The 288,358-nt window shown below is 48.1% G+C and overlaps 5 protein-coding genes and 1 long non-coding RNA gene across 14 annotated transcripts; 4 read left to right on the forward strand and 2 right to left on the reverse strand.

Annotated features, from left to right (window-relative positions):
• The first annotated feature begins 23,489 nt into the window (after positions 1–23,489).
• On the forward strand, positions 23,490–39,412 carry LOC141051519 (secreted frizzled-related protein 2-like). 4 transcript variants are annotated; one of them, XM_073548466.1, is made up of 4 exons: positions 23,490–23,646; positions 26,954–27,483; positions 32,264–32,341; positions 33,708–39,412. In XM_073548466.1, the coding sequence occupies exons 2-4, from the start codon at positions 26,991–26,993 to the stop codon at positions 34,010–34,012; spliced, it is 876 nt and encodes a 291-aa protein (XP_073404567.1). In that variant the 5' UTR covers positions 23,490–23,646; positions 26,954–26,990; the 3' UTR covers positions 34,013–39,412. The 4 variants fall into 4 exon arrangements, with proteins under 4 accessions (XP_073404567.1, XP_073404570.1, XP_073404568.1 ...); XM_073548469.1 differs by lacking the exon at positions 23,490–23,646 and adding an exon at positions 24,073–24,094; XM_073548467.1 differs by lacking the exon at positions 23,490–23,646 and adding an exon at positions 24,315–24,337.
• Positions 39,413–70,796: 31,384 nt separating this feature from the next.
• TOMT (transmembrane O-methyltransferase) lies at positions 70,797–71,959 on the forward strand. The gene is made up of 3 exons (XM_073548349.1): positions 70,797–71,077; positions 71,176–71,372; positions 71,636–71,959. Exons 1-3 carry the CDS (start codon positions 70,816–70,818, stop codon positions 71,957–71,959), a joined length of 783 nt encoding a protein of 260 aa, XP_073404450.1. The 5' UTR covers positions 70,797–70,815.
• A 3,287-nt stretch (positions 71,960–75,246) lies between these two features.
• LOC141051522 (uncharacterized) lies at positions 75,247–76,626 on the reverse strand. 5 transcript variants are annotated; one of them, XR_012220654.1, is made up of 4 exons: positions 76,494–76,626; positions 76,204–76,429; positions 75,672–76,139; positions 75,248–75,484 (listed from the first exon to the last, which is right to left on the reverse strand). It is a non-coding gene; the product is annotated as an uncharacterized lncRNA (long non-coding RNA). The 5 variants fall into 5 exon arrangements; XR_012220650.1 differs by lacking the exon at positions 76,494–76,626 and having other exon boundaries at positions 75,247–75,484; positions 76,204–76,326; XR_012220653.1 differs by lacking the exon at positions 76,494–76,626 and having other exon boundaries at positions 75,248–75,696; positions 75,729–76,139; positions 76,204–76,326.
• On the forward strand, positions 75,694–81,709 carry LOC141051521 (folate receptor beta-like). Its single transcript, XM_073548470.1, has 5 exons — positions 75,694–77,163; positions 78,645–78,780; positions 79,493–79,681; positions 80,978–81,113; positions 81,228–81,709. Exons 2-5 carry the CDS (start codon positions 78,649–78,651, stop codon positions 81,503–81,505), a joined length of 735 nt encoding a protein of 244 aa, XP_073404571.1. The 5' UTR covers positions 75,694–77,163; positions 78,645–78,648; the 3' UTR covers positions 81,506–81,709.
• A 27,665-nt stretch (positions 81,710–109,374) lies between these two features.
• Positions 109,375–191,329, forward strand: INPPL1 (inositol polyphosphate phosphatase like 1). Of its 2 annotated transcripts, none has more exons than XM_073548471.1 (28): positions 109,375–109,959; positions 130,854–130,917; positions 140,671–140,821; positions 154,025–154,127; positions 154,262–154,402; positions 167,413–167,503; positions 175,659–175,748; positions 175,983–176,081; positions 176,359–176,503; positions 176,714–176,820; positions 177,017–177,119; positions 177,266–177,462; positions 177,535–177,652; positions 177,734–177,830; positions 180,030–180,168; positions 180,398–180,497; positions 180,797–180,885; positions 181,135–181,216; positions 181,288–181,377; positions 181,521–181,634; positions 182,290–182,378; positions 182,685–182,772; positions 183,564–183,719; positions 183,797–183,881; positions 185,094–185,234; positions 185,667–186,378; positions 186,507–186,634; positions 187,162–191,329. In XM_073548471.1, the coding sequence occupies exons 1-28, from the start codon at positions 109,778–109,780 to the stop codon at positions 187,250–187,252; spliced, it is 3,792 nt and encodes a 1,263-aa protein (XP_073404572.1). In that variant the 5' UTR covers positions 109,375–109,777; the 3' UTR covers positions 187,253–191,329. The 2 variants fall into 2 exon arrangements, with proteins under 2 accessions (XP_073404572.1, XP_073404573.1); XM_073548472.1 differs by having other exon boundaries at positions 185,097–185,234.
• An 18,425-nt stretch (positions 191,330–209,754) lies between these two features.
• PHOX2A (paired like homeobox 2A) lies at positions 209,755–221,703 on the reverse strand. The gene is made up of 3 exons (XM_073548473.1): positions 221,458–221,703; positions 212,763–212,950; positions 209,755–211,910 (listed from the first exon to the last, which is right to left on the reverse strand). The coding sequence occupies exons 1-3, from the start codon at positions 221,681–221,683 to the stop codon at positions 211,479–211,481; spliced, it is 846 nt and encodes a 281-aa protein (XP_073404574.1). The 5' UTR covers positions 221,684–221,703; the 3' UTR covers positions 209,755–211,478.
• Between the last annotated feature and the right edge of the window lie 66,655 nt (positions 221,704–288,358).

A 288,358-nucleotide genomic window follows, 5' to 3' on the forward strand; every position in this document is an offset into this window, starting at 1 on the left:
ATCGCTCACATCACCATTTATGTCCTCAAACAGCTCTTCAAAAATATCTCCTATCTCACTCCCACTCTCACTTCCAGATAGACCACTATTTACATTAGTAGACTTGGTGTTGCAGTACCCCTGCCTGCCTGCTGGGGGCCCTGACTGGCCAGTGCTCTGCTCCTTGGAGCTGCTGGCACTGCTCCAACTCTTGTCCAAGAGTGCCGCTGCCCCTTTAAATACCTCCGAGCAGAGCGCACTCAGTACGCCCTGCCCGAGCCTGGGAGCAGCAGCAGCTCCTGGGTTCTCTGGCTCCACTTTTTTTTCTTTTTGCGGTGTCTTTGCACTGAGGACAGGGACGGCCACTGCCACCGCACCCTGCCCTCTGCTGTTCGCCCCCGCCGGCTTCCCAAGGAGCGCCAGAGCCCCCGCACCACCAGATGGAGGTAAGCGGGCTGGGGACCCCGACAACTCCCTACCGACTTTTGGGGGCACTATGCTGCTTGAGGGGGTAGGCGGGACAGGAGGCAGTGGGCCCGCCAAGGCCACGCCCCCCCGCCGGCCGCAGCCACCCCGGGCAGAGCAGTGACCCCTTGCGAGGCCACGCCCTCCCCAGGTGACGCGGGCACAGCGGGCGGGACAGCGGCCGAGGAGGACACGCCCCCCCGCATGCCGCAGCCTTTGCAGGCTGGGCAACACTCGGGGAGGCCACGCCCCCCTCACGGACTGTCACTGCGCCCCTGAACCCACCACTTGATGTTGGCAGGGCTGGCCACTCCCCCTCGTCGCCCAGCGGCGGCGGTGCCCCCAGCACGGACCCCTTTGTGGGTCTACGCGCCGGGGACCCCGCTCTTGCCACGGGCGCCGTCAGAGGAGCTACCAGCCCCTTGCATTTTTTTAGCTGCTGCTTCACAGCAGCCTCCACGCCCTTTCTAGGTCTCTGGACCCCCATAAGTGGACCAGACTTAACGGATCCGTGCGTGGGGGATCCAGAGACCCCAGCACTCACCGCCGGAGGTGCGGTCCTGGCTGTACCCGTGCTGAGCGCCAGGCCAGCCCCCCCTGCCACCGGGGACTGAGCCCGGACACCACTACTGCCAATACCGCCAGCGGCTGTTACACCACTGGCACCAGCACCGACCTCCATGTCGCTGCCTGAACCCTCACCGCCACCACCAGATGTGACGGTAAGGTCCAGGCACACATCACTCTCCCCGCGCCCCCGCTGCGGACCCACCACAGGGCCCGAGCCGGGGTGGGCAGCGGGTTCCATACAGCGGGACAGAGGGGCCCCGGAAAGAGGGACAAACATAAGTTTGTCAGCCACGGTGTTTTTTGGCTTGCGCTTGTTTTTTTTCTTTTTCCTCTTTCCGGTTGCCCCGTCCTCAGGGCAGACCTCATCCCCAAAGAGCAGTGTGCCAAACCGCTCTGGGGACTCGATCCGCCTCACCTGTTGTAGGACGAGGCAGCCCCCCTCACTACTACTGTCCCCACTCCCACCAGCCTCCCCCTCGCCCCCACTTTCCTCCGAGTAACTGGAGTCCGGTGGGAGAGCCACTTGCTCAGGGGCCACCCCGCTGCATGTTACCTGGGTGTTGTTGCTCACCAGGCCTTCAGGTGGGGCAGGCGTAGATGTTCCGCCATCCTCCTCTTCGTGCTCCACCTGGCAGGGGCCTCCCGACCCCCCAGGAGACCCTCCGGTCATGGCTCTAAACCGGTCATCATTTTTCAGTTTCTCTGCAAAGGGGCCGCTCCCACTCAGGATAGCCGCCCGTATCTCCCCCAAGGCCCTGATAGCCCCCTTCAGCCTCTCCACCGTGGCGGAGACCTCAGCTCGTCTCGAGGCGGGGAGCCGGTTCTTAGCCACCGCTCGTGCTCCCCTTAACTCCTCCCGGAGTTTTCTCAGCTGTTTGGCGGCCTCCTCATATTCGCAGAGGTGCGCATGGATGCGGGAGGCGTAGATGGTAGATGGCTCTCCCTCAGCTCTGGAGCCCCAGATGTTGGGGGGCTCTGCCACTGCACCTCTGCTCTGGGCCGCCACTCCTCCGGGAGGAGGAGCCGCCACGGTACCAGCTTCGGGGGGCCCGGTGTCCCGGGGCTCCTGGGTCCTGCGACCCCCTCTCTCTTGGCTCCATCTCTTCCCCATCTCCCTGGGACTGGCTGGCTGCACCCTGGCCTCTGGATGGTGCTGAGGCCCCCCACCCCCAGCTGGCTTGCCGGAGGGTGGGAGCCAGGGGCATAGCCCCGGCGCTCAGTCCCAGGGAAAGTCCTCTTTCCTGGGAAGGGGGCAGATGGAAAGTCCTTGCAGGAAAAAACCTCCCTTCCCAGGAGCTTAGCAAGGCCCTAGCCTGCAGATGCTCAGCACAGATGCTCCTCCTCTTCCTGGGCGTGCTCTATCCTCCAACTCTTTTATTTTACAAAATTATCAAAATTACACTCAGAAACAAACCACAATACATAAACTAAAGAAAACCAACATAGACAGACATAAAATGTGCAAAACATGCGCAAACAACTGAAAGTCCAAATCCTTTCCTTGTCCTCCACTGAGCTCGGCAGCTTAGGGTCCCCCAGCAGGAATCCACTGAAAAGAGAATACAAAGAAACATAAACCCCACTCCCCACTCTCACTCCATTCACCCCCATTCACACCTCACCGATTTTACTAGTTTACTATTTACAATTTTACTATTTACAAAAACCAAACGAAAATAACCCTTTCCTGGCCCTCCGCCTTGGAAAAAAACAAGAACTCTGCCACTTTGGCCGACAAACCTTACCTCCTATTACACAGCAAAGATTTTTTTTTTTTTTTTTTTTTTTTTTTTTTTTTCCTCTCCCACACATGGCAACAAGTTCGCAGCCTTTTTTTTCCCACCACCTTGCACCGCAGGTCCTACAAGTTTGTAGCCTTGTCACTGCAAAATCTGGTCCACGAAAGTTTATGGCCTTTTGATTCCACACGAAAATTATTTCCAGGGTCCGCAGAGTCTACTTCTCCTGCCCTGCTCCTCTGCTCCTTCATGTTGCTCTTGGCATCCGGTCATCCATCCACCACCCCCCATGCACCCCCCTCCCAACCTGACTACACCCCATCCACACATTCTAACTAAAAAAAACAAAAAAAACGTGTGTTATATGTTTTTCCTTTTACCAAAGCACAACCAAAAGACATTTTCCAAAACTCTCAATACCATCCCATCTACTTACGCATTAATATACAAACTAAACACAGCATTTACATACCCAAGGCCCAAGTTTGGCACCTGTAAGCCCAATATCCATTATATGTCCTGTTTTTAAAACAAAAAGCTAAGGTGGCATGCACCAGCCCACCACCAGGAAAACGGGGTTCTAGAGGCTCCATCCCTCACTAACACATTCATCCTATCCCTCAAGAACTAAGACTGTCCCTACTTCTGTCCCTAAAAAAAGAAACCTGTCCCTATCTGTCCCTACCTGCCCCTACTCTACCTAACTTATCATAACTAACTCTCTATCTGTCCCTCAGTGCCTGTCCCTCCCTGTCCCTATCTGCCCCTACTTCTGTCCCTAACACACCCAGTGAAACTTATGCTATCCCTACCCTCATTCACACGGAGCTAGCTCTCCCTTGAGTGCGTTTTTAAAAGGAGAGGCCTCTCCAAAGCCAAGAGGCCTTCCTCACACCCAACCTTTCGAACTCCAAAGAACGGACCTTCACCAGGTCACCCAAGATGTTTCCTACCACCTCATCCCTTGGGAGGGTTTTTTTCCGCGTCGTAACTAGGCACCGTGCATTCCAAGTGTGGAACCTAACCGCTGCACTGACTAGGAATAAAGTGCACGGGTCCCGGCCACCCAGGGATCTGAACGCTCCATAGGCCCATTCAGTGTAGGAGAGGGACGCCAGCCGCGGCCAACGTATGGAGGCACCCACCCTGTTGTAAACCTCTGCATTAAAGGGACAATGAAGCAGGAAGTGCTCCATGCTTTCCAGCACGTCGCCACACTCCTCACGAGGGCAACCCCGGTCATCGGAGTTCCTGCACTTCAAGTTGTCCCTTACATACAGCCTCCCGTGGAAGCAACGCCAGGTCAAGTCCCAAAACTTCATGGGGATCCGCTTAGAATTTAAAAGCCCCAGCCCGACCTCCAGATCCCGGCCTGGGCAATCCTTAAGGGCCAGGGGCTTCTGGAAATGGGTCAACAGGACCCTCCTGTCAAGGCACTGCCTCGACATGGTCCTGATTTCCCACATTCCCAGACCCCACCGGCGGATCACCTTCAGAACCGGGGTAGCGTAAGCCGGAAGATGCCCATGAGGTGTGCGTAGGTCCTTCACCCGCCCTCCTGTCTCCCATTCCTGGAAGAAAGGCCAAAGCCAACCCTTGCAGGAGACTACCCACGGAGGAGCCCTCTCTAGCCAAAGGTTAGAGATGTTAGTCTTAAGAAAGGTGTTTACTAGAAACACCACCGGGTTGACCATACCCAACCCGCCTAGTCTCCTCGTACGGTATGTAACCTCCCTCTTGATTAGGTTAAGCCTATTCCCCCATAACAATTGGAAGAACAGGCTATAGACCCGCGTCCAGAGAGGTTCCGGCAAGATGCACACACTGCCCAGGTATATCAATAAAGGTAGCAGATAGCCTTTAGCCAGGGCAACCCTTTCCCTCAGGGTTAAAGACCAACCCTTCCATTGGTCCACCTTTTGGGCGGCGATCTTAAGTCTGCCCTCCCAATTTTGCTGGGGGTAGTCCCCGGGGCCAAATTCGATGCCTAGAATTTTGGCGGTGGCCTGGGGCCCTGGAAGGGTGTCCGGGAGATCAAAACTAGGATCTCCCCCTCCCAGCCAGAGACTTTCACACTTATCCCGGTTGATCATGGACCCGGATGCCTCCGAGTAGCGCACTACCTCCGACATGACCCAGTCCGCCTCCCCTCTCGAGGATACGAACAGGGAAACATCATCGGCGTACGCCACCACCCTCAGAGAGGAGCCAGAGCCCGCCCGGTCCATCCCGACTCCCGCCAACGGTCCACGATCTACCCTCCTTAAGAAGGGATCGATCGCGAACACGTATAAAAGCGGGCTCAGCGGACAGCCCTGACGGACCCCAGAACCCACCTCAAAAGGACGACCTGACCAACCATTCACCAGCGGAAAAGTCTCAGCCCCTTGGTACAAGATCTCTAACCATTTTACAAACCTCCCAGGCAGACCATACCTCAAAAGGACGGACCAGAGGTACTCGTGGTTGACCCGGTCAAAGGCTTTCGCTTGATCTAATGACAGCAAGTACCCCTTCCAGTGACCTGCCCTACCCTGCTCCACTGCCTCTCGGACACCGAGCACAGCACTAAAAGTACTGCGGCCTGGAACAGAGCAATGCTGGGCCCCTGAAAGGAGCCGGGGTGCAAACTTCACCAGCCGATTAAACAGCACCTTGGCCAGAACCTTCCGGTCCGTATCGAGAAGCGCTATGGGACGCCAGTTCTCGATTCGGGACGGATCCTTACCCTTTGACAGAATAATGAGGGCTGACTTCCTCATTGAGCCGGGAAGAGTGCCCGAGGAGAGACACTCATTAAAGACCCCTGTCAAGAGGGGGACCAAGGAGTCCCTAAAAGTCTTATAGAACTCAGATGTTAAGCCATCCGGACCTGGCGATTTCTTGAGCCGAAGCCCATCAATGGCCAGTCTCACTTCCTCTTCCCTGATTTCTTCTGCCAAAACACCAAGAGAGGGGTCACCCCCTGGCTCAGGGATGGCTTCAGCCAGGAAAGCCGACATCCTGTCCCGATCCAGATCCTTCTTTTCCAAGAGGTGTGAGTAGAAGGATCTGACCACCTCCAGGATCCCTGATTTGGATCTGTTCAGGGACCCCGTACTGTCGATCAGTCCTGTCACCATCTTACAATTCACTGACATCTTACAGTTTCTGTAAGGGTCGGGCGAGCGGTACTTCCCGAAGTCCCTCTCAAAAACCAAAGATGTGTGCCTATCATACTGACACCTCTTGAGCAAAGATTTCACTCTGGAGATTTCCTCTCGGTCACCTCCAGTCGAGACAAGCTGCTCGAGTTTCCTCCCCAGAGCCTGGTACAAGCGGTGCCTGTTCAGACTCCTGAGGCTCGAGAGCTGACGGAAGAACCCCGCCACCCGCTTTTTGAAGATCTCCCACCACTCTGACTTACTACTACAGAGATCCAACAGCGGTACCTGGCTCTGAAGAAAATCCTCGAAGGATTGTCTCACCTCCGCTTCTTCCAGCAGGGACGAATTGAGCTTCCACAGCCCTCTTCCCATCCGAGGAGTCTCTGCAACATTCAGAGAAAAGAAAATTAAACAGTGATCGGAGAACTCCACCTCAACGGCGGACACAGCAGAAAAGATGGCGTCCTCCTTCAAAAAAAACCTGTCTATTCTAGACCTACAGCTACCCCTATGGTAGGTGAAACCTCTGTGACCTGGGGTGTGCCGGATGTGGGCATCCACCAGGCGAGCTTCACTGGCTATGCTATTCAACGCGACGCTATCATAAGCCAGGCGATCTCCGGGACCCCCCCGGTCACGGGACCTCGTAATGGTGTTGAAGTCCCCACCGAAGACCACCTGTCGGCTCGTAAAAAGAAAGGGCTTGATCCTCAGGAAGAGACATTTGCGGTCCCACTTGGACTGCGGGCCGTAGATGTTGATGAGCCGGAGCTCTTGTCCCCTCATGAAGACATCTAGGATCAGGCACCTCCCCATTTCCAACTCAGTAACCCGTCGGCATTCAACTGCTGCAGTCTTAAAAAGGACTGCCACCCCGCTATACGGCTCGGCCGCAAGTGACCAGTATGAGGGCCCGCACCTCCACTCCCTCCGTGATTTATAGATGGCCCCCATGTCTGTTAGTCTGGTCTCTTGCAAGAATAAAATTTCTGCCTCAATCCGGGAGAAAAAATCAAAGGCCGTGAAGCGAGCCGCATCTGACTTAATGCTGGCGACATTAATAGACGCCAGCGTCAACGGGGCGAGTTCAGCCATCATGGGTGATCGAGTTGGATGGCCAATTTCTTCCCTACCCCGCTATTACCTCCTCCTGGGGAGGGGTCAGACACCTTCCTTTTCAGGGAAGCTCCCGACGTGTCCATCCCACCCCCCCCGGTGTCCTCGCCCCCGGGTTCCAGGTCTGTCCCCCCCTCAGGAGGAGCAATGCCCCCTGAGGAACGGACTCCGCCATCCCCCGAAGGACCCTCCGGTGTTACCCCCGGCCCAGTACCCTCGTCTTGCGGTTCATCATCTGAACCCCCGAGGGCGCTGAACCGGTTGGAGAGTCTGATCAGAGGGGGGTCAGCGGGCCCTTCCGTATGCACCCTTGTGGTCGGGGGCGGGGGGGACTTTGAAGGCTTGTCAGCCTTCCTCCCCACCGCTTTGCGCTTGGCACGCCTGGTTTTGCCACCTGGTGCTGTAGGCTGCTCTTGGACATCCTCATCAACACTTTCATACTGAGAGGAATTGTCCGAGTCAGCCGCTTTCTCCTCTCTCTCCATCCTCCTGATCTCCTCACTCACCGCACTCTCCCCCAGGGCCTCAGAGGCTTTGGCCACGGGCCTGGAGGGAGGAGCAGGCATCACCCCGGTTGCCCGAGGCTCCACCTGTCCCTTACCTCCCTGGCGTTTTTCCTGCCTCCGCTGGTACGCGGGGCCCCTTGCAGCATTGCCCTTCCTCACTGGCCCCTCAGCCCTTCCCCCTTCGCCACCACCTGCCACAGCAGAAGCAGCGCCACCGGGGGTTGCCCCCCCGCGGTCTCCCCCCACCGGGCCTGTGGCGGCATTAGAGAAAGAGCGAGGGCAGCGGCTGAGAGGGTGACCCAGGTCACCACACAGGTGGCACCGAATGTCTTTGCACAAGGCAGCCAGGTGACCTACCCCACCACACAACGCGCACTTCTGCACCTTGCAGTTGGCGCTGAAGTGAGTGGGGTCGCCGCACTTGTGGCAGACCTTCGGTTGCCCCTGGTAGAAGACCAGGATCCTGTCCCTTCCCAGGAACGCCGAGGAAGGGATGTGGGTGACCGTGCCGCCGGAAACCTTCAATTTGACCATGAAGGTCCAGCCCCCCGACCAGATGCCAAACTCGTCCCTGTTCTTTTTTGGGACCTCGGTGACCTCCCCGTAACGGGAAAGCCACGTCATGATGTCCACGCCTGCGAGTGACTCGTTACATGTAACCACGGTCACTCGCTTGACGGAATTTTGGCGAGACACCGCTTGAGCCACGAAGTCTCGCCATCCGGGCTCTTCTCGCACCAGCTCGTAGTTTGACCAGAAGAGCTCAAGCCCCTCTGGCCGCACGAAGCTGACGTCGAAGAAGCGGGACGCCGAAGGGTGTATCAGGGCAAAGATGTCATTCGCCCCGAAGCCCATCTTAAGGAGGAGCTCCACCACCTTGCTCCTAGGTGGACAAGCTTCACTGCCCCCCCACCTAAGACGGACCACATTCCTTCTTGGCGGCCCCTGCCCGGCTGCGGGGAGAGACCAAACAGTCCCTCCCTCCCTTTGATTTTGGAAGGCTGCTAGGCCATGTCTCTCTATCCAGAAAGACAGGTCCACTGTCCTCCCCTCTACCATGATCGATCTTTCTCCCCTTTGGAGGGCCTCCAGGAAACGGCGGTGCAAACCGCCGTCCCCGGAGCCCGGAGGCGAGGAGACCCCCCCGGAACCACCCCGACCCCCAGCCGCGACCCCCGCATAATTACGTTGGGGCCTCGCGGCTGGGGGGGCAGACGGGCCAGCCCTCCCACCACTACCACCACTTGTGCCAGCACCCTCATTCACTCTCCCGTTCACTCTTTTATTATTTCCACTCGCTCCGGCACTCACTCCAGCATTTACTGCCACATTCACACTCGCACTCACTCCCTCATCCATATCGCTCACATCACCATTTATGTCCTCAAACAGCTCTTCAAAAATATCTCCTATCTCACTCCCACTCTCACTTCCAGATAGACCACTATTTACATTAGCAGACTTGGTGTTGCAGTACCCCTGCCTGCCTGCTGGGGGCCCTGACTGGCCAGTGCTCTGCTCCTTGGAGCTGCTGGCACTGCTCCAACTCTTGTCCAGGAGTGCCGCTGCCCCTTTAAATACCTCCGAGCAGAGCGCACTCAGTACGCCCTGCCCGAGCCTGGGAGCAGCAGCAGCTCCTGGGTTCTCTGGCTCCACTTTTTTTCCTTTTTGCGGTGTCTTTGCACTGAGGACAGGGACGGCCCCTGCCACCGCACCCTGCCCTCTGCTGTTCGCCCCCGCCGGCTTCCCAAGGAGCGCCAGAGCCCCCGCACCACCAGATGGAGGTAAGCGGGCTGGGGACCCCGACAACTCCCTACCGACTTTTGGGGGCACTATGCTGCTTGAGGGGGTAGGCGGGACAGGAGGCAGTGGGCCCGCCAAGGCCACGCCCCCCCCGCCGGCCGCAGCCACCCCGGGCAGAGCAGTGACCCCTTGGAAGGCCACGCCCTCCCCAGGTGACGCGGGCACAGCGGGCGGGACAGCGGCCGAGGAGGACACGCCCCCCCCGCATGCCGCAGCCTTTGCAGGCTGGGCAACACTCGGGGAGGCCACGCCCCCCTCACGGACTGTCACTGCGCCCCTGAACCCACCACTTGATGTTGGCAGGGCTGGCCACTCCCCCTCACCGCCCAGCGGCGGCGGTGCCCCCAGCACGGACCCCTTTTTGGGTCTACGCGCCGGGGACCCCGCTCTTGCCACGGGCGCCGTCAGAGGAGCTACCAGCCCCTTGCATTTTTTTAGCTGCTGCTTCACAGCAGCCTCCACGCCCTTTCTAGGTCTCTGGACCCCCATAAGTGGACCAGACTTAACGGACCCGTGCGTGGGGGATCCAGAGACCCCAGCACTCACCGCCGGAGGTGCGGTCCTGGCTGTACCCGTGCTGAGCGCCAGGCCAGCCCCCCCTGCCACCGGGGACTGAGCCCGGACACCACTACTGCCAATACCGCCAGCGGCTGTTACACCACTGGCACCAGCACCGACCTCCATGTCGCTGCCTGAACCCTCACCGCCACCACCAGATGTGACGGTAAGGTCCAGGCACACATCACTCTGCCCGCGCCCCCGCTGCGGACCCACCACAGGGCCCGAGCCGGGGTGGGCAGCGGGTTCCATACAGCGGGACAGAGGGGCCCCGGAAAGAGGGACAAACATAAGTTTGTCAGCCACGGTGTTTTTTGGCTTGCGCTTGTTTTTTTTCTTTTTCCTCTTTCCGGTTGCCCCGTCCTCAGGGCAGACCTCATCCCCAAAGAGCAGTGTGCCAAACCGCTCTGGGGACTCGATCTGCCTCACCTGTTGTAGGACGAGGCAGCCCCCCTCACTACTACTGTCCCCACTCCCACCAGCCTCCCCCTCGCCCCCACTTTCCTCCGAGTAACTGGAGTCCGGTGGGAGAGCCACTTGCTCAGGGGCCACCCCGCTGCATGTTACCTGGGTGTCGCTGCTCACCAGGCCTTCAGGTGGGGCAGGCGTAGATGTTCCGCCATCCTCCTCTTCGTGCTCCACCTGGCAGGGGCCTCCCGACCCCCCAGGAGACCCTCCGGTCATGGCTCTAAACCGGTCATCATTTTTCAGTTTCTCTGCAAAGGGGCCGCTCCCACTCAGGATAGCCGCCCGTATCTCCTCCAAGGCCCTGATAGCCCCCTTCAGCCTCTCCACCGTGGCGGAGACCTCAGCTCGTCTCGAGGCGGGGAGCCGGTTCTTAGCCACCGCTCGTGCTCCCCTTAACTCCTCCCGGAGTTTTCTCAGCTGTTTGGCGGCCTCCTCATATTCGCAGAGGTGCGCATGGATGCGGGAGGCGTAGATGGTAGATGGCTCTCCCTCAGCTCTGGAGCCCCAGATGTTGGGGGGCTCTGCCACTGCACCTCTGCTCTGGGCCGCCACTCCTCCGGGAGGAGGAGCCGCCACGGTACCAGCTTCGGGGGGCCCGGTGTCCCGGGGCTCCTGCGTCCTGCGACCCCCTCTCTCTTGGCTCCGTCTCTTCCCCATCTCCCTGGGACTGGCTGGCTGCACCCTGGCCTCTGGATGGTGCTGAGGCCCCCCACCCCCAGCTGGCTTGCCGGAGGGTGGGAGCCAGGGGCACAGCCCCGGCGCTCAGTCCCAGGGAAAGTCCTCTTTCCTGGGAAGGGGGCAGATGGAAAGTCCTTGCAGGAAAAAACCTCCCTTCCCAGGAGCTTAGCAAGGCCCTAGCCTGCAGACGCTCAGCACAGATGCTCCTCCTCTTCCTGGGCGTGCTCTATCCTCCAGTCACCTCCAGAGCTGCAGTCACTATTGTGCTGTTACATCATGTCTTATCCTCCAGTCATCTCCAGAGCTGCACTCACTATTCTGCTGTTACATCGTGTCTTCTCCACTCACCTTGAAAGCTGCAGTCCAGAGTATGATTCCACTAACATAGGGATTCACATACTTCAGGGAACAGCAGATGAATGGTTCCTACAGAGCTATTTGTGTGGATGTGTTCATTCACCCTAGGGCATGCTGAGACTTGTAGTTCCCCTGTCCCCTCTGCTTGCAGGTGATGGGCTGAGTGCCTGTAGTGTAAGGTGAGAGGGCCACATATGGTATCTGTGTGAATGCGTCCCAACATGTCCTGTGTGACCCCGGGCAGTTTCCTGCCTCGTGTGGAGCACAGAGCCCCCTCTGTCCTGTACGGCCCCCCACAGATGCACGCACTGCAGGAAAATACGAATATTGTGTCCCTTGCTGTGCGCCGGCCCCCCAGATGCCGCCTGAGACCCCACTGTCTGAGCTGCAAACTCCAGGAAAATGCTCCATTTCATCTCCTCAGATGGGACTGGAGCCCCCACCCCAAGTCTAGCCAGATGGGGGGTCACTAATTAAGAAAAAAAACTCTCTGCCCCCAGTGGGCTTACAGTATTGTGCCCTACTTTATCTTATGTCCCGGGTCTCATCCCTAAATTATGAGGGGCAATTTGGGCATGTAGAAGGCGGCGGTGGTCCGCAGGGGCAGTGTGATATCTGCAGTGAGTGGACCTGGTTCATAATCGGACTAAGGGTCCGCCGTCCCACTTCGAAATCACCAAACTAGTCCCCTACAGCAGTGGTTGGGAACCTCCAACCCGCAGGATGCATGTGGCCCGCAATGTTGTGAATTCTCTTTTTGGGCTCCCTCTGGTGGTTACTGGAGGTAGTGGAGCTGGTCAGATTGACAGAGGCTTGCCACCTGATAATGATGATGACGATTGGAGATCTGGGGTTTCTGACTGGAGTATTTAAGACAGCTGACTCCCTCTATCCCTGCTGGTGATTTTCTTCCTGTGCCTTCTGAGGTCTGATGATTCCTGCTCTGCTTCTGCATGGTTCAGCTAAGTGGCTCATTTGCTAATCTTTTTGCATTTGATCTGGTTTTATCTCTGCTTTGTGCAGGTCAGCTTGCTCCTGCTGGTGCTGAGCTGGATCACCGCCCATATGTTACTGCATGTGCCAGTTAGTTTTGTCCCGTTATATTGGTCTCTTTTTGCTCTGCTTTCAGAATATACCAGAGTGCTGATATAGTGGGGGCGAAGTCGTGCGACTTCAGTGTTTTTGTGCATCAGACGTGTTGGGCATTTTTTGCAGGGTTTTTTGCATGATTGCAGACAGTGTCTTTTCTTTCCTGTCCTGTCTAGTCAGTGTGGGCCCCATCGTTTGCTCAGTCTATTTTTCTGCCTGCATTTGTGTTTTCCTCTTGTCTCACCGACAATATATGTTTGTGGGCTTACTATTGCTTTGGGGTCTGCTCTGGGGCAGTTTAGATTTCCTCTTTCTTTCTTTAGGCTTATTTAGTCCTCCTGCTGTGACGAGGCGTCTAGGGCATCGTAGGTATGCTCCACGGCTACTGCTAGTTGTGTGGATATGATCAGGGGTCTGCAATCCGCTAGTTACCAATCTCTCTGGTTTTCTGGTGGCTTAGCCTGGTCCTGCTATCCTCCTCGGTGACCCATTCATAACACCGCGATGACCTTTTTTGGGGGCCCAAGCAGATTCCCGGGGGGATTGCAGTGCTCGAGCCCGCAGCTCCGTTTTGCTGGCTGTCGCCCCTTTAAACCCACACTAGCACTGCGAGCGCAGAAAGGATTATGGCCTCACACCTAACAGTGCAGCATGAGGACGCACGATGTGGCAGGGGGATAGCAAGCGATGAAGAGAGCAGCCCCACTGTCCACAGTGATGTCTGGGCCTCAGCCTCCTCAGGCATCTACAGCGGTGTGAGAAAGTATCTGCCCCCATCCTGATTTCCTATTCTTTACCATGTTTGTCACAGTTAAATGTTTCCCATCAACAAACAAATGTAAATATCGGACAAAGATAACACAACTAATCACAAAATGCAGATTATAAATGAAGGTCTTTAATATTAAGGAAAAAGAAATCCAAACCTACAGGGCCCTGTTTGTAAAAGTGATTGCCCCCTTGTAGTGCAGCAGTATCCACACTGTGCAGTGATGAGGCAGTGACCCAGCAAAGTTTAAAACAAAAGTCTCTTTAGGGCACGGTTAGGTGGCCGTAAACTCATGCGATAATCGCATTGCACTGCACTGGACTAGCCCGACACCTCTCCTGACCTGAGTAACACAGCGTGATGGATTACTATGCAGCTGTCAAGCTCAGGTTAGGAGAGCCAACAGCCACTACGAGGTTTATCATGCGATTCTCGCTCGAGTTATACGGCCGTCTGACCCCGGCCTTAACGTTCAACTCACAGCAAAACACAGTAAACGATATCGTCCGGATCGCAGCCAGAAACCATATCCTCCAGATTGCAGTCAATAAACACGCCAGTCCTCCTACAGTTGACCGACAGGCACAAGACAGTCTACCTCCGAGACCTGTTGCCATGGGCGACAGTACCACTGCGTACACTGCGGGTGCCAGACATACCAGCTACCCTGGATGTTTGGCTCCGGTGGCCTGCGTTCCCTCACACAGTTGGAGCTCCTGCTGCTCTGCACTCTTACAAACACCAAACTGACACTGACCCTGACACACCCAAACCCTTTACTGCAGACTTTTAGCTGGAATCTGTGGCCATGTGCCACAAGGAAAAACTGGGCCGGGAATGAAACAGACTGCACCACTACCATCTGTAGTCTGTTTCAATACACAAAAGCCCAGAGCAGGTTTTCCCTAAATCTGCCTTGGACAACCAGCATTTCCAAGACCTCACTTTAGTCTGCATTGCAACCACAGCTACGCCTGTGACTGCAGTGCACTTTCATGGCCTCAATACGTTTCCGTGCGTATCCTGGGGGGAACACACAGTGCCCCCTACATGTGACACCGGTCACTGCCTCACACCCTAAACCTAATAACTGGTTGGTTCACACTTAGCAGCAACAACTGCAATCAAGCATTTGCGATAACTGGCAATGAGTCTTTTACAACGCCCTGGAGGGATTTTAGCCAGTCATCTCTGCACCTTTTGAAGGTCATATCGTCGTATCTCAAACAGATTAAGGTCAGGACTTTTACTAGGTCACTTCAAAGTCTTAATTTTGTTTTTCTTAAGCCATTCAGAGGTGAACTTTCTGTTGTGTTTTGGATCATTGTCCTGCTGCATAATGCAAGCACGCTTCAGCTTGAGGTCACGAACACATGACATTCACCTTCAGGATTTTTTGGTAGACAGCAGAATTCATGGTCCATTTACCACAGCAAGTCTTCTAGTTCCTGAAGCAACAAAATAGCCCCAGACCATCACACTGCCACCAACATATTTTACTGTTGGTATGATGTTCCTTTTCTGAAATGCTGTGTTACTTGTATACCAGATATAATGGGACATACACCTTCCAAAAAGTTCAACTTTTGTCTCATCAGTCCAAAGAGTATTCTCTTAAAAATCTTGGGATCATCAAGATGTTTTCTGGCAAAATTGAGCCTTTATGTTCTTATTGATCAGCAGTGGATTTGGTCTTGGAACTCTGGCATGCAGGCCATTTTTGCCCAGTCTCTTTCTTATGGTGGAGTCATGAACACTGACTTTAGCTGATGCAAGTGAGGCCTTCGGTTCTTAGGATGTTGTTGTGGGGTCTATTGCGACCTCTTGGATAAGTAGTCACTGCGCTCTTGGGGTGATTTTTGGTCGGCCGGCCACTCCTGGGAAGGTTCACAACTGTTCCTTTTTTTCGCCATGTGTGGATAATGGCTCTCACTTTGGTTTGCTGGAGTCCCAAAGCTTTAGAAATGGCTTTATAACATTTTCCAGACTAATAGATGTCAATTACTTTGTTTCTTATTTGTCCCAGGATTTCTTTGGATCGCAGCATGATGTCTAGCTTTTGAGGATATTTTGGTCTACTTCAGTTTGTCAGATAGGTCCTATTTAAGTGATTTCTTGATTGAGAACAGGTGTGGCCATCACCGAAACCTGCCTCACTCTCTCTGACACAGCCTCTCCTGCTACACTTTCGTATGGTGTATTCCACCTTTCCCACACACCCCGCCCCAGCAGCAAGCATGGTGATAGAGTTGTTTTCTCCTGTCAGATAACTGCTCCTTCACCCCAATCCCACTACCACCCTCTGTTACCCTCCCTTCCTTTGAGGTGCACTCTGTGCGCATCTACTCCCCCTCCAACCTCTAACTAGCTGTCATTTACCGCCCCCCAGGATCAGCCACCACTTTCTTTGACCACTTCACCACCTGGCTACTTCATTTCCTCTCCGCTAACATGCCCACTATCATCTTGGACGTCTTCAACATCCCCATTGACACTTCCCTCTCAGCTGCTATTTAGCTTCTATCTCTCACTTCCTCCTTCGGCCTCACTCAATGGTCTTCTGCAGCCACTCACAAAGATGGCCACACACTGGACCTCATTTTCACCCGCCTCTGCTCCCTATCTAGCCTCTCTAACTCACCTCTTCCTCTCTCTGACCACAACCTACTTACATTCTCTTCACTCTCCTCTCCAGGTCAACAATCCCCACCCCACAAACTCGCACACCCTCGCAGAAATCTTAAACACCTCGATCTACACTCACTGTCTGAATCCCTTCTCCCTCTTACAGACATAAGTTCCCTACACAATGCGGATGCTATATAACACCACAATAGCTGCAGCTCTGGAGTCGGTTGCCCCTCTCAAACATACCAAAGCTCGCAAAATCAACAGACAGCCCTGGCACACCAGCCTGACCAAAGAACTGAGGCGCGCATCCAGGGCTGCTGAGCGGAGATGTAAAAGATCCAGCTCCAACGAGCACTTCATCGCATTCAAACAATCCCTCACTACTTTCAAGACCACACTCACTGCAGCTAAACAAACCTACTTCTCATCTCTCATATCCTCCCTGTCTCACAACCCTAAACAGCTATTCAATACTTTCAATTCTCTCCTCTGTCCCCCAGCACCTCCTCCCTCTCCACTCATCTCAGCTGAAGACTTTGCCTCATTTTTCAAGCAGAAGATTGATAACATCAAAGACAGTTTTGGTTGACAACCCCCAGAGCCCTTCCTCCTAACTGTCCAACCCTCCTCCTCCAAAACCAACTTCTCCACCATTTCAGAAGATCAACTCTCCACTCTACTCTCAAGATCACATCTCACCACCTGTGCATTTGACCCGATCCCATCCAACTTCATCCCAAACCTTACCACAGTCTTCATCCCAACCCTAACCCATCTCTTCAACCTATCACTAACAACTGGTGTTTTCCCCTCAAGCTTTAAACATGCCTCAATCACACCTATCCTCAAAAAGCCTTCACTTGACCCATCCTCTGTATCCTCTGCCTCAAAATACTGGAACAACACGTCCATCTTGAACTGTCCTCTCACCTCTCCTCTTGCTCCCTCTTCCACTGAAATTGCCCTAACTAATGGATCCTAGTTAATGATAAACTTACCTGGAGCACCCAGTTCCAGTCAGCGGCTGCTAAAGCAAACAGGATCATGGGGTACATTAAAAGAGGTCTGGATACACATGATGAGAGCAATATACTGCCTCCGTACAAATCCCTGGTAAGACCGCACATGGAGCACTGTGTACAGTTTTGGGCACCGCTGCTCAGGAAGGATATAATGGAACTAGAGAGGGTACAAAGGAGGGCAACAAAATTAATAAAGGGGATGGGGGAACTGCAAAACCCAGAGATGAGAAAAATTAGGATTATTTAGTCTAGAAAAAAAGATGACTGAGGGGCGATCTAATAACCATGTATAAGTATATAAGGGGACAATACAAATATCTCTCCAAGGATCTGTTTATACCAAGGAAGGTGATGGTCACAAGGAGGCATTTTCTGCTTCTGGAGGAGAAAAGGTTTTTCCACCAACATAGAAGAGGATTCTTTACTGTTAGGGCAGTGAGAATCTGGAATTCCCTGCCTGAGGAGGTGGTGATGGCGAACTCAGTCGAAGGGTTCAAGAGAGGCCTGGATGTCTTCCTGGAGCGTAACAATATTGTATCTTACAGTTATTGTTATGTTCTTTAGAAGGACGTAGATCTGGGGATTTATTCTGACGGAATATAGGCTGAACTGGACGGACACATGGCTTTTTTCGGCCTTGCTGTGTTACCATGTTAAGGTCACCAATGACCTATTAACCACCAAAGCCAAGCGACACTACTCTGTCCTCCTCCTCCTGGACCTGTCCTCTGCCTTTGACACAGTGGACCATTCCCTATTATTACAGACCCTCTCATCCCTCGGCATCACAGACTTGGCCCTATCCTGGATCTCATCATACCTAACAGATCGTACATTCAGCGTCTCCCACTTGCACACCACCGGCTCACCGCGCCCCCTATCTGTCGGAGTCCAGCAAGGTTTAGTCCTAGGGCCCTGCTCTTCTCCATTTACACCTTCGGCCTCGGACAGCTCATATAACCTCATGGCTTTCAGTATCACCTCTATGCTGATGACACACAGATCTACTTCTCTGGACCAGATATCACCTCCCTGCTAACCAGAATCCCACAATGTCTGTCCACTATTTTTTCCTTCTTCTATGCTAGAATTCTAAAACATAATATGGACAAAACAGAATTAATCATCTTTCCCCATCTCACTCGACCCCCCTAGCGGACCTATCCATTGCCTCTGGGTTATCCTTGACACTGATCTCTCTTTCAAACCACATATCCAAGCCCTTTCCACTTCCTGCCGACTTCAACTCAAAAATATTTCCCTGATCCGTACATTCCTCAACCAAAAATCTGCAAAAACCCTAGTCCAAGCCCTCATTATCTCCCGCCTTGACTACTGCAACCTCCTGCTCTGTGGCCTCCCCTCTAACACTCTCGCACCCCTCCAATCTATTCTAAACTCTGCTGCCCGACTAATCCACCTGTCCCCCCGCTATTCCCCTGCCTCTCCCCTCTGTCAATCCCTGCACTGGCTCCCCATTGCCCAAAGACTCCAGTTCAAAACCCTAAACATGACATACAAAGCCATCCACAACCTGAGTCATACACAGCCATCCACAACCTGTCTCCTCCATACATCTGTGACCTCGTCTCCCGGTACTTACCTGCACACAACCTCCGATCCTCACAAGATCTCCTTCTCTACTCCCCTCTTATCTCCTCTTCCCACAATCGCATACAAGATTTCTCTCGCGCTTCCCCCCTACTCTGGAACTCTCTACCACAACATATCAGACTCTCGCCTACCATGGAAACCTTCAAAAAGTACCTGAAGACCCACCTCTTCCGACAAGCCTACAACCTGCAGTAACCACTGATCGACCAAACCGCTGCACGACCAGCTCTACCCTCGCCTACTGTATTATCACCCATCCCTTGTAGATTGTGAGCCCTCGTGGGCAGGGTCCTCTCTCCTCCTGGACCAGTCGTGACTTGTATTGTGTAAGATTACTGTACTTGTATATATTATGTATACCCCTCCTCACATGTAAAGCGTCATGGAAGAAATGGCGCTATAATAATAATCTATTTATATAATTGCCTTGTAATGTTTTCATTTCCTGTTCTGTCCAGATGTCACCGTATCCCAGAATTCCAAGAGGAGGAAGTTCACCGACCGCCATATTGGGACACCCAAGTGATGGGTATCTCAATATGGAAACTGCTGCTGGTACCAACCTATTGCGCGGTATCACCAGCGGAACACCGTCGCACCACACACACATACACACACTATATGCCGTACGCACCACACACACTCACTCTCACACACTCACATTAAAGGGGTTTTCCCACGAGCGAAAGTTCATTTTAAAAATTGTCTGTGTCTGGCCGTGTACGGAGCATACCACATCTCCTGGGCAGGGGAGGAAGCAAAAGACAACACTGACATTACAGCAGGGGATCACAGAGGATACATTTTGTGAGGTAAAATATTTCACTGACTGTTTTTAAACAATATTTTACCTCACAAAATGTATCCTCTGCGATCTCCTGCTGTAATGTCAGTATTGTCTTTTGCTTCCTCCCCTGCCCAGGAGCTGTGGTATGCTCCGTACACGGTCAGACACAGAAAGAGATAGTGGATAGGTGGGTGAGCACATGGGGGGAGAGATTCTCAACGTTACAAAACCTGTCCCCATCGTGACATTACCGCCCTCCCGATGCGATAGTATTGGGCCTCCATCTAGTAACAATAATAATCAGGCCTGGGTGTTGCTAGGGAATGTGACCTCAGCTTCCTAAAGACGTGATAAACCACAGTTAATTTATGTTTTAAGAGAGGAGAGGGTTATTTATTTTTCACACAGTGCCCTGTAGGTTTGGACTTCTTTTTCACCTTAAGGCCGGAGTCACACTACAGTGAGATACGGCCGAGTCTCGCAGGCTAAAACCAAGCTCTGGCACCGGCACTCCGGAGCGCAGCGTGCAGCTCCATGTATTACTGTGCGCCTGCACGCTCCGCTCCGGAGTGCCGGTGCCAGAACTTGGTTTTAGCCTGCAAGACTCGGCCGTATCTCGCTGTGTGTGATCCCGGCCTTATAAGCATCTCCTATGTGACATATATACAGCAGTCTCACAGAGATCATTATGAATCTAATCTACCAGATCACATCCCAAGTAACCGACCAGACCACAAAGATAGCGGTGAGGCAGCCATGGACCCGCCGGATAGCGGTGAGGCAGCCAATGACCTGCCGGATAGCGGTGAGGCAGCCACGGGCCCGCTGGATAGCGGTGAGGCAGCCACGGGCCCGCTGGATAGCGGTGAGGCAGCCAATGACCCGTCGGATAGCGGTGAGGCAGCCAATGACCCGTCGGATCGCGGTGAGGCAGCCACGGGCCCGCTGGATAGCGGTGAGGCAGCCAATGACCCGTCGGATAGCGGTGAGGCAGCCAATGACCCGTCGGATCGCGGTGAGGCAGCCACGGGCCCGCTGGATAGCGGTGAGGCAGCCAATGACCCACCGGATAATGGTGAGGCAGCCATGGATCCGCCGGAGAGTGGAGAGGCAGCCATGGACCCGCCAGATAGCGGTGAGGCAGCCAATGACCGGTCGGATAGCGGTGAGGCAGCCATGGACCCGCCGGATAGTGGAGAGGCAGCCAATGACCGGTCGGATAGCGGTGAGGCAGCCATGGACCCGCCAGATAGTGGAGAGGCAGCCAATGACCGGTCGGATAGCGGTGAGGCAGCCAATGACCCACCGGATAATGGTGAGGCAGCCATGGATCCGCCGGATAGTGGAGAGGCAGCCATGGACCCGCCAGATAGCGGTGAGGCAGCCAATGACCGGTCGGATAGCGGTGAGGCAGCCACGGGCCCGCTGGATAGCGGTGAGGCAGCCACGGGCCCGCTGGATAGCGGTGAGGCAACCATGGACCCGCCGGATAGTGGTGAGGCAACCATGGACCCGCCGGATAGCGGTGAGGCAGCCACGGGCCCGCCGGATAGTGGTGAGACAGCCACGGGCCCGCTGGATAGTGGTGAGACAGCCACGGGCCCGCCGGATAGCGGTGAGGCAGCCACGGGCCCGCCGGATAGCGGTGAGGCAGCCACGGGCCCGCTGGATAGCGGTGAGGCAACCATGGACCCGCCGGATAGCGGTGAGGCAGCCACGGGCCCGCTGGATAGCGGTGAGGCAGCCATGGACCCGCCGGATAGCGGTGAGGCAACCACGGGCCCGCTGGATAGTGGTGAGACAGCCAATGACCCGTCGGATAGCGGTGAGACAGCCAATGACCCGCCGGATAGCGGTGAGGCAGCCATGGACCCGCCGGATAGCGGTGAGGCAGTCAATGACCCGCCGGATAGCGGTGAGGCAGCCATGGATCCGCCAGAGAGCGGTGAGACAGCCAATGACCCGCCAGAGAGCGGTGAGGCAGCCATGGACCCGCCAGAGAGCGGTGAGGCAGCCATGGACGGTGGACCCGCTGGGTCCTATATAAACGGATGAGCGGTCCCCTTACTAACACACCAGACATCAGTGAGGTCACAAATAAGACTGCCCCTCATTCTGGACAGCAAAGAGGCCCCAAAAAGACACCAAAAGGTCCTGGTCAGTAGGGAGACTGTCTGGTTGGTCTCCCTGGCTGCTGCCCCTGCTCTTCCTCATGCTTTACACTGCAGCGCTGACGTGCAGCAGGTCAGTACATGGAGAGAGGATGGTACAGTTAGTGGAGCTCCAGGAGAGGCAGCCTGATGGGGGTGATAGTCCGAGAATCCAGCTCTGGGGCACAGATGTGAGATTACACAGGACAGAGTCCTCTCATGACACTGCTCCTATTCTGCACAGCTGGAGGGGCAGCAGCCATGTCCCACCCGGGGGAGCGGCCCAGGAGGGCAGGAGGCGACATGTCCCACCCGGCGGGGGGCGGCCCAGGAGGGCAGGAGGCGACATGTCCCACCCGGGGGAGCGGCCCAGGAGGGCAGGAGGCGACATGTCCCACCCGGCGGGGGGCGGCCCAGGAGGGCAGGAGGCGACATGTCCCACCCGGCGGGGGGCGGCCCAGGAGGGCAGGAGGCGACATGTCCCACCCGGGGGAGCGGCCCAGGAGGGCAGGAGGCGACATGTCCCACCCGGCGGGGGGCGGCCCAGGAGGGCAGGAGGCGACATGTCCCACCCGGCGGGGAGCGGCCCAGGAGGGCAGGAGGCGACATGTCCCACCCGGGGGGGAGCTGCCCAGGAGGGCAGGAGGCGACATGTCCCACCCGGGGGAGCGGCCCAGGAGGGCAGGAGGCGACATGTCCCACCCGGCGGGGGGCGGCCCAGGAGGGCAGGAGGCGACATGTCCCACCCGGGGGAGCGGCCCAGGAGGGCAGGAGGCGACATGTCCCACCCGGGGGAGCGGCCCAGGAGGGCAGGAGGCGACATGTCCCACCCGGGGGAGCGGCCCAGGAGGGCAGGAGGCGACATGTCCCACCCGGGGGGCGGCCCAGGAGGGCAGGAGGCGACATGTCCCACCCGGGGGAGCGGCCCAGGAGGGCAGGAGGCGACATGTCCCACCCGGGGGAGCGGCCCAGGAGGGCAGGAGGCGACATGTCCCACCCGGGGGGCGGCCCAGGAGGGCAGGAGGCGACATGTCCCACCCGGCGGGGGGCGGCCCAGGAGGGCAGGAGGCGACATGTCCCACCCGGCGGGGGGCGGCCCAGGAGGGCAGGAGGCGACATGTCCCACCCGGGGGGCGGCCCAGGAGGGCAGGAGGCGACATGTCCCACCCGGCGGGGGGCGGCCCAGGAGGGCAGGAGGCGACATGTCCCACCCGGGGGAGCGGCCCAGGAGGGCAGGAGGCGACATGTCCCACCCGGGGGAGCGGCCCAGGAGGGCAGGAGGCGACATGTCCCACCCGGCGGGGGGCGGCCCAGGAGGGCAGGAGGCGACATGTCCCACCCGGGGGAGCGGCCCAGGAGGGCAGGAGGCGACATGTCCCACCCGGCGGGGGGCGGCCCAGGAGGGCAGGAGGCGACATGTCCCACCCGGGGGGCGGCCCAGGAGGGCAGGAGGCGACATGTCCCACCCGGCGGGGGGCGGCCCAGGAGGGCAGGAGGCGACATGTCCCACCCGGGGGAGCGGCCCAGGAGGGCAGGAGGCGACATGTCCCACCCGGGGGAGCAGCCCAGGAGGGCAGGAGGCGACATGTCCCACCCGGGGGAGCGGCCCAGGAGGGCAGGAGGCGACATGTCCCACCCGGGGGAGCGGCCCAGGAGGGCAGGAGGCGACATGTCCCACCCGGCGGGGGGCGGCCCAGGAGGGCAGGAGGCGACATGTCCCACCCGGGGGAGCGGCCCAGGAGGCGACATGTCCCACCCGGGGGAGCGGCCCAGGAGGGCAGGAGGCGACATGTCCCACCCGGGGGAGCAGCCCAGGAGGGCAGGAGGCGACATGTCCCACCCGGGGGAGCGGCCCAGGAGGGCAGGAGGCGACATGTCCCACCCGGGGGAGCGGCCCAGGAGGGCAGGAGGCGACATGTCCCACCCGGCGGGGGGCGGCCCAGGAGGGCAGGAGGCGACATGTCCCACCCGGGGGAGCGGCCCAGGAGGCGACATGTCCCACCCGGGGGGCGGCCCAGGAGGGCAGGAGGCGACATGTCCCACCCGGGGGAGCGGCCCAGGAGGGCAGGAGGCGACATGTCCCACCCGGGGGGCGGCCCAGGAGGGCAGGACCCCGCCGCCGTGTCCGGGCGTGTAGTGGCGGTGCAGGCAGTGAGCTGTGCCGGCGTCTCCTCCGCGGCTGCTGCCCGGGATCTGCAGGTAAGTCCCCGGCTCTGAGTGATGGCTTCTAGCTGGGACTCCCGGCCCTTGGGTTTCCTGTTGTTGCGAACTACAACTCCCAGCATGAGGTCCGGGCTGGCTGAGGGTTGTAGCTGTTTCCCTGGGCTGCAGCTTCTCCTGTCAGTGAGTGGGAGGTCGTGTCCATCCAGCGGTGGAATCCCGCGTGGATCTCGCCCCACAGCTCCGTGTGGTCCCGGACAGCGCAGTGTGACGGACCCGCAGCTGTGGAGATGTATCAGCTTTATCCTGCTGGGAAAACCATCCTGACATTTTGTGGTTTTGCCCCATTGTTGGCTGTTTGCTGTGTGGGGTCTCAGCCGGGGTGACGGGGGTCCCACTGACAGAAGGGACCCTCCACTGTACCAGCGGTGGTGCCCCCGATAAGTCTCTAATAGTATCCGTCTTTTGGGGCCTCCAGGGCCCGGGGGTGAGTGCAGCCCCTGCAGCTATTGTACTCTCTCCCCGCAGTCTAATCCCCCTAGATTCCTCTACGAGGGTCTGTGCAGACGATCAGTGATCGGCAGCGCTCTGGACGCAGCACATGTCCGCCGCCGTCTATTGAACGCAGGTGACTCCTCTGTAATCACTGAGCCGTGCGGATTCACCGCGTCCAGTGCATTGTACAGGTGACTGCAGTCTGGTGACACGCACCGCATGTCCGTCTCCACGGGTGAGCCGCAGGCGAGTCTGGACATAGAGTGGGCATGGGATGTCTGGAAATCTCATCCACTATGCTGTGACGTCTGGACGCTGCACAAGTACACAGTGTCCGACCCACAGCGTGGACTGACCATGGGAACGTACCCTACGACACAGACGCCCGTGGACTGTGCTGCAAAGAAAGAGGTGGTGTCCTGCTCCACGCTCTCTTCCCGTCCCATTCCATCCCACGCTCTCGTCCCTTCCCACGCTCTCGTCCCTTCCCACACTCTCGTCCCTTCCCGCGCTCTCGTCCCTTCCCGCGCTCTCGTCCCTTCCCGCGCTCTCGTCCCTTCCCGCGCTCTCGTCCCTTCCCGCGCTCTCGTCCCTTCCCGCGCTCTCGTCCCATCCCACGCTCTCGTCCCGTCCCACACTCTCGTCCCTTCCCTCGCTCTCGCCCCGTCCCATTACATCCCACTCTCGTCCCGTCCCTTCCCACGCTCTCGCCCCGTCCTGCGCTCTCGCCCCGTCCCGCGCTCTCGCCCCATTACATTCCACGCTGTCGTCCTGCTCCCAGCACCGGCGTCATTGTGGGGGCGAGCGCTGTAAGATCCAATGAGTCTCCCTCCACACTGTAGACACTAGCCCAGCCGGGTCACTAAATACCCCGTACGGTCCTGCACTATAATCATTTTTCTGTTGAGGCGGGAGGTGCGCTGTCATTATAGCACAAATCATAATGGCTAATGTGGATGGTGAAAGGCAGAGGGATGGAGGAGGAGGAAAGAGTTATGGATGACAGCAAGGTCTGGAGGAGGACAGGAACCTGGAGGAAAAGGACATAGGTGGTCTGGAGGAGGATGGAGAAGAACAGAGGAACCTGTAGAAAGATGAGGACAGAAGAACCTAGGGCCTGGATTAGGAGGAGGATGGTGGGGTCTGGAGGAGGACAGAGTAACCTGGAGAAGAAAGAGAATGGAGGAGGACAGAGTGTTTAGGAGGAGGAAGAAAATGGAGGAGGACGGTGGAACCTGCAGGAGAACAGAGAAACATGGAGGAGGACAGAGGAACCTCAGGTCTGGAGTTGGAAGAGGACTGAGGAATCTGGAGGAGGGCTAAGGAAACTAGAGGGGGACAGAGGAACCTGGAGTAGGAGAAGTACATAAGGGTATGGAGGAGGACATAGGGGTATGGAAGAGGATGGAGAACAGAGGAACCTGGAGGAGGATGAGCACAGAAGTACTGTACCTAGGGTGGGAGCAGGACAGAGAGGTTTGGGGGAGGGGGAAGGAGGTGTTTGGAAGAGGAGGTGGACAGAGGGATCTGGAGTAAGGACATGGGAACCTGGGGTCAGGAGAAGTAGGATGGAGATAACTGAAGGAGGACAGAGGAGGAGGTGGATAGAGGAACCTGGGGTCTGGAGTAGGAGGAGAGGTCTGAAGGCAGACTGGGGGATTTGGAAAAGGATGAAGAAACCAGGCGGAGGAGGTGGATAGGGGAACCTGGAAGACAGAGGAAGAGGGGGGCAGAGGAACCTGGAGGCGGGAGACTGATGATCCTGAGGGAAGATGAGGAGGGAACCAAGGAATTTGGACTGGGGGGTGGGTCAGAGGAACCTGGAGTAGAAGGAGGGGACCGAGGAATCTGGAGGAAGAGGAGGAGATGGGAACTTGTAGCTAGACGAGGTCTGAGGAACCTGGAGGAGGAGGACTGAGGAACCTAAAGGGGAGGACTGAAGAACGTGGAGGAGGGGTGACAGAGGGAGGAGGAGGAGGACAGGGGAACCTGTGCACTTCTGGCCTGGGACTCTCCAATGACATTGGCAATGGGTGGACAGTGGACACCCCTCTTCATCAGACAGTGCTCACATTCTTCCATGGAGACTTGAGTTTAGACAGGATCTGAGGATGTTGGGAGAGTAGTACGGGGAGAAATGCACCATGCAGCCCAAATCTCTGACAATTTCTGGGGGCAGCCCCTATTCTTGAACACTATACTTTCATAGGGTTTCACCACATTCACAGGTTTTCCCATTGGTGAAGAGCGGGTTGTTTGTCCCTCATCCACCGAAGAGCAATCACTTAACGGGCAATAAGTTTCCCGCTGAATTATACGGACTGAAAAGCCCAGTAAGCGGACCTCCAGTGTACGTGCGATGGGGACAACGGCAGTACCCCTCTAAAGTGATGGGATTTGGAGACCACCCTACACTACGTGCCAGGAGTCTGCGCCTGGTGTATACATCGCTGACGTGCATTGTGAGAATTTCCCCATTTTCTGCAGTTGTTGAAGAGATAAGTATTTATGCGGAAATATTGGAAACAGTCAGCAATCTTGTGGCCAGAACTTCCTATAATTAGGGAGCTGCAGCATTGTGGTCTTCTGTGCTCCCGGGGTCACTCCAGTCTATGCTGCCGCTCAGCCGCGAGATGACCGAGTTCCTTGTATAGTGGTGGGTCAGTAAGAAGCTGCCGTGGTAGGACATGAGGGCGTCCTCCAACAAATGGCGGCCATGTTTCCATATACATTACTGTGTCAGTCTGTACTGCTGTACTGACATTCTGTTCATGAATCTGGAAGCTCAGGATGAACATCAGGTGCTCTAATGCTTGTGAGATTTTCATTTTTGTGTTTCTTTATTTCCTAGGTTTCCCTGTGAACCATAGAATATCCTTGCCTTGATCATGAGGGTCCTTTTGTCCGCCGAGCTCCTGATGGGGGTGGTTGTCCTCCTGCACCCCGCCTCAGGATTTCCTTTTATTCTCACCCAATTGAGCACCCGTAAAAGCAGCTGCAAGCCGGTGCCAAGCAGTATGACCCTGTGCCATGGGGTGGGCTACAGCGAGATGCGGCTGCCCAACCTACTAGGACATGACACCATGAAAGAGGTTCTGCAGCAGGCAGGCTCCTGGGTACCCCTTCTCACCAAGCAGTGCCATTCAGACACCAAGAAGTTCCTGTGCTCCCTATTTGCCCCGGTGTGCCTCAGTGACCTGGAGGAAGCCATTCATCCCTGCCGATCCCTATGTGAGGAGGTCCGAGACGGCTGCACACCCGTGATGGCTGCTTTTGGGTTTCCATGGCCGGAGATGTTTAACTGCTCCCAGTTTCCAGAAGGGAACGAGCTGTGTGTGCCCCCTGCTGGCATGGAGGACAAGATGCCAGTGTCAAAGGAAGGTAAGTGATCGTAGGGAAGTGAGCGTGGCACAGCCGGTAAGTGACCAGGAGGATGTGAGCGTGGCATGGCCGGTAAGTGACCAGGAGGAAGTGAGCGTGGTACAGCCGGTAAGTGACCAGGAGGATGTGAGGATGGCATGGTCAGTAAGTGACCAGGAGGAAGTGAGCTTGGCACAGCTGTAGGTGGCTGGGAGGATGTGAGGATGTCGTGGCTGGGAGGATGTGAGCATGGCACAGCCGGTAAGTGACCAGGAGGAAGTGAGCGTGGCATGGCCGGTAGTGGCTAGGAGGATGTGAGCGTGGCACAGCCGGTAAGTGACTAGGATGATGTGAGCGTGGCACAGCCGGTAAGTGACCAGGAGGATGTGAGCATGGCACGGCCGGTAAGTGACCAGGAGGAAGTGAGCGTGGCACAGCTGTAGGTGGCTGGGAGGATGTGAGCATGGCACAGCCGGTAAGTGACTAGGAGGTGTGAGCGTGGCACAGCCGGTAAGTGACTAGGAGGTGTGAGCGTGGCACAGCCGGTAAGTGACTAGGAGGTGTGAGCGTGGCACAGCTGTAGGTGGCTGGGAGGATGTGAGCGTGGCACGGCCGGTAGTGGCTAGGAGGTGTGAGTGTGGCACAGCCGGTAAGTGACTAGGAGGAAGTGAGTGTGGCACAGCCGGTAAGTGACCAGGAGGATGTGAGCGTGGCACATCCGGTAAGTGACTAGGAGGAAGTGAGCGTGGCACAGCCGGTAAGTGACCAGGAGGATGTGAGCGTGGCACATCCGGTAAGTGACTAGGAGGAAGTGAGCGTGGCACAGCTGGTAAGTGACCAGGAGGATGTGAGCGTGGCACATCCGGTAAGTGACTAGGGGGAAGTGAGCGTGGCAAAGCCGGTAAGTGACTAGGATGATGTGAGCGTGGCACAGCCGGTAAGTGACCAGGAGGAAGTGAGCGTGGCACAGCTGGTAAGTGACCAGGAGGAAGTGAGCGTGGCACAGCCGGTAAGTGACCAGGAGGATGTGAGCGTGGCACATCCGGTAAGTGACTAGGAGGAAGTGAGCGTGGCACAGCCGGTAAGTGACCAGGAGGATGTGAGCGTGGCACATCCGGTAAGTGACTAGGAGGAAGTGAGCGTGGCACAGCTGGTAAGTGACCAGGAGGATGTGAGCGTGGCACATCCGGTAAGTGACTAAGGGGAAGTGAGCGTGGCAAAGCCGGTAAGTGACTAGGATGATGTGAGCGTGGCACAGCCGGTAAGTGACCAGGAGGAAGTGAGCGTGGCACAGCTGGTAAGTGACCAGGAGGTCTTATATTTAGAGACTCTATAGCGACGGGGTCTGTTCCACAGGACTGGTGCATAGAAAATGTGGTACCAATATTCAAAAAGGGCTCTAAAAGTGACCCTGGAGATTATAGGCCAGTGAGTCTAACCGCTGTTGTTGGTGAGATATGTGAAGGGTTTCTGAGGGATGTTATTCTGGATTATCTCAATGAGAATAACTGTGTAATGCCATATCAGCATGGGTTTATGAGGAATCGCTCCTGTCACACCAATCTAATCAGTTTTTATGAAGAGGTAAGCTACAGACTGGACCAAGGTGAGTCATTGGATGTGGTATATCTTGATTTTTCCAAAGCGTTTGATACCGTGCCACACAAGAGGTTGGTACACACAATGAGAATGCCGGGTCTGGGGGAAAATGTGTGTAAATGGGTAAGTAGCTGGCTTAGTGATAGAAAGCAGAGGGTGGTTATAAATGGTATATTCTCTAACTGGGTCGCTGTGACCAGTGGAGACCGCAGGGGTCGGTGTTGGGACCTCTTCTCTTCAACATATTTATTAATGATCTGGTAGAAGGTTTACACAGTAAAATATCGATATTTGCAGATGATACAAAACTATGTAATGCAGTCAATGCAAGAGAAGATAGTATTCTGCTACAGATAGATCTGGATAAGTTGGGAACTTGGGCCGAAAGGTGGCAGATGCAGTTTAACATTGATAAATGTAATGTTATGCACATGGGAAGAAGGAATCAATATCACCATTACACACTGAACAGTAAACCACTGGGTAAATCTGACATGGAGAAGGACTTGGGGATCCTAGTTACTGATAAACTTACTTGGAGCAGCCAGTGCCAGGCAGCGGCTGCCAAGGCAAACAGGATCATGGGGTGCATTAAAAGAGGTCTGGATACGCATGATGAGAGCATTATACTGCCTCTGTACAAATCTCTGGTAAGACCGCACATGGAGTACTGTGTACAGTTTATGGCACCGGTGCTCAGGAAGGATATAATGGAACTAGAGCGGGTACAAAGGAGGGCAACAAAATTAATAAAGGGGATGGGGGAACTGCAAAACCCAGAGAGATTAGCAAAATTAGGATTATTTAGTCTAGAAAAAAGACGACTGAGGGGCGATCTAATAACCATGTATAAGTATATAAGGGGACAATACAAATATCTCTCCGAGGATCGGTTTATACCAAGGAAGGTGACGGTCACAAGCGGGCATTCTCTGCGTCTGGAGGTTTTTAAACCAACATAGAAGAGGATTCTTTACTGTTAGGGCAGTGAGAATCTGGAATTCCCTGCCTGAGGAGGTGGTGATGGCGAACTCAGTCGAAGGGTTCAAGAGAGGCCTGGATGTCTTCCTGGAGCGTAACAATATTGTATCTTATAGTGATTAGGTTCTTTAGAAGGATGTAGATCTGGGGATTTATTCTGACGGAATTTTATAGGCTGAACTGGACGGACTAATGTCTTTTTTCGGCCTTACGAACTATGTTACTATGTTAAGTGAGCGTGGCAAAGCCGGTAAGTGACCAGGAGGAAATGAGCGTGGCACAGTGTAAGGATTCCCAAGGGTGAACCCACTGGACCGCGGCAAGCGAACCTCCCCTGGGCGAGCGGACCAGGTGGACCACCCCCTATACAGGGAGCGTTTGGGACAGGCCCAGGGGAAACTACTCACCACGGCAGCTGGTACCCGAGGACGGAGGTGCACAGTAGAGGGTGCAGCGGGCAGGCGGAAGGATGAGCAGGACTGGAACCGGCAGGACTGGAGGCCAGGAACGGAGGCTGAAGGATACAGGCAGGCAAGGCTGGAACGGCAAGACACGGGTCAGACGCAGGGCACAGGCTGAACACGGAGACGAGATGGCGGGCACTGGGAGGAACACAAGGAACGGTTAGACAGGAAGCACGAGGAAAGGGTAAGAGCAGCAGGGAAAAAGGCAGGCAGGCTGGAGCCAGAGTCACAGAGAGAGGAAGTGACGATCAGGCGGTGAGCTGGAGGAAGAGGCTGCCTCTTATAGAGGCAGGAGTTTCCGGGTCAGGTCAGCAGGGTCAGGAGGGTGGGGAGAAGGCCTGGCTTGGCCTGTAGTGGGACCTGGAGCGCAGGGTGCGCATGCGCCCCGGGCCGAACGCCGGGACAGAGCGCGGGGTGGAGGACAGGCGTGCAGGTGAGCGCGCGCCCGCCACGGGAGCACGCCGGAGGCGGCAGGCGCACCCAGCGCGGGGAGAGGCGGCAGCAGGAGCCGAGGACGCGGCGGGAGCGGCGAGTGTGGAGCCGGCGGTGAGCGTGACACACAGCTGGTAAGTGACCAGGAGGATGTGAGTGTGGCACAGCTGGTAAGTGACCAGGAGGAAGTGAGCGTGGCACAGCTGGTAAGTGACCAGGAGGAAGTGAGCGTGGCACAGCTGGTAAGTGACCAGGAGGATGTGAGTGTGGCACAGCTGGTAAGTGACCAGGAGGATGTGAGCGTGGCACAGCTGGCAAGTGACCAGGAGGAAGTGAGCATGGCACAGCGGGCAAGTGACCAGGAGGAATGAACTTGGCATGGCCGGTAAGTGACCAGGAGGAAGTGAGCGTGGCATGGCCGGTAAGTGACCAGGAGGAAGTGAGCGTGGCACAGCGGGCAAGTGACCAGGAGGAAGTGAACTTGGCATGGCCGGTAAGTGACCAGGAGGAAGTGAGCGTGGCACGGCCGGTAAGTGACCAGGAGGAAGTGAGCGTGGCACAGCCGGTAAGTGACCAGGAGGAAGTGAGCGTGGCACGGCTGGTAAGTGACCAGGAGGAAGTGAGCTTGGCACGGCTGGTAAGTGACCAGGAGGAAGTGAGCGTGGCATGGCCGGTAAGTGACCAGGAGGAAGTGAGCGTGGCACGGCTGGTAAGTGACCAGGAGGAAGTGAGCGTGGCATGGCCGGTAAGTGACCAGGAGGAAGTGAGCGTGGCACAGCGGGCAAGTGACCAGGAGGAAGTGAACTTGGCATGGCCGGTAAGTGACCAGGAGGAAGTGAGCGTGGCATGGCCGGTAAGTGACCAGGAGGAAGTGAGCGTGGCACGGCTGGTAAGTGACCAGGAGGAAGTGAGCTTGGCACGGCCGGTAAGTGACCAGGAGGAAGTGAGCGTGGCATGGCCGGTAAGTGACCAGGAGGTGTGAGTGTGGCACGGCCGGTAAGTGACCAAGAGGAAGTGAGCGTGACATGGCCGGTAAGTGACCAGGAGGATGTGAGCGTGGCACGGCCGGTAAGTGACCAGGAGGAAGTGAGCGTGGCACGGCCGGTAAGTGACCAAGAGGAAGTGAGCGTGACATGGCCGGTAAGTGACCAGGAGGAAGTGAGCGTGGCACGGCCGGTAAGTGACCAGGAGGATGTGAGCGTGGCACGGCCGGTAAGTGACCAGGAAAATGTGAGCGTGGCACGGCCGGTAAGTGACCAGGAGGATGTGAGCGTGGCATCGCTGGCACCAGTCCATCATTTTCATGTTCTCCCGTCTGGTTTCAGAGCTCCCTTGCTCCGCCTGTCACAGTCCCACTGACACAGAGAAGGAGTTCCTGCAGGATTTTTGCTCCCGGGACTTTGGTGAGTTGTTACAAATAAAGTTTATTGAACTGCAGATCTGCGAAGCCAGACAATAATACTAAAGGGATCCACTGACCCGACCGCTCCTGTCTCCTTACAAAATCTGGAAATGTTCTTGCCTAAGGGATACAATTAGCCACAATTGACCAGCCCATAGGGAATCAGACAGGAGCCCAAGAGGAGTGAGACCACCTCCCTGCTGTATAGTGCAGAGTCATGTGACTTCTGTCTGCTCTGCTGAATGGCTGAGAGGTGATGGGGAGGAGCGAGAGAAGGCAGCGGCCAATCACCTGACAGTTTATTGGTGAACAGTATCTAATCCTATCCTGTGTGATACTGACTGCTGAGCCGTGTATCTAATCCTATCCTGTGTGATACTGACTGCTGAGCCGTGTATCTAATCCTATCCTGTGTGATACTGTCTGCTGAGCCGTGTATCTAATCCTATCCTATGTGATACTGACTGCTCAGCCGTGTATCTAATCCTATCCTGTGTGATACTGACTGCTGAGCTGTGTATCTAATCCTATCCTGTGTGATACTGCTGAGCAGTGTATCTAATCCTATCCTGTGTGATACTGACTGCTGAGCCGTGTATCTAATCCTATCCTGTGTGATACTGTCTGCTGAGCCGTGTATCTAATCCTATCCTATGTGATACTGACTGCTGAGCCGTGTATCTAATCCTATCCTGTGTGATACTGACTGCTGAGCTGTGTATCTAATCCTCTCCTGTGTGATACTGACTCCTGTGTGATACTGACTGCTGAGCCATGTATCTAATCCTCTCCTGTGTGATACTGTCTGCTGAGCCGTGTATCTAATCCTATCCAGTGTGATACTGACTGCTGAGCTGTGTATCTAATCCTATCCTGTGTGATACTGTCTGCTGAGCTGTGTATCTAATCCTATCCTGTGTGATACTGACTTCTGAGCTGTGTATCTAATCCAATCCTGTGTGATACTGACTGCTGAGCCGTGTATCTAATCCTCTCCTGTGTGATACTGTCTGCTGAGCCGTGTATCTAATCCTATCCTGTGTGATACTGTCTGCTGAGTCGTGTATCTAATCCTCTCCTGTGTGATACTGTCTGCTGAGCCGTGTATCTAATCCTATCCTGTGTGATACTGACTGCTGAGCCGTGTATCTAATCTTATCCTGTGTGATACTGTCTGCTGAGCTGTGTATCTAATCCTATCCTGTGTGATACTGACTGCTGAGCCGTGTATCTAATCCTTTCCTGTGTGATACTGACTGCTGAGCCGTGTATCTAATCCTCTCCTGTGTGATAGTGACTGCTGAGCCGTGTATCTAATCCTGAGCACTACTTCCCCATCATTTCCTGCTTGTTGCTCTCGTCCTCAGCCATGAAGGTGACTCTGCGCTCGGTGTCGTCCGTGGAGGGGGACGCTATGGTGGTCCCGGAGGTGAGAAGCCGGACGGTGTATAAAGCCAAGGGCTGGACGGAGGAGGAGCTGAAGAGGACGGTCCTGTGGCTGACAGACGGAGACAACTGCGTTTGCCCGGAGCTGCAGGAGCCGGGGGCCACGGTGCTGGTCCTGGGGCATCGGGCAGATGACCGGCTCGTTATCTCCTGGGTCAGGAAATGGCAGAAGAGCGAAAAGGAAATGAAGAAATTCTCCAGGACGGTGCGGAAGCTCCAGTGTTAGACCCAGCGGAGAAGGGGGAACACCCATCATGTGTAAAGCCCACTCTCATCATCCTCACGAGGGCCCGCAGGGCGTGGACCATGACCCCGGATCATTATAATGTCCCCGCCTACACATCATCATAGCTCCTCCCCATAGGATGGTGCAGTGGGTGTGGCCATTAAGGGAGGAGCCTGTTCATAGTTCTGGAGGCAGAAAAACGGAAAACGGCCTGCGAAATGTGTGGGTTCAGGATTTGAATTTTTTAGGGAAAAAAGTCAGCTATTTAAATGGCTAATTATGTTATGTAATAATGGAAATAAGCAGGATGAGGATATGAAGATTTACAATATTTACATGTGCCTGTCCCTTTAAGAGACATTTCTCCCTTTATAGCAGGAGCCTTATGACCTGACCCTTAAAGGTATACTTTAGAGAACTCGTATAAAATACCGATAAGGGATTGGAATTCACTGGAGGAGACCTCCCTTTGCATCGTACTCCATTTTTCCTTCAGGGGCGCTGCAGTGGAACTGTAAACTTACTGCTGGCTTCTTCCAAAGATTACAGCTGATTTCTGGAGGCCCCCATATGCTGGAGGAGACGCATCCGGTCCTCGTATGCAGGAGGAGACGCGTCCGGCCCCGTATGCAGGAGGAGACGCGTCCGGCCCCCGTATGCAGGAGGAGACGCGTTCGGCCCCCGTATGCAGGAGGAGACGCGTCCGGCCCCCGTATGCAGGAGGAGACGCGTCCGGCCCCGTATGCAGGAGGAGACGCGTCCGGCCCCCGTATGCAGGAGGAGACGCGTCCGGCCCCCGTATGCAGGAGGAGACGCGTCCGGCCCCCGTATGCAGGAGGAGACGCGTCCGGCCCCCGTATGCAGGAGGAGACGCGTCCGGCCCCCGTATGCAGGAGGAGACGCGTCCGGCCCCCGTATGCAGGAGGAGACGCGCTCCGGCCCCCGTATGCAGGAGGAGATGCGCTCCGACCCCCGTATGCAGGAGGAGACGCGCTCCGGCCCCCGTATGCAGGAGGAGATGCGCTCCGACCCCCGTATGCAGGAGGAGACTTGTTCTGCCATCCTCTGCCCCATGTCAGTGGTGTGAACTCTGCCTGACAACCTCGCTTGTTACATTGTATCCAGTGTATCCATGGTAACCAGTCTGATTGTACTGCTGCACACAGCTCAGGCTGATCCCAGGAATTCATTTATATGGAAAAGCATATGGAACAATTGTCAGCTGATCAGGGGATGATGGGGGTTGTGCTCTGTACATTCATAAACCTCAAGTCAGCGCCCAGTCGTCTCATTCACTTTCTTGGTCTTTGGGGACCTTTCTGCGTGGGGTCCGTGGCCCCTGGAATATACTGTCACCAGGTTTACATGTTTACATACGACCTCCCGGTAATACACCTCACCTGCTCTTGCTCACTGTCAGGGAATGGTAACATTCTTATTTATATCCAAAGCCAGAAAACCCCTCAGACCTAAGAGTTACCACAGCAAGGGTTTGTTACAATGGATCAGTGTAGATGAGAGCAAGCAGCCCAAAGTCCAGAACAGAAGAGAGATTCGCACTGCTCCTTCATCCTGGGGGCCGAGTGGTCAAAGCACCACCATCATGGTCATGGCTGTTCTGTCCCTGGTGCAGGGTGGTCAAGAATTTTCTGTCTTGACAGGTCATAGCTGTTGGGTGCTGTGTGGTCAGGTATATTTTGTCCCAGGTGCCAGATAGTCAGGACAAGCTCTGTCACGGGTACTGGATGGTCAAGACTCCTCCGCTCAGGGTGCATGATGGTCGGGTGCAGAGTGGTTGTGGCTCCTCTGTCCCTGGTGCTCAGGGATCTTCCGTCCCAGGTACCTGGTGGTCTGGGCTCCTCCACCCCTTGTACCTGGTGGTCTGGCTTCCTCCGTTCCAGGTGGCTGGTGGTCAGCGCTCCTCCATCCCAGGTGTCGGGTGGTCAGGGCTCCTCCGTCCCGGATGTCGAGTGGTCAGGGCTCCTCCGTCCCAGGTGTCAGGTGGTCAGGGCTCCTCCGTCCCGGGTGCCTGGTGGTCAGGGCTCCTCTGTCCCGTGTGTTGGGTGGTCAGGGCTCTTCCTTCTTGGGTGACAGGTGGACAGGCCTCTGTCCTTGCTGACTGGTGGTCAGAGCTCCTGTGTGCCTGGCGATCAGGGCTCCTCTATCCCTGCAGCCGGGTGATCAGGGCTCCTCCGTCCCAGGTGTCGAGTGATCGTGGCTCCTCCGTGTCGAGTGGTCAGGGCTCCTCCATACCGGGAGTCTAGTGGTCTGGGCTCCTCCATCCCGGATGCCTGGTGGTCTGGGTTTCCCCGTACCGAGTGCCTGGTGGTCTGGGCTCCTCCGCACCGAGTACCTGGTGGTCTGGGCTCCTCTGTATCGGGAGCCTGGTGGTCAGGGCTTCTCTGTCCCACGTACCGGGTGGTCAGGACTCTTTCTTCCTTGGTGACTGGTGGTCAGGGATCCTCCAACCCACGTGGTTAGGACTCTTTGTTCCCAGGTGTTGGGTGGTCAGTGCTCCTCCATCCCAGGTGTCAGGTAGTGAGGGCTCCTCCATCCCGGGTGCCTTGTGGTCAGGGCTCCTCCGTCCCGGGTGCCTGGTGGTCAGGGCTCCTCCGTTCCAGTGGCCTGGTGGTCAGAGCTCCTCTGGTGCCTGGTGTTCTGGGCTTCCTCAGTCCCAGGTGCCAGGTGTTCTGGCTTCCTCCGTCCCAGGTGCTGAGTGGTTTTGGCTCCTCCGTCCCGAGTGTCTGGTGGTTAGGGCTTCTCTGTTCCATGTGTTGGGTGGTCAGGGCTCTTCCTTCTTGGGTGAAGGGTGGCAGGGCTCCTCTTTCCTTGAGGATGGGTGGTCAGGGCTCCTTTTTCCTGGGTGCTGGGTGATCAGGGCTCTTCCGTCTCCGCTGCTGGGTGGTCAGGGCTCCTCCGTCCCGGGTCCCTGGTGGTTAGGGCTCCTCCGTCCCGGGTCCCTGGTGGTTAGGGCTCCTCCGTCCCGGGTGCCTGGTGGTTTGGTCTCCTCCTTCCCGGGTGTTTAGGGCTCCTCCGTCCCGGGTGCCTGGTGGTTTGGTCTCCTCCTTCCCGGGTGTTTAGGGCTCCTCCGTGCCGGGTGGTCAGGTCTCCTCTGTCCCAAATGATGCCTGGAGGTCAGGGCTCTTCTGTCCCGAATGCCTGGTGTTCAAGGCTCCTCTGTCCTGAATGCTTGGTGATCAGGGCTCCTCTGTCCCGAATGCCTGGTGGTCAGGGCTCCTCTGTCCCGAATGCCTGGTGGTCAGGACTCCTCTGTCTCAAATGCCTGGTGGTCAGGGCTCCTCTGCCCCGAAAGCCTGGTGGTCAGGGCTCCTCTGTCCCGAATGCCTGGTGGTCAGGGCTCCTCTGTCCCGAATGCCTGGTGGTCAGGGCTCCTCTGTCCCGAATGCCTGGTGGTCAGGGCTCCTCTGTCCCGAATGCCTGGTGGTCAGGGCTCCTCTGTCCCGAATGCCTGGTGGTCAGGGCTCCTCCGTCCCAAGTGATGGGTGGTCAGGGCTTCTCTGTCCCGTGTGCCAGGTGGTCAGGGCTCCTCCAACCCAGTTGGTCAGGACTCTTTCTTCCTGGGTGATGGGTGGACAGGACTCCTCTGTTGTTGGTAACTTGGTAACGGGTGGTCAGGGCTCCTCCGACGTGGGTGGTTAGGACTCCTCTGACCCGAGTGTTGGGAGGTTTGGACTCTGCTCCTTTACTACCTTCAAACCTCATTTCTTTGTTACACTAGAAAGTTAGTAACCATTTCTTATTATTTGCAATGGGTGGAGATTTCAAGAACGTACCCTGGATTGAATCCATCTTGCTCTGTTCTTTTTCTATGTCATCCAGGAACCAGAACGTCTCTGGACCATAGAAACAATGTGAATCTCACCGGCGAGCAGAGTGCTGACACCCAGGCACTACATGGGTTAAGTCCTGTGTCAGTTCTGGTAGTGCCCCCTTCCCTGCTGTGTGATGCAATGTAACGCCTTGTCTCCAGTTTGGGATTAATATTCCATATTTTGTGGGTTGGGGGGGCGCTTGGCTGGAGGTCCCAGCCCATGATGGTGGCTCCTGGGGCTTATTAAACTTCCATTTCTTTCCATATTACATTGGTTCCTTTGGCTGCAGCCCCTCCCCCACTCCTCACCCCTCTTATATTTGGGATATTAATTCGGAGCAGATGTTTGGCTGAACAGACGCCACTTGTGATGTCATCGCCGCTCGCCACAGACAACAACACTGGGTCAGTGATTGGCGGAGGAGGGGGTCTTAAACATATTTCCAAAACAGAACTGGATCCCTTGGGACGCGTTGGCCCCTCTCCTTCCTGAAAAGAACCCCCATCCCCAGGTGCCAAACGGCCAGCAACATGTGACTTTATGGATGATTTCAGCCCCACCTGATTCTGGTCACAGGCCGATACCCCTAGCGCCTCTAGTGGCCTGTGGGTGTAATCTCCCCGGATGAGACCGCCACCTTGTGTTTTCCATCTGGTAACTGACCCTGTTCATAAAGTTCAGGAGACTCTTCAAGTCCAACAACAACAATGCAAATGGGATCCTAGATGTGACGGCGGGCACCAGTGTAATAGATGTGGCCCTTGTGGTCCCAGTGCCTCCCGGCTACCCATGGCTCTGCCGTTATTTTCCATAGTCTAGAATAGATTATGGCAGAAAGCCTAAAAACATGGCAGCTTCCTTCCATACACCGTTCCTCCCTGGCCACAGGTTTTGTGTGGGGTCACCGCTTACCATTCACCTCAATGAAGCTGAGCTGCAGTACCACACACAACCTGTGGACTCGGGTGGCGCTGTTTATTGAAGAAATCAGCCATGTTTTTGGAACATTGGACAGCCCTTTTAGCGCCACTGGTCCCTGCTGCCATCAGTGCACTTTTGAGGTGCTATAGAGATTTTACAGGTTTTAGTTGTTGGGGGCCTGAGAGGCGAGACCCCTAGCGATCAATGAAATAAATGAGCAGAAATGATCGTCAGCGGCTGAAAACTCGTTTCGTTTCCACTTAATCCTTCTTTCATCTCGGAGGAGAGCAGACCTCAGCTGAGCGCATCTAAGCATTTGCTTTTTCGATTGCTGTGGGGTCTCAGCACCCGGGGACCCCTCACCGTTCAAAATCTCTGACGTGTAACTTGTGATAAATTTTCTAACACTGCAGTTTCACTTTAATAAACATATTCCTAACCTTTAAGTGGCAAAGGGGTGGAGCATAACATGGAAATCTCATTTTGGGGGGTCTTTGTGTTATGCTCCGCCCCATCAGGTTCTGTGGCTGGTATTAAACAATGTATCAGTTTTTCCATTAATGTTTCTTTACATGATGGACATTTTTCTTAACCCTTTCCTAATTGCCAGACTCATCATATTTGATTAAACCGATCATTAAACTGACGTCGTCCTGAACTTTGTTCGGTCAATATTCCCTGACAATAAAGAGTACAACAGGACGGTTTATGATGCACTCTGGGCCAACACTTCACAAGCACTGTGCTGAAGGGGCAACCATCAGAAGAGCAGCACCGTGGCTCAGGGGCTAGCACTGTACGGTGGCTCAGGGGTTAGCACTGTACGGTGGCTCAGTGGTTAGCACTGTACGGTGGCTCAGGGGCTAGCACTGTACGGTGGCTCAGGGGCTAGCACTGTACGGTGGCTCAGTGGTTAGCACTGTACGGTGGCTCGGGCTAGCACTGTACGGTGGCTCAGGGGCTAGCACTGTACGGTGGCTCAGTGGTTAGCACTGTACGGTGGCTCAGTGGTTAGCACTGTACGGTGGCTCAGTGGCTAGCACTGTACGGTGGCTCAGGGGCTAGCACTGTACGGTGGCTCAGTGGTTAGCACTGTACGGTGGCTCAGTGGTTAGCACTGTACGGTGGCTCAGTGGCTAGCACTGTACGGTGGCTCAGGGGCTAGCACTGTACGGTGGCTCAGGGGCTAGCACTGTACGGTGGCTCAGGGGCTAGCACTGTACGGTGGCTCAGTGGTTAGCACTGTACGGTGGCTCGGGCTAGCACTGTACGGTGGCTCAGGGGCTAGCACTGTACGGTGGCTCAGTGGTTAGCACTGTACGGTGGCTCAGTGGCTAGCACTGTACGGTGGCTCAGGGGCTAGCACTGTACGGTGGCTCAGTGGTTAGCACTGTACGGTGGCTCAGTTGTTAGCATTGTTTTGCAGCACTGGAATCCTGCGTTACATCCCACAAAGGACAACATTTGCAAAGAGTTTGTATGTTCTCCCAGTGTTTTGCGTCGGTTTCCTTCAGGTACTGTGCTTTTGTGCTTTTCTCCCATACTCCAAAGACATATTGATAAGGAACGATTCTGAGCCCCAGTGGGGAGAGTGATAATTATGTACAGTGCGGTGGAAATATCACCTTTATAGAGAACAACATAAATAGTGAGTGCAGCTCTGGAGTATAATACAGGATGTAACTCAGGATCAGTAATGTAATGTATGTACACAGCGACTGCACCAGCAGAATAGTGAGCGCAGCTCTGGAGTATAATACAGGATGTAACTCAGGATCAGTAATGTAATGTATGTACACAGTGACTGCACCAGCAGAATAGTGAGTGCAGCTCTGGAGTATAATACAGGATGTAAATCAGGATCAATAATGTAATGTATGTACACAGTGACTGCACCAGCAGAATAGTGAGTGCAGCACTGGAGTATAATACAGGATGTAACTCAGGATCAGTAATGTATGTACACAGCGACTGCACCAGCAGAATAGTGAGTGCAGCTCTGGAGTATAATACAGGATGTAACTCAGGATCAGTAATGTATGTACACAGCGACTGCACCGGCAGAATAGTGAGTGCAGCTCTGGAGTATAATACAGGATGTAACTCAGGATCAGTAATGTAATGTATGTACACAGTGACTGCACCAGCAGAATAGTGAGTGCAGCTCTGGAGTATAATACAGGATGTAAATCAGGATCAATAATGTAATGTATGTACACAGTGACTGCACCAGCAGAATAGTGAGTGCAGCTCTGGGGTATAATACAGGATGTAACTCAGGATCAGTAATGTATGTACACAGCGACTGCACCAGCAGAATAGTGAGTGCAGCTCTGGAGTATAATACAGGATGTAACTCAGGATCAGTAATGTATGTACACAGTGACTGCACCAGCAGAATAGTGAGTGCAGCTCTGGGGTATAATACAGGATGTAAATCAGGATCAATAATGTAATGTATGTACACAGTGACTGCACCAGCAGAATAGTCAGTGCAGCTCTGGAGTATAATACAGGATGTAACTCAGGATCAGTAATGTATGTACACAGTGACTGCACCAGCAGAATAGTGAGTGCAGCTCTGGGGTATAATACAGGATGTAACTCAGGATCAGTAATGTAATGTATGTACACAGCGACTGCACCAGCAGAATAGTGAGTGCAGCTCTGGAGTATAAAACAGGATGTAACTCAGGATCAGTAATGTATGTACACAGCGACTGCACCAGCAGAATAGTGAGCGCAGCTCTGGAGTATAATACAGGATGTAACTCAGGATCAGTAATGTATGTACACAGTGACTGCACCAGCAGAATAGTCAGTGCAACTCTGGAGTATAATACAGGATGTAACTCAGGATCAGTAATGTATGTACACAGTGACTGCACCAGCAGAATAGTGAGTGCAGCTCTTGGGTATAATACAGGATGTAACTCAGGATCAGTAATGTAATGTATGTACACAGTGACTGCACCAGCAGGATAGTGAGTGCAGCTCTGGAGTATAATACAGGATGTAACTCAGGATCAGTAATGTAATGTATGTACACAGTGACTGCACCAGCAGAATAGTGAGCGCAGCTCTGGAGTATAATACAGGATGTAACTCAGGATCAGTAATGTATGTACACAGTGACTGCACCAGCAGAATAGTGAGTGCAGCTCTGGGGTATAATACAGGATGTAACTCAGGATCAGTAATGTAATGTATGTACACAGTGACTGCACCAGCAGAATAGTGAGTGCAGCTCTGGAGTATAATACAGGATGTAACTCAGGATCAGTAATGTAATGTATGTACACAGTGACTGCACCAGCAGGATAGTGAGTGCGGCTCTGGAAGATAATACAGGATGTAACTCGTGATCAGTAATGTCATGTATGTACACAGTGACTGCACCAGCAGAATAGTGAGTGCAGCTCTGGGGTATAATACAGGATGTAACGCAGGATCAGTACTGTAATGTATGTACACAGTGACTGCACCAGCAGAATAGTGAGTGCAGCTCTGGGGTATAATACAGGATGTAACTCAGGATGAGTAATGTCATGTATGTACACAGTGATTGCACCAGCAGAATAGTGAGTGCAGCTCTGGGGTATAATACAGGATGTAACTCAGGATCAGTAATGTCATGTATGTACACAGTGACTGCACCAGCAGAATAGTGAGTGCAGCTCTGGGGTATAATACAGGATGTAACTCAGGATCAGTAATGTCATGTATGTACACAGTGACTGCACCAGCAGAATAGTGAGTGCAGCTCTGGGGTATAATACAGGATGTAACTCAGGATCAGTAATGTCATGTATGTACACAGTGACTGCACCAGCAGAATAGTGAGTGCAGCTCTGGAGTATAATACAGGATGTAACTCAGGATCAGTAATGTATGTACACAGTGACTGCACCAGCAGAATAGTGAGTGCAGCACTGGAGTATAATACAGGATGTAACTCAGGATCAGTAATGTATGTACACAGCGACTGCACCAGCAGAATAGTGAGTTCAGCTCTGGAGTATAATACAGGATGTAACTCAGGATCAGTAATGTATGTACACAGCGACTGCACCAGCAGAATAGTGAGTGCAGCTCTGGAGTATAATACAGGATGTAACTCAGGATCAGTAATGTAATGTATGTACACAGTGACTGCACCAGCAGAATAGTGAGTGCAGCTCTGGAGTATAATACAGGATGTAAATCAGGATCAATAATGTAATGTATGTACACAGTGACTGCACCAGCAGAATAGTGAGTGCAGCTCTGGGGTATAATACAGGATGTAACTCAGGATCAGTAATGTAATGTATGTACACAGCGACTGCACCAGCAGAATAGTGAGTGCAGCTCTGGAGTATAATACAGGATGTAACTCAGGATCAGTAATGTATGTACACAGTGACTGCACCAGCAGAATAGTGAGTGCAGCTCTGGGGTATAATACAGGATGTAAATCAGGATCAATAATGTAATGTATGTACACAGTGACTGCACCAGCAGAATAGTGAGTGCAGCTCTGGGGTATAATACAGGATGTAACTCAGGATCAGTAATGTCATGTATGTACACATCGACTGTAAAACCTTACAAAAGCTCTTTCATTATGGGATTTGTTCTCGCTATCATCAGTAACCGCGTTGCATCTGTGGCCCAAGTATCATTCTAGGTGAATCCTGAGATGGATTAGTAACCGTCAATCTTGACTGAATATTATAACTGGGTAACTGGGTAGAGCAGATAGTGAGCGGCCTGTATCTTCACCCCATAACACCTGGCACCTGCTGCAACCTGAGTAATGCCTCTCATGTGTTGTCCCCTAACTGGTTGCACCCACTCATCAATAATGAAGAATAGAAGACAGAAACAACGCAGATCAGAGAAATACAAGACAGAAGAAACTCGGCCAGAGACGGAACAAGGTAACGAGAATAATGCAATAATACACGTCCATTTCTACATCTTTCAGGCAGGAAAATGGGCAAATGTAAGAATCAAAGATACAGAAAAAGGTCACAGTGATGGACGTAGAACTGAGTCATAGCATCACGAAATGTATTATAGTAGTTATATTCTTGTACATAGGGGCAGTATTATAGTAGTTATATTCTTGTCCATAGGGGGCAGTATTATAGTAGTTATATTCTTGTCCATAGGGGGCAGTATTATAGTAGTTATATTCTTGTACATGGGAGCAGTATTATAGTAGTTATATTCTTGTACATAGGGGCAGTATTATAGTAGGTATATTCTTGTACATAGGGGCAGTATTATAGTAGTTATATTCTTGTCCATAGGGGGCAGTATTATAGTAGTTATATTCTTGTCCATAGGGGGCAGTATTATAGTAGTTATATTCTTGTCCATAGGGGGCAGTATTATAGTAGTTATATTCTTGTACATGGGAGCAGTATTATAGTAGTTATATTCTTGTACATAGGGGCAGTATTATAGTAGGTATATTCTTGTACATAGGGGCAGTATTATAGTAGTTATATTCTTGTACATAGGAGCAGTATTATAGTCGTTATATTCTTGTACATAGGGGGCAGTATTATAGTAGTTATATTCTTGTCCATAGGGGGCAGTATTATAGTAGTTATATTCTTGTACATAGGAGCAGTATTATAGTCGTTATATTCTTGTACATAGGGGGCAGTATTATAGTAGTTATATTGTCCATAGGGGGCAGTATTATAGTAGTTATATTCTTGTACATAGGGGCAGTATTATAGTAGTTCTATTCTTGTACACAGGGGCAGTATTATAGTAGTTCTATTCTTGTACACAGGGGGCAGTATTATCGTAGTTCTATTCTTGTACATAGGGCCAGTATTATAGTAGTTATATTCTTGTACATAGGGGGCAGTATTATAGTAGTTATATTCTTGTACATAGGAGCAGTATTATAGTAGTTATATTCTTGTACATAGGGGCAGTATTATAGTAGTTATATTCTTCTACATAGGGGGCAGTATTATAGTAGTTATATTCTTCTACATAGGAGCAGTATTATAGTAGTTATATTCTTGTACATAGGGGCAGTATTATAGTAGTTATATTCTTGTACATAGGGGCAGTATTATAGTAGTTATATTCTTGTACATAGGGGCAGTATTATAGTAGTTATATTCTTGTACATAGGGGGCAGTATTATAGTAGTTATATTCTTGTACATAGGGGCAGTATTATAGTAGTTATATTCTTGTACATAGGGGCAGTATTATAGTAGTTATATTCTTGTACATAGGGGCAGTATTATAGTAGTTATATTCTTGTACATAGGGGGCAGTATTATAGTAGTTATATTCTTGTACATAGGGGCAGTATTATAGTAGTTCTATTCTTGTACACAGGGGGCAGTATTATTGTAGTTCTATTCTTGTACATAGGGCCAGTATTATAGTAGTTATATTCTTGTACATAGGGGGCAGTATTATAGTAGTTATATTCTTGTACATAGGAGCAGTATTATAGTAGTTATATTCTTGTACATAGGGGCAGTATTATAGTAGTTATATTCTTCTACATAGGGGGCAGTATTACAGTAGTTATATTCTTCTACATAGGAGCAGTATTATAGTAGTTATATTCTTGTACATAGGGGCAGTATTATAGTAGTTATATTCTTGTACATAGGGGCAGTATTATAGTAGTTATATTCTTGTACATAGGAGCAGTATTATAGTAGTTATATTCTTGTACATAGGGGGCCGTATTATAGTAGTTATATTCTTGTACATAGGAGCAGTATTATAGTAGTTATATTCTTGTACATAGGGGCAGTATTATAGTAGTTATATTCTTGTACATAGGGGGCAGTATTATAGTAGTTATATTCTTGTACATAGGAGCAGTATTATAGTAGTTATATTCTTGTACATAGGGGCAGTATTATAGTAGTTATATTCTTGTACATAGGAGCAGTATTATAGGAGTTATATTCTTGTACATAGGATCAGTATTATAGTAGTTATATTCTTGTACATAGGAGCAGTATTATAGTATTTATATTCTTGTACATAGTGGGCAGTATTATAGTAGTTTTATTCCTGTACATAGGAGAAGTATTATAGTAGTTATATTCTTGTACATAGGGGCAGTATTATAGCAGTTATATTCTTGTACATAGGGGCAGTATTATAGTAGTTTTATTCCTGTACATAGGGGGCAGTATTATAGTAGTTATATTCTTGTACATAGGGGCAGTATTATAGTAGTTATATTATATATGGGGCAGTATTATAGTAGTTATATTATTGTACATAGGAGGCAGTATTATAGTAGTTATATTCTTGTACTTAGAGGCAGTATTATAGTGGTTATATTCTTGTACATAGGGGAAATTTTTATTGTATAAAACCAACAAATACAATTAAAATAAACAGAATTCTTCCTTAATACAAAACATAAATTCTCATGAATGCATCAGACAATAATTATAGAACTAAATTAATACATTAGGAATAAAGGTAACTTAGAGTTCACTCCTGTAGAAGGAAGAATATGAAATAAACACTTAGTAACACGATCATGTTATTATCCCACAGACACATTCCTCCATAGTTTCTCATTACTCTGACTTTTCTTTATCTCTATCACTCTTATCCATCTGAGCTCGGACTGTATCTTTGTGGCTGCGGTGACGGGATGGAAGGGCTCACTGTGGAGGGACACTCGGGTTCTCATGTGCCAGTGGTAATACTTAATGGTGGTACCAGGGGAAGAGTCTTGAGGAGATCATTTGCATATTCCCAGTGCCTTCTGGGATAAGTGAAGAGTCTCCGCGAGCTCAACGATCACTGGGTTTTGGCCGTTGCAGCTGAAAAGAGGAAATCGGAGAAACCGCGCGCCGATAGGCGCGCGAATTTTGGCTCATCTTTCATCTTTTTAAGAAATCTCAAGATGGAAGAGGCCAGGAGCCATTTGGTGAGCTGCATTTCTTGCTACATGTTCACAGATTTACCAGTGGAAAAGCCAAACTTCACATGCCACAAATGCAAGCTTGTGACCCTGTTGGAGGAAAAGTTGCAAAATCTCGAAGAGAGGTTAGCTACGTTGAAGATCATTAAGGAAGGTGAAGAGTTCTTGGACAGAGCAGAATTATCTCTTCATGTTACAGAAAGAGAAGAAATTCGAAGTGCACCTGAAGAAACAGGAATGGAGACATGTGACCCAGAGAAGCAGGAGGATCAGGAGGCAGTCAGCACCCATACTGCTCAGGAACCAGTACCAGGCTCTCACGCAGGAAAACGATGAAGAAATACATCAGGATAAGACTTTGCCAACAAACAGCAACCTTGTACGCCTTCAGAGTCCTCCTGGATGGAGAAAGAAAAATGTTGTGAAGAAGAAACGGAGAATGGTGGTCATGGGGGATTCCCTGTTGAGAGGAACAGAGGCCCCGCTATCTGCAGACCGGATATAACTACAAGAGAAATGTGCTGTCTTCCAGGTGCAAAAATTAAAGATGTGTCTGACAGGATATCAGGACTCTTCAGACCTACAGATGACTACCCATTCCTGCTACTACATGTGGGGACAAATGACACCGCACCAAATGACCTGGAAACCATCTGCAGAGACTTTGAAGACTTAGGCAAGAAAGTGAAAGAACTGGGAGCGCAGGTGGTCTTCTCTCCCATCCTCCCAGTGGATGGCCATGGAACAAGGAGGTGGAATAAGATTCTGCAGGTGAACAACTGGCTACGTCGATGGTGCCGTCAGCAACGATTTGGATTTCTGGATCACGGAGTGAATTACCTATACGATGGACTACTTGCTAGAGATGGGGTGCACCTTACGAAGACTGGAAAGCAGGTATTTGGAAGTCGCCTTGCTACACTTGTAAGGAGAGCTTTAAACTAGAACAACATGGGAAGGGAAGCAAAAGACCAGAAAAAGCCATACACCTGACAAATGCTACTGAGAACTCTGCTATTAGAAGTGGAAAGGAAGAACAAAGACGAAAGAATCTAATTAAAAAAAATATTGGAGAAAGAGAAACCAATCACAAACTAAAATGTTTCTATACTAATGCACAAAGCATGGGCAACAAACAAGGAGAATTGGAACTACTAACACAGGAAAAGAAATATGATGTCATTGGAATCACTGAAACTTGGTGGGACAATACACATGATTGGAATACAAGACTAGAAGGATACAACTTATTTGCAAGAAACAGACTTGATAAACGAGGAGGGGGTGTCGCATTGTATGTTAGAAACGCGTATATCTGCACAGAGATTGAAGCTTCAGAGACTGGGAGTTCTGTGGAAACTGTTTGGGTAAGAATACAAGGACAGAACAATGGAAAGGACACCATTGTAGGCATTTACTACAGGCCGCCTGTGCAAGCTGAAGATATGGATGAACTCTTTATGCATCAAATGGCCAAGTTCTCCAAAAAATATGACATAGTTGTCATGGGAGATTTCAACTATCCAGACATTTGTTGGGAATCTCTCTCAGGCAAAACTAACAGGTCAAGGAAATTCTTATCCTCTCTTGCTGACAACTTTATCTTCCAAAAGGTAAAGGAGAAAACAAGGGGAACTGCTACCTTGGATCTAATCCTTATAAACAGGGAGGAAATGGTTGAGGAGGTAAAAGTGGCTGGGACGCTAGGAGGTAGCGACCATGCTATTTTAGAATTTTGGATAACTAGAGGCGGAAGACCTGTGAAGACTCAGACGTCAAGGTTAGATTTCAGAAAGGCAGATTTTAAGGGATTCAGAAAGAGAATTGGAGGGATCCAATGGCTGGATATCCTTAAAGACAAAAATGTCCAGGAAGGATGGGAAATCTTGAAAAATGAAATTCTCAAAGCACAGTTGTTAACAATTCCGAAAAGAGGGAAGAATAGGAAGCATTTAAGGAAACCAGGATGGATGAACACAGAACTTAAGCACATGCTAAAAAGGAAGCAAAAAATGTTTATAAAATGGAAAGAAGGAGGCATATCTAAAGAAGAATATAATGCTGTCTGCAGAACCTGCAAGGCACAAATCAGATTAGCTAAAGCTGAAAATGAATTGAGGCTTGCAAGAGATGTCAAAAGCAATAATAAAGGATTTTGGGGATATGTCAAAAGTAAAAGAAAAGTCAAAGATGCTATAGGATTTTTACAGGATGAAAATGATGAAATGGTAAGACAGGATGTTGAGAAGGCTGAACTTTTAAATTCCTATTTTGCATCTGTTTTCTCTCAGAAAGGAAATGTAACATCAACTGCTATTCACTGTCCTATTAAGGGAATAGAAGAATCCAGGATATCTATAAACAGAAAGATAGTGAGGAAACACTTAGCTAACCTAAATGTATTCAAGTCTCCAGGTCCAGATGAATTACACCCCAGAGTACTGAAGGAGATAGCAGAAGATATTTTTGAACCCCTCTCCATAATCTTTGAAAATTCTTGGAGAACAGGAGAAGTGCCAGAAGACTGGAGAAGAGCAAATGTTGTTCCTATCTTCAAAAAGGGGAAGAAGGTGGACCCAGGCAACTATAGGCCGGTGAGTCTGACTTCTATACCAGGAAAGATCTTTGAACAAATTATTAAACAACATGTATGTCAATACCTGGATAAGAATGAAGTGATTAAACAGAGTCAGCATGGGTTTGTAACTAATAAGTCATGTCAGACTAATTTAATTTCCTTCTATGATGGTATTACTGATTGGGTGGATCAAGGAAATGCTGTAGATATAGTATATCTTGACTTCAGCAAAGCATTTGACAAAGTCTCTCATACAATCCTTATTGAAAAAATGACTAAGTATGGAATGGACAAGGCAACTGTTAGGTGGATTCATAACTGGCTTAGTGATCGGACCCAAAGAGTGGTCGTAAATGGCTGCACATCCAGTTGGAAGAATGTCTCAAGTGGGGTACCACAGGGCTCTGTCCTGGGCCCTGTATTGTTCAACATCTTTATCAACGATTTAGATGAAGGAATTGAGGGTAAACTGATTAAATTTGCTGATGACACAAAGCTAGGAGGGATAGCTAATACTAGAGAAGAGAGAGAGAGGATTCAAAAAGATTTAAATAAACTGGAGCAGTGGGCAGCAACTAACAGAATGGTTTTTTAACAGGGAGAAATGCAAAGTACTACATCTGGGCAATAAAAATGAAAAAAGCATATATAGAATGGGAGGAATAGGGCTAAGTGACAGCACATGTGAAAAAGACTTGGGTATACTAATAGATCACAGACTGAATATGAGTCAACAGTGTGATGCAGCAGCAAAAAGGGCAAATGCAATTCTAGGATGTATTAACAGAAGCATACAGTCTAGATCACGTGAAGTAATTATTTCCCTCTACTCCTCTTTGGTCAGACCTCATCTGGAATATTGTGTCCAATTTTGGGCACCACATTTTAAAAAAGACATCAACAAACTGGAGCAAGTTCAGAAAAGAGCGACCAGAATGGTGACCGGTCTGCAAACCCTGTCTTATGAGGAAAGGTTGCAGGATTTGGGAATGTTTAGTTTGCAAAAGAGAAGACTGAGAGGAGACTTAATAGCTGTCTACAAATATCTAAAGGGCTGTCACATTGTAGAAGGATCAACTTTATTCTCATTTGCAAAAGGAAAGACTAGAAGCAATGGGATGAAGCTGAATGGGAGGAGACACAGATTAGATATTAGAAAAAACTTTTTGACAGTTAGAGTGATCAATGAGTGGAACAGGCTGCCACGAGAAGTGGTGAGTTCTCCTTCAATGGAAGTCTTCAAACAGAGGCTGGACAGACATCTAACTGGGATGATTTTGCGAATCCTGCTTTGAGCAGGGGGTTGGACCAGATGGCCCAGGAGGTCCCTTCCAACTCTACGATTCTATGATTCTATGATAATGATCAGGTACATTGTCCCCCTGTCGATGTTACTGTCAGTGGATGGGACTCCATAGATAATGTCAGGGTAATTCAGGGACAGCAGTCTGGGGATTTTCAGCTTGGTCGATACTTCCGTCCATATTTCCCTACCTCCCCAGCAATCACAAATAAAATGCTCCATGGTTTCCTCTTGCTGACAACCAAGGGGACAGTTCCGATCCGAAACACTTAAATATTTTAAGTTCCCCCTCACAAAGAGCTTCCCATGTAGCGACAGCCAAGCAATGTCAAAAAACTTTGCTGGAAGTCGCCTCCCATTGAGGAATCGGAGACTGTCCTGAAGAGTCTTGGTGGCACAATCCCTTAGGGCCAGTGGAGAGTGGAAGAAAGTCCTACATATATGAGCACACAGATCTTTCCTCGTATTACTCTCAATGTAAGACTTCTCCAGTCCCCACTTCCTGACACACTTCAGACCATATTCCAGATACTGGGGGAGGTGGTCACCTGTCCATCTCCTCCTCTTGAGACTGCCGCCTCGCACCCAAGATTCCGCAAAAGGCAATATCCAATACCTGATACTATTCGCCCACAGGGAGCTACTGTTTGAATCCATGCTCCCAAAATTTACTTTCAGAAACAAGGAGTCAAAGAAAACCCTTGGATTTAACATATCCAGCCCGCCCTCACTCCGCTGTAGGTACGTTATTCCCCTCTTTATCAGGTTCATCCTGTTCCCCCACAAGAGCTGGAAGAACAGGCTGAGGAGCCTTGCCGAGAAGGATTCTGGCAAAGGAAAAATGACAGAGACATACAGCGGCGGACTGGAACACCTTGGGCCCACCAGAGAAAATCATTCTTGGGGCCCACTATGTAGCTGCATAGAAAGAAATACAAGACCACCTATTATGCTGTAAAACACGCTAATATTCGGGTATAATATAAGGTAGAACATATCTTAATTATGTAGCAGGAGTTGGGGTAGCCTCCCTAATAGAATATAAATATAAAGCAGCCTACTCAAATAGTATAATGCAGCCTCCTCATAGAATATAATGCAGCCTCCTCATAGAATATAATGCTGCCCCCCTCATAGAATATAATGCTGCCCCCCTCATAGGGTATAATGCTGCCCCCCTCATAGGGTATAATGCTGCCCCCCTCATAGGGTATAATGCTGCTCCCTCATAGGGTATAATGCTGCTCCCTCATAGGGTATAATGCACCCCCTCATAGAATATAATGCTGCCCCCCTCGCGGGGTATAATACACCCCCTCATAGGGTATAATGCTGCCCCCCCTCATAGGGTATAATGCTGCCCCCCTCTTAGCGTATAATGCACCCCCTCATAGAATATAATGCTGCCCTCCTCACAGGGTATAATGCACCCCCTCATAGGATATAGTGCACCCCCTCATAGGGTATAATACACCCCCCTCATAGGGTATAATGCCGCACCCCCTCATAGGGTATAATGCTTTTATATAGATACGTAGAGATAGATAGATAGATAGATAATGGATAAATACATAGATATAGAGAGAGGTAGCTATAGATAGATAGATAGATATAGATATAGAGAGACAGATAGATAGATAGATACAGAGATAGATAGATACAGAGATAGATAGATATAGACATATATAAAAAAACAAAACATAATACTCACCTCTCCTCCTCGGTCCCACACTGATCCCGGCTTCAGTGTCAGGAGCTGCCCCGTCTGCCAGACACACAGCGGGTGCGCGATGTAGTGACGTCATCGCGCACCGGCTGTGAGTCAGCAGAGGGGACTGATGGGAGAGAGAACGTCAGATGACGCTCTCTCCCATTGCAATTGAGGGTGGTGCCGGCCCTCACTGCCGCATAGCGGCTTACTTTGCTGTGGGGCGGGGCCCCTGGGGGAGTGGAGATGATGAAATGATATTCACTGCTTTCCACGCCCATGTGGGCGTGGGAAGCAGTGAATATTCATTTCTCTTTAGCAGCGGGGACAGGGGCTCCTGGCTGCTGCTCTGCTGGCACAGGGCCCCTAGCAGCTGCGTGGTGTGCCACTGGCTGGGGGCCCCTGGAGCAGCGGGGGCCCTAGGCAACTGCAGGCCCTGTATGCCAGCAGGTGCCAGGGCCCACCGAAGAATCCTCCGGTTCTCCGGTGGGCCAGTCCGACGCTGACGGGGACCAGGTAAGTCTTCAACATAGCAACCCTTTCTCTGTAAGTCAGCCTCCAGTTCTTCCATCGCTGAACCTTTGCATTTCCGGTCTCCAATTTTTCCTCCCAATTTAGGCTGGCATTATTGTCCCTCCCAAATTTAACCCCTAAGATCTTAATATGGGTGGAAGCCTTAACAAACTGCGGCAGATCAAAGTCTGGGTCAGATTGCAATGTCCACAGAGCTTGACTCTTCTCAAGGTTGACCAGAGACCCGGAAGCCCCTCTGAGTAACTTCTGATGGCCGCAGACAACATCTGCACCTCATGAGGATTAGATATCACCAGCGTCACATCATCCGCGTAGGCAACCACCTTCAGAGGCAAGCAGTGGGGGACCGGCACCCCCCAAAAGTTACACTCCTGCAGTGACCTCAGAAACGGGTCTATGGCAAAAACATACAGGAGTGGACTCAGCGGGCAGCCCTGTCTCACCCCCGCCTCAACTCCAAAAGTGCCACCCTGCCAACCATTGATCAGAGGAAAGCTCACCGCCTCTCTGTACAAAGTCTTCAGCCAATCCACAAATTGTCGTGGAATACCGTACTTTGACAAAGTGGCCCACAGATAATCATGATCAACTCTGTCAAAGGCTTTAGCCTGGTCCAGACTGACAACATATCTCCCACACCGCAGAGCTTTACATCTCTCAACATCTCCCGTATTGAGATGACCGCTCCAGAGATGTTCCGCCCTTTTACCGTGCCAAACTGAGAGCCTACCAACAGTGCCGGGGACAAACAGACTAACCTAGAAAACAGGATCTTTGCCAGAATCTTCCTGTCAACATTCAAGAGGGCAATTGGCCTCCAGTTCTTGATGTCGCTCGGCTCCTTACCTTTAGACAGCAGAATTAATGAGGACACTCTCATGGATGGGGGCATCAGGTGATTTTCTAGACAATTTTTGTAAACATTCACAAGAATTGGAACCAGGAGGTCTCTGAATTTCTTATAAAATTCTGCTGTTATACCATCCGGACCTGGTGCCTTCTTCAGATGTAACTTATCAATGGCCTCCTTAACCTCCTCCACCGTTAATTCTGCTGTCAAAGGAGAAAAGTCCAGATCATTAGTATCAGGTGTTGGAGTTGCCTCCAAGAACTGAGTCATTTTATGTTTATCCAAAGCCTTCCTCTGAAACAAGTCAGTATAATAAGATTTCACAACCCCCAGGATACCCTCCCGAGATTCCTGCAATACACCCTGGGAGTCAGTGAGACCTGTGACCAATTTATTGGCCACCCACTCCCGGCAATTCTCAAAGGGATCAGGTGCCCCTAAGACCCCATAATCCCGTTCGAGAACCAGGGAGGTATACCTGCTGTACTGATACTGCCTTATCTCAGATTTCAGCCGGTCGATCTTCTCTTTGTTACCCCCGCCCTCCGAATACAGTGACTCCAATTCTTTGCGCAGCCTTAGGTACTGGCTATACTTACTCCGGCCTTTCTTAACTGACAGTCTCTTCAAGAGGGATCTGATATCATCCTTGACGTCCTCCCACCAGTCGGCCATTTTGTCATAGAAGTCCACTCTCTGTAGATGACCCTGCAAAAGGGAGTGGACACAACTCTGTACAGAGTAAGTGAAAAAACGTTGGCACAACTCAAGTATAGGTGGTGCACAAGTAGGGGCCCAATCCGTAATCACTGATATATAAACTTGGCACACACACGTCTGTTGTGGACACGAGAAGTGGTATTTTAATAAGGTATAGTACATACAGTTAATGATGTTTCGGTCTTATGACCTTCATCAAAGTACTGAAAGTAAATAGATATCGATTGTTTACCAAAAAATAAAGTATATACAACAGAATACTGGGTACATGAACAGATATAGTAATGTATGCCGTAAAACATCATACAACAAGATAGCACGCGGGCAGTGAAAAACCATATAATGCTGAGGATTACAATGAAAAGAGCAGGTAATAAGAAAAATGCACATACCCCTGTATTGTACTGAACGCCTTGAGTGTGTGAGCAAAAGCCTGTGAGGACAGATCAGTGAGGCTGTGGTAAAAATCATCACTAGTGCCAGAATATGTGAAAAGGTAATTTGCAAGCCTTACCACAAAAATATGCAATGGAATGCTTATAGCCACTCTCCTGAGGGTATAAAAAAGGACCACATTGTTACATGCAGTGCCCCTGGAATTGTGAAAAATGCCGCAAAGGAATAAAGCGGTGTCTTACCGATCCTTAGGTGCACAGTGCGTGTCTGAGCTGTGAACGCGGCGTCCGCCGTTTGTTCTATGTGCTGGCTGAAGCATGGTCCGTGGTTTCTTATATAGAGAGAGGCAGGGCGGCAGGTGAGGTCGGGCGTGCGTGTCACCGCCGCCATCTTGCGCTCCACCAGCCCTAGAGTGTTAGGCCTCTTTCACACATCAGGTTTTCGCCGTCAGGCGCGATCCGGCGCTTTTGACAGAAACCGGATCCGGCGAAATGCAATGCCGGATCCGGTTTCCCCCCCATTGACTTGCATTTGCGCCGGATCGCGCCGGATGGCCATGCGTTTCATCCGGTTTTCGCCGGATCCGGCAATGTGTCGCAATGTGTCGCGATCCGGCGTCTGGAAAAAACGTCTACTGTAACGTTTTTTGTCTCCGGCGAAAAAGCCGTACCCGCCGGATCCGGCGCGTCCGGCTTTTTCACACAATGAAAGCCTATGAGCGCCGCAATGCGCCGGATCCGGCGAAAGCCGGATCCGGTGGCCGGATCCGGTTTTTTGGTCTGAGCATGCTCAGTAGCTCTGCCCACAGGAGATATATAAAAGCAAGACAATGGGACCCTCAGCCACACCCAACATGCCACCCAAGCCAAGAACCAGGAGCAGGAGAAGGCAGCAGACATCTGCAGCAGCAGCACCATCAGCACCACCCCAAATGGAGCAGCATGCTGAACGGGAGGGGAGTCCAGAAGCAGATGAGAGACGGTAATTATCAAATCCCCCATTCCTCCAAACTAGGGCCATGGAATATCAAGATATTCATTGGCCCTTTGTTTCTCTTTATTCAACAGCCGCCCAAGAGATGCAGCAGCAGCAGCAGCAGAAATGGCATCACTGGCAGCAGCAATACCCACAGCCATGGAGTCTGGCCATCAACAGGACAGCACATCTTCTTCTGGGAGCCCTCCCTCGCATCGTCAGCGTTTGACGGTAAGTTTTTATTTCCAAAATCCATCATCTCTGTAATATATGTCTATTCATTGCCTTTTATTTCAAAACAGGAATCACAAGATGAAGAGGAGCTCCCAGAAGAAGAAGGAAGGGGTGGACAGACACCTGGAGTGGGCTCACAATTGGTAAGTTTTTTGCATCAAACGCAGAAACACAACATCACACTACACACAACACATAGAAAACAATGTTCTGCAGACCACACACAGCAAACAAATGCCTACATCCAAAGACATAACATTTTTTGTTTTCTTCTCTAGTCTTCCCAATCTGGTGCTCGGCCAAGAGGTCCTCGCAGTGCCTCCCAGGGTCGTCGGCGACAGCAACGCGGCGGTCACCAGCGTGTAAGTATAAATATTTTTGCTTTGTTTTTTTGCACTTTTTATTTCATTTCTTTTGTGGAGGCTAATTATGTTATTTTTGTCTTTTTCTTTAACAGCCTTCACAGCGTGCTCCCGACTCTGACGGTGAGGATGGAGGACTCGATGTGGACCGCCTCATCGATCTCGTCAGAGAAAGGGAGCCGCTCTGGAATATGGCTGACCGCCGCCACGCTGACCTGATCGTTACCCGACGACTCTGGGAGGAAATCTGTTCGCTCCTTGTGGGCCGCTGGGAGGACCTCGATGTTCGGGCCCAGATTAAAGAGCGTAAGTATATACAGTACCGGTTGCTTGATGTAAACCAGTGTTTCCCGAACTCCAGTCCTCGTGGTCCCCACGGATCATGTGTTCAGGATTTCTATTTACTATGGAAATCCTGAAAACATGACCCCTGGGGACCATGAGGACTGGAGTTTGGGAAACACTGATGTTGTATACTAACCACTCCTTTCTCGTTTCAGGGAACAGAATTGTGAATCGGTGGCGGTCTGTGAGGGATCGTTTCAAGAAGGAGTTCAATAAAGAGATGCGGGCCCCGAGTGGATCTGGAGGACGCAGGAGCAAGTACAAGTACGCAGAAGCCCTGTCGTTCCTCCGGGAGACAATGCTCACCAGAAAGTAAATATTACACACCACATGTGAAAAAAAATGTTAGATGTAACTTTTTTTTTCAGCCAGGGCCATACCATGTCAGTATTTTAATTGTTTTTTTTTCTCTTTATTCCACAGCACGGTGAGCAGCACTTGGGAGCCTGCACGATTGGACCCTTCTGAGGCGATCCCTGAGGAGACCGGCACCGAGGGACACTTCGACCGCCCCGGTACATCTGCACCTTCCCAGCCTTCCCACACATTCGACCCATCTGTCCCATCCACCAGCACAGGAGCATCGTGGCCGCCTACATTACATGAAGCTGCTGGTGAGGAGATCGCTTTCCCTTTACCCCACCCTTCTGCCCCTGCCACCTCTAGTACACCTGCGGGTACTGGGCGGCAGCGGCAGAGGGGTCAGGAAAAGACTTATGCGCCAGAGTTCTTGCATCTGAATGCATCTTTCCAGAACTGTCTCAAAGTCTTGTCAGAGCAAATCTCCGCAGGCTTTCAGCAGATCAACTCCAGCATTCTGGAGGTGAAGACACTTCTGCAAACCATGCATTCAGAAGCAAGATCTTCGCCAAACCACACCTTTTTCAGGTCTGTTGTGGAGCGCATGGCAACACTATCTCCTACCCAGCAGATGCATGTAATGCATTCGTGCCACGGTGCTCTACAGCAGGTTACCTCCCAACCTCCACCTCCCACCACTGTAGTTCCTCCACCTGCACCCCCTCCAGCCACTTTCCATCCTCCCCCTCCTATTACATCTGCACCCCCTCCAGCCACTTTCCATCCTCCCCCTCCTATTACATACCAGCAACCTCACCAGTACCAGCAACCTTCCCAGTACCAGTCATCTCCCCACTTCCAGCAACCTGCCCCGTACCAAACTCCTTCCCCGTACCAAACTCCTTCCCCATACAACTTTCCATCAACATCATCTGCTCCTACAGTCCCTGCCCAACCCTCCACTCCACCGCCCACCACCTCTTCTGCCTCCCACATGTCCACCCATTCTGTAGCTTTTTCCACACCATCACCTCTAACTGTTCCTTCCCCACCACGATCCCAGTCCTCTCTCCACACTCCCAGTGTCGAAGTGTCCCGCAGCCCCTCCAGCAGTATTTCCACCCCACAGTACACAGAATTGTAATGTGTGTTTTTTGTAATAAAAATGCCCATTGGGTTTAAAACCTTTATTAAAAAAGTTTTTTGCACTTTAAAAACATTTTACAAAACAAAAAAAAATTTAAATAAAAGTTAAATTATCGTTTCACAATGGTTGTCTGTCATTTCTTTCTGCGGCGAACTATGTTTTAAAAAAAGGTTAAATACAGGGTATTTCAAAGGTAAAAAGGTATTCAAAACCAGGTATATAACTGTGGGTAAATTTTAGCTTTTTGCCACAGTTGTGTTCCTGGTTGTGTTTGAAGCAAAGTATTTCACCGAAAAAGTTGTGTTTATTGTTGGTGATTTCCTACCAATGTACACAACTTTTGTTAAAAGGTGAAATACTTTGCATAAAACACAACCAGGTACACACCTGTGGCCTAAAGCTAAAAATAGTAAGACCATGACAAGATAGCCAACTTTGGTTGGCAAAGGTATATACTGTTGGTACAGAAGGTACACAAGTTTAGGGCACAAATCTCTCACACTCTGTCATCCTGCCAGTGTACTCTGCCTTGAGGTGACATAAAGTATAGTGGAAAATTGTCCCTGAAACCGTCACAGAACTTCTAGTGGTAATATTTCCAATGACAACATCCATCTTCGCCAGTAACTTGCTCTTCTCTCCAACCTGCACTTTCTCCTCTACAACCTGTCAAAGAAGGGCTGTAGGAACATGCTATATATAGTTTTCCAGTAGCCAATCCCGTTCGGAAGGCCACAAGGGTCAATTTTAAAAACCGGATCCGGCGTAATCCGTCGAAAAACGGATAGAAAAACGGATGAACCGGATGAGACGGATCCGGTTTTGTCTGTCAAGTACAAGACGGATCCGGCAGAAAACTGGATCCGGCACTTCAGGTTTTACAAAACATTTGCCGGACCCGGCATTCCGGCACGACGCCGGATCGCGCCTGACGCCGAAAACCTGATGTGTGAAAGTAGCCTTATGGGAACGGGGCGGTGCAATGAGCGTCATGTGTGTGAGTCGGATGACACCCTAGTGGGCGTGTCTATACCTGCCTCTGTGCCGTCCTATTTAGTGATGGGAGAGGCGAAGAGATCCTCTAAGAGGCAGAGCCACAGTGTCATGCATAATATCGGCTAGTGCTCAAGTGAAGGCAGCGGCATTCAGGGTTGCGGATTCTGAAATAGAGAATATATGCATAAGTATCATATACATACATGAGGGCATATTGCCTAGAGAAGGAAAGAGGGGTATGTTAGTACATCATAAAAGATTGGATGTCATAATCCCTGTTTAACCCCTTGGGTGTCATAGTATTCAGTTCGTGGATCCAATACGCCTCTCTCTTTTTGAGGAGGTAAACACGATTGCCCCCTCTACGGGGAGGGTGGACCTGTTCGATTATTTGGAATTTTAATTGAGCAATGGTGTGTCCTGCACTAACAAAATGGAAAGGGATTGGCAGCAGCAAGTTTTTGCATCTTATAGTAGATTTATGTTTCGAAATGCGATCACGTATTGGTTGCGTACTCTCCCCTACGTAAAGTAATCCGCATGGGCATTTGATTAAATATACTACAAAGGATGTATTGCAAGTAATCCTTAATGGTATATTTCTTTCCCGTATAGGGGTGACTGAAAGAACTGCCCTTTTGGACATTATTGCATTGGCTATAAGCATTCCATTGCATATTTTTGTGGTAAGGCTTGCAAATTACCTTTTCACATATTCTGGCACTAGTGATGATTTTTACCACAGCCTCACTGATCTGTCCTCACAGGCTTTTGCTCACACACTCAAGGCGTTCAGTACAATACAGGGGTATGTGCATTTTTCTTATTACCTGCTCTTTTCATTGTAATCCTCAGCATTATATGGTTTTTCACTGCCCGCGTGCTATCTTGTTGTATGATGTTTTACGGCATACATTACTATATCTGTTCATGTACCCAGTATTCTGTTGTATATACTTTATTTTTTGGTAAACAATCGATATCTATTTACTTCCAGTACTTTGATGAAGGTCATAAGACCGAAACATCATTAACTGTATGTACTATACCTTATTAAAATACCACTTCTCGTGTCCACAACAGACGTGTGTGTGCCAAGTTTATATATCACAACTCTGTACAGAGACATCATGGAGGAGGCTAGAATTGAGTCTCCATAACCCCCTACCAACATCAGCTCGCTTAGTGGCCCCGAGGCAGAAATATAGGGCAAGATGGTCTGAGTATGGGACGACTCTCTCACTCATGGCACCAATGACTTCCATGGGACTTACAAAAGCCAGATCTATTCTACTGCTTCTATTGGAGCAGGAATAGGTTAATTTTGGCTTTCGTCCTCCCCGTTTAAAGACGTCACCTAATCCGGCCTGCAGGACTATGTTATTCAAGATCCTACCATCCCTCGTCACGGTTCTACCTGAGGAGCTGTCACCTGATGTCAGTATGGCATTGAAGTCCCCCACCATTATCACTGGAAGAGAGGTGAACAGATAAGGCTTGACATCATTAAATAACTGTATCCTGTCAGTCACCGTCTGTGGCCCATAGATGTTAATAAGCCGGAGTCGCCTCCCATGGACAGTGACTTCCAGGACCAGACACCGTCCCATAACCACCTCCGTCATCCTATGTACTGTCACATCCCTGGTGTTAAACAGAATGGCGACCCCGGCGTACGGCTCCACAGCCAGTGACCAAAAAGAGGGACCAGACCGCCATTCCCTCTCAGCCTCCCTCATGAGCCCCTGAGTCGTCAGCCGCGTCTCCTGCAGAAAGATGACATCTGCGTCCAGGTATCGGAGATGGTCATAGACAGCGTGCCTCGTCCTCCTCACCTTAATGCTGTTCACATTACTGGATGTTACTTTTAATGAGAAGTCTGCCATCACAATACCACAACAGAGGAGCAGAGATGTAAAAGCCACCATCATAAGTCTGGGTCACAGATGTTCTGACTACCACCGGTCTCCATGTCAGACTGTATCTGAGTGTCAGCAGGTACGGGCTTCCGTTTTGTAGGGGGATGGTCCGCTACGTCCCTGTCATACTCAGTCTCTATTCTTTTTATCTCTTCCTCCAAGTCCCCATCAGACTCAGACAAAACATCAAACTTATTGGACACGACCATCACACCTGCCGAACTCTGGACTTTTTTCCTGCCACCCTGGCTAGTGACATACTCCTCCTCAGGTTTACGGGAGGCCTTGTCCTTTTTTTTCCTTTTTAGCTGATTACAGCCACTTTCTTCAGCTAGAGATGGTGATACTGAAGTGGTGGCTACATGTGGCTGCTGGACCTGAGGGACGACCTCCATGCTCCCCTCTGTACAAAGCTGCTCTGATGTTACCTGAGCGGACCCCTGGTGGACCTCTGACCTGGTCAGTACTGTCCCTGACATTAAAGCCTCCTCCTCCTGAGCCTCTGTCCCTGTCACTAACTCCTCATCAGGAAGGAGCTTGCATATATTGTGCCAGGCATCTGGACAGTCCCTGTGAGGGTGGCCGACCTCCCCACAGAGGTTGCACTTGATGTTCTGGCAATCTGCCGCCAAGTGGCCGACTTCCCCGCACAGGCTGCACTTTACCACGGTACAGGTGTTTGCCAGGTGACCCACTTTACCACACTTAAAACACTTTCGTGGCTGCCCAGGGTAGAAGCAAACCCCCTTCTCCCTCCCGATAAAGAAGGAGTTGGGTAAGTGAGCCGTGATGTTGTTGTGCTGGCGCAGTTTCACCAGCACCTTCCATCCACCGGTCCATATACCGTCCTCATCCCTGTTTTTGGTGAGGTCGGAGACAAGGTCACAATGCCTCCGGAGCCACACCACAATGTCCTGCGGGGGAACAGCCTCATTCCAAAAGATGATATTAACCGTGGCGGTATCCGGCTTAGATATTGGAATGAAGCTGAACTTATTCCAGCCATCAGCGTCCCTGAACTTGGGGAAATTGGCCCAGAATCTGTCCAGATCAGACATAAGCTTAAAGCTGATGTCATAGACCTGTCTGTCTGGCAGATTTATGACCGCCAAGATATTAAAAGGCGCAAACCCCATCTGGCGGCACAGAAGCTCCCTGACTACCAGCCTCCTGTCCGGCAGGTCCTCCTTGGCACCTCTGTGCCTGAACCGCACCACATTCCTCCTTTTGCATGCCTGTCCGGTGTAATTGGCGCTGGAGGTAAAGGACGTTGCGCCACGGCTCCAAACATTACTGGGAGGGACCTGTGGGGCCACACTGGGCTGACTGACAGGGCGAGGGTCTGCAGCGGAGGGGCCTGTTGCACCTTGTGTACTGGAAACCAAAGGGGGGAAATCACAGACATTTTGCACATTATTATTATCATCATCAATCTCAATAGCGTCATCAGGATGCGCAATGTCCACCACAGTCTCTGAACCCTCTTCAGCCCCCAACGCCACATGAACAGTATCAATATCCCCAGAATTAGTGCTCTCCTGGACACCAACAGTAGATGCAGTCTCATGTCCACTGTCTTGCTGTTGTGCTGGGCATGCTGGGACTTGTGGTACCGCTGGGATCTGAGCCTCTTGCTCCTGCTTGGGGTCTGCCGCAGGTAGTTGCGGCTGCTGGTGTAGTATCTGACCCTCCTTAAAACAGAAGCTAGCGGGCTGCAGCACCGGCCGTACCTGCTGCCGGGTCCCTCCTGGGACAATGTCTGTGCGGGAACCAGCAGAGTCCTGCGTGCAGGACCTAAACAGCTCCTGGTTCCTATATGTCTCTGCCAGGGGCCCCATCCTCGCCAGCACACAGTCTATGTCCCGCACCACAGTCGCCAGCTCTACCCCCAGTGCATTCAGTCTCTGGTCATATACAGAGTGATCCCCAGGATTAGCAGCCTTCACCTTGTAAATGCAGTCAATTTCCATTTGCAGAAGATTCCTCTGCTGCTGCAACTCACCCATCCTCCTGACCAGTCCTGGTATCTCCTCTGCCAGCTGTAGCTCTGGGGCACGCGGCGGCTCCTTCTGGGGTCTTGCTTTAGGGGTTGACACGTTAGTTTTTAATGTCGCTGGTTTTGTGACTCCAGCCTCCGCAACACTTTTACCACTGCCCCCAGCCTGCAACCTCATGCGTCCAGAGCTCGCCATGCTGGTCACCACATGTCCCAGCTGAAGGTTCTCCTGGAGTGTTTGCTTCTCCAGAGATGTCCGTCTCTGTCTGCCTGGAGTGAGCTGCAAACCTGAAGCTGGTGATGGACTCTGCCTCACCTTCTGTGCAGCCACCTGCCCTCCAGCACTCAGGTTCTCAGCAGAAGATGCCTTCTGGGATTTCCTTCCAGGCTCTGGACACTGTTTGCCTTGACTGGCCGACTGTTTAACAGAAACATCCTTGCACACAGACAAAGTTTTCTCTTGTTTCTTTCCCGTACTGAGCTTCAACACAGGATCTTTCTCCATGCTGCTGGGACTTCCATTCTGAGGTTTAATTTCCCCAGAGGCAACTCTGGGATTTCCATCCACATGAGAAGGTTGGGAGTTTCCTCCCAGTGTAGGCCTGGAAGCCAGGGCCTTGCTTGGGGAGCTTCCCCGCCCAGGGTGGCCCCTCCCTGGGCTTGCTCCAGACATGAGGAGAACCACAGACACACAACCTCACAGCTAGGAGGCAGTATTATAGTAGTTATATTCTTGTATACAGGAGCAGTATTATAGTAGTTATATTCTTGTACATAGGAGCAGTAATATAGTAGTTATATTCTTGTACATAGGGGGCAGTATTATAGTAGTTATATTCTTGTACATAGGGGGCAGTATTATAGTAGTTATATTCTTGTACATAGGGGGCAGTATTATAGTAGTTATATTCTTGTACATAGGGGGCAGTATTATAGTAGTTATATTCTTGTACATAGGGGGCAGTATTACAGTAGTTATATTCTTGTACATAGGTGGCAGTATTATAGTAGTTATATTCTTGTACATAGGGGCAGTATTATAGTAGTTATATTCTTGTATATAGGGACAGTATTATAGTAGTTATATTCTTGTACATAGGGGGCAGTATTATAGTAGTTATATTCTTGTACATAGGGGCAGTATTATAGTAGTTATATTCTTGTATATAGGGACAGTATTATAGTAGTTATATTCTTGTACATAGGGAGCAGTATTATAGTAGTTATATTCTTATACATAGCAGCAGTATTATAGTAGTTATATTCTTGTACATAGGGGGCAGTATTATAGTAGTTATATTCTTGTACATAGGGGGCAGTATTATAGTAGTTATATTCTTGTACATAGGGGGCAGTATTATAGTAGTTATATTCTTGTACATAGGGGGCAGTATTATAGTAGCTATATTCTTGTACATAGGGGGCAGTATTATAGTAGTTATATTCTTGTACATAGGGGCAGTATTATAGTAGTTATATTCTTGTACATAGGGGCAGTATTATAGTAGTTATATTCTTGTATATAGGGACAGTATTATAGTAGTTATATTCTTGTACATAGGGGCAGTATTATAGTAGTTATATTCTTGTATATAGGGGCAGTATTATAGTAGTTATATTCTTGTATATAGGAGCAGTATTATAGTTGTTATATTCTTGCACATAGGAGCAGTATTATAGTAGTTATATTCTTGTACATAGGGGCAGTATTATAGTAGTTAAATTCTTGTACATAGGAGCAGTATTATAGTAGTTGTATTCTTGTATATAGGAGCAGTATTATAGTTGTTATATTCTTGTACATAGGGGGCAGTATTATAGTAGTTATATTCTTGTACATAGGGGCAGTATTATAGTAGTTATATTCTTGTACATAGGGAGCAGTATTATAGTAGTTATATTCTTGTATATAGGGACAGTATTATAGTAGTTATATTCTTGTACATAGGGGCAGTATTATAGTAGTTATATTCTTGTATATAGGGGCAGTATTACAGTAGTTATATTCTTGTACATAGGAGCAGTATTATTGTAGTTATATTCTTGTACATAGGGGCAGTATTATAGTAGTATTATTCTTGTACATAGGGTCAGTATTATAGTAGTTATATTCTTGCATATAGGGACAGTATTATAGTAGTTATATTCTTGTACATAGGAGCAGTATTGTAGTATTATTCTTATACATAGGGGCAGTATTATGGTAGTTATATTCTTGTATATAGGGACAGTACTATAGTAGTTATATTCTTGTACATAGGAGTAGTATTATAGTAGTTATATTCTTGTACATAGGGGCAGTATTATAGTTGTTATATTCTTGCACATAGGAGCAGTATTATAGTAGTTATATTCTTGTACATAGGGGGCAGTATTATAGTAGCTATATTCTTGTATATAGGGACAGTATTACAGTAGTTATATTCTTGTACATAGGGGCAGTATTATAGTAGTTATATTCTTGTATATACGGGCAGTATCATAGTAGTTATATTCTTGTACATAGGAGCAGTATTATAGTAGTTATATTCTTGTACATAGGGGCAGTATTATAGTAGTATTATTCTTGTACATAGGGGCAGTATTATAGTATTTATATTCTTGTACATGGGGCAGTATTATAGTAGTTATATTCTTGTACTTAGGGAGCAGTATTATAGTAGTTATATTCTTGTATATAGGGACAGTATTATAGTAGTTATATTATTATACATAAGGGCAGTGTTATATAGGAGTTTTATTCTTGTATATAGTAGCAGTATTATAGTAATTATATTCTTGTATATAGTAGCAGTATTATAGTAATTATATTCTTGTACATAGGGGCAGTATTATAGTAGTTATATTCTTGTATATAGGAGCAGTATTATAGTAGTTATATTCTTGTACATAGGGGGCAGTATTATAGTAGCTATATTCTTGTATATAGGGACAGTATTACAGTAGTTATATTCTTGTACATAGGGACAGTATTATAGTAGTTATATTCTTGTATATACGGGCAGTATCATAGTAGTTATATTCTTGTACATAGGAGCAGTATTATAGTAGTTATATTCTTGTACATAGGGGCAGTATTATAGTAGTATTATTCTTGTACATAGGGGCAGTATTATAGTATTTATATTCTTGTACATGGGGCAGTATTATAGTAGTTATATTCTTGTACTTAGGGAGCAGTATTATAGTAGTTATATTCTTGTATATAGGGACAGTATTATAGTAGTTATATTATTATACATAAGGGCAGTGTTATATAGGAGTTATATTCTTGTATATAGTAGCAGTATTATAGTAATTATATTCTTGTATATAGTAGCAGTATTATAGTAATTATATTCTTGTACATAGGGGCAGTATTATAGTAGTTATATTCTTGTACATAGGGGGCAGTATTATAGTAGTTATATTCTTGTACATAGGGAGTAGTATTATAGTAGTTATATTCTTGTATATAGGGACAGTATTATAGTAGTTATATTCCTGTACATAGGGGGTAGTATTATAGCAGTTATTTTCTTGTACATAGGAGCAGTATTATAGTAGTTATATTCTTGTACATAGGAGCAGTATTATAGTAGTTATATTTTTATACATAAGGGCAGTATTATAGCAGTTATATTCTTGTACATAGGGGCAGTATTATAGTAGTTATATTCCTGTACATAGGGGGTAGTATTATAGCAGTTATTTTCTTGTACATAGGAGCAGTATTATAGTAGTTATATTCTTGTACATAGGAGCAGTATTATAGTAGTTATATTCTTGTACATGGGGGCAGTATTATAGTAGTTATATTCTTGTACATAGGGGCAGTATTATAGTAGTTATATTCTTGTACATGGGGGCAGTATTATAGTTGTTATATTCTTGTACATAGGAGCAGTATTATAGCAGTTTTATTCTTGTACATAGGGGGCAGTATTATAGTAATTATATTCTTGTACATAGGAGCAGTATTATAGTTGTTATATTCTTGCACATAGGAGCAGTATTATAGTAGTTATATTCTTGTACATTGGGGCAGTATTATAGTAGTTATATTCTTGTATATAGGGACAGTATTATAGTAGTTATATTCTTGTATATAGGGGCAGTATTATAGTAGTTATATTCTTGTATATAGGAGCAGTATTATAGTTGTTATATTCTTGCACATAGGAGCAGTATTATAGTAGTTATATTCTTGTACATAGGGGCAGTATTATAGTAGTTAAATTCTTGTACATAGGAGCAGTATTATAGTAGTTATATTCTTGTATATAGGAGCAGTATTATAGTTGTTATATTCTTGTACATAGGGGGCAGTATTATAGTAGTTATATTCTTGTACATAGGGGCAGTATTATAGTAGTTATATTCTTGTACATAGGAGCAGTATTATAGTAGTTATATTCTTGTATATAGGGACAGTATTATAGTAGTTATATTCTTGTACATAGGGGCAGTATTATAGTAGTTATATTCTTGTATATAGGGGCAGTATTATAGTAGTTATATTCTTGTACATAGGAGCAGTATTATTGTAGTTATATTCTTGTACATAGGGGCAGTATTATAGTAGTATTATTCTTGTACATAGGGGCAGTATTATAGTAGTTATATTCTTGCATATAGGGACAGTATTATAGTAGTTATATTCTTGTACTTAGGAGCAGTATTGTAGTATTATTCTTATACATAGGGGCAGTATTATGGTAGTTATATTCTTGTATATAGGGACAGTACTATAGTAGTTATATTCTTGTACATAGGAGTAGTATTATAGTAGTTATATTCTTGTACATAGGGGCAGTATTATAGTTGTTATATTCTTGCACATAGGAGCAGTATTATAGTAGTTATATTCTTGTACATAGGGGGCAGTATTATAGTAGCTATATTCTTGTATATAGGGACAGTATTATAGTAGTTATATTCTTGTATATACGGGCAGTATCATAGTAGTTATATTCTTGTACATAGGAGCAGTATTATAGTAGTTATATTCTTGTACATAGGGGCAGTATTATAGTAGTATTATTCTTGTACATAGGGGCAGTATTATAGTAGTTATATTCTTGTACATAGGGGCAGTATTATAGTAGTTATATTCTTGTACATAGGGGGCAGTATTATAGTAGCTATATTCTTGTATATAGGGACAGTATTATAGTAGTTATATTCTTGTATATACGGGCAGTATCATAGTAGTTATATTCTTGTACATAGGAGCAGTATTATAGTAGTTATATTCTTGTACATAGGGGCAGTATTATAGTAGTTATATTCTTGTACATAGGGGCAGTATTATAGTAGCTATATTCTTGTACATAGGGGGCAGTATTATAGTAGCTATATTCTTGTATATAGGGACAGTATTATAGTAGTTATATTCTTGTATATACGGGCAGTATCATAGTAGTTATATTCTTGTACATAGGAGCAGTATTATAGTAGTTATATTCTTGTACATAGGGGCAGTATTATAGTTGTTATATTCTTGTACATAGGGGCAGTATTATAGTAGTTATATTCTTGTACATAGGGGGCAGTATTATAGTAGCTATATTCTTGTATATAGGGACAGTATTATAGTAGTTATATTCTTGTATATACGGGCAGTATCATAGTAGTTATATTCTTGTACATAGGAGCAGTATTGTAGTAGTTATATTCTTGTACATAGGGACAGTATTATAGTAGTATTATTCTTGTACATAGGGGCAGTATTATAGTAGTTATATTCTTGTACATAGGGGCAGTATTATAGTAGTTATATTATTATACATAAGGGCAGTGTTATATAGGAGTTATATTCTTGTATATAGTAGCAGTATTATAGTAATTATATTCTTGTATATAGTAGCAGTATTATAGTAATTATATTCTTGTATTGGGGCAGTATTATAGTAGTTATATTCTTGTATATATGAGCAGTATTATAGTAGTTATATTCTTGTACATAGGGAGTAGTATTATAGTAGTTATATTCTTGTATATAGGGACAGTATTATAGTAGTTATATTCCTGTACATAGGAGCAGTATTATAGTAGTTATATTCTTATACATAAGGGCAGTATTATAGCAGTTATATTCTTGTACATAGGGGCAGTATTATAGTAGTTATATTCCTGTACATAGGGGGTAGTATTATAGCAGTTATTTTCTTGTACATAGGGACAGTATTATAGTAGTTATATTCCTGTACATAGGGGCAGTATTATAGCAGTTATTTTCTTGTACATAGGAGCAGTATTATAGTAGTTATATTCTTGTACATAGGAGCAGTATTATAGTAGTTATATTCTTGTACATAAGGGCAGTATTATAGCAGTTATATTCTTGTACATAGGGGCAGTATTATAGTAGTTATATTCCTGTACATAGGGGGTAGTATTATAGCAGTTATTTTCTTGTACATAGGAGCAGTATTATAGTAGTTATATTCTTGTACATAGGAGCAGTATTATAGTAGTTATATTCTTGTACATGGGGGCAGTATTATAGTAGTTATATTCTTGTACATAGGGGCAGTATTATAGTAGTTATATTCTTGTACATGGGGGCAGTATTATAGTAGTTATATTCTTGTACATAGGAGCAGTATTATAGCAGTTCTATTCTTGTACATAGGGGGCAGTATTATAGTAATTATATTCTTGTACATAGGAGCAGTATTATAGTTGTTATATTCTTGCACATAGGAGCAGTATTATAGTAGTTATATTCTTGTACATAGGGGCAGTATTATAGTAGTTATATTCCTGTACATAGGGGGTAGTATTATAGCAGTTATTTTCTTGTACATAGGAGCAGTATTATAGTAGTTATATTCTTGTACATAGGAGCAGTATTATAGTAGTTATATTCTTGTACATGGGGGCAGTATTATAGTAGTTATATTCTTGTACATAGGGGCAGTATTATAGTAGTTATATTCTTGTACATGGGGGCAGTATTATAGTAGTTATATTCTTGTACATAGGAGCAGTATTATAGCAGTTTTATTCTTGTACATAGGGGGCAGTATTATAGTAATTATATTTTTGTACATAGGAGCAGTATTATAGTTGTTATATTCTTGCACATAGGAGCAGTATTATAGTAGTTATATTCTTGTACATAGGGGGCAGTATTATAGTAGTTATATTCTTGTATATAGGGACAGCATTATAGTAGTTATATTCTTGTATATAGGGGCAGTATTATAGTAGTTATATTCTTGTATATAGGAGCAGTATTATAGTTGTTATATTCTTGCACATAGGAGCAGTATTATAGTAGTTATATTCTTGTACATAGGGGCAGTATTATAGTAGTTAAATTCTTGTACATAGGAGCAGTATTATAGTAGTTATATTCTTGTATATAGGAGCAGTATTATAGTTGTTATATTCTTGTACATAGGGGGCAGTATTATAGTAGTTATATTCTTGTACATAGGGGCAGTATTATAGTAGTTATATTCTTGTACATAGGAGCAGTATTATAGTAGTTATATTCTTGTATATAGGGACAGTATTATAGTAATTATATTCTTGTACATAGGGGCAGTATTATAGTAGTTATATTCTTGTATATAGGGGCAGTATTATAGTAGTTATATTCTTGTATATAGGAGCAGTATTATAGTAGTTATATTCTTGTACATAGGGGCAGTATTATAGTAGTTATATTCTTGTACATAGGAGCAGTATTAAAGTAGTTGTGATATTTCTCTCCTGAATGAGGATTATGATGTTTTCACAACCCTCCCATTTTCTGTCGCGCAGGTTGGATCATGGTGTCTCCCGCCATTGCTTTGGCCTTCATCCCCTTTATTATCACTGTGATAATCCGGTACCGTCATTACTTTCTGCTCTTCTATCGTGCCGTCATTGTGCGCTGTATTCAGGACTATCTCACCGGTATCCCCCGGGAGGAGCGCGCCTTTCAGTACGTTATCACCCATGCCATCCCTGGAGACCCCCAGCACGTGCTCAACACATTTGACCAATATTGCTATCACTGCGAATATCTAAGTAACATCGGGCCCCAGAAAGGTAAAACTTACCAAGAGCCACGAGAAATATCTATTCTGCAACCTTATGGGGTTCTTCTCCGTGAGTTGTCCCTTAAGTGTCTCAATATTTCTTTTCAGGGAAGATCCTGGACCGGCTGATTTACGAGAATGCGCCGCTCAATGTGCTGGAGCTGGGCACTCAGTGCGGATACGCCACCATAATAATGGCGCAGGCGCTGCCCCTGGGCGCCAGACTGTACACTGTAGATGCAAACCCTGGGAAAGCCGCGGTGGCTGAGAAGGTGATCCGACTGGCCGGGTTTGATGACGACACGGTGAGATATATATATTTATGCTGCACTGTCGTGACACACTTCTTGTTAGGATTATTGCAAAATTGTGTCCAAATTTTGTTCCGATTCATATTTTCCCAAAATGTCTACCAAGGAGGGCTCAGTTAGGGGCGCTGGGGATATCTGTGGAGGGCAAATAAGAGGAAACTGGGGGCACATGTATTAAACGGTCTTGGTTGCAAGCTACCATATGTCTTACGCCGCCCACTGACGGCTCCGCGTTCTGTTCCGCACTCTGCCTGTAGGTGGAGCTCCTGGTTGGGTCCTCCGATGACATCATCGCGCAGATGAAGGACAAGCACAGGGTGCAGAAGCTGGACTTCGTCTTTATGGATCATGGGAAGCGCTGCTACCTGCGAGACCTGCAGCTGCTGGAGGAGGTGGGACTGCTCCAGGAGGGCACCGTCATCCTGGCAGACAATGTGCTCTTCCCCGGGGCCCCCCATTTCTTGCAGTACGTCAAGACATCCGGTAAATATCAGCTGAAGATGCACCGCGGCCACCTGGAGTATTTCCGATACATCCGGGACGGAATGGCGGAGCTGACCTTCACCAAACTGCAGGACTGAAGACAATAAAGACTTTTTTCCTAATATCTATGCGCCATTCATTTTTGGGGTGCCCCGTTATGTCACTTGTACAGCCGGTCCAGCGCGACTCACGCTAAAATCCAAAACCTAACGACAACAAAGACTGCAGATAAAATCCGAACACGTCGTCCACCAACGTAAACACTTAAATTATGGGTTATAGGGACACTAGGGGGTATTCGTCCTGCAGCCGCATTACGCATTAGGATTGTGGAAAACTGATGCAATTGTAGGAAACCCTCAGCTGTGAGAAGTATTAGATCTGAACAGGTTTCCATCCTCTAAACGTGAACAAGGACGTTTCTGTTCAGTGACAGCAAGGAGAGATTGAGAATCAAAGCATAAAGTACATTAGATTACAGGACTATTGATTTACAGTCATTACAAGGGTCCGGGGGTCCAGCAAGCGCCATATAGTTGGTTCTGGTTGCATCCTGTACTGCAGCCACGTCCCGTCCTCATAGGCACTGAGCCACGTCCCGTCCTCATAGGCACTGAGCCACGTCCCGTCCTCATAGGCACTGAGCCACGTTCCTTTCTCATAGGCACTGAGCCACGTCCCGTCCTCATAGGCACTGAGCCAAGTTCCTTTCTCATAGGCACTGAGCCACGTCCCGTCCTCATAGGCACTGAGCCACGTTCCTTTCTCATAGGCACTGAGCCACGTCCCGTCCTCATAGGCACTGAGCCACGTCCCGTCCTCATAGGCACTGAGTCACGTCCCGTCCTCATAGGCACTGAGTAACGTCCCGTCCTCATAGGCACTGAGCCACGTCCCATCCTCATAGGCAATGAGCCACGTTCCTTTCTCATAGGCACTGAGTCACGTCCCGTCCTCATAGGCACTGAGCCACGTCCCGTCCTCATAGGCACTGAGCCACGTTCCGTCCTCATAGGCACTGAGCCACGTCCCGTCCTCATAGGCACTGAGCCAAGTTCCTTTCTCATAGGCACTGAGCCACGTCCCGTCCTCATAGGCACTGAGCCACGTTCCTTTCTCATAGGCACTGAGCCACGTCCCGTCCTCATAGGCACTGAGCCACGTCCCGTCCTCATAGGCACTGAGTCACGTCCCGTCCTCATAGGCACTGAGTAACGTCCCGTCCTCATAGGCACTGAGCCACGTCCCATCCTCATAGGCAATGAGCCACGTTCCTTTCTCATAGGCACTGAGTCACGTCCCGTCCTCATAGGCACTGAGCCACGTCCCGTCCTCATAGGCACTGAGCCACGTTCCGTCCTCATAGGCACTGAGCCACGTTCCGTCCTCATAGGCACTGAGCCACTTCCCGTCCTCATAGGCACTGAGCCACGACCCATCCTCATAGGAACTGAGCCACGTCCCGTCCTCATAGGCACTGAGCCACGTCCCGTTCTCATAGGCACTGAGCCACGTCCGCCATATTATCTCACATGTGGGCAGTTCCTGGATAGAAACCATATGCAATGGTTCACACCAAAAAAACGTGCACAAACAAAAACAACCGGGTTCCAAAATTACCAATTAAAAATGGGTAAGCTAGAAGTCCCTCTTACGTCAACTAGGCTGTCGCCTGCCTGGCTGCGACCCTAGGGGGGAATGTTGTGGCGCCCCCGCTCCACGATGGCTGACTCTGGGAGCCCTATATTCCCTGCAGCCACTTGGGGAACCCTCCTACCCGATGTCCTAAAGGAACCCCTATCAATAGACACAGACGATCCTATATCTAAGAGGACCCTAGACCCCAATTAAAAACAAAAAAGAACACAATAGGCAATTGGTGACGATTGACATAATTTCACAATACAATACTCCAGGGGTTTGGGCCCTTCGTCTGCCAAAATAGACTATAGTCTCTTAACATGAAGACTAAATTTCAAAAGTTGCTACAGAAAATAATTACTGCTTACACCGCCAACTAATAGTTGGCATAGATGAAAAAATAGTGCTCAGAAAGTATTAGAGCCAACTCAGATGTGGTCACTGTAGGAAAAACCTAATGTTGGAACATGGGTGTATTTGTTTGTGCACGTTTTTTGGGTGTGAACCATTGCATATGGTTTTTTAATCTATAAAGATAATTTGTAGCGATATATATATGATTTAACCGTTGGATACCCTTTTTGGAACAATTTTTGATAATTCAATTCCTGGATAGAATCACTAAACTCTCAATTTGCTCTTTAACCCCTTCCTGACATAGGAGGCAATAAATATTACCGCGCCGTACCCACCTGAGGCGGTTTACGGCAGCGACCCTTGTAAGCGCCCATCGCTGCTGTTTAACAATTTGATTGCCACTGCCAATCTTTGACAATTTATCACTTACTGTAACCGTCACCCCCCCCCCCCCCAAAAAAAAAAGGTGAAACGCCAGATTTGCCGCTTTTGGCTGCAGTGGGGTGGCGGGGGGCGTTTACTGTAAGTGATACATTTTCAGAGATTGGCAGTAGCAATTAAATGGTTAAACAACAGCGATGGGCGCTTACAAGGATCGTTGCTGTAAACCGCCTCAGGTGGGTACGGTGCGGTAATATTTATTGCCTCCTATGTCAGGAAGGGGTTAAAGATCTGCCGCTTTTGGCTGCAGCGCTTCCCTAAAAGAAAATGCAATAGAAAGCGATCAAAAAAGATATGTAACTAACAATTGTATCACTAAAAACTGGAGAAGTTTGGTATCACCGTAGCCGGACCGCCCGGGAGAATCACAGCCCCGGCTCATTCTTACACATAATTATGCAGTAACAAAAAAAAAAAAAACAATGGCCATATTGCAATTTTTTTCACCACATTTGGATTTTTTCCCAATTTAGTATATTATATGGTACAGTGAATATGTTAACATGGCCCCCAAAAACACCAGTCCTCATTTGGTTAGGTAAAAATAAAAAGTTATGGCTTTATGAAAGCAACGGACGCAAAAAACAAGACGAAAAACGGAAAATTGTCCGGTCAGGAAACGGTTAAAGAATATTTCTTTAGTGCCATGACAGATGGTAAATCCTGGGCACTGACAGACCCCACAACACCAGGCTGTATGTAACAAAGCACCAGAGTCGCCGGAGGCCAAATGTCGCCATATTGTGCCATAAGGCGCTGTGCAAAAAATAAGCTCCAATTCACTGACAGCAAGCAGAGATCTTCACCATAAGCGAAATGCTGAGGATTTGTTACAATTGTACCAGTGATGTCAGGCTCCAGACTGTCACATCACCTGCACTGATACATTGTAACAGACTCTCAGCACTGGACACAGCTGCTCCAAATCCTCCCCAGCAGGTAATTAGCCTCCTGAGGGGAGGTGCAGGGTGCGGCTGCGGGGATTAGTGTCCTGGGCAGCACCTGGAGCCTCCCAACATCAGCATATTGGCTAAAGATTAATGCAGATGGCGACTCGCACTTTGCTCCCAGCAGAAGAGAAGCGCTATATATTCCCTGAGCCGACATTGCTCTGCAGATTCTAGGGATAAGAGACGGGGCAAGCTCTCTGCCCGCCACCTGCGAGACCTCTGCCCAACTGATCCCTGCCAGACTTCAGCCCCTGCCCACCTGATCCTTGCCTGATCCCTGACAGACTTCAGCCCCTGATCCCTGCCACCTGTCAGACTTCAGCCCCTGCCCACCTGATCCTTGCCTGATCCCTGACAGACTTCAGCCCCTGATCCCTGCCACCTGTCAGACTTCAGCCCCTGCCCACCTGATCCCTGCCACCTGCCAGACTTCAGCCCCTGCCCACCTGATCCCTGCCAGACTTCAGCCTCTGCCCACCTGATCCCTGCCAGACTTCAGCTCCTGCCCACCTGATCCTTGCCTGATCCCTGACAGACTTCAGCCCCTGATCCCTGCCACCTGTCAGACTTCAGCCCCTGCCCACCTGATCCCTGCCACCTGCCAGACTTCAGCCCCTGCCCACCTGATCCTTGCCAGACTTCAGCCCCTGCCCACCTGATCCCTGCCACCTGTCAGACTTCAGCCCCTGCCCACCTGATCCCTGCCACCTGTCAGACTTCAGCCCCTGCCCACCTGATCCCTGCCACCTGTCAGACTTCAGCCCCTGCCCACCTGATCCCTGCCACCTGCCAGACTTCAGCCCCTGCCCACCTGATCCCTGCCACCTGCCAGACTTCAACCCCTGCCCTCCTGATCCCTGCCACCTGCCAGACTTCAGCCCCTGCCCACCTGATCCCTGCCAGACTTCAGCTCCTGCCCACCTGATCCCTGCCAGACTTCAGCTCCTGCCCACCTGATCCTTGCCTGATCCCTGACAGACTTCAGCCCCTGATCCCTGCCACCTGTCAGACTTCAGCCCCTGCCCACCTGATCCCTGCCACCTGCCAGACTTCAGCCCCTGCCCACCTGATCCTTGCCTGATCCCTGACAGACTTCAGCCCCTGATCCCTGCCACCTGTCAGACTTCAGCCCCTGCCCACCTGATCCCTGCCACCTGCCAGACTTCAGCCCCTGCCCACCTGATCCCTGCCAGACTTCAGCCTCTGCCCACCTGATCCCTGCCAGACTTCAGCTCCTGCCCACCTGATCCTTGCCTGATCCCTGACAGACTTCAGCCCCTGATCCCTGCCACCTGTCAGACTTCAGCCCCTGCCCACCTGATCCCTGCCACCTGCCAGACTTCAGCCCCTGCCCACCTGATCCTTGCCAGACTTCAGCCCCTGCCCACCTGATCCCTGCCACCTGTCAGACTTCAGCCCCTGCCCACCTGATCCCTGCCACCTGTCAGACTTCAGCCCCTGCCCACCTGATCCCTGCCACCTGTCAGACTTCAGCCCCTGCCCACCTGATCCCTGCCACCTGCCAGACTTCAGCCCCTGCCCACCTGATCCCTGCCACCTGCCAGACTTCAACCCCTGCCCTCCTGATCCCTGCCACCTGCCAGACTTCAACCCCTGCCCTCCTGATCCCTGCCACCTGCCAGACTTCAACCCCTGCCCACTGTTGGATCTCTGCACCTGATCCCTGCCAGACTTCAACCCCTGCCCACCTGATCCCTGCCACCTACCGGACCTTTACACCTGCCTGCCTGATCCCGGCCACCTGTGGGACCTCGGCACCTGATTCCTCTGATCCCAGCCTCCTGTGGGACCTCAGCACTGGCCCACCAGATCCCCTGAACCCTCTGCTCCAGGCCACCAAACCCCGTGGCCCATGCCCACCAGGACCCGGAACTGACAAGTCACCCATTGCGGTAAGTACAAGACACTTATAACATTCAGACCAGCTACCAACAAACTGAAAAGTCAGTAATGTAGTAATTTTGTTGCAGTTCTCTGTTTGCTGTCAATGATCGGCAACATTCTTAACTACCTGTAAGGGGATGTGCAGGCGATCTGGAATTGGCAGCAGTGTTGTCCGCTGCCGGCTACTGAAGACGGGTGAATCCGCATGTGATCACTGAACCGTGCGAATTGGCAATGTGCAAGCCTGTCCGGACTAAACACTACTTGGGCTATGTGCCCACGATCCGGAGGTAGCAGCGGTTTGGACACAGCATGTTTTCGCTGTCTGTGAAGTATTAGGGTATGTGCACACACTGCGGATACACCTGCGGATTTGCAGGTAAAGTGACCTGCGGTTTGACACCTGGACAATAGAACAGGTGGCAAACCGCTGCGGGATCCACAGAAAGAAGTGACATGCTGCAGATTTAAAACCGCAGCAAATCCTTATGGAAAAATCCACAGCATATGCACTGTGGACTTGAAATCCCATTGGCTAACATTGTACTGTACTATGTCTGTGGAACTGCTGCGGATCTGCAGAGTGTGCACAGACCCTTAACTGAATCGTGCGGCTTTACTGCATTCAATACATTCTATTGACTTTAATTTCTGTTGCGGAGATTAGAGTCTGGAGAGACATGCCAAATATCAGTGTCTGCGGGTGATCCGCCGGCGCGCACAAATGCATAGCGGACATGGGATTTCTAGAAATCCCATCTAATGTGCTGTAACATCTGGCCGCTGAAGGTTTACACTGCACAGATCCGCAGCATCAAACCTGCAGTAATTCCTCACTATGGGTACCTACCCTTACTGATAAAGGTTTGTTCCAATGTATCCTGACCATGGTCTGCATCGCCAGTCACTTCAGGCCTTATAGTAAAATATATGCATATATCAACGTATTAATATTTTAGAGCAACTTTGCAAGAAACTGGACACCAGATTTATCTAAAGGGCTGTCACACTGTAGAAGGATCAACTTTATTCTCATTTGCACAAGGAAATACTAGAAGCAATGGGATGAAACTGAATGGGAGGAGACAGATTAGATATTAGAAAAAACTTTTTGACAGAGTGATCAATGAGTGGAACAGGCTGCCATGAGAAGTGGTGAGTTCTCCTTCAATGGAAGTCTTCAAACAGAGGCTGGACAGACATCTGACTGGGATGATTTAGAGAATCCTGCTTTGAGCAGGGGGTTGGACCAGGTGGCCCAGGAGGTCCCTTCCAACTCTACGATTCTATGAATTAAAAGTGTTGATGTAATAGGGTCATAGTCTGTTATAAATTACTGAGGATTTCACTGCATCCTGATTAGCCAGACTACTGATTCTCCGGTGCTCTGAGCAATGTCAGATCATGGAAAGAACCAAGCCTGACAGCGATCACAATGTAGAGCCATCGAGACCTGCTCCAATTATACTGCAAACATTCATCGTTCTAGAGCCATGCTGCGCTGCCTCCTCCTCCTGACCGCAGCTTCCTTACTGTCTGCTGCCAAAGAGGACTATATGAATGTATGCATCAACGGGACACACCAAAAGACTGAGCCGGGACCGGAGGACAAATTACATGGTCAGGTGAGGCAAGAACAAGAATGGATCTAATGTTATACTGCCCCCTATGTTCAAGACTATAACTACTATAATACTGCCCCCTATGTACAAGAATATAACTACTATAATACTGCCCCCTATGTACAAGAATATAACTACTATAATACTGCCCCCTATGTACAAGAATATAACTACTATAATACTGCCCCTATGTACAAGAATATAACTATTATAATACTGCCCCCTATATACAGGAATATAACTACTATATACTGCTCCTATGTACAAGAATATAACTACTATAATACTGCCCCCTATGTACAGGAATATAACTACTATAATACTGCTCCTATGTACAAGAATATAACTACTATAATACTGCCCCCTATGTACAAGAATATAACTATTATAATACTGCCCCCTATGTACAGGAATATAACTACTATAATACTGCCCCCTATGTACAAGAATATAACTACTATAATACTGCCCCCTATGTACAAGAATATAACTATTATAATACTGCCCCCCTATGTACAGGAATATAACTACTATAATACTGCCCCTATATACAGGAATATAACTACTATAATACTGCTCCTATGTACAAGAATATAACTACTATGATACTCCCCCTATGTACAAGAATATAACTACTGTAATACTGCTCCCGCTATGCAGACAGGAGACTTCTGGGTCCTGACTTTTGTGGCCTTTATTCTGTTTTCCTCTGCAGTGTGAGGCATGGAAGGACAAGGCCTGTTGCACGGAGGACACTAGCCATGCTGCTCACCGGGACCAGTCTTACCTCTATAACTTTAACTGGAATCACTGTGGCATGATGTCTGAACAGTGCAAGAAGCATTTTATCCAGGATACGTGTTTCTATGAGTGTTCCCCAAACCTGGGGCCCTGGATTGAGCAGGTAAAAGAGAGGGACAGGGCTAGTAATGTGCCAGGTGTCAACTGCAGTCTACAAGGGTAATGGGCTCCATACACTTTTACCTTTTACTTCTAACGCTGCAATCACAATTGTGCATGCAAGTCATTGATAATCCTCCAATCACTTCCAGAGCTGCATTCAGTTTATAGAATGTTTTTGGCAGCTGTTCAGACAATTCTTTGTTGCCTCGCTGCATTGAATTTCAGGAAGTGTAGGTGTTTTTGGTGTTTTTTTTTTTTTTAATGGTTTTATGTACAGTAAATTCTGTAGATAATATCCTATAGCCAAGCATTGTTCAGAATGCAGCTGGGTGTAATTGTGATTTAATGGCAGAATTGTGAGTTCAGCTCTCGCTGTGACTGGATTATCAGGCTAAGTGCACACGTACTGGAACTCTCGTGGAAATTACCACGAGAATTCCGGAATTCCATTCCGCAGGAAAATCGCATTTTAAATTCCCGCGATTTTCCCTCGGAAAAACTAGCATTTTGCAAGCGTATTTAGCTTGCAAAATGCTAGCGTTTTCCAAGCGATCTGTAGCATCGCTTGGAGAACTGATTCACAGGTTGGTCACACTCGTCACACATAGTGTATGACGAGTGTGACCAACTTTTTACTACTGAGGCCGCCTATGCAGCATCAGTAGTAAAAGATAAAATGTAAAAAATGGTGTTATTCTTACCTTCCGACGTCCCGCGCATCCGTTCCCAGTAATCCTTTGCGAAAATGCCCGCGATGACGTCCGTTTTCGCAGGATCGCGATGACCGAGACTTCGCTATCCCGCGAGAACGGATGCCATCATGGGCATTTTCGCAAAGGCTTACCGGGAGCGTGGAGAGGCGGGAAGGCTGCACGGGACGCCGGAAGGTGAGAATAACAATATTTTTTTTTTTTTTTTATTTTAAATTCTATTTTTTTTTACAGGGATATGGTGCCCGGAGGACAGTCTCCTCTCCTCCGGACAGTGGGTACCATCCGCATTTGTTCTGCTTACTTTCCGCATGGTGTGCACAGCCACATGCGGGAAGTAAGCGGAACAATGCATTCCTATGGGTGCGGGATCGCCGCGATTCCGCTAAATTAATGAGCATGCTGCGGTTTTTACCACGAAGCGATTCCGCCACGGTAAAAAACACAGCATTAGCACAGTATTGCGGAATCCCATAGGAATGCATGGGATGCTTTTTCGCGGCAAAATTGCGCAGTTAAAACCGCTGCGGAAACGCAAAAAAAGCCACGTGTGAACTCAGCCTAAAGCTTTTCTCTTTCGCCTGCAGGTGGACCAGAGCTGGAGGAAGGAGCGCATCTTGGATGTTCCCCTCTGTAATGAGGACTGCAAGGGTTGGTACAATGACTGCAAAGACGACTACACTTGCATGGAGAACTGGCACAAGGGCTGGAACTGGACGGACGGTGAGTGTCGCCCCCTCCTGGGACTATGACTGGATCTTGCCCAGTATTTCTCACCAGAGCTGACGCTCAAATATGGCCGCCTTAAAGCTGCATCTGTCCCTTTATTCTTAACAGGAGTCAATAAATGTCCGGTTGGGACATCTTGCCGGAAGATCGGAGTCGTCTTCCCGTCCGAGAAGGCTTTCTGTGAGAAGCTCTGGAGTAATTCCTACAAGTTTACGGAGCATCTGCGGGGCAGCGGGCGGTGTATGCAGCTCTTTTTTCTCAACAACACCGTCAACCCCAACGTCAAAGTGGCTGAATACTACGCCAGTCTCAAGGGCTCCAGCTCTGACCCTCGCCCGGGGCTGCTGATGTTCCTGCTGCTCTTCTTATCACTGCCTGTGGTGTAAAGTTATGGGATTATAGCCCTCAGAGCTGCGCTCAATCATCTAGGACTCGGTCACTGACTGCTGACACCGTGACCATGTGCTGTGCTGCCCTCTGTGTCGCTGCTGTGATATTCTGTTACTCTACTACTGTTCTTATATCGCGCATCACAATGTATAACGTATTTAAAGGGCTATACACTAATTAATAAAATCGTGTCCATAGGAGGTGATGTGTGCCCGTATGTTCTCTCTCTGCAGCAGGGTGGCGGTGGTCTTTGGTTGTGACTTACTCCCCTCTACCTAACATGTGGGTCGCCCTCCCAGGGCTGTGGGGTACTCGGTACCAGGCCCGATGAACTTTAATGGGAGATGTCACGGCAGCTGGGACCCAGCCCGTGGCCCTGGGTCTCCATTACAAAGGGGAATGTTCAGTGTGCTTATGATGATTAAATGAGTCGTGATGCCACCTGTGGTGTTCGGCAATGAAGATGTTAAGCCGACGCTGCAGACAAATCCTCTGGGACAGATGGTGTGATGCAGCAGTGATGTTATAGCTCTCCACAGGCAGGGCTGTAGTCCCAGGGCAGAGTAGGTGAAGTGACGCTTAGATGGTGTAGTGTCAGGCGCAGGGGGCATGTAGCAGTGCCGAGCAGGTTGACGCAGGAATAAGTGGAGGACACCAGGGCATGTAGTTCCAAAGCATTACTCAGTCTATTGCAGGTACAGGTGCCCGCATCTGTGCTGTGTCCTCCGGGTCAGGAGCTCAGCCAACTTCCAGGCAAGATGAAGTCCTCCTCTCCAACACTCCGCCAACATATGTGCCTTTTCTGAACGTCTCCCTATTAGCGCCTTTAGATGAAGTACTCCTAGTACTGAGTTACACTGGAGTTCCTCCTGTCAGATGTTCCTATGAACTCTACTTGTACGGCAGACAGCTGTAGCCTGCTTCGGGGACTCCTTGCTACTAAGTCCCGGCTCTCTATCTCGTTGCTGTTGTGCCCCCAAGTCTTGTGTGGGACTAAAGTGGTGACAACTTCTATTCCTCCGGTGTCTGCTGCAGGACCATTAGTATCCATATAACCGCGGGGTCCGGACCCTGGCCTTGTGCTTATAACTCGGGAAGGGTTCTCCTCTAACCCTAATTCTTAGTTCTCTTCTCCTCACATTCCGTACTAATCTTTCCCTTCTTATAGAGTCAGGATTTCTATCAATGTTCCTTTCCTGTGCCAGCGGACCCAGATCACTGAGGTCGGCTGCAGCACTTCCTTCATCCATCCCACTCCGGGGATCTCCTTTCACAGACTGACCTCGTCAGACTCCTGTGACAAACTGACTCAATCCCACACTCTTCCTGCTCTTTGGTGCCAACTAACTCCACCCGCCTCCCAGCACGCTTCGTGTTCCAAGCAGGGAGCCACCAAAGGGTGCTTTGCTACACTACTATGTTGTGTGGGGTGCAGGTGTTGGAGCATGGTCAGGTGTCTCCACCTTACCTAGATGGTGGGGTACCACACCTCAGGAGGAGGTGCAGTACCTCTGTGGCGTCACATATGCACACTCTACTAAATTGAGCATTCCAGTGAATGGGGTGGAAGAAAACTACAGATATCTGGATAATGGGAGTTTATACAAGCATCTTTTCATTTTAAGCAGGACCCTCTTGAGAAAGGGTTTCAGTTTCTGGAAAAACAATGTTCTCTGTGAAAAATAAGAATCTTTTAGTTATGGTACCTTTTAATGGCTAACAAAAATAAAATGATGTTCGGGTATGTGCATATGTTGCAGATACTGCTGTGAAATTTTCCGAGCAGATTTTGCTAAATCCGTAGGTAAAATGACTGGGTGTGTGCACACGGTGCGGAACTGCAACCCTCAGATGTCAGCGTTGGCAAGGCTGGTAATCAAGAATAGAGGGGTCTCCATGCACTTTTTTTTTAAATTTAAATTCACAAAATAACAGCGTGGGGTCCCTCCCATGGATACTGACCCCCTCCTTACCTCAGCCTAAAAATTTCAGCCCGCAGCCACCCAGAAAATTCAAATCTATTAGATGCGCCAATTCTGGTGCTTTGCCGGCTCTACCCACTTGCCCTGAAGCGTGGGGTTCATATTTGTGGAGTTGATGTCACCTTTGTCTTGTCAGGTCACATCAAGCCCACGGCTTAGTAATGGAGAGAGAGACGTCTGAGACACCTATCCATTACTAATCCTATAGTTGCCGTCAAAAGGACGCAGGTGCCGCCAAAACGCATACTGCGCACGGCCTGCGTCCTCAGTGATAAAGATGGGGGATGCATGCAGTGTCATGTGCCTGGAGGCGGAGCTACCGACGGAGGCGGGGCTTAGAGGCGGCCGTGTGCAGGCCAACGCTGCGGCCTTTAACGCAAATGTGAAACCGGCCTTACCGTGGGTCACTGAGGCTGCATTCCCAGCCAGGCTGACCTCAACACCGTGAAAAAAGTCACTGAGTTCACCGCAGATCACACAAAAAGTCACTGAGTTCTCCGCATTTCAGCTCATTGTGTGATCTGTGGTGAACTCACTGAGCTGAACTCTGATGAACTCAGTGACTTTTTCCCCACGGTGCTGAGGTCATCGCAGTTCAGCCCTGCTTGGAATGCAGTCTCAGTGAGCAGCGGTAACCTCGATGACATCTCCGCTAGTCACTGATGCTGCCCTCACAGCAGCTCATTCATCAGTGGTTCTCGGCATGGACGGTTCCATCTTGACACTGTCCAGGTTGAAAACTTTTAGGGTCTGTGCACACGTTGCGGATTCTGCTGCCGTGTACAGTACCATTATATTCAATGTAAAATAAATAACGCTGTGCACATGCTGCGGAAAAGTCCGTGTTGAAACGCAGCAGTTTTGAATCCGCAGCATGTCAATTCTTTGTGCGTATTCCGCAACGTTTTTACACCTCTTCCATTATAGGAATCCGCAGGTGTAAAAACGCAGGGGAAATCCGCACACAAACTGTAGGAAATCCGCACTAAATCCGCAGGTAAAACGCAGGTCATTTTACCTGCGGATTTAGCACGATCCACGTGGAAAAGTATGCAGCAGAATCTGCAATGTGTAAACATACCCTAAATCCCCAGAAATAGATTACGCTGTGGGACAGAATGACACAGGGAGTTTTTTTTATTTTTGCTTCATTACAGGAGACAAGGGATTACGTCAAATGGGCGTTAGGGGAATATAAGGCTATGTGCACACTTTGAGTATTTGCTTGCAGAAATTTCTGCAAGGTTTCTGCATTTCATGGCAGGAATAACGCTGTGGCAAAAACGGGTGTTTTTGCCGTGATTTGGTGCATTTTTGCCACCTTTTTGTATGTGCTTTTGTACAGCAATGATGGCTTTTTTTGAGTTAAATAAAGATATTTAAAAAAAAAAAAAGTTTTATGATGTAATTTCTTGGTTCAACACCTTCATGCTGATGCAATGTGGCATCAGGGTAATGGGATTAAGGCAGCAGGTGTCACCGACATGTAGCTCTAGGCTTAGTAATGAAAAGGTGTCAGCCCGACACCCTCATTACTAAGCCAATAAATAAACGCAAACACAAACAAACAACAACACCCATTGTCACCAGCCTATGTAGGAGCATTAACAGAACGAACATACATAGGCTGTAACCAGATAGCAACTGTTAATTTTAAATAAAAAAAAAAAAACTGTGTGGGCTCCTGCGTAATTTTAATAACCAGCAGAGGGCAAGCCGATGGCTGAGGTCTGTTGTTTATAGCCTGGGAAGGGGGTAATACCCATGGAGCTTCCCAGGCTATTAATATCAGCTCACAACTGTATACTTAGCCTTTAATGGCTATTAAAATGGGGGACTACTCCAAAAAAATGACGTGGGGTACCCCTATAATTAATAAGCAGCAAAGGCTAGGCAGAAAGCTGTGGGATGATATTAACCCCTTTCCGACATTGGGCATAATCGTACGCCAATGTCTGACTCCCTCCCTTTGATTAACCCCTTTCCCAAGGCATGTCAGCTGTTTTGAACAGCTGACATGTGCACGCAATAGCTGCGGGTGGAATTGTGATCCACCCGTGGCTATTAACCCGTTAAATGCCACTGTTAAACTCTGACAGCGGCATTTAACAAGCGCTTCTGGCAATCGCGCCGGAAATACGCACACCGGTGAGCGGCGTCACGTGATCACGGGTCACTGGTGTATTGGCAAGACAGCCGTAGGTCTCCTACAGACCTCTACGGTTGTCAGTGCCGGATTGCTGTGCGCGCCACCCAGTGGTCGGCACTCATAGCAAGTGAGCAATTCTACTACATAAAGGCAATCTGACCATTGCCTCTATGTAGCAGAGCTGATCGGGTTGTGGCAGCTTCTACTCTCCCATGGAGACTATTGAAGCATGCCAAAAGAAAATGTTTTTAAAAATATATAAAAGTTCAAATCACCCCCCTTTTGCCCCATTCAAAATAAAACAATAAAAATAAAATCAACCATACACATATTTGGTATCGTCACATTCAGAATCGCCTGATCTATCGATAAGAGAGGATTAACCTGATCGCTAAATGGTGTAGCGAGAAATAAAGTCAAAACGCCAGAATTATGTTTTTTGGTCGCCGCGACAAGTGCAATAACGGTCGATTAAAAGATTGCATCTGCACCAAAATGATATAATTAAAAACGTCAGCTCGGCACGAAAAAAGGAAACGCTACGGGTATCGGAAAATGGCAATTTTTTTTTTTTTTTTTTAACAAAGTTCTTAATTTTTTTTTCAGCACAGATAAAAAATAAACCAAATTAACCTAGACATGTTTGGCGTCTATATACTCATAACGACCTGGAGAAATGGAGAATCACAATGACAGGTCAGTTTTAGCATTTAGTGAACGTAGTAAAAAAAGCCAAACAAAAATCAAGTGTGGAATTGCACTTTTTTTTGCAATTTCACCGCACTTAGAATTTTTTTTCCATTTTCTAGTACATGACATGGTAAAACCAATGATGTTGTTCAAAAGTAAAACTCATCCCGCAATAAACAAGCCCTCACACGGCCATATTGATGGAAAAAGAAAAAAGTTATAGCTCTGGGAAGGAGGGGAGCGAAAAACGAAAATGCAATCCCGAAAAAAAATCCTGGGGTTAATAGCCAAGGAAGGGGCCATGGATACTGGCCCCTCCCAGACTAAAAACATCAGCTCTCAGCTGCCCCAGAAAAGGCGCATCTACAAAATGTGCCAAATCTGGCGCTTAGCCTCGCTATTCCCATTTGCCCTGTAGCGGTGGCAAGTGGGGTTCATATTTGTGGGGTTGATGTCATCTTTGTATTGTCGGGTCACATCAAGCCCAGAGGTTAGTAATGGAGAGGTGTCTATAAGACACATATCCATACTAATCCTATAGTTTTATGGTAAATAAAGACACAGCCAGAAGAATGTCCTTTATTAGAAATAATCACACAGACTCCTTTAATAATCTTAATTAAACCATACTTTCCGAACGCCTAATTTACTGAAGCCGGCATCTCCTGCGACAAAAATAAAATAATAAACCACAATATTCCTCACCTGTCTGCAAAGATCATCCATAATGTCCCACGACGATCCTGATCACTTTGAGAGGAGTCACATCAGTGATGTTACTACTCTCAAAGACAGCCGGCGATACACTGACAGGAGGTAATTTCTCCAGAGCATGCTGATACTCCATATGTGGGCGAAAATCACTATTTGGGTGCACGGCAGGGCTAATAAGGGAAGGAGCACCATTTCACTTTTTGAATGTAAAATTTACTGGAATAATTAGCAGTCGCCATGTCGCGTTTGGAGAGCCCCTGATGTGCCTAAACAGTGGAAATCCTCCACAAGTGACACCATTTTGGAAACTAGACCCCTTAGGGAACTTATCTAGATGTGCATTGAGCATCTTGAACCACCAGGTGCTTCACAGAAGTTTAGAATGTTAAGCCGTGGAAATAAAAAAAAAAAAAAAATCACATTTTTCCAAAATAAATCTGTTTTAGCTCCATATTTTGCATTTTCATAGGGTTGACAGGTGAAATTTCTTCATATAATTTGTTGGGCAATTTCTCCTGAGTACACCAATACCCCATATATGGGGGAATACTACTTTTTGGGCGCATGGCAGAGCTTGAAAGGGAAGGAGCACCATTTGACTTATGGAATATAAAATTTACTGGAATAATTAGCGAATGCCATGTAGCGTTTGGAGAGCCCCTGATGTGCCTAAGCAGTGGAAACTCCCCCCCCTCAAGTGACCACATGTTGGAAATTATAACACTTTGGGGATTTATCTACAGATGTAGTGACGATTTTGACTCCATGGGTGTTTTCCAGGAACAAGCGGCGTTGGATGTTGCCGACTGAAATTTGCAGACTGCCATTGTGGGGACCAGTACAATGCAGGGACCAGTACGTTATGCCCAGCTCTTGCTTCTGGACACACGCACCTGTAAATTAGGCGGGCTCTCATCACTATAGAAATCTCAAACATGGCGCTAAATGTTGTTTAGGCACACTGGGGCTCAGAAGGGAGGAGGGCATTTGGATTTGGGAGTGCAGACTTTGCTGAATTTCTTTTGGGGAGCGTTAAGCCATTTAGTTTTTCCAGAGCCTTTGTGCTACCTGTAAGGTGGAAGCCCTATATTTCCATTAAGAGATGACAGATCTGAGTGGGGACTTCCTTTTTTGTGGATTGAGTGGAAGCTTTTATTGGGAACATTTTACATAACGTTTGGGATCACATTTATCCGGCTCTCTACGCTGAGCACTTACTTTGGGATTTCCATCTAAATCTCTGAGTGACGTGACAGATGAAACCCCAGGAGGGATCCATTCACTATAATGAGGCAGCAGATTTACGCTGGACTCCGTCTGGCCTCTGTTCAGCGGTGTCCTTTACAGAAGTGCACAAAACTGTGGCCTTTTATGCAATAATAAAAAGACGGACACTGCCGGATCACAGGTCCTGTGGTGCCCACAGTGCCTCCATCTGCTTCATTATAGGGAATCTTCCGCTGGGGGCTCTGTCTGAATCACGTATTTCAGACATTTACACAGAAACTTTGTTGCAAGCACTCAGCGTAGAGTGCAGGATAAATGTTTGCCCAGCCTTACTTAGATTTTTGGGAGGCAGAATGAAAAAAATCAACAACATGTGAAGAATTGGTTTTATTTATTTTTTACGCCGTTCCTAGTGCGGTATAAGTGATTAGGTGACTTTATTCTTCGGGTCGGTGCGATAGCAGCGATACCAGATTCATATCGGGTTTTTATGTTTGGCAGCTGTCACACACTAAAAGACACTTTTTATTGCGAAAACTAGTTTTTGCATCACCACATTTTGATAGCTATAATTTTTTCATATTTCGGCCGACAGAGTCATATTGTGGCTTGTTTTTTGCAGGATGTTAAATATTATTAGTTATGGATTTATATTAGTTATGGAGTTGTATTCTTATATGTTCTGTACGGGACATTGCCTTCCATTGCATGTGCTATTTTAGCAAGTGGTAAATGTCAGCTCACTACATATTTAAGTTTAGCCTTGAGGTAAGTGTCAAACTCCATATATACCGAGATCACGTGCTTCAAGAGACGTATATAATTCATGGCTAACTGTAGAGGTCGCTGTCTTCTTCCCTCACCATCATGAAAGACAGACAAGAAGATGTCATCTGTGCTGGGCCATGACATGACATAACAGCTGGTATAAAAAAGGGGGAGACAGAAGCGCACAATAGGGTCTTATCCAATGATATAAACGTTTCAACAGATATGGATCCACTCACCTGGTTCAGTTGTGTGGAACACAACAACCATAAGCACAAATGGCTAGGATCCGATGAACTGCAGCAATCAGCCGGTCACTAGAATTGCATATATAGGAAGGAGAGAAGTCCGGCTTTCAGGATCGCGCTGTTCCAGTCCAAAGTTCACAAGGAGTTAATCCAAGGACCAAGCAGTGATTATAACTTTCTTTTTATTCCAAAAACTCTACGCGTTTCATGTACACACTGTACACTTCCTCAGGAGCAAAGTTACCAACTTTGCTCCTGAGGAAGTGTACAGTGTGTACATGAAACGCGTAGAGTTTTTGGAATAAAAAGAAAGTTATAATCACTGCTTGGTCCTTGGATTAACTCCTTGTGAACTTTGGACTGGAACAGCGCGATCCTGAAAGCCGGACTTCTCTCCTTCCTATAACAGCTGGTATGTTACTTTACTACGAAGAAGCCTAAGAGAGACAGACGCCATTTGCCATGTGAGATCCCGGAGAGAAAGAAGAATACACGTTGCTTTGCTATAAACTAATGGACAATCTCTCTTTCACCTATTTTTATTCACCTGTTTTTCTGTAATAACCTTTCTTTGATGGAAGAATCCAAATAAACCACTATATTTTTATCTGGTAACTAGTCCTGAGTATTTTACAGGATAAGCATTATTTTACATTGGAGAGCCAGCCAGATCTGAATTTTTGTACTTTTTTGCGGATTTCCCTCCACTTGCCCAAAAGGGGGATTGAACTTTGCTAACGTCATATGTGCAAGTTATCAGGAAATCTACTTACAAGAATCAGACAGAACCTAGAAGTAAGAATTGCCAGATAGATTGAGAAGTACTACAAGTGCCAAAGTGCCAGACGTGCTGAAGCCAAGACGTGTGAAGACAAGAGCCCAGCGTTGTCCATTAAAGGAACAAGCTGAGAAATTTCAAGGTAAGAGAAATGGATGTAATTAATTCTCTTGCTAAGCAGAGTAGATTGAAATTTAAGTCTGTAGACAAGTCTAATCCAGAAGTATTATGGCTAAGATTATATGCTGAGTGCGAACTGGCGAATCAGAAGTTAGACTGTAAATTCTTCAATAGAGAAAGAGAGAGATTAAAAAATATTCTACAGATGGTAGCTATATTTCATAGATCTGTGTCAGAGAAATCCAAAAATGATCGTGTAGAGGATAGTGATATTCCCGAGATTTACTGTAATGTGGAGAAACAGTTACAAGTAGCAGGAGCCATTGAAGGTGACCTTGCAGACGTGGAACAAGATGGAGAAGTAGGAGGAGACTTCAGAACTGACGTAGATGACGTACAAGGGAAAGACGTACCACTAAAAATAGACGAATCAGAGGCCCAAATCCGAAGGAAAGTAAGAAAAACTTTGCTAAAGATATGCAAAATAATACCTGCATATGATAATACAATCCATGTTTGTAGAAACTCTGAGGTTTTTGAAAGTTGTGTTGATAAATTTGATTTATCTAACGAGGAGAAGAATCAGTTGTTCAAAATGTGGGTCCCTGTAAATTTTGCTAGGAGATTGACTTTAAAGTTATCTGGTGAAACACATGAGAATTTAAATGATAAGGACAGATTAAAGATTCTTATTTTTTGTTCATCAAATGAAAATCATCCAGATATTGATATTCTTCAAAAATTAAGGATTGGTCGGAAGGAATGTATTTTTACGTTTATGTCCATATATGAACGTTTGTATAGAATGCTGAGTGAGAATGTCAAAACACCGTCCCTCATAAGGAGTTTTGTAAGCAAATTTTGGTTTCTAAGTCCTGCATCTCGTGTTATTGCGTCACAAAAAGATTCTTTGTTTGAATGTGCGCAATCCCTTGATTTTGCCAGAAAACACGAGAATCGTGAAAGGAAAGTAAATTGTGCTAATTTTGTAAAGACAGGCAGAGTAAAATCTTATCAGAAGCCTGTATTAGCAAAGCCTTCTAAAATGAGTTTTCCCCGAAATCAAATCTATGAAGAACGAAGAAAATCACATGTTTGTTATAAGCCTTATGGAATGATGCAAAGGATCACCGAAAAGACACAAATTGAATTAAGAAAAATGATGAGATTTGATTTTCTTTCTGTAACCAAGATGGCCGAATTTGACAGACAGAAGCAGGTGGTGAGTGACATCATGGCCTGTAAACTGAATACTCTGCTCCAAGAATCTATCAGCTTTAAAATGGCAAGAACCTTTCAGGATATTTTTTGCAGAGAAATAAGTATGGGTGTAGGAATTGGCTAGGAAAAAAGTAATATATATTGTGTAAAAGTGTTATACAATTAGTGAGTTATATGTAATTATTTTATAGAGTATAATCCTGTAGTTCTATGGTTTGTGGATATATACATATTCATACAGTATATATAGAGTGTTTGTAGAAGTAGAAATAGTAGAACTGTATTTTTTAATGAAAATTAAAATCTACATCAGTAATAATATTTAGAATTATGAATATGATATTAACCTTATCTTTTATGTTTCCTTAGAATTTTCATTTCAAAGCAGGACTTAATCGGGAAAAATTCTCTTCCAAGGATTTATGCCTTTATTTACACAGGAAGTTGCAATAATTGCATGATTTTATATATCTAACCCTTAAAAGAAAATAACTAATTGCATTTTAAAATATGTTCTGTGTGTGTGCCTTCACTGCATGGCATGAATGACAACCACAGCAGGTGAAATTTGAACTTTGTTCTAATAATACCAGTATACTAGGTCCATGTTCTTTAGGAAAAGAATTTTTAAGGGGGTCTTAACTTTTGCAAACCAATGGAATTTTTTTCCAGGCCTAAATGTCAAGTATAGCTATACATATACATATATTTATGTCATGTGTATTTGGGGAATATTCAAAGAAATATTAAGACTAAATTTAAATAGTTTACAATGCATTGATAATTAGGATAATTTGGGTTAAAATACGTGTATTCATCACACCTTCGTATGTGAGGTATTTGGTTTAAACTTAAATATGTGACACAGTCTGAGTGACAGTGACTGAGTGTATGAGCAGCTGCTGAGCGAGTAATGTGATACGTTTGTGAGGCCTCAGGATCCTGAATGCATGAGAGGAAGAAAAAAAAAAAACCCCAAAAGCTTTTATCTTTAGGAGGAATATGCAGATCAGTTAAATTATTAGAATATTAGGATATATAATGAAATATTATCTATACAACATATATTTCTATATTTCTATAGTAATTATTATTTCTTGATTTAGTTAATAGTGGATAAGTGCAAAGTGCAATCGCACATCAAAATGGTTTATGCAAATTAATTTTTCCAAAGGATAATTTTATGATATTCAAATTAATTTTGATGGTTACACATCTTCAGACAAATAATGGTATAAGCAAGTATAAATTCACATAATTTATACATTAATTATTTTTAATTTTGGTTTTGATAAATGAATTATTTCATGAAACAATATTTTTTGGTATTAAGGGGGAAAATATGTTTTTGATCCTGACTACATCATCACATTTGATGAATACCTCTTCTTCACACATTTTAATAAAGAACAAATAGAAATAAGGTACAATGGTATAAGTATTGGGTATAATAACATTAAATATTATAAAGAGTCATTTCTTTACAGTAAGAGGAGTAATACATGCAAAGTTGCATAATTTGAATATTTTGGTAACACAAGTTTATGACAATTATGAAATAGTCCAGATCATGGAAATATTAAGGGTGTATGTTACTGAAGACATAACTACTCTGCATCAACATAAAGGCCTTATTTTTATTTTTATTTTTATTCTTATTTTTCATTATTTTTAATTCTTTCACCAATATTTAGTAAAGTAATATCTACTGAGAATATTGCTTCATTAAATATAGCAATGATATGGTTTTATTACAAAGGAAATGTTTCACTTCTGAGTTATATGCAACAATTCTTTTATTCATTCATTCGCTCACTCATATATTCTTATTTTGGTTCATGGCTTTACATTCCTACATATTATTAGTATAATAAATATATTCCTTATTAATAAAGATGATAACACTGGTTACATAAAACACAGTGACACCTATGGGTTGAAAAAGGTAATTACACCTATGACATAAAAAAATGTTCTATCACATGAAAAAATATGGATAATAATGTATTATCACTTATTATTGGTTTATTATTTCAAATATTGAAATCCATATATGGTACAAATTCTGATAATAATTATATGGATATTACTGATTGCTATGGTACGCTGTGATATTATAGGATAGGGAAATTACCAGATTTGGTATAGAATAGGGAATGAAGACTTCAAGCAAGATACTGAAATTACGTTAATAAAGACTTTTCATATTTCAAAACTTTATTGATTCTTATCAGTTGCAAGAAGAAGAATGCCGCGATCCAGAAGTCCCAGAAGGTAACAAAGCTATGATTACTGAGTAATGAACTGTGTTAATTACAAATGCAGTATCCACCACTGACAATCACAAGTGCAGAATCCACCACTGACAGTCACAAGTGCAATATCCACCACTGACAGTCACGATTAAAGTGTCTAACCTGACAACCAGAGGACGATGATCCTATGATGCTGAGAAGAACTGTGTTATCACGTTCTTATCAAGTTCCAGAGGTTTCTAATCACCTGTAAAGCTTCAATGTAAAGCTGGTGAACAATGAAGGTAATTATCAGGAAGCTACAACCCTGACATATGTCCTGTGCATTAGGACAAGGACTGGTTATGGTGCTATGTTTAGCAAGGAAGAGTCATTTTAACCCTTGCTTTGCTGACCAAAGACGTCACACCTGTTCAAAGACCAGTGCCGATGGAGGATTCCAGAATATCCAAGGCGAGCCAATGTAAGCCCAGGTTTTTAAAGATGACACTGCACAGATATTAAAGCTGCATAGACTTTGTTTTCGTATTAACATTTGAAATTATGGACTTTGATTTGATACACAACACGATTTCTACAACATCTATATGCTAGAGAAAAACTGTGGTTTTAAAAAGAACCAAGAAGAAGACAGAAGACATCAAAATGAAGACCAGATGACATCAGATGATGATGACTGGACCTGAGATGCTTCAATTTAGACTTAGGGAAGTATAATTATACATATTGTATATGAATATTGTTCACAGATTACCATAACATGAATTCACATCAATTATGTCATTGAGTACTTATAACGGTAATCTGATATTATTATTATTATTATTGATATTAAATTATTTTGTCAAAGAAGAAGAAAAGAAGAAAAAAGATCTCATTATATTTTGAGGGTTCCAATTAATGTCTGTCTCCCTCAAAAGGGGGAATTGTTAAATATTATTAGTTATGGATTTATATTAGTTATGGAGTTGTATTCTTATATGTTCTGTACGGGACATTGCCTTCCATTGCATGTGCTATTTTAGCAAGTGGTAAATGTCAGCTCCACTACATATTTAAGTTTAGCCTTGAGGTAAATGTCAAACTCCATATATACCGAGATCACGTGCTTCAAGAGACGTATATAATTCATGGCTAACTGTAGAGGTCGCTGTCTTCTTCCCTCACCATCATGAGAGACAGACAAGAAGATGTCATCTGTGCTGGGCCATGACATGACATAACAGCTGGTATGTTACTTTACTACGAAGAAGCCTAAGAGAGACAGACGCCATTTGCCATGTGAGATCCCGGTGAGAAAGAAGAATACACGTTGCTTTGCTATAAACTAATGGACAATCTCTCTTTCACCTATTTTTATTCACCTGTTTTTCTGTAATAACCTTTCTTTGATGGAAGAATCCAAATAAACCACTATATTTTTATCTGGTAACTAGTCCTGAGTATTTTACAGGATAAGCATTATTTTACACAGGACAAGTTGACGTTTTTATTGGTACCATTTTCGGGTACATGACATTTTTTAGATCGCTTTCTATTCCGATTTTCGGGGGACAGAATGAACAAAAACCTGCAATTCAGGAATTGCCTTTTGTTTTGTTTTTTTATACTGTTCCACGTGTGGTAAAATTGATAAAGCAGTTTTATTCTTCAGGTCAGTACGATTACAGTGATATCTCATTTATATTTTTTTATGTTTTGGAGCTTTTATACAATAAAAACTATTTTATAGAAAAAATAATTATTTTTACATCACTTTATTTTGAGAGCTATAACTTTTCTTATTATTCTGCTGATGGAGCTGTATGGCAGCTTATTTTTTTGCAGGACAAGATGACGTTTTCAGCAGTACCATTTTTATTTATATCCGTCTTTTTGATCGCATATTATTGCGCTTTTTGTTCGGTGGTATGATGATAAATCATTGTGTTTTGCCTCGTTTTTTTACTTATTCTTTTAAGGTTTTAACTGAATGGGTTAACTATAGAGCAGGTCGTTACGGACACGGCGATAACAAATGTGTACTTTTATTGTTTTTTTATTATTTTTTTACATAAATGTATTTATTGGAAAATATTTTTTTTATTTATTTAGGAATTTTTTTAAAAAATATATTTTTACACATTATAATATATATATATATATTTTTTTACCTTTTCTTACATTGTCCCCGTATGGGACATGACTCTATAATGTCAGATCACTGATCTGACACTTTGCATTGCTTAGTATCAGATCGGCGATCTGACAGGCAGTGAAGGAGGCTTGCCGCGCCTGCTGTTAGCAGGCGCTCACAAGCCGCCTCACTGAAGGACCCCGTGGAAGGGCTCCCTGCGCAATGCTTCTCTATGCCGCTGTCACTACTGACAGCGGCATCAGAGGGGTTAAATGCCCGCGATCGGTGCTAGCACCGATCGTGGGCATTGCTGCGGGGTGTCAGCTGTCACATACAGTTGACACCCGCACCTGATCAATGCAGCACTCAGCATGAGGCCGCGCAATCGGTGCGCCGTACTAGTACTGCTGTTTGCGGGAACGCACCTCCCGCAGAGAAGTACTAGTACGGCACATGTCGGGAAGGGTTTAAATAAAAATGGAAAAGTGTGTTTTGTTTTTATTTCAAATAAAAGACTTTATTCTGGCTGTGTCTTTATTTAACATATAACATTAGTAATGGATAGGCATATTATAGACACGTCTCCATTACTAAGCCGTGGGCCTCAGGTCACCTAACAATACAAAGGTCTCATCAACCCCACAAATATTACACCACCTGCCACAGGACAAGTGGGGAGAGTTGGGTAAAGTGCTAGAATTGGCGCATCTAATAGATGTGACTTTTCTGGGCGGCTGCGGGCTGCTATTTTTAGACTGGGGGGGTCAATATCCATGGCCCCTTCCCAGCCTGAGAATACCAGCCCCTAGCTGTCTGCTTTAGCAAGGCTGGTTGTCAAAACTGAGGTGAATCTCACACCATTTTTAAAAATTATTTATTTATAATTTAAAAAAAAAAAAAAAAACAGCGTGGGGACCCCTCTATTCTATATTTTATTTATAGCCCAGGCGACGGCTGCTCTTGCTGTTATCAGTTGAATATAACTCTCAACATTGTCCTCTGCTCTCACTGATCGCCAGCAGAGCAGGTGAGAATGATGACAGCACTAACTGTACCACTGATTCCCTGGCGCCGGTAAGTGTGGTACTGATATAACACATGGGCATCACACGTATACCACAAGGGTTACACAGACTCTGATATCTCCGGTACTGTTTTTTTCTGGTACTGGAAATATCAGGATGTGTGAAGGAGGCCTAATGCACAGTGGTACCTGCTGTGGAATTAGTAGTCGTCCCCTGTGTGGCTGCAGAGATTGCACCAATGTTATGTTCGCCCCTGAGATCGTTGGCAAATCTGTAAGTCTTGAAGTTGCGATGCTCCGAAAACAACGTTGGATAACACAAGTCTAGAAGTGAAGAAGTTAATGTAATATGTAGCAGATGACAACGTCCATGGCTGTACAGTTCAGCGCAGTGCAGTGCTCTGCACGTCACTGCGGCTTCAGTTCTGGGCCCCCACATCACGCCGGCCACAGTTCAGCACAGTGCACCCCACATCACGGTGGCCGCAGTTCAGCACAGTGCACCACACATCACGGCGGCCGCAGTTCAGCACAGTGCACCACACATCACGGCGGCCGCAGTTCAGCACAGTGCACCCCACATCATGGCAGCTGCAGTTCAGCACAGTGCACCCCACATCACGGTGGCCGCAGTTCAGCACAGTGCACCACACATCACGGCGGCCGCAGTTCAGCACAGTGCACCCCACATCACGGTGGCCGCAGTTCAGCACAGTGCACCACACATCACGGCGGCCGCAGTTCAGCACAGTGCACCCCACATCATGGCAGCTGCAGTTCAGCACAGTGCACCCCACATCACCGCGGCCGCAGTTCAGCACAGTGCACCCCACATCACGCCGGCCACAGTTCAGCACAGTGCACCCCACATCACCGCGGCCGCAGTTCAGCAGAGTGCACCCCACATCATGGCAGCCGCAGTTCAGCACAGTGCACCCCACATCACGCCGGCCACAGTTCAGCACAGCGCACCCCACATCACCGCGGCCGCAGTTCAGCACAGTGCACCCCACATCATGGCAGCCGCAGTTCAGCACAGTGCACCCCACATCACCGCGGCCGCAGTTCAGCACAGCGCACCCCACATCACAGCGGCCACAGTTCAGCACAGTGCACCCCACATCACGGCAGCTGCAGTTCAGCACAGTGCACCCCACATCACGGCGGCCGCAGTTCAGCACAGTGCACCCCACATCACGGCGGCCGCAGTTCAGCACAGTGCACCCCACATCACCGCGGCCGCAGTTCAGCACAGTGCACCCCACATCACGGCGGCCGCAGTTCAGCACAGTGCACCCCACATCACGGCGGCCGCAGTTCAGCACAGTGCACCCCACATCACGCCGGCCACAGTTCAGCACAGTGCACCCCACATCACGGCAGCCGCAGTTCAGCACAGTGCACCCCACATCACAGCGGCCGCAGTTCAGCACAGTGCACCCCACATCACCGCGGCCGCAGTTCAGCACAGTGCACCCCACATCACTGCGGTCGCAGTTCAGCACAGTGAACCCCACATCACGGCGGCTGCAGTTCAGCACAGCGCACCCCACATCACGGCGGCCGCAGTTCAGCACAGCGCACCCCACATCACGGCGGCCGCAGTTCAGCACAGTGCACCCCACATCACGGCGGCCGCAGTGCAGCACAGTGCACCCCACATCACGGCGGCCGCAGTTCAGTGCTCTGCATGTCACCACGGCCGCAGTTCAGCACAGTGCACCCCACATCACGGCGGCCGCAGTTCAGTGCTCCGCATGTCACCACAGCCGCAGTTCAGCACAGTGCACCCCACATCACCGCGGCCGCAGTTCAGCACAGTGCACCCCACATCACCGCGGCCGCAGTTCAGCACAGTGCACCCCACATCACGGCGGCCGCAGTTCAGCACAGTGCACCCCACATCACGGCGGCCACAGTTCAGCACAGTGCACCCCACATCACGGCGGCCGCAGTGCAGCACAGTGCACCCCACATCACGGCGGCCACAGTTCAGCACAGTGCACCCCACATCACGGCGGCCGCAGTTCAGTGCTCCGCATGTCACCACGGCCACAGTTCAGCACAGTGCACCCCACATCACCGCGGCCGCAGTTCAGTGCTCCGCATGTCACCACGGCCGCAGTTCAGCACAGTGCACCCCACATCACGGCGGCCGCAGTTCAGCACAGTGCACCCCACATCACGGCGGCCGCAGTGCAGCACAGTGCACCCCACATCACGGCAGCCGCAGTTCAGCACAGTGCACCCCACATCACGGCGGCCGCAGTGCTGCACAGTGCACCCCACATCACGGCGGCCGCAGTGCAGCACAGTGCACCCCACATCACGGCGGCCGCAGTTCAGCACAGTGCACCCCACATCACGGCGGCCGCAGTGCAGCACAGTGCACCCCACATCACGGCGGCCGCAGTTCAGCACAGTGCACCCCACATCACGGTGGCCGCAGTCCAGCACAGTGCACCCCACATCACGGCGACCGCAGTGCAGCACAGTGCACCCCACATCACGGCGGCCGCAGTTCAGCACAGTGCACCCCACATCACCGCGGCCGCAGTTCAGCACAGTGCACCCCACATCACGGCGGCCGCAGTTCAGCACAGTGCACCCCACATCACGGCGGCCGCAGTTCAGCACAGTGCACCCCACATCACGGCGGCCGCAGTTCAGCACAGTGCACCCCACATCACGGCGGCCGCAGTGCAGCACAGTGCACCCCACATCACGGCGTCCGCAGTGCAGCACAGTGCACCCCACATCACGGCGGCCGCAGTGTAGCACAGTGCACCCCACATCACGGCGGCCGCAGTTCAGCACAGCGCACCCCACATCACGGCGGCCGCAGTTCAGCACAGCGCACCCTACATCACGGCGGCCGCAGTTCAGCACAGCGCACCCCACATCACGGCGGCCGCAGTTCAGCACAGTGCACCCCACATCACGGCGGCCGCAGTGCAGCACAGTGCACCCCACATCACGGCGGCCGCAGTTCAGCACAGTGCACCCCACATCACGGCGGCCGCAGTTCAGCACAGTGCACCCCACATCACGGCGACCGCAGTGCAGCACAGTGCACCCCACATCACGGCGACCGCAGTTCAGCACAGTGCACCCCACATCACGGCGGCCGCAGTTCAGCACAGTGCACCCCACATCACGGCGGCCGCAGTTCAGCACAGTGCACCCCACATCACGGCGGCCACAGTTCAGCACAGTGCACCCCACATCACGGCGGCCGCAGTTCAGCACAGTGCACCCCACATCACGGCGGCCGCAGTTCAGCACTGTGCACCCCACATCACGGCGGCCGCAGTGCAGCACAGTGCACCCCACATCACGGCGGCCGCAGTGCAGCAAAGTGCTCCCCACATCACGGCGGCCGCAGTGCAGCACAGTGCACCCCACATCACGGCGGCCACAGTTCAGCACAGTGCACCCCACATCACGGCGGCCACAGTTCAGCACAGTGCACCCCACATCACGGCGGCCGCAGTTCAGCACAGTTCACCCCACATCACGGCGGCCGCAGTGCTGCACAGTGCACCCCACATCACGGCGGCCGCAGTGCAGCACAGTGCACCCCACATCACGGCGGCCGCAGTGCAGCACAGTGCACCCCACATCACGGCGGCCGCAGTTCAGCACAGTTCACCCCACATCACGGCGGCCGCAGGGCTGCACAGTGCACCCCACATCACGGCGGCCGCAGTTCAGCACAGTGCACCCCACATCACGGCGGCCGCAGTTCAGCACAGTGCACCCCACATCACGGCGGCCGCAGTGCAGCACAGTGCACCCCACATCACGGCGGCCGCAGGGCTGCACAGTGCACCCCACATCACGGCGGCCGCAGTGCAGCACAGTGCTCCCCACATCACGGCGGCCGCAGTGCAGCACAGTGCACCCCACATCACGGCGGCCGCAGTTCAGCACAGTTCACCCCACATCACGGCGGCCGCAGGGCTGCACAGTGCACCCCACATCACGGCGGCCGCAGTGCAGCACAGTGCACCCCACATCACGGCGGCCGCAGGGCTGCACAGTGCACCCCACATCACGGCGGCCGCAGTGCAGCACAGTGCTCCCCACATCACGGCGGCCGCAGTGCAGTGCTCCTTCACTCCCACATATTTCCCTCTATCTCCCCATCGTCTATTCTGATTGACAGCTCCGGCTTTATAGCGCCAAGAATGGAGGAGAGAGATGGAAACAAGTAGATGGGAAGGAGCATGTAACTGACCACAGCCTCACAGTCTCACATCAGAGACACGTTACCTCATACGGTGTCACATCGGAGCCACGTTACCTCACACGGTGTCACATCGGAGCCACGTTACCTCATACGGTGTCACATTGGAGCCACGTTACCTCATACGGTGTCACATTGGAGCCATGTTACCTCATACGGTGTCACATCGGAGCCACGTTACCTCACACGGTGTCACATCGGAGCCACGTTACCTCATACGGTGTCACATCGGAGCCACGTTACCTCATACGGTGTCACATTGGAGCCACGTTACCTCATACGGTGTCACATTGGAGCCATGTTACCTCATACGGTGTCACATCGGAGATACATTACCTCAGTCTCACATCGGAGACACGTTACCTCACACGGTGTCACATCGGAGCCACGTTACCTCACACGGTGTCACATCAGAGTCACATTACCTCATACGGTGTCACATCGGAGACATGTTACCTCACATGGTGTCACATTGGAGTCACGTTACCTCATACGGTGTCACATCGGAGTCACGTTACCTCATACGGTGTCACTTCGGAGACACGTTACCTCACACGGTGTCACATCGGAGCCACGTTACCTCATACGGTGTCACATTGGAGCCACGTTACCTCATACGGTGTCACATTGGAGCCATGTTACCTCATACGGTGTCACATCGGAGATACATTACCTCAGTCTCACATCGGAGACACGTTACCTCACACGGTGTCACATCGGAGCCACGTTACCTCACACGGTGTCACATCAGAGTCACGTTACCTCATACGGTGTCACATCGGAGACATGTTACCTCACATGGTGTCACATTGGAGTCACGTTACCTCATACGGTGTCACATCGGAGTCACGTTACCTCATACGGTGTCACATCGGAGTCACGTTACCTCATACGGTGTCACATCAGAGTCACGTTACCTCACACGGTGTCACATCAGAGTCACGTTGCCTCATACGGTGTCACATCGGAGACATGTTACCTCACATGGTGTCACATTGGAGTCACGTTACCTCATACGGTGTCACATCGGAGTCACGTTACCTCATACGGTGTCACATCGGAGTCACGTTACCTCATACGGTGTCACATCGGAGCCACGTTACCTCATACGGTGTCACATCGGAGCCACGTTACCTCATACGGTGTCACATCGGAGTCACGTTACCTCATACGGTGTCATATCGGAGCCACGTTACCTCACACGGTGTCACATCGGAGCCACGTTACCTCATATGGTGTCATATCGGAGCCACGTTACCTCATACGGTGTCACATCGGAGCCACGTTACCTCATACGGTGTCACATTGGAGCCACGTTACCTCATACGGTGTCACATCAGAGACACGTTACCTCATACGGTGTCACATCGGAGCCACGTTACCTCATACGGTGTCACATCGGAGCCACGTTACCTCATACGGTGTCATATCGGAGCCACGTTACCTCATACGGTGTCACATCGGAGACACGTTACCTCACACGGTGTCACATCGGAGCCACGTTACCTCATACGGTGTCACATTGGAGCCACGGTACCTTATACGGTGTCACATTGGAGCCACGTTACCTCATACGGTGTCACATTGGAGCCATGTTACCTCATACGGTGTCACATCGGAGATACATTACCTCAGTCTCACATCGGAGACACGTTACCTCACACGGTGTCACATCGGAGCCACGTTACCTCACACGGTGTCACATCAGAGTCACGTTACCTCATACGGTGTCACATCGGAGACATGATACCTCACATGGTGTCACATTGGAGTCACGTTACCTCATACGGTGTCACATCGGAGTCACGTTACCTCATACGGTGTCACATCGGAGCCACGTTACCTCACACGGTGTCACATCGGAGACACGTTACCTCACACGGTGTCACATCGGAGTCACGTTACCTCATACGGTGTCACATCGGAGACATGATACCTCACATGGTGTCACATTGGAGTCACGTTACCTCATACGGTGTCACATCGGAGCCACGTTACCTCATACGGTGTCATATCGGAGCCACGTTACCTCATACGGTGTCACATCGGAGACACGTTACCTCACACGGTGTCACATCGGAGACACGTTACCTCACACGGTGTCACATCGGAGTCACGTTACCTCATACGGTGTCACATCGGAGACATGATACCTCACATGGTGTCACATCGGAGCCACGTTACCTCATACGGTGTCACATCGGAGCCACGTTACCTCATACGGTGTCATATCGGAGCCACGTTACCTCATACGGTGTCACATCGGAGACACGTTACCTCACACGGTGTCACATCGGAGCCACGTTACCTCATACGGTGTCACATTGGAGCCACGGTACCTTATACGGTGTCACATTGGAGCCACGTTACCTCATACGGTGTCACATTGGAGCCATGTTACCTCATACGGTGTCACATCGGAGATACATTACCTCAGTCTCACATCGGAGACACGTTACCTCACACGGTGTCACATCGGAGCCACGTTACCTCACACGGTGTCACATCAGAGTCACGTTACCTCATACGGTGTCACATCGGAGACATGATACCTCACATGGTGTCACATTGGAGTCACGTTACCTCATACGGTGTCACATCGGAGTCACGTTACCTCATACGGTGTCACATCGGAGCCACGTTACCTCACACGGTGTCACATCGGAGCCACGTTACCTCACACGGTGTCACATCAGAGTCACGTTACCTCATACGGTGTCACATCGGAGACATGATACCTCACATGGTGTCACATTGGAGTCACGTTACCTCATACGGTGTCACATCGGAGTCACGTTACCTCATACGGTGTCATATCGGAGCCACGTTACCTCATACGGTGTCACATCGGAGACACGTTACCTCACACGGTGTCACATCGGAGCCACGTTACCTCATACGGTGTCACATTGGAGCCACGGTACCTTATACGGTGTCACATTGGAGCCATGTTACCTCATACGGTGTCACATCGGAGATACATTACCTCAGTCTCACATCGGAGACACGTTACCTCATACGGTGTCACATTGGAGCCATGTTACCTCATACGGTGTCACATCGGAGATACATTACCTCAGTCTCACATCGGAGACACGTTACCTCACACGGTGTCACATCGGAGCCACGTTACCTCATACGGTGTCACATCAGAGTCACGTTACCTCATACGGTGTCACATCGGAGCCACGTTACCTCACACGGTGTCACATCAGAGTCACGTTACCTCATACGGTGTCACATCGGAGACATGTTACCTCATACGGTGTCATATCGGAGCCACGTTACCTCACACGGTGTCACATCGGAGCCACGTTACCTCACACGGTGTCACATCAGAGTCACGTTACCTCATACGGTGTCACATCGGAGCCACGTTACCTCACACGGTGTCACATCGGAGCCACGTTACCTCATACGGTGTCACATCAGAGTCACGCTACCTCATACGGTGTCACATCGGAGCCACGTTACCTCACACGGTGTCACATCAGAGTCACGTTACCTCATACGGTGTCACATCGGAGACATGTTACCTCACACGGTGTCACATCGGAGCCACGTTACCTCACACGGTGTCACATCAGAGTCACGTTACCTCATACGGTGTCACATCGGAGTCACGTTACCTCATACGGTGTCACATCGGAGCCACGTTACCTCACACGGTGTCACATCGGAGCCACGTTACCTCATACGGTGTCACATCAGAGTCACGCTACCTCATACGGTGTCACATCGGAGCCACGTTACCTCACACGGTGTCACATCAGAGTCACGTTACCTCATACGGTGTCACATCGGAGACATGTTACCTCACACGGTGTCACATCGGAGCCACGTTACCTCACACGGTGTCACATCAGAGTCACGTTACCTCATACGGTGTCACATCGGAGTCACGTTACCTCATACGGTGTCACATCGGAGCCACGTTAGCGCACACATTCTCTATGCAGCATCCGCCATCTCACAGTTTCCTCCAGTGCCACTTTACCTCGCACAGTCTCGCTCCGACGCTGCATCTTCCAAGGCTTGTATTCGGTTCTCACACAGACTCAGTTCTGCAGTGACTCTAAAAAGCGGCCATCTCCTCTGGCGATCACTGCTGTGTGTGTTGTGGACGCTGGCACTGAGGGTCCATGCTTCGAGGCTTCTGGCTGTGGAGGCCATTGACCTGTGAGTGCGCTCTGTGGGCTGTCAGGTAATGTGATGGCTGAGGTGTGTCATCGGCCTGTGGTGGGTGAAGGTGGCGGACCGACAACTGGGGGAGGCAGTTGTCAGCTTCTGTGATGGGGTTGTCACCAGATACTGATGATGGAGGAGACGGGCGGTCACCAGATACTGATGATGGAGGAGACGGGCAGTGCCCAGATACTGATGATGGAGGAGACGGGCGGTCACCAGATACTGATGATGGAGGAGACGGGCGGTCACCAGATACTGATGATGGAGGAGACAGGCGGTCACCAGATACTGATGATGGAGGAGACGGGCGGTCACCAGATACTGATGATGGAGGAGATGGGCGGTCACCAGATACTGATGATGGAGGAGACGGGCGGTCACCAGATACTGATGATGGAGGAGACGGGCGGTCACCAGATACTGATGATGGAGGAGACGGGCGGTCACCAGATACTGATGATGGAGGAGATGGGCGGTCACCAGATACTGATGATGGAGGAGACGGGCGGTCACCAGATACTGATGATGGAGGAGACGGGCGGTCACCAGATACTGATGATGGAGGAGACGAGCGGTCACCAGATACTGATGATGGAGGAGACAGGCGGTCACCAGATACTGATGATGGAGGAGACGAGCGGTCACCAGATACTGATGATGGAGGAGACGAGCGGTCACCAGATACTGATGATGGAGGAGACGAGCGGTCACCAGATACTGATGATGGAGGAGACGGGCGGTCACCAGATACTGATGATGGAGGAGATGGGCGGTCACCAGATACTGATGATGGAGGAGATGGGCGGTCACCAGATACTGATGATGGAGGAGACGAGCGGTCACCAGATACTGATGATGGAGGAGACGGGCGGTCACCAGATACTGATGATGGAGGAGACGGGCGGTCACCAGATACTGATGATGGAGGAGACGGGCAGTGCCCAGATACTGATGATGGAGGAGACGGGCGGTCACCAGATACTGATGATGGAGGAGACGAGCGGTCACCAGATACTGATGATGGAGGAGACGGGCGGTCACCAGATACTGATGATGGAGGAGATGGGCGGTCACCAGATACTGATGATGGAGGAGACGAGCGGTCACCAGATACTGATGATGGAGGAGACGGGCAGTGCCCAGATACTGATGATGGAGGAGACGGGCGGTCACCAGATACTGATGATGGAGGAGATGGGCGGTCACCAGATACTGATGATGGAGGAGACGGACAGTCACCAGATACTGATGATGGAGGAGACGGGCTGTCACCAGATACTGATGATGGAGGAGACGGACGGTCACCAGATACTGATGATGGAGGAGACGGGCAGTCACCAGATACTGATGATGGAGGAGACGGGCTGTCACCAGATACTGATGATGGAGGAGACGGACGGTCACCAGATACTGATGATGGAGGAGACGGACAGTCACCAGATACTGATGATGGAGGAGACGGGCTGTCACCAGATACTGATGATGGAGGAGACGGGCGGTCACCAGATACTGATGATGGAGGAGACGGACAGTCACCAGATACTGATGATGGAGGAGACGGGCTGTCACCAGATACTGATGATGGAGGAGACGGACGGTCACCAGATACTGATGATGGAGGAGACGGGCGGTCACCAGATACTGATGATGGAGGAGACGGGCTGTCACCAGATACTGATGATGGAGGAGACGGACGGTCACCAGATACTGATGATGGAGGAGACGGGCTGTCACCAGATACTGATGATGGAGGAGACGGGCGGTCACCAGATACTGATGATGGAGGAGACGGACGGTCACCAGATACTGATGATGGAGGAGACGGGCTGTCACCAGATACTGATGATGGAGGAGACGGGCTGTCACCAGATACTGATGATGGAGGAGACGGGCGGTCACCAGATACTGATGATGGAGGAGACGGGCTGTCACCAGATACTGATGATGGAGGAGACGGGCGGTCACCAGATACTGATGATGGAGGAGACGGGCGGTCACCAGATACTGATGATGGAGGAGACGGACGGTCACCAGATACTGATGATGGAGGAGACGGGCGGTCACCAGATACTGATGATGGAGGAGACGGGCGGTCACCAGATACTGATGATGGAGGAGACGGGGGTCACCAGATACTGATGATGGAGGAGACGGGCGGTCACCAGATACTGATGATGGAGGAGACGGGGGTCACCAGATACTGATGATGGAGGGGACGGGTGGTCACCAGATACTGATGATGGAGGTGACGGACGGTCACCAGATACTGATGATGGAGGAGACGGGGGTCACCAGATACTGATGATGGAGGGGACGGGCAGTGCCCAGATACTGATGATGGAGGAGACGGGCTGTCACCAGATACTGATGATGGAGGTGACGGGCGGTCACCAGATACTGATGATGGAGGTGACGGGCGGTCACCAGATACTGATGATGGAGGAGACGGGCAGTCACCAGATACTGATGATGGAGGTGACGGGCAGTCACCAGATACTGATGATGGAGGTGACGGGCGGTCACCAGATACTGATGATGGAGGAGACGGGCAGTCACCAGATACTGATGATGGAGGAGACGGACGGTCACCAGATACTGATGATGGAGGAGACGGGCAGTCACCAGATACTGATGATGGAGGTGACGGGCAGTCACCAGATACTGATGATGGAGGTGACGGGCAGTCACCAGATACTGATGATGGAGGAGACGGGCGGTCACCAGATACTGATGATGGAGGAGATGGACGGTCACCAGATACTGATGATGGAGGAGACGGGCGGTCACCAGATACTGATGATGGAGGAGACGGGCGGTCACCAGATACTGATGATGGAGGAGACGGGGGTCACCAGATACTGATGATGGAGGGGACGGGTGGTCACCAGATACTGATGATGGAGGTGACGGGCGGTCACCAGATACTGATGATGGAGGTGACGGGCGGTCACCAGATACTGATGATGGAGGAGACGGGCGGTCACCAGATACTGATGATGGAGGAGACGGGCGGTCACCAGATACTGATGATGGAGGAGACGGGCGGTCACCAGATACTGATGATGGAGGAGACGGACGGTCACCAGATACTGATGATGGAGGAGACGGGCGGTCACCAGATACTGATGATGGAGGAGACGGGCGGTCACCAGATACTGATGATGGAGGAGACGGGGGTCACCAGATACTGATGATGGAGGGGACGGGTGGTCACCAGATACTGATGATGGAGGTGACGGGCGGTCACCAGATACTGATGATGGAGGTGACGGGCGGTCACCAGATACTGATGATGGAGGAGACGGGCAGTCACCAGATACTGATGATGGAGGAGACGGGGGTCACCAGATACTGATGATGGAGGGGACGGGTGGTCACCAGATACTGATGATGGAGGTGACGGGCGGTCACCAGATACTGATGATGGAGGTGACGGGCGGTCACCAGATACTGATGATGGAGGAGACGGGCAGTCACCAGATACTGATGATGGAGGTGACGGGCGGTCAACAGATACTGATGATTGAGGTGTTGTCAAGCAGTCACTTTTGATACTTCACTATTAGGCTGTGTGCACACGCTGCGGATTTTGCTGCGGTTCCGCAGCGGTTTCTGCTGCGGTGTACAGTACCATGATTCCCTATGGGAATCAAAAACCGCAGTGCAGACGGTGCGGAATTTTCCGCGCGGATTATCTGCGGTTTCAATCCGCAGAAAGAATTGACATGTCAATTCTTTCTGCGGATTCTCCTGCGGTTTGCCATCTCCTCCATTGAAGAGATGAAAAACTGCAGGGCAAAACCGCAGAGCAATCCGCAGGTAAAACCGCAGGTATTTTGACCTGCGGTTTCACCTGCGGATTTTACAAAATCCGCGCGGATGAATCCGCACCTAATCCGCAGCGTGTGCACACAGCCTTATTATTATTATAAAAAACACAACTATTAATGCTTCTACTTGTGGAATCTTCTTACTCTGCAGTAGGAATATTGTATAAGATGTCGGTGTACAGGGCTGAGCTGTGTGCAGTGCACTCACCGTATACCGTGTATGGTCTAGTCTTACTCTCTGCTGACTGCAGGTGTCGCTGACTACCCCCGGTGTAGTTGCGCCGGGAGGCCGCTCGGTGTCGCTGTGTTCTCCGGTGTCCGGGGAGGAGGCGGCTGCTCTGTCTCCGGCGGTTCCTCTTTCTGGCCGTCAGTGTCGGTTTGTGGCCGCGGGATGTCGGGGTTTGTGTCGGTGGCCGGGGTTTGGCCTCTCTCCGCCCCATGTCCGGGCGCTCAGTGACCGCGGCCTCCAGGCGGCTCCTCCTCTCCTCCGGGCGCAGGGTGATGCTGGCTCGGGCGGATTTCCTGGGGTGTCGCCCCCTATTTGGTCGGGGTCCCCCGGCTGCGGCCGCTCGCGGCTTTTGCTTGACTCCTTGTAACTTTTTGTAGAAACTTGTTGCGACTTTTTACTTGTTGACACTTTAATTTCTTCATTTTTTTTTTTTTTGTAATTTTTTTTCTTTTAATTTATTTTGTGATTAATTTCGTGGACATGGCGTCGAGCTGCGGCGCATTGTTGGCGCCTGGCGCTGCGGGGAACATGGCGCTGCCCTGGTACCACCGCGATCTGAGCCGCGCGGCTGCCGAGGAATTATTGGCCAAGGCCGGGAGAGACGGCAGCTTCCTGGTCCGAGACAGCGAGAGCGTCACCGGGGCGTACGCCCTCTGCGTCCTGTGAGTACCCGTCACCACCCACCTCACATGGGGCGACACACGAATGGCGGAGAAGGCGGCGCTGGTCACGGTCCGGCATCACCCGCCATACTGCGCTGCTATAACATTGCAATCCCTGCCTCATGGCGGATATCTGTGGTGGATACGACGGACCGCGACCCGCTGATCGTCCTGCCTGTGTGTACCCGCCGTACTAGGGTCAGGATGGAGCGTGCGCCCATTCTCCTCACTCCGTCACTTGGCGCCTCGTACCCCGGAGTTGACAGTCTGCCGGAGCTCCGGGTGATCACAATAACCTGAGAGTCAGGCCGGGGTCAGACATGCAAGAAATTCAGCAGCGTCTCGCATGTCAATACCCGGCACTGCCGCCGGCACTCGGATCGGAGCGTTCAGCTGCATAGAAATACACTCCGATCCGAGTGTTGGTGGCAGTGCCGGGCATTGACATGCGAGACTCTGACCCCGGCCTCAGAGGAAAGCTTCATTGGTAGAAATGGCAAAAATCAGTTGTGGATGCAGAAATGGTGGCGAGCGCGACGTCTCCTGCCTGTATCACGCCGTGTGCGGCGAGGTCTGCGATCAGCAGCGAGGTCTGCGATCAGCAGCGAGGTCTGCGATCAGCGGTGCCGTGACCTCGCTGACCTTATGTGCAGGGCGGCGTTCTGTAATTCTGTTTTTCCGTATTTGCCGCTGCTTTATTCTCACAGGAGTGAGGCCGCACCGCCTCGAGTCCCGTCCGCCAATCATCCAGTCCGGCCACAGAGCAACTTCCTAAAAGGAAAATTATTTACAATTTTGTATAGAAAAAAAAAGTTTAGAACTTTAAGGAAACCTCCAACCATCCTTCCTCCAGGCAGCATTGCAGTGTTAATGTTCTCAAGCAATACTTTTTCATAGTTCATGGTGCAGTCTTAGGCCTGTTTCACACATCCGTTTGTGTCCATCAGTCAAAATCCATCGTTTTGCAAAAAAAATGGATCCGCCATTTTTCTTGGCGGATCCGATTTTTTCCCCATTGAGTTGCATTACCGTTGGATCCGTTTTTTGCGGATCCGCCAAAATTTTGACGTCCGCCGATATGCCCGAACGGACCATGCAACGTTTTTTCGGGCGGCAGGATCCGCATTTCTCACTGTGCATGCTCAAAAGACTTCACTCAGCCGCAAATTTAACCCTAAACTCTGTTCTGGCGGCTGAATAATTCTCTCTCTCTCTTCCCCTTCCCCTGGCAGCGGTTCCTATAAAATTCTTCCTTTGACGGATCCGTTAAAATAACGGTCTGGTGCCAAACGTGGTCAGTACAGGAACGGATCCGCTATCCCGACATTTTAGCGGATTTTGACTGACCAAAAAAACTGATGTGTGAAACAGGCTTTAGGGTGTGTGTGCACACGTTACTGATTTGGCCATGCGGATCTGCAGCAGTTTCTGCTGCGTTGTACAGTACCTTTATAGCCTATGGAAATTGAAAAAACGCTGTGCACATGATGTGGATTTTTCTGCACGGATTTTCTGCGGTTTTAAATCTGTACCATGTCACTACTTTGTGCGGAATCCGCAGCGGTTTGACACCTTCTCCATGACCAGGTGTCAAAACGCAGGGGAAAACCGCAGGATAATCCTCACTAAATCTGCAGGTAAAACGCGGTCATTTGACCTGCGGATTTAGCTAAATCTTCGCGGAAAAATCCGCAGCAGAATCCGCAACGTGTGCACATACCCTCATAGTTTTTCAGCATGTTTTTTGTTGGCACCTGCTCACACTATCTTAGATGTGCTGGTCCTTTTTTTTTGTATTTGAATCCTTCAGGTAGTCGGACTCCTCTCAGTTGTCTGGCCTCTTGTAGTAGTCAGATCCCTCGCTGTTGTCTGACCACTGAGGGTAGTCGGACCCCTCGCCCGTTGTCTGGCCACTAGGGCTATTTGGACCCCTCGCCCGTTGTCTGGCCACTAGGGCTATTTGGACCCCTCGCCCGTTGTCTGGCCACTGGGGGTAGTGGGACCCCTCGCCGTTGTCTGGCCACTGGGGGTAGTGGGACCCCTCGCCGTTGTCTGGCCACTGGGGGTAGTCGGACCCCTAGCCCGTTGTCTGGCCACTGGGGGTAGTCGGACCCCTAGCCCGTTGTCTGGCCACTGGGGGTAGTCGGACCCCTCGCCCGTTGTCTGGCCACTGGGGGTAGTCGGACCCCTCGCCCGTTGTCTGGCCACTGGGGGTAGTCGGACCCCTAGCCCGTTGTCTGGCCACTGAGGGTAGTCGGACCCCTTGCCCGTTGTCTGGCCACTGGGGGTAGTCGGACCCCTCGCCCGTTGTCTGGCCTCTTGTAGTAGTCAGATCCCTCGCTGTTGTCTGACCACTGAGGGTAGTCGGACCCCTCGCCCGTTGTCTGGCTACTAGGGCTATTTGGACCCCTCGCCCGTTGTCTGGCCACTAGGGCTATTTGGACCCCTCGCCCGTTGTCTGGCCACTGGGGGTAGTGGGACCCCTCGCCGTTGTCTGGCCACTGGGGGTAGTGGGACCCCTCGCCGTTGTCTGGCTACTGGGGGTAGTGGGACCCCTCGCCGTTGTCTGGCCACTGGGGGTAGTCGGACCCCTAGCCCGTTGTCTGGCCACTGGGGGTAGTCGGACCCCTAGCCCGTTGTCTGGCCACTGGGGGTAGTCGGACCCCTAGCCCGTTGTCTGGCCACTGGGGGTAGTCGGACCCCTCGCCCGTTGTCTGGCCACTGGGGGTAGTCGGACCCCTCGCCCGTTGTCTGGCCACTGGGGGTAGTCGGACCCCTCGCCCGTTGTCTGGCCACTGGGGGTAGTCGGACCCCTCGCCCGTTGTCTGGCCACTGGGGGTAGTCGGACCCCTCGCCCGTTGTCTGGCCACTGGGGGTAGTCGGACCCCTCGCCCGTTGTCTGGCCACTGGGGGTAGTCGGACCCCTCGCCCGTTGTCTGGCCACTGGGGGTAGTCGGACCCCTCGCCCGTTGTCTGGCCACTGGGGGTAGTCGGACCCCTCGCCCGTTGTCTGGCCACTGGGGGTAGTCGGACCCCTCGCCCGTTGTCTGGCCACTGGGGGTAGTCGGACCCCTCGCCTGTCGTCTGGCCTTTGGCACACTTTTCTGCAGTAGTCCTAGTGAGGCTCATGGATAAGGTGGACCCTGCCCTATGTTATCTGTGATGTAGTCTGACAGCTTTTGCCCCATGTAATCCTGTTGTCAGGACAAAGCAGCTGCTGATGTACCGGGGAGTCTAGAGTTAGTTTTCAGTGCGGTTAGTGATGATTTGGATTGTTCCCAGAATCTCCTGTCTGATGGCCGATACCAGAGAGCACTAGCTGCAAACAACGTGAGACTGAGGTTGTGACATTTTGGGTCGTGTTTGTTGTTAGCCACAGTCATGTGACCAGATATTGGGGCGAGTCTCGTCTCAATGGTGACCCCAGAGTCTTCCTGTGCAGGACCAGGCTCTGATTACAGATCCAGAGCCTGCTCCAGTGTACAGGAGGTACAGGAGCTCCAGCAGCTTGGATTGTGGCCTCTCCACTCTTCCTCCAGACTCTGGGACCGTGATTTCCAAGGTCTAGTGTGAAGTCTCCACCATCAGTGATGGTTTGGGGGCCATGTCATCTGCTGGTGTAGGTCCACTGTGTTTTACCAAGACCAAAGTCAGCGCAGCCGTCTACCAGGACATGTTAGAGCACTTCATGCTTCCCTCTGCCGACAAGCTTTATGGAGATGGAAATGTCCTTCTCCAGCAGGACTTGGCCCCTGTCCACACTGCCAAAAGTACCAATACCTGGTGTACACACAACAGTATCACTGGGCTTGATTGGCAGCAAACTCGCCTGACCTTAACCCCATAGAGAATCTATGGAGTATTGTCAAGAGGAAGATGAGAGACACCAGACCCAACATGGCAGCACCTGTATGGCCTTCAGATCTGCGCTGCTACAATTTACGGGGTTACAGGAGGGTATATACGTCCTTCAGATCTTCGCTGCTTCAGTATACGGGGGGTACAAGAGGTTATATACGGCCTTCAGATCTGTTCTGCTCCAGTGTAGGGGGTACAGAAGGGTATATACAGCCTGCATATCCGCGTTGCTCCAGTGTAGGGGGGGTACATGAGGGTATATATGGCCTGCAAATCTGCTCTGCTCCAGTATTCAGAGGGGGTTATATACAGCTTGCTGATCACTTCTGATCCAGTTTTTTTTTGGGGGGGGTATATACGGCCTGCGGATCCGTTCTGCTCCAGTATATGGGGGGTACAAGAGGGTATATATTGCCTGCAGATTTAGACTGCTGCTCCTGTATACAGGGGTACAGGAGGGTGTATACGGCTTGCAGGTCCGTGCTTCTCCAGTATACTGGGGGGGCAAAGGAGGGTATATATGGCCCTCAAATCTGCTCTGCTCCAATATACAGGGGTACAGGACGATATATACAGCCTGCAGATCTGCACTTTTCCAGTGTACGGGGGGGGTACAGGAGGGTATATACGGCCTGCAGTTCTGCTTTGCTCTAGTATATGGGGGGTACAGGAGGGTATATACTGCCTGCAGATCTGCGCTGCTCCAGTGTACAGGGGGGGTACAGGAGGGTATATACGGCCCGCAGATCTGTTCTGCTCCAGTGTACGGAGGTGGGGTACAGGAGGGTATATATGGCCCGCGGATCTGTTCTGCTCCAGTGTACGGAGGGGAGGGGGAGTACAGGAGGGTATATACGGCCCGCGGATCTGTTCTGCTCCAATGTACGGAGGTGGGGTACAGGAGGGTATATACGGCCCGCGGATCTGTTCTGCTCCAGTGTACGGAGGGGGGAGTACAGGAGGGTATATACGGCCCGTGAATCTGTTCTGCTCCAATGTACGGAGGTGGGGTACAGGAGGGTATATATGGCCCGCGGATCTGTTCTGCTCCAGTGTACGGAGGGGAGGGGGTGTACAGGAGGGTATATACGGCCCGCGGATCTGTTCTGCTCCAGTGTACGGAGGGGGAGTACAGGAGGGTATATACGGCCCGCGAATCTGTTCTGCTCCAATGTACGGAGGTGGGGTACAGGAGGGTATATACGGCCCGCGGATCTGTTCTGCTCCAGTGTACAGGGGGGGTACAGGAGGGTATATACGGCCCGCGGATCTGTTCTGCTCCAATGTATGGAGGTGGGGTACAGGAGGGTATATACGGCCCGCGGATCTGTTCTGCTCCAGTGTACGGAGGGGGAGTACAGGAGGGTATATATGGCCCGCGGATCTGTTCTGCTCCAGTGTACGGAGGGGGGAGTACAGGAGGGTATATACGGCCCGCGAATCTGTTCTGCTCCAATGTACGGAGGTGGGGTACAGGAGGGTATATATGGCCCGCGGATCTGTTCTGCTCCAGTGTACGGAGGGGAGGGGGTGTACAGGAGGGTATATACGGCCCGCGGATCTGTTCTGCTCCAATGTACGGAGGGGGAGTACAGGAGGGTATATACGGCCCGCGAATCTGTTCTGCTCCAATGTACGGAGGTGGGGTACAGGAGGGTATATACGGCCCGCGGATCTGTTCTGCTCCAGTGTACGGAGGGGGAGTACAGGAGGGTATATACGGCCCGCGGATCTGTTCTGCTCCAGTGTACGGAGGGGGAGTACAGGAGGGTAAATACGGCCCGCGAATCTGTTCTGCTCCAATGTACGGAGGTGGGGTACAGGAGGGTATATACGGCCCGCGGATCTGTTCTGCTCCAGTGTACAGGGGGGGTACAGGAGGGTATATACGGCCCGCGGATCTGTTCTGCTCCAATGTATGGAGGTGGGGTACAGGAGGGTATATACGGCCCGCGGATCTGTTCTGCTCCAGTGTACGGAGGGGGAGTACAGGAGGGTATATATGGCCCGCGGATCTGTTCTGCTCCAGTGTACGGAGGGGGGAGTACAGGAGGGTATATACGGCCCGCGAATCTGTTCTGCTCCAATGTACGGAGGTGGGGTACAGGAGGGTATATATGGCCCGCGGATCTGTTCTGCTCCAGTGTACGGAGGGGAGGGGGTGTACAGGAGGGTATATACGGCCCGCGGATCTGTTCTGCTCCAGTGTACGGAGGGGGAGTACAGGAGGGTATATACGGCCCGCGAATCTGTTCTGCTCCAGTGTACGGAGGGGGAGTACAGGAGGGTATATACGGCCCGCGGATCTGTTCTGCTCCAGTGTACGGAGGGGGAGTACAGGAGGGTATATATGGCCCGCGGATCTGTTCTGCTCCAGTGTACGGAGGTGGGGTACAGGAGGGTATATATGGCCCGCGGATCTGTTCTGCTCCAGTGTACGGAGGGGGAGTACAGGAGGGTATATACGGCCCGCGAATCTGTTCTGCTCCAATGTACGGAGGTGGGGTACAGGAGGGTATATACGGCCCGCGGATCTGTTCTGCTCCAGTGTACGGAGGGGGAGTACAGGAGGGTATATACGGCCCGCGGATCTGTTCTGCTCCAATGTACGGAGGGGGAGTACAGGAGGGTATATACGGCCCGCGAATCTGTTCTGCTCCAATGTACGGAGGTGGGGTACAGGAGGGTATATTCGGCCCGCGGATCTGTTCTGCTCCAGTGTACGGAGGGGGAGTACAGGAGGGTATATACGGCCCGCGGATCTGTTATGTCCCAGCGTACGGAGGGGGAGTACAGGAGGGTATATACGGCCCGCGGATCTGTTCTGCTCCAATGTACGGAGGGGGAGTACAGGAGGGTATATACGGCCCGCGAATCTGTTCTGCTCCAATGTACGGAGGTGGGGTACAGGAGGGTATATACGGCCCGCGGATCTGTTCTGCTCCAGTGTACGGAGGGGGAGTACAGGAGGGTATATACGGCCCGCGGATCTGTTCTGCTCCAGTGTACGGAGGGGGGAGTACAGGAGGGTATATACGGCCCGCGAATCTGTTCTGCTCCAATGTACGGAGGTGGGGTACAGGAGGGTATATTCGGCCCGCGGATCTGTTCTGCTCCAGTGTACGGAGGGGGAGTACAGGAGGGTATATACGGCCCGCGGATCTGTTATGTCCCAGCGTACGGAGGGGGAGTACAGGAGGGTATATACGGCCCGCGGATCTGTTCTGCTCCAGTGTACGGAGGGGGAGTACAGGAGGGTATATACGGCCCGCGAATCTGTTCTGCTCCAGTGTACGGAGGGGGGAGTACAGGAGGGTATATACGGCCCGCGAATCTGTTCTGCTCCAGTGTACGGAGGTGGGGTACAGGAGGGTATATACGGCCCGCGGATCTGTTCTGCTCCAGTGTACGGAGGGGGGTACAGGAGGGTATATACGGCCCGCGGATCTGTTCTGCTCCAGTGTACGGAGGGGGGAGTACAGGAGGGTATATACGGCCCGTGGATCTGTTCTGCTCCAGTGTACGGAGGGGGAGTACAGGAGGGTATATACGGCCCGCGGATCTGTTGTGTCCCAGCGTACGGAGGGGGAGTACAGGAGGGTATATACGGCCCGCGGATCTGTTCTGCTCCAATGTACGGAGGTGGGGTACAGGAGGGTATATACGGCCCGCGGATCTGTTCTGCTCCAGTGTACGGAGGGGGGTACAGGAGGGTATATACGGCCCGCGGATCTGTTTTGCTCCAGTGTACTGAGGGGGAGTTCAGGAGGGTATATACGGCCCGCGGATCTGTTATGTCCCAGCGTACGGAGGGGGAGTACAGGAGGGTATATACGGCCCGCGGATCTGTTCTGCTCCAATGTACGGAGGGGGAGTACAGGAGGGTATATACGGCCCGCGAATCTGTTCTGCTCCAATGTACGGAGGTGGGGTACAGGAGGGTATATACGGCCCGCGGATCTGTTCTGCTCCAGTGTACGGAGGGGGAGTACAGGAGGGTATATACGGCCCGCGGATCTGTTCTGCTCCAGTGTACGGAGGGGGGAGTACAGGAGGGTATATACGGCCCGCGAATCTGTTCTGCTCCAATGTACGGAGGTGGGGTACAGGAGGGTATATTCGGCCCGCGGATCTGTTCTGCTCCAGTGTACGGAGGGGGAGTACAGGAGGGTATATACGGCCCGCGGATCTGTTATGTCCCAGCGTACGGAGGGGGAGTACAGGAGGGTATATACGGCCCGCGGATCTGTTCTGCTCCAGTGTACGGAGGGGGAGTACAGGAGGGTATATACGGCCCGCGAATCTGTTCTGCTCCAGTGTACGGAGGGGGGAGTACAGGAGGGTATATACGGCCCGCGAATCTGTTCTGCTCCAGTGTACGGAGGTGGGGTACAGGAGGGTATATACGGCCCGCGGATCTGTTCTGCTCCAGTGTACGGAGGGGGGAGTACAGGAGGGTATATACGGCCCGTGGATCTGTTCTGCTCCAGTGTACGGAGGGGGAGTACAGGAGGGTATATACGGCCCACGGATCTGTTGTGTCCCAGCGTACGGAGGGGGAGTACAGGAGGGTATATACGGCCCGCGGATCTGTTCTGCTCCAATGTACGGAGGTGGGGTACAGGAGGGTATATACGGCCCGCGGATCTGTTCTGCTCCAGTGTACGGAGGGGGGTACAGGAGGGTATATACGGCCCGCGGATCTGTTTTGCTCCAGTGTACTGAGGGGGAGTACAGGAGGGTATATACGGCCCGCGGATCTGTTATGTCCCAGCGTACGGGGCAGTGTTCTTAGTCTTTGCACTGTGGGGGTCGTGTCCTGTGGTCGGGGGACGTTCTCCCACTTTGATGTTGGGGGCATCACATCTAATCGATTGTAATTAATTTGGGTATTTGGGGCTGTCGCTTTGGAGGAGGGGGCATCGGTGTTGGGGGGCTGTCATTTCTGTTGTCCTGACATTTGGGGGGTGGGGACCTAGCAGTCTTTTTTCAGGCATCTTGACATTAGAGGGGGCTGTCGTTTCTCGGATGTACTGACGTTACTCCTCTCCTATCAGGGGGCTTGTACTGGGTGATTTACTAATAAAACTGCAGCAAGCAGTCCAGTAATGGCACATCGCTGGAGTCAGGGTCTCTGCCCTTAAGCCATGCTGCTCTCAGATGTGGGGGTCCCGTGTGATCACAGGTTCGCGGCCCCGTAACCTCGCCCCCCACTGGTGTCCTCTTCCTCCCGGATGGCTCCTCATTCTTGCCAGGACATTACTGCTTCCCCTCATGTTCTCGTCCCGATATAAAGGAAACAGTCAGGTTCTCGTCCCGATATAAAGGAAACAGTCAGATTTCCAGTTGTTGGAGTCTGAGGCCTGGAGGTGACCGCTCTCGCAGAACAATGGGGACGACGTCAGCGGAGATTATTGCACATCAATAATCATCTCTGCTGTATAAACACCCGTATACTGGAGCTGGGCTGTATATAACCTGTACTCCCCGTATACTGGAGCTGGGCTGTACATAACCTCCTGTACTCCCCGTATACTGGAGCTGGGCCGTATATAACCTCCTGTACACCCCGTATACTGGAGCTGGGCTGTATATAACCTGTACTCCCCGTATACTGGAGCTGGGCCGTATATAACCTACTGTACTCCCCGTATACTGGAGCTGGGTTGTATATAACCTACTGTACTCCCCGTATACTGGAGCTGGGCTGTATATAACCTGTACTCCCCGTATACCAGAGCTGGGCTGTATATAACCTCCTGTACTCCCCGTATACTGGAGCTGGGCCGTATATAACCTCCTGTACTCCCCGTATACTGGAGCTGGGCCGTATATAACCTCCTGTACTCCCCGTATACTGGAGCTGGGCCGTATATAACCTCCTGTACTCCCCGTATACTGGAGCTGGGCTGTATATAACCTGTACTCCCCGTATACTGGAGCTGGGCCGTATATAACCTACTGTACTCCCCGTTTACTGGAGCTGGGCTGTATATAACCTGTGCTCCCCGTATACTGGAGCTGGGCCGTATATAACCTACTGTACTCCCCGTTTACTGGAGCTGGGCTGTATATAACCTGTACTCCCCGTATACTGGAGCTGGGCCGTATATAACCTACTGTACTCCCCGTATACTGGAGCTGGGCCGTATATAACCTACTGTACTCCCCGTATACTGGAGCTGGGTTGTATATAACCTCCTGTACTCCCCGTATACTAGAGCTGGGCCGTATATAACCTCCTGTACTCCCCATATACTGGAACTGGGCTGTATATAACCTCCCGTGCTCCCCGTATACCAGAGCTGGGCCGTATATAATCTACTGTACTCCCCGTATACTGGAGCTGGGTTGTATATAACCTCCTGTACTCCCCGTATACTGGAGCTGGGTTGTATATAACCTCCTGTACTCCCCGTATACTAGAGCTGGGCCGTATATAACCTCCTGTACTCCCCGTATACTAGAGCTGGGCTGTATATAACCTCCTGTTGCTCCCCTGTATACTGGAGCAAGGACGTATATAACCACCTGTACTCCCCCGTATACTGGAACAGGGCCATACATAACCTCCTGTATCCCTCGTACACTGGAGCTGGGCCGTATATACTCTCCTGTACCCCTGTATACTGGAGCAGGGATGTATATACCCTCCTGTAACCTCCATATACTGGAACAGGGCTGTATATACCTTCTTGCATCCCCCATATACTGAAACAGGGCTGTATATACCCTCCTGCATCCCCCGTATACTGGAGCTGGGCTGTATATAGCCTCTTGTACGCCCCCATATACTGGAGCTGGGCCATATATACTCTCCTTAACCCCCCCTCCCCTTATACTGGAGCAGCGCTGTATGTACCCTACTGTATCCCCCATGTACTGGAGCAGGGCCCTATATACCCTCCTGTACACTCTGTATACTGGAGCAGGGCTGTATATACCCTCCTGTACCCCTCTTATACTGGAGCAGGGCCCTATATACCCTCCTGTACACTCTGTATACTGGAGCAGGGCTGTATATACCCTCCTGTACACTCTGTATACTGGAGCAGGGCTGTATATACCCTCCTGTACCCCTCTTATACTGGAGCAGGGCCCTATATACCCTCCTGTACACTCTGTATACTGGAGCAGGGCTGTATATACCCTCCTGTACCCCTCTTATACTGGAGCAGGGCCCTATATACCCTCCTGTAGCCCTGTATACTGGAGCAAGGACGTATATACCGTCCTGTACCCTCTATATACTGGAGCAGGGCTGTATATACCCTCCTGTATCCTCTGTATTCTGGAGCAAGGACATATATACCGTCCTGTACCCTCTGTATACTGGAGCAGGGCTGTATATACCCTCCTGTACCCTCTGTATACTGGAGCAGGGCTGTATATACCCTCCTGTACCCCTCTTATACTGGAGCAGGGCCCTATATACCTTCCTGTACCCTTGTATACTGGAGCAGGGCTGTATATACCCTCCTGTACCCCTGTATACTGGAGCAAGGACGTATATACCGTCCTGTATCCTGGAGCAAGGCCCTATATACCCTCCTGTACCCCCTTATACTGGAGAAGCAGGGCTATATATACCCTCCTGTACCCTCTGTATACTGGAGCAGAGCTGTATATACCCTCCTGTATCCTCTGTATACTGGAGCAGGGCCCTATATACCCTCCTGTACCCTCTGTATACTGGAGAAGAGCTGTATATACCCTCCTGTATCCTCTGTATTCTGGAGCAGGGCCCTATATACCCTCCTGTACCCCTGTATACTGGAGCAAGGACGTATATACCCTCCTGTACCCTCTGTATACTGGAGCAGGGCTGTATATACCCTCCTGTACCCTTGTATACTGGAGCAGGGCTGTATATACCCTCCTGTACCCCTGTATACTGGATCAAGGATGTATATACCCTCCTGTACCCTCTGTATACTGGAGCAGGGCTGTATATACCCTCCTGTATCCTCTGTATTCTGGAGCAGGGCCCTATATACCCTCCTGTACCCCTGTATACTGGAGCAAGGATGTATATACCGTCCTTTATCCTCTGTATTCTGGAGCAGGGCTGTATATACCCTCCTGTACCCCTGTATACTGGAGCAAGGACGTATATACCCTCCTGTACCCCTGTATACTGGAGCAAGGACGTATATACCGTCCTGTACCCCTCTTATACTGGAGCAGGGCTGTATATACCCTCCTGTACCCTCTGTATACTGGAGCAGGGCTGTATATACCCTCCTGTACCCTTGTATACTGGAGCAGAGCTGTATATACCCTCCTGTACCCCTCTTATACTGGAGCAGGGCCCTATATACCCTCCTGTACCCTCTGTATACTGGAGCAGGGCTGTATATACCCTCCTGTATCCTCTGTATACTGGAGCAGAGCTGTATATACCCTCCTGTACCCCTCTTATACTGGAGCAGGGCCCTATATACCCTCCTGTACCCTCTGTATACTGGAGCAGGGCTGTATATACCCTCCTGCACCCTTGTATACTGGAGCAGGGCTGTATATACCCTCCTGTACCCTTGTATACTGGAGCAGGGCTGTATATACCCTCCTGTACCCTTGTATACTGGAGCAGAGCTGTATATACCCTCCTGTATCCTCTGTATTCTGGAGCAAGGACGTATATAGCCTCCTGCACCTCCCGTATACTGGAGATGACCCGCGCCGACCCTATCACTATACATGGAAAGACGCCACCAGTTTTCTGTCAGTGACGGAAGAAGTAGCTAACCTCTTTCACACTTCAGTTATTTGCATCAGTTAAAATCCACCAAAAAGGCAGACAAGCGGATCCGTTCTCAACTGATGTGAACGGATGGCACAGGATCCGTTTTTAGATGGATCCTGAAAATGAGGAAATTTAAAGAGAGAGAGAGATTTTTTTTGTCCGGCACCCAGACAGATTTTGGGGTTAATTCAGTGTCTGGAGGATCTGCCGGCCAAAAAAACGTTGCAAGCTCCATTTGGAAATCTTTGATGATGTTGACGGACACTAACATTGTGGCGGATCCTCAAAAAAACGGATGCAACGGACGGCAATCAGTCAGGATCCGCCTATAATGAAAGTCAATGGGGAAAAAAACGGATCCGCAAAGAAAAATGGCGGACCCGTTTTTTTTTTTTCAAAATTGGCGGATCTTGACTGATTGTCAAAAACGGAAGTGTGAAAGAGGCCTTACTCTCCCGGCGGTCTGGAGGGCCGGAGGTCAGTGATTGCATAGATTGACATTCATTTCCTGAGTTGAGTTTTCGTCCCAGTGTGTCCTCCGCTCACAGTGACCTCACCGCCCTGTGCTCGATGATGTCATGATCTTCAGTCACTGTCATTCTGGATCTGGGGAGTTTCGTTCGGCGACCGTGAGGTTTTTCTTCCTTTCCTTGTGATTTTCGAGGTTCAGAATGTTTAAAAGAGGAAGTGGCGAAGCCGGGGAGCCGTCACCTGCCGAAGCGTCTCGCTGACTAATCAGAAATGGTCGCCCTCAGGACGATGAGTCACGGCCGTACATATAGTGCAGGAGCTCGCATTACTGTCCTCACGCTGCAGATCCAACGCCGCCAAGAGGAAGTGGTGACCCCCGCTCTGCCTGAATAAGCAAAATCCTGCCTGCATCTCTTTAAATGCTGCGTATAACACCGGCCAGACCGGTCAATAGCGCCATCCTGGGTCTTCTCTAGTCACCTCCAGAGCTGTGCTCATCATTCTGCTGGGGTCCTGTTAGCTCTCAGGTTGCAAGTTCTCAGTGATGTCTCCTACTTGCGCGGTTTCTATAATCCACCCGCAGCCCTAGCGCAACATGATGGATAATACATGTGACTGGCGCCATCATACGTGCCACCGCGTACACTGCACATGACTGCGCCACCATGGCTCCTGGGAGGTTCCTGGTGGATGAAGCAGCTCTGTAGCCCGAGGCTTCACCACGTCACACCTCATCATAGCAGGAATGTGCAGGTTATGTGCTGCCTCTGGCCATGGAGTGACAGCTGCGATGGAGAGGCTGAGAGATGCGGAGAGACAGTTGCGGCTGAGAGATGCGGAGAGACAGCTGCAGCCACAGCAGTCCCCCCTGTCCCTCCCCCCAATATCCACCCCTGTACCCACCTCGTACCCACTGCTCGGTACATGTATATATACTGTAGATAGCCGAAGTCACCGCAGGTACAAATCCAGACCAAGAGCAAAAATCAGCCAGTCCAGGGAAAGGCACTATTTCTAATCCAATCCTTTGTGATACTGTCTGCTGAGCCGTGTATCTAATCTTATCCTGTGTGATACTGACTGCTGAGCCGTGTATCTAATCTTATCCTGTGTGATACTGACTGCTGAGCCGTGTATCTAATCCTATCCTGTGTGATACTGACTGCTGAGCCGTGTATCTCATCCTATCCTGTGTGATACTGACTGCTGAGCCGTGTATCTAATCCTATCCTGTGTGATACTGACTGCTGAGCCGTGTATCTAATCCTATCCTGTGTGATACTGACTGCTGAGCCGTGTATCTCATCCTATCCTGTGTGATACTGACTGCTGAGCCGTGTATCTAATCCTATCCTGTGTGATACTGACTGCTGAGCCGTGTATCTAATCCTCTCCTGTGTGATACTGACTGCTGAGCCGTGTATCTACTCCTCTCCTGTGATACTGACTGCTGAGCTGTGTATCTACTCCTCTCCTGTGTGATACTGACTGCTGAGCTGTGTATCTAATCCTCTCCTGTGTGATACTGACTGCTGAGCCGTGTATCTAATCATCTCCTGTGTGATACTGACTGCTGAGCCGTGTATCTAATCCTATCCTGTGTGATACTGACTGCTGAGCCGTGTATCTAATCATCTCCTGTGTGATACTGACTGCTGAGCCGTGTATCTAATCCTCTCCTGTGTGATACTGACTGCTGAGCCGTGTATCTACTCCTCTCCTGTGTGATACTGTCTGCTGAGCCGTGTATCTAATCTTATCCTTTGTGATACTGACTGCTGAGCCGTGTATCTAATCCTCTCCTGTGATACTGACTGCTGAGCCGTGTATCTAATCCTCTCCTGTGTGATACTGACTGCTGAGCCATGTATCTAATCCTCTCCTGTGTGATACTGACTGCTAAGCCGTGTATCTAATCCTCTCTTGTGTGATACTGACTGCTGAGCCGTGTATCTAATCCTATCCTGTGTGATACTGACTGCTGAGCCGTGTATCTAATCTTATCCTGTGTGATACTGACTGCTGAGCCGTGTATCTAATCCTCTCCTGTGTGATACTGACTGAACTGTGTATCTAATCCTATCCTGTGCGATCCTGACTGCTGAGCCGTGTATCTAATCCTATCCTGTGTGATACTGTCTGCTGAGCCGTGTATCTAATCCTTTCCTATGTGATACTGCCACCACTGTGTATCAAATCCTGTCCTGTGTGATACTGACTGCTGATCCATGTATCTAATCCTCTCTTGTGTGATACTGACTGCTAAGCCGTGTATCTAATCCTCTCCTGTGTGATACTGACTGCTGAGCCGTGTATCTAATCATGTCCTGTGTGATACTGTCTGCTGAGCCGTGTATCTAATCCTATCCTGTTATACTGACTGCTGAGCTGTGTATCTAATCCTCTCCTGTGTGATACTGACTGCTGAGCCGTGTGTCTAATCCTCTCCTGTGTGATACTGACTGCTGAGCCGTGTATCTAATCCTCTCCTGTGTGATACTGACTGCTAAGCCGTGTATCTAATCCTCTCTTGTGTGATACTGACTGCTGAGCCGTGTATCTAATCATATCCTGTGTGATACTGTCTGCTGAGCCGTGTATCTAATCCTATCCTGTGTTATACTGACTGCTGAGCCGTGTATCTAATCCTCTCCTGTGTGATACTGACTGCTGAGCCGTGTATCTAATCCTCTCCTGTGTGATACTGACTGCTGAGCCATGTATCCTCTCCTGTGTGATACTGACTGCTGAGCTGTGTGTCTAATCCTATCCTGTGTGATACTGTCTGCTGAGCTGTGTATCTAATCCTCTCCTGTGTGATACTGACTGCTGAGCCTTGTATCTAATCCTCTCCTGTGTGATACTGACTGCTGAGCCGTGTATCTAATTCTCTCCTGTGTGATACTGACTGCTGAGCTGTGTATCTAATCCTATCCTGTGTGATACTGACTGCTGAGCCGTGTATCTAATCCTATCCTGTGTGATACTGACTGCTGAGCCGTGTATCTAATCCTATCCTGTGTGATACTGTCTGCTGAGCCGTGTAGCTAATCCTATCCTGTGTGATACTGACTGCTGAGCCGTGTATCTAATCCAATCCTGTGTGATACTGACTGCTGAGCCGTGTATCTAATCCTATCCTGTGTGATACTGACTGCTGAGCCGTGTATCTAATCCAATCCTGTGTGATACTGACTGCTGAGCCGTGTATCTAATCCTCTCCTGTGTGATACTGACTGCTGAGCTGTGTATCTACTCCTCTCCTGTGTGATACTGTCTGCTGAGCCGTGTATCTAATCCTATCCTGTGTGATACTGACTGCTGAGCCGTGTATCTAATCCTATCCTGTGTGATACTGACTGCTGAGCCGTGTATCTAATCCTCTCCTGTGTGATACTGACTGCTGAGCCGTGTATCTAATCCTCTCCTGTGTGATACTGACTGCTGAGCCGTGTATCTAATCCTATCCTGTGTGATACTGACTGCTGAGCCGTGTATCTACTCCTCTCCTGTGTGATACTGACTGCTGAGCTGTGTATCTACTCCTCTCCTGTGTGATACTGACTGCTGAGCCGTGTATCTAATCTTATCCTGTGTGATACTGACTGCTGAGCCGTGTATCTAATAATCTCCTGTGTGATACTGACTGCTGAGCCGTGTATCTAATCTTCTCCTGTGTGATACTGACTGCTGAGCCGTGTATCTAATCCTCTCCTGTGTGATACTAACTGCTAAGCCGTGTATCTAATCCTCTCCTGTGTGATACTCACTGCTGAGCAGTGTATCGAATCATATCCTGTGTGATACTGACTGCTGAGCCGTGTATCTAATCCTCTCCTGTGTGATACTGACTGCTGAGCCGTGTATCTAATCCTCTCCTGTGTGATACTGACTGCTGAGCCGTGTATCTAATCCTCTCCTGTGTGATACTGACTGCTGAGCAGTGTATCTAATCCTCTCCTGTGTGATACTGACTGCTGAGCCGTGTATCTAGTCCTGTCCTGTGTGATACTGACTGCTGAGCCGTGTATCTAATCCTCTCTTGTGTGATACTGACTGCTAAGCCGTGTATCTAATCCTCTCCTGTGTGATACTGACTGCTGAGCCGTGTATCTAATCATATCCTGTGTGATACTGTCTGCTGAGCCGTGTATCTAATCCTATCCTGTGTTATACTGACTGCTGAGCCATGTGTCTAATCCTCTCCTGTGTGATACGGACTGCTGAGCCGTGTATATAATCCTATCCTGTGTGATACTGACTGCTGAGCCGTGTATCTAATCCTATCCTGTGTGATACTGACTGCTGAGCTGTGTATCTAATCCTCTCCTGTGTGATACTGACTGCTGAGCCATGTGTCTAATCCTCTCCTGTGTGATACGGACTGCTGAGCCGTGTATATAATCCTAACCTGTGTGATACTGACTGCTGAGCCGTGTATCTAATCCTATCCTGTGTTATACTGACTGCTGAGCTGTGTATCTAATCCTCTCCTGTGTGATACTGACTGCTGAGCCATGTGTCTAATCCTCTCCTGTGTGATACGGACTGCTGAGCCGTGTATATAATCCTAACCTGTGTGATACTGTCTGCTGAGCCGTGTATCTAATCCTATCCTGTGTGATACTGACTGCTGAGCAGTGTATCTAATCCTCTCCTGTGTGATACTGACTGCTGAGCCGTGTATCTAATCCTATCCTGCGTGATACTGTCTGCTGAGCCTGGTATCTAATCCTATCCTATGTGATACTGTCTGCTGAGCCGTGTAACTAATCCTTTCCTATGTGATACTGCCACCACTGTGTATCTAATCCTGTCCTGTGTGGCACTCCCTGAGGAACCAATCAGAGCTTAGCTTTCATAGTCGGACCTGCTCTGGGAAAGTGAAACCAGAGCTCTAATTGGTTTCTGTGTATGCACTGATGTGAAATTGGGTCGGGTGTCAACAACTTTGCCTCCTGTCAGATCTGATTGACCTTCTGGGCAAGCAGCAGCGGCGTCCGGTCACATCGGTTATTGCATTACCTTCTGGTGACGCCGTGCCACGGTCGGCTGTCTATGATAATGGAGGTCACTGTGGAGACTCCTGAGCCTGGCGTGCACCATGGTCTGATCTCTGGAGCTCCTCAGACTTAATGACCCATAATTATATCCCAGACGTCATCCCATAAGGGCAGCATCCCGTCCGTATCCCAGAGCCAGGAGCTTCAGCACCTTAAAGGGGCAGTCCAGGATTAGACAAAGATGGCCGCTTACTGCCTGAACAATGCCTCTTTGGTGCACAGGTCGTGTGTGGTGTTACAGCTCCACCCCAGTGATGGCAATGAAGGCTCGTGTGTAGTGCTGCCAATGGAATAAGCAGCCATGTTGGTTTTGAATTGTGGACATCCCCTTTAAGAATGGATTCATACACGGCAGAACAGTACTCCGCAAACTGCAACTAATTCTGCTGTTGAAAAATAATTTATTACATATTCACAGTCTGGTGAGGCAGTTTTGCTGCAGTGCCTGAAAGCAAAGTGATAGGCGCATTAATAACGACGGCCATATTGGCGTTCACAAATTTTGACGAAAGAGAGGATTTTCCAGAGTGTGAGGGCTACGTAACGTTACTTCACCGACACTGCTCATCTGTCGTCCGCGGCTCCTTATTTTCATATGTAAATATCTGCGAGGTCATGTGATGAGCGACAGGCAGATTACAAGGTGGAGAGTGCGGGTTGGCCTCTTCCCTCCACAATATGGTGTCGTTCTGCTCCGGTAGCTCAGTGCCGGACTATCAGATGGTGGATTGTAGGACGTTTTCCAACAGTCTGCAGATGGCGAGCGGGGAGTGCAACAGTCTGCAAATTGCGAGCAGGGAGTGCAACAGTCTGCAAATTGCGAGCAGGGAGTGCAACAGTTTGCAGATGTGAGCGGTGAATGCGACAGTCTGCAGATGGCGAGCGGGGGATGCGACAGTCTGCAAATTGCGAGCGGGGAGTGCAACAGTTTGCAGATGTGAGCGGTGAATGCGACAGTCTGCAGATGGCGAGCGGGGAGTGCAACAGTTTGCAGATGTGAGCGGTGAATGCGACAGTCTGCAGATGGCGAGCGGGGAGTGCAACAGTCTGCAGATGGCGAGCGGGGAGTGCAACAGTCTGCAGATGGCGAGCGGGGAGTGCAACAGTCTGCAGATGGCGAGCGGGGAGTGCAACAGTCTGCAGATGGCGAGCGGGGAGTGCAACAGTCTGCAGATGGCGAGCGGGGAGTGCAACAGTCTGCAGATGGCGAGCGGGGAGTGCAACAGTCTGCAGATGGCGAGCGGGGAGTGCAACAGTCTGCAGATGGCGAGCGGGGAGTGCAACAGTCTGCAGATGGCGAGCGGGGAGTGCAACAGTCTGCAGATGGCGAGCGGGGAGTGCAACAGTCTGCAGATGGCGAGCGGGGAGTGCAACAGTCTGCAGATGGCGAGCGGGGGATGCGACAGACTGCAGATGGCGAGGTGGGGATGAGGCAGTCTGCAGATGGCGAGCGGGGAGTGCAACAGTCTGCAGATGGCGAGGTGGGGATGAGACAGTCTGCAGATGGCGAGCAGAGGGTGCCACAGTCTGCAGATGGTGAGCGGGTATGCGACAGTCTGCAGATTGCGAGCGGGGATGTGACAGTCTGCAGACGGCGAGCGGGGAGTGCAGCAGTCTGCAGATGGCGAGCGGGGGATGCGACAGACTGCAGTTGGAGATCGGAGAATGCGACAGTCTGCAGGATGTGTCCCAAACCTCAGCTGTGCTTGCCGCTCATGGCCAGGTGCATTTCCAGTGATGGCTGTGAGGTCCTCGGTGCCCCGGGTGCTCCTCCACAGGTGCAGTTCTGTGCTGCAGTCGTTTGTTTACAGTAAGATCTGGTTGTCACAAATCACCCAAAACAAGTGTGTTGTGGGGCGAGGTTCTCGGGTCGCTGTGTCCTTACAAGGACACGGGTGCAGCAGGGTGAAATGGTTCGGACCAGCCCAGGCTGGAAACTCCCAGCGTCCTCTGCTGCTCTGACACCTGAAGCTCAGGTGATGGGCCGCACCCGTCCAGGTCACCTGGCCCTTTGTTTTATAAGGGAGCAATGCCAGCCTTTAGCGGGTACAACAGTATAGCAGAGGCTGCCGCCCAGCGATCCCTACAAAAACAGCACGCAAATACTGTCAGGGCCGGAGAATGTTTGCCGATGTTCCCTGCGGTGGATGTTTGCCGGCGATCCCTGTGTAGCATCTTTGCCAGCCATCCTTGCATAGAATCTTTGCCGGCGGTCCCTGCGTAGAATCTTTGCCGGCGGTCCCTGCGTAGAATCTTTGCCGGCCGTCCCTGCGTAGAATCTTTGCCGGAGGGTCCCTGCGTAGAATCTTTGCCGGCGGTCCCTGCGTAGAATCTTTGCCGGCGGTCCCTGCGTAGAATCTTTGCCGGCGGTCCCTGCGTAGAATCTTTGCCGGCGGTCCCTGCGTAGAATCTTTGCCGGCGGTCCCTGCGTAGAATCTTTGCCGGCGGTCCCTGCGTAGAATCTTTGCCGGCGGTCCCTGCGTAGAATCTTTGCCGGCGGTCCCTGCGTGGAGTCCTTGCCGGCGGTCCCTGCGTGGAGTCCTTGCCGGCGGTCCCTGCGTGGAGTCCTTGCCGGCGGTCCCTGCGTGGAGTCCTTGCCGGCGGTCCCTGCGTGGAGTCCTTGCCGGCGGTCCCTGCGTGGAGTCCTTGCCGGCGGTCCCTGCGTGGAGTCCTTGCCGGCGATCCGTGTGGTTGTCTGTGGTTATAATCACCGGTGACGTTACCTGTAATAACCGTTCTGTGTCCTCTTCTTGCAGGTTCCAGAAACACGTGCACACCTACCGGATCCTGCCCGATGAGGAGGACCACCTGGCTGTGCAGGTATCATTAACACCCTGGTAATGGGGGATCTTCGTCCCTCTTATCTCTTCTGTATGGTGGCCCTTCCATCACGTGTGCGGTATAAGCGCTTGACGTCCTGCTGTAAGCCCCTGACGATGTGGGTACATATAGGGGTCTAGTGGGTAGGTTCAATGAGAGGGGGATTAGGCCCTCTGGACTCCTGGACATGTCCATCACTAGGGAGGACCCCGTTTTTGAGTGGAGTTTATATAACGCAATCTCCAGCGAGTAGACCCATCCGTTGGCGTGTGCCGGCCCTCATAGTGGTTAAAAAAATAAAAAAATATATATATGTTATATATGTGTGTGTGTGTGTGTATGTGTGTATATATATATATATATATATATATATATATTAGAGTTGAGCGAAACGGGTCGAAAAATTTCAAAAGTCGCCGACTTTTGGCAAAGTCGGGTTTCATGAAACGGAACCCGACCCTAGGATGAGGTCGGCCACGAGGTCGGCGACTTATGCGCCAAAGTCGCGTTTCAAAAGTTTGTTTTGCGCTCTTTTTCAGCCAATCAGGATCCACGGACACTGTGGGCAACGTGACGACATAGGCAGGGGTCACCACCATCTTTCAGAAGGGCATGCAAGTGATTGGCTTGCTTTGGTGGGCGTCACAGGGGGTATAAAAGGGCGTGCACGCCGACCGCCATCTTACTTCTGCCGATCTCAGTATAGGGAGAGGTTGCTGCTGATTCTGTAGGGAGAGCGTTAGGCAGGGAAGAAGACAAAAAAACTTCTGCTGCTAGCGATTTGGCCTGCACAACACACCAGTCACTGTGTGTGCAGTGCAAGGGGAGGCTATATAGTGGTGTATCAGTGGTGTTGGTTGTTGGGCTGCCTTCTAAGGCTTCCTGACATTCCTGCATTGCTGTTTACCCACTGCTCCGCAAACTGCTTTTTTAAAAGCAATCCCAATTTTTTTTTTTTGTCCTGCTGAGAAGAAAAAAAAACTGCTTCTGCTGCTAGCAATTTGGCCTGCACAACACACCAGACACTGTGTGTGCAGTGCAAGGGGAGGCTATATTGTGGTGTATCAGTGGTGTTGGTTGTTGGGCTGCCTTTTAAGGCTTCCTGACAGGCTGGCATTGCTGTTTACCCACTGCTCTGCAAACTGCTTTTTTAAAAGCAATCCAATCTCCCTTATCCTCTAGTCACTTTGGTCACAGCTGTGCCATCGAGCCTGTCACATAGCGCTCAGATATTCATTGGGCCTCACACAATCCAAAAGTGTCCAGTGTCCAAAAGTGTGTGCAGAGATTCAAAATCTCCCTTACCCTCTAGTCACTTTGGTCACAGCTGTGCCATCGAGCCTGTCACATAGCGCTCAGATATTCATTGGGCCTCACACAATCCAAAAGTGTCCAGTGTCCACAAGTGTCTGCAGAAATTCAAAATCTCCCTTATCCTCTAGTCACTTTGGTCACAGCTGTGCCATCGAGCCTGTCACATAGCGCTCAGATATTCATTGGGCCTCACACAATCCAAAAGTGTCCAGTGTCCAAAAGTGTGTGCAGAGATTCAAAATCTCCCTTATCCTCTAGTCACTTTGGTCACAGCTGTGCCATCGAGCCTGTCACATAGCGCTCAGATATTCATTGGGCCTCACACAATCCAAAAGTGTCCAGTGTCCACAAGTGTCTGCAGAAATTCAAAATCTCCCTTATCCTCTAGTCACTTTGGTCACAGCTGTGCCATCGAGCCTGTCACATAGCGCTCAGATATTCATTGGGCCTCACTCAATCCAAAAGTGTCCAGTGTACACAAGTGTCTGCAGAAATTCAAAATCTCCCCTGTCCTATAGACACCTTGTACCTTGTTTTACATTACTATATAGTTTGTTGGATTTTGTCTACATTTCTACCAAAAATGAGGAAGGCTGGTGGAAGAGGCCGTGGAATTGGGCTGGGGTTGGCAGCTGGTAATGATGGTGTTGGTGGTGGATCTGATGGTAGTGGCAAGAGCAAAATAGGACCGAATGCAGGAGGTGTTGAGCCTGCGTCATCGTCTGGCTACATAAGGCCTCGAACGCTTAGTTTTCTAGGAGTTGGCAAACCGCTTTTAAAGCCAGAGCATCAGGAAAAAGTTTTTTCTTACATTGCTGACTCAGCCTCCAGCTCTATCGCCTCCTCTTCTTCAGTTGTAAAAAGTAAAAGCACTGAGCCGTCATTGGAGGCTCATGTTCATGAACCACACCTTTCCTTGTGTCCTTCACCCCAACCAAGATTGAAGGATGACGCAGGCCATACTACTGATTACTCCATGGAGCTGTTTTCACATACCATGCCTGGATTATCAAGTGAAATGGTGAATTACCCAGGCCAAGATGAATCTGACATGGAGTGCACTGATGCACAGCCGCTGATGGATGATTCTGCTGGTACATTCACTCAGAGCACTACATTGTCCTCACAGTGTACAGAGCCAGATTCTGACCCTGATGAGACTCAGGTGCCCCTTCCCGCACACTATACCACCATACACGGTGACACAGAGGAAGGTGCACATGACATAGAAGAGGAGGTGATGGATGACCCAGTTGTTGACCCAGATTGGCATCCATTGGGGGAAGAGGGTGCTGCTTCCAATAGCTCAGATGAGGAGCATCCACAGCAGACATCGACATCGCAACAGCTGTTATCTGGCAGGCCCGTAGCACTCCAAAGACAGGTTCCAAACATCAAAAGAGTTGCTGGACAGCTTGTCCAGAGGGTCAAAAGATCACAGCGTGCTAGGCCGCAAAATGTCTGCCAAAGTAGGAAGAGTGCAGTGTGGCACTTTTTTGACCAAAATCCTCATGATCAGGCCAAGGTTATCTGTAAGAAGTGCGCAAAGACCTTTAGCCGAGGGAAAAATCTGAAAAATTTGAATACCAGTTGCATGCTTAGACATATAACCAGCATGCACTTGCAAGCGTGGACACAACACCAAACCTCAAGTGCCACATGTGCAACTGATCACAAAGAAGGTAGTCAGCAACGCTACATTGTTTCCCCCACTGTAAGCCCACCGGTTAGCACAGCAGCAAATGTTGAGGTGTCGTTGCAAGGCCAAAGCAGTCAGGGAATCCCACTGTTATATCAACGAAAGACTGATTCTAGGCCATCAGAAAGAACACCAACTCCATCACCATCATCAACCCTCTCTCAGTCCGCCCTGTCCACCGCTACTTCCACCATATGCAGCTCTCAAGTCCAGCTCACCCTCCCAGACACTATGAGTAGGTCAAGAAAGTACTCAGCCTCTCATCCGCGTACACTGGGTTTGAACGCCCACATTGCCAAACTAATCTCGTTTGAGATGATGCCCTTTCGGTTGGTGGAAAGCACAGCTTTCCGCGAACTCATGGCCTATGCAGTACCACGCTATGACCTACCCAGTCGCCATTTCTTCTCTCGTAAAGCCATCCCAGCCCTCCACCATCATGTGAAAGACCGCATTGTCCATGCACTTAAGCAGTCAGTGAGCGGAAAGGTGCACCTCACAACTGATGCATGGTCCAGTCGGCATGGCCAGGGCCGTTACGTGTCCATCACTGCGCACTGGGTTAATGTGGTGGATGCAGGGTCCACAGGGGACAGCGGTGGTGGGACAGTGCTGCCTAGCCCACGGTATAGGAAACAGTTGGCTGTAGGCGTTCGACCCTCCTCCTCCTCCTCCAGAAGCGAAAGCTCGTCCACAGAGCGCAGTCGTACGAGCACTCCATCTGCAGCTGCCACTGTTGCACACGATGTGTCCCCCTATCGAGCCGCTAGTGGAAAGCGTCAGCAGGCTGTGTTGCAGATGATGTGTTTGGGCAACAGACACACCGCCGAGGTGCTGGCCGAGTACTTGAAGCGACAAACTGAGTCATGGCTGGGCAGTGTACATCTTGAGGCAGGCAAGGTAGTTAGTGATAACGGCCATAATTTTGTGGCAGCCATAGCCCTTTCAAAACTCAGCCATATACCTTGCTTGGCTCACACCTTGAACCTGGTGGTGCAGTGCTTCCTCAAAAATTATCCGGAGTTAACAGCCCTGCTCCAGAAGGTGCGAAGACTGTGCGCGCACATCCGCCGGTCGCCTGTACACTCCGTTCGTATGCAGAAGCTGCAGCGATTGCTCCACCTTCCCAACCACCGCCTCATTATCGACATTGCAACAAGGTGGAACTCCACCCTGCACATGGTGGAGCGGCTGTGCGAGCAGAGGCAGGCCATAATGCATTTGTGGGAGGATACACGGCCAGGCACTTTGAGAGCAGACATGGAGTTGACAGGTGTGCAGTGGTCGAAGCTGAAAGACCTCTGTAAAGTCCTTCAGTGTTTTGAGGAATGCACACGGCTGGTAAGCGCAGACGACGCCATCCTAAGCATGAGCATCCCACTTATGCGTCTGCTCATGCAAACTTTGACGCACCTTAAGGAGCAGACGTCTGCAGCCAATGTTGATGAGGAGGAAGAGGAGGAGGGAATCCTTGATGACATTCAGCCATTGTCTGCTCAGGGACCTCTCCTGGATGAGGTGGAGGAAGAAGAGGAGGAGGAGGAGGATGATGGGGATGATTACTTAGGGGAGGAGGATGCATGTCGTGGGGCAAGTGAAAATGTTGGCGTGGCAAGGTCTGGTACAGGGTTTGTGCGTGACTGGAGGGATGTGGATATGCCAGAAAGTGCTCCTCCACCCAGCACTCGCAGTGCATCATTGACACCGGGAACATTGGCCCACATGTCAGATTATGCCTTGCAGATCCTAAAAAGGGACCCCCGCATTGCTAAAATGATGAACGATGACGACTACTGGTTGGCCAGCATCCTGGATCCACGCTATAAAGGCAAATTACAAAACATCATGCCACAGGAGATCCTTGACCTAATATTGGCTAATAAACAAGCAACTCTGGTAAATAGGTTGCTTGAGGCATTCCCAGCACACAGCAGCGGTGATGGTTCTCACACGAGCCGTACGGGCCGGGGGCAGCTTGGCAGAGGTGTTCGTGGTGCACACAGCAGAAGTGGCGTTGGAGACGGGTTTCATGACAATGTTGTGGACTGATTTTTCAAATACCGCTCACACAACTGGTAATACTGCATCGATGGAAAGTGACAGGAGACAGCAGTTGTCAACTATGGTTACAAACTACTTTTCCTCCCATATCGATGTTCTCCCACACAGGTCATTCCCCTTTGACTATTGGGCCGCTAAACTGGACACCTGGCCTGAATTGGCACAATATGCTTTACAGGAGCTCGCTTGCCAGCTGCAAGTGTGCTATCGGAAAGAGTCTTCAGTGCAGCTGGATCAATCCTGACAGAAAAAAGGACCCGTCTGTCAACCCAAAATGTGGATGATCTAACCTTCATTAAAATGAACCACGCATGGGTTTCCAAGGATTTTGTCCCACCTTCCTCTGATGACACATAGGGTGACAGAAAAATGGCTTGCTTTGGTCCACCTCTTCCTGGGACTTGACCTATTTCACCTTTTGCATCAGCTGAATGTCCAACATCAACATATGCCACTTTCTAAAACTCCCTAACTGTGCTGCCTCCCCCCCCATGGCCGGGGTCACCACCTAGCGCACGACACCGTGCGAGTGCCGTTGCCCTGGACAGGTGGGTAGGCCGACTCTTGGGCGCGGGCACTGGTACAGGGTCCTTCATAGTGCAATCAAGTGTCTCTGACGGTGGTGGTGCACACCCGCCGTCAGACACACCGCCGTACTATGAGGGGCCCAGTGCCAGTACCGACGCCCACGAGTGGGCCCCCCTTGCTTGGGCAGGGCCCCAGCATTTGCAATCTTTACCTCTCCCTGCTCCTCCGCTGTGTAGTCTGGGCTGTCAAATCCATACTGTGCCTGACACCGTCTGAGCCTGCCTCCTGAGACATATATTTTGAATGTGTACGCTATCCATACATGTTATCCGGGGAAACGGTACCCTTTCTAACCTTTGTGCAATCACGTGCAATCCATACTGGGCCTAACACCGTCTGAGCCTGCCTCCTGAGACATATATTTTGAATGTGTACGCTATCCATACATGTTATCCGGGGATACGGTACCCTTTCTAACCTTTGTGCAATCACGTGCAATCCATACTGGGCCTAACACCGTCTGAGCCTGCCTCCTGAGACATATATTTTGAATGTGTACGCTATCCATACATGTTATCTGGGGATACGGTACCCTTTCTAACCTTTGTGCAATCACGTGCAATCCATACTGGGCCTAACACCGTCTGAGCCTGCCTCCTGATGTACAGACATATATTTTGAATGTGTGCGCTATCCATACATGTTATCCGGTGATACGGTACCCTTTCTCACCTTTGTGCAATCACGTGTAATCCATACTGGGCGTGAGAACGGCTGGCGAGCTGTTAAGCAAGCTACAGCACCTGTGGTTTGCACACATAAGTTTTTCATTTTTTCAGGAATGACGGTTAGGCCTAATTCCGGAACTGCGGTTGACCTGCACTTACTGGGAAATCATCGTTCGCGGGTAATAATTGTAATCAGTGATCCCCATCACTAACGTTGTTCAGCGGGTTATCTGCACCTGTAAGCGACAAACGCTGGCCTTTTCAGTGTAGCGCACATGCAGCCACGGACATGTAAGGGCATGACACACCAGTTATTGGCCAATCTCATGTGCCAGAGCCTCACGTGTCCCTCTAGTAAGCCGGACTCGGACCGCGGGGCATGACGGAGTCTCGTTCGTTAACGGAATTAAGCTTGCAATGTGTGCATCTGTTCTGTAGCTGGCATGGTTGAGGTTTCCCAGGTGGAGTCGAATTTCACCGTAGGCTCCACTCCTGGTGGTGCCCTTCTGGACATTCCTTTAAGGTTCAGCTTTGCAACCATACTGCCCACGTAAAACAAACACTTTGCCTTCATGAACGCTGTTTGGAGGGTCATGACTCGTGGGAATAACGCCGCCCAATCAGTTAACCTGCTAGAGAGATCCTTCGTTGCTCCCAAGCATGACATCACACTCCCTAGGAAGAAGGTAATGCCACTGTGGCGACCGTACTCCTGGGGGCGACACAAGTGCACTGATGCCCAGCCACTGCTCGATGAATCTGCTGGTACATTGACCCAGACCACTACATTCCCCTCGCATGCTACACGACCTGAATCTGACCCTGATGAAACTCAGGTTACCCTTCCCATATACAGTTCCATCTTACACGGTGACAAAGAGGAAGCTGCAGATGAAAGTGCAGGTTCGGCCCACCCGCCATCAGACACACCACCGTACTATCAGGGGCCCTGTGCCAGTGCCGTCGCCAACGAGTGGGCCCCCCCTGCTTGCTCAGGATCACAGCACTTGCAAAGTTGAAATACTGTGCAGTGAGATGGAAGATGGGGACGACGAGGAGTCCAGACAAGTACAGGGATTCCCTAGCGAGGAGACTTATTTGATTGTTTTCAATGTTGGGACAGCAATTTTTGGGGAGCACTATACTCTGGAGAATGATAGATGGGGCCCACCATACACCGGAACATTCCAAAGGTGGACATCAGACACTGGAGCAGCATTTACAGGGCCCATTATACACTAGAGCATTAGAAATGGGGCCCATTATGTTTGGAGCATTATTTGGGCCCATAAGACAGTGGAGCTTCATCCATGGGGACCAACATATACTGTAGCATTATGTGGAGCTCATCATATACTGTTTCAAACATTATATGGGACCAATGATTCTATATGGAGAAATAGATGGGCCTCGTCATGAGATGTAAAAAGTGAAGTATTTTTCATTGTACTATACCGCTATTTCTCTGCCGTATCGGAGCATGATGAGTTGTGGTATGTGTTAAAGGGGCGCTCTTTCGCCCAGGGCACATGAAAACCTGCAGCCAGCCCTCCCCCCCCACAACTTTAGCCAAATAACCCCCATTTTTCAGTGCGTAACTTGTATTATGACGTTAATTAAGGTTGACAAGCTTAAGTAAGAAGAATTGATGCTTTTGGCATTCAAATGGGCACTGTAGGTGTGTTTCCTGTCCTCCTCTCACTGCCGACTTTTATTCCCCATTGACTTACATTGGGTTTCGTGTTTCGGGACGACCCCGACTTTTCCCTATAATCGGACGATCTTGCTCGACCCGACTTTTGGAAAAGTCGGGTTTCACGAAACGAAACGCGACCCTAAAAAACCAAAAGTCGCTCAACTCTAATATATATATATATATATTTTCCATATTTTGGGGGTCTCTGCATTTTTATTTTTTTTAAAAAGTAAACAGTGGAGAGGCATGAGCAGATGCAGCATCAGTACAAATGTCTGCGGTTCCATTTTTCGTTACTTTTCAATCCATGCCTTCCACAAACAAGCGCTCGCGCATCAGCACAAAAAAATAGTTATGGCTCCTGGGAAAAGGAAATGAAAATCAAGAATGCAAATGTGTAAAGGGGCCGAGTCTTTGGGGGCTGACATTCCTTGCTAATCCTCAGTGGAGCCGTTAGTGTAGGATTGCGGGGGTCTGACTCTTGCACCGCTCCTGAAGGGGCCACCGCGTCAGGCCGCCAAGAGCGCCATATCCAGCTCAGCGTCCTCTACAGAGATGTGGAAGTAGCAGCAATTAGAAGTGCAGAGAACAGTGATGCGGACCCTCAGCGAGCACAGACCCTCCTGGCTTATTGTCCGGCGTTCAGGGGCTCGGTGACAGCTGCTCCTGTATTCTGTGCTGAATACGAGTCTAGACGAGCGAGCGGACAGCTGCACAAACAGGTGCCTGTACCCGCCGCCAGCCTGGGGGCAAAGCGCTGTGTGTACTAATCTCTGGGGGGGCATCGCTGTCCTCTATATTATGGGGGAGGGGCATATCGCTGACCTCTGTATTATGGGGGGACACATCGCTGACCTCTGTTATGGGGGGGACACATCGCTGACCTCTGTATTATGGGGGGACACATCGCTGACCTCTGTTATGGGGGGGGACACATCGCTGACCTCTGTATTATGGGGGGCATCGCTGACCTCTGTATTATGGGGGGACACATCGCTGACCTCTGTATTATGGGGGGGCATCACAGACCTCTGTATTATGGGGGGCATATCGCTGACCTCTGTATTATGGGGGGCATCGCTGACCTCTGTATTATGGGGGGGGCATCGCTGTCCTCTATATTATGGGGGAGGGGCATATCGCTGACCTCTATTATGGGGGGGGTATATTGCTGACCTCTTTTATGGGGGGGTATATTGCTGACCTCTTTTATGGGGGGGACACATCGCTGACCTCTGTATTATGGGGGGGGACACATCGCTGACCTCTGTATTATGGGGGGGACACATCGCTGACCTCTGTATTATGGGGGACACATCGCTGACCTCTGTATTATGGGGGGGACACATCGCTAACCTCTGTATTATGGGGGATGCATCGCTGACCTCTGTATTATGGAGGTGACATTGCTGTCCTCTGTATTATGGGGAGACACATTGCTGACCTCTGTATTATGGGGGAGATACATTGCTGACCTCTGTATTATGGGGGAGATACATCGCTGACCTCTGTATTATGGGGGAGATACATCGCTGACCTCTGTATTGTGGGGGTGACATATCGCTGACCTCTGTATTATGGGGAGACACTTCGCTGACCTCTGTATTATGAAGTTTTCCATGGGATGTGCTAATTGTTGTATCCTGGGACATCTAGTTCCTACGTGTATCACTCTTGTTGTCTCTTGATTTGCTCTCTGCTTTACACCTCTGTCTCTCTCTCTACAGACCTCTCTGGGGGTCCAGGTGCGACGCTTCAAGACGCTGGGGGATCTGATCGCACTTTACTTGCAGCCCAATCAGGGGATGGTGTGCACCCTGTTGTACCCTGTGGAGCGAGAGAAGGAGAAGGACATCATGGAGGACAGAGACTATTCTGGTCAGGATGCTTCTTTATTTGGGAATGCTGGAACTTGTTGTCCTAGTTTAGCTGGTTGTTACTCTCTCTTTCATGCCTTCGATTTTTCTCATTTGTCGACAGCGTTTTACAGGTTAAATCCTACTTTTACCTATCTTATACAGAGAGGAGAGCATCTATGGCAGACTCTGCAGGGAGGGGATCACATCAGCGGTGTATGAGTGTATAAGGAGGAGAGCGTCCATGGCAGACTGTGCAGGCAAGAGATCACACCTGTTGTGTATGAGTGTATAGGGAGGAGAGCATCCATGGCAGACTCTAGCGTGAGGGGGATCACACCGGTTGTGTATGAATGTATAGGGAGGAGAGCATCCATGGCAGACTGTGCAGGGAGGGGATCACACTGGTGGTGTATGAATTTGTAGGGAGGAGAGCGTCCATTGCAGACTCTGCAGGGAGGCGATCACTCTAGTGGTGTATGAGTGTATAGGGAGGAGAGCGTCCATGGCAGACTCTGCACGGAGAGGATCACACTGGTGGTGTATGAGTGTATAACAATAAGAGCATCCATGGCAGACTTTGCAGGGAGGGGTGTTGTGAACTCTCTTAATCCGACTTTTGAGGCAAGGCTCCCTCTGGTGGATGCTGCTGGTAGTGGAGCTGGTCAACATGATGTTAACCCAAAAGCTGCAGAAGATAATTGGAGGAGTGGGGGTAGTGACTGGGACTACATAAGCGAGCAGACTTCTCTGTGGCTGCTGGTGATACTCCTTTCTTTGCTTACTGAGGATTTCTGTCTGCTGCCTGATCCTGCATTTTTTCAGCTAAGTGTCATTTGCTAAACCCTTTGCATCTGATTTTGCCTTGCTGTCAGGGGTCAGCTTGCTCCCGCCCTGTATTTTTGTATCTTGTGTTTGCTTGCTCAGTCCCCCGCTGTATTAGCCTGTTGCTAGCCGTCAGTTCACACCTGAGTGCTGATATAGTGGGGGCGAGGTTGTTCAAACCTCAGTATTTTTGTACATCAGTCGTGTTGGAATTGTTAGGGTTTTTGCTTGATTGCAGACAGTGCCTTTTCTGTCCTGTCTAGTCAGTTTGGGCCCCATCATTTGCTCAGTTTATTTTCCTACCTGTGTTTGTGCTTCATCTTGTCTCACGGACAATATATGTTTAGGGGCTGTCTATTCCTTTGGGGATCTGCTTCGGGGCAGTTTAGATTTCACCTTTCTGTCTTTAGGCTTAGTTAGTCCTCTGGCTGTGACAAAGCGTCTAGGGCAACGTAGGAACGCTCCACGGCTACTGCTAGTTGTGTTGTTAAGATCAGGGGTCTGCAATCCGCTGAGCGACCAACCTCTCTGGTGTTCTGTTGGCATAGCCTATTGCGCTCTCCTCCTCTGTGACCTATTCATAACAGAATCACCGGCCAAACTGTAGATTCTATTCTAGGGTACTCAAAAGGAGGGAAGAATTGCAAAAAAAAAAAAGTCAGAATTTTTTTATATATTTTTTCCTCTTTTTTTCTCTGGGGCCTTAGGAGGATTTTTTCCTTAATGGAGACTAAGCAATTGTCTGATCGTGTTGAGCAGCTTGCTGCTGAAGTGCGGGGAGTTTCCGCCTATCTCGCCCAATCATCTGTTGTAGAACCAAAGATCCCTACTCCTGATGTGTTTTCTGGGGATCGGTCTAAATTTCTGAACTTTAAGAATAATTGTAAACTATTTCTTGCTTTGAAGCCTAACTCATCGGGGAGCTCAGTGCAGCAGGTTCAAATTGTCATCTCCTTGCTGCTCGGCGATCCCCAGGATTGGGCTTCTTCTCTAACACCTGGAGATCCTTTTCTGGCTAATGTAGATGCGTTTTTTCAAGCCCTGGGGTTATTGTATGATGAGCCTAATGCTATTGATCAAGCTGAGAAAACCCTATTGGCATTAAAACAGGGTCAAGATGATGCTGAGTTATATTGTCAAAAATTCCGAAAGTGGGCGGTCCTTACTAAATGGAACGATGATGCCCTAGCAGCTCTCTTTTAGAAAGGTCTGGTAGAATCCGTAAAGGATGTTATGGTGGGATATCCTGTCCCCTATGGTCTTGACGACTCTCTGTCATTGGCCATTCAAGTTTATCGACGTTTACGTGAACGTAAAACTACGCGAGAGGCGTTGCCGCCTTTCAAACAAACCTCTGAACCTATGCAATGTGATAGGGTTTTGTCTAGGGTGCAACGTCAGGAGTTTAGAAGGCATAATAAGTTGTGCTTCTTTTGTGGAGACGCCTCTCATACTATTCCTGTCTGCCCTAAACGAGAAAAGTGTTTTGCTCACACATTTGCGGTGGGCAGTGTACAGCCTAAGTTCCTTTTGGCGATTACCCTGATCTACTCCTTGTCTACATTTTCCGCTAAGGCTTTTGTAGATTCAGGAGCAGCTTTGAATCTGATGGATTTTGACTTCGCTAAACGTTGTGGTTTTCCCATGATACCCCTGGGGACTCCTATTCCTTTGAGGGGTATTGATGCTACCTCTTTGGCGGAGAATAAACCTCAGTTTTGGACCCAGGTGATAATGCGGGTCGCCCCGGACCACCAAGAGAGTTGTAAATTTTTGGTGCTGCACAATTTGCATGATACTATTGTTCTGGGGTTCCCCTGGTTGCAAACCCATAATCCTGTGCTGGATTGGAAATCTGTGTCTGTGGTGAGTTGGGGCTGTCAATGTGCTCTTGGTGACACTCCTTTTTTTTCTCCACCTCTCCCCAGTCTCATGATATTCCTGACTATTTGGCTGATTTTTCTGATGTATTTAGTGAGAGTAAGTCTGCGTCTTTGCCTCCTCATAGGAGTTATGACTGTGCAATTGAGTTGATGCCTGGGTGTAAATTTCCCAATTGTCGGCTTTTCAACAAATCGGTACCCGAACATGATGCTATGCGATCTTATATCAAGGAGTCGTTTGAAAAGGGTCATATTAGACCATCCTCGTCACCCTTAGGTGCTGTTTTTTTTTGTTTTTTTTTTTCGTGGCCAAGAAAGATGGTTCATTAAGACCGTATATTGATTATCGTTCCCTTAACAAAATCACTGTTAAATATCAGTACCCGTTACCCCTGATTTCTGATTTGTTTTCCAGGGTCAAAAGTGCCTGTTGGTTTACCAAACTTGACCTCAGGGGGGCGTATAATCTTATTCGCATCAAGCACGGGGATGAATGGAAGACGGCGTTTAATACTCCGGAGGGACACTTTGAGTACCTGGTGATGCCTTTTGGGCTCACTAATGCCCCTTCTGTCTTCCAGTCCTTTATGAATGATATTTTCCGGGACTTTGTGGATAAGTTTTTGATCATTTATGTGGATGATATTTTGATCTTTTCCTGTGATTGGGATTCTCATGTGGAACATGTCCGGACTGTGTTCCGGATCTTGAGAGAAAATACTCTGTATGTTAAGTGATCGAAATTCATTTGATTCATTTTGTCCCCGTCTGCTATTCAAATGGACCTGGCCAAGGTACAGGCCATCTATGATTGAGTTCAGCCCAGTTTTTGGGTTTTTCTAATTTCTACCGTAAATTTATAAGTAATTTTTCTGGTATTGTTAAACCACTGACGGATTTGACCAAAAAAGGCGCTGATGTGGTGAATTTGCCTCCAGAGGCAGTCTCGGCGTTTCAGGAGCTTAAGCGGAGATTCACTTCTGCTCCGGTTCTACGGCAACCTGATGTTTCACTCCCATTTCAGGTGGAGGTAGATGCTTCTGAGATTGGTGCAGGAGCCGTTTTGTCTCAAAGGGATCCGCTAACCTCTAAGATGAATCCCTGTTCCTTCTTTTCTCAAAAATTTTCACCATCTGAACGTAACTATGACGTGGGGAATCGGGAATTGTTGGCCATGAATTGGGCATTTGAAGAGTGGAGACATTGGTTGGAGGGAGCTAGACATCAAGTTGTGGTCCTCACCGACCACAAGAATTTGATTTATCTTGAATCAGCCAAGCGCTTGAATCCGAGACAGGCTAGGTGGGCCTTGTTTTTCACGCGTTTTAATTTTGTGGTCACCTTTCTTCCTGGCACTAAGAATGTTAAGGCGGACACCCTTTCTAGGAGTTTCTTTGCAGATTCTCTTATTGTGACCGAGCCTACTACCATTCTACATGAGGGTGTGGTTATTTACGCCATTTCACCCGATTTGAGACTTGCCCTGGAGGAATTTCAGGAGGACAAACCTGAGCGATGCCCTGTGGGGAAATTGTATGTTCCTGACCAATGGAGGAAAAGAGTGATGGCTGAAATTCATTGCTCCGCGCTGACTGGTCATCCGGGTATTTTTGGTACCAGAGATTTGGTGAGTCGGTCTTTTTGGTGGCCTACCTTATCTCGTGATGTCAGGAATTTTGTGCAGTCCTGTGGGACTTGTTCCAGGTCCAAGTCCTGTTCTCGTTCTAGTTGTTTGTTGATGCCCCTGCCGGGCCCAGGAGGCCATGGACCCATATTTCAATGGATTTTTTTTCTGATCTTCCTGTCTCTCAGAGAATGACTGTTATCTGGGTGATTTGTGATAGATTTTCTAAGATGATCCATCTTGTACCACTCCCGAAGTTGCCATCTTCTTCTGAGTTGGTGCCCCTGTTTTTACAACAGGTGGTTCGTTTGCACGGGATTCCTGAGAACATTGTGTTGGACAGAGGAGTCCAGTTTGTTTCCAGATTTTGGAGGGCCTTTTGTTCTAAACTTGGAATTCAGTTATCTTTCTCATCTGCATTTCATCCTCAGACCAATGGACAAACTGAGAGAACAAACCAGACTTTGGAATCCTATTTGAGATGTTTCATATCTGCTGATCAGGATGACTGGGTCTCATTTCTGCCATTGGCCGAATTTGCTCTAAACAATAGAACTAGTTCCGCCACTTTGATGTCTCAGTTTTTCTGTAATTTTGGTTTTCATCCTCGATTTTCTTCGGGGCAGGTGGAGGCTTCTGCTTGCCCAAGTGTAGATTCTGTGGTGGACAGAATTTAGCAGATTTGGGACCAAGTAGTGGACAAGTTGTCCCACTCTCAGGAAAAGGCCCAATGGATTTCCAACCGCATAGGACCTTTGGTCCCCGGTTCAAAGTGGGTGATATGGTTTGGTTGTCCTCAAAAAATATTCCGATGAAGTTTGCGTCTCCAAAATTCAAGCCAAGGTTCATTGGACCTTATAAGATTTTGGAAATCCTTAACCCCGTTTCTTTCCATTTGGCTCTTCCAGGTACGTTCAAGATTCATAATGTTTTTCACAAATCATTGTTGAAAAGGTTTGTGGAGCCAGTAGATCCTGTGGCGGCGCCCCCTGACCCTGTATTGGTTGAGGGTAATTTGGAATATGAGGTAGAGAAAATATTGGACTCTCGTCTGGCTAGACGGAGACTCCAGTACTTGGTCAAGTGGAAAGGATATGGCCAGGAGGATAATTCTTGGGTCTCTGCTTCCGATATTCATGCCGAGAGATTGGTTCGTGCTTTTCACCGGGCCCATCCTGATTGGCCTGGTGGTGTGGATGAGGGTTCGCTGACCCCTCCTCAAGGGGGGGGGTACTGTTTTGAACTCTCTTAATCCGACTTTTGAGGCAAGGCTCCCTCTGATGGATACTGCTGGTAGTGGAGCTGGTCAACACGATGTTAACCCAACAGCTGCAGAAGATAATTGGAGGAGTGGGGGTAGTGACTAGGACTACATAAGCGAGCAGACTTCTCTCAGTGGCTGCTAGTGATACTCCTTTCTTTGCTTATTGAGAAATTATGTCTCCTGCCTGATCCTGCATTTTTAAGCTAAGTGTCATTTGCTAAACCCTTTGCATCTGATTTTGCCTTGCTGTCAGAGGTCAGCTTGCTCCCCCTGGGGCTGCTGGCTCCTGCCCTGTATTTTTGTATCTTGTGTTTGTTTGCTCAGTCCCCCGCTGTATTAGCCTGTTGCTAGCCGTCAGTTCACACCTGAGTGCTGATATAGTGGGGGTGAGGTTTGTGCAAACCTCAGTATTTTTGTACATCAGTCGTGTTGGAATTGTTAGGGTTTTTGCGTGATTGCAGTGCCTTTTCTGTCCTGTCCTGTCTAGTCTGTGTGGGCCCCATCATTTGCTCAGTCTATTTTCTGTCTGTGTTTGTGCTTCATCTTGTCTCGCCGACAATATATGTTTGGGGGCTGTCTGTTCCTTTGGGGATCTGCTCCGGGGCAGTTTAGATCTCACCTTTCTGTCTTTAGGCTTAGTTAGTCCTCCGGCTGTGACGAGGCGTCTAGGGCAACGTAGGAACGCTCCATGGCTACTGCTAGTTGTGTTAAGATCAGGGGTCTGTAACCTGCTGAGCGACCAACCTTTCTGGTGTTCTGTTGGTATAGCCTATTGCGCTCTCCTCCTCGGTGACCCATTTATAACAGAGGGGATCACACTGGCGGTGTATGAGTGTACAGGGAGGAGAGCATCCATGGCAAACTGCAAGGAGGGGGATCACACCAGCGGTGTATGAGTGTACATGGAGGACTCCTACACCGGTAGACTCTGCAGGGAGGGGATCACATTGGCGGTGTACGTGTGTATAGGGAGGAGAGCATCCATGACAGACTCTGCAGGGAAGAGATCGCACTGGCGGTTTACGTGTGTATAGGGAGGCGAGCATCCATGGCAGACTCTGCAGGGAGGGGATCACACTGGTGGTGTATAAGTGTACAGGGAGGAGAGCATCCATGGCAGACTCTGCAGGGAGGGGATCACATTGGTGGTGTATGAGTGTATAGGGAGGAGAGCATCCATGGCAGACTCTACAGGGAGGCGATCACACCGGCGGTGTATGAGTTTGTGGGGAGGAGAGCGTCCATGGCAGACTCTGCAGTGAAGAGATCACACCGGCTGTGTATAGGGAGGAGAGCGTTTATGGTAGACTCTGCAGGGAGGGGATCACATTGGCGGTGTACGTGTGTATAGGGAGGAGAGCATCCATGACAGACTCTGCAGGGAAGAGATCGCACTGGCGGTTTACGTGTGTATAGGGAGGCGAGCATCCATGGCAGACTCTGCAGGGAGGGGATCACACTGTGTACATGAAGGAGAGCATCCATAGCAGACTCTGTAGGGAGGGGAACACACAGGCGGTGTATGAGTGTACAGGGAAGAGAGCATCCATGGCAGACTCTGCAGGGAGGGGACGACACTGGTGGTGTATTGGTGTATAGGGAGGAGAGCGTCCATGACAGACTCTGCAGGGAGAGGATCAAATCGGCGGTGTATTAGTATGCAGGGAGGAGAGTATCTGGATTATTTTGTACGGGGTCTGCAGTCTGCTATCCAGTATATAAATGCTGATGATTAACCCCTGAATGACCGGAGCTTTTTTCCGCTTTTCACTCCCCTTTTTCCCAGAGCCATAACTTTTTTTTATTTTTCCATCAATATGGTCGTGTGAGGGCTTTTTTTGCGGAACGAGTTGTACTTTTGAACGACACAATTGGTTTTACCATGTCGAGTAACAGAAAATGGGAAAAAAAATTCCAAGTGCAGTGAAACTGCAAAAAAGTGCAATCCCACACTTCTTTTCTCCTTCGACTCATTGGGGGACACAGAGACTGTGGGTGTGTGCTTCTGCCGTCTGGAGGCTGACACTAAGTATACAAAAAAAGAGTTAGCTCCTCCTCCGCCGCATACACCCTCGCCCCCAGACCGGGCGTAACTCAGTTTTTGCTTAGTGTCTGATGGAGGCACACGCAGTCTGGCGCTCCAGACTAGATTTTTTTTTTTGGTCTCTTTCTATGAAGATAAGATAGGGGCGACGGATCCTATAGAGAGGGTCCGATCTCCCCAAATCATCAACGGGCGACCACGTGTGAGTAGCCCTCCACGTGTTTTCTCTCCTGCACCGAGGGACACATCTGGGACTTTTCCCCAGACAACCATTTTTCTTTGTTATTTTTCTAAAGAGGTGGCAACGCATCCTGATAAGAGGATTCGGTTCCCCATGAACCCCAGCGGGCGAGCACGTGTGAGTGATCCTCCACGTTGTTACTCTCCTGCAACGTGGGAATGCATTAATGCCCCTACCACCCCTAGGTAGGAGACCAGGGGTGGTTCTGGAGGCGCAGGTGAGCCAAGGGAGCGAAGCGTCGAAGACTGGTGCAGTAGCCTCCCCCTCCCGGCCCAGGGATGGGGTTGAGAGCACCACAAGCCCACGGCGCAGAAGCCACAGGGGGGAGGCCCGGCTCACCTCTCTTGTTGATGGGCGTGGAGTGTGGCCAGAGCACCGTCGGCGGCCGCGGCCCCCGCTGTATGGTGAGGCCCGAGATTCCGCCCGCCCGCCGGCCGACTTCCGGGGGTAGCCGGAAGCCCCGCCCACTAACTTCCGGGGGCGGAGAGCGGCAGGCGCGCTCAGTTACCGGGGAGCTCCCGCCCTCCTCCCTCGAACGCCGCACGTGTAGTGCGGCCAGAAGCCCCGTCGGCGGCCGCGGTCCCCGCTGTATGGGGAGGTCCGGAGTTCCGCGCGCCCACCCGCCGACTTCCGGGGGTAGCCGGCGCGCACAGTTACCGGGGAGCTCCGCCCCCTCCCCCTCCTCATTTCCTCGCGAAGTGCGGCCGGAAGCCGCCGCCTATCTCCCGGAGTGCGCCGCAAGTGCCCCGGCGAGTAACGCCGCACGCCCCGTGGAAGAGACGCAAGGTGGACATTACCGGTGGGTGAGTGCAACCCCGTTTCGAGTGCCGCACTAGTGGTCAAGGAAGGGGTTATCCTCCTCCTCCTACCCTACCCTGCAATATGTCTGGCAAAGGGAAAGCTCATTCTTTCCTATATGCTGTTTGCATTTCCTGTGGGGTCAGGCTGCCTAAGGCGCAGCCGGATAAATTTTGTGAAGCCTGCACGCGACGCTTGGGTGGCAGAACTGATATCGTCCGGGTACAAGATAGAGTTTGTCGGACTCCCGCCACGGCGATTATTCATTCCCGGTTTTCCGGAACAGTATCGCAGGCAGAGGGTTTGTTACAGGCCATAATGACGCTACGGCGCAACGGGGTCATTGTCCCAGTGCCGAAAAGCGAAGAGGCACAAGGTTTTTACTCCAATCTGTTTTCGGTCCCCAAAAAAGACGGGACAGTAAGGCCAGTACTAGATCTAAAAATCCTGAACAAATTCATCAGAGTCAGGCGGTTCCGGATGGAATCCCTCCGTTCGGTCATTGCAGCCATGGATCCAGGGGAGTTCCTGGCCTCGATCGATGTGCAGGATGCATATCTGCACATTCCGATTTTTCCTCCACACCAGAGGTTCCTGCGTTTTGCGATCGGAGGGCGACATTTTCAATTTGTTGCTCTGCCCTTCGGTCTGGCCACTGCTCCCAGAGTCTTTACGAAGATAATGGCGGTGGTTATGGCCATCCTGCATGCTCGGGGCATAACGGTACTACCTTACCTGGACGACCTGTTGGTAAAGGGGCCGTCGTTTCAGGCGTGCCAGGAGAATGTCAGTATCACGCTGGATACCCTGGCCCGTCTAGGCTGGTTGATCAATCGGAGCAAGTCGTCCTTGGTTCCAGCCCAAAGAATCGTGTTCCTAGGCATGATTTTCGACACCTCCCGGGGGCTGGTGATCCTCCCTCAGGACAAGGCGCGAAAAATCAAGCAAGGAGTACGGAACCTTCTGCAGCCGGGCACCAGACCCATCCGGTACGGCATGAGTGTGTTGGGCAGAATGGTGGCAGCGATGGAGGAAATCCCGTTTGCCCAGTTCCATCTCCGTCCGCTTCAGCATGCGCTCTTGTCAGCATGGGACCGGAGGCTGCTGTCTCTCAGTCATCGGTGCAAGTTGTCTCCGCTGGTCCGACATTCACTCCGGTGGTGGACTCGCGACTCGTTCCTGGTCCAGGGGAAACCTTTTCCCCCGGAGCAGTGGTTGGTGGTGACGACCGATGCAAGCCTGCATGGTTGGGGAGCAGTTTTCCAGAGTCACACAGCTCAGGGGCGGTGGTCCATTCAGGAGATAATTCTCCCGATCAACATTCTGGAGATACGGGCAATACGATTGGCCCTGCAACATTTCCAGCGTTTCCTGAGACACCGGCCGGTGCGCATTCAGTCGGACAATGCTACAGCAGTAGCATATGTCAACCATCAAGGAGGCACGCGCAGCCAGGCAGCCATGCGCGAGGTCGGGCTGGTACTGCGTTGGGCAGAGAAGAACCGCGTGGTAATTTCAGCGGTGCACATTCCGGGAGTCGAAAACTGGGCAGCAGATTTTCTCAGCCGACAGAGGGTCGCGGCAGGGGAATGGTCCCTGCACCCCGAGGTTTTTCAACAGATCTGCCAACGGTGGGGGACACCGGACGTGGACCTTATGGCATCCAGAGAGAACGCCAAAGTACAAAGGTTCGTCGCTCGATCCCTCGACCCACAGGCAATCGCAGCAGACGCTCTGGTGCTTCCGTGGAGCCAGTTTCGTCTCCCGTACTTGTTCCCCCCGCTACCTCTGCTTCCAAGAGTCATCAGGAAGTTAAGGAGAGAGAAGGTTCCAGCAATTCTGCTGGCCCCAGACTGGCCTCGGCGGGCCTGGTATGCAGATCTGGTTCAGCTAGTGGTGGACGTACCCTGGCGTCTCCCAGATCGGCCGGACTTGCTGTCCCAGGGGCCGATCTACCATCCGAACTTAGGGGCCCTGTGTTTGACGGCGTGGCCATTGAATCTTGGCTGTTAACACAGGCAGGATTCAGGCGCGATGTGGTAGCCACGATGGTGAGTGCCCGAAAGCCTTCTTCGGCGAGAGTATATCATCGGACTTGGGAAGTTTTTTTCCGTTGGTGTAGGGATCGCGGAGTGGCTCCTCTGGTTTTTTCGATCCCCAACGTACTGGCTTTTCTGCAGGCAGGGCTGGACGCAGGATTGGCTCCGAGTTCGCTCAGAACGCAGATCTCGGCTCTGTCGGTGCTTTTCCAACGAAAGGTCGCTTTGGTCTGGCAGGTTAGGACGTTTATGCAGGGGGTCGCACATTTAGTACCCCCCTATAAGGCGCCGACGGAATCATGGGACCTGAACTTGGTGCTCAGGGCCCTTCAGGAGGCTCCTTTCGAACCGTTACAAGAGGTTTCCTTACCTTACCTGTCCAGGAAGGTCGTTTTTCTGGTAGCTATTACGTCTATTAGGCGGGTTTCGGAATTGGCGGCTTTATCTTTTAAACCGCCGTTCCTGACTTTTTATAAGGATAAGGTAGTTTTAAGGCCAGCTCCTCCCTTCTTGCCGAAGGTTGTCTCTGCATTCCATATCAACGAAGACATTGTCTTACCCTCGTTTTGCCCGGCACCGGTGCACAGGGTAGAAAAGGCATTGCACACCTTGGATCTGGTAAGAGCTCTTAGGAGGTATGTGACAAGGACAGCTCCTTTCCGCCGGACAGACTCTCTATTCGTGATCCCAGAAGGGCGGCGGAAGGGGCTCGCTGCGTCCAAAGCGACTTTGGCCAGATGGGTTCGCCTGACGATCCAAGAATCTTATGAAATTAGTGGCACGCCAGTTCCGGCAGGGATCAAGGCACACTCTGCTCGAGCAGTGGGTGCCTCATGGGCACTGCGACACCAAGCTTCAGCGGAACAGGTGTGCAAAGCAGCTACCTGGTCCAGCTTGCATACGTTTGTCAAACATTATAACGTACATACCCAGGCATCCTTGGATGCAAGCCTGGGAAGAAAGATTCTCCAGGCAGCAGTTGCGCACCTCTAATCAGGGGCGCAAAATAGCATGGATTGGGTGAGCTAAGATCCCGCCCAGGGACTGCTTTAGAACGTCCCACAGTCTCTGTGTCCCCCAATGAGTCGAAGGAGAAACATGGATTTTTGTGAGTACTCACCGTAAAATCCTTTTCTCCGAGACGCTCATTGGGGGACACAGCACCCACCCTACTAGCCAGTTGGCTTTTGCTTATTTTGAGTTATACAACTCCTTATGTAAGGATCAGGGTGGTCCCTTTTCCAGACGTATAATTTCTTGCCTGAATTTAAGGCGCGTTCTCCTACTGCTTATGCACTAAACTGAGTTACGCCCGGTCTGGGGGCGAGGGTGTATGCGGCGGAGGAGGAGCTAACTCTTTTTTTGTATACTTAGTGTCAGCCTCCAGACGGCAGAAGCACACACCCACAGTCTCTGTGTCCCCCAATGAGCGTCTCGGAGAAAAGGATTTTACGGTGAGTACTCACAAAAATCCATGTTTTTTGGCTTTTTTGCTAGGTTCGCTAAATGCTAAAAATGACCTGCAATTATGATTCTCCAGGTGATTACGAGTTCATAGACACCAAACATGTCTCGGTTCTTTTTTATCTAAGTGGTGAAATAAATTCCAAAGTTTGCGAAAAAAAATTAAAAAATGCGCCATTTTCCGAGACCTGTAGCCTCTCCATTTTTCGTGATCTTGGGTCGAGGTTAGGGCTTATTTTTTGTGTGCCGAGCTGTCGTTTTTAGTGATACCATTTTAGTGTAGATACAATCTTTTGATCACCCGTTATTGCATTTTAATGCAATGTCGCAGTGACCAAAAAAACTTAATTCTGGCGTTTTGATTTTTTTTTTCACTACGCCATTTAGCGATCGGGTTAATCCTTTTTTTATTGATAGATTGGGCAATTCTGAATGCGGCAATACCAGATATGCCTATGTTTGATTTATTTTTTTGCTTTATTTTGAGTGGGGCAAATGGGGAGTGATTTGAACTTTTGGGTTTTTTTTTCGGTTTTTTTTTTTCATTTTTTAAAAAACATTTTTCGGCATGCTTCATCAATAGCCTCCATGGGAGAAGAAGCTGCCACAACTCGATCGCCTCTGCTACATAGAGGCGATGCTCAGATCACCTCTATGTAGCAGATTTACTGCATTGCTGTGAGCGCATTGCATTGGTTGTCACGCCGACGAACCGATGACCCCCGATCACGTGAAGGGGGTCAACGGTGAACGCATTTCCGTCCGGATGTCCGGGAGAACTTGTTAAATGCCGCTGTCAGAGTTTGATAGTAGCATTTAACTAGTTAATAGTCGTGGGCGGATCGCTATTCCGCCCGCGGCTATTGCGGCCACATGTCAGCTGTTAAAAACCACTGACATGTCCCAGCTTTGATGCGGGCTCACCCCCGGAGACCACATCAAAGCGGGGGTGCTGTCATCGGACATATTATTCCGTCCGATGGCAGAAGGGGGTTTAAAGGAATTTTCCTATAACTGATTTGTCTGTTTTCATTGTGTTTCAGATGGGGAGGATGAAAAGCCTCCTCTGCCACCTCGGTCGGCCTCTGCTAGTTTCTCTGGAGGGTCTTTGGTGCCAAGCTGTGGAGATATGAGTGTGTCTGAGAGGTAAGAAAGCCAAGTAATAGAAGCAGAAGAAGGCAGCTGATTGTGACAGGAACTCTTCATGTCGGGGTTTGGTGTATCTGCTTCTGGGAAAGCTGGGTGACTACCATTATGGTCGCTCTTCTAATCCTTTACAGCTCCAGTAACGGGCTGAGCACCGTGTCCCATGATTACCTGAAGGGCAGCTACGCTCTGGACCTGGAAGCTGTGAAGTCCGGAGCCACCAGTCTGCCGCACCTCAACAAGACGCTGGTTCACTCCTGCAAGCGTCTGCACGGGTAAGACATGGAGAGGGTCTGCGCCCGGCCTCGTACCAAGGGGTCAACAGGTAAAGGGATATAAAGACTAGAGATAAGCGAATATTTCAATATTTGGTTCTGCTCACAATCGCCAAATTTGCAATATTCGCCGATTTAATTGCAGAAAATAGCCGAAATCATCCTGCGAGTCAGAGCTCACAGCTGGGGGCTATGGGAGATGGTATTCTCAGACCGGTAAAGGGCCATGGATATAGGCCCCCCCAGCCTAAAAATAGCAGCCCACAGCTGCCCAGAAAAGACACATCTACAGTGGGGCAAAAAAGTATTTAGTCAGTCAGCAATAGTGCAAGTTCCACCACTTAAAAAGATGAGAGGCGTCTGTAATTTACATCATAGGTAGACCTCAACTATGGGAGACAAACTGAGAAAAAAAAATCCAGAAAATCACATTGTCTGTTTTTTTTTCATTTTATTTGCTTATTATGGTGGAAAATAAGTATTTGGTCAGAAACAAAATTTCATCTCAATACTTTGTGATATATCCTTTGTTGGCAATGACAGAGGTCAAACGTTTTCTGTAAGTCTTCACAAGGTTGCCACACACTGTTGTTGGCCCTCCAAAGGTTTTCTATAGGGTTGAGATCTGGAGACTGGCTAGGCCACTCCAGGACCTTGAAATGCTTCTTACGAAGCCACTCCTTCGTTGCCCTGGCGGTGTGCTTTGGATCATTGTCATGTTGAAAGACCCAGCCACGTTTCATATTCAATGCCCTTGCTGATGGAAGGAGGTTTGCACTCAAAATCTCACGATACATGGCCCCATTCATTCTTTCATGTACCCGGATCAGTCGTCCTGGCCCCTTTGCAGAGAAACAGCCCCAAAGCATGATGTTTCCACCACCATGCTTTACAGTAGGTATGGTGTTTGATGGATGCAACTCAGTATTCTTTTTGTTCCAAACACGACAAGTTGTGTTTCTACCAAACAGTTCCAGTTTGGTTTCATCAGACCATAGGACATTCTCCCAAAACTCCTCTGGATCATCCAAATGCTCTCTAGCAAACTTCAGACGGGCCCGGACATGTACAGGCTTAAGCAGTGGGACACGTCTGGCACTGCAGGATCTGAGTCCATGGTGGCGTAGTGTGTTACTTATGGTAGGCCTTGTTACATTGGTCCCAGCTCTCTGCAGTTCATTCACTAGGTCCCCCCGCGTGGTTCTGGGATTTTTGCTCACCGTTCTTGTGATCATTCTGACCCCACGGGGTGGGATTTTGCGTGGAGCACCAGATCGAGGGAGATTATCAGTGGTCTTGTATGTCTTCCATTTTCTAATTATTGCTCCCACAGTTGATTTCTTCACTCCAAGCTGGTTGGCTATTGCAGATTCAGTCTTCCCAGCCTGGTGCAGGGCTACAATTTTGTTTCTGGTGTCCTTTGACAGCTCTTTGGTCTTCACCATAGTGGAGTTTGGAGTCAGACTGTTTGAGAGTGTGCACAGGTGTCTTTTTATACTGATAACAAGTTTAAACAGGTGCCATTACTACAGGTAATGAGTGGAGGAAAGAGGAGACTCTTAAAGAAGAAGTTACAGGTCTGTGAGAGCCAGAAATCTTGATTGCTTGTTTCTGACTTATTTTCCACCATAATATGCAAATAAAATGAAAAAAAAAAACAGACAATGTGATTTTCTGGATTTTTTTTTCTCAGTTTGTCTCCCATAGTTGAGGTCTACCTATGATGTAAATTACAGACGCCTCTCATCTTTTTAAGTGGTGGAACTTGCACTATTGCTGACTGACTAAATACTTTTTTGCCCCACTGTATTAGATGCACCAATTTCTGTCGCTTTGCCCGGCTCTTCCCTCTTGCCCTGTAGTGGCGGCAAATGAGGTCCATATTTGTGGAGTTGATGTCACCTTTGTATTGTTAGGTGACGTCAAGCCTCCGGTCAGCTGACACCTAATAACAGTGAAAGCAGAAGCGGCGGATGGGAGTATTCATCAGCCACTCCTGCACTGTCAATATATAAAAATAAAAAAAAAAACCTGCGTGGGTTCCCCTGTATTTTTCATAACCAGCCAGGCAAAACTGACAGCTGGGGACTGGAAGCCTCAGCTGTCAGTTTCAGCAAAGCTGGTTATTAAGAATAGAGGGTTCCAAACAATTTATTTTTTAATTATTTAAATATATAATTTAAAAAAACTGCATGAAGTCCCCCCCCCATTTTTGACAACCAGCCTTGCTAAAGCAGACAGCTGGGGGTGGTATTCTCAGGCTGGCAAGGGGCCATAGATATATCTCCCCCCAGCCTAAAAATAGCAGCCCGCAGCCACCCAGAAAAGGCATAGCTATTAGATGCTGCAATTCTGGCGCTTTGCCCGGCTCTTCCCATTTGCCTTGTAGCAGTGGCAAGTGGGGTTCATATTTGTGGGGTTGATGTCACCTTTGTATTTTCAGGTGACATCAAGCCCACGGCTTAGTAATGGAGAGGCGTCAATAAGACACCAATCCATTACTAATCCTATAGTTATATGGTAAATAAAGATGCAGCCAGAATAAAGTCCTTTATTAGAAATAAGGCTAAACACAGTTTTCCATTTTATTTTATTTTTAAAATAACAACCACAGCTATACTCGCCTAAAGCCTAATTCTACCGAAGCCCTCGTTCTCCTGTAATCAAACTAAAATAAAAAAACAACAATATCCTTCACCTGTCGGTCATTCTGTCCCACGCCGTAATCCATTTCTGGGGGATTAATATATTTCAATTTGGACGGTGCCAAGATGTGACCATCCAGGCTGAGAACCACTGGTGACTGAGCTGCTGCGAGTGCAGCCTCAGTGACGTAGTCAATGTTAACCCCTGTCACTGATGCTGCGTTCCCAACAGGGATGAAGTGCTGTGACCTCAGCACCGTGGGAAAAAGTCAGTGATGAGGTCACTGTAGTTCAGGCTCAGTGACTTCACAGCAGATCACTGTGAGAATTTCACCCACGACGGGTCTAGCTCTGCTACATCTACATGGCAGGCTGCATGGTTGCGTGTGCTCAGTGTCTGCCTGTGAACTGCTATTCCCTGTCTGAGGGCACCACAAGCGTGAGAAAGGTCTCCTGCTTGCGGTGTCTGTGTTTTCATACAATGTGACTGGGGTTAGTAATGGGGGTGTCTTATTGACACCTCTCCATTACTAACCTCAGGGCTTGATGTCACCTGACAATACAAAGGTGACATCACCCCCCCAAACTATCACCCCACTTGCCACAGCTACAGGGCAAGTGGGAAGAGTGAGGCTAAGTTCCAGAATTGTCATCTTAGTGATTAGCCTTTTCTGCAGTGGCTGAGAGCTGATGTTTTTAGCCTGGGTGAGGTAGTATCCATGGGCCCTTCCTAGACTATTAATATCAGCCCGAAGCTGTCTGCAATACCTTTGCTGGTTATTAATTATAGGGGGACCCTATGTCTTTTTTTGATTAGGGTCCCCCATTTTAATAGCCAGTAAAGGCTAAATATTCAGCTGTGAGCTGATATTAATAGCCTGGGAAGCTCCATGGGTATATCACATTCCCAGGCTATAAACATTGGCCCCCAGCCGTCAGCTTTCACTCTGCTGGTTAAGAAAATTACGCGGGAGCCCACGCCATTTTTTTCCCAAAAATCTTTTATTAAATACATGTACAGTAATTTGCAGACACACTGTACTAATTGTATTTGTCACTGACATCTATTTCTCTACCTTTTCTATGTGTATTTACTTTATGTAACCCATCTATTCTATCCTGTCGGCTCCTGCAGTGATGTTAGAGTATACGGCAGATGAATTGCTGGCGTTTCTTCTATCCATGTAATATATAGATATACGAGTATATGTGTGTGTCATTGACATCTATATATCTGTGTATGCCATATGTATATATCTATTCTATTCAAACCTGTGACGCTGTGATTTCTCCTTCGTCTCATTGGGGGACACAGGTACTGTGGGTGTATGCTACCGCCATCTAAAGGCTGACACTAAGTAAACAACACAAGGTTAGCTCCTCCTCCGCCGCATACACCCTCGCCCCGATTGCGGGCGGAAACCAGTTTTATGCTTAGTGTCCTTTGGACGCACACATGTCTGGTTTTTCTCCAGACTCTTTTTTTTTTTTTTTTCTCTATGAAGATAAGACAGGGGCGACGGACCCTATTGAAAGGGTCCGATCTCCCCAAAACCATCAACGGGCGAGCACGTGTGAGTATCGTCTCCACGTATCCCTTCCTGAACCGTGGGACATATCTGGGTCATTTTTCCCCAGACTTTTTTTTTTTCTCTCTCTTTTTGCTATGAAGACTAGACAGGGGCAACGGATCCTATTGAAAGGGTCCGATTTCCCCAAGCCATCAACGGGCGAGCACGTGTGAGTGTCCCTCCACGTATCCTCTCCCGCGACGAGGGACATGAGGCCGGACTTAGCCCTGACCACCCCTAGGTACGGAAACCATGGGCTGTACAGAGGCACAAGACAGTCCGATCGGCCCCCACTGCTCCACCAACGCTAGACGGCGGTGCTGCAAGGCGGTGGACGGTCCCTCTCCTCAGCCCTGGAAGGAGGACGGAGCTAGGGTGCCTGCACCGTCCTGGACATCACCCCCCTTCCCTCTACCTGAAGAAGTCGTCAGCGTCCAGCATGGATAGGATGGCCGGGGAGCGGTGGCGTCCAGAGAGCCCTTACTTCGTGCGCTTCTAGGCTGTGCAGGAGTGCTCCCATCAGCAGAATGGGAGACCAGAGTGTTCATGCATTGTCAAGGTGCCCGGGTTCGTACAGCAGGAGTGGACTAACAGGGTTTCCAATGTACGCCCCCTCCCCTCAATTCCCTTCCCCCCTGGCGGCGTGACGGATGCCGTGCCCGACGCCGGGTACTGGCGCCGGCTCCGTCCTTGGTATGAGGCGGCCTGCCGCCCGCAGTCACCCCTTCGCGGGCGGACACTAAAAATCCAGCCCGCGGCTTCGGCCGGTGGTAGGCCGCGGCCGGAAGTCCTGCCCTCCCGGTGCAACGTCCCTTCCGGCGGCCCGCCCTCCGGAGCCTGGTCGGGCGCCGGATAAATTTATCCCCCGGCTTCGTGTCAGGGTAGGCCGCAACCAGGAGAGAACGGTCGGCCCGCCCATAGCAGGACTGCGCACAGCTGAGAGGAGAAGCAGCACGTGTGGGGGACACAGGACCGGGTAAGTGCGGTCCCGACCGCGAAAGGCACGCTACGGACAAGCGAGGAGTGCTCTCCTCCACCCCCCCCCCACCCCCACATCCCCTAGCAAAGCAGTAGTGATACCTGTCGGATACAATATGGCTGGGAAAGGGAAGACGCACACGTTCCTATACGCTGCATTCATCTCCTGTAGGTCTTCGTTTCCGCGGGCGCAGAGCAATAAATTATGCGAAACCTGCGATTCCTAACGCGCCCAGGAGCCCTCCCCTGCGACCAAGCCCAGTGATCCAAAACCTCCGGAAGGGGCCCTAGCACTGTCGCAGTCTATGGCGTCGCTTACAAAGGCGATCAAGTCTCTTCACGCCCCAGACAGGGGCAAGGATAGTGGCTCCCTTATCTGGGAGGGGTCCTCCACCTCACAAGAGCCTCCGGCCTGCAGGGGCCGCTCTCATTCCAGGCAGGTGCAAAGGAAATGAACCCACACGGCATCTCCCGGCCCATCCGGTGCCTCGGCATCCGTGAGTTCGGCATCACGCTCTCCTTCACCAATTGTCATGAGCGCGCAGAGTTCAGGTTATGACTCAAACGAGCCGCTGGACCTAGATACCCCGGGATGTCGAGAAACAGTTGATAGCATCATCGAAGCTGTTAATCAGACGCTGGGGATTGAGGATGACGTCACCTTGGCCTCAGGCCATAGGGTATCCTTTAAGCGGGCTAAGCGTCCGCATAGAGTGTTTGGCACACACCCAGAGTTTGAGGACATAGTGCAACGTCACAGGGAACGGCCAGATAGGCGTTTCTCGGGCCGTAAGACGTTAGAGGCAAGATATCCGTTTGTCCTGGAGCTCTGTAAGAAATGGGCGGAATCCCCGGTGATGGATCCACCAGTGTCACGCTTGGCCTCGAAAACCTTGTTATCCGTACCTAGTGGTTCATCTATTAAGGACCCCACTGATTGGCTCAGAGAGAGTTTGGCTAGCTCAGTTTTTGAAGCATCAGGATCGGCACTCTCTCCCTCGTTCGCGGCAACATGGGTAACCAAGGCCATGATGTCATGGTCAGAGTCATTGAACAAGGTCTTGCAGGATAAAGACCTGCCTGCAGAAGTATCAGAGATCGCGAGTCAGGTTGCTATGGCTGGTGACTACTTAATCAACGCTTCCTTGGATGCGGCCAATTGTGCGGCACTGGCGGCCGCAAACGTGGTAGCCATTAGGAGAGTCCTATGGTTAAGGACATGGTGGGCCGATTCAATTTCCAAGAAATCCTTGACTTCCCTGCCTTATCAGGGTGGCCGCCTGTTCCGGGAAAAGTTAGACCAACTCATCTCCGATGCTACAGGGGGAAAAAGCAGCTTCCTCCCGCAACAAAATGTCAAACACCCGTTTCGCCAGGCTCAGGCGCGGTTTCGGGCCTTTCGCAACCCCGGGTGGACGGCAGCGGCCAGCTCTGCCGCTGCAAGTCGCGCAAACAAGGACAGGGAGCGACAGGTCTCATACAGAGCCAACCCACTGGGGAGGATGCGTGCGCACCAGCCCAGGTCAAGGGGAACCAGGGTCCAGAGACCCTCAGCTAAATGACTCGGAGCACTTTTTAGGCGACATCAGCAGAGTAGGCGGCCGCCTGCTCTGCTTTCTCCATGTCTGGGTTGCGGTAGCACGTGACTCATGGTTGGCGGAGCTGGTGTCCTCAGGGTACAAGATAGCGTTTATCAAATGTCCCCCAAAATGTTTTTTCCTGTCCCGACTTCCCAAAGTGGAGCCCCGAGCAAGGGCGTTGCTAGGGGCCATGAATTCGCTCCAGCGCAACGGAGTCCTTGTTCCCGTACCAGAGCACGAGAAAGCTCAGTGTTTTAATTCCAATCTGTTCGCGGTCCCCAAAAAGGACGGGACAGTCAGGCCGGTTTTGGACCTGAAGCGCCTGAACAAGTTCATCAGGATGAAACATTTCCGAATGGAATCTCTCCGTTCAGTTATATCAGCCATGGGCCAAGGGGAATACTTGGCCTCTATCGACATCCAGGATGCCTACCTGCACGTCCCCATTTTTTCTCCGCATCAAAGGTTTCTACGTTTTGCCATCAATGGCCTACATTTCCAGTTTGCAGCACTGCCCTTCGGGCTAGCCACTGCCCCCCCAGAGTGTTCACAAAGGTGTAATGGCAGTCGTTATGGCTGCCTTACACTCTCGGGGCATAGTCGTCTTACCATACTTAGACGACCTCTTGGTGAAGGGCCCCTCGTTTCGGGCATGCGAAGAGAATGTCAGCATTACGCTGGATACCCTCTCCCGCTTAAGGTGGTTGGTCAACAGGAAAAAATCATCCCTCGTCCCAGCCCAGAGGATTTCCTTTTTAGGGATAATCTTCGACACCTCCCGAGGATTGGTAATTCTCCATCAAGACAAAGCCCTAGCGCTCCTACAGCCAGTCCCGCACACCATTCGGTTTGGAATGAGGATACTAGGGAAGAGGGTGGCAGCAATGGAAGCGATTCCGTTTGCCCAATTTCATCTTCGCCCCCTACAGCACGCCCTCTTGTCATCTTGGGACAGGAACCCGTTCACGCTCGATCATCAGTGCCGACTATCCTCGCAGGTCAGACAGTCACTAGAGTGGTGGACGTGCAGGTCCTCCCTTCTTCAGGGGACCATTTCGCCCAGATCAGTGGCTAGTGGTCACAACCGACGACAGCCTCCTCGGCTGGGGGGCAGATTTTCGCCACTATACGACCCAAGGGCAATGGTCGCAACAGGAGGCATGCCTCCCGATTAACTTGTTGGAAATACGAGCGATCCGGCTGGCGCTGCAACATTTTCAGCACCTTCTAGCAGGACGTCCCGTCCGGATTGAATCGGACAATGCCACGGCGGTGGCTTACGTAAATCATCAAGGGGGCACGAGCAACAGGGAAACCATGCGCGAGGTGGGACACGTGCTTCACTGGGCCGAGACGAACCATTCAGTAATATCGGCGTCCACATCCCGGGCGTGGAAAACTGGGCGGCGGACTTCCTCAGCCGGCAGGGTGTCGCGTCAGGGGAATGGTCGCTGCACCCCGAGGTTTTCCAGCAGATTTGCCAACGGTGGGGAACACCGGATGTGGATCTGATGGCCTCCAGTGTGAACGCCAAGGTGCCCGTGTTCGTCGCTCGGTCGCAGGAGCGATCGCTGTGGACACGTTGGTTCTGCCATGGAACCAGTTTCGTCTTCCATACTTGTTTCCCTCGCTACCACTACTTCCGAGGGTCATCAAGAAGATCCAAACAGAGGGTGTTCCAGCAATTCTGCTGGCCCCAGATTGTCCCCGTCGGGCTTGGTACGCAGATCTAGTGCAACTGCTCACCGACGTACCATGGCGACTGCCAGAGCGCCCAGACCTACTGGCCCAGGGCCCCTATCTTCCACCCGAACTCAGGGGCCCTGTGTTTGACGGCATGGCCGTTGAATCTTGGATTCTGACCCAGGCGGGGTTTGGGCGCGAGGTGGTCGCTACAATGGTTAGCGCCCGGAAGCCTACCTCAGCAGGAATTTACCATCACACACCTGGAAGGTCTTCTTTGCTTGGTGTTGAGATCGTGGTTTTCCTCCTCTGACATTCTCTATTCCCAACATCTTGGCCTTTCTCCAGTGAGTAAAAGAGCAAAAAGGTTTACCCGTCCAGGCCTCCAGACAAATGCACTATCGGGATGCAGTGCTGTTTCAGTGTTAGGATTTAGTGTTAGGTACCTGTAAGCATGGAGACCTTTGGCGCAGGTTAGGGGCTCACGTATTTTGGCCAAAATATCAGCTAATACTCCACATTTTATGTGTTTTTTGCACTTTTTATTCAGGGTGCAGTTGGGCCCATTTGGTCTTGTAAACTGCGGTGTCTGTTCACATGGCATGCATTTTGATAGTGCTGGGCCAGCCCGCCTGAGCTAATAGAAGGGTGTCACTACTAGGCTAGCCTGGATGCTGTGCATGGCCATAGTGTGAACAGCGCCACATACAAGTTTTTTATTGTGCATCAACATACCAGGCAACCGCCCCCTCCATGTATTGGTAGGCTGTGAGCGGTCTTGCACCTGTGTTTCCATTTTAATTATATGGGTCCACTGCATCTTGATAGTGCATTTGTCTGGAGGCCTGGACGGGTAAACCTTTTTGCTCTTTTGCTGCCTTTCTCCAGTGAGGCCTAGACTTAGGATTGGCCCCGAGCTCCCTTAGGAGACAGATATCGGCGTTGTCCATCCTCTTCCAACGAAAAATTTCTACCAATATGCAGGTGAGGACTTTCATCCAGGGAGTTTCCCACTTGGTACTGCCCTATAAGGTGCCCCTGGACACCTGGGACCTTAACCTGGTCCTGGGTGTTCTGCAGGAAACTCCTTTTGAACCGCTACAAGATACTTCTTTGTCGTACCTTTCCCGGAAGGTGGTATTCTTGGTAGCCATAACTTCCATTAGGTGAGTCTCGGAGTTGGCGGTCCTGTCTTGCCGAACACCGTTTCTCACCTTCTACAAGGATAAAGGTGGTGCTTAGACCAGCTCCCCCATTTCTGCCGAAGGTCGTGTCCTCATTCCACATTAATGAGGATTTTGTCTTGCCCTCGTTTTGTCCAGCGCCAGTACATCGCGTGGAGAAAGCTCTTCACACATTAGACCTGGTGAGGACACTCAGAAGGTACGTGTTGCCGGCGCAGGAAGGGACTCGCTGCCTCAAAGTCGACCATGGCCAGATAGATCCATCAAACTATTCAGGAGGCCTACCGTATTAGGGGTACGCCGATTCCAGCAGGGATCAGAGCACACTCTACTCGGGCAGTGGGCACCTCTTCGGCGCTTCGGCACCAGGCTTCGACGGAACAAGTGTGCAAGGCTGCGACCTGGTCCAGCCTGCACACGTTTACTAAACATTACAGTGTCCATACTCTGGCTTCGTCAGATGTGAGCCTAGGTAGAAGGATTCTCCAAGCAGCGGTGGCGCACCTTTCGACATGAGTTGCATGTAGCTTGGATTGGTGAATCAACTTCCCACCCAGGGACTGCTTTAGGACGTCCCAAAGTACCTGTGTCCCCCAATGAGACGAAGGAGAAACATGGATTTTTGTGAGAACTCACCGTAAAATCCTTTTCTCCGAGACGCTCATTGGGGGACACAGCACCCACCCTGTTAGCCAGTTGGCTCTTGTTTATTTAATGTGCTTTTTTTTTTTTTGTTGATGCGGGGTGGTTCTTTTCCAGACATATTGTTATCTGCATTAAGGCTGATTTTTGTTATTCTCCTACTGCTTTTGCACTAAACTGGTTTCCGCCCGCAATCGGGGCGAGGGTGTATGCGGCGGAGGAGGAGTTAACCTTGTGTTGTTTAGTTAGTGTCAGCCTCCAGATGGCGGTAGCATACACCCACAGTACCTGTGTCCCCACAGTACCTGTGTCCCCCAATGAGCGTCTCGGAGAAAAGGATTTTACGGTGCATTCTCACAAAAATCCATGTTTTACTGAACGCGGCTTTTATTCTATTACCGAATGTTACTGACTGTTTCCAATTTGAAGAAAATTCTCGTGTTACTGATCAAGAATCCGAATGTACGATATTCATGCCGAATTTATGTTTGGCGATCGTTTTCCGAACATATTCGCTAATCTCTAATAAAGACCACCAAAGAGTGTTCATCCTGCTCCGGACCATCACAGTTTGCGCTTTATTATTCATTTTACACTAGTTTGTGGCTTTTTGTCAATTTAGGCTAAAAGTACGGCTGCTGGTGTCTGCAAATAATCCACAATAAGCAGTAATGCTTGCTGCCAGTGAATGGAAAAACTCTTCTCTACATCCAGACGCCTTCCAGACCTTTCTCCTCTCACAGCTGAAGGTTTGTTACTGTTTCCAGTATAAACCCTGACACCTAATATCTTGGTGATATACAGTCATATATTAAAGTTTGGGCAACCCTATTAATGTTAACCTTTTTTCTTTATAACAATTTTGTTTTTTGCAACAGCTATTTCAGTTTCATATATCTAATAACTGATGGACTCAGTTATATTTCTGGATTCAAATGAGGTTTATTGTACTAACAACAGAAAATGTGCAATCTGCATTTAAACAAAATTTGACCGGTGTAAAAGTATGGGCACCCTTAGCATTTTCTTGATTTGTACACTCCTAACTACTTTTTACTGACTTCCTGAAGCACTGAATTGGTTTTGTAACCTCATTGAGCTTTGAACTTCATAGCCAAGTGTATCAAATCATGAGAAAAGGTATTTAAGGTGGCCACTTGCAAGTAGTTCTCCTATTTGATTCTCCTATGAAGAGTGGCATCATGGGCTCCTCAAAACAACTCTCAAATGATCTGAAAACAAAGATTATTCAACATAGCTTTTAGGGGAAGGATACAAAAAGTTGTCTCAGAGATTTAACCTGTCAGTTTCCACTGTGAGGAACATAGTAAGGAAATGGAAGAACACAGGTACAGTTCTTGTTAAGCCCAGAAGTGGCAGGCCAAGAAAAATATCAGAAAGGCAGAGAAGAAGAATGGTGAGAACAGTCAAGGACAATCCACAGACCACCTCCAAAGACCTGCAGCCTCATCTTGCTGCAGATGGTGTCACTGTGCATCGTCAACAATACAGCGCACTTTGCACAAGGAGAAGCTGTATGGGAGAGTGATGCGAAAGAAGCCGTTTCTGCAAGCACGCCACAAACAGAGTCGCCTGAGGTATGCAAAAGCACATTTGGACAAGCCAGTTACATTTTGGAAGAAGGTCCTGTGGACTGATGAAACAAAGATTGAGTTGTTTGGTCATACAAAACGGCGTTATGCATGGAGGCTAAAAAACACAGCATTCCAAGAAAAACACTTGCTACCCACAGTAAAATTTGGTGGAGGTTCCATCATGCTTTGGGGCTGTGTGGCCAATGCCGGGACCGGGAATCTTGTTAAAGTTGAGGGCCGCATGGATTCAACTCAGTATCAGCAGATTCTTGACAATAATGTGCAAGAATCAGTGACGAAGCTGAAGTTACGCAGGGGATGGAAATTTCAGCAAGACAATGATCCAAAACACCGCTCCAAATCTACTCAGGCATTCATGCAGAGGAACAATTACAATGTTCTGGAATGGCCATCCCAGTCCCCAGACCTGAATATCATTGAACATCTGTGGGATGATTTGAAGCGGGCTGTCCATGCTCGGCGACCATCAAACTTAACTGAACTGGAATTGTTTTGTAAACAGGAATGGTCACAAATACCTTCATCCAGGATCCAGGAACTCATTCATAGCTACAGGAAGCGACTAGAGGCTGTTATATTTGCAAAAGGAGGATCTACGAAATATTAATGTCACTTTTATGTTGAGGTGCCCATACTTTTGCACCGGTCAAGTTTTGTTTAAATGCAGATTGCACATTTTCTGTTAGTACAATAAACCTCATTTGAATCCAGAAATATAACTGAGTCCATCAGTTATTAGATATATGAAACTGAAATAGCTGTTGCAAAAACCAAAATTGTTATAAAGAAAAAAGGTTAACATTTATAGGGGTGCCCAAACTTTAACATATGACTGTAAGTTAAGCTTCCATTCACTGACAGCAGTCAGGGATCCTGACAACAAGTAGATTGTTTTCTTTTCATGACATGATGCTGGGGACGTTGCTGGTAAAACGCTCCCCAGTCTTGTCTGTGAAAGGTCACTGCCCCCTGCAGTCCAAGTGTTCTGTCATACCCAAGCCCCTCCAATAGTTGACTTGCTCACCCAATTTTCTGTGTATCCCACCCTGATTTAGTTTCTTCTGTTTTATCCATAATCTGATTTATCATTTTTATTGTTTTTGCCTTTAAGGGAAGTTGATAAAGTTTTATCTGGACTGGAAATTCTGTCTAAGATTTTCGACCAACAGAGCTCGCCCATGGTGGCCAAGATTGTGCAGCAGGTGGGAAAGGTGAAGGGGAGATTGTGGTGTGCTGACATATTTATACATATAATATATACACATATATGTAATGTATATTCACACACACAAAATATATATATATGCATATTATATACGTACACACAAAATATATATAGTGTGCGAGTGTAGATATAATATAGTGTGTATGTATATTTTGAGGTTAGGGTTGGGATTTGGGTTGTGTTGGGGTTACGGTTGTGGTTAAGGTTATGGGTGTGTAGGGGTTAGGGTTGGGTGTAGGGTTGTGTTAGGGTTGGAATTAGAATTGAGAGGGTTCCTCTGTTGACATACATCAGGGGGTCTCCAGACACGACATGGTGCCTGCCATCGATTCCAGCCAATTTTGCGTTGAAAAAGTCAAATGGTGCTCCCTCCCTTCTGAGCACTACCATGTTCCTAAACAATGGATTATTCGGTCGTCCATGACAGCACCACCTGAGAGAGGGGATCCGCCCTTCAGGAACAGGAAACCTACAGATACAAAAGGGCGGCACCTCTCCCACGCATCGGTTGGTTTCCTGTTCCTAGAGGACGGGACTTCCTTCAGATCGTCCGTCATGGAGTTGTCGAGGGATTCCCAGGCCTGGTGACCGACCCAGGTAGCGGGGGGATCTCCTACCTCGGTCAAGCTCGGGGTCCCTGGAAGCGCCACGGTGGGGCCGGGTAGGTCGCCACGGCAGTGGTTGGAGCAGGTGGAGCAGAGGGTCCGGTGGACAGCCGCCTCCAGAGTGCCGGCACCAGGAGGTATGTATGCCCCGGGCCCCTCCTGGTGAGCTCCCCCCGGGGTCCGGTCTCCCTTTCCGTCCGGGCCGACGGTTGCGCCCGGTCGGCGGGTGCAGGGCGGCACACGTGGGGGCTGCGGGCATGTCTGAGCCGGGGGCGCCGTGCCAGCTCCTTTCCGCGCGCTCCCGCGGTCTCAGACGAGCTGCGGAAGGGGCGGGGCCGGGAACGCCGAAACCGGAAGTCTGGTGCCGGCCTGCTTTCCGATGTGTGCGGCTGTCCGGGGTAGCGCCCAGGGAGGGGGGGACCCGGAGCATGGGCGGGGAGGTCGGCGGGGGGGGTCCCGGGTGGGAGGTGCCACGGCCAGATCCCTGCTGACCCAGACATCGGGAGGCCTTATAAGGCAGGAGGTGACTCTGATGGGGTGCTTCTGAAGGCCCAGCAATGGATACGACAGAAGCCCCCGTAGAGCAGCAGGATGAGGTGCAGGAGCGCCCACAGAAACAGGCCACGGTGAAGCCTCATGCGAGTGGCCAGCAGAAGAAACAGAGACGAACGAGCAGACAGAGCCGCAATTCCTCCAGACTAAAGGACCCTCCTGCCTCCCTCCGTGATCCGGTACCTGCCTCATCTGCATGGGTAAGAGATCTCTGTGAATGTACCCTGATGCAGTGTTCCCTTATGTTTTTTCGCAGTGGAGGAAAGCTACGGGAAAACAGAAGCACAGGGAATGTGCCCTCTGTAGTTGCCCCTTACCAGATGGCCACCCTAAAAAGTTGTCAGCCATGCGTGCGACAAACGGTAGCGGAAGAAACGCCGGACTTCACCACAAGCCTGAGGGAGATAATCAGGACAGAGATGAAGGCCCTATCTAAAGGGGATTCTTCTAGGAGGAGAGAAATTAGTTTCTCGGGTTCGGAGTCCTCAGCCGCCCCTAGGAACGATGACTCCTCAGATTCCCCGGCCTCCACTTCGTCTTCTTCGGAGGAAGAACTAGCCGATTCTGCTTCCCCTTAGACCAAATGGATAGGCTAGTTAAAGCTATATGGTCCACCATGGGGGTAGCAGACGCAAAGCCAGAACTTTCGGCACAGGACATGATGTTCGGGGGTCTAGATCCCAGAAAGCGCAGGGCCTTTCCATTAAATGACAAAGTCCAGAGCCTGATAGATAGGGAATGGAAAAGACCTGAAAAAAGGGGCTCCTTGCCACCTGCCTTCAAGCGGAGGTACCCTTTTGATGACCCAGTGGTAAGCAGATGGGATAAGGCCCCTAAGCTGGACGCGGCAGTAGCCAAAGCCTCCAAAAAAATCCTCCATACCTTTCGACGACATGGCCTCCTTAAAAGACCCGCTGGATAAAAAGGCGGATTCTTTACTAAAGTGAACATGGGAGATGTCAGCAGGCGCTCTAAGACCAGCGATAGCTGCCACATGTACGGCCAGATCCATGATGGCCTGGCTGGATCAACTGGATTCGCAGCTGAAGGACGGAGCCTCAAGAGCATCCAATCGAAAAACTCTACCGATCATCCAAAGTGCTGCTGCTTTCTTGGCTGATGCTTCGGCAGACTCTGCGATGATGGCGGCTAGGACCGCGGGTTTATCCAACGCAGCTCGAAGGGCTCTCTGGTTAAAATGCTGGCCAGGAGATATCCAGGCCAGGTCACGACTCTGCCCCATTCCGTGTGAGGGAGAATATCTGTTTGGCCCCGTCCTGGATGAACTTTTAGAGAAAGCCGGGGGTGATAAAAAGAAGTTCCCCAGTCTGCCGAACCCTTCTTATAGACGTCCCTTTACCAGAAAAAGATATTTCCGTAGAAGGCCATCCAGGGATCAGGGCAGATGGGATGATAAAAGAAGGAAAGGTACAGGATTCATGTTCGGAGGAGGGGGGCGCCAGGAAGGTCCAGCACGTGACACTAAAAAGCCGCCCCAATGACTAGTTGCTCCGGTAGGGGGGAGACTAGCTGCCTTCTACCCAGCCTGGTCCATGATTTCTGGTAGTAACTGGATACTGGGGGTGATAGCTGCGGGTCTACGACTAGAATTCGCCCGGGTTCCCCAAGATTGGTTTAAGGTCACCCCACTCAGGTCTTCCACATCAGAACAAGCTGCCCTGGAGGCCGAGGTGCATGATCTTTGCCGCAAGAAGGTCCTAACTATGGTTACAGAGGGGGAAAGAGGAAAAGGTTTCTACTCCCCTCTGTTCCTGGTCCGCAAGCCAGACAGCTCCTTTAGGACTATAATAAATCTTAAGTCCCTCAACGAATTCCTGGTCATACACCCGTTCAAGATGGAGACAATTAATTCAACAATAAAATTGCTGTTTCAAAATTGCTTTATGGTGGTGTTAGATTTAAAAGATGCCTACTACCATATACCCATCCATGCAGCTCATCAGCGTTTCCTCAGAGTGGCGGTTCAGTTAGATGGGTCAGTTCAACATTTCCAATATGCGGCCCTCCCCTTTGGGTCTGGCAGTCACTCCCCGGGTGTTTACTAAAGTGGTAGCGGAAGTTATGGCCCATCTACGTGAATCAGACATTGTAGTAGTCCCCTACTTAGATGACTTCCTGATTGTAGGGAAAACGGTGAAACATTGTGTGGAACAGCTACAAAGGGCAATGTCTGCCCTAGAGCGGTTAGGATGGCTGCTTAACATTAAAAAGTCTCGGTTACAGCCGGTGAGAGTCCAACAATTCTTGGGCCTGATCCTTGATTCTGAGAAACAGGAATGACTTTTTTTTTTTTTTTGCCGTCGGCGTTATTCCATGAATAATGGCGATCGCAACACTGGGGTCGGTAAAAACTGACCCGAATCATGTTCTCCGGAGAAATTCTGTCGCTGGGGGGGGCGCTATACACTTATTTCTCAGCGCAGTTAAAAAGCAACGCTGAGGAATAAGTACCCTTAACTGCCGCCTTTAAAAGGCGTATCGGCAGTCGTTAAGGGGTAAAGGGGAAAAAAAACAAAACCTACAGGGCCCTGTGTGAAAAAGTGATAGCGCTATATAAAGATTATTATTATTATAGAGGCAAACATATTCCGCAGCGCTTTACAGTTTGCACACATTATCATCACTGTCCCCGATGGGGCTCACAATCTAAATTCCCTATTAGTATGTCTTTAGAATGTGGGAGGAAACCGGAGTACCCAGGGGAAACCCACGCAAACACGGGGAGAACATGCAAACTCCTTGCAGATGTTGTCCTTGTTGGGATTCGAACCCAGGACCCCAGCGCTGTGCTGCTAACCACTGAGCCACCGTGCTGCCTCTAAACCCATTAACTGGTTGGGCTGCTCTTAGCAGCAGCAACTGCAATCAAGCGTTTGCTATAACTGGCAATGAGTCCTTTACCTCGCTCTGGAGGGATTTTGGCCGCTCATCTTTGCAGATTTGTTATAGCTCAGCCACATTGGAGGTTTCCGAGCATGAGCCGCCTTTTTAAGGTCATTACAGCATCTCAATCAGACTAAGGTCAGGACTTTGACTAGGCCACTCCACAGCCTTAATTTTGCTTTTCCTAAACTATTCAGAGGTGGACTTTCTGGTGTGTTTTGGATCATTGTCCTGCTGCATAACCCAAGTGCACTTCATCTTGAGGTCACAAACAGATGGCCGCACATTCTCCTTCAGGATTTTTTGGTAGACCGCAGAATTCATGGTTCCATTTACCACAACAAGTCTTCCAGGTCCTGAAGCAGCAAATTAGCCCCAGATCATCACACTGCCACCACCATATTTTACTGTTGGTATGATGTTCCTTTTCTGAAATGTTGTTACTTCTGTGCTGAATGTAATGGGACATACACCTTCCAAAAAGTTCAACTTTTGTCTTATCAGTCCTCAGAGTAGACTCCCAAAAGTCTTCGGGGTCAACAAGATGTTTTCTGGAAAAACTGAGACGAGCCTTTATGTTCTTATTGCTCAGCAGTGGTGTTCGTCTTGGCACTCTACCATGCAGGCCATTTTTTCCCAGTCTCTTTCTTATAATGGAGTCATTAACACTGACCTTAACTGAGACTAATGAGGCCTGCAGTTCTTTGGATGTTGTTGTGACGTCTTTTAAGACCTCTTTGATGAGTTATCACTGTGTTCTTGGGGTAATTTTTGTTGGCCAGCCACTTCTGGGAAGAGTCACCAATGTTTTTGACACTTGTGGATAATGGCTCCCACTATGCTTTACTGGATTCCCAAAGCTTTAGAAATGGCTTTATAATGTTTTCCAGACTGATAGATCTCGATTACTTTGTTTCTCATTTGTTCCAGAATTTCTTTGGATCGCGGTATGATCTGTAGCTTTTGATGATCTTTTGGCCTACTTCATTTTGTCAGGCAGATCCTTTTTAAGTGATTTCCTGATTGAGAATAGGTGTGGCAGTAATCAGGCCTGGGTCTGGTGAGGGAATGTGAACTGAGCTTCCCGAAGATGTGATAAACCCCAGTTACTGCATGTTATATGGGAGTGGGGAATTACTTTTTCACACAGGGCTCTATAGGTTTGGATTTCTTTTTCCCTTAATAACAAAGACCTTAATTTGTAATCTGCATTTTGTGCTATTTTGTGTTATGTGTCTAATATTTACATTTGTTTGTTGATCTGAAACATATTAACCCCTTTCCGACATGTGGCGCAATAGTACGCACACGTCGGACTGTTAGGTGCAGGCTCCGGCGTATTTCTGGGCACATGACAACTGATCTATGCAGCCAACATGTGCCTGCAACAGCCGCGGGTGGAATCACGATCCTCCCGCGGCTATTAACCACTTCATGATCAGAGGTATTTTCATTTTTGCGTTTTTGTTTTTTGCTCCCCTTCTTCCCAGAGCCATAACTTTTTTATTTTTTTTGGTCAATATGGCCATGTGAGGTCTTGTTTTTTGCTGTGCAAGTTGTACTTTTGAACGACACCATTGGTTTTAACATGTCATGTACTGTAAATTTGGAAAAATAATTCCAAGTGCGGTGAAATTGCAAAATAAGTGCATTCCCACAGTTGTTTTTTATTGTTTTTTACCATGTTTCAATAAATGCTAAAACTGACCTGCAATTATGATTCTCCAGGACATTATGAGTTCTTAGACACCAATCATGTATACAGTAGGTTCTCTTTTATTTAAGTGGTGAAAACAAAAATCCAAAGTTTGGTTAAAAAAAAAGGGCCCATTTTCCGAGACCTGTAGTGTCTCCATTTTTCGTGATCCCTGTTTGGGTGAGGGCTTATTTTTTTGCTACTGAGCTGATGATTTAATGATTCCATTTTGGTGCAGATACAATCTTTTGATCGCCCGTTATTGCATTTTATTGCAATGTAGCGGTGACCAAAAAAACCCATAATTCTGGCGTTTTGACTTTTTTTTACTCGTTATGCCGTTTAGCGATCAGGTTAATTTTTTTCTTACATTATAAATTATAATATATTATTATAATTATTATATATTATCTTATATTATTATAAATCTGATGATTCTGAACGCGACGATACCAAATATGTGTATGTTTGTTTGATTTTCTTTTTTTTTTTAGTTTTATTTTGAAAGGGGCAAAAGGGGGGTGATTTCAACTTTAATATTTTTTTTATTTTGTTTTATATTTTTAAAAATATTTTTTTTGTTACTTTTTGCATGCTGCAGTTGTCTGATCTCCTCTGCTACACACCGGCAGATCGCCAGTGTGTAGCAGAAATGCTCTCTTGCTAAGAGCGCCGACCACCGGGCGGTGCTCATAGCAATCCTGCTATGACAACCATAGAGGTCTGTTGGAGACCCCTGGTTGTCATGCGGACCCATCGGTGACCCACGATCATGTGACGGGTCACCGATGGGCGGGATTAATGATGCGCTTCCGGTAAGCGTGAGTTAAATGCCGCTGTCATAAATTGACAGCGGCATTAAACTAGTTAACAGGGTGGAATCGCGATCCACCTGCGGCTGTTGAGCGCACATGTCAGCTGTATAGATCAGCTGACATGTGCCTGGTAAGGTGCGGTCAGGGACGGAGCCCGCACCCAATGTGCAGTCTGATATCGGCGTACTATTACGCCCAATGTCATAAAGGGTTTAACTAGTTAAATGCCGCTGCCAATTCATCTTGCTCTTACAGGAAGCACATCACTAATCCCGCCCATCTGCGCACGTGTCACATGATCGCCTGTCACCGATGGGTCGGCATGACAACCATAGAGGTCTGCAGCAGACCTCTATGGTTGTCATTACCGGATTGCTTTGATCGCTGCCCCGTGGTCGGCGCTCATAGCAAGTGAGTATCTCTGCTACACACAGGCGATCTGATCATCACCTGTCTGTAGCAGGAGCGATCAAAGTACTGCAGCTTCTAGTCTCCCATGGAGACTATTGCAGCAAGTGAAAAGTAGAAAAAAAAAGTTTCTAAAAATGAAACAAGTTAAAATCACCCCCATTTGCCCCATTCAAAATAAAACAATACAAAAATCAAACATACACATATTTGGTATCGCCGCGTTCAGAATCGCCCGATCTATCAATATAGAAAAATGATTAACCTGATCGCTAAATGACGCAATGAGAAAAAAAATTAAAAACCCCAGAATTACTTTTTTGGTCAATGCTACATTGAAATAAAATGCAATAACGGGCGATCAAAAGATCGTATCTGCACCAAAATGGTATCAATAAAAACGTCAGCCGTATTGTAAAAAATAAACCATCACCCAACCTGAAATCACGAAAAATGGAGACGCTACGGGTCTCGGAAAACGGTGCTATATTTTTTTTTTTTATTTTTTTTTTTTTTACAAATTTTGGAATTTTTTTCTTCATCACTTAAAAGAACCTAGAGATGTTTGGTGTCTATGAACTCGTAATGACCTGGAGAATCATAATGCCAGGGCAGTTTTAGCATCTAGTGAACTTGGTTAAAGAAAAAAAATACTGTGGCATTGCGCTTTCTTGCAGTTTCACCACACTTGGAATTTTTTTCCTGTTTTCCAGTATACAATATCTTAAAACCAATGATGTCATTCAAAACTACAACTAGTCCCGCAAAAAAAAGCCCTCACATGGCCATATTGACAGGAAAATAAAAAAGTTATGGCTCTGGGGAGCGAAGAATGAAAACTGAAAAAGACCCTGCGGGGTTAATGGGTTATGTGTGACAAACAGGCAAAGACTTTTTCACACCACTTTGTATGGATGTATATATAATTATACACTGTATACACACAGACACGCTGAATCTGATCACAGCTGTAAATTACTGTGTCTGGGGCTGGATGTGATGAGAATGGCTGGTTTGGAAGGCTCGGGACCACCACACCCTGAGCTGTAACGGAGCAGTGTTATTCTGCTTGCGCTGGTGGAGCAGCCTCTTAAAAGCTTCTTTTATCCCTGGGGTCTTCAAGATTTTCTCTTTCTTCTCTCTCATTATCAGGCTGCAAACCAGAGTGGTGAGCAGGAGCTGGAGAGCCTGGTCCTCAAGCTGTCCGTCCTGAAGGATTTCCTGTCCAGCATCGAGAAGAAGGTGGGTTTGAGGGGGTCACCATGGAGGAGGGATGGGGAGCACAGGTGAGGGAGAGGGGGTCACGGAGGAGGGAGAAATGACATCTCAAAATCTAACAGTACTTCTATCCAGAGGGCTCCTCTCTCCTGGGAGGACTACTGCTCATGGAGGAATGATGGTGGTTGTTGGTTCTATCTTTCATTGTCTGTCACTAATCATCTATTTGGCGGTATTTGTTCTCCATCTTCTCCTCAGGCGCTGAAAGCATTGCAGGACATGAGCAGTTCAGCGCAGTCAGCCCCCGTGCCGCAGTCTTCCAGAAAGGCCAAGATCATCCCTGTGCAGACCTTTGAGGTGAGGCGGACCCCGCAGGTCTCTCCTTCTACCTACAGGTGGCTGTATGTATTAAACATGGGCCCCTCCTGTATTGCACCTGGGGCCCTGCATGACCCTGTTACCCGCAGTTTCCATCTTGGCCATGTTTGTATGATTTGGGTTTTCTTTCTTGAGCTGCTTTTCATTAAATGATAAATATCTCACAAAAGTCAGATAACTCTCAGGGTCTCGCTGATTTGGTGGAGCTGTCTTGGGGGAGAGATCCCAAACCGGAAGTCACTGGTCTTTCCTGCAGGTGAAACTCGACATGCTGGACCTCACCAAGATCGTGAAATCGCAGAAGTACACGCTGACCGTGGACGTGGACGGAGGGAAACTTGTGGTCATGAAGAAGGTGAAGGAGGCTCAGGAGGACTGGAACACCTTCGCCCACGACAAAAGTGAGTAGTGTCACAAGGCTGAGACGGGTGAGCAATGCAATTAGTGCTTCCCCGGGCTGGTGGTCCTCAGTGGCACCTCGGCCGGCATCCTGGTGGTCTCCGGGGCTTACTAAGATCACGACATCTTATAGTAACTTCTACACCAGCATGATGTGGCTGCGAGCTTAGGGCTCTGCCATATTAAAGCCCTTTTCACCTTCGTCCTTGCAGTCCGGCAGCTGATAAAGTCTCAGCGGGTCCCATCTAAGCTTGGAATTGTGTTTGAGAAGGAGAAGGATAAGACCCAACGGAAAGACTTCATATTTGTCAGCGCCAGGGTAAGGCATCCACATGTCCGAAGCTGTGCATCACCTGACTTAAAGGGATTGTCTATGCAGTATGTCCATAGCCTGAATAAGGAAAGTTGCTTTCTGCTTTTTAGGGGTTGTAATTTTGACTGGTTGGAACAATATTACAGTATGTACAGAACTTAATGGACCCGTCTGATACAACAATGTCCTCTATTTTCTTTAGAAACGAGAAGCCTTTTGCCAATTGCTTCAGTTAATGAAGAACAAGCACTCCAACCAAGATGAGCCAGACATGATCTCTGTCTTCATAGGGACCTGGAACATGGGTGAGAACAAAACCAAGATTCCATAGAAGTGATGTATGAAATCTGGTAGTTTTCACAATGGCCGCTAGATGTCAGCAGAGCATGAGATAAGATAGATCTCGTATTGCTGCTTGCTGTAAAACTTGGTGATATCATCTTCTACACAGGAAGTGTCCCACCCCAGAAGAACATCACCTCCTGGATGGGCTCCAAAGGATTGGGGAAGACGCTGGATGAGATGGCGGTTACCATACCCCACGACATCTACGTGTTCGGAACGCAGGAAAATTCTGTGGGCGATAAGGAGTGGGTGGATTTCCTGAGGGTGATGCTGAAAGAGTGCACCGAGCTGGACTATCGGCCGGTATGTGCCAGGACAGGATCCCCCATCGCCGTGAGGTAACCGTTAATAAAAATCTGCCGCCGTGCCCCGCAGGTCGCCATGCAGTCCTTGTGGAACATAAAGATCGTCGTCCTGGTTCGTGTGGAGCATGAGAACCGAATCACACACGTGAGCACGTCCAGCGTCAAGACCGGGATAGCCAACACCTTAGGTGAGGACAGTATGATGGCGATCAGGATGATCGGGAGGTGCAGACAAGATGGCTGCTGTAACATGGTCTCGCCTCACACAGGGAATAAAGGCGCAGTGGGCATATCCTTCATGTTCAACGGGACCTCATTTGGCTTTGTAAATTGTCACCTCACCTCAGGGAATGAGAAAACTACCAGGTAAGTTCCCCAGGTCAACATGATTGTGCCTCTAAGGGGGAGGCGTTTGCGGCCTTTTCCTGCCAAAAGGAGGGTTAGATAGTGGCGGTGGCACTGTCCCGGGGGGGAGGGTAGGCGTTGGTGGTAGAGTTGAGCGAACATCTTCGGTTCCCTGCTTATTAGACAAGCTATAGTGTATTGATCTAGGGAGCTCTGTATTTTGCCGGACAGGTATACCTATCTTGTGAGTTCCTGCCAGCCGTAGCGCCTATGCAATTGCATACTTTCTATGCCAGGTGGCATCTTTGCATTCTTACTACGACTCCCTCATTTAGGGAAGCGAGCCTTATTACCTCTCCAGACGCCTTGTTTCTTCTCTAGGTGATTGCTTCAGTATTTATTAGTTACCATGGGGGCAATCTTAAGGGTATTTGACCTGCTGCTAATATATGGCCTTGACCTATTTGACCTGTAAACCAGGATTTTGGTACCTTTGATTATCTGATGTGATATTTATCTGTGTGATCCGTTCATTATTGTATGGAATTTTTGGTACTGTGTCTATCTGTAATATAGTATTATCCTATTAGGTCAGGTGGTCACCCGGCCTGGGACCCTAATGTTTTTGTCACTTGTTTTTAGCTTGTTTTGTATAGTGTCCATAACAATAAAAGTGTTTATATTCTATATGGGAATGTGCACATCTATTGGGTAGTTGTTTTTTTCTTCCTGTTTTCAGTGACACAGCGGCGACACATGCAGCTGTGGCAGTGATCAGCTATTCAGCCGACGCAATCCAGGAAGCCGGGTTCCTGCTGTGGCCCTCTCTTGCCACTTGCCAGGGGGGAGTAGGCTGTGGTGAATCTTTTTTGCCAAGGAGGAAGTAGGAGTAGGCGGTGGTGGCCCTCTCCTGCTGGGGGAGAAGTAGGCGGTGGTAGCCCTCTTCTGCCAGGGGGGGTAGGCGGTGGTAACCCTCTCCTGCCAGGGGGGAAGAAGGCAGTGGAGGCCCTTTCCTGCCAAGGGTGAATTAGGCGGTAGTGGCCTTCTCTTGACAAAGGTGAGAGTAGGCGGTAGTGGCCTTCTCTTGCCAGAGGGGACAGTAGGTGGTAGTCGTCCTCTCCTGCCGGGGGAGAGTATGTGGTGGTGGCCCTCTCCTGCCGGGGAAGAGTAGGTGGTGGTGACCCTCTCTTGCCGGGGAAGAGTAGGCGGTGTTGGCAGTTTCATGCCAGGAGAGAGTAGGCAGAAGTGGCCCTCTCCTGCCGGGGATACTAGGCGGGGGTGGCCCTCTCCTGCCGGGGATATTAGGCAGGGGTGGCCCTCTCCTGCTGGGGAGAGTAGGCGGTGGTGGCCCTCTCCTGTCGGGGAGAGTAGGCGGTGGTGGCCCTCTCCTGTCGGGGAGAGTAGGCGGTGGTGGCCCTCCTGTCGGGGAGAGTAGGTGGTGGTGGCCCTCTCCTGTCGGGGAGAGTAGGCGGTGGTGGCCCTATCCTGTCGGGGGGAGAGTAGGCGGTGGTGGCCCTCTCCTGTCGGGGGGAGAGTAGGCGGTGGTGGCCCTCTCCTGTCGGGGGGAGAGTAGGCGGTGGTGGCCCTCTCCTGTCGGGGGGAGAGTAGGCGGTGGTGGCCCTCTCCTGTCGGGGGGAGAGTAGGCGGTGGTGGCCCTCTCCTGCCGGGGAGAGAAGGCGGTGGTGGCCCTCTCCTGCCGGGGAGAGAAGGAGGTGGTGGCCCTCTCCTGTCGCGGGGAAGTAGGCGGTGGTGGCCCTCTCCTCTCGTGGGGAAGTAGGCGGTGGTGGCCCTCTCCTGCCGGGGATAGTAGGCGGTAGTGGCCCTCTCCTGTCGGGGGGAGTAGGCGGTGGTGGCCCTCTCCTGCCGGGGATAGTAGGCGGGGGTGGCCCTCTCCTGCCGGGGATAGTAGGCGGGGGTGGCCCTCTCCTGCCGGGGATAGTAGGCGGTGGTAGCCCTCTGCTGCCGGGTGAAGTAGGCGGTGGTGGCCCTCTCCTGCCGGGGGGAGAGTAGGCGGTGGTGGCCCTCTCCTGCTGGGGGGGAGAGTAGGCAGGGGTGGCCCTCTCCTGCTGGGGAGAGTAGGCAGGGGTGGCCCTCTCCTGCTGGGGAAGAGTAGGTGGTGGCCCTCTCCTGCTGGGGGAGAGTAGGTGGTGGTGGCCCTCTCCTGCCGGGGGAGAGTATTGGTGGTGGTGGTCTCTCACATGTGATCCTGATTTCTGTCAGACGTAATCAGAATTACCTGGACATCCTGCGGCTCCTGTCTCTGGGGGATAAGCAGCTGAACTCCTTCGACATTTCTCTCCGGTTTACTCATCTCTTCTGGTTTGGAGACCTGAACTACCGTCTGGACATGGACGTACAGGTGAGGCCGAACCTCTACATGGCAGCACCAGGTGTCTGTAGTGCGCTGCCACCTGCTGGCAGACATAGATCTATATTGTGTGGATGTGTGCTGACCCCTTTGTGGTCTGCACCTGATTGTGCAGACGCGGGGGGCTCATGCTGATAGATTGGCCCTGTATGGTATGTAGTATGGGGACGCTGGCATCTTTTTCCTTGCTGTGAGCTCCTACATGTTTGTCTCATTGTAGGAAATCCTGAATTTTATCAGCCGGAAGGAATTTGAGCCGCTGCTGAAAGTCGATCAACTCAACCTGGAGAAGGAGAAGAACAAGATCTTCCTGCGATTCAGTAAGACCCGAACTCGAGTGTAACCCCTGCAGCTCATCTCACAGAGACCCCTCATTGATATTTTATTCTATCCCCCCCATTGGCCTCTTAAATAATCCCTGTCAAATCAGCATGCCACATTCCCCCCTTTATCGGCCCATCTCGCTACCCCCTATCTGCACATCAAGTTTCCTCCCTCCCCATCTGCCCATCACGCTCTCCCTCCCCATCGGTCCGTCATGCTCTCTCTCCTCTTCAGCCCTTTACCCCCCCCCCCATTGTCCTGTCTTCAGCATCTCTGGATTTTCCATCTGTTACAGGTGAGGAGGAGATCACGTTCCCCCCCACATATCGCTATGAGAGGGGCTCCAGGGACACCTACGTATGGCACAAGCACAAACCCACTGGGGTGAGTAGTCCTGGGACCCCACCTGATGTGTTAACCCCCACCTCTCCAGCTTTTCCTCCCGCTTGTTCTGCAGTCCGCATTTGGTGTATGATGTGTCACAGTCTCAGCCTCCATGTTTCTCCCCCGGAGTTTTGTGTATACTGATGTATACAGTAAGGTGTGCGGTGCCTCGTACCTCGCCTGCTGTAATAACAGGATCAGGATGGTGTAACCTGGGGATTCAGAGGCTTGTTCTTGGCTGTGTTCCAGGTCCGGACTAATGTTCCTTCCTGGTGTGACCGGATCCTGTGGAAATCCCACCCGGAAACTCACATGATATGTAACTCGTATGGTGAGCGCGGATTATTTCAAGGGGTGGGGCATGGTGGGTTTACCTGTGATGTCATCTGTGGTTCTCTGCAGGGTGCACTGATGACATCATGACCAGCGATCATTCCCCGGTATTTGCATCCTTCGAGGTCGGAGTGACGTCACAGTTTGTCTCTAAGAAAGGTGGGAAGTTTATAAATGCATTTTTTATAAAAGGGACATAATATAATCAGAGCTGCAAAACATGGGAGTGTGGTGCGGTGTGACATCCTCGCTATGCTCCATCTGCCCTGGTCCTATGAGCTGACAATCTGTCTCATATCCAGGTCTCCTGAAGCCGTCTGATCAGGCCTACATAGAGTTTGAAAGCGTTGAGGCCATAGTGAAGACGGCCAGCAGAACCAAGTTCTTCATAGAGTTTTATTCCGGATGTTTGGAAGGTGAGTGGATCCCGGGAATGAGGTCCGAGCTGGCATGTGAATGTGCTCCACCCTGGGTAATAGGGAAGACCGGAGCTGCCGTGCGAATGTGCTCCACCCCTTGGTAGTAGGGAAGACTGGAACTGCCTTGCGAGTGTGCTCCACCCCCGGGGACTAGGGGAGAGTAGAGCTGCCGTGTAAATGTGCTCCACCCTCGGATATTGGGAGACACTAGCTGCCGACTGAATGTGTTCCATCCCCCGGGTAATAGGAAAGACCGGAGCTGCCGTGCGAATGTGCTCCACCCCTTGGTAGTAGGGAAGACTGGAACTGCCTTGCGAGTGTGCTCCACCCCCGGGGACTAGGGGAGAGTAGAGCTGCCGTGTAAATGTGCTCCACCCTCGGATATTGGGAGACACTAGCTGCCGACTGAATGTGTTCCATCCCCCGGGTAATCGGAAAGTCCGGAGCTGCCGTGCGAATGTGCTCCACCCCTGGGTACTAGAGAAGACTGGAGCTGCCATGCGAGTGTGCTCCACCCTCAGGTGCTATGGGAGCTGCCATGTGACTATGCTTCACCCTCGGGTTTTGGGAGACAGAAGCTGCCGGGTGAATGTGCTTCACCCCCCCGGGTATTAGGGGTGTCCTTTTGATTGGATGACTTGTGTTCCTACAGAATATAAGAAGAGCAGCGAGAATGACAGTCAGAGCATCGATAACATCAACTTTTTGAAAGTCCAGTGGTCATCGAGGCAACTGCCAACCGTGAGTGACCCACATGTCTGCAGAGCATCTCATCATTACCTCTACCTACTGATAGACATATAATGCTGTCCTGCAGATTATTATACACCTCCGCCGCTCATTCTGCCCCCCTCGACCACGGCCCTGCCCCCTCTTCATCCTGACTGATACATGGAGATCTATTCTGCAGACTGTCGCGTCACTGACCTCTAGTCCAGCAGATAGCTGCGGTGTCTCCTTGCTGCCCCCCGGGGGGCACATTATCTGCTACACTCTGTCATGACTTGCAGTGGTGACGTTATTTTCAGCTTTGTCCTGCTCTTACAGCTGCGGCCCATCCTGTCAGAGATCGAGTACCTGCAGGACCAGCACTTGCTGCTTACCGTGAAGTCCATGGACGGCTACGAGTCGTACGGTGAGCGCCACTCGTATCCTTACAGCCGGTGGTAACGAAGCCTCAGGTGCCGTACATTGATGTATGAGTACTGGAGTGTCGGACGGGGGAGCGTCCAGATCAGGAAGGGTTAAATGTCTCTGAATCTGAACCAGAATATATTACTAGTCACTGACAGAAAGCAGAAGTGCTGATAATAGCGAGGAAACAGTACACGGTGTGATAAAGGCAGAGGGACGGCCGAGCTGTGACCCGTGTCCTGCATGTACCATAAAAACCCACAAGAAGCAAAATGATCATAAACCTGTAACTAAATAAGTAAGAAGCAAAAGTGCATATAAATAACATCGGATTCTCATAACACTGTGTTAGCTCAAAATTAGAATAAAAGCTTTGCACCGTTGGCAAGGTGACCCTGATCTGATCAGGGCGGTCCTGCACTGTCTAATATTAAAACCTCCCCATGTGTCAGTGCTGACCTCAGTGTGTGAATAAGGGCAGTGTGTGAATAAGGGACCTGAGCTGCGGACACCAGCCTAGGGAAGCTATAACATGTAATGTCCAGCTCAAGTAAGGGAGGCTATGAGCTTGGTTTAAGTTGGCATATATGCAGCACATAAACGCATGTTCATATTGGCCATAATTTACTTATATAGTTACAGCAGGGTTTGTTTATTTTGCTTCTTGTAGATTTCGTGCTTTATGGCCAATGTGAACATGTGTTTATGCACTGCTTGTATACCAACTTAAATCAAGCTCAGTCTTTCCTGTAACTATCACGTATACATCACGTGTCCTGTCCATCTCCACAGGCGAGTGCGTCATAGCGCTGAAATCCATGATTGGCAGCACTGCACAGCAGTTCCTGACATACCTGTCTCACCGGGGCGAGGAGACCGGGAACATCCGGGGCTGTATGAAGGTTCGGGTGCCCGCAGAGCGCATGGGGACCAGGGAGCGCCTGTACGGTAAGAGTAACAAATGCCGGGCTCTGAGGGGGTGGGGGGCCACAGTCACATGACCTGACGTTCCTCTCATCATCTAGAATGGATCAGTATTGACAAAGATGAGACTGGAGCCATGAAAGGGAAACCGCCGTCCATGTCCCGTCCCAACCACGAGTACAGCAGGTAATGACCCCTTACCCCGTTGTGCGCCCCTCTCCTTCTCCCTTCGCCGTGCACCCCTCACCTGCACCCCCTCACCTGCACCCCCTGTCCTGCACCCCTCTCCTTTTTTCCTTGCCTGCACCCCTCTCCTTCCCTTGCCTGCACCTCTCTCCTTTTGTGGCACCCCTCTCCTCCCACCGTGCGCCCCTCGACTGCACCCCTCACCTACTCCCCATACCTTTTCCCCTCACGTGCACCCCTCTCCTTCTTCCCCGCCATGCTTCCCTCTCCTTCTCCCCCCACCTGCACCCCTCTCCTTTTGCGGCACCCTTCTCCTCCCACCTTGCACCCCTCGACTGCTCCCCTCACCTGCTCCCCTTGCATGCACCTCTCCTTCTTCCCTCGCCTGCCTCCTCTCCTTCACCCGCCATGCGCCCCTCTCCTCCCCCCGCCGTGTACTCCTCGCATTCTCCCCCGTCGTGCGCCCCTCGCCTGCTCCCCTCACCATCTCCCCTCACCACCTCCACCGCCGTGTGCCCCTTGCCTGCTCCCCTCACCTCCCTCCACAGTGCACCCCTCACCTGCTACCCTCATCTTCCCCCTGCCTTTTCCCCCTGCCGTGCATCTCTCGCCTACTCCCCTCACCTTCTCCCCCCACAGTGCACCCCTCGCTTGCTACCCTCCCCTGTTCCTTTCGGCTTATCCACCCGCCGTGCAACCCTCCCTCTTTCCCACTCCATGCACCTCTCGCACTTTCCCCCTCCGTGCACCTCCCACTTGCTCCCCTCACCTTCTCCCCCCACTGTGCACCTCTCGCCTGCTCCTCTCATCTTCTCTTCTCCCCCCACCATTTACCTCTCCTCTCACCTTTTCCCCCCCGCCGTGCATCCCTCGCCTGCTCCCCTTACCTTCTCCCCTGCCGGGCATCCATCGCCTGTACCCATCTCATTCTCCCCCTCGCCTGCTACCCTCTCCTGCTCCCTTCGTCTTCTTCCCTGCTGTGCCGCCCTCGCTCTTTCCTCCTTTTTGCACCCATCTCTCTTTCTCCCTCCGTACACCCCTCGCCTTCTCCCCCTCCGTGCACCCCTCGCCTTTCCCCCCTTCGTACCTTGTCTGTTCCTGCACAGGCCTCACCCCTTCCTCCACTGTGCCCCTGCTCACCTGTCGGACGCTTGTCATCTCGCTCGGTGTCTTCCAACTTTAAATGTTTCCTCCTGTTTCCCCTTGTACCAGCAGGAAGCCCCCGCTGTCTGAGGCACCGGCCCCCCCACTCGGGAAGGTGTTTGAAGAACCTGAGAAAGGTTCAGCTCACACCTCCGGCCGCCCGCCTGCTCCACTGCCCGGCACCACCAAGGAGGACCCGGCCCTGGTGCGGTGAGTGCAGTAATGAGGGGCGACATTCTTGTGGGATGGATTGTGGGAGTTGTAGTGCCCACGTTGGTCACTATAATACAGTAATGACTGCGTTGCATTGTGGGGTCTCGGCTCTGTCTGTGTGGACTGATGCTGTGTTTGCAGATTTTAATGTGACTGGAGTATGAGACTTGATGTAAAAACACAATTTTGGCTGCAGCTTTGTCTGTGGCTGGAGTATAAGACACAACGTATGCAGCGCACATGATCGTGCAGAACAGTGGCCTGCGTGGACCCCGTTAGGATGGGGGGATGTCTCCACAGTTTGTGGTGATGCTGGATATCTAAGTGAGCTGCTACTGTAGAAGGTCCATGCGGCCCCTTTAAGCTGGAGCTTGCAGAGTACCAGGTGCCGGAGCAGAGCTTGATACTGGTGCATTTTGTCCTCTGCAGGTGTAAGATGGAGGCACAGGCGGAGGGTGACGGGCTCGGCATGAAGAACAGCTTCAATAACCCTGCATACTATGTACTGGAAGGGGTCCCCCATCAGCTGTTACCCCCCGATGGGCCGGCCGCCACTTCCTCTGCGGCCCCCAAGAACAAAGTCCAGATCACGGTCCCAGCACAGCGGCGTCAATTCCAGCACAGTGCCCGGAGCGAGGAGACGTCGTCCGATGAAGATGGGGGCACCCTGAATCTGCCGCCCCCGGACTTCCCGCCTCCTCCGCTCCCAAAGTCTGCCGAGCTTGAGATACTGGATAATCCTTTCTACATGACATCGGGCGAGCTGCACACCCGCCCATCGGAGGACGCTGAGCAGCGCAAAGTCCGGGTAGGCGTCACCTTCAGTGATCCCCCCGATGCAAAGTATCACCCCAAAACGCAGTCCCGGCCCCCCATACCACCACTGCAGTCCTCTTATATGGCAGAGACTCACGGCGGCGGCCCCGCGCACCAGGACGACCGCTCTTGCTCTGTGCTGCAGATGGCGCGCACCCTCAGTGAGGTGGACTATTCAGGGAGCAAAACTGAAGCCCAGAGCCGGCACCTCATGACCGGGAAAAGCAAGATGGAGCTTCCTCCCCGCAGCATGGACTTCAGCCGCCCCCTCGTCTTCCCCCCGCACTGCATCCGAGAGAGCATCCAGGAAGACCTGGCCGAGGAGGTGAGAGCCCAGCCGGAAAGCCGGCTGACAACCGGCAACGGAATTGCCTCCTCTGGATGTCAGCAGCATCCACCATTCATTTGTATCCTCCTGCCTCCCTGATGACTCTCCCATCTTCTCATCTACAGGCTGCGTACCAGGGGGGCCGTAACTCGCTGTCGGGGTCCAGCGTGGGCGAGTGGCTGCGGGGTATTGGGCTGGACAGATACGAGGAGGGGCTTATCCACAACGGCTGGGACGACCTGGAGTTCCTCAGGTACGGAGGAGCCCGACACACGGACCCCAATGTCGGCTCCTGAGCTCACAGTGGGGGCTGCTACAGGGGGCACCTCTCTTATACATGGCAGTGTAAAGCATGGAGGAGAGTAGAGACCTGCTGATCCTTGAATGAGATTTGAGGTGGGGTTTAGGGTCTCTCTGACTCCTGTAGACAATGCAGCTGAGCTGAAGTCCCTGAGCATAGCTGTAGTGTACAGCATGGAAGAAAGCAGATTTCTGGTCAGTAAAAAAAAAATAGAACTGAGGCTCAAATAGGCAATGTAGATGGAACAGCAGTCACGGACTATGGAGCTGCAGTGTAAAGTATGGGGGACTAAGCCAGTGATGAGGCAAGAGGTGACTATACGCTCTTATCGGACTCCAGCAGGTCTGAGCTCCACGCAGATTGTTGCGGTGCTCTGCGACACACAGATTGGCGCCATGCTCTGCACCGCACAGTTTAGCGCGGTGCGATTCTCTGCAGACGTGTCGCCCCTTCTAATCCCGTCACCTTGTGTCTTGCAGCGACATCGTGGAGGAGGATTTGGAGGAGGCCGGCGTGCTGGATCCCACCCACAAGAAGATCATATTGGACAACCTGCAGTTGCGTAAATGAGGTCGTCCCTTTGCTCCGCGCGCCTGCGCTGCTGCACCTTACCCGCTCCGCGGAGCCGTCACTGCCGCCTTACACAGGATATTCCTGTCTGCGCTGGTGCTGTGCTGCTGGACACCGGCGCCGCCTGTCCTTCTAGACATTTCTATAGGTGTGATGTGTTTAGCGGTCACTAATCTCCCCACAGGCGCAAAACCTTCTATTTCTCCTTTTTTTTTCTATATGTTTAATACGTTTTCACATTTCAAATGTTAGACCAAAATGGCCGCCGCTCCTTGATGGTGTTGTGTGGCCTCTGGACGCCATCTTGTCTGCCTTTATTACCCACAGGTGCCTTATGTTGTCGCCCCGGACTCATAAAGTGTTACTTTGGGGCGTGTGTTCTCCGGGGCAAGAATCTCCCCACTGCTGCGACCGTGAAGAAATCCCCCTGCTGCTCTGCGACCGTGGAGAAATCCCCACTGCCACCGTGGAGGAACACCCCCCCCCCCGGCTGCGACCGTGGCGAAATCTCCCCCTCCCGCTGCGACCGTGGAGAACACCCCCCCCCCCGCGCGCTGCGACCGTGGAGAAATCCCGCTGCGACCGTGGAGAAATCCCCCCCTCCCACTGCCACCATGGAGAACCCCCCCCCTCGCACTGCGACCGTGAAGAAATCCCCCTGCTGCTCTGCGACCGTGAAGAAATCCCCACTGCCACCGTGGAGACCCCCCCCTCGCGCTGCGACCGTGGAGAAATCCCCCCCTCCCGCTGCGACCGTGGAGAAATCCCCCTGCTGCTCTGTGACCGTGGAGAAATCCCCACTGCCACCGTGGAGACCCCCCCCTCGCGCTGCGACCGTGGAGAAATCCCCCCCTCCCGCTGCGACCGTGGAGAAATCCCCCTGCTGCTCTGCGACCGTGGAGAAATCCCCACTGCCACCGTGGAGACCCCCCCTCGCTCTGCGACCGTGGAGAAATCCCCCCCTCGCGCTGCGACCGTGGAGAAATCCCCCCCTCGCGCTGCGACCGTGGAGAAATCCCCCCCTCGCGCTGCGACCGTGGAGAAATCCCCCCCTCCCGCTGCGACCGTGGAGAAAACCCCCCCTCCCGCTGCGACAGTGGAGAAATCCCCACTGCCACCGTGGAGACCCCCCCTCGCGCTGCGACCGTGGAGAAATCCCCCCCTCCCGCTGCGACCGTGGAGAAATCCCCCCCTCCCGCTGCGACCGTGGAGAAATCCCCACTGCCACCGTGGAGACCCCCCCTCGCGCTGCGACCGTGGAGAAATCCCCCCCTCCCGCTGCGACCGTGGAGAAATCCCCCTGCTGCTCTGCGACCGTGGAGAAATCCCCACTGCCACCGTGGAGACCCCCCCTCGCGCTGCGACCGTGGAGAAATCCCCCCCTCCTGCTGCGACCGTGGAGAAATCCCCCTGCTGCTCTGCGACCGTGGAGAAATCCCCACTGCCACCGTGGAGACCCCCCCTCGCGCTGTGACCGTGGAGATATCTCCCCCTTCCTCTGCGACCGTGAAGAAATCCCCCTGCTGCTCTGCGACCGTGGAGAAATCCCCACTGCCACCGTGGAGACCCCCCCCCCTCGCGCTGCGACCGTGGAGAAATCCCCCCCCCCTGCTTCGACCGTGGAGAAATCCCCCGCCCCCCCGCCGCGACCGTTGTGAACCTCCTTCCCCTGCTGCGACCGTGGAGAAAACCCCCCCCCCAGCATTCCTGGGCCAGCTGCATTTCAATGACTGCACTCGGGCACATGTTTCCAGGCGTTATGGAGGATAGACACAGAGAGAACGCTGCCCCCTGCTGGAGCACGTGTGTATATCTGCCAGAGGGGGCTGCTGAGCGGAGGTCCTGGAGCAGCGCAGAGAGCAAACGTTCCAATGACCTGCGTCCTACTGAGCCACTCGTAGTGCAGTGCGAGATATATAACGAGGGGCGCCATAAACCGCGCCAAATTCGATTCCTAGCAGCCTCCGAAAATTGTATTTATTCTGTACTGATCTGGATTATGTCTTCTTTTCTAGTCCCACCCAGAGCTGCATTCATTATTCTGCTGTCGTTTCGTCTAGTTACAGCCAGAGCTGCATTCAATATTCTGCTTTCTCTGGTTACCACCAGAGCTGCAGTCGGCTTTCTAGTGTTTTGTTGGTAGTGCGGTCATTCTTTTTTTTTTTTTTTTTTTTCTATGAGTGATATTGTGCCTTTCTCTGTAGTCCCAGCCAGAGCTGCACTCACCATTTTGCTGTTACCATTTTTTTTTTTAATTTACTCAGGTTCATGCCGGAGCTGCGCTCTTCAGGGCCATGATATAGTGGCAGCTCTCAATTCTTTCAGTGCTGATTGAGTTTCATTTTGAATTTTTCTCTAGTCCCATCCGGAGCTGCCGTTTCCAGTCTAATGTTTATTTTGTTTACTCCAGTTACCCACGGAGCTGTATTCTCTATTCTAGAGATTTATTGCTGTCATTCAGAACTTTTCTTTCTTGTCTCATTTTGTAGTCCCAACAAGAGCTGCGCTCATCGTTCTGCTGTTTGATCATTTCTTTTACTCTAGTTGCCACCAGATCTGCACTCGGTGTTTGTGTTTCATTGGTGGCTCCCAATCAGTTTCATTAGGTTCTGATTATGAATGACATCATGTCTTTTTCTCTAATCCTAACTAGAGCTGCATTCATCACACTGCGGTTTCATAATTTTTTTTTTTACTCTGGTTACCACCAGAGCTGCATTCAGGTTTCTAGTTGTTTATTGATGGCTCTCAAGCCTGTTTCAAATTTCCGTTTGTTACCATCAGTCAAAATCCGCCGTTTTGCAAAAAAAACGGATCCGACATTTTTTTTTTTTTTGGGCGGATCTGTTTTTTTCCCATTGACTTGCATTAGCGGTGGATTTTGACGGATGGTCATCCGTTGGATCTGTTTTTTGACGGATCCGCCAAAATTTTGGTGTCCGCTGACTTGAGTGGACGGACAAGGAAACGTTTTTTGTCTGCGTCAAAATAGCGGATAGCAACAGATCCGCCGCTATGCGCCATTCGTTATAATGGTCTCTCTCTCTCCTTTTTCCAGGCTCGTGTTCCTTTAAATTTCCACCACTAGCTGATAATGCGGATCCATCCAAAAAACCGATCCGGTGGCCTCCGTTTGTGCCACAACGGAAACAGATTTTTTCACATTCTGGCGGATTTACACTGATGTCAAAAAACGGAAATGTGAAAAAGGCCTTATGCGCTCTTTGACTTATATTGTATCTTTTTCTCTAGTCCCAGCCAGAGCTGCGTTGACCATATTACCGTTTTCTAATTTCTTTTCCTCCGATTACCACCAGAGCTGCATTTGCCATTCTACTGTTTTCTCATTTCTTTTGCTCCGAATGCCACCAGAGCTGCATTGCTCAATTCTTATTCTCTGGTTACTACCAGAGCTGCATTCAGCTGTTTGATCATTTCTTTTTATACGGTTACCACCAGAGCTGCATTCACCATTCTGCTGTTACCTCTTTTCTTATTTTCCGGTTGCCACCAGAGCTGCATTCACCATTACAGAGCATATGATGCACAATGCTGACAGCCTTGTAATTGCAGCTCTGGATGTGACTCCGGATCAGTACAAGATAATGAGACTGGTCATAAGTGAAGCGACTCTGAATATTGATAATGAGATGGGCCGCCTGTGATGTCACAGTGTGTGATGAATTGTGACATCATCGCTTATACTTAACCCTCTGACTGCCACAGATAAAGCGCTTCCCCCCCGACAGTCACTTCACTGCCACTGACCACCCCACATCAGCCTGCACAGAGCCTCCTGGAATACAAGGTGTAGACACCAGGGGGCAGTGTAGCCACATCCAGATCAGACATCCTAATGTGTCACTGCATTTCTATGGGACATTCTTACCAATGAGGGACGTCCAAGCCACAGCGCCCCCCAGTGTCTGACAATGGTAAGGAGCCCAAAAAAGGGAAATGAGCACCTGCTTCTGACTGAACAGACTACACGTCGTCCGGCTGCAAAAACATGTCCGACTGTACGTCGCTGATTAATATTCGTGTGTTTTGACATTAAAGAAAAAAATTAATAAGAAACTTCTACTGTCCATAAATCGAAAATTTCCCAAATTCACAAAAAATTATTTTCAGAAATACAAATCTTGCCCACACTGCACTCGCACTACATAATCCCAGGTGCAGGAAACGTCCTGTAATCACGCGATACACAATACCTTTGTCATTCTATCAATTTATCCATAATGTTCCACCATAGTGCAAAGATATTCTTCCGTATATGGCGAAAACTGAGTAATATACTGAGTATAAAGGGTTGGTGAACTGCCCCGTATACGTAATTTGGCTACCAAAGTACTGCCCCCTATGTACAAGAATATAACTACTATAATACTGCTCCTATGTACAAGAATATAACTACTATAATACTGCTCCTATGTACAAGAATATAACTACTATAATACTGCCCCCTATGTACAAGAATATAACTACTATAATACTGCCCCTATATACAAGAATATAACTACTATAATACTGCTCCTATGTACAAGAATATAACTACTATAATACTGCCCCTATGTACAAGAATATATCTACTATAATACTGCTCCTATGTACAAGAATATATCTACTATAATACTGCCCCTATATACAAGAATATAACTACTATAATACTGCCCCCTATGTACAAAAATATAACTACTATAATACTGCCCCTATGTACAAGAATATAACTACTATAATACTGCCCCCTATGTACAAGAATATAACTACTATAATACTGCCTCCTATGTACAAGAATATAACTACTATAATACTGATCCTATGCACAAGAATATAACTAATACTGCACCTATGTACAAGAATATAACTACTATAATACTGCTCCTATGTACAAGAATATAACTACTATAATACTGCCCCTATGTACAAGAATATAACTACTATAATACTGCCTCCTATGTACAAGAATATAACTACTATAATACTGATCCTATGCACAAGAATATAACTAATACTGCACCTATGTACAAGAATATAACTACTATAATACTGCTCCTATGTACAAGAATATATCTACTATAATACTGCTCCTATGTACAAGAATATATCTACTATAATACTGCCCCTATGTACAAGAATATAACTACTATAATACTGCCCCCTATGTACAAGAATATAACTACTATAATACTGCCACCTATGTACAAGAATATAACTACTATAATACTGCTCCTATGTACAAGAATATAACTACTATAATACTGCTCCTATGTACAAGAATATATCTACTATAATACTGCTCCTATGTACAAGAATATATCTACTATAATACTGCCCCCTATGTACAAAAATATAACTACTATAATACTGCCTCCTATGTACAAGAATATAACTACTATAATACTGATCCTATGCACAAGAATATAACATACTGCACCTATGTACAAGAATATAACTACTATAATACTGCCCCCTATGTACAAGAATATAACTACTATAATACTGCCCCTATATACAAGAATATAACTACTATAATACTGCTCCTATGTACAAGAATATAACTACTATAATACTGCCCCTATGTACAAGAATATATCTACTATAATACTGCTCCTATGTACAAGAATATATCTACTATAATACTGCCCCCTATGTACAAAAATATAACTACTATAATACTGCCCCTATGTACAAGAATATAACTACTATAATACTAACCCCCTATGTACAAGAATATAACTACTATAATACTGCCTCCTATGTACAAGAATATAACTACTATAATACTGATCCTATGCACAAGAATATAACTAATACTGCACCTATGTACAAGAATATAACTACTATAATACTGCTCCTATGTACAAGAATATAACTACTATAATACTGCCCCTATGTACAAGAATATAACTACTATAATACTGCCTCCTATGTGCAAGAATATAACTACTATAATACTGATCCTATGCACAAGAATATAACTAATACTGCACCTATGTACAAGAATATAACTACTATAATACTGCTCCTATGTACAAGAATATATCTACTATAATACTGCTCCTATGTACAAGAATATATCTACTATAATACTGCCCCTATGTACAAGAATATAACTACTATAATACTGCCCCCTATGTACAAGAATATAACTACTATAATACTGATCCTATGCACAAGAATATAACTAATACTGCACCTATGTACAAGAATATAACTACTATAATACTGCCTCCTATGTACAAGAATATAACTACTATAATACTGATCCTATGCACAAGAATATAACTAATACTGCACCTATGTACAAGAATATAACTACTATAATACTGCTCCTATGTACAAGAATATATCTACTATAATACTGCTCCTATGTACAAGAATATATCTACTATAATACTGCCCCTATGTACAAGAATATAACTACTATAATACTGCCCCCTATGTACAAGAATATAACTACTATAATACTGCCACCTATGTACAAGAATATAACTACTATAATACTGCTCCTATGTACAAGAATATAACTACTATAATACTGCTCCTATGTACAAGAATATATCTACTATAATACTGCTCCTATGTACAAGAATATATCTACTATAATACTGCCCCCTATGTACAAAAATATAACTACTATAATACTGCCTCCTATGTACAAGAATATAACTACTATAATACTGATCCTATGCACAAGAATATAACATACTGCACCTATGTACAAGAATATAACTACTATAATACTGCCCCCTATGTACAAGAATATAACTACTATAATACTGCCCCTATATACAAGAATATAACTACTATAATACTGCTCCTATGTACAAGAATATAACTACTATAATACTGCCCCTATGTACAAGAATATATCTACTATAATACTGCTCCTATGTACAAGAATATATCTACTATAATACTGCCCCCTATGTACAAAAATATAACTACTATAATACTGCCCCTATGTACAAGAATATAACTACTATAATACTAACCCCCTATGTACAAGAATATAACTACTATAATACTGCCTCCTATGTACAAGAATATAACTACTATAATACTGATCCTATGCACAAGAATATAACTAATACTGCACCTATGTACAAGAATATAACTACTATAATACTGCTCCTATGTACAAGAATATATCTACTATAATACTGCTCCTATGTACAAGAATATATCTACTATAATACTGCCCCTATGTACAAGAATATAACTACTATAATACTGCCCCCTATGTACAAGAATATAACTACTATAATACTGATCCTATGCACAAGAATATAACTAATACTGCACCTATGTACAAGAATAAAACTACTATAATACTGCCCCTATGTACAAGAATATAACTACTATAATACTGATCCTATGCACAAGAATATAACTACTATAATACTGCCCCTATGTACAAGAACATGACTACTATAATACTGCCCCCTATGTACAAGAATATAACTACTATAATTCTGTTTGTGTACAAGAATATAACTACTATAATACTGCTCCTGTGTACAAGAATATAACTACTATAATTCTGCTCCTGTGTACAAGAATATAACTACTATAATACTGCTCCCTATGTACAAGAATATAACTACTATAATACTGTCCCCTATGTACAAGAATATAACTACTATAATACTGCCCCCTATGTACTAGAAAATAACTACTATAATTCTGTCCCTATGTAGAATATAGCTAGTATAATACTGCCCCTATGTACAAGAATATAACTACTATAATTCTGCTCCTGTGTACAAGAATATAACTACTATAATACTGTCCCTATGTACAAGAATATAACTACTATAATACTGCCCCTATGTAGAAGAATATAACTACTATAATACTGCCCCCTATGTACAAGAATATAACTACTATAATACTGCCTCTATGTACAAGAATAGAACTAATACTGCTCCTATGTACAAGAATATAACTACTATAATACTGCCCCCTATGTAGAAGAATATAACTACTATAATACTGCTCCCTATGTAGAAGAATATAACTACTATAATTCTGCTCCTGTGTAGAAGAATATAACTACATAAATACTGCCCCTATGTAGAAGAATATAACTACTATAATACTGCTCCTGTGTACAAGAATATAACTACTATAATTCTGCTCCTGTGTACAAGAATATAACTACTATAATACTGCTCCCTATGTACAAGAATATAACTACTATAATACTGCCCCCTATGTACAAGAATATAACTACTATAATACTGCCACCTATGTACAAGAATATAACTACTATAATACTGCTCCTATGTACAAGAATATAACTACTATAATACTGCTCCTATGTACAAGAATATATCTACTATAATACTGCTCCTATGTACAAGAATATATCTACTATAATACTGCCCCCTATGTACAAAAATATAACTACTATAATACTGCCTCCTATGTACAAGAATATAACTACTATAATACTGATCCTATGCACAAGAATATAACATACTGCACCTATGTACAAGAATATAACTACTATAATACTGCCCCCTATGTACAAGAATATAACTACTATAATACTGCCCCTATATACAAGAATATAACTACTATAATACTGCTCCTATGTACAAGAATATAACTACTATAATACTGCCCCTATGTACAAGAATATATCTACTATAATACTGCTCCTATGTACAAGAATATATCTACTATAATACTGCCCCCTATGTACAAAAATATAACTACTATAATACTGCCCCTATGTACAAGAATATAACTACTATAATACTAACCCCCTATGTACAAGAATATAACTACTATAATACTGCCTCCTATGTACAAGAATATAACTACTATAATACTGATCCTATGCACAAGAATATAACTAATACTGCACCTATGTACAAGAATATAACTACTATAATACTGCTCCTATGTACAAGAATATAACTACTATAATACTGCCCCTATGTACAAGAATATAACTACTATAATACTGCCTCCTATGTGCAAGAATATAACTACTATAATACTGATCCTATGCACAAGAATATAACTAATACTGCACCTATGTACAAGAATATAACTACTATAATACTGCTCCTATGTACAAGAATATATCTACTATAATACTGCTCCTATGTACAAGAATATATCTACTATAATACTGCCCCTATGTACAAGAATATAACTACTATAATACTGCCCCCTATGTACAAGAATATAACTACTATAATACTGATCCTATGCACAAGAATATAACTAATACTGCACCTATGTACAAGAATATAACTACTATAATACTGCCTCCTATGTACAAGAATATAACTACTATAATACTGATCCTATGCACAAGAATATAACTAATACTGCACCTATGTACAAGAATATAACTACTATAATACTGCTCCTATGTACAAGAATATAACTACTATAATACTGCCCCTATGTACAAGAATATAACTACTATAATACTGCCTCCTATGTACAAGAATATAACTACTATAATACTGATCCTATGCACAAGAATATAACTAATACTGCACCTATGTACAAGAATATAACTACTATAATACTGCTCCTATGTACAAGAATATATCTACTATAATACTGCTCCTATGTACAAGAATATATCTACTATAATACTGCCCCTATGTACAAGAATATAACTACTATAATACTGCCCCCTATGTACAAGAATATAACTACTATAATACTGCCACCTATGTACAAGAATATAACTACTATAATACTGCTCCTATGTACAAGAATATAACTACTATAATACTGCTCCTATGTACAAGAATATATCTACTATAATACTGCTCCTATGTACAAGAATATATCTACTATAATACTGCCCCCTATGTACAAAAATATAACTACTATAATACTGCCTCCTATGTACAAGAATATAACTACTATAATACTGATCCTATGCACAAGAATATAACATACTGCACCTATGTACAAGAATATAACTACTATAATACTGCCCCCTATGTACAAGAATATAACTACTATAATACTGCCCCTATATACAAGAATATAACTACTATAATACTGCTCCTATGTACAAGAATATAACTACTATAATACTGCCCCTATGTACAAGAATATATCTACTATAATACTGCTCCTATGTACAAGAATATATCTACTATAATACTGCCCCCTATGTACAAAAATATAACTACTATAATACTGCCCCTATGTACAAGAATATAACTACTATAATACTAACCCCCTATGTACAAGAATATAACTACTATAATACTGCCTCCTATGTACAAGAATATAACTACTATAATACTGATCCTATGCACAAGAATATAACTAATACTGCACCTATGTACAAGAATATAACTACTATAATACTGCTCCTATGTACAAGAATATATCTACTATAATACTGCTCCTATGTACAAGAATATATCTACTATAATACTGCCCCTATGTACAAGAATATAACTACTATAATACTGCCCCCTATGTACAAGAATATAACTACTATAATACTGATCCTATGCACAAGAATATAACTAATACTGCACCTATGTACAAGAATAAAACTACTATAATACTGCCCCTATGTACAAGAATATAACTACTATAATACTGATCCTATGCACAAGAATATAACTACTATAATACTGCCCCTATGTACAAGAACATGACTACTATAATACTGCCCCCTATGTACAAGAATATAACTACTATAATTCTGTTTCTGTGTACAAGAATATAACTACTATAATACTGCTCCTGTGTACAAGAATATAACTACTATAATTCTGCTCCTGTGTACAAGAATATAACTACTATAATACTGCTCCCTATGTACAAGAATATAACTACTATAATACTGTCCCCTATGTACAAGAATATAACTACTATAATACTGCCCCCTATGTACTAGAAAATAACTACTATAATTCTGTCCCTATGTAGAATATAGCTAGTATAATACTGCCCCTATGTACAAGAATATAACTACTATAATTCTGCTCCTGTGTACAAGAATATAACTACTATAATACTGTCCCTATGTACAAGAATATAACTACTATAATACTGCCCCTATGTAGAAGAATATAACTACTATAATACTGCCCCCTATGTACAAGAATATAACTACTATAATACTGCCTCTATGTACAAGAATAGAACTAATACTGCTCCTATGTACAAGAATATAACTACTATAATACTGCCCCCTATGTAGAAGAATATAACTACTATAATACTGCTCCCTATGTAGAAGAATATAACTACTATAATTCTGCTCCTGTGTAGAAGAATATAACTACATAAATACTGCCCCTATGTAGAAGAATATAACTACTATAATACTGCTCCTGTGTACAAGAATATAACTACTATAATTCTGCTCCTGTGTACAAGAATATAACTACTATAATACTGCTCCCTATGTACAAGAATATAACTACTATAATACTGTCCCCTATGTACAAGAATATAACTACTATAATACTGCCCCCTATGTACTAGAAAATAACTACTATAATTCTGTCCCTATGTAGAATATAGCTAGTATAATACTGCCCCTATGTACAAGAATATAACTACTATAATACTGTCCCTATGTACAAGAATATAACTACTATAATACTGCCCCTATGTAGAAGAATATAACTACTATAATACTGCCCCCTATGTACAAGAATATAACTACTATAATACTGCCTCTATGTACAAGAATAGAACTAATACTGCTCCTATGTACAAGAATATAACTACTATGATACTGCCCCCTATGTAGAAGAATATAACTACTATAATACTGCTCCCTATGTAGAAGAATATAACTACTATAATTCTGCTCCTGTGTAGAAGAATATAACTACATAAATACTGCCCCTATGTAGAAGAATATAACTACTATAATACTGCTCCTATGTACAAGAATATAACTACTATAATTCTGCTCCTGTGTACAAGAATATAACTACTATAATTCTGCTCCTGTGTACAAGAATATAACTTCTATAATACTGCCCCCTATGTACAAGAATATAACTACTATAATACTGCCCCTATGTACAAGAATATAACTACTATAATACTGCTCCTATGTTCAAGATTGTAACTACTATAATACTGCCTCTATGTACAAGAATATAACTAATACTGCTCCTATGTACAAGAATATAACTACTATAATACTGCTCCTATGTACAAGAATATAACTACTATAATACTGCCCCCTATGTACAAGAATATAACTACTATAATTCTGCTCCTGTGTAGAAGAATATAACTGCAATAATACTGCCCCTATGTAGAAGAATATAGCTACTATAATACTGACCCTATGTACAAGAATATAACTACTATAATTCTGCTCCTGTGTACAAGAATATAACTACTATAATTCTGCTCCTGTGTACAAGAATATAACTTCTATAATACTGCCCCCTATGTATAAGAATATAACTACTATAATACTGCCACTATGTACAAGAATATAACTACTATAATACTGCCCCCTATGTACAAGAATATAACTACTATAATACTGCCCCTATGTAGAAGAATATAACTACTATAATACTGCTCCTATGTAGAAGAATATAACTACTATAATACTGCTCCTATGTACAAGAATATAACTACTATAATACTGATCCTATGCACAAGAATATAACTACTATATGTCGCGTGGACCCGTCCTGTGTGACACGGCTCGCAGGCCGGTAACTAAAACAACAGGACAAGGGGTAGGGAAACAGTTACAACGGTGGGCCCTGCGATAGGGAAAGGGGACGTGGAGACCTCCTGCACTCCCCTGAGTCAGTGTCCCTAACGCTCCTAATGTTCCCTATGCCGGTTCCGCACTGGGCGCCGATCAGGAACCTGTCTCCCTAGCACACCCTACACCTATCCCATGCTAGGGAGCTGGGTGGCGCAGGCACTGGCCCCACCGCTGTACTAATACACACTAAGGAAAAAGCACAAACAGGGAGACATCATTTAGCTTTACTCTGTTGCTCTTATTCCTGGCAACAGAGTCCACCACCAGCATGCAGCTCTCCCGAATCGCTGCCACCAAGCTCTGTCAGAGCTAAGGAAATCCCCTATGACTCCTTTCACACCAGGCTAAGACAGTGCTGCAAGGAACGCTCTCCAGCGCCTTCCTCCACCAAGGATGGTTGAAATGAACACTATCACCAACACTGATTGCAACACCTGTGACTCTTATTGCAGAGCCAGCAATCACACCTGCATAATAATAATATGCACTTAACTAAAGAAACTAGAGTGCAATGACGCTCACCACCACCGGGGGCAAACTTAGAACAAACGGCACCACAGTGCAAAAATCCTAATGGCCACCGGGGGGGCAAAAACCAACCTTAAGCATAGCTTAGGGAAAAAAAAAGGTTACCTGTGCTTTTAATATGTCCTGATCCAGCATGGATCATGACACTATAATACGGCTCCTATGTACAAGAATATGATTACTATAATACTGGTCCTATGTACAAGAATATAACTACTATAATACTGCTCCTATGTCCAAGAATATAACTACTATAATACTGCCCCCTATGTACAAGAGTAGAACTACTATAATACTCCAATATGCAAGACTATAGCTACTATAATACTGCCCCTATGTACAAGAATATAACTACTATAATACTGCTCCTATGTTCAAGATTATAACTACTATAATACTGCCCCCTATATACAAGAATATAACTAATACTGCCCCTATGTACTAGAATATAACTACTATAATACTGCCTCTATGTACAAGAATATAACTAATACTGCTCCTATGTAGAAGAATATAACTACTATAATACTGCTCCTATGTAGAAGAAGATAACTACTATAATACTGCTCCTATGTACAAGAATATAACTACTATAATACTGCCCCCTATGTAGAAGAATGTAACTACTGTAATTCTGCTCCTGTGTAGAAGAATATAACTACAATAATACTGCCCCTATGTAGAAGAATATAACTACTATAATACTGGTCCTATGTCCAAGAATATAACTACTATAATACTGCCCCCTATGTACAAGAATAGAACTATAATACTCCAATATGCAAGACTATAGCTACTATAATACTGCCCCTATGTACAAGAATATAACGACTATAATACTGCCCCTATATACAAGAATATAACTGCTATAATGCTGCCCCTATATAAAAGATCTATAACTACTATAATACTGCCCCCTGTGTACAAGAATATAACTACTATAATACTGCCCCCTGTGTACAAGAATATAACTACTATAATACTGCCCTTATGTACATGAATATAACTACTATAATACTGCCCCTATGTACAAGAATATAACTATAATACTGCCCCTATGTACAAGAATACAACTGCTATAATACTGCCCCTATATACAAGAATACAACTACTATAATACTGCTCTTATGTACAAGAATATAACTACTATAATACTGCTCCTATGTACAAGAATATAACTACTATAATACTGCCCCCTATGTACAAGAATATAACTACTATAATACTACTATGTACAAGAATATAACTACTATAATACTGCCCCCTATGTACAAGAGTATAGCTACTATAATACTGCTCCTATGTACAAGAATATAAATACTATAATACTGCTCCTATGTACAAGGATGTAACTATTATAATACTGCCCCCTATGTACAAGAATATAACTACTGTAATACTGCCCCCTATGTTCAAGAGTATAACTACTATAATACTGCTCCTATGTACAAGAATATAAATACTATAATACTTATATGTACAAGAATGTAACTACTATAATACTGCCCCTATGTACAAGAATATAACTAATACTGCACCTATGTACATGAATATAACTACTATAATACTGTCCCGTATGTACAAGAATATAACTACTATAATACTGCTATGTACAAGAATAGCATTACTATAATACTGCTCCTATGTACAAGAATAGAACTACTATAACACTGCTCCTATGTACAAGAATAGAACTACTATAATACTGCCCCTATGAACAAGAATATAACTACTATAATACTGCCCCTATGTAGAAGAATAAAACTGCTATAATACTGATCCTATGTACAAGAATGTATCTACTATAATACTGCTCCTATGTTCAAGAATATAACTACTATAATACTGCCCCTATGTACAAGAATATAACTACTATAATACTGCCCCTATGTAGAAGAATAAAACTGCTATAATACTGATCCTATGTACAAGAATGTATCTACTATAATACTGCTCCTATGTACAAGAATATAACTACTATAATACTGCTCCTATGTACAAGAATATAACTACTATAACACTGCCCCTATATACAAGAATATAACTACTATAATACTGCTCCTATGTACAAGAATGTAACTACTATATTACTGACCTTATGTACAAGAATATTACTACTATAATACTGCCCCTATCTACAAGAATATAACTACTATAATAGTGCCCCTATGTAGAGGAATAGAACTGCTATAATTCTGACCCTATGTACAAGAATATAACTACTACAATACTGCTCCTATGTATAAGAATATACAGTAACTACTATAATAGTGTCCCTATGTACAAGAATAGAACTACTGTAATAGTGCCCCTATGTACACAAATAGAACTACTATAATAGTGCCCCTATGTACAAGAGTAGAACTACTATAATAGTGCCCCTATGTACAAGAATAGAACTATAATAGTGCTTCTATGTACAAGAATAGAACTACTATAATAGTGCCCCTATGTACAAGAATAGAACTACTATAATACTGCCCCTATGTACAAGAATATAACTACTATAATACTGCCTCCTATATACAAGAATATAACTACTATAATACTGCCCCTATGTACAAGAATAGAACTGCTATAATACTGCCCCCTACGTAGAAGAATAGAACTGCTATAATACTGCCCCCTACGTAGAAGAATAAAACTGCTATAATACTGCCCCCTACGTAGAAGAATAAAACTGCTATAATACTGCCCCCTACATAGAAGAATAAAACTGCTATAATACTGCCCCCTACGTAGAAGAATAAAACTGCTATAATACTGCCCCCTATGTAGAAGAATAAAATGCTATAATGTGTTGCATTGTATGTTAGAAAAGCGTATATCTGCACAGAGATCTAAGCTTCAGAGACTGGGAGTTCTGTGGAAACTGGGTAAGAATACAAGGAGAGAACGGAAAGGACACCGATATGGATGAACTCTTTATGCATCAAATGGCCAAGTTCTCCAAAAAATATGACATAGTTGTCATGGGAGATTTCAACTATCCAGACATTTGTTGGGAATCTCTCTCAGACAAAACTAACAGGTCAAGGAAATTCTTATCCTCTCTTGCTGACAACTTTATCTTCCAAAAGGTAAGGGAGAAAACAAGGGGAACTACTACCTTGGATCTAATCCTTATAAACAGGGAGGAAATGGTTGAGGAGGTAAAAGTGGCTGAGACCCTAGGAGGTAGAGACCGTGCTATTTTAGAATTTTGGATAACTAGAGTAGGAAAACCTGTGAGGACTAAAACGTCAAGGTTAGATTTCAGAAAGGCAGATTTTAAGGGATCCAATGGCTGGATATCCTTAAGGACAAAACTGTCCAGGAAGGATGGGAAATCTTGAAAAATGAGATTCTCAAAGCACAATCGTTAACAATTCTGAAAATGGGAAGAATACGAAGCATTTAAGGAAACCAGGATGGATGAACACAGAACTTAGACACTTGCTAAAAAGGGTGAAAGAAATGTTTATTAAAGGGAAAGAGAGGCATATCTAAAGAAGAGTATAATGCTGTCTGCAGAACCTGCAGGGCACAAATCAGATTAACTAAAGCGGACAATGAATTGAGGTTTTCAAGAGATGTCAAAAGCAATAAAAAAGGATTTTGGGGATATGTCAAAAGTAAAAGAAAAGTCAAAGATGCTATAGGATTTTTACAAGATGAAAATGATGAAATGGTAAGACAGGATGTTGAGAAGGCCAAACTTTTAAATTCCTATTTTGCATCTGTTTTCTCTCAGAAAGGAAATGCAACATCAACTGATCTTCACTGTCCTCTGTCCTATTACGGGAATAGAAGAATCCAGGATATCTAGAAACAGAAAGATAGTGAGAAAACACTTAGCTAACCTAAATGAATTCAAGTCTTCAGGTCCAGATGAATTACACCCCAGAGAACTGAAGGAGATAGCAGAAATTTTTTAACCCCTCTCCATAATCTTTGAAAATTCTTGGAGAACAGGAGAAGTCCCAGAAGACTGGAGAAGAGCAAATGTTGCACCTATCTTCAAAAAGGGGAAGAAGGTGGACCCAGGCAACTATAGGCCGGTGTGTCTGACTTCTATACTGGGAAAGATCTTTGAGCAAATTATTAAACAACATGTATGTACGTACCTGGATAAGAGTGAAGTGATTAAACAGAGTCAGCAACTAAGTCATGTCAGACTAACTTAATTTCCTTCTATGACAGAATCACTGATTGGGTGGATCAGGGATATGCTGTAGATGTAATATATCTTGACTTCAGCAAAGCATTTGACAAAGTCTCTCATACAATCCTTATTGAAAAAATGACTAAGTATGGAATGGACAAGGCAACTGTTAGGTGGATTCATAACTGGCTTAGTGATCGGACCCAAAGAGTGGTCGTAAATGGCTGCACATCCAGTTGGAAGAATGTCTCAAGTGGGGTACCACAGGGCTCTGTATTGTTCAACATCTTTATCAACGATTTAGATGAAGGAATTGAGGGTAAACTGATTAAATTTGCTGATGACACAAAGCTAGGAGGGATAGCTAATACTAGAGGAGAGAGAGAGAGGATTCAAAAGGATATAAATAAACTGGAGCAGTGGGCAGCAACTAACAGAATGGTTTTTAACGGGAAAAAAGCAAAGTACTACATCTGGGCAATAAAAATGAATAAAGCATATACAGAATGGGAGGAATAGGGCTAAGCAACAGCACATGTGAAAAAGACTTGGGTATACTAATAGATCACAGACTGAATATGAGTCAACAGTGTGACGCAGCAGCAAAAAAGGGATGTATTAACAATATGTAGGGATAAAATGGATGTACAATTCTGGGATGTATTAACAGAAGCATACAGTCTAGATCACGTGAAGTCATTATTGCCCTCTACTCCTCTTTGGTCAGACCTCATCTGGAATACTGTGTCCAGTTTTGGGCACCACGTTTTAAAAGACACATCAACAAACTGGAGCAAGTTCAGAAAGGAGTTACCAGAATGGTGACCGGTCTGCAAACCCTGTCTTATGAGGAAAGGTTGCATGATTTGGGAATGTTTAGCTGCAAAAGAGAAGACTGAGAGGAGACTTAATAGCTGTCTACAAATATCTATAGGGCTGTCACATTGTAGAAGGATCAACTTTATTCTCATTTGCACAAGGAAAGACTAGAAGCAATGGGATGAAACTGAATGGGAGGAGACACAGATTAGATACTAGAAAAAACTTTTTGACTGACAGTGTGATCAATGAGTGTAACAGGCGTCCACGAGAAGTGGTGAGTTCTCCTTCAATAGAAGTCTTCAAACAGAGGCTGGACAGACATCTGTCTGGGATGATTTAGTGAATCCTGCTTTGAGCAGGGGGTTGAACCAGATGGCCCAGGAGGTCCCTTCCAACTCTACAATTCTATAATACTGCCCCTATATACAAGAATATAACTACTATAATACTGCCCCCATGTACACGAATATAACTAATACTGCCCCCATGTACAAGAATATAACTACTATAATACTGCCCCCATGTACAAGAATATAACTACTATAATACTGTCTCCATGTACAAGGATATAACTACTATAATACTGCCCCCTATGTACACGAATATACTATAATACTGCTCCCTATGTACAAGAATATAACTATAATACTGTCTCTATGTACAAGAATATAACTACTATAATACTGCACCATATGTACAAGAATATAACTACTATAATACTGCCCCCTATGTACAAGAATATAACTACTGTAATACTGCTCCTATGTACAAGAATATAGCTACTATAATACTGTCTCTATTTTCAAGAATATAACTACTATAATACTGCCCCTATGTACAAGAATATAACTACTATAATACTGCCCCTATGTACAAGAATATAACTCCTATAATACTGCTCCTATGTACAAGAATATAACTGCTATAATACTGCTCCTATGTACAAGAATATAACTGCTATAATACTGCACCCTATGTACAAGAATATAACTACTATAATACTGCACCCTATGTACAAGAATATAACTACTATAATACTGCACCCTATGTACAAGAATATAACTATAATACTGCCCCCTATGTACAAGAATATAACTGCTATAATACTGCTCCTATGTACAAGAATATAACTGCTATAATACTGCTCCTATGTACAAGAATATAACTACTATAATACTGCCCCCTATGTACAAGAATATAACTACTATAATACTGCTCCCTATGTACAAGAATATAACTACTATAATACTGCCCCCTATGTACAAGAATATAACTACTGTAATACTGTCTCTATTTTCAGGAATATAACTACTATAATACTGCCCCCCTATGTACAAGAATATAACTACTATAATACTGCCCCCTATGTACAAGAATATAACTACTATAATACTGCCCCCTATGTACAAGAATATAACTACTATAATACTGCCCCCTATGTACAAGAATATAACTACTATAATACTGCTCCTATGTACAAGAATATAACTACTATAATACTGCCCCCATGTACAAGAATATAACTACTATAATACTGCCCCCATGTACAAGAATATAACTACTATAATACTGCCCCCATGTACAAGAATATAACTACTATAATACTGCCCCTATGTACAAGAATATAACTACTATAATACTGCCCCCTATGTACAAGAATATAACTACTATAATACTGCTCCCATGTACAAGAATATAACTACTATAATACTGCTCCTATGTACAAGAATATAACTACTATAATACTGCTCCCATGTACAAGAATATAACTACTATAATACTGCCCCTATGTACAAGAATATAACTACTATAATACTGCCCCCTATGTACAAGAATATAGCTACTATAATACTGCTCCCATGTACAAGAATATAACTACTATAATACTGCTCCCATGTACAAGAATATAACTACTATAATACTGCTCCCATGTACAAGAATATAACTACTATAATACTGCTCCCATGTACAAGAATATAACTACTATAATACTGCTCCCATGTACAAGAATATAACTACTATAATACTGCTCCCATGTACAAGAATATAACTACTATAATACTGCTCCCATGTACAAGAATATAACTACTATAATACTGCTCCCATGTACAAGAATATAACTACTATAATACTGTTCCCATGTACAAGAATATAACTACTATAATACTGCTCCTATATACAAGAATATAACTACTACTAGATGGAGGCCAGATGCTATGGCATCGGGAGGGCGGTAATGTCACGATGGCAGCAGGCTTTGCAGCATAGAATCTCTCCCCCCATGTGCTCACCCACCTATCCACTCTCTCTTTCCCCATGTGCTGACTTCTCCCGTCTGTGCTCTCTTCTTTGACCTGTCTACCCCATGTGCTCTCCCCCTTGTCTGCTTTCTCCTTCCTGTGTTTTCTCCCCTGTGCTGTCTCTCTCACCCCTGTGTCTGACTGTACAGAACATACCACAGCTCCTGGGCAGGGGAGAAAGCAAAATACATTACAGCAGGAGATCGCAGAGGATACATTTTGTGAGGTAAAATATTGTTTATAAACAGTCAGTGAAATATTTTACCTCACAAAATGTATCCTCTGTGTTCCACTGCTGTAATGTCAGTGTTGTCTTTTGCTTCCTCCCCTGCCCAGGGGATGTGGTATGTTCTGTACACGGTCAGACACAGACCATTTCTAAAATGAACTTTTGTTCGTGGGAAAACCCCTTTAATGTGACCGGCCTCCTCTGCCTGTAGACATGTCGCCCATCTGCCACTGGGATCAGCCGAATGATTCACTGCGCCTGCGTGGAATTCACGTAGGCGCAGTGCGACAGTGTTCCGCGTAAGAGGCTGCGTGAGTGTGTGTTTGTGGTGCGACTGTGTTCTGCTGGTGGTACCGTGCAAGAGGCTACGTGAGTGTGAGTGGTGTGACGGTGTATAGAATGTGTGTGGTGTGACGGTGTTCCGCTGGTGGTACTGCACAATAGGTTGGTACCAGCAGCAGTTTCCATATTGGGACACCCATCACTTGGGTGTCCCAATATGGCGGTCGGTGAACTTCCTCCGCTTGGAATTCTGGGATACGGTGACATCTGGACAGAACAGGAAATGAAAACATTACAAGGCAATTATATAAATAGTTATATTCCTGTACATAGGGGATAGTGTTATTATAATACTGCCCCTATGTACGAGAATGAAACTGCTCTAATACGGCTGCTATAAATAATCCATATAATAGTGACGGTGTCTCAGTATGGAAACTGCTGCTGCTGTTACCAACCTATTGCGCGGTACCACCAGCGGAACACCGTCGCACCACACACACACACACACACTCTCTATACTCCGTATGCACCACACACAGTCTCATTCTCTCAGCCTCTTGCGCGGTACCACCAGCGGAACACCGTCGCACCCCACACACACACACATTCTCTATACTCCGTATGCACCACACACTCAGTCTCATTCTCTCAGCCTCTTGCGCGGTACCATCAGCGGAACACCGTCGCACCCCACACACACATTCTCTATACTCCGTATGCACCACACACTCAGTCTCATTCTCTTAGCCTCTTGCGCGGTACCACCAGCGGAACACCGTCGCACTGCGCCTGTGTGAATTCCGCGCAGGCGCAGTGAATCATTCGGCTGATCTCGGCGGCAGATCTGCGACGTGTCTACAGGCAGAGGAAGCCGGTCACATTAAAGGGGCTTTCCCATGAACGTTCATTTTAAAAATTGTCTGTGTCTGGCCGTGTACGGAGCATACCACATCTCCTGGGCGGGGGAGGAAGCAAAAGACAATACTGACATTACAGCAGGAGATCGCAGAGGATACATTTTGTGAGGTAAAATATTTCACTGACCGTTTATAAACAATATTTTACCTCAGAAAATGAATCCTCTGCGATCTCCTGCTGTAATGTCAGTATTGTGTTTTGCTTCCTCCCCTGCCCAGGAGCCGTGGTATGCTCCGTACACGGTCAGATACAGGGGTGAGAAAGCCAGCACAGGGGGGAGACAGCTCAAACGGGACAGCACATGAGGGGAGAACACAGCACAGGAAGGAGAGAGACAGCAGACAAGGGGGAGAGCACATGGGGTAGACAGGTCAAAGAAGAGCACAGACGGGAGAAGTCAGCACATGGGGGGAGAGATTCTCGACGCCGCAAAGCCTGCTGCCATCGTGACACTACCGCCCTCCTGAGGTGACAGCATCCGGCCTCCATCTTGTGTATATGATATAATACTGGATGCCATTTGCATCTTTACAATAAATTACATTTTATTTGGGTGATTATAAATTACAGGAAGTTGGAGAAACATTTGATCTGACAGCGTTCGGGAATGGCGGTATTATCTGTACAATGGTTGTGCACTATTACAGAGGTATATCAGCATATAGGTAAGATACTGGAGCGTATTCCTCTCCTCAGCTTTCAGTTTCCTTAATTCTAAAGTGACATTTTTGCCACCTGGAAAATACAAAAAACCCTTCAATCCTATGTACAGTAATGTGCAGCGGAGGGGTCTTCTGTCTTCAACACAGCCGGTCCATTGTATGAGAAGAGACCGGGGAGGTCTGGGAGACGTGACCGTGAGGTTGTGACACCACAGACTGATGAGCGGCGACAGAACATCAGAATCTGAACGTAATAATACTGATAGAACGGAGCGGATACGGATAGAGATGGTCTGCTGTGTGAGTGTTTGATAATGTGATCACATGGATCCATTCCCTCTATTCATGTGATCACCTAGCCCCTCCTCTGATCTGGTGGTCACATAGGCCCCTCCTCTCTTATCCAATGATCAGGTAGGCCCCTCTCTGATCCTGTGATCAATTAGGCCCCTCCTCTCTTATCCGATGATCATGGAGGCCCCTGCCCTCTCTGATCCTGTGGTCACACAGGCCCCTGCCCTCTCTGATCCTGTGGTCACACAGGCCCCTCCCTTCTAATTCCTGTGGTCACACAGGCCCCTCCCTTCTAATTCCTGTGGTCACACAGGCCCCTCCCTTCTAATTCCTGTGGTCACACAGGCCCCTCCTCTCTGATCCTGTGGTCACACAGGCCCCTCCCTTCTAGATCCTGTGGTCACACAGGCCCCTCCCTTCTAGATCCTGTGGTCACACAGGCCCCTCCCTTCTAGATCCTGTGGTCACACAGGCCCCTCCCTTCTAGATCCTGTGGTCACACAGGCCCCTCCCTTCTAGATCCTGTGGTCACACAGGCCCCTCCCTTCTAGATCCTGTGGTCACACAGGCCCCTCCACTCTGATCCCGTGGTCACACAGGCCCCTCCACTCTGATCCCGTGGTCACACAGGCCCCTCCACTCTGATCCTGTGGTCACACAGGCCCCTCCACTCTGATCCTGTGGTCACACAGGCCCCTCCTTGCTCACTCAGATGACGCCACCCAGCTCTCCCTGCTCACAAACAGAAAATATCAAATGGTAAGTGGGAGGAGCTTACTTCGAGGGGCATTTAGGGGATGCAATATCAAACATTTTCTAGACTTGTTTGGGTCGATGCTGTAACATAGGTTACTGGGGTAGCTTTTCACAATGGTGTAACATGAAAATGGGCACTATTGCCAGTATCAACCAATCACAGTGCAGATAGGGGTACGGCGTGTAAGCAGCGCTGTGACTGGTTGCTATAGGAGACTGGCTCTTATGGTAAACATTCTCTTTGGTTTTATGAACCGTTGGACGTGTCGCCATCTGGAGGCCGCGGGAGTCCTGGACGCAGTCACTTCTCTACAGAATCATCCTACAGGAAGAGAAGTAAAACTGGCAGATGGGTGACAACTGTGGAGGCCGCCATCTTGGCCTCGGTCTCAGGCGGAAGGAACTGTTCCAGCCAGACGTTTGGTCGCCCTCGTAGTCCGGACCTCAATAACATCCGTATTTTGGCAATTTACGTCGGCGTCCATCTGTGGCTTTATCCGCCACCGGCCGACATTTTATTATCTCAGTTACTTAGAACAGATTTGTCTTAAGAGCATTTGGCTTCCGATGAAAAGTGGAGAGAACTCCGGCGAAGGGTCCGGGCACGGCGTCCGCAGGCTGCCAGGCTTTTAGCAGGTCCGCGGTGCTGGGGCTGCTGCTGGTGGGGACGCCTGACCACACCGGGGGCTTCAGGATCTGACTGGGGTGAGTGGGGGGTACCAGGCTCACCCCCGTGCCTGGGCTGGGACTCAGGCTGCCCCCTGGACTGTTCAGGCTGGCAGCGGTTGGAAGGGACGCCGTGCTGTCTGGGGTGGGGCTGCAGTTAGATTCCTTGGACTCATCATCCTCGGATGAAGATCTCTGGTCAGATTTTTTACCGTTGCTTCCTCCATTACTGCCACTTTTAGAATTTGCTGCTCGTTCTTGCTTACGAAATTTAGCTCTTCTGTTCTGGAACCAAACCTGAGAACAGAGAAAGAAATCGCAATGACTCCACCGGCAGAATAGTGAGTGCAGCTCTGGGGTATAATACAGGATGTAACTCAGGATAAGTAATGTATGTACACAGTGACTGCACCAGCAGAATAGTGAGTGCAGCTCTGGGGTATAATACAGAATGTAACTCGGGATCAGTAATATAATGTATGTACACAGTGACTCCACCAGCAGAATAGTGAGTGCAGCTCTGGAGTATAATACAGGATGTAACACAGGATCAGTAATGTATGTACACAGTGACTGCACCAGCAGAATAGTGAGTACAGCTCTGGAGTATAATACAGGATGTAACTCAGGATCAGTAATATAATGTATGTACACAGTGACTGCACCAGCAGAATAGTGAGTGCAGCTCTGGAGTATAATACAGGATCAGTAATGTAATGTATGTACACGTGACTGCACCAGTAGAATAGTGAGTGCAGCTCTGGGGTATAATACAGGATGTAACTCAGGATCAGTAATGTAATGTATGTATACAGTGACTGCACCAGCAGAATAGTGAGTGCAGCTCTGGAGTATAATACAGGATGTAACTCAGGATCAGTAATGTAATGTATGTACACAGTGACTGCACCAGCAGAATAGTGAGTGCAGCTCTGGGGTATAATACAGGATGTAACTCAGGATCAGTAATGTATGTACACAGTGACTGTACCAGCAGAATAGTGAGTGCAGCTCTGGAGTATAATACAAGATCTATAATATATTAATATGTGTACAGTGAATCTAATGTGATATTTATTCTACTCTATATATGAACTATTAAGGGTGTCCTAATTTAAACCCTTCCCTCCCACTGTCCTTGATCGTTACCTGCACCCGGGCCTCAGTGAGGTCGATCTTGAGTGCCAGCTCCTCTCGGGTGTAAATATCCGGGTAGTGCGTTTCGGCAAACACCCTCTCCAATTCTTTCAGTTGGGAGCTGGTGAAAGTCGTTCGGATTCTCCGCTGTTTCCGCTTCTCATTGATACTGGATGGGTCGGAGAAGAACTTGTAGGGCACTGGGTGAAGAAAGGGAAAGGTCAGACCAGGCAGTGATCACAAAACACATCGCACATGTAATGTGACATTACAGGACATTTCTTCATGGTTATTGACAGATAGAGATGTCCCACTGTAACCCATTACACCAGAGCTGGGCAAAATGCGGCCCACGGGCCACATCCGGCCCTTTGGCTGTTCCAGGCAGCTCCTTCTTCCACCAGTGTGTGAGACAGATGACATTACATAATTTCTGTGCTGAGTCAAGTGCACAGGAGAACAGAGCAGAGCACCGTGGAATGGGAGCGAGCTGAGTAGGTGTTGGGTTTTTTTTTCATAAATGTATGGCATGTAAATAGGAGGCTATGTGAGGGCTCACACTGTACATAGGGAGGCTATGTGGGGACTCACACTGTATATAGGGAGGCTAGGTGGGGACTCACACTGTATATAGGGAGGCTAGGTGGGGACTCACACTGTACATAGGGAGGCTAGGTGGGGACTCACACTGTATACAGTGAGGCTATGTGGTGACTCACACTGTATAGCAGGTGGAGGCGTTGGTCTGCTTCTGTCACCAAAATGTACCTTTCATGTTATCCCTCAACTACCCTCACTAGTCTTCCCTTCTTTTGAGGTCCATGCCGTCAGACTCTACACCCCCTTCTCCATGCGAGTGGCGGTGGTGTATCGTCCTCCCATCAGTTCCTGGATCATTTTGCCACTTGGCTTCTACATTTTCTCTCCTGTGACATCCCTACCATCATCATGGGCGATTTCAACATCCCCATTGCTCTTCCCCTCTCCCCATCTGCTACTCTCCTTTTATCTCTAACCTCCTCGTTTGGCCTTTCGCAGCTTACTAATTCTCCAACGCATGAAGACGGAAACTCCCTCGACTTGGTCTTCTCTCGGCTTTGTGCAGTGGATGATTTCACAAACTCCCCTCTCCCGCTCTCTGACCACAATCTTCTTTCCTTCTCTATAAAGAACTGCCAGGCTGCTCAGGTCACCCCCACTGTCCAGACTTATAGAAACATACAGCCCATTAACACCCAGAAACTTATGAAGAACTTGCAGTCATCATTGGCCCCTATCTCCTCCCTCTCATGTCCTGATTCTGCATTGAAGCATTACAATGAAACACTTCAAAGTGCCCTGGATGAATTTTCACCTCCTATAAATAGAACACGACACAGACGGCGACAACCCTGGCACACCCTGCAAACACGTTTCCTGCAGCGGTGCTCCAGGTGCGCCGAACATCTGTGGAGAAAATCCAATCTGCACGAAGATTTCATCCAATATAAGTTTATGCTTAGAACATACAACACTGCCCTTCACCTCTCCAAACAAACCTATTTCACCACCCTCATCACCTCACTGTCCAATAACCCGAAACGTCTCTTTGACACTTTTCATTCTCTACTCAACCCAAGAGTGCAGGCCCCAACCACGGAGCTCCGAGCTGAAGATCTGGCCAATTACTTCAAAGAAAAAATTGACCAGATCCGAAAGGAAATTATCTCCCAATCCCCTCATACCATGCACTGTCCTCCCTCCCCCACTGCATCTAGCTCACTCTCTGATTTTGAACCAGTCACAGAAGAAGAAGTAAGCAGGCTCCTTGCATCTTCTCGCCCAACCACTTGCACCAGTGACCCATTTCCGTCACATCTCCTCCAGTCCCTTTCCCCTGCTGTCACCCCTCACCTAACTAAAATATTTAACCTCTCTCTCTCTTCTAGTATTTTTCCCTCCTCATTTAAGCATGCCATCATACATCCACTACTTAAACCATCCCTCGACCAAAACTGTGCCGCTAACTATAGACCTGTCTCTAATCTTCCCTTCATCTCTAAACTCCTGGAACGCCTGGTCAACTCCCGTTTTATCCGCTATCTCTCTGATAACTCTCTTCTCGACCCTCTCCAATCCGGTTTCCGCTCTTTACACTCTACTGAAACTGCACTTACTAAAGTCTCTAATGATCGACTAACAGCTAAATCTAATGGTCATTACTCCATGCTAATTCTCTTGGATCTCTCTGCAGCATTCGACACTGGATCACCAGCTCCTCCTCACTATGCTCCGCTCCATTGGCCTCAAGGACACCGTTCTCTCCTGGTTCTCCTCCTATCTCTCTGACCGCTCCTTTACTGTATCTTTTGCTGGTTCCTCCTCCTCTCACCTTCCCCTTACTTTTGGGGTCCCCCAAGGATCGGTTCTATGCCCCCTCCTCTTCTCCTTGTATACTGCCCCTATTGGTCAAACAATCAGTAGATTTGGTTTCCAGTACCATCTCTATGCTGATGACACCCAATTATACGCTTCTTCTCCTGACATCACGCCAGCCTTTCTAGAAAACACCGGCGATTGTCTAAACGCTGTGTCTAATATGTCCTCACTATATCTGAAACTGAACCTGTCAAAGACTGAACTCCTGGCGTTTCCTCCCGCTACTAATGTACCTACACCCGACATTGCTATTTCTGTGTGTGGTTCCACTATTACTCCCCAGCAACATGCCCGCTGTCTTGGGGTCATACTTGATTCTGAGCTTTCCTTTGCCCCCCACATTCGATCACTGGCTCGCTCTTGTTATCTGCACCTCAAAAACATTTCTAGAATTCGACCTTTTCTTACTTTTGACTCTGCAAAAACTCTGTTTCTCTTATTCATTCTCGTCTCGACTATTGTAACTCTCTTCTAATCGGTCTCCCTCTTACAAAACTCTCCCCTCTCCAATCTGTCTTGAATGCTGCAGCCAGGATCATATTCCTCACCAATCGTTACACAGATGCCTCTACCTTGTGCCAGTCCTTACACTGGCTACCCATCCACTCCAGAATCCAGTACAAACTTATTACCCTCACCCACAAAGCTCTCCATGACTCAGCACCACCCTACATCTCCTCCCTTGTTTCAGTCTACCACCCTACCCGCACCCTCCGTTCTGCTGATGACCTGAGGTTAGTATCCTCGATAATCAGAACCTCCCACTCCCGTCTCCAAGACTTTACACGTGCTGCGCCAATTCTTTGGAATGCACTTTCCAGGTCAATACGATTAGTCCCCAATCCCCACAATTTTAAGCGTGCCCTGAAAACGCATTTATTCAGACTGGCCTATCGCCTCAACACATTAACCTAATCTATCCCTGTGTGGCACAGCCAAAAGTTTTACCATAACCAGGTTCCCCGCATCATGTTCCCACATGCTTTATGCATCCATTAGCCCTCTGTGTCTGTACTGTTACACACGTAACATTATGGCTGGTCCATACAATCAGGGCAACTGTTACCACCCACCTTTCGTGTCTCCCTCTTTCCTCATAGACTGTAAGCTTGCGAGCAGGGCCCTCATTCCTCTTGGTATCTGTTATGATCTATGTGATTATTGTTATGCTGTAATGTCTATTGTCTGTACAAGTCCCCTCCGAAATGTAAAGTGCTGCGGAATATGTCGGCGCTATAGAAATAAAATGTATTATTATTATATAGGAGGCTATGTGAGGGCTCACACTGTATATAGGGAGGCTATGTGAGGGCCCACACTGTATATATGAGGCTGTGTGAGAACATACATTTATATAGGTGACTATGTGAGGGCTCACACTGTATAGAGGAGGCTATGTGAGGGCTCACACCATGTAAAAGGCTATGTGAGGGCTCACACTGCATATAGGGTTGCTATGTGGGGCCTCACTGTATACAGGTAGGCTTTGTGGAGGCTCACACTGTAGATAGGCGGTAATGTGGGGTCTTTCACTGTATAAAGGGGGGGGCTCTTTGTATATATGGGCTGTGTGTGGTCTTAAACGTTATATAAGGAGGGTTTGTGCAAGGTCATACTGTGTACAAGGGGATGTAAACACCATTCTGCTCAATATTAAGTGATACAATAAATGCTAATTTTAAAACTGAGCAGAATTAATTTTAGCCTATTGGTTTGGCTTCCACAACAGTCTTGATGCCTCATGTGGCCCATTGGAAAAATTAATTGACCACCCCTGCATTAAACTATTCCCTACTGATCTGGATTGTTATTAGTGTTGTGGTAAGTGTATCTAGTGCTGACCAGTCTCCTCCATTGACAGCATTTGGTCACCGCCCTTCACCTCCATTGTCAATATCTGGTCACTGCCCTGCGCCTTTATCACTTCTACTAGCCATACATCCCCTCTACTCTGGAACTCTCTACCCCAACATATCAGACTCTCACCTACCATGGAAACCTTCAAAATAACTCTGAAGACCGACCCCTTCCGACAAGCCCTACCACCTGCAGTAACCACCAAACGACCAGCTCTACCCTCGCCTACTGTATCCTCACCCGTCCCTTGTAGATTGTGAGCCCTCGCGGGCAGGGTCCTCTCTCATCCTGGACCAGTCGTGACTTGTACTGTTTAAGATTACATGTGAGCAGGGGTGTAACATAATAAAAACAAGTAAAGTAAAGCGCCATGGAATGAATGGTGCTATAATAATACTAGGTCACTTGCCCAAAGCCTGAGATGTAGGATTATAGTCCGGAGCGCCAGTAACCAGCTCCCTAGTAACAGAATCATTAATAGAACAACTGCTACAAAGGGGAAGTTATGGAAGACAATCTCATGTCAGGTCATACACCATCACAAGGCTTAGTGCAGCAAGACACAAGGCAGTTATACTGCATCAGCCAGGACTCTCCCAGGCAAAGATTCCACCGCAGACGGAAATTTCAAGATCCTCAAGCTCTTGTGAAGAAACACCAAGAAATAAGCAAACTGAGGACACTGGATGCAGTGATCAGACAAGAAACTTAGTGCAGCAGATGAGACATCGTATTACTTCCCCCTGAATGAGATGTCCAGCAGTGCCATCAGCTCAGGACGGGGAGCAGCGAGCAGGACCATCTCCAGCCATCTTCTGTGCAGAAAAGTCGTCTTCATAGAAAAATTGCTGCCAAATATCCCCATTGAACATTGACACAAGTGACTACGCAGGGAAATCTGGGGACGAGGGAGAAGACTAATGATAGCAGGTCTCCGGGCTGAGGAGTCACTGTGTGAAATATTCGGTCGTAACAGAATATTACGACCCAGGTCCAGCAGGTTGCATTTCAGTACATGGAGTTGGATCAGTGTCTGCCTGTATGTCTCAACATTGAGGACACCATTAATCCTGACCAAATCTATTGGGTAATATCAGGAGGGTGGACTGCAACCCCCAACATCCAGCCAAGGTGACTAAGAGCAAGGGGGTGATGATCAGAAGGATCCGCACAAGCCTCCTACAAGAAGACCTGGGGGTCAGTCCTCCAAGATATGTGAGTGTGGTTGCCAGATACTGACGACGGAAGCGGCGGGCGGTCGCCAGATATTGACGACGGAGGCGGCGGGCGGTTGCCAGATATTGACGACGGAGGCGGCGGGCGGTCGCCAGATACTGACGACGGAGGCGGCGGGCGGTCGCCAGATACTGACGACGGAGGCGACGGGCGGTCGCCAGATACTGACGACGGAGGCGACGGGCGGTCGCCAGATACTGACGACGGAGGCGACGGGCGGTCGCCAGATACTGACGACGGAGGTGACGGGTGGTCTTGTTATATTTCTCTTTTCTTCAGTCTCTTTGCATTTTGTTAGTTAATAATAATACTTTATTTTTATATAGCGCTAACATATTCCGCAGCGCTTTACAGTTTGCACATATTTTCATCACTGTCCCTGATGGGGCTCACAATCTAAATTCCCTATCAGTATGTTTTTTTGGAGTGTGGGAGGAAACCGGAGTGCCCGGAGGAAACCCACGCAAACACGGCGAGAACATACAAACTCCTTGCAGATGTTGTCCTTGGTGGGACTCGAACCCAGGACTCCAGCGCTGCAAGGCTGCAGTGCTAACCACTGAGCCACCCTGCTGTTAGTTGATAATAAACTATTAACCCTTTTGTGGCTGGCAGCTTCTCCCCCTGCCTCAGCCTTTTGCACAGGTGGGTCAGCTCCTGGTCTGGGTGGTTAGTCCTCTCCTGTCCATCATCTGATAAGTCTTTCCCCTGGATAATAGCCCCTCGCACAGCTGCAGTGCCGGAGCAGCGGGAGGTGACGGGCACATTCCACACCTCAGAATGGGGCGGCTGGATACAATGTGTCACTTCAAAGCGCGGCTCAGCCTCCCGGGGTCCGCACTGCTCTGCCACCTCCGTCCATACACCCGACCCCCTACAGCAGGACCCTCGTCCTCCCCCACACTCGGCCCTGACGCCCTGGATGTTGGGGGTGCTCAGGTCGGTCCTGGACAGGAGACCCCCAAACCCCCACGACAGAGAGCCGCGATCTCCTCCACTCCTATCACATATGACAATGCAGCGTCCAAACCATTATATCGTGATAGAATAGATGAAAAAGACATTATCGCGATATTCAGTGACGATGCATCGCTCTCCGGTAATTGATCTGGTGAGATGAGCTAAAGTCATTACAGTCTTCAGGATATTATATGTCAAGACTTATAATGTCATAACGCTACTGATTTATATCGCGATACATTGTGTTTTCTTGTTAAACGATTATTTGATCCGAAAATACTAAAGCAACAAAACCATATAATTATTATTATCACCATCAGCCTATAATAACGACAGGGAGACGTAATCACCCTACATTATCATCACTATTATCGCGATTGTTGTGCCTGCTACATCATATCGCCAGATTCAGGTGCCTTATAAATATCAAGGATCTTTCATTTTCCGATTATTTACTAACGATTTATTCTTATAAACGAGGTGCAGTCATCTCAGAAAACGTAATAATTACTATCGCAATGTGCGGGTTATGTGGGGCTATCGGGATATTATTCAAATATTTGTGAAACAATTGTTCTACCCTACAATGTTAAAAAGTGATAGAAATTATACCATAATATAATCTACATAGACTGATAACGAAATTTAGGTCACAGCTGTATCACGATATGGAGGTTTCTCTATCATGTAATAACATTGCAAGGAGTTTATTTGTACCCAGATATTTTAATATCGCGATATAGACTATTCTATAGATACTGATATTTTATAGAAAACAATCGCTTATCATTTTCAGCATCACAATCTAAATAAGCAAGATACTTTCATCTCATAAAAAGAAAAGCGCAACATAGTTATATCGCGATATAAGGATTTATTACGGAAAGCAGAATTTACCCAATTGCATGACATAATAATAAATTATTTTACCAAAGTTTGACATTAAGTTCTCCAGTTCTGTCCTGATGGGAGAAAATCTTTCTAAAATATGGAGAAGATTTAACTGGTAAAGATTGAGAGAAAATGATTCCTCCACGATGTGCACTACAGGGTTATCACGATATTACCAGGATTATTTTATAATGGCGGTAAAAATAGTTTTATTTTACAGGTTTGATAATGATGTCAGGATTTAATGTAGATGTAATTATTTCATCACTGTATTGTGTATAGCAATAAAGCAAATTACAAAAGCATCCTCCTAATATCGCGATTATAGACCTGATAGTTGGGCAGCAATTGATTTCGTAAATGAATTAGGTAATTATAGATATTATTATTTATTCTATTATTAATGAGGCTATAATTACTATTGTCCGAAATTGTAATTAATCGAAAAACACCGGATTAATATGTCGTGACATTTTAAACACTAATTTTGAAGATTTTATACACTGAATTTAGAAGAAAGCAACTGTAAAAACCGTCAGTCCCATGTAACCAACAAAACAGGAGAATAACATCCAGTAACCGGTCATAGTTGCCCTCAGTTGTGATATAAGGAGGTGAACCGATGTCAGCGAGTATTGCAAATGTCGCGACTGACTATTATTAGATCTCTATCCTGAGCTATTACCAGGCTCCAACAGTCACTGACACAAGAACTTGTAGAGAACTAATGACGGGATCACAGCGATCCAGTCTGCACATTCTATCGTGACATAGTTACAATATCCCGATGACTGTCGCAGTCTGCTCTGATGATTACACTTTATGACAAAAGGGAAGATTAATATCATCATTATTACATATCCACAGATATAGAAAAAATCCTGGACACCCCCCCCATGTACAGAGGAAAGACCCCGCACACACAGCCGTCCCCGCATATACCGCTTCCCCCGCACACACACAGCCGTCCCCGCATATACCGCTTCCCCAGCACACACACAGCCGTCCCCGCATATACCGCTTCCCCCGCACACACACAGCCGTCCCCGCATATACCGCTTCCCCCGCACACACACAGCCGTCCCCGCATATACCGCTTCCCCAGCACACACACAGCCGTCCCCGCATATACCGCTTCCCCCGCACACACACAGCCGTCCCCGCATATACCGCTTCCCCAGCACACACACAGCCGTCCCCGCATATACCGCTTCCCCCGCACACACACAGCCGTCCCCGCATATACCGCTTCCCCAGCACACACACAGCCGTCCCCGCATATACCGCTTCCCCCGCACACACACTTATGGGTACAGGGGTGGTCCCGGCAGACTCCGGGTCTCACCTGTGGAGTAGGGCGAGGGCTGGTGGTCGCGCAGGCCGCCCAGGGTGCAGCTGGCCGGGGTGAGCGGGGGGCAGCCGGGGCTGGCGGCGGAGAAGCTGCTGCGGATCGGGGTGTACTGGAAGGAGCCGGCCTGGCTGCAGCTGCTGTACTCGGCATAGGCGGACGCCTCCATGGCGGCCATGCACGAGTCGTAGGAGTTCAGGTAGGAGTAATCCATGGCGGACATGCTGCTCTGCCCCAGCGCCCCGGACCCGCAGCTCTAATACCCGCGCCGGGGCCCGCCCCCTCCGCGCCGGCAACGCCCCCTCCGCGCGGCTATTATAATAATACACACTGCCATGGGGCAGCGTTATAAAACTGCGGATATAATGGAGCCGCTGCGGAGAGTATTTATCAGCTTATAACGCGCAGTCACCTGTAATATCAGCTCATGTCAGTCATTACAGGGCCTGCGGATTATATCTCTGTAGATTATATCTCTGTAGATTATATCTCTGTGGATTATTTCTCTGTATATTATATCTCTGTGGATTATTTCTCTGTATATTATATCTCTGTGGATTATTTCTCTGTGCATTATATCTCTGTGGATTATATCTCTGTGGATTATTTCTCTGTATATTATATCTCTGTAGATTATATCTCTGTGGATTATATCTCTGTGGATTATTTCTCTGTGCATTATATCTCTGTGGATTATATATCTCTGTAGATTATTTCTCTGTAGATTTTATCACTGTAGATTATATCTCTGTGGATTATTTCTCTGTAGATTATTTCTCTGTGGATTATATCTCTGTGCATTATATCTCTGTGGATTATATCTCTGTGGATTATTTCTCTGTGGATTATATCTCTGTGGATTATATCTCTGTGGATTATATCTCTGTGGATTATATCTCTGTGGATTATTTCTCTGTGCATTATATCTCTGTGGATTATATATCTCTGTAGATTATATCTCTGTAGATTATATCTCTGTGGATTATTTCTCTGTGCATTATATCTCTGTGGATTATATATCTCTGTAGATTATTTCTCTGTAGATTTTATCACTGTAGATTATATCTCTGTGGATTATTTCTCTGTAGATTATTTCTCTGTGGATTATATCTCTGTGCATTATATCTCTGTGGATTATATCTCTGTGGATTATTTCTCTGTGGATTATATCTCTGTGGATTATATCTCTGTGGATTATTTCTCTGTGGATTATATCTCTGTGGATTATTTCTCTGTGGATTATATCTCTGTGGATTATATCTCTGTGGATTATATCTCTGTATATTATATCTCTGTAGATTATATCTCTGTAGATTATATCTCTGTGGATTATATCTCTGTGGATTATTTCTCTGTGGATTATATCTCTGTAGATTATATCTCTGTGGATTATTTCTCTGTGCATTATATCTCTGTGGATTATATCTCTTTGGATTATTTCTCTGTGGATTATATCTCTGTAGATTATATCTCTGTGGATTATTTCTCTGTGCATTATATCTCTGTGCATTATATCTCTGTGGATTATATCTCTGTGGATTATTTCTCTGTATATTATATCTCTGTAGATTATATCTCTGTGGATTATATATCTAGATTATTTCTCTGTGGATTATATCTCTGTGGATTATATCTCTGTGGATTATTTCTCTGTATATTATATCTCTGTAGATTATATCTCTGTGGATTATTTCTCTGTAGATTATTTCTCTGTGGATTATATCTCTGTAGATTATATCTCTGTGGATTATTTCTCTGTGCATTATATCTCTGTGGATTATTTCTCTGTGGATTATATCTCTGTAGATTATATCTCTGTGGATTATTTCTCTGTGCATTATATCTCTGTGGATTATATCTCTGTGGATTATTTCTCTGTATATTATATCTCTGTGGATTATATCCCTGTGCATTATATCTCTGTGGATTATATCTCTGTGGATTATTTCTCTGTATATTATATCTCTGTGGATTATTTCTCTGTATATTATATCTCTGTAGATTATATCTCTGTAGATTATATCTCTGTGGATTATTTCTCTGTGCATTATATCTCTGTGGATTATATCTCTGTGGATTATTTCTCTGTATATTATATCTCTGTAGATTATATCTCTGTGGATTATTTCTCTGTGGATTATATCTCTGTAGATTATATCTCTGTGGATTATTTCTCTGTGCATTATATCTCTGTGGATTATATCTCTTTGGATTATTTCTCTGTGGATTATATCTCTGTAGATTATATCTCTGTGGATTATTTCTCTGTGCATTATATCTCTGTGCATTATATCTCTGTGGATTATATCTCTGTGGATTATTTCTCTGTATATTATATCTCTGTAGATTATATCTCTGTAGATTATATCTCTGTGGATTATTTCTCTGTGCATTATATCTCTGTGGATTATATCTCTGTGGATTATTTCTCTGTATATTATATCTCTGTAGATTATATCTCTGTGGATTATTTCTCTGTGGATTATATCTCTGTAGATTATATCTCTTTGGATTATTTCTCTGTGCATTATATCTCTGTGGATTATATCTCTGTGGATTATTTCTCTGTAGATTATTTCTCTGTAGATTATATCTCTGTAGATTATTTCTCTGTGCATTATATCTCTGTGGATTATATCTCTGTGGATTATTTCTCTGTATATTATATCTCTGTAGATTATATCTCTGTGGATTATTTCTCTGTGGATTATATCTCTGTAGATTATATCTCTTTGGATTATTTCTCTGTGCATTATATCTCTGTGGATTATATCTCTGTGGATTATTTCTCTGTAGATTATTTCTCTGTAGATTATATCTCTGGATTATTTCTCTGTAGAATATATCTCTGTGGATTATTTCTCTGTATATTATATCTCTGTAGATTATATCTCTGTGCATTATATCTCTGTAGATTATATCTCTGTGGATTATATCTCTGTGCATTATATCTCTGTGGATTATATCTCTAGATTATATATCTAGATTATTTCTCTGTAGATTATATCTCTGTGGATTATTTCTCTGTAGAATATATCTCTGGATTATTTCTCTGTATATTATATCTCTGTAGATTATATCTCTGTGCATTATATCTCTGTAGATTATATCTCTGTGGATTATATCTCTGTGCATTATATCTCTGTGGATTATATCTCTAGATTATATATCTGTAGATTATTTCTCTGTAGATTATATCTCTGTGGATTATTTCTCTGTAGATTATATCTCTGGGGATTATATTTCTGCGGATTATATCTCTGTAGATTATATCTCTGTGGATTATTTCTCTGTGCATTATATCTCTGTGGATTATATCTCTGTGGATTATATCTCTGTGGATTATTTCTCTGTATATTATATCTCTGTAGATTATATCTCTGTGCATTATATCTCTGTGGATTATATCTCTGTAGATTATATCTCTGTGCATTATATCTCTGTAGATTATATCTCTGTGGATTATTTCTCTGTAGAATATATCTCTGTGGATTATTTCTCTGTATATTATATCTCTGTATATTATATCTCTGTGCATTATATCTCTGTAGATTATATCTCTGTGGATTATATCTCTAGATTATATATCTGTAGATTATTTCTCTGTAGATTATATCTCTGTGGATTATTTCTCTGTAGATTATTTCTCTGTAGATTATATCTTTGTGGATTATATCTCTGTGGATTATATCTCTGTGGATTATTTCTCTGTAGATTATTTCTCTAGATTATATCTCTGTAGATTATATCTCTGTGGATTATTTCTCTGTAGATTATATCTCTGCGGATTATATCTCTGTGGATTATTTCTCTGTATATTATATCTCTAGATTATATCTCTGTGGATTATTTCTCTGTAGATTATATCTCTGTAATTATTTCTCTGTAGATTATATCTCTGTAGATTATATCTCTGTGGAGTATTTCTCTGTGCATTATATCTCTGTGGATTATATCTCTGTGGATTATTTCTCTGTATATTATATCTCTGTAGATTATATCTCTGTGCATTATATCTCTGTAGATTATATATCTGTGCATTATATCTCTGTAGATTATATCTCTGTGGATTATATCCCTGTGCATTATATCTCTGTAGATTATATCTCTGTGGATTATTTCTCTGTGCATTATATCTCTGTAGATTATATCTCTGTGGATTATATCCCTGTGCATTATATCTCTGTAGATTATATCTCTGTGGATTATTTCTCTGTATATTATATCTCTGTAGATTATATCTCTGTAGATTAAATCTCTGTGCATTATATCTCAGTGGATTATATCTCTGTGGATTATTTCTGTGTAGATTATTTCTCTGTAGATTATATCTGTGCATTATTTCTCTGCAGATTATATCTCTGTGCATTATATCTCTGTGGATTATATCTCTGTGGATTATTTCTCTGCAGATTATATCTCTGTGCATTATATCTCTGTAGATTATTTCTCTGTAGATTATATCTCTGTGGATTATTTCTCTGTGGATTATATCTCTGTGCATTATATATCTGTAGATTATTTCTCTGCAGATTATATCTCTGTAGATTATATCTCTGGGATTTTATCTCTGTAGATTATTTCTCTGTGGATTATTTCTCTGTGGATTATTTTTCTGTGGATTATATCTCTAGATTATATCTCTGTGGATTATTTCTCTGCAGATTATATCTCTGTAGATTATATCTCTGTGCATTATATCTCTGTGGATTATTTCTCTATACATTATATCTCTGTGGATTATTTCTCTGTAGATTATATCTCTTTGGATTATTTCTCTGTCGATTATATAACTAGATTATATCTCTGTAGATTATTTCTCTGTAGATTATATCTCTGTGGATTATTTCTCTGTGGATTATATCTCTGTAGATTATATCTCTGTGGATTATATATCTCTGTAGATTATTTCTCTGTAGATTATTTTTCTGTAGATTATATCTCTGTGGATTATTTTTCTGTGGATTATATTTCTAGATTATATCTCTGTAGATTATATCTCTGTGGATTATATATCTCTGTAGATTATTTCTCTGTAGATTATATCTCTGTGGATTATTTCTCTGTAGAATATATCTCTGTGGATTATTTCTCTGTGCATTATATCTCTGAAGAATATATCTCTGTGGATTATTTCTCTGTGCTTTATATCTCTGTGCATTATATCTCTGTGGATTATTTATCTGTGGATTATATTTCTAGATTATATCTCTGTAGATTATATCTCTGTGGATTATATATCTCTGTAGATTATTTCTCTGTAGATTATATCTCTGTGGATTATTTATCTGTGGATTATATTTCTAGATTATATCTCTGTAGATTATATCTCTGTGGATTATATATCTCTGTAGATTATTTCTCTGTAGATTATATCTCTGTGGATTATTTATCTGTGGATTATATTTCTAGGTTATATCTCTGTGGATTATATATCTCTGTAGATTATTTCTCTGTAGATTTTATCACTGTAGATTATATCTCTGTGGATTATTTCTCTGTAGATTATTTCTCTGTGGATTATATCTCTGTGCATTATATCTCTGTGGATTATATCTCTGTGGATTATTTCTCTGTAGATTATATCTCTGTAGATTATATCTCTGTACATTATATCTCTGTGGATTATTTATCTGTGGATTATATTTCTAGATTATATCTCTGTAGATTATATCTCTGTGGATTATATATCTCTGTAGATTATTTCTCTGTAGATTATATCTCTGTGGATTATTTATCTGTGGATTATACTTCTAGATTATATCTCTGTGGATTATATATCTGTGGATTATATTTCTAGGTTATATCTCTGTGGATTATATCTCTGTGGATTATATATCTCTGTAGATTATTTCTCTGTAGATTATATCTCTGTGGATTATTTATCTGTGGATTATACTTCTAGATTATATCTCTGTGGATTATTTATCTGTGGATTATATTTCTAGGTTATATCTCTGTGGATTATATATCTCTGTAGATTATTTCTCTGTAGATTTTATCACTGTAGATTATATCTCTGTAGATTATTTCTCTGTAGATTATTTGTATGTAGATTATTTCTCTGTGAATTATATCTCTAGATTATATCTCTGTGGATTATTTATCTGTAGATTATATCTCTGTGGATTATTTCTCTGTAGATTATATCTCTAGATTATATCTTTGTGGATTATATCTCTGTGGATTATATCTCTGTGGATTATTTCTCTGTAGATTATTTCTCTAGATTATATCTCTGTAGATTATATCTCTGTGGATTATTTCTCTGTAGATTATATCTCTGCGGATTATATCTCTGTGGATTATTTCTCTGTATATTATATCTCTAGATTATATCTCTGTAGATTATATCTCTGTGGATTATTTCTCTGTAGATTATATCTCTGCGGATTATATCTCTGTGGATTATTTCTCTGTAGATTATATCTCTGTAATTATTTCTTTGTAGATTATATCTCTGTGGAGTATTTCTCTGTGCATTATATCTCTGTGGATTATTTCTCTGTATATTATATCTCTGTAGATTATATCTCTGTGCATTATATCTCTGTAGATTATTTCTCTGTAGATTATTTGTATGTAGATTATTTCTCTGTGAATTATATCTCTAGATTATATCTCTGTGGATTATTTATCTGTAGATTATATCTCTGTGGATTATTTATCTGTGGATTATTTCTCTGTAGATTATATCTCTGTGGATTATTTCTCTGTGGATTATTTCTCTGTGGATTATATAATTATTACTGATCATTATCCCGTTTTATTACAGGACTCCGCTCATTATAACGTGGGATGATCGTGATATTTTCACCTGCTATTCACCATTTGTGAATGTGACGATCGCGATGTCTCTGCTGTTATTACAGGCGGTGAAGATTATGGACAGAGGGGATTATAATGGTGCAATGACCCGCGGTATATCCGGCCCCTGTCACTGGGGATCAGATGACGTCACGGGGAGCCGAGTGACGTCAGCTGTCATGCTGCTGATTGTTTTTCTCACATTTGATTCCAGGAACAAGAAGCGGCGGCGCAGGAGGAGTTAATGCTTCTTAATAACGCGGATTATGACGTCATCACTGCCCGTTATAACAATGTAATATCCTTACTGTGACCAGAGAAGAAGCCGGAGGGAGAGAGGCTAATACTCTGCACTAGACTGTAATAACAGTGTCAGCGCCGGATATTATAGATGGATACATCCAGCGGGGCGGACTGTAGAGATGACGTCAGCGCTGCACATTATCACTGCGCTGTTATTACGTCACCGCCGGACATTATACCAGTGATAGGAATCTGTTACTGCCCGGTATCACGCATCTTACCATTATTACACCGGTATTATATCATTATTAAACGATTATTATACATTATCCCATCATTACATGGTGATCACACGTGGTGCCGTTATTATATCATTATTACAGGGTTATTACACATGATAGCATTAACATATTATTATTCCATTATCACATCATTATTATACCGTTATTACACCGATCTCTGGCCGGAATCAGACTGTAATTCCCGGGGTCACAGGCGGGAAATCACCGCGATTATCAGTGATAACGAAATTCCTGTAATCACCCCACCATATAATAATATTACAGCTGATATCACTGGATATGATCACATTATAACGCCAGGGCTGCACTGATCGGCGTCATTATAGCGTTATTACAGGGGCCTGCAACCCCCGAATGTGCAGGACACCGGCGGCGGCTGTGTGATGTGTGCGCGGTATATGCGAGTACCTGTGTATATGAGGGGCTGTATACAGGGGCTACACCAGGTCTGTGTGTATGAGGGGCTGTATACAGGGGCTACACCAGGTCTGTGTGTATGAGGGGCTGTATACAGGGGCTACACCAGGTCTGTGTGTATATGAGGGGCTGTATACAGGGGCTACACCAGGTCTGTGTGTGTATGAGGGGCTGTATACAGGGGCTACACCAGGTCTGTGTGTGTATGAGGGGCTGTATACAGGGGCTACACCAGGTCTGTGTGTATATGAGGGGCTGTATACAGGGGCTACACCAGGTCTGTGTGTATATGAGGGGCTGTATACAGGGGCTACACCAGGTCTGTGTGTATATGAGGGGCTGTATACAGGGGCTACACCAGGTCTGTGTGTATATGAGGGGCTGTATACAGGGGCTACACCAGGTCTGTGTGTATATGAGGGGCTGTATACAGGGGCTACACCAGGTCTGTGTGTATATGAGGGGCTGTATACAGGGGCTACACCAGGTCTGTGTATATGGTTTATGTAAATGCTCAGTGTCCGTGTGGTGGGCGAATATATATATATATGGTGGGTGTCTCTGCTGTGTACAAGGTGTATATATTACTGATGTCTGTATATAGGGGATGTCTGTATATAGTGGTCTCTGTATATAGGAGTGGTGTCTGTATATCGGGGGATGTCTGTATATAGGGGATGTCTGTATATAGTGGTCTCTGTATATAGGAGTGGTGTCTGTATATCGGGGGATGTCTGTATATAGGAGTGGTGTCTGTATATCGGGGGATGTCTGTATATAGGAGTGGTGTCTTTATATAAGGGATGTCTGTATATAGTAGTGTCTGTATATAAGAGTGGTGTCTATATATAGGGGAGTGGTGTCTATATATAGGGGGATATCTGTATATAGGGGGATATCTGTATATAGGCGTGGTCTCTGTATATCGAGGGATGTCTATATATAGGAGTGGTGTCTGTATATCGGGGGATGTCTGTATATAGGAGTGGTGTCTTTATATAAGGGATGTCTGTATATAGTAGTGTCTGTATATAAGAGTGGTGTCTATATATAGGGGAGTGGTGTCTGTATATAGGGGGATATCTGTATATAGGGGGATATCTGTATATAGGCGCGGTCTCTGTATATCGGGGGATGTCTTTATACAGGGGATCTCTGTATATAGGAGTGGTGTCTGTATATAGGGGGATGTCTATAGGAGTGTCTTTATATAAGGGATGTCTGTAAATAGGGGGATGTCTGTATATAGGGGATGTCTGTATATAGGAGTGGCGTCTGTATATAGGGGAGTCTGTATATAGGGGATGTCTGTATATAGGAGTGGTGTATGTATATAGGGGATGTCTGTATATAGGAGTGGTGTCTGTATATAGGGGAGTCTGTATATAGGGGATGTCTGTATATAGGAGTGGTGTCTGTATATAGGGGAGTCTGTATATAGGAGTGATGTCTGTATATAGGAGTGGTGTCTGTATATAGGGGAGTCTGTATATAGGAATAGTGTCTGTATATAAGATTGGTGTCTATATAGGAATGGTGTCTGTATATAGGGGAGTCTGTATATAGGAGTGGTGTCTGTATATAAGAGTGGTGTCTATATATAGGGGATGTCTGTTTTTAGGAGTGATGTCTGTATATAGGGGATGTCTGTATATAGGAGTGGTGTCTGTATATAGGGGAGTCTGTATATAGGAGTGATGTCTGTATATAGGGGATGTCTGTATATAGGAGTGGTGTCTGTATATAGGGGAGTCTGTATATAGGAGTGATGTCTGTATATAGGGGATGTCTGTATATAGGAGTGGTGTCTGTATATAGGGGATGTCTGTATATAGGAGTGGTGTCTGTATATACGGGAGTCTGTATATAGGAGTGATGTCTGTATATAGGAGTGGTGTCTGTATATAGGGGAGTCTGTATATAGGAGTGATGTCTGTATATAGGGGATGTATGTATATTGGAGTGGTGTCTGTATATAGGGGATGTCTGTATATAGGAGTGGTGTCTCTATATAGGGGATGTCTGTATATAGGAGTGGTGTCTGTATATAGGGGAGTCTGTATATAGGAGTGGTGTCTGTATATAGGGGAGTCTGTATATAGGAGTGGTGTCTGTATATAGGGGATGTCTGTATATAGGAGTGGTGTCTGTATATAGGGGAGTCTGTATATAGGAGTGGTGTCTGTATATAGGGGAGTCTGTATATAGGAGTGGTGTCTGTATATAGGGGAGTCTGTATATGTCTCTGAGGAAGAACCTGGTGTAAGGTTCGAAACGCGTCAGGCGTGGGGGGTCTGTTTTCCCCTTTATGGTTTTATCATGAAATTATGTGAATAAAACTTATCGTGGATTTTATTAAGTCTCCAGTGCCGGATCTTCCTTCTCTCTTCATGTATATAGGGAAGATGTCTGTATATAGGAGTGGTGTCTGTATATAGGGGAGTCTGTATATAGGAGTGGTGTCTGTATATAGGGGAGTCTGTATATAGGAGTGGTGTCTGTATATAGGGGAGTCTGTATATAGGAGTGGTGTCTGTATATAGGGGAGTCTGTATATAGGAGTGGTGTCTGTATATAGGGGAGTCTGTATATAGGGAAGATGTCTGTATATAGGGGATGTCTGTATATAGGAGTGGTGTCTCTATATAGGGGATGTCTGTATATAGGAGTGGTGTCTGTATATAGGGGATGTCTGTACATACCCATAATCGCCATCGACTCTGCCCCCTTGAGAGGGTTCCATCTTCAGGTGGGAGCCATGCTCTCTGAGTTAATAGACTGTTATGTGCTAGGACAGCGGTCCCCAACCTTTCCGACCTTGAGAGCCACATTCAGCTCCCAGCGCCCTCACAGTAGAGTCAACCAAAGCTCCTATCATGGATGTAATGATAACCAAAGCTTTTCCACAGAAATCACTCCAAAGCTGTACACTGAGATCCAGGGGTTCCCATAATCCCCCCATTCAGTATTCTCGCATCGAGGACCCCCAACACACTGTCACATCCAGCTTTGAGAACCTCCTCTAACAGGTAGGACCTTCCTCCAGCGTATCATGCCTAAACCATCTATAAACCCCTAAGACCAGGATATCTGCATCCAGATCTGCTCTTCGGTGCAGGGCTACTCACACAATTCACTATATTGGGATGTGCTCTTCATACCTGTTTGCTAGACCTGGAGCTAATGCACCAAGCTGGAAGACAGCTGGGAGCCACAATTCCTGGGACCGCGAGCCACATGTGGCTCCCGAGCTACAGGTTGGGGACCCCTCTGCTAGGAGGTCGGCCCTCACCTGTGGTTCTTGGACGTCCTTGACTCACTCTGCACAATCCTGTGGTAGATTGGCAGACTCAGGAAGTAGTAAAATGGAGTGTGTATTGTCAAGGACACTGCTTGGGCACCCGGCTGACTCGGTTGGATACCCAGTCTGTGCCCAAACACCTGTCTGACTTTGGGGATGTGCTCTCGGAGTAGGGGTGCCAAAAACTTCCTCCCCATCATCCTTATGATTGCGCCATTAATCTAGCTCTTGATGCCAAGCTGCTCAAGAGCAGACTCTATAATATCTCTGGTCCAGAGAGACAGGCCATGAAGGACTATATCGCGGAAAGTTTGGCAAAGGGTAATATCAGACGACCCTCGTCCCGCATCGCTGAGAGGTTTTTCTTTGTAAAGAAGAAAGATGAGGGGTTATGCCCCCTCGTAGATTTCCGCAAACTCAATCAGATCACATTCCGGGATCCATATCTGCTCCTTCTCATCCCGAACCTCTAATATCAGAATGTAGGAGCAAAATGATTTTCTAAACTGGATCTCAGGGGGCATATAATCTCATTCGTATTAAAGAGGGGGATGAGTGGAAAGCGGTATTCAATACGCCTGAGGGACACAATGAGAACCTTGTGATGCCATTTGGGTTGACGAATGCTCCCGCCGTCTTTCAGCCCTTTGTAAATGACATCTTTAGTCACCTGGTAGGTAGATTTGTGGTAATCTATCTGGATGTCATATTAATTTATTCACCTGATCTTAAGTCACATCAGGTACCTGTCAGGCAGGTCTTACAGATACTCAGAGACAATAAATTATTGTCAAAGCAGAGAAATGAATGTTCTCGATTGAGGAGATCCCTTTCCTGGGATATGTGTTGTCCTCCACCAGTTTTTGCATGGATCCGGTGAAACTACTGCTGGCGTTACTGGATTGGGATCGTCCTGAGGATTTGAAGGTGTTACAAAGGTTTTTTGGTTTTGCCAACTACTACCGTAAGTTCATCAAAAACTTTTCGGTTGTAGCCAAACATCTGACGGACATGACCAGGAAAGGGACAGACTTTTCCAAGTGTTCCAGTCCGGCCAGGGAGGCATTCTATACCTTGAAGGAGTATTTTGGATCTGCGCCGATCCTCATACAGCCCGAGGTCACTCAGTCTTTCATTGTAGAAGTTGTTGCGTCTGAAGTCGGGGTGGGGGCTGTATTGTTGCAGGGTGCATCTCCTGGTAAATGGCGTCCATGTGTTTACTCTTCTAAAAAACTGTCATCTGCGGAGAGAAATTATGACATTGGTAACATATTCAGCACCATGGGTCTGCTCCAGACGTAGTCGGCTCCATCCATTTCAAAATCCATATTTCAAAGTACAGATTTCTAAGTACAATACGCTGAATTAGACTACAATTGGACTGGAATTGACTGTAAGGTAACGGACTATAAAACCACAACAATGTTTCGCCTTCTTTTTACTATCACCCCCATACTACTCTATTTCTCCCTAACTCCTACAATCCCTCCACCCAGTAAGGAACTTGTCATTTCCCCCTCCATCCTTCCCAACCATCTCAACTCTTCATCAGAACTGTTTCTCCACATACAATCCTTTTTCTCCACACACGGCCACATCATGTCCTATCCTGCTCCCACCTTCTAATGTTCTGTCTACTACTCCTCATTGCTGGCGACGTATCCCCAAATCCTGGCCCTCCTCAGCACATCCCTACACTCACTTCTATCACCCTGCCACGATCCTCTACACGTCTTCCCAACCATGATAACCTCATACCTATTCATCCAGCCCCCACTCCCTCAACCCCCTTACCTGGAGCCCTATGGAACGCACGCTCTGTCTGTAACAAGCTGTCATTTATCCATGACCTCTTTATCACCAACAAACTCTCCTTCCTTGCCATCACTGAAACCTGGCTCCCTCCCTCTGACACAGCCTCTCCAGCTGTGCTCTCCTATGGCGGATTCCATCTCTCACACCCCTCGTCCCAGCAACAAACGTGGTGGAGGAGTTGGCTTGCTCCTGTCTGATACCTGCTCCTTTACCTCAATTCCTTTGCCACCCTCTGCTACTCTTCCCTCGTTCGAGGTGCACTCCGTCCGCATCTATTCCCCCTCCAACCTCCAACTGGCTGTCATCTACCGCCCCCCAGAACTAGCCATCTCCACCTTTCTCGACCACTTCACCACCTGGCTACTCCATTTCCTTTCTGCTGACATCCCCACCATCATCATGGGCGACTTCAACATGCCCATTGACACTTCCACCCCGGCTGCCTCTAAACTTCTATTGCTCACGGCTTCCCTCGGCCTCACTCAATGGTCCTCTGTGGCCACTCACAAAGATGGTCACACGCTGGACCTTATCTTCACCCGTCTCTGCTCCCTCACTAATCTCAATAACTCACCCCTCCCCCTGTCTGACCACAACCTACTGACATTCTCTTCCCTCTCCTCTCCTACTGCGCAACCCCCGCTCCATAAACTCTCTCACCCTCTCAGGAATCTCAAACACCTCAATTTACAATCACTCTCTGAGTCCCTTCTCCCTCTTACAGACATAGCTTCCCTTCATGACACAGATGCTGCTGCCACCTTTTATAACACCACAATAACAGCAGCACTTGATTCGGCCGCCCCCCTCATGCAGAGCAAAACTCGAACAATCAACAGGCAACCCTGGCTGACCAGCCTGACCAAAGAACCGAGACGGGTTTCCAGGGCCGCTGAGCGGAGATGGAAGAGAACCCATTCTACTGAGCACTTCAGCGCATACAAGCAGTCCCTTGCCAGCTTTAAGTCCACACTCTCTGCCGCAAAACAAACTTCGCATCTCTCATATCCTCCCTGTCTCACAACCCTAAACAGCTCTTCAACACTTTCAATTCTCTCCTCCGTCCCACAGCACCTCCTCCCCCTCCTCTCATCTCTGCTGAAGACTTTGCCTCCTTCTTTAAGCAGACGATCGACATGATCAGACAGAACTTTGGCCCGCAGCCCTCAATGCCCCTCTTAGCTGCTCAGCCCTGTTCTGCAAAAGCCAGCTTCTCCACCATGACAGAAGATCAGCTCTCCACCCTTCTGTCAAGATCACACCTCACCACTTGTGCCCTCGACCCACTCCCGTCTCACCTCATCCCTAACTTGGCCACAGTCCTCATCCCATCTCTAACACACCTCTTCAACCTTTCACTTACAAATGGTGTCTTTCCCTCATCCTTCAAACATGCCTCAATCACACCCATCCTCAAAAAGCCCTCCCTTGACCCATCCTCTGTGTTAGGAGTCGGATTTCTGCGTTTACTCAGCAGGGATCCAGATCCTCACATTCTGCACTCTCCTCCTATTTATCCACTGCAGAGGAGACTGCAGAGGAGATTGCCTTGCAGCAAATCTCTCCTGAGGCTAAGTCCTTCTGTCCTCTTACTGGGCATGCTCATGGGACGATCTCCCATTGGAGATCGGGAGTCATGTGCTCAGGTCCCGCTCCAGTTCTCATTGGTCCATCTCAGAGATCTGGAAGCGTGCAGAAGGTCCTGGCTGCTATAAAAGGCGCGCATGGCTGTTCCGCCATGCGCTAGTATAGACTGTACTTGCTATGTGTGAATGGTGATGGATGTATGACTCTGGTGACTGACTCATTTGAAACCCCTTCCCTCTGATATTTCGCATGGTGATAGGGAATTAGTTTAGTAGTCAGCGCCAGTCAGTGGCAAGCCTTAAGCCACTGTGCTCACCGCACCGTTACGCTAGCGTCCGACATCGTGCTTGCTATCTGGCTTTGTTGTCGAGCGGCAGTGTCCTACGCCGCGCTGCAGTTGCAGCCCTTCTAGGCATTCGCAGCAGCGACGTCGCACACACGGTAGGTCTAGAGGGACGCAGCTCCTCTGTCTTGGGTCCTGCTCCTGTGTCACTAACAGGGTCAGCGTTTTGTGTGTTTTTTGTTGCGGCGCCTCTGTGTGTGAACAGAGGCCGCGCTGCGCACTCCGGGTGAAGTTTAACCCATGTGCATCATACCGCCATATTGCTCCTGCCACCACTTAGCAGCGGTTATATCACCTACTGCACGGTGGAACCCGAGCGGCGAACGCACTTTATTATTTTTATTTTAGTGCGTTCCACCGTTCCTAACACTCTGTGTCTAACTATCACCCGATATCTCTTCTCCCTTACGCCTCAAAGCTACTGGAACAGCATGTCCTTCTTGAACTGTCCTCCCACCTCTCCTCCTGTTCCCTCTTTGACCGGTTACAATCTGGCTTCCAACCGCATCACTCAACTGAAACTGCCCTAACTAAAGTCACTAACGACCTACTAACCGCCAAGAGCAAGCGACACTACTCTGACCTCCTTCTCCTGGACCTGTCCTCTGCCTTCGACACTGTAGACCATTCCCTCCTGCGACAGACTCTCTCATCTCTTGGCATCACAGACTTGGCCCTATCCTGGATCTCATCATACCTAACAGACCGAACATTTAGTGTCTCCCTCTCACACACCACCTCCTCACCTCGCCCCCTGTCTGTCGGTGTTCCTCGAGGCTCTGTCCTAGGACCCCTACTATTCTCCATCTACACCTTTGGCTTGGGACAGCTCATAGAATTCCACAGTTTGCAGTATCACCTCTAGATCTACCTATCTGGACCCGACCTCACCTCCTTACTGACCAAAATCTCACAATGTCTGTCCGCTATCTCAGCCTTCTTCTCTGCTTGCTTTCTCAAACTGAACATGGACAAAACAGAATTCATCATCTTTCCCCCATCTCACTCTACCCCTCCACCAGACCTATCCATCAACGCCAATGGCTGCTCTCTTTCCCCAGTCCCGCACGCTCGGTGCCTTGGGGTGATCCTCGACTCTGTGCTCTCTTTCAAACCACATATCCAAGCCCTCACCTCCTCCTGCCGCCTCAAACTCAAATATTTCCCGGATCCGCTCATTCCTCAACCACAAAAACACTAGTGCATGCTCTTATCATCTCCCGCCTCGACTACTGCAACCTCCTAATCTCTGGCCTCCCCTCCAGCACTCTGTCACCACTCCAGTCCATCCTACACTCTGCTGCCTGACTAATCCACCTGTCTCCCCGCTATTCCCCAGCCTCCCCCCTATGCCAGGCCCTTCACTGGCTTCCTATTGCCCAGAGGCTCCAATTCAAAACCCTAACCATGACATACAAAGCCATCCACAACCTGTCTCCTCCATACATCTGTGACATGGTCTCCCAGTACCTACCCGCACGCAACCTTCGATCATCTCAAGATCTCCTTCTCTACTCCCCCCTTATCTCTTCTTCCCACAACCGCATACAAGACTTCTCCCGTGCTTCCCCCATACTCTGGAACTCTCTGCCGCAACACATTAGACTCTCACCATCAATGGAAACCTTCAAGAAGAACCTGAAGACCCACCTGTTCCGACAAGCCTACAGCCTGCAATGATCCTCGGTCTACTGAACCACCGCACGACCTGCTCTACCCTCTCCTACTGTATCCTCACCCATCCCTGTAGACTGTGAGCCCTCGCGGGCAGGGTCCGCTCTCCTTCACTACTTGTGTGTGCCTTGTCTTACACATGTTTATTGTACTTGTCTATATTTCCCCTTTTTACATGTAAAGCGCCATGGAGTAAATTACGCTATATAAATGCATAATAATAATAATAATAAAAGGGAATTCTTGGCAATCAAGTGGGCCTTTGTAGAGTGGCGTCATTTTTTGGAGGGAGTGGTTCATCCACTTATGGTGATCATGGATCATAAGAATCTTGTATATCTAGAGTCTACGAAATGTCTAATGCCTCAACAGACAAGATGGGCATTGTTCTTCACCAGGTTTAACTTTTTTGTCACTTATAGGCTGGGAAACAAGAACATTAAGGCGGATGCCTTATCTAGTTTTGCTGGGGATGGAGATATTTGTGAATGGTTATGGCGTCTAAGTGCTCCGATATTGAAGGGACGCCTCTGCTGCCTGTCCTTTAGGTAAACTGTACCTGTGAACCTCCGACAGAGAGTTCTTAGTGAACATCATGATTCGGTCTTAGCTGAACATCCTGGTAATAAAGCCACCACCGATCTTCTAACTCTGCATTTTAGTGGTCAAGGATGCATCAGGATGTCCGGGAGTATGTATCCACCTGCAGTGTCTGTGCGCATGTTCTAAGACCTCTTATACTCGTCCGTCTGGGAATCGTTCTTCAGGAATACCTGAAAAAGAACGGTTTTCATCATCTATTATAGGGGTGGGGAACCTCAGGCCCCAGGGCCATTTACGGCCCTCGATGACCTTTTATACGGCCCCCGGGCAGATTCTCAGGGACCACAGTGCTCATTAATTTCTTCTTGCTCTGTGAGCACACACACGCAGTGTTCACTACTGAACACTGAAGGGCATGCAATGAAAGATTACGTCCTGAAACTAGTGACAGAGTCAGGATGTACTTTGTGGGCGGAGTTTGTACGGCCCCCGAAGGATGGTCTAAATATCCAAAAGGCCCTTGGCAGAAAAAAGATTCCCCACCCCTGGTCTATTACTACCATATGGAAGGGGGTTATTGATAATTTGAGGAAGATGGGGTCCAAATATAAGAGTGTGGCTGATCGGAGACGTTTGGTGGGTCCCGACCTGTGTGTTGGTGACTCGGTGTGGTTGCTCTCTAGGGTCCCAGGTTCACCGTTTCTTATAAGATTGTGGCCATCATCAACCCTGTAGCATTCCACCTTGCTTTGCCGGCCACATTTAAGATCCATAAAGTATTTCATTGATCTCTACTCAAAAAATACGTTGCCTCCTCTGTACCATCACCACTACTGCCATCTCCGGTCATTGTGGATGGAAATGTGGAATTTCAAATAGCTAGTTCGTCAATTGCTTAAGTATCTGGAACATTGCAGGGGTCCGGTCCTGAGTAGAGGGTGTGGGTAGCAGCATCTGATGTTCATGAGGCCAGGCTGACCTGGTCTTTTCACGTGGCACACCCTGATAAACCCGAATCTGAGGTTACGGCACTCCCTCATAGAAGTGGTGGTACTGTCACGGGTTTACCGCAACAGAGGAGCCAGAAGACCGCAGCATCTGATTTTTCCCTCTCCTGCACTGATTAGAAGCACTTCACCTTCATATTAAAAGGAGCAGGTTTCTTTTAGCAGTGCAGGGGTTAATCTGCTCAGTTGAGAGCTCCTGGAAGCTTTCCTGCATTAAGTCTCTCAGCTGTGCACTGTTAGCCACTCCCATCTCCTATATAATCAGGGTCCAGACTAGCACTCCTTGTCATAGCTAGCTTGTGCTGCATGGCTGGAGGTTGTTGGTGGTTATTGGAGAAGGCGTTTGGTGGATTGATCTGTGACTGTTGCTAGGTATTGAGTGTGTGATAATTCTCTCTTTTCTCCTGCTTTGGTTTAACCCCATCCTCTACTCTCCGGTGCATTCCTCTGTATATGTGTGTGAGTATATTTGTATGTTTGGTATTTTCTGTTTCCCTTGTTAGTCTGGTTGGTATACTACAGTACACAACTACTCCCCTCTTCCCTGGGTGGGGGAAGGGTACAGACTGATGGTGGATTCAGGAGATAAGGCAAGGTACTTGGCCCCGGCAACTTCACCATCAGAAGTAATATGGGGAACGTGGCGAGCTAGGGCGCCCCTAGCGATAGGGAAAGTGAAAGAGCCCCTGGTCTTGGGACACCCGAAAACAGAGTTGTGACATGTATTATGTGGGCACTGTATGGTGGTGCTATGTGGGCACTGTATGGTGGTCTTATGTGGGCACTGTATGGGGTGTTATGTGGGCACTGTATGGTGATGTTATGTGGGGACTGTATGGTGGTGTTATGTGGGTACTGTATGGTAGTGTTATGTGGGCACAGTATGGTGGTGTTACGTGGGCACTGTATGGTGGTATTATGTGGGCACTGTATGGTGGTGTTATGTGGGCACTGTATGGTGGTGTTATGTGGGCACTGTGTGGTGGTATTATGTGGGCACTGTATGGTGGTGTTATGTGGGCGCTGTGTGGTGTATTATGTGGGCATTGTATGGTGGTGTTATGTGAGTACTGTGTGGTGGATTATGTGGGCACTGTATGGTTATGTGGGCACTGTATGGTGGTGCTATGTGGGTATTGTGTGGTGTATTATTTTGGCCACTATATGGTGGTATTATGTGGGCACTGTATGGTGGTGTGGGCACTGTGTGGTGTGTTATGTGGGCACTGTATGGCGGTGTTATGTGGGCACTATATGGTGGTGTTATGTGGGTACTGTGTGGTGGATTACGTGGGCATTGTATGGTTTAGTTATGGTTTAGTTATGTGGGTACTGTGTTATGGTTTAGTTATGTGGGTACTGTGTGGTGGATTATTTGGTCACTGTATGGTAGTGCTATGTGGGTACTGTGTGGTGATATGTGAGCAGCACTGTGTGGCGATTCTATGAATGAGAGGTTTCATGATTTTTCCACATTCCTCATTAGGATTAATTTCTCTCACCAGAATTTTCTATTTTATGATTCCAAAAATGAGATATGGGAGCTGGAGAATCCTATTATTAAAGCACCACATGATAAAATATAGGCACTGTATGACTGTACTATCTGTGGACTATATGGTGGAATTATGTGGACACTGATAGTATCATCTATATACTGTAAATAATTATCTGGTCTCTGTATGGTTTTATGATCTAGGTGTTATATGGTGATGTTATCTAGGCACTGTATGATGGTGTTATGTGGGCACTGTATGGTGGTGTTATGCGGTCACTGTATGGTGGTGTTATGCGGTCACTGTATGGGGTGTTATGTGGGCACTGTGTGGTGATGTTTTGTGGGCCCTGTATGGTGGTGATATGTGGGCACTGTATGGTAGTGTTATGTGGGCACTGTATGGTGGTATTATGTGGGTACTGTATGTTAGTGTTATGTGGGCACTGTATGATGGTGTTATGTGGGCACTGCATGGGGTGTTATGTGGGCACTGTATGGGGTGTTATGTGGGCACTGTGTGGTGATGTTTTGTGGGCACTGTATGGTGGTATTATGTGGGCACTGTATGGTAGTGTTATGTGGGCACTGTATGGTAGTGTAATGTGGGCACTGTATGGGGTGTTATGTGGGCACTGTGTGGTGATGTTTTGTGAGCACTGTATGGTGGTATTATGTGGGTACTGTATGTTAGTGTTATGTGGGCACTGTATGGTGGTGTTATGTGGGCACTGCATGGGGTGTTATGTGGGCACTGTATGTTAGTGTCATGTGGGCACTGTATGGGGTGTTATGTGGGCACTGTGTGGTGATGTTTTGTGGGCACTGTATGGTGGTATTATGTGGGCACTGTATGGTAGTGTTATGTGGGCACTGTATGGTGGTATTATGTGGGCACTGTATGGTAGTGTAATGTGGGCACTGTATGGGGTGTTATGTGGGCACTGTGTGGTGATGTTTTGTGAGCACTGTATGGTTGTGTTATGTGGGCACTGCATGGGGTGTTATGTGGGCACTGTATGTTAGTGTTATGTCGGCACTGTATGGGGAGTTATGTGGGCACTGTGTGGTGATGTTTTGTGGGCACTGTATGGTGGTGTTATGTGGGCACTGTATGGGGTGTTATGTGGGCACTGTATGTTAGTGTTATGTGGGCACTGTATGGGGTGTTATATGGGCACCGTGTGGTGATGTTTTGTGGGCACTGTATGGTGGTGTTATGTGGGCACTGTATGGGGTGTTATGTGGGCACTGTATGTTAGTGTTATGTGGGCACTGTATGGGGTGTTATGTGGGCACTGTATGTTAGTGTTATGTGGGCACTGTATGGGGAGTTATGTGGGCACTGTGTGGTGATGTTTTGTGGGCACTGTATGGTGGTGTTATGTGGGCACTGTATGGGGTGTTATGTGGGCACTGTATGTTAGTGTTATGTGGGCACTGTATGGGGTGTTATGTGGGCACTGTATGTTAGTGTTATGTCGGCACTGTATGGGGTGTTATATGGGCACCGTGTGGTGATGTTTTGCGGGCACTGTGTGGTATGTTATGTGGGCACTGTATGGTGGCATTATGTGGGCACTGTATGGTAGTGTTATGTGGGAACTGTATGTTTGTGTTATGTGGGCACTGCATGGGGTGTTATGTGGGCACTGTGTGGTGATGTTTTGTGGGCACTGTATGGTGGCGTTATGTGGGCACTGTATGGTGGTGTTATGCGGGCACTGTATGGTGGTGTTATGTGGGCACTGTATGGAGTGTTATGTGGGCTCTGTATGGGGTGTTATGTGGGCACTGTGTGGTGATGTTTTGTGGGCACTGTATGGTGGTATTATGTGGGCACTGTATGGTAGTGTTATGTGGGCACTGTATGGTGGTATTATGTGGGGACTGTATGGTAGTGTTATGTGGGCACTGTATGGGGTGTTATGTGGGCACTGTATGTTAGTGTTATGTGGGCACTGTGTGGTGATGCTTTGTGGGCACTGTGTGGTGATGTTTTGTGGGCACTGTATGGTGGTGTTATGTGGGCACTGTATGGTTGTGATATGTGGACACTGTATGGTGGTGCTATGTGGGCACTGTATGTTGTGTTATGCGGGCACTGTATGGTGGTGTTATGCGGACACTGTATGGTGGTGGTATGCGGACACCGTATGGTGGTGGTATGTGGGCACTGTATGGTTTTGTTATGAGGGAACTGTATGGTGGAATTATGTGGGCACTGTATGGTGGTGTTATGCAAGCACTGTATGGGATGTTATGCGGGCTCTGTATGGGGTTTTATGTGGGCACTGTATGGCGGTGTTATGTGGGCACTGTATGGTGGTGTTATGTGGGCACTGTATGGTGGTGGTATGTGGGCTCTGTATGGTGGTGTTATGTGGGCACTGTATGGGGTGTTATGTGGGCACTGTATGGTGGTGTTATGTGGGCAGTGTATGGGGTGTTATGTGGGCTCTGTATGGTGGTGTTTTGTGGGCTCTGTATGGTGGTGTTTTGTGGGCTCTGTATGGTGGTGTTATGTGGCCACTGTACGGGGTGTTATGTGGGCACTGTATGGTGGTGTTATGTTGGCACTGTGTTGTGATGTTATGTGGGCATTGTATGGTGGTGTTATGCGGGCACTGTATGGTGGTGTTATGTGGGCACTGTATGGTGGTGTTATGTGGGCACTGTATGATGGTGGTATGTGGGCACTGTATGGTGGTGTTATGTGGGCACTGTTTGGTGGTGTTATGTGGGCACTGTATGGGGTGTTATGTGGGCACTGTATGTGGTGTTATGTGGGTACTTTATGGTGGTATTATGTGGGCACTGTATGGTGGTGTTATGTAGACTCTGTATGGGGTGTTATGTGGGCTCAGTATGGTGAGGTTATCTGGGCACTGTATGTTAGTGTTATGTGGGCACTGTATGGCGTTGTTATGTGGGCACTGTATGGTGGTGTTATGTGGCACTGTATGGTGTTGCTATGTGGGCACTCTATGGTGGTGCTATGTGGGCACTGTATGGTGGTGTTATGAGGGCTCTGTATGGTGGTGTTATGTGGGCACTGTATGGCGGTGTTATGTGGCCACTGCATGGGGTGTTATGTGGGCACTGTATGTGGTGTTATATGGGCACTGTATGATGGTGTTTTGTGGGTAATGTATGGCGATGTTATGTGGGAACTGTATGGTTGTGTTATGTGGGCACTGTGTGGTTTTGTTATGTGGGAACTGTATGGTGGTATTATGTGGGCACTGTATGGTGGTGTTATGCAGGCACTGTATGGGGTGTTATGTGGGCACTGCATGGTGGTGCTATGTGGGCTCTGTATTGTGGTGTTATGTGGGCACTGCATGGTGGTGTTATGTGGGCTCTGTATGGCGGTGTTATGTGGGCACTGTATGGTGGTGTTATGTGGGCACTGTATGGTCGTATGTGGGCACTGTATGGTGGTGTTATGTGGTCACTGTATGTGGTGTTATGTGGGCACTGTATGGTGGTATTTTGTGGGCACTGTGTGGTCGTATGTGGGCACTGTTTGGTGGTGTTATGTGGGCACTGTATGATGGTGTTATGTGGGCACTGTATGGTGGTGTTATGTAGGCACTGTATGGTGGTATGTAGGCACTGTATGGTGGTATTATGTGGGCACTGTATGGTGGTGTTATGTGGGTACTGTATGGTGGTATTATGTGGGCACTGTATGGTGGTGTTATGCAGGCACTGTATGGGGTGCTATGTGGGCACTGCATGGTGGTGCTATGTGGGCTCTGTATTGTGGTGTTATGTGTCCTCTGTATGGGGTGTTATGTGGGCACTGTATGGTGGTGGTATGTGGGCTCTGTATGGCGGTGTTATGTGGGCACTGTATGGTGGTGTTATGTGGGCACTGTATGGTCGTATGTGGGCACTGTATGGTGGTGTTATGTGGTCACTGTATGTGGTGTTATGTGGGCACTGTATGGTGGTATTTTGTGGGCACTGTGTGGTCGTATGTGGGCACTGTTTGGTGGTGTTATTTGGGCACTGTATGGTGTTGTTAGGTGGGCACTGTATGGTCGTATGTGGGCACTGTATAGTGGTGTTATGTGGGAACTGTATGGGGTGTTATGTGGGCACTGTATGGTGCTATGTAGGTACTGTATGGTGGTGTTATGTGGGCACTGTATGGTGGTGTTATGTTGGCACTGTGTTGTGATGTTATGTGGGCACTGTATGTTGGTGTTATGTGGGTACTGTATGGTGGTATTATGTGGGTACTGCATGGTGATGTTATGTGGGCACGATATGGTGGTGTTATGTAGGCTCTGTATGGTGGTGTTATGTGGGCACTGTATGGTGGTGATATGTGGGCACTGTATGGTGGTGATATGTGGGCACTGTATGGTGTTATGTGGGCACTGTATGGGGTGATATGTGGGCACTGTATGGTGGTATATGTGGGCACTGTATGGTGGTATTATGTGGGCACTGTATGGTGGTATTATGTGGGCACTGTATGGGGTGATATGTGGGCACTGTATGGTGGTGATATGTGGGCACTGTATGGTGGTATTATGTGGGCACTGTATGGTGGTATTATGTGGGCACTGTATGGTGGTATTATGTGGGCACTGTATGGGGTGATTTGTGGGCACTGTATGGGGTGTTATGCGGGCTCTGTATGGGGTGTTATGTGGGCACTGTATGGCGTTATTTGGGCACTGTATGGCGGTGCTATGTGGGCACTGTATGGTTGTGTTATGTGGGTACTGTATGGTGGTATTATGTGGGTACTGCATGGTGATGTTATGTGGGCATGATATGGTGGTGTTATGTGGGCACTGTATGGTTTTGTTATGTGGGAACTGTATGGTGGTATTATGTGGGCACTGTATGGTGGTGTTATGTAGGCACTGTATGGTGGTGTTATGTGGGCACTGTATGGTGGTGTTATGTGGGTACTGTATGGTGGTATTATGTGGGCACTGTATGGTGGTGTTATGTGGCCACTGTATGGCGGTGTTATGTGGGTTCTGTATGGTGGTGCTATGTGGGTACTGTATGGGGTGTTATGTAGGCACTGTAAGGGGTATTATGTGGGAACTGTGTGGTGGTGTTATGTGGGCACTGTATGGTGGTGTTATGTGGGCACTGCATGGTGGTGTTATGTGGGCACTGTATGGTGGTGATATGTGGGCACTGTATGGTGGTGATATGTGGGCACTGTATTGTGGTGTCATGTGAGCACTGTATTGTGATGTAATGTGGACACTGTATGGGGTGTTATGTGGGCACTGTATGGTGGTGTTATGTGGGCTCTGTGTGGTAGTGTTATGTGGGCATTGTATGGGGTATTATGTGGGCACTGTATGGTGGTGTTATGCAGGCACTGTATGGTGGTGTTATGTGGGCTCTGTATGGTGGTATTATGTGGGCACTGTGTGGGGTGTAATGTGGACTCTGTATGGTGGAGTTATGTGGGCACTGTATGGTGGTGTTATGTGGGCACTGTATGGTGGAGTTATGCGGGCACTGTATGGTGGTGTTATGTCGGCACTGTATGGTGGTGTTATGTGGGCTCTGTATGGTGGTGTTATGTCGGCACTGTATGGTGGTGTTATGTGGGCTCTGTATGGTGGTGCTATGTTGGCACTTTATGGTGGTGATATGTGGACACTGTATGGGGTGTGATGTGGGCACTGTATGGTGTTATGTGGGCACTGTATGGTGGTGGTATGTGGGCTCTGTATTGTGGTGTTATGTGAGCATTGTATGATGGTATGTGGGCACTGTATTTTGATGTTATGTGGACACTGTATGGGGTGTTATGTGGACACTGTATGGTGGTATGTGGGCACTGTATTTTGATGTTATGTGGGCACTGTATTTTGATGTTATGTGGACACTGTATGGGGTGTTATGTGGCACTGTATTGTGATGTTATGTGGACACTGTATGGTGTTATGTGGACACTGTATGGTGGTTTTATGTGGGCACTATATGGTGTTATGTGGGCACTGTATGGTGGTTTTATGTGGGCACTATATGGTGTTATGTGGGCACTGTATGGTAGTGTAATGTGGGCACTGTATGGGGTGTTATGCGGGCTCTGTATGGGGTGTTATGCAGGCTCTGTATGGGGGTGTTATGTGGCACTGTATGGTGGTGTTATGTGGGCACTGTATGGTGGTGTTATGCGGGCACTGTATGGTGGTATTATGCGGGCACTGTATGGTGGTATTAGGTGGGCACTGTATGGGGTGTTATGTGGGCTCTGTACGGGGTCGGTGCACTGGACGGTGCCGCCATTTTTGCACGTTTCTCTGTGTCCTGATGTCACGTTTTCTCCTTTCTTGTACGTGATACTTTACACCTAGAGACAGGTCAGAGCTGTCTCCTCGCATTACGCCCGTCCGACCTTTGTACAATTAGATTGTTTGTTGCAGGTCGGCCATAGGATGGCGCTTTAGTAGGACAAGGAGGCCCTGGTGCTCACAAACCCCCAGAATGATGGGACAGACAAGGACTGAGATCCACAGGATCCAGAAGTGCAGCCACAATCACCGATATCAGAGACCCCAGACGTGTGATAGACCATAGACAAGATCCCAAAATGCTGCACAGCACGGTGCTGTGCTCTGCTCCTCTGCCACTAGGGGGCACTGTTTAGTTAATTAAATTACATCGCTGCTATTAGGGCACCTTGTATTAACCTGTTGTGTCCCAGACGTCAGCACTGACCGGCACCGATGGCTGCGGATAGTCAGAGGGCGGATATCGATCATTATCAGTCGCAAGGGATGTAATAAGGTCTCATTATTACAGCGCAGGTCGCTGGTGCTGCATCATGGCGGTCCTGTCCTGAAATGTATCTACAGATCTGGTGTGCGGGGACTGGATTCCTCCATCAGTCACATTGCCCCCAGTATGCAACATCCGGCCCCCTCACCCCCCCCCCCCAGTGTATAAAACCTCCCCATACCGTCTGCCCTGTAACAATACCAAGAGGGGGCCGAGAGCTGAGGAATGGAGGGCAGAAAAATCACCACCGCTCTGCTGACCCCATAACTGCGTAGTCCAGACCTCCTCTGGTATCAGCACAAACACTGCGCCCCCCCACTGGGAGCTTCACGACTGAGCAGCTGCATGCAGCCGTACATCACCAAGCACAATGCTGAGCGTCGGATGTAGTGGTGTAAAGCCGCCACCACTGGACTCTGGAGGAGACGTGTTCTGTGCAGTGACGGATCGCACTTCTCTATCTGCGTCTGATGGAGGAGTCTGGGTTTGGTGATTCCAGGAGGACATTACCCCCCGACTGCATTGTGCCCCCTGTACAGATGGTGGAGGAGGATAATCCTATGGGCTGTTATCAGGGGGCGGCCGCGGATCCTCAGCTCCAGTAATGGGAAATCTTCATCTGCAGCAGAAGACATTGTGGATAATCGTAGCTTCAGCATTGTGGGAACAGTTGGGGGAAGACCCTTATCTGCCCCCACAAGATTCATACAGACATTGGGGGGGGGGCATGACCGGCCGCACAGTGCCCGGACCCCATCTCTTTCCTATAATAGAGGTTGTAAGCCTGGACCCCCCTGGTCTGACCCCCCAAATGCTCTGGATGACAGGGCAAAAATTCCCAGAAATGCCTCCAAAATCTTGTAGAAAACCTTCCAGAGGAGCAACTCCATATTAATGTCTATGGATGTAGATGAGGACGGAGAAGCCCCCGGAGGTGGATGTGGGGGGCACATACTTTCTCCATATTAATGTCTATGGATGTAGATGAGGACAGTGAAGTCCCCGGAGGTGGATGTGGGGGGCACATACTTTCCTCCATATTAATGTCTATGAATGTAGATGAGGACGGAGAAGCCCGCGGTGGTGGATGTGGGGGGCACATACTTTTCTCCATATTAATGTCTATGAATGTAGATGAGGACAGAGAAGCCCCCGGAGGTGGATGTGGGGGGCACATACTTTTCTCCATATTAATGTCTATGAATGTAGATGAGGACGGAGAAGCCCCCGGAGGTGGATGTGGGGGACACATACTTTCCTCCATATTAATGTCTATGAATGTAGATGAGGACGGAGAAGCCCGCGGTGGTGGATGTGGGGGGCACATACTTTTCTCCATATTAATGTCTATGAATGTAGATGAGGACAGAGAAGCCCACGGAGGTGGATGTGGGGGGCACATACTTTCCTCCATATTAATGTCTATGAATGTAGATGAGGACGGAGAAGCCCGCGGTGGTGGATGTGGGGGGCACATACTTTTCTCCATATTAATGTCTATGAATGTAGATGAGGACAGAGAAGCCCACGGAGGTGGATGTGGGGGGCACATACTTTCCTCCATATTAATGTCTATGAATGTAGATGAGGACAGAGAAGCCCCCGGAGGTGGATGTGGGGGGCACATACTTTTCTCCATATTAATGTCTATGAATGTAGATGAGGACAGAGAAGCCCCCGGAGGTGGATGTGGGGGGCACATACTTTTCTCCATATTAATGTCTATGAATGTAGATGAGGACAGAGAAGCCCCCGGAGGTGGATATGGGGGGCACATACTTTCCTCCATATTAATGTCTATGAATGTAGATGAGGACGGAGAAGCCCCCGGAGGTGGATGTGGGGGGCACATACTTTCCTCCATATTAATGTCTATGAATGTAGATGAGGATGGAGAAGCCCCCGGAGGTGGATGTGGGGGGCACATACTTTTCTCCATATTAATGTCTATGCATGTAGATGAGGACAGAGAAGCCCCCGGAGGTGGGCTTCCCTCCGCCGACAAGCTTTTTGGAAATAGAAATGTCATTCTCCAGCAGGACTTGGCCCCTGCCCACACTGCCAAAAGTACCAATACCTGGTGTAAGAACAACAGTATCACTGGGCTTGATTGGCAGCAAACTCACCTGACCTTAACCCCATAGAGAATCTATGGAGTATTGTCAAGAGGAAGATGAGAGACACCAGACCCAACAATGCAGACGAGCTGAAGGCTGCTATCAAAGCAACCTGGGCTTCCATAACCCCTCAGCAGTGCCACAGGCTGATCGCCTCCATGCCACGCCGCATTGATGCAGTAATTGATGCCAAAGGAGCCCGACCAAGTACTGAGGGAATTTTACTGACCGTACATTTCAGGAGGACAACATTTCAGATTTTACAATCATCTCTCAAGCTGGTGTTATAAAGTATTCTAATTTCCTGAGATAATGACTTTTGGGTTCTCATTGGCTATAAGCCGTAATCATCAACATTACCAGAAATAAACCCGTGACATAGATCACACTGTGTGTAATGACTCTATAGAATAGAGGAGAGTCACTTTTTATATTGAAGAACTGAAATAAATTCACTTTTTGATGATATTCTAATTTTGTGAGAAGCTCCTGTATTTGGTATTGCCACATCTAGAAGGACATATAAAACTGTCCCACTAGTTAACCCTCTTCGATAACACTAATGATTAGTGAGCACTGTGCATTTCCGGCATTACTCGGCGGGAACTTGGGTCTCCACCCAGCATTTTTGGCGGTCTTTAGAGACCCAATCACCATGCAGAGATTGCCTGCCACGCGCTGTAATTCCGCAGCCATCTTTGTTGTGGTCGTGCAGTGATTGGCTGGTCGCACTGCATCATCAGGGGTAAAAGATATCGGACGCCGCCCTGCTCGGTGCATTCAGCTCTGGATTGAGATAGTGTAGGGAGAGCTGCTGCAGAGATAGGGTCAGATTTGGGGGGGGGGGTAATTAGTCAGTGTCGGTCTACCATTGTTCAATCCACAAATCCAGCTAAACCAACAGTTCTTCCAAGGACTAATTGAGGGTTATATACAGTAGATTGCAGTGTTAGGCAGGCAGGGGATTGTACGTCACTCTATACATATCACTGCAAGGTCTTCATGCACTGTATGTGGGTATATACAGGGGTTGGGCAAAATAATGGAAACACCTGGAAACATCAACAAAAGTTAGTTTAATATGGTGTAGGTTCACCTTTTGCAGCGATAATTTTAGCCCATTCTTCAGGTAAAACACCCTCCTGTTCTTTGAGCGACGATGGCGGCGGAAATCGACGTCTAACTTGAATCTCTAAAATCGGCCATAAATGCTCAATAATGTTGAGGTCTGGGGATTGTCGGGGCCAGATGAGATGCTCAGCTTCATTACAATGTTCCTCGTGCCATGCTTTAACGATTCTAGCTGTATGAATTGGTGCATTATCATCCTGAAAGATGGCGTTCCCCTCCGGGAACAGTGCTTGAACCATAGGATGCACTTGGTCGCCCAAAATGCCTAAATAATCGCGGCTGTTAATTCTTCCATGAAGGGATATCATTGGCCCGGCGAATCTCCACGAAATAGCACCCCAGATCATCACAGAACCTCCGCCATGTTTTACGGTTTGGAGAAGGCAGTCTGGATGGAATGCTTCTTTCGGCTGTCTCCAAACGTACACTCGGCCGGAGGTCGGAAATAGGGTAAGCGATGATTCTTCTGAGAATGTCCCATGTTTCCACTGCTCGAGGGACCAATCCTGGAGGTTTCTACACCACTCTAAACTCTTGGAAACATTTTTCATTGAGAGCAGCGGTTTTCGAATTGCAGCTCTTCCGTGGAATCCAGATTTGTGCAGCTCCCGACGAACAGTTTTCGTGGAAACTGGTTTCTGTAGGTGTTCATTGAGCTCAGCAGTGATTTTCGGAGCCGTGGTCTTGCGATCCTCTCTCAGAATTTGCTTTAGAGTCCGACGGTCTCTCTCAGTCAACTTCGACTTTCGGCCGGACCTGTGCTTTGCTGCGGATGTTTTTCCTTCTCTTTCGAACGCAGTCATTACTTTGGAGACAGTACCTCTTGACACACCAAGCATTCGGGCACTTTCTGTTACACTAGCGCCTGCCATACCAGCACCAACAATTTGGCCTCTTTGAAAATCCGAGAGGTCTGCCATTGGTATCATGTTCTCATCAATGTTCTTACAATTCTGCAAAACAAACAGTTAATTTACATACACATATCACATAACACAAATAATCAACTACAAAACATTACCACATGTCACGGTTTGCATGTTTATAACATGTTCGATGATTATGATGCCAAAACGTTAGGTGCTTCCATTATTTTGGCCAACCCCTGTAGATATCATTGCCCGTACATATATTTAGCTCCAGATATCACTGGGCATCTTAATCCTGATTATTTTATTCCAAAGCAATCCAGAGCCCCTTTTTTTCTCCATTTGCTTGTTGACACTGCACACTACAGCCAGATCCTTTCCATAGTACTATACAGGGTGAAAATCCAGAAATTTTAAACGGGTTTGCGCGTTCCATCGATCACATCTGAGTGCGCAGAAAATCTGCCATTTTTGTGGTAACTGTAAACAATTTTTGGAGTTTCTTATACAATTTGTTGACACCATTTTGCTGGCCAAAAATATTTAGCTACAGGGCAGATATTTTACACTGGGTTCTGTCCGCCACACGGATAAAATATTATTGCGCTCAAAATTGTGCCATTTCAGACCTCCATATAATTGTTTTTGTTGCGTCTTAGCCTACTTATTGTAGTAAAATGAAAAGCGGTCACAGGAGCGCTAGGAAAGACCAAGACAAGGAAGTTTTTTCTTTAACCACAACGTGTTTCGATGGTACCCCGTCTTCATCAGGTAGAAGACTCCTGTGACCACTTTTCATTTTACTACTGCATTAATAATAATCTTTATATAGCGCTAACATTTTCCGCAGCACTTTACAGTTTGCACACATTATCACCACTGTCCCCGATGGGGCTCACAATCTACATTCCCTATCAGTATGTCTTTGGAATGTGGGAGGAAACCGGAGTAGCTGGAGGAAACTCATGAAATATGGGGAGAACATACAAACTCCTTGCAGATGTTGTCCTTGGTGGGATTCAAACCCAGGACTCCAGCGCTGAAAGGCTGCAGTGCTAACCACTGAGCCACCGTGCTGCATTCATCCTCCCTTGGAGGTAGACGGCTGGAGCTGCAGTAGGACCCGACCTTCCCCATTTTCTCTCAGGCTGCCTTCCCAGCGTTCCCCTGTGACCGCCATTTTTGGCTCTTAGCCTACTTATTGACACAATTTTAGTGGCCAAAAAAAAATCCAGGGCAGATACAGTGCCTTGCAATAGTATTCGGCCCCCTGGAACTTTTTAACCTTTTCCCACATATCATGCTTCAAACATAAAGACACCAAATGTAAATTTTTGGTGAAGAATCCACAACAAGTGGGACACAATTGTGAAGTTGAATGAAATTTATTGGTTATTTTACATTTTTTTTGGAAATTCAAAAACTGAAAAGTGCGGCGTGCAATATTATTTGGCCCCTGTAACTTAATACTTTGTTGCGCCACCTTTCGCTGCGATTACAGCTGCAGTCTCTTGGGGTTTGTCTCTATCTGTTTTGTACATCGAGAGACTGAAATTCTCGCCCATTCTTCCTTGGCAAACAGCTCGCGCTCAGTGAGGTTGGATGGAGATCGTTTGTGAACAGCAGTTTTCAGCTCTTTCCACAGATTCTCGATTGGATTCAGGTCTGGACTGTGACTTGGTCGTTCTAACACCTGGAGACGCGTATTTGTGAACTATTCCATTGTAGATTTGGCTTTATGTTTGGGATCAGTCTTGTTGAAAGACAAATCTCCGTCCCAGTCTCAGGTCTTTTGCAGACTCCAGCAGGTTTTCTTCAAGAATGGTCCTGTATTTGGCTCCATCCATCTTCCCATCAATTTTAACCATCTTCCCTGTCCCTGCTGAAGAAAAGCAGCCCCAAACCATGATGCTGCCACCACCATGTTTGACAGTGGGGATGGTGTGTTCAGGGTGATGAGCTGTGTTGCCTTTATGCCAAACATATCATTTGGCATTGTTGCCAAAAAGTTTGATTTTGGTTTCATCTGACCAGAGCACCTTCTTCCACATGTTTGGTGTCTCCTAGGTGGCTTGTTGCAAACTTTAAACAACACTTTTTATGGATATCTTTGAGAAATGGCTTTCTTCTTGCCACTCTTCCATAAAGGCCAGATTTGTGCAGTGTACAACTGATTGTTGTCCTATGGACAGACTGTCCCACCTCAGCTGTAGATCTCTGCAGTTCATCCAGAGTGATCATGGGCCTCTTGGATGCATCTCTGATCAGTCTTCTCCTTGTTTGAGATGAAAGTTTAGAGGGACGGCCGGGTCTTGGTAGATTTGCAGTGGTATGATACTCCTTCCATTTCAATATGATCGCTTGCACAGTGCTCCTTGGGATGTTTAAAGTTTTGGAAATCATATTGTATCCAAACTTCTCCACAACAGTATCACGGACCTGCCTGTTGTGTTCCTTGGTCTTCATGATGCGCTCTGTGCTTCCAGCAGAACCCTGAGACTATCACAGAGCAGGTGCATTTATACGGAGACTTGATTACACACAGGTGGATTATATTTATCACCATTAGTCATTTAGGACAACATTGGATCATTCAGAGATCCACAATGAACTTCTGGAGTGAGTTCCTGCACTGAAAGTAAAGGGGCCGAATAATATTGCACGCCCCACTTTTCAGCTTTTGAATTTCTACAAAAATTTAAAATAATCAATAAATTTCGTTCAACTTCACAATTGTGTCCCACTTGTTATTGATTCTTCACCAAAAATTTACATTGGTATCTTTATGTTTGAAGCATGATATGTGGGAAAAGGTTGAAAAGTTCCAGGGGGCCAAATACTTTCGCAAGGCACTGTATTTGAAAGTGAGTTATCTCCATCAGATGCTTCATCTATCTGTGGGCTACAAATTGTGGCATTTGAGGCTTCTATTTAACTGTTTTTGCTGTCTGTTACTCCAATTATTAATACTATTACAAACAGAGGAGACCCGCTCCTTTAAATTGGGAAAAGATTTTTAGTAGGCCCTCCTCCACATCTCTTCCAAGGGGTATAGGGGTGCATCCAAATTTGGAGCAGACCTTGCATTCACTTCATGGGCAAATATTATGGGAGCAGCAAATTAAGAAAAATGGGAACTTTTGTTTCCTGTGGCCATCCAGGACATCTGTTCAATGGGTTATTGGGGTGCGTCCAACTTTGGGGCAGGACTTGCATTGAATGCATAAGCAATAACAGTATAGGAGACCCACTGTTTAATAATGGGAACAACAAAGCATAGGCAGCTGATGGCTCTCTAAGAATAGTGAGGACCAACTGCTGTCCCTTTAAGAAGAATAAAGTCCGCCTGATGGCCCTCCTCCTTTAACAGTCCCTCCTTCATAAATGAAACAGGATGTGTCTGATGATGTGTCACACACCTCATGGCCAGCTAGGGTTGGTAAATGGTACAATGACATTTCCCAGTGAAGGCATTTGTATTGGTTGAAAGCAATGCTAAAAAGTCAAATGGCGCTCCTTCCCTTCTGAGTGCTGCCATGCGTCCAAGCAGTGGTTTAACCCCACATACACTGGGGAAAAAAGTATTTTGTCAGCCACCAATTGTGCAAGTTCTCCCACTTACAAAGATGAGAGAGGCCTGTAATTGACATCATAGGTAGACCACAACTATACGAGTCAAAATCAGAAAACAAATCTCTCATCTTTTTAAGTGGGAGAACTTGCACAATTGGTGGCTGACTCAATATTTTTTTCCCCAGTGTATGGGGTATCGGCCTGCTCAGGAGAAATTGCACATTAAATTTGGGGTTGAATTTTTCCTGTTACCCCTGTAAAAAAAATTGGGTCTGAAGTAACATTTTTGTGAAAAAAGTTAAATGTTCATTTTTTTTCCTCATTACAAAAATTCCTGTGAGGCACTTGAAGGGTTAATAAACTTCTTGAATGTGGTTTTGGGCACCTTGAGGGGTGCAGTTTTTAGAATGGTGTCACTTTTGGGTAGATTCTATGTTTCAAACATTGTGCTGATGTAAAGGAAACATGTGGGAAATGTTATTTATTAGGTATTTTACATGACATCACTTTCTGATTTAAATTCATAAAAATTCAAAGTTTGAAAATTGGAACATTTTCTCCAAATTTCCGTTTTTTCCACAAATAAACGCAAGTTATATGAATGAAATGTTACCACTAACAATATGTCACGAGAAAACAATGTCAGAATCACCGGGATCCATGGAAGCTCCAGAGTTATGACCTCATAAAGGGACAGTGGTCAGAATTGTAAAAATTGGCCCGGTCTGGAAGGTGAAAACAGACTCAGGGGTGAAGGGGTTAAAGGGGAAAAGTCCTGAAATGTTTCTTCTTGGTAGATTTGTATCAGGCTGCAGATATTGTGTATTTGTATCTGTGTCTTGTGCTGGGAATCTCAGGGGTGAGGACAGTTTCTGGGATAACAGATGCTGCGGCCCTTTGTGTAGGGTCCTCTTGGCTTGTTGCTAGCTGGACATGCTGGGTCTTGTAGTGTCACCGAAAGTTGGACGCTCCCAGGCACAAACAACACAGAGAGTCACCTGGATCTCAGTGAAAGGAGAGAAATCCTGCCGAAACCTGATTGCAGACACATCACAGGCCGAGGACACATCACCAAGCCGGATGAAGAGCAATCACCTCCTCAGTGTCTGCACCAATCACGAGCAACCGCTGAGCCCGACCCATTGTATCAGCGCTCAGATCACCGCCGCCGATCCGGGGAACATTCCTGCAGATAGATAGATAATAGATAGATAGATAATAACATTCTTTATTTATATAGTGCCAACATATTCCGCAGCGCTTTAGATAGATAATAGATAGATAGATAGATAGATAATAGATAACTGCTATCTATGACACAGGTGATAAACACTTCTTGCTCCTTGCAGTGGGTTCCTGTGTTTTGCAGATGGCAGTGTGATGTGAGAAGATGAAGGTTAATGTCCTGCACGGCTAATGCCCCTCTGGGGCGGGGGCCCCGGTGACCCTCCGCAGGGTTCAGGGAGCCCCCGTAGCGCTGGTGCTGGGCCGGGGTCTTTGCACTGGAGCAGGTTGTTAAACAAGTTAATTAGATCAAGGAGATGGGTCCTGTCTGCTGAATGAGAGGCCCCAACTGCCAGTGCGGCCCAGGGTCCCAGGAGCTGGCGCTTAATTCAATTACTCTGCCTCTCTTCTAACCTAATTAGCCCCCAATCTGCCAGGAGAAGATGAGAGGGGGAGGAGGGGAGGCAGCTGCAGCAGCACCTCCTCACTACATCTGGAGGACCACTAATGTGCTGCCTGAGATAATGCTCCAGTGATGGAGGAGGACCAGAGGACACAGAAGATCCAGAAAGAAAGAGGCAGCGACACCGGAAGGACAGAAAGCCGGAGAGGAGAATGGCGATTCGCCAGACGGAGGTCGATACGTTTTTTCTGCCTGGAAAACATAAACTCTGCGCGATGTCATTCTTTACACTCTTTGTAGCCTCAGTCAGTGGTTCTTTTGCTGCTCTCCCTCTGGAAGGTGAAAAAAGCGCAATAAAAACGCTGAAAGAAATGATAAAAACAAAGAAGACGCGGAACAGATCACAAACCACAGAGAAAGAGATCGGAGCCTGAAAAGACAAGAAACACAGGAACAGCGACGTGTGAACAAGCCCCAGGGAGAAAAAATATACAAGAAGTGAAAACGCTAAAAAAAACAAAAAAAAAAAACAGGATAAAACCAACGTAATAAAAAGGAAAGAATGAAAGGTAAAAACTAATAAAAGACAAATGTCACCTGGAGACAAAAACAAGGAATAAAAAAAGAAAGATGTTGATAAAGGAGAAAATATAGAAACAATCAAAAAAGGAAAAACAATAAAAAAGAAAGAACAAAGACAAAATAGACAAAAAAAATCAGCTTCAACGTATAATAAAGTGAGGTGGGAAAGACTCGTACAGAGATGGCGGAAAGTCGTGCAACGAGGAAAAGCGCAAACTGTTCCCACAAACTTATTCTGTTCCGCACCACTTTGGTAAATCTAGAAGTTCGCGCCATTTTTCTATGACGATAAATTCCGTATTGTTATTTCTCCAGTTGGGTTGATACAGTAATCGTTCTGTATCCATGGAAACCTAAAAAAATATATATATATAAATAACTGTCACTGCTGAGGAAGTGACGTCACTGCCTGAATCCGGAGGAAAATAACGGGGGCGGCAGGAGCAGATCTGCTGCTAAGAATTAAGCAGTCCCCAGAGCCGCCGCTATAACCTGGGCCAAGAACGTAATCAGATTGTAAGCTCAGCAGGACAGAAGCGCTGCATGTGCAGGAAATATTAACACTGAGTCCATCCGTCAGAAACCAGAGGATGTCCAGGTTATACCAGCTGTACATATATAATTATATACAGGAGATGCCCAGGTTATACCGGCTGTACATATATAATTATATACAGGAGATGCCCAGGTTATACCAGCTGTACATATATAATTATATACAGGAGATGCCCAGGTTATACCGGCTGTACATATATAATTATATACAGGAGATGCCCAGGTTATACCAGCTGTACATATATTATTATATACAGGAGATGCCCAGGTCATACCGGCTGTACATATATAATTATATACAGGAGATGCCCAGGTTATACCAGCTGTACATATATAATTATATACAGGAGATGCCCAGGTTATACCGGCTGTACATATATAATTATATACAGGAGATACCCAGGTTATACCAGCTGTACATATATAATTATATACAGGAGATGCCCAGGTTATACCAGCTGTACATATATTATTATATACAGGAGATGCCCAGGTCTTACCGGCTGTACATATATAATTATATACAGGAGATGCCCAGGTTATACCGGCTGTACATATATAACTATATACAGGAGATGCCCAGGTTATACCAGCTGTACATAAATAATTATATACAGGAGATGTCCAGGTTATACCAGCTGTACATATATAATTATATACAGGAGATGTCCAGGTTATACCAGCTGTACATATATAATTATATACAGGAGATGTCCAGGTTATACCAGCTGTACATATATAATTATATACAGGAGATACCCAGGTTATACCGGCTGTACATATATAATTATATACACGAGATGCTCAGGTTATACCAGTTGTACATATATAATTATATACAGGAGATGTCCAGGTTATACCAGCTGTATATATATAATTATATACAGGAGATACCCAGGTTATACCGGCTGTACATATATAATTATATACACGAGATGCTCAGGTTATACCAGCTGTACATATATAATTATATACAGGAGATGCCCAGGTTATACCGGCTGTACATATATAATTATATGCAGGAGATGCCCAGGTTATACCGGCTGTACATATATCATTATATACAGGAGATGTCCAGGTTACACCAGCTATACATATATAATTATATACAGGAGATGCCCAGGTTACACCAGGTGTACATATATAATTATATACAGGAGATGCCCAGGATATACCAGCTGTACATATATAATTATATACAGGAGATGCCCAGGATATACCAGCTGTACATATATAATTATATACAGTAGATGTCTAGGTTATGCTAGCTGTACATATACAATTATATACAGGAGATGCCCAGGCTATACCGGCTGTACATATATAATTATATACAGTAGATGTCTAGGTTATGCTAGCTGTACATATACAATTATATACAGGAGATGCCCAGGTTATACCGGCTGTACATATATAATTATATGCAGGAGATGCTCAGGTTATACCAGTTGTACATATATAATTATATACAGGAGATGCCCCGGTTATACCGGCTGTACATAAATAATTATATGCAGGAGATGCCCAGGTTATACCGGCTGTACATATATAATTATATGCAGGAGATGCCCAGGTTATACCGGCTGTACATATATCATTATATACAGGAGATGTCCAGGTTACACCAGCTATACATATATAATTATATACAGGAGATGCCCAGGTTACACCAGGTGTACATATATAATTATATACAGGAAATGCCCAGGTTATACTGGCTGTACATATATAATTATATACAGGAGATGCCCAGGTTATACCGGCTGTACATATATAATTATATACAGTAGATGTCTAGGTTATGCTAGCTGTACATATACAATTATATACAGGAGATGCCCAGGTTATACCAGCTGTATATATATAATTATATACAGGAGATGCCCAGGTTATACCAGCTGTAGATATATAATTATATACAGTAGATACCCAGGTTATACCAGCTGTACATATATAATTATATACAGGAGATACCCAGGTTATACAGGCTGTACATATATAATGATATACAGGAGATACCCAGGTTATACCGGCTGTACATATATAATTATATACAGGAGATGCCCAGGTTATACCAGCTATACATATATCATTATATACAGGAGATGCCCAGGTTATACCGGCTGTACATATATAATTATATACAGGAGATGACCAGGTTATACCAGCTCTACATATATAATGATAGACAGGAGACACCCAGGTTATACCAGCTGTACATATATAATTATATACAGGAGATGTCCAGGTTATATCAGCTGCACATATATAATTATATACAGGAGATGCCCAGGTTACACCAGCTATACATATATAATTATATACATGAGATGCCCAGGTTATACCGGCTGTACATATATAATTATATACAGGAGATGCCCAGGGTATACCGGCTGTACATATATAATTATATACAGGAGATGCCCAGGTTATACCGGCTGTACATATATAATTATATACAGGAGATGCCCAGGTTATACCGGCTGTACATATATAATTATATACAGGAGATGCGCAGGTTATACCGGCTGTACATATATTATTATTGTTAGCGCGGGTGGTCAGGAGCGGGAACTCCGAGAGTGGACCCTCTGGACCGTGGCACCGAGGGACCCCGGGCGAGCTGCCAGGTGGAACCGATCCCTATACAGGGACCGTTAGGAGCAGGCCCAGGGGTTCGAGTACCACGGTAGCCGGTACCGAGAGGGGTGGCTCAGGATGGACCGGAGTAAGACTGAGACTGGAGTTGGACGGCAGGAGCACTGAAGACAGGACTGGAGTAGGACGACAGGAACACTGAAGGCAGGACTGGAGTAGGACGGCAGGAACACAAGGCAGGACTGGAGTAGGATGGCAGGAACACTGAAGGCAGGACTGGAGTAGGACGGCAGGAACACTGAAGGCAGGACTGGAGTAGGACGGCAGGAACACTGAAGGCAGGACTGGAGTAGGACGGCAGGAACACTGAAGGCAGGACTGGAGTAGGTAACCAGGAACAGGGGTAGCAGGACTGAGAAGCTGCTGTGAGGAGCAGCCGAGACAGGAACTGCAGGAGCAGAGTGTGCACAATGGAGCGAGGCCAGAGTGTCAGGAAACACAACGATCAGGCGCCTCCCTCAGGGGGAAGCGGCCTGATATGGCCCCGTCTGGTCAGCCATTGGTCCAAAGGTGCTTCCGGGTCAGGGCACAGCCGGAGCATAAGAAGCAGGAAGGAGGCGCGGCCGCGGCCTATGGCGCATGCGCATAGCATGCAGGGAAGGCATCGGTCGCGGGTGGAGAGAGGCTGCGGCGTGGGAGCGGAGGGCGATTGCGGCGTGGGAGCGGAGGCCGGGTGAGTATGGCGGAGCGGTGTAACAGTACCCCCTCCCCTAAGCCGCCCCCCCCCCGGAGATTAACAAGAAACCTCTTGAGGATACGGGGAGCATTAATATTCTCCCGAGGCTCCCAGGATCTCTCCTCAGGACCAAAGCCCTTCCAATCAACGAGAAAGAAAGTCCTACCTCTAACCCTTTTCACAGCGAGGATGTCCTGCACTTCAAAAACATTGTCGGCACCCACCGGCTGAGGACCAAGATCAAGCGAGGAATGGAAACGATTCAGCACCACAGGCTTCAGGAGAGAGACGTGAAAGGTGTTCGGGATCCAGAGCGAAGCAGGCAACCTCAATTTGTAGGCAACTTCGTTAATACGTCCCAGAATTTCAAACGGACCGATATAGCGTGGACCCAACTTGTAGGAGGGCAGTTTTAGTTGGACGAATTTGGAGGAGAGCCAGACCTTGTCGCCAACACGATACGGAGGAGAATCCAACCTCTTTTTGTCTGCATAGTTCTTCATCTGATCAGCGGATCTCTTGAGTGATGTGTTGGTCTCAGCCCAAATCTTAGAAAACTCCGAGGACAAGGCATTGGCCGCGGGTACCTCAGAGGCAGGGGTTATCGGTAGAGGGACACCAGGATGTCTGCCAAAAACAATGAAAAATGGAGACTTGGCCGAAGACTCACCAGCATGGTTGTTATAAGCGAACTCTGCCCAGGGAAGTAAGTTGACCCAATCGTTCTGGTGGGCGTTAGAGAAGTGGCGTAAGTATCCCGTAAGCGTCTGGTTGGTACGCTCTACTTGTCCATTGGACTGTGGCTGGTAGGCCGAGGAGAAGTCGAGGGAAACGTTCATAAGCTTACAAAGCGAACGCCAGAACTTGGAGGTAAACTGAACCCCTCGGTCAGACACAATGCGTCGAGGTAGTCCATGAAGCCTGAAGACTTGATGAATGAAGATTTCGGCCAGCTCTGGCGCTGAGGGAAGACCGGGCAGAGGGATGAAGTGAGCCATCTTGGAAAAACGATCCACCACCACCAGAATGACTGAGCAGCCCGCAGAGCAGGGTAGGTCGGTGATGAAATCCATGGCGATGTTCTCCCAAGGAACCGTAGGGACAGGCAACGGAAGCAACAAGCCGGACGGAGATCTCCGTGGCACCTTGTTCTTTGCACAGGATGGACAAGAAGCCACAAAGTCGAGTACATCTTGGCGAAGTGAGGGCCACCAGTCGTGACGTTTGATAAGGTCAAGGGTCTTCTTAGTTCCGGCATGGCCGGCCAGTTTGGAGGCGTGCCCCCATAGAAGAACCTTTTGCTTGAGATTCTCTGGCACAAGCGTCTTGCCAGGCGGAGGGGTAAGCCAGTTCACTGGAGCCACGGTGATGATCCTAGTGGGATCAATGATATGTGACGGTTCCTCCGTGGATTCGTGTGGTTGGAAGACCCTGGACAGGGTGTCGGCTTTGGAATTCATGTTGCCGGGACGGAATCGGAGCTCGAAATCAAATTGGGCAAAAAATAAAGACCATCTGGCCTGGCGAGGGTTTAGTCTCTGGGCAGACTGGAGATAGGCCAGATTCTTGTGGTCCGAGAAGACGACAAAAGGATGGACAGCTCCTTCCAGGAGGTGGCGCCATTCCTCCAAGGCCAACTTGATGGCCAAAAGTTCCCGGTCACCAATCGAGTAGTTACACTCGGATGGAGAAAAGGCCTTCGAGAAGAAGCCACAAGGGTGCAGGCGACCGGAGGTGGTTCTCTGGGACAGCACCGCCCCGGCACCAGTCGAGGAAGCGTCCACCTCGAGTACAAAAGGTCGATCGCTCTCAGGGCGATGCAGGACCGGAGCCGTGGAGAAAGCCCGTTTTAGGGACAGAAAGGCCTCCTCTGCCTCAGGAGACCAATCCTTGGAAGTAGACCCTTTACGGGTGAGCACAGAAATGGGTCTTGTGATCGCGGAGAAGTGGGAGACAAATTGCCGGTAATAGTTGGCGAACCCGAGGAATCGTTGTATCGCCTTTAATCCGACGGGGCGAGGCCATTTGAGGATGGCAGACAACTTCTCGGGATCCATCCTTAGACCAGCGTCGGAGATAATGTATCCCAGAAATGGCAGAGAGGTCTGTTCGAAGAGACATTTCTCGATCTTTGCATACAGACGGTTCTCCCGAAGACCCTGAAGCACCAGGCGGACACTCTTTCTGTGGGACGAGAGGTCCGGCGAGAAGACGAGGATGTCGTCTAAGTACACGACCACACAGGAGTACAAGAGATCCCGGAAGATCTCATTGACGAACTCTTGAAAGACTGCAGGAGCATTGCAAAGACCGAAGGGCATGACCAGGTACTCGTAATGGCCATCTCGAGTGTTGAAAGCGGTCTTCCACTCGTCACCTGCACGGATACGGACCAGATTGTAGGCTCCTCTGAGGTCCAGCTTGGTAAAGACCCGAGCCCCTCTGAGACGGTCAAACAGTTCCGGAATGAGTGGAAGAGGGTACCTGTTCTTGATGGTAATCTCATTCAAGCCCCTATAGTCAATGCATGGCCGTAGAGTCCCGTCCTTCTTTTTGACGAAGAAGAACCCGGCTCCCGCGGGCGAAGAGGATTTCCGTATAAAGCCTTTGGCGAGGTTCTCTCGGACGTACTCGGACATGGCGGTGGTCTCCGCGGGAGACAGAGGGTAGATTCTGCCCCTTGGGGGGGTTGAACCAGAAACAAGTTCAATTGGGCAGTCAAACGGCCGGTGTGGAGGGAGGACCTCCGCTTCCTTCTTATCAAAAACATCGGCGTAGGAGCTGTAAGCTGGAGGAAGACCCGGGAGGTCTGGAGGTGACCGTGGAGCGGCCGCCAGGCGGACAGGAGTCAGACAGCGAGCTTGGCACGGGTGCCCCCAGCGGAGTATCTCCCCAGAAGACCAGTCGAGAACAGGCTGATGAGTCCTTAACCATGGAAGACCGAGTAGAATGGCATGAGAGAGCTGGCCGACTGAGTGAAAGGAGAAACTGACCTGGAGGAGCGCCTGTCTCTCACTGACTCCCGAGCGCGCTCCAGGAAGCGCAGGTCAATGCGGGTAGCCAGCGAGATAAGGTCCTCTAAGGTGGACGGGGTATCTCGACCTGCGAGTTCATCCTTTATTTTACTAGAAAGACCGCGCCAGAATGCCCCCACCAAAGCTGCGTTATTCCAGCCGAGCTCGGAGGAAATAGTGCGAAAGCGAATAGCGTACTGTCCGACCGTGAGAGAGCCCTGGTGTAAGTTAAAGAGTGACTCCGTGAGAGATGCTAACCGGCCCGGCTCATCGAAAACCTTACGAAACGTATCCAGGAAAACCGGGAGACTTGAAACGACCGGGTCGTCACGTTCCCAGAGCGGGTTTACCCAAGAAAGGGCCTCTCCCTCCAGATGGGACATGATGAAGGCCACTTTGGCCCGGTCCGAGGGATATTGCTGCGGCAGCCATTCAAAGTGGAGACTACACTGATTTAAGAACCCCCTACAGAGCTTGGGATCCCCGGTGAAACGAGGCGGCTTGGCGAGGCGGGGCGTCGGAGGAGCAGCAGACGCAGGGGGAGGAGTCGGCACTGCAGCGGCAGCCTGGAGGGCCGACAAGCGACTATCAAAGGAGGCCATGTAGGACAAAATGTGGGTTTGAGTATCTTGCTGCTGACCCAGCTCCTGTTGGAGACTGGCCAGCTGAGTGGCATTTCCAGGATCGGCCACCTGTAAGGCCGACAAACGGGTGTCCATCGACTTCATGATTGACATAATGTGCCCCTGATTCTCCCGTAGGAATAGCAACTCTTTCTGGGTAGCAGCCGTAGTACCGGCGGAGTCCATGGCCTGATCGTACTGTTAGCGCGGGTGGTCAGGAGTGGGAACTCCGAGAGTGGACCCTCTGGACCGTGGCACCGAGGGACCCCGGGCGAGCTGCCAGGTGGAACCGATCCCTATACAGGGACCGTTAGGAGCAGGCCCAGGGGTTCGAGTACCACGGTAGCCGGTACCGAGAGGGGCGGCAAAGGATGGACCGGAGTAAGACTGAGACTGGAGTTGGACGCAGGAGCACTGAAGACAGGACTGGAGTAGGACGACAGGAACACTGAAGGCAGGACTGGAGTAGGACGGCAGGAACACTGAAGGCAGGACTGGAGTAGGACGGCAGGAACACTGAAGGCAGGACTGGAGTAGGACGGCAGGAACACTGAAGGCAGGACTGGAGTAGGACGGCAGGAACACAAGGCAGGACTGGAGTAGGACGGCAGGAACACTGAAGGCAGGACTGGAGTAGGTAACCAGGAACAGGGGTAGCAGGACTGAGAAGCTGCTGTGAGGAGCAGCCGAGACAGGAACTGCAGGAGCAGAGTGTGCACGATGGAGCGAGGCCAGAGTGTCAGGAAACACAACGATCAGGCGCCTCCCTCAGGGGGAAGCGGCCTGATATGGCCCCGTCTGGTCAGCCATTGGTCCAAAGGTGCTTCCGGGTCAGGGCACAGCCGGAGCATAAGAAGCAGGAAGGAGGCGCGGCCGCGGCCTATGGCGCATGCGCATAGCATGCTGGGAAGGCATCGGTCGCGGGCCTGTCTCAGGTGACCGCCGCGGCCGTCGGGTGGAGAGAGGCTGCGGCGTGGGAGCGGAGGGCGACTGCGGCGTGGGAGCGGAGGCCGGGTGAGTATGGCGGAGCGGTGTAACAATTATATACAGGAGATGCCCAGGTTATACCGGCTGTACATATATAATTATATAAAGGAGATGCCCAGGTTATACCGGCTGTACATATATAATTATATACAGGAGATGTCCAGGTTATACCAGCTGTACATATATAATTATATACAGGAGATGTCCAGGTTATACCAGCTGTACATATATAATTATATACAGGAGATGCACAGGTTATACCAGCTGTACATATATAATTATATACAGGAGATGCCCAGGTTATACCGGCTGTACATATATAATTATATACAGGAGATGTCCAGGTTATACCAGCTGTACATATATTATTATATACAGGAGATGCCCAGGTTATAACGGCTGTACATATATAATTATATAAAGGAGATGCCCAGGTTATACCGGCTGTACATATATAATTATATACAGGAGATGCCCAGGTTACACCGGCTGTACATATATAATTATATACAGGAGATGCCCAGGTTATACCAGCTGTACATATATAATTATATACAGGAGATGCACAGGTTATACCAGCTGTACATATATAATTATATACAAAAGATGCCCAGGTTATACCAGCTGTACATATATAATTTTATACAGGAGATACCCAGGTTATACCCGCTGTGCATATATTATTATATACAGGAGATGCCCAGGTTATACCGGCTGTACATATATAATTATATACAGGAGATGCCCAGGTTATACCAGCTGTACATATATTATTATATACAGGAGATGCCCAGGTTATACCGGCTGTTCATATATAATTATTTACAGGAGATGCACAGGTTATACCGGCTGTACATATATAATTATATACAGGAGATGCACAGGTTATATCGGCTGTACATATATAATTATATACAGGAGATGCCCAGGTTATAGCAGCTGTACATATATAATTATATACAGGAGATGCCCAGGTTATAGCAGCTGTACATATATAATTATATACAGGAGATGCCCAGGTTATACCAGCTGTACATATATAATTATATACAGGAGATGCACAGGTTATACCGGCTGTACATATATAATTATATACAGGAGATGCCCAGGTTATACCGGCTGTACATATATAATTATATACAGGAGGTGCCCAGGTTTTACTAGCTGTACATGTATAATTATATACAGGAGATGTCCAGGTTATTCCAGCTCTACATATATAATTATATACAGGAAATGCCCAGGTTACACCAGCTGTACATATATAATTATATACAGGAGATGCCCAGGTTATACCAGCTGTACATATATAATTATATACAGGAGATACCCAGGTTATACCAGCTGTATATATATAATTATATACAGGAGATGCACAGGTTATACCAGGTGTACATATATAATTATATACAGGAGATGCCCAGGTTATACCGGCTGTACATATATAATTATATACAGGAGATGTCCAGGTTATATCAGCTGTACATATATAATTATATACAGGAGATGTCCAGGTTATATCAGCTGCACGTATATAATTATATACAGGAGATGCCCAGGTTACACCGGCTGTACATATATTATTATATACAGGAGATGCCCAGGTTATACCGGCTGTACATATATAATTATATACAGGAGATGCCCAGGTTATACCGGCTGTACATATATAATTATATACAGGAGATGTCCAGGTTATACCAGCTGTACATATATAATTTTATACAGGAGATGCCCAGGTTACACCGGCTGTACATATATAATTATATACAGGAGATGCTCAGGTTACACCGGCTGTACATATATAATTATATACAGGAGGTGCCCAGATTATACCGGCTGTACATATATAATTATATACAGGAGATGCCCAGGTTATACCGGAGGTACATATATAATTATATACAGGAGATGCCCAGGTTATACCAGCTGTACATATATTATTATATACAGGAGATGCCCAGGTCATACCGGCTGTACATATATAATTATATACAGCAGATGCCCAGGTTACACCGGCTGTACATATATAATTATATACAGGAGATGTCCAGGTTATACCAGCTGTACATATATAATTATATACAGGAGATGCCCAGGTTACACCGGCTCTACATATATAATTATATACAGGAGATGCCCAGGTTATACCAGCTGTACATATATAATTATATACAGGAGATGCACAGGTTATACCAGCTGTACATATATAATTATATACAGGAGATGCCCACGTTATACCGGCTGTACATATATAATTATATACAGTAGATGCCCAGGTTATACCGGCTGTACATATATAATTATATACAGGAGATGCCCAGGTTACACCGGCTGTACATATATAATTATATACAGGAGATGCCCAGGTTATACCAGCTGTACATATATTATTATATACAGGAGATCATAGAATCATAGAATCATAGAATCATAGAATCGTAGAGTTGGAAGGGACCTCCTGGGCCATCTGGTCCAACCCCCTGCTCAAAGCAGGATTCGCTAAATCATCCCAGTCAGATGTCTGTCCAGCCTCTGTTTGAAGACTTCCATTGAAGGAGAACTCACCACTTCTCGTGGCAGCCTGTTCCACTCATTGATCACTCTAACTGTCAAAAAGTTTTTTCTAATATCTAATCTGTGTCTCTTCCCATTCAGTTTCATCCCATTGCTTCTAGTCTTTCCTTGTGCAAATGAGAATAAAGTTGATCCTTCTACAATGTGACAGCCCTTTAGATATTTGTAGACAGCTATTACAGGAGATGCCCAGGTTATACCAGCTGTACATATATAATGATATACTGGAGATACCCAGGTTATACCGGCTGTACATATATAATTATATACAGGAGATGCCCATGTTATAGCATCTGTACATATATAATTATATACAGGAGATACCCAGGTTATACTGGCTGTACATATATAATCATATACAGGAGATGCCCAGGTTATTCCAGCTGTACATATATCATTATATACAGGAGATGCCCAGGTTATACCGGCTGTACATATATAGTTATATACAGGAGATGCCCAGGTTATACCAGCTGTACATATATAATTATATACTGGAGGTGCCCAGGTTATACCGGCTGTACATATATAATTATATACCGGAGATGCCCAGGTTATACCATCAATATTCCTTGTTTCTGGGCATCCTGTGCGTCGCTCGGCGCTCGGGGTCAGCGATGAGGTTTTCATTATCGGCTCATTAGCAGATTATATCTTTACATCTCTGACGTTAATTTTCATTAGTTCCTATGTTATAGCGGACAATGTAATTTCTTGTAGGAAACCCTAAAATATTAAAAATTCAATACAAACCTTATTACTGGGCTGGAGTGAGATGATAATGGGATTGGGGAACAGTCAGTGTCAGGGAGATGTCGGCCTCCGGGGACGGACACGAAGACAGTTCCGGATCAATAATATAGACGCTGCGGAAGTTTCCTGTAGATTGTCCGCTGCTGTATTCTGCCGGTGATTGATGGCAGGGAAGACACTGCTAACGCCACTTATAGGACATATCCCTTTATAAGAACTAAATAGAAGCCCCTGGTGAAGCTCGGTGACAACCATTATGGTCGCCATTAACAGAGGTTGTCAGAGTCCAGAGACCCAAACTTCACATGATGTGATGGAACGCCTGAGGCTGCACTACTGAGACAGTCTGCCTGCTCTCAAACCTTTTCCCTCCACTCAGGGTCAGTCACAGAGGGTATCAGCAGCAGGTTGGAGCTCTGTATCCTGTATCCCTGCTTTCCCTGTGCTCGGGTGTAGTAATCGCAGGTACGCAGGATGCAGTGACGAGATGGGAGCCAGAGTGAACTTAGAATGTAACTTTTATATATATATATATATTTACTAGCTGCTGGCCTGATTCTAAAGCATCGGGAAGTCTAGAATATGGCCAGCGGTAGATTAAAATAAAAAATAGTGATCTACTCACCTTCCGACGGCCCCCGGAATCTGTCCCTGCTCTCCACGCTGCCGGCATCTTCCGTTCCCAGTAATGCTTTGCATAAAAGACCGCTGCTGACGTCCTCTCGCGAGAGCGCAACGTCATCAGCGGTATTTCGCGCAAAGCAGTACTGGGAACAGAAGATGCCGGCAGTGTGGAGAGCAGGGACAGATTCCGGGGGCCGTCGGAAGGTGAGTAGATCACTATTTTTTATTGTAATTCTATTTTTTACCAGTTTATGGCACCGAGAGTCCGAAGGAGTCTCTTCTCCTCCGGACCCTGGGTACTGGCTAGCGCCGGCATCTCCGGCTGCGTCGCTGCTGATGCCCCCGTGCGCCCGGAGACGACCCACGGCAACCGTCAGGAGATCATCGGCTAGTGCTGCTGATCCCCAGATGGCACGGTAGTGGTGGCGTGCGTCCTGCTAATTGTGGACTGCGCCTGTTGCTGATTGGTTGCGGCCAGGCGGGAGCCTGGTGGCCGCGACCAATCAGCGCAGCGGGATTTCGGCGTTTATACATATAGATATCGAAAAGGGCTATCTCGAGTAACCGGCAAGCTGACAGCAGTTATCCTCGCAGGGAACAGAACAATAATACACAGGTAACACGATAACGACTACCCGGTCGGAACTGGTAACTATGAGGCCGCGGTATGGCCAACTACGGGTCCAGGAACTATGAGCTATCAACTATAACGTGTCACTTATCCTCCTCTGACATCCGGCAGAGTGGTGGTCGGTGTCTCTTCGGTGTCTCAGCCGCTGGGCCCAGCCGACGAGGAGTTGGCGCAAGCTTCTGGCGTTCCTATGCCCGGGTGGAGTGTGGGCACAACAGGCCCCTAAAGAGTTCCTCTGCGTTGCGCCTCCCGGCGGAGGCGGGATGGCGATAGCTGGAGCCCGAGGCTTATAGGCCGCAGCCACAGGCCGGGCAGCAGTGGCCGCAGGTGGCATTGGGCAGACCGCAACCGCGGGCTGGGGTCGGGCACTGGCGGCGGTGGGCAGGCCGCAACCGCGGGCTGGAGTCGGGCAGCGGTGGCCGCGGGTGGCAGTGGGCAGACCACAACCGCGGGCTGGGGTCGGGCACTGGCGGCCGCGGGCAGGCTGCAATCACGGGCTGGAGTCGGGCAGCGGTGGCCGCGGGCGGCGGCGGGCAGGCCGCAGCCGCAGGCTGGAGTCGGACAGTGGTGGCCGCGGGTGGCGGCAGACAGGCTGCCACCGCGGGCTGGAGTGACGGGCGCGGGAGCGCGGTCGTGGGGTCGGTGTCCCTCTGCTGTACGGCTCGGTGCTGTCTCTTCCTTGACCGTGGTGAGTTTTTCTCCAATCCCTCTGGTCGTCGCTCACTCCTTCTGGCTCTGGCTCTCTGGCGACCCCCTAGACTTCCTGCTCCTTCTCTCCCGCTCTGTCGAGTGCCCGCTGCTGGCGTTCTCAGCCCCTTTTATACCTGCTCCACCCCCTCTCCTTCTAGAACTGTCTCTGGTCCGTCTCCTCTAATTATGTCCCCCCGGAAACAGTCTCTCTAGGGACCTTGGTGATAGTCTCCTTGGTTCCGGTCTGGTTACACAGCGGGGACTCTCCCTCCTACACTCCCCCATCCTGTAAGCTCGCCAGTCCTCGGGCGAGGGCTTGGAGGGGTCTGGCTCTGCCTTTTGATGTACAAGTGGTGGAAGATGGTGGATTGATTAGGGTTGTTGGGGTATTGGTTTTTGAAGTGTCCGTTTGTAATGCCGGAAGGTCTTCCTCATCGTCCTCATTCCATACTGTTGGCAGAGGTTCTGAGGCCTGGGGAGGGGCCTCGGGTCGTTCAGGGTCTGTGGAAGTACAGGGTCGCCTCATATTACGGTGTAGGGTATCGGTAGGGTGATCCCCCTCTTTCAGATTGTATTTCATACACTGGCCCATCTGGGCTTACTCGTCGCAGTACTCGGTAGGGACTTTCTTCCCAGTGGTGTCCCAATTTGTTTTGGGGGGCACTGATCTCGTACGAGTACACGATCTCCTGCCTGGAATTCTGTGGGTTGGAACGGGGTCTTTCCCGAATGTTCCAGGTCCTGAAGTTTTGTATGAACAATTCGCTGCAGGGTTTGTAGCCGATACCGGTAATTCCGGACCCACCAGTAGACTCCCGTCCATGTTTGTTCCGCCTCCGGATTCAACTCCACCTCGGTGATCCCCTTGCCTTCCCGGCCGAACAGTAGCGAGTACGGGGTATAGCCGGTGACTCGCTGTACCCGGATGTTATAAACCCAGACCAGTTCGGAGATGTGTTTGGGCCAGCGGGCTTTTCGGTCGTCCTCCAGGGTACATAGCATTTGGATTAATGTCCGGTTAAATCGCTCGCAGGCACCAATCCCTTGGGGATGGTATGGTGTAGTTCGGGATTTATCGATACCGTATAAGCGATGTAATTCTTCCATTACTTTTGCCAGGAAGCACACACCTTGGTCTGAATGGATTCGCTGGGGGCAGCCGTATACTTGGATAAAGTTCTTGCATATCGCAAAGGTGGTCGATTCTGCTGTTTGATCTCGAGTAGGGGTCACCACGGCAAATTTGGTAAAATGGTCCACCATAACTAGACAATGCTCATACTCCTGGTGAGCAGGGCCGATGGTGAAATAGTCTGTCATCAGGAGTACGAGGGGTGCCGCCGTCACTATTGTTTGCACGGGAGCCTGTTGCTCAGGCGGTTTAGTTAGCTCACACAGGCGGCATGCGCAACAAACTCCCTCCACTTTGGCTTGTAAATGGGGGTGGTAGGCTATTTGTTGTAACCACTGAAAAGTCTTTTGTGCCCCAAAATGAGCCCCTTTTTCGTGAGCCTCGCGAGCAAGTTCAGTGAGCCGGGCTCCCGGTACTACCACCTGCCAGGCTGTCGTTGATGTTGTGCACAACACTGCCTTTCTGTACAATAGTCCTCCTTTGATTACCAGTTTCTCCCACTGGCGCAGCATTAGCAGAGTGTCTCGAGTCAATGTCTATCTTTGGGCGTCGTTGGGTAGCTGTCTCGCAGCTACCCATTGATGCAGAGGGCCAATCTCTCCATCTTCCTGCTGCTGTTGGATCCATTCATCCCGGGACTGTTCTAACATGCCCCTAGCGGGTCCTGTATGGGATTGCTCTCGGGTTACGGCTGTGATTCCGGCGGGGGCCAGAGAGAACGGCGTCTCTTCTCCTTCTAGCTCTTTGTCCCGGCTTTGCCCAGGGGCCGTACGTCGAATTCTAGCGAGGGCATCGGCATGCACATTCTCTGCTCCCCGTTTGTAGATGATTTTATATTTGAATTTGGCCATCCGGGCCACCCACTGTTGTTCTAGGGCACCCAATTTGGCATTGTCAAGGAGGGCCAGCGGGTTGTTGTCAGTCCGTACCACTACCTCAGAGCCTGCCAGGTACTCTGCGAACCGCTCCGTCATGGCCCACACTACCGCGAGAAGCTCGAGCTTAAAGGAGCTGTAATTGTCGGGATTGCGTTCGGAGTCATGGAGTGATCGGCTACCGTAAGCGATCACTCTTTCCCGGCCATCTTGGACTTGTGACAATACAGCTCCTAGCCCGTGTAAACTCCCGTCAGTGTGCAGTATGAACGGCTGTGAGAAATCCACGTAGGCCAACACTGGGGCTTCCGAAAGCGCGGTTTTGAGATCTTGGAAGGCCTCTTCCTGTGGTTCTTGCCACTGGATTTTCCAACCATTGGCCCCAGCAGGGGCCCCCTTCAACAGGTCCTGCAGGGCTCGGGCCTGGCGGGCGAAGTTTTTGACGAAGGTAATATACGGCCAACCCCAGAAAGGCTCGTACATATTTTACCATTTCGGGAGTAGGCCACCTCTGTATTGCGGCTATCTTCTCCATAGACTGCCTTACGCCGTTGGCGGAGACGGTATGCCCTAGGTTTTCGCTCTGCATACGGAACAGGTGGCATTTCTGGGGCTTTACCTTCAACCCGTACTTTTGCAGCCGACCGAGCACTTGCCCCAACCACTGCAGGTGGTCTTCAAACGTGGGAGCGTAGATGATGATGTCGTCCAGGTATATCAAAGTGGCCTCGAAGTTGAGATCTCCTAGACATCGCTCCATTAGCCGTTGGAAGGTCCCGGGGGCATTGGCTAGCCCGAACGGCATACGATTAAATTCGAACAGTCCTATGGGCAAGATGAACGCGGTCTTGGCACGGTCTTCCTCCGACATTGGCACCTGCCAGTACCCGCTGGCCAGATCCAGGGTAGAAAAGTACGTCGCCTTCCCCAGTGCTGATAGGGACTCCTCTATACGGGGCAGCGGGTATGAGTCTTTGATGGTACAGGCGTTCAACTTTCGGTAATCCATGCAGAACTGCAAGGTGCCGTCTTTCTTTCGGACCAACACAATGGGGGCCGCCCAAGGACTTTGGCTTTCCCGGATAACCGCTTTTTGCAGTATTTGGCCCAGTAGCGTTTTTACCTCTTGATATAGCTGCGGAGGAATTTGTCGGTATCGCTCCCTGATAGGGGCCGTTCCTTCGGTGGGAATGCCGTGCGTGATGGCCATGGTGCACCCAAAGTCATTTTCGTGATCGGCGAATACCTCTCGGTACTGGCCCAGGAGTGCTTCTACTTCACGTATTTGGGCCGAGGTTAGGCCAGAGAGTTCTGCCCACATTTTCTCTAGAATGGCTCGGCCCTTCTCTTCGGGCAAGGACCGGCGGTTTGGATGGAACGAATAGTCACCGCCCATGGGTCTCCCGCCTTCACTTTTAGCTGTAATGCCGGGGTCAGATGTACCTCCTCCAGAGGTTTCACCAGCTTCGCCAGTTCGGCACGTGGTTTTAGGATGATGTCTTGATCTTCTAGGTTGACACAGCGCACGAGAACTGTCCCCTTCCTCACGGTGGCCAAGGCGCTAGCCACTAGGACTTACAGAAAAACATAAAAATAGGTGAGGAGATTGTCCATTTGTTCATAGCAAAGCAACATGTATTCATCTTTTCCTGGAACTCTGGACTCTGAATGGTAAATGGCCTCTGTCTCTCTGTTAAGAGCTTCTGTCGAGGTCACATGGTGATTCAGTTACATACCAGCTGTCCGTAGTGGCTCGAGCAAAAATGTCCTAAAGTGTGTCTCATGGTGGTGAAGGAGCGAGCAAGCGACCCCTAGAGTGAGCCATGAATTATATACATTTCTAAAAGCACATGGTCTATATATATATGGAGTTGACCTTTACCATGAGTTAAACTTTCAAAAATAACACATGCAGTGTCAGTGGAAGGCACTGTTCAGTACAGAATTGTAATAAGAAATACATATCCAAATTATTAATATTTAACAGTTAGCAGCTAGTAGCCTTATCACGGACCCCCACTTGGGCCTCACAGCCTCGGGAAAGTGCTGTCGGAAATAGGTCTCCAGCAAGGTCGTGACTTGCGATCCCGTGTCCACCAGACAGCGCACCGCACGTCCTTCAAACTCTGCCCATATCAACAAACACATTGCAATCAGATCTTCGGGACTTCCACCACCCCGCGTCGTGGGTTCTGGCTCCGAGCAGCATCCACCCAGCTCAGAGCCCTTTAGTTTAATGGCCGCTGGGTGGGTATCTCCTAAAGTGGCCCAGTTTGCCACATTCAAAGCATTCCCGAGGCCGCAGGGACCGACCGTCCCTGGGAATACGAGGGCCCCAGGTTGCCGGGCCCGTCCCAGACTGACCACTTGTGATCTCGGCCCTTCTCTTCACGTCGGCCAGTTTGCCCCTGATACTCTTCAACTCTTGTTTAATTTCTTCCAGCCACTGGGGCTCCCCAATGACATTCATGGAGACTTCAGTGCTCCGGATCTTTCCCACGGGGACTGTCAGCCCTTGTTCTTTTCCCGCGCGCACTTGTAGCTTCCTACCTCGGAGAAAGCCATACACGGGTTTACCCGGACTCCCTCCCGCAATGCGGTCACTAAAAGGTCACGTAGGGTTATGTCAATGGGTCCTACGCCTACACTGTCCTTTCGCTCAATGGCCGTGTATAGCTCCTGAAGGACGTTCATGTATTGGGTGACCGTCTCCCCTTCCCCTTGCATACGACTGAACAACCGGGTTCTCAATTCTCCCACGTACGTTGGGTCCCCATGAGTCTCCTCCAGTATCTGTAAGACCCTGATAAAGGTGTTTCGCTGTCCCGGGGGCCTCAACATCACGGAATCCCGAGCCTCCCCATCCAACGCCATTAGGGCCACTTCTGCTTCTAGGTCAGGGGTCATCGGATGCATCGCAAACAGCCCTCGCATCCGTTCCGTCCATCTCCACAGCATAGTATTGCTGCCGGAGAACCTGGGCAGGTTACTCAGCATAGCCCCCAAGGATAAACTGGACCGGGGGCCGCCGTCGCCCCCCTGGTCCACGGCATCTCCGCTCGCGCTCGGAGACTGCATCCTGCCTACGCCAAATGTAGGTATCGCAGGTACGCAGGATGCAATGATGAGACAGGAGCCGGAGTGAACTTAGAATGTAACTTTTATATATATATTTGTATCGAAAAGGGCTATCTCGTGTAACCGGCAATCTAACAACCGTTATCCTCGCAGGGATCAGAACAATAATACACAGGTAACACAATAACGACTACCCGGTCGGAACCGGTAACTATGAGGCCGCGGTATGGCCGACTACGGGTCCAGGAACTATGAGCTATCAACTATAACGTGTCACTTATCCTCCTCTGACGTCCGGCAGAGTGGTGGTCGGTGTCTCCTTGGCGTGTCAGCCGCTGGGCTCAGCCGACGAGGAGTTGGCGTAAGCTTCTGGCGTTCCTACGCCCGGGTGGAGTGTGGGCACAACAGGCCCCTGAAGAGTTCCTCTGGCGGGATGGCGATAGCCGGGGCCCGAGGTGTATAGGCTGCAGCCGCAAGCTGGGGCCAGGCAGCGGTGGCCGTGGACAGCTGCGGCCGTGGACAGCGGCGGGCAGGCCGCAGCAGCGGGCTGGAGTCGAGCAGCAGTAGCGGCGGCCGCGGTTGGCGGCAGGCAGGCCACAACCGTGGGCTGGAGTGACAGGTGCGGGAGCGCGGTCGGTGTCCCTCTGCTGTGCGGCTCGTTGCTGTCTCCTCCTTGACCGTGGTGAGTCTTTCTCCAATCCCTCTGGTCGTCGCTCACCCCTTCTGGCTCTCTGGCGCCCCCTAGTCTTCCTGCTCCTTCTCTCCCGCTCTGTCGAGTGCCCCCTGCTGGCGTTCTCAGCCCCTTTTATTTCTGCTCCACCCCCTCTCCTTCTAGAACTGTCTCTGGTCCGTCCTCTAATTATGTCCCCCTGAAACAGTCTCTCTAGGAGTCTTGGTGACAGTCTCCTTGGTTCCGGTCCAGGTTACACAGCGGCGACTCTCCCTCCTACACGGGGTCAGTCACAGAAGGCATCCAAAGCAAATTGGAACTCTGTGTCCTGTTACTTTGTAAGTTTGGGACAGACACATCTGATACAGTGGCATGTAAACGTTTGGCCACCCCTGGTCAAAATGACTGTTATTATAAACAGCAAGTTGAAGATGAAATTATCTGCAAAAGGCCTAAAGTTAAAGAGAACACATTTCATTTGTATTTTAGACAAAACACGTTTTATATATAAAGTGGTGATGGCCAAGTCACGGAATGTAAGAAAGGAATGGAGGCTTTTCTTGTGAGTAACAGTATAGAAGGTTACGAATAACAGAATATTATAGGTAGATGGGTGACCCAGCTTAGGGGAAGGAATTTTTTTCCCTATGGAGAAAATTGGCTTCTACTCTGTGGGATTTTTTGCCTTCCCCAGGATCAACAATGCAGAACAGCTGCACTAAAAATAGGCTGAACTAGATGGACATAAGGTCTTCCTTCAGCCTTCAAAACTATGAAAGAAAGATAGCCCAATGGAGAAGTTTGTGCACCCTGCATGGATAGTACCTAGTAGCGCTCCTTTCTGCAAGTATCACAGCTTGTAAAGGCTTTTTGTAGCCAATCAAGAGTCTTTCAATTCTTCTCCGAGGGATTTTCCTCCATTCTTCCTTGGAGAATTCCTCCAGTTCTGTGAGATTCCTGGGGCGTCTCGCTTCCTCTGCTAGTTTGAGGTCTCGGCCACAGGTTTTCAATGATGTTCAGATCAGGGGACTGTGAGGGCCATTGTAAATCCTTCAGCTTGCGCCTTTTGAGGTCGTCTATTGTGGATTGTGACGTGTGTTTAGTATCATTACCCATTTGTAGCAGCCATCCTCGTCCTCTTTTCACTTTCAGCTTTTTTTACAAATGGTTTTATGTTTCCATCAAGAATTTGTTGAAATTTCATTCAATCCATTCTTCCCTTTAACCATGAAATGTTCCCCGTGTCATTAGCTGCAACACAACCCCAAAGCCTGATTGATCCACCCCCATGCTTAATGGTAGGTGAGATGTTCTTTTCCTGAAATTCTGTGCTCTATTTTTCTCCACCTTTGATCATTGTGGCCTGAGTTCTATTTTACCCTCATCGGTCCACGGGACTTGTTTCTAAAATGTATCAGGCTTGTTTAGATGTTCTTTTGCATACTTCTGATGCTGAGAGAGAGAGAATAAAACAGGAATGTGTCATCTGTAACTTGAGGCTATGTGCCCACATAGTTTTTAGGTTGTGCAGATTTTGTTGAGAAATCTGCAGGACTTATCTGTGGTTTTGCCCTGCGGTTTCACACCTCATAATGATAAGGTGTGAAACCGCACAAAGAATTGACATGCTGCGGATTGCAACCCGCAGCAAATCTGCGCGGAAAAATCCGCAGCATGTGCACTGCGTTTTTTTTCCATAGGAAATAAAGGTACTGTACAACGCAGCAGAATCCGCAGCGTGTGCGCACACCCTTAGGCCTGTCACAGATCATTTCATGTTCAACTTGCTTAACTGTTCAGAACAAGGCTGTGTGCACACGTTCCAGATTCTGCTGTGGAATTTTCCATGCAGATTTTGCTAAATCCGCAGGTAAAATGACCTGCGTTTTACCTGCAGATTTAGTGCAGTTTTTGTGCAGTTTTTGTGCGGATTTCCCCTGCAGTTTTACACCTGCGGATTTCTATAATGGAGCAGCTGTAAAACTGCAGCAGAACTGCACAAAAGAAGTGACATGCTGCAGTTTTAAATCCGCACCGAATCTGCGCGGAAAAATCCGCAGAATGTGCACAGCGGTTTTTGTTTTACATAGCCTTAAATGGTACTGTACATCACTTGCAGTTCTGCAGAAGAATCGGCACCGTGTGCACATACCCTTACAGTAATTTTGACCAGGGGTGCCTAAACTTTTGCATTCCATTGTAAATACAATCATAGGAAAAGTGTAATTTCAGCTCAACAATTGAGAATCCCTCCAATGATGAACGGACACCTCCATGTCGGTCTCCTCGAGTGAAGAATGAAAGGAGTTGAGGTTCAGCATCAATAAATTATTTTTTTATTGTAGTGCTTTAAAAAAAAAATAAAAAAATCCATGTATAAAATTGAAACTTAATACACTTATAAGCGTCTTGTGTGTTTCAAAATCTCAATAATTTAATAATTTTTAATCATCGGGGTGTTTTCTTTAACGTTCGAGTAGTACAACCTCCAGTGATGAATGAGCAAAGACTGTAAGTAGTGAGACCTGTATAGCTGGTGTATGAGCTCAGGGACAGACCGCTGTTCACACTGACCTTCTTGGCTGCACAGTTAATGCCCTTAGATAATAATTTTGATAAGACTTCATCTTGGTGTAAATAGTTATGTAAAAGGTTCATGTTGTTATAGTGGCCAGTGCTATAAGTTGTGGGAAATGTAAGGACTGGAGACCCGACGTTTGTGTTTGATTAGATTGGCAGTGTCGCCATCCAGGGAATTACCGTATAAAGAAATATCCCCCGAAAAGGTGCAGTATTAGCAAGTTCTACTTTAAACTATAAATTCAAATCATTATTATTCATTACCAAATAGAAGATGCAGGTGGTCAGAATCCAACCGCCCGATAACGAGACCGTCATCGATGTATCTACGGCAGCATCTGAAGTGGTGATAGAAAGGGTTAACAGCTGTAGAGTGAGGACTCTCATCTCACCACGATGTGTTAAAGTTTGGGTTTCGAGAAATTCTCCCGCAATGGACAATTTTGTATCTGAAGAAAAATTGGTCATCAAAAGAGAAAAAAAAATGTTCTCAATCAGAAACTAAGTAAACAGTAAATTGGCGCCTGGTCAATGAATAGTTACTGCATTTATACAAAATGTTAAAGAGCATGAAGAGGTAAATGGTGAGAGACAGAGGGAGGAGAGGACCTGTCACCGGTGACCCTCATGGAGTCAGGGGTGGATGGAAGCGCTTGTAAGATAGAACGTCGTTGTTTAGTTTCACATTTGTAACAACTGATCTGACCAAGTACAAAGGCAGAAGTTCTGGTAGGGAACCATCCCTGCTACAAGAGGACACAAGGGAGAAGGAAGATGTTCCTTAGGGGTGTTAGGGAAAGCATGAAAAATTTGACATGTAGGAAATCCTACCAAAAGATGTTAAGATAATTTATCATGTAATATCCCTATCAGAACGCCGTACTGCAGAAATGTGTCAAGCTGTGACTTCGCAGGTAAAGTAGGAGGTGCAATGCACGGTAAGCGCTGGAGCCTGACAAGACCATACTTTTCCACTTATATAGCATTTTATCAGGAATAATAACAGACCATTTATCAGAGGGTTGTATAATTAAATTATGATTATCAGAAATGAAACCCCTTTCTGATATCAGATGTAATATTCTGTTCTATCCATGTGACCTGGGCCAATTTGACCGTGGACGGATCATTACTTCATCGCGATCTCCCACAATCACGGCGTGGGTTCCCCTGTATTTTCTATAACCAGCCAGGCAAAACTCACAGCTGGGGGCTGCAACCCTCAGCTGTCAGCAAGGCTAGTTATCAAGAATAGAGGGGTCCCCACGCTGTTTGCTTTTTAAATCATTTAAATAAATAATTTAAAAAAAACGACATGGGATCCTCCCCATTTTTGACAACCAGCCTTGCTAAAGCAGACAGCTGGGGATTGGTATTCTCAGGCTGGTAAAGGGCCATTGATATTGACCCCCCCAGCCTAAAAATAGCAGCTCGCAGATGCCTAGAAAAGGAACATCTATTAGATACGCCAATTCTGCGCTTTGCCCAGCTCTTCTCACTTCTCTTCTCACTCAGAACGACAGACAGGTTTAGTATATTGTTTTTTTTTATTTTACCTTTATTAGAGAATGAGGGCTTCATTGGAATATGCGATAAGGGAGTATAGCTGTATTTGTTATTTTTAAATAAAAAAGTAAAACTGTGTTTTGTTTTATTTCTAATAAAAGACTTTATTCTGGCGGTGTCTTTACCATATAACTATAGGATTAGTAATGGATTGGTGTCTTATTGACGCCTCTCCATTACTAAGCCGTGGGCTTGATGTCACCTGATAATACAAAGGTGACATCAACCAAACAAATAAGAACCCCACATGCCACCGCTACAGGGCAAGTGGGAAGAGCCGGGCAAAGTGCTAGAATTGGTGCATCTACTAGATGTGCCTCTTCTGGGCAGCTGCGGTGACCCCTTACCAGCCTGAAAATACCAGCCCCCAGGTGTGAGCTTTAGCAAGGCTGGTTGTCATAAATGGGGGAGGATCCCACATTGTTTTTTTAAATTATTTATTTAAATAATTTAAAAAAAACAGCGTGGGGACTCCTCTAGTCTTGATAACCGGCCTTGCTGAAGCTGACAGCTGAGGGTTGCAGCCCCCAGCTGTGAGTTTTGCCTGGCTGGTTATACAAAATACAGGAGTACCCACGCCATTTTTTTCATTTATTTATTTATAACACAGGTGGCAGCTGATTAATACTCCCATCATCCGCTCCTGCGGTCACTGTTATTCTCCCAGCAGAGCAGGGGAGAATGATGGGAGCCGTGTTCAGCACCCGGCGCCTGGGAACAGTGCTTACTGTAACGCTTCATCCCCAGCACCGATGCGTGTTATGCGTATGCACGTGTGCGGGATGTTTTGTGGCCCATGCTGACATTAAAAAACAGACATGTCAGCGTGTTTTGCCCATGGACACACGGTCCGTGGAAACACTGATATGTGCACAGACCCATTCACTTGAATAGGCAAATAGCGCTCCGTCCCTCCCGAGTCTCTCCGCATGGCTAAGTAGCACTGTGCAGCCACATACGGGGTATGGCCACGTTCAGTAGAAATTGTGGGACAAATTTTGTTGCCATTTTTACCCACTTCTTGTGTGAAAATGTAAAATCTTTGGCTAAAACAAAATTTTGTGGTAAAAATGTAGTTATTTTGTCCTCACTGGCCAATGGTATAAAATTCTGTGACATTGGGTTCACTTATGGGGGGGGTTATGCTGTTTTGGCCCCTCATGGGCTCTCCCACTGGGTTATGGCACCTACAAACCATAACAGTAAAATCTGGTGCTCCATCCCTTCCGAGCTCTGCCGTGCGCCCAAACAGTGGTTTACCCCCACATGGGGTATCACCATACTCCGGACAAATTGCACAATAACTTTTAGGGTCCAGTTTCTTCCATTACCCTTGGTAATAGAAAAAATTGGGGGCGAAAAGATCATTTTGTGGAAAAAAATAAGATTTTTAATTTTCACGGCTCTACATTATAAACTTCTGTAAATCACCACACATCTAGATAAATTCTTTGGGGGGTCCAGTTTCCAAAATGGGGTCACTTGTGGGGGGTTTCCTACTGTTTGGGCACATCAGGGGCTCTCCAACCACGACAGGGCGTCTGATCTCAATTCCAGCCAATTTTGCATTGAAAAAGTCAAACGGCGCTTCTTCGCTTCCGAGCTCTGCTATGTGCCGAAACAGTGCTTCCCCCCTACATGAGGTATCACCATACTCCGGACAGATTGCACAATAACTTCTGGGGTCCAATTTCTCCTTTTACCCTTGGGAAAATAAAAAAATTGAATCTGAAGTAATTTTTTTTGTGAAAAAAAAGTTAAATGTTCATTTTTTTTAAACATTCCAAAAATTCCTGCAAAGCACCTGAAGGGTTAATAAACTTCTTGAATGTGGTTTTGAGCACCTTGAGGGGTGCAGTTTTTAGAATGGTGTCACTTTCGGGTATTTTCTATCATATAGACCCCTCAAATGTGATGTGGACCCTAAAAAAAATGGTGTTGTAAAAATGAGAAATCGCTGTTTAACTTTTAACCCTTATAACTTCCTAACAAACAAAAAAAATTTGGTTCCAAAATTGTGCTGATGTAAAGTAAACATGTGGGAAATGTTACTTATTAACTATGTTGTGTGCCGTATCTCTGTGATTTAAGGGCATGAAAATTCAAAGTTGGAAAATTGCCAAATTTTTGCCAAATTTCTGTTTTTTTCACAAATAAACGCAAGTTATATGAATGAAATTTTACCACTAACATGAAGTACAATATGTCACGAGAAAACAATGTCAGAATCACCGGGATCCATGGAAGCTCCAGAGTTATTACCTCAAAAAGGGACAGTGGTCAGAATTGTAAAAATTGGCCCGGCCATGAACGTGCAAACCACCCTCGGGGGTGAAGGGGTTAAGTGACAATTTCTCTGAAAGATGAAGGTTGCAGCCATTATGTCAGTATGATGATCCCTAAAGGATTATAATCATCCTTTTCATAACAATTTGAGAAGTGTTTATAATTTGGATAGAAATCTATATCACGTACTGCCCCCGAGGGGAGGGAAGAGAAGGCGGAAGGACAGAAAGGCTTCTTAGGATACATGACTGTGAGGATGGAAATAAGATAAACTTTTTTTTAGCTTTTATCCACTAGTGCCAGATCGCAGCTTATTTTCTGTCAGATACAGTGCAGCACCCCAGATCACACACTGAGGGTAACTGGCCTCTGACTGTCCCAGGCAATGAAGACCACCGGCCTGTAAGGGAGAGAGACCGCTGTGACTGACAGGGCAAAGAGCGGAAGAGCAGGAGAATCCACCACAGAGAGAAGATCTGGCTGAAAGGAGACTGCAGAAGAGACTGCCGGCCGAGTCACTAAGAGCAGAAGAGACCACCAGCCGAGTCACTAAAAGAGCAGTAGAGACTGTCAGCCGAGTCACTAAGATAGCAGGAGAGACCGCCGGCCGAGTCACTAAGAGCAGAAGAGACCACCAGCCGAGTCACTAAAAGAGCAGTAGAGACTGTCAGCCGAGTCACTAAGATAGCAGGAGAGACCGCCGGCCGAGTCACTAAGAGCAGAAGAGACCACCAGCTGAGTCACTAAAAGAGCAGTAGAGACTGTCAGCCGAGTCACTAAGATAGCAGAAGAGACCGCCGGCCAAGTCACTAAAACAGGAGAAGAGACCGCCAGGTGAGTCGATAAGAGAGCAGAAGAGACCGCCGGCCAAATCACTAAGAGCAGAAGAGACCACCAGGTGAGTCGATAAGAGAGCAGAAGAGATCACCAGCCGAGTCACTAAGAGCAGAAGAGACCGCCGGTCGCGCCGCAGAAGAGACCGCGGGCCGAGCTGCTAAGAGAGCAGAAGAGACCGCCGGCCGTGTCACCAAAAGAGTAGAAGAGACCACTAGGTGAGTCGTTAAGAGGGCAGAAGAGACCACCGGCTGAGCCGCAAAAAAGCAGAAGAGTCCACCGGCCGAACCGCAAAAAAGCAGAAGAGACTGCCGGCCGAGTCACTAAAAGAGAAGAGACCGCCAGGTGAGTCGATAAGAGAGCAGAAGAGACCGCTGGCCAAATCACTAAGAGCAGAAGAGACCACCGGCCGAGTCACTAAGAGAGCATAAAAGACTGCCGGCCGAGTCACTAAGAGAGCAGTAGAGACCGCGCGGCCGAGTCACTAAGCGGAAGAGACTGCCGTCCGAGTCACTAAAAGAGCAGAAGAGACCGCCGGCCAAGTCACTAAAAGAGCAGAAGAGACCACCGGCCGAGTCACTAAGAGAGCAGTAGAGACCACCGGCCAAGTCACTAAGACAGCAGAAGAGACTGCCGTCCGAGTCACTAAAAGAGCAGAAGAGACCGCCGGCCAAGTCACTAAAAGAGCAGTAGAGACCACCGGCCGAGTCACTAAGAGAGCAGTAGAGACCACCGGCCAAGTCACTAAGACAGCAGAAGAGACTGCCGTCCGAGTCACTAAAAGAGCAGAAGAGACCACTGGCCAAGTCACTAAAAGAGCAGAAGAGACCACCGCCGAGTCACTAAGAGAGCAGTAGAGACCACCGGCCGAGTCACTAAGAGAGCAGTAGAGACCACCGGCCGAGTCACTAAGAGAGCAGTAGAGACCACCGGCCGAGTCACTAAGAGAGCAGTAGAGACCACCGGATAATCGATGATTGATCGAGGGCTGCAGCATTGAGGCTGACAGAGGTGAATGAGTCTGCTGAGGCCAGATATGTGAGGACCTATGACATCCGTCAGGGCGACCACCCTCTGGGTGTGACACATCCTTTGTAAAAGAGCGGTCACTGAGAGACAGCAGGCGAGCGAGGTACGGAGCTGGAAGAGACGACAGTGCAAGTGATGAGAGGAGGGAGGTGAAACACTGAGGCACTGTGCAACTGCCTGTGCTGGAGGGAGTGCATGGAGCAGACAGCAGGTGGCGCTGTGGTCACCATATCTGACCTATGGGCACACGGCTGAGGAGCGTGATGCCGCGTGTCTCATGGATGATGGCGGCTTGTGGGGGAGAAATCTGCTCTTATCGCTTTATATAAATGAGCTCTTCCAGGCTATGGGCGGGTCGCTGTCCATAAGACAACTCCACCTCCAGTGTTACCAGTGTGAGGTGTGATGGTTACCAGTGAAAACCTCAAGCTGCCAGAACTTTCTATGGCGTCACCAGAGGCGTAGCTAGGGTTTTGGTTCGGAGGGGAGGCGAAACTTCTGAGTGGGCCCATAACCAGAGAACCTCAGCAGATGACCGTGCTGTTGCCAAAAATAATCTATATAATATATATATTCCATTATTGCGGCGTCAGCGCGGCCCCCCAGTGCGCACCGCAATAATGGAAGAGAGAGCGTCACATGGCGCTCCCTCTCCCATCAGTACCCTCTTCCTCTGACACACAGCGGGTGCGCGATGACGTCATTTCATCGCGTCCCCGCTGTGTGTCGGTCTGACTGCAGCGCAGCTCCTGACATCAGAGCAGAACCAATGCCGAAATCAGCGTGGGAGCGAGGAGGAGATGTGAGTATATATATTTTTTTATTATTTATATAGTGAGTCCTGGTTGCATGATTATGATACCCCGTATGGGGGGGGGGGACAGCATGATATCCGTATGAGGGGGCAGCATGATATACCCCGTATGATGGGGGGCAGCATGATACCCCATATAAGGGAGAACAGCATGATACCCCATGATGGGGGGGCTGCATTATATTCTGAAGGGGCTACATTATATTCTTTGGGGGGGCTGTAGTATACATATGAAGGGGGCTACATTATAGAGAGAGAAAGAACAGAGAGAGATAAAGAGAGGAAAGAAAGAAAGAACAGAGAGCGAGAGAAAGGAAGAACAGAGAGAGAAAGAAATAACAGAGAGAGAAAGAAAGAACACAGAGAAAGAAAGAAAGAACACAGAGAAAGAAAGAAAGAACACAGAGAGAGAAAGATTCTATAAAGATACTATAGCAGCCCGGCTCCCATTGTAGTGCCCACCTGAGCCTCCCGATGCAGAACATATCATGATCCGCTCACATGGCCGACCATCCCCGAGTCCAAGGCGATCCCGCTGTCTGCGCTATCGGAGGAGACACGGTGATGGATCTGAAGCATTCCCTGAATGAAGTGCCTCCACAGTTCCGTCACAATCTCCTCCGGAAATTACCTCATTTCCAGTCAGCTTCCTGCACGTCACTTCCGGTGGAACATCACGTGCGAATTTTAAAGTGCTCCTCGTGGCTCTGCCGTGTACTCCTGTGTCCGCGGGAAAAGTAAGCTCCCGACCGGGGCAGACTCTCTCTCAAAATTGAGACGATTGGGAGGTGTGACTGCTCTCCACCATACACCTTGTACACGCATGGCTCCGCACACCTCATACACACACAGTTTCGCTTTCTATGACTCGTACACACATGGCTCCACTCCATACACCTCGCACACACACCACTCCACTCAGTACACACATGGCTCCACTCAGTAAACCTCGTACACACGCGGCTCCGCTCCGTACACCCCGTACACACGCGGCTCCCGCTCTGTACACCTCGTACACACGCGGCTCCCGCTCCGTACACCTCGCACACACGCGGCTCCCGCTCCGTACACACGCGGCTCTGCTCCGTACACCTCGTACACACACGGCTCTGCTCCGTACACCTCGTACACACACGGCTCTGCTCCATACACCTCGTACACCACACGGCTCTGCTCCATACACCTCGTACACCACACGGCTCTGCTCCATACACCTCGTACACCACACGGCTCTGCTCCATACACCTCGTACACCACACGGCTCTGCTCCATACACCTCGTACACCACACGGCTCCGCTCCGTACACACACAGCTCCTCTCCGTACACATCATACACACGGCTCTGCTCACCTTGTACACACAGGGCTCCGCTCCGTACACCTCGTACACACACGGCTCCGCTCCGTACACCTCGTACACACATGGCTCCGCTCCGTACACCTCGTACACACACGGCTCCGCTCCGTACACCTCGTACACACACGGCTCCGCTCCGTACACACACAGCTCCTCTCCGTACACATCATACACACGGCTCTGCTCACCTCGTACACACACGGCTCTGCTCCGTACACCTCGTACACACACTGCTCCGCTCCGTACACACAGGGCTCCGCTCCGTACACCTCGTACACACACTGCTCCGCTCCGTACACCTTGTACACACGCGGCTCCGCTCCGTACACCTCGTACACGCGCGGCTCCGCTCCGTACACCTCGTACACGCGCGGCTCCGCTCCGTACACCTCGTACACGCGCGGCTCCGCTCCGTACACCTCGTACACGCGCGGCTCCGCTCCGTACACCTCGTACACGCGCGGCTCCGCTCCGTACACCTCGTACACGCGCGGCTCCGCTCCGTACACCTCGTACACGCGCGGCTCCGCTCCGTACACCTTGTACACGCGCGGCTCCGCTCCGTACACCCTGTAAACCCCTCCTGACCCCACACACAGAAACTTCCCCTCATCCAGCACCATGACAACCAGCACAGCAGAGTCCTACAGACACTGAGGCCCCTGATCATGTGACCTCTGAC

The sequence above is a fragment of the Dendrobates tinctorius genome, unplaced genomic scaffold (genome assembly GCF_039654945.1).
Source record: "Dendrobates tinctorius isolate UK_male_01 unplaced genomic scaffold, ASM3965494v1 ptg000157l, whole genome shotgun sequence".
In the NCBI taxonomy this organism is placed as follows: domain Eukaryota; kingdom Metazoa; phylum Chordata; class Amphibia; order Anura; family Dendrobatidae; genus Dendrobates; species Dendrobates tinctorius.

What these genes read in the sequence shown, in the direction of transcription:
- TOMT (XM_073548349.1), top strand. Translation starts at nt 70,816, where the DNA reads ATGGTGTCTCCCGCCATTGCTTTGGCCTTCATCCCCTTTATTATCACT. An exon ending in TAACATCGGGCCCCAGAAAG is followed by an intron (nt 71,078 to 71,175) that starts GTAAAACTTACC and finishes ATTTCTTTTCAG; the next exon opens with GGAAGATCCTGGACCGGCTG. An exon ending in CCGGGTTTGATGACGACACG is followed by an intron (nt 71,373 to 71,635) that starts GTGAGATATATA and finishes CTCTGCCTGTAG; the next exon opens with GTGGAGCTCCTGGTTGGGTC.
- PHOX2A (XM_073548473.1), bottom strand. Translation starts at nt 221,683, where the DNA reads ATGTCCGCCATGGATTACTCCTACCTGAACTCCTACGACTCGTGCATG. An exon ending in GCCCTCGCCCTACTCCACAG is followed by an intron (nt 212,951 to 221,457) that starts GTGAGACCCGGA and finishes TTCTTCACCCAG; the next exon opens with TGCCCTACAAGTTCTTCTCC. An exon ending in TCACTGAGGCCCGGGTGCAG is followed by an intron (nt 211,911 to 212,762) that starts GTAACGATCAAG and finishes CTCTGTTCTCAG; the next exon opens with GTTTGGTTCCAGAACAGAAG.
- LOC141051521 (XM_073548470.1), top strand. Translation starts at nt 78,649, where the DNA reads ATGCTGCGCTGCCTCCTCCTCCTGACCGCAGCTTCCTTACTGTCTGCT. An exon ending in AGGACAAATTACATGGTCAG is followed by an intron (nt 78,781 to 79,492) that starts GTGAGGCAAGAA and finishes TTTCCTCTGCAG; the next exon opens with TGTGAGGCATGGAAGGACAA. An exon ending in GGGCTGGAACTGGACGGACG is followed by an intron (nt 81,114 to 81,227) that starts GTGAGTGTCGCC and finishes TATTCTTAACAG; the next exon opens with GAGTCAATAAATGTCCGGTT.
- LOC141051519 (XM_073548466.1), top strand. Translation starts at nt 26,991, where the DNA reads ATGAGGGTCCTTTTGTCCGCCGAGCTCCTGATGGGGGTGGTTGTCCTC. An exon ending in GATGCCAGTGTCAAAGGAAG is followed by an intron (nt 27,484 to 32,263) that starts GTAAGTGATCGT and finishes GTCTGGTTTCAG; the next exon opens with AGCTCCCTTGCTCCGCCTGT. An exon ending in TTTTTGCTCCCGGGACTTTG is followed by an intron (nt 32,342 to 33,707) that starts GTGAGTTGTTAC and finishes TCTCGTCCTCAG; the next exon opens with CCATGAAGGTGACTCTGCGC.
- INPPL1 (XM_073548471.1), top strand. Translation starts at nt 109,778, where the DNA reads ATGGCGTCGAGCTGCGGCGCATTGTTGGCGCCTGGCGCTGCGGGGAAC. An exon ending in TCCCTGTGCAGACCTTTGAG is followed by an intron (nt 176,082 to 176,358) that starts GTGAGGCGGACC and finishes TCTTTCCTGCAG; the next exon opens with GTGAAACTCGACATGCTGGA. An exon ending in TTATTCCGGATGTTTGGAAG is followed by an intron (nt 181,635 to 182,289) that starts GTGAGTGGATCC and finishes GTGTTCCTACAG; the next exon opens with AATATAAGAAGAGCAGCGAG.